This window comes from Pleurodeles waltl, chromosome 4_2 (assembly GCF_031143425.1).
Source record: "Pleurodeles waltl isolate 20211129_DDA chromosome 4_2, aPleWal1.hap1.20221129, whole genome shotgun sequence".
NCBI lineage: Eukaryota > Metazoa > Chordata > Amphibia > Caudata > Salamandridae > Pleurodeles > Pleurodeles waltl.
Genome location: NC_090443.1, coordinates 420,533,822 through 420,822,179, shown reverse-complemented (window position 1 = coordinate 420,822,179; position 288,358 = coordinate 420,533,822). Strand labels below are relative to the sequence as shown.

General features: G+C 47.0%; 1 protein-coding gene across 3 annotated transcripts; it reads left to right on the top strand.

The window, feature by feature from the left end:
• Positions 1-170,748: 170,748 nt before the first annotated feature.
• Positions 170,749-279,151, top strand: MCOLN1 (mucolipin TRP cation channel 1). 3 transcript variants are annotated; one of them, XM_069231661.1, is made up of 14 exons: positions 170,749-171,337; positions 192,376-192,587; positions 195,053-195,220; positions 228,868-229,024; positions 230,885-230,972; positions 235,221-235,317; positions 244,029-244,128; positions 250,431-250,537; positions 251,510-251,659; positions 252,198-252,299; positions 259,123-259,245; positions 269,025-269,231; positions 276,121-276,251; positions 277,331-279,151. In XM_069231661.1, the coding sequence occupies exons 1-14, from the start codon at positions 171,241-171,243 to the stop codon at positions 277,368-277,370; spliced, it is 1,779 nt and encodes a 592-aa protein (XP_069087762.1). In that variant the 5' UTR covers positions 170,749-171,240; the 3' UTR covers positions 277,371-279,151. The 3 variants fall into 3 exon arrangements, with proteins under 3 accessions (XP_069087762.1, XP_069087763.1, XP_069087764.1); XM_069231662.1 differs by having other exon boundaries at positions 170,952-171,337; positions 277,334-279,151; XM_069231663.1 differs by lacking the exon at positions 170,749-171,337 and adding an exon at positions 188,637-188,702.
• The last annotated feature ends 9,207 nt before the right edge of the window (positions 279,152-288,358 follow it).

Sequence of the window (288,358 nt, the reverse complement as noted above, 5' to 3'; positions counted from 1 at the left end):
GTTCCCCCAAGTCTCCCGATAAAAATGATACCTCACTTGTATGGGTAGGCCTAGCGCCCGCGACAGGAAACACCCCAAAGCGCAACGTGGACACATCCAATTTTTTGAAAGAAAACAGAGGTGATTTTTGCGAAGTGCCTACCTGTAGATTTTGGCCTCTAGCTCAGCCGGCACCTAGGGAAACATACCAAACCTGTGCATTTCTGAAAACTAGAGACCTAGGGGAATCCAAGATGGGGTGACTTGTGGGGCTCGGACCAGGTTCTGTTGCCCAGAATCCTTTGGAAACCTCAAAATTTGGCTAAGAAAACACATGTTCCTCACATTTCTGTGGCAGAAAGTTCTGGAATCTGAGAGGAGCCACCAATTTCCTTCCACCCAGAGTTCCCCCAAGTCTCCCGATAAAAATGATACCTCACTTGTGTGGGTAGGCCTAACGCCCGCGACAGGAAACGCCCCAAAGCGCAACGTGGACACATCCAATTAATTTAAAGAAAACAGAGGGGATTTTTGTGAAGTGCCTACCTGTAGATTCTGGCCTCTAGCTCAGCCGGCACCTAGGGAAACCTACCAAACCTGTGCATTTCTGAAAACGAGAGACCTGGGGGAATCCAAGATGGGGTGACTTGCAGGGCTCGGACCAGGTTCTGTTACCCAGAATCCTTTGCAAACCTCAAAATTTGGCTAAAAAAACACATGTTCCTCACATTTCTGTGGCAGAAAGTTCTGGAATCTGAGAGGAGCCACAAATTTCCTTCCACCCAGCGTTCCCCCAAGTCTCCCGATAAAAATGATACCTCACTTGTGTGGGTAGGCCTAGCGCCCGCGACAGGGAACACCCCAAAGCGCAACGTGGACACATCAAATTTTTTGAAAGAAAACAGAGGTGATTTTTGCGAAGTGCCTACCTGTAGATTTTGGCCTCTAGCTCAGCCGGCACCTAGGGAAACCTACCAAACCTGTGCATTTCTGAAAACTAGAGACCTGGGGGAATCCAAGATGGGGTGACTTGCGGGGCTCGGACCAGGTTCTGTTACCCAGAATCCTTTGCAAACCTCAAAATTTGGCTAAAAAAACACATGTTCCTCACCTTTCTGTGGCAGAAAGTTCTGGAATCTGAGAGGAGCCACAAATTTCCTTCCAGCCAGCGTTCCCCCAAGTCTCCCGATAAAAATGATACCTCACTTGTGTGGGTAGGCCTAGTGCCCGCGACAGGAAACGCCCCAAAGCGAAACGTGGACACATCCAATTTTTTTAAAGAAAACAGAGGTGATTTTTGCGAAGTGCCTACCTGTAGATTTTGGCCTCTAGCTCAGCCGGCACCTAGGGAAACCTACCAAACCTATGCATTTCTGAAAACTAGAGACCTGGGGGAGTCCAAGATGGGGTGATTTGCGGGGCTCGGACCAGGTTCTGTTACCCAGAATCCTTTGCAAACCTCAAAATTTGGCTAAAAAAACACATGTTCCTCACATTTCTGTGGCAGAAAGTTCTGGAATCTGAGAGGAGCCACAAATTTCCTTCCACCCAGCGTTCCCCCAAGTCTCCCGATAAAAATGATACCTCACTTGTGTGGGTAGGCCTAGCGCCCGTGACAGGAAATGCCCCAAAGCGCCACATGGACACATCCAATTTTTTGAAAGAAAACAGAAGTGATTTTTGAGAAGTGCCTACCTGTAGATTTTGGCCTCTAGCTCAGCCGGCACCTAGGGAAACCTACCAAACCTGTGCATTTCTGAGAACTAGAGACCTGGGAGAATCCATGATGGGGTGACTTGCGGGGCTCGGACAAGGTTCTGTTATCCAGAATCCTTTGCAAACCTCAAAATTTGGCTAAAAAAACACATGTTCCTCACATTTCTGTGGCAGAAAGTTCTGGAATCTGAGAGGAGCCACAAATTTTCTTCCACCCAGCGTTCCCCCAAGTCTCCCGATAAAAATGATACCTCACTTGTGTGGGTAGGCCTAGCGCCCGCGACAGGAAACACCCCAAAGCGCAACGTGGACACATCCAATTTTTTGAAAGAAAACAGAGGTGATTTTTGCGAAGTGCCTACCTGTAGATTTTGGCCTCTAGCTCAGCCGGCACCTAGGGAAACATACCAAACCTGTGCATTTCTGAAAACTAGAGACCTAGGGGAATCCAAGAGGGGGTGACTTGTGGGGCTCGGACCAGGTTCTGTTGCCCAGAATCCTTTGGAAACCTCAAAATTTGGCTAAGAAAACACATGTTCCTCACATTTCTGTGGCAGAAAGTTCTGGAATCTGAGAGGAGCAATCAATTTCCTTCCACCCAGAGTTCCCCCAAGTCTCCCGATAAAAATGATACCTCACTTGTGTGGGTAGGCCTAGCGCCCGCGACAGGAAACGCCCCAAAGCGCAACGTGGACACATCCAATTCATTTAAAGAAAACAGAGGGGATTTTTGTGAAGTGCCTACCTGTAGATTCTGGCCTCTAGCTCAGCCGGCACCTAGGGAAACCTACCAAACCTGTGCATTTCTGAAAACGAGAGACCTGGGGGAATCCAAGATGGGGTGACTTGCAGGGCTCGGACCAGGTTCTGTTACCCAGAATCCTTTGCAAACCTCAAAATTTGGCTAAAAAAACACATGTTCCTCACATTTCTGTGGCAGAAAGTTCTGGAATCTGAGAGGAGCCACAAATTTCCTTCCACCCAGCGTTCCCCCAAGTCTCCCGATAAAAATGATACCTCACTTGTGTGGGTAGGCCTAGCGCCCGCGACAGGGAACGCCCCAAAGCGCAACGTGGACACATCAAATTTTTTGAAAGAAAACAGAGGTGATTTTTGCGAAGTGCCTACCTGTAGATTTTGGCCTCTAGCTCAGCCGGCACCTAGGGAAACCTACCAAACCTGTGCATTTCTGAAAACTAGAGACCTGGGGGAATCCAAGATGGGGTGACTTGCGGGGCTCGGACCAGGTTCTGTTACCCAGAATCCTTTGCAAACCTCAAAATTTGGCTAAAAAAACACATGTTCCTCACCTTTCTGTGGCAGAAAGTTCTGGAATCTGAGAGGAGCCACAAATTTCCTTCCAGCCAGCGTTCCCCCAAGTCTCCCGATAAAAATGATACCTCACTTGTGTGGGTAGGCCTAGTGCCCGCGACAGGAAACGCCCCAAAGCGAAACGTGGACACATCCAATTTTTTTAAAGAAAACAGAGGTGATTTTTGCGAAGTGCCTACCTGTAGATTTTGGCCTCTAGCTCAGCCGGCACCTAGGGAAACCTACCAAACCTATGCATTTCTGAAAACTAGAGACCTGGGGGAGTCCAAGATGGGGTGATTTGCGGGGCTCGGACCAGGTTCTGTTACCCAGAATCCTTTGCAAACCTCAAAATTTGGCTAAAAAAACACATGTTCCTCACATTTCTGTGGCAGAAAGTTCTGGAATCTGAGAGGAGCCACAAATTTCCTTCCACCCAGCGTTCCCCCAAGTCTCCCGATAAAAATGATACCTCACTTGTGTGGGTAGGCCTAGCGCCCGTGACAGGAAATGCCCCAAAGCGCCACATGGACACATCCAATTTTTTGAAAGAAAACAGAAGTGATTTTTGAGAAGTGCCTACCTGTAGATTTTGGCCTCTAGCTCAGCCGGCACCTAGGGAAACCTACCAAACCTGTGCATTTCTGAGAACTAGAGACCTGGGAGAATCCATGATGGGGTGACTTGCGGGGCTCGGACAAGGTTCTGTTATCCAGAATCCTTTGCAAACCTCAAAATTTGGCTAAAAAAACACATGTTCCTCACATTTCTGTGGCAGAAAGTTCTGGAATCTGAGAGGAGCCACAAATTTTCTTCCACCCAGCGTTCCCCCAAGTCTCCCGATAAAAATGATACCTCACTTGTGTGGGTAGGCCTAGCGCCCGCGACAGGAAACACCCCAAAGCGCAACGTGGACACATCCAATTTTTTGAAAGAAAACAGAGGTGATTTTTGCGAAGTGCCTACCTGTAGATTTTGGCCTCTAGCTCAGCCGGCACCTAGGGAAACATACCAAACCTGTGCATTTCTGAAAACTAGAGACCTAGGGGAATCCAAGAGGGGGTGACTTGTGGGGCTCGGACCAGGTTCTGTTGCCCAGAATCCTTTGGAAACCTCAAAATTTGGCTAAGAAAACACATGTTCCTCACATTTCTGTGGCAGAAAGTTCTGGAATCTGAGAGGAGCAATCAATTTCCTTCCACCCAGAGTTCCCCCAAGTCTCCCGATAAAAATGATACCTCACTTGTGTGGGTAGGCCTAGCGCCCGCGACAGGAAACGCCCCAAAGCGCAACGTGGACACATCCAATTCATTTAAAGAAAACAGAGGGGATTTTTGTGAAGTGCCTACCTGTAGATTCTGGCCTCTAGCTCAGCCGGCACCTAGGGAAACCTACCAAACCTGTGCATTTCTGAAAACGAGAGACCTGGGGGAATCCAAGATGGGGTGACTTGCAGGGCTCGGACCAGGTTCTGTTACCCAGAATCCTTTGCAAACCTCAAAATTTGGCTAAAAAAACACATGTTCCTCACATTTCTGTGGCAGAAAGTTCTGGAATCTGAGAGGAGCCACAAATTTCCTTCCACCCAGCGTTCCCCCAAGTCTCCCGATAAAAATGATACCTCACTTGTGTGGGTAGGCCTAGCGCCCGCGACAGGGAACGCCCCAAAGCGCAACGTGGACACATCAAATTTTTTGAAAGAAAACAGAGGTGATTTTTGCGAAGTGCCTACCTGTAGATTTTGGCCTCTAGCTCAGCCGGCACCTAGGGAAACCTACCAAACCTGTGCATTTCTGAAAACTAGAGACCTGGGGGAATCCAAGATGGGGTGACTTGCGGGGCTCGGACCAGGTTCTGTTACCCAGAATCCTTTGCAAACCTCAAAATTTGGCTAAAAAAACACATGTTCCTCACATTTCTGTGGCAGAAAGTTCTGGAATCTGAGAGGAGCCACAAATTTCCTTCCAGCCAGCGTTCCCCCAAGTCTCCCGATAAAAATTATACCTCACTTGTGTGGGTAGGTCTAGCGCCCGCGACAGGAAACGCCCCAAAGCGCAACATGGACACATCCAATTTTTTTAAAGAAAACAGAGGTGATTTTTGCGAAGTGCCTACCTGTAGATTTTGGCCTCTAGCTCAGCCGGCACCTAGGGAAACCTACCAAACCTGTGCATTTCTGAGAACTAGAGACCTGGGGGAATGCAAGATGGGGTGACTTGCGGGGCTCGGACCAGGTTCTGTTACCCAGAATCCTTTGCAAACCTCAAAATTTGGCTAAAAAAACACATGTTCCTCACATTTCTGTGGCAGAAAGTTCTGGAATCTGAGAGGAGCCACAAGTTTCCTTCCAGCCAGCGTTCCCCCAAGTCTCCCTATAAAAATTATACCTCACTTGTGTGGGTAGGCCTAGAGCCCGCGACAGGAAACGCCCCAAAGCGCAACGTGGACACATCCAATTTTTTTAAAGAAAACAGAGGTGATTTTTGCAAAATGCCTACCTGTAGATTTTGGCCTCTAGCTCAGCCGGCACCTAGGGAAACCTACTATACCTGTGCATTTCTGAAAACTAGAGACCTGGGGGAATCCAAGATGGGGTGACTTGCGGGGCTCGGACTAGGTTCTGTTACCCAGAATCCTTTGCAAACCTCAAAATTTGGCTAAAAAAACACATGTTCCTCACGTTTCTGTGGCAGAAAGTTCTGGAATCTGAGAGGAGCCACAAATTTCCTTCCACCCAGCGTTCCCCCAAGTCTCCCGATAAAAATGATACCTCACTTGTGTGGGTAGGCCTAGTGCCCGCGACAGGAAACGCCCCAAAGCGAAACGTGGACACATCCAATTTTTTCAAAGAAAACAGAGGTGATTTTTGCGAAGTGCCTACCTGTAGATTTTGGCCTCTAGCTCAGCCGGCACCTAGGGAAACCTACCAAACCTATGCATTTCTGAAAACTAGAGACCTGGGGGAGTCCAAGATGGGGTGACTTGCGGGGCTCGGACCAGGTTCTGTTACCCAGAATCCTTTGCAAACCTCAAAATTTGGCTAAAAAAACACATGTTCCTCACATTTCTGTGGCAGAAAGTTCTGGAATCTGAGAGGAGCCACAAATTTCCTTCCAGCCAGCGTTCCCCCAAGTCTCCCGATAAAAATGATACCTCACTTGTGTGGGTAGGCCTAGCGCCCGCGACAGGAAACACCCCAAAGCGCAACGTGGACACATCCGATTTTTGGAAAGAAAACAGAGGTGATTTTTGCGAAGTGCCTACCTGTAGATTTTGGCCTCTAGCTCAGCCGGCACCTAGGGAAACATACCAAACCTGTGCATTTCTGAAAACTAGAGACCTAGGGGAATCCAAGATGGGGTGACTTGTGGGGCTCGGACCAGGTTCTGTTGCCCAGAATCCTTTGGAAACCTCAAAATTTGGCTAAGAAAACACATGTTCCTCACATTTCTGTGGCAGAAAGTTCTGGAATCTGAGAGGAGCCACCAATTTCCTTCCACCCAGAGTTCCCCCAAGTCTCCCGATAAAAATGATACCTCACTTGTGTGGGTAGGCCTAACGCCCGCGACAGGAAACGCCCCAAAGCGCAACGTGGACACATCCAATTAATTTAAAGAAAACAGAGGGGATTTTTGTGAAGTGCCTACCTGTAGATTCTGGCCTCTAGCTCAGCCGGCACCTAGGGAAACCTACCAAACCTGTGCATTTCTGAAAACGAGAGACCTGGGGGAATCCAAGATGGGGTGACTTGCAGGGCTCGGACCAGGTTCTGTTACCCAGAATCCTTTGCAAACCTCAAAATTTGGCTAAAAAAACACATGTTCCTCACATTTCTGTGGCAGAAAGTTCTGGAATCTGAGAGGAGCCACAAATTTCCTTCCACCCAGCGTTCCCCCAAGTCTCCCGATAAAAATGATACCTCACTTGTGTGGGTAGGCCTAGCGCCTGCGACAGGGAACACCCCAAAGCGCAACGTGGACACATCAAATTTTTTGAAAGAAAACAGAGGTGATTTTTGCGAAGTGCCTACCTGTAGATTTTGGCCTCTAGCTCAGCCGGCACCTAGGGAAACCTACCAAACCTGTGCATTTCTGAAAACTAGAGACCTGGGGGAATCCAAGATGGGGTGACTTGCGGGGCTCGGACCAGGTTCTGTTACCCAGAATCCTTTGCAAACCTCAAAATTTGGCTAAAAAAACACATGTTCCTCACCTTTCTGTGGCAGAAAGTTCTGGAATCTGAGAGGAGCCACAAATTTCCTTCCAGCCAGCGTTCCCCCAAGTCTCCCGATAAAAATGATACCTCACTTGTGTGGGTAGGCCTAGTGCCCGCGACAGGAAACGCCCCAAAGCGAAACGTGGACACATCCAATTTTTTTAAAGAAAACAGAGGTGATTTTTGCGAAGTGCCTACCTGTAGATTTTGGCCTCTAGCTCAGCCGGCACCTAGGGAAACCTACCAAACCTATGCATTTCTGAAAACTAGAGACCTGGGGGAGTCCAAGATGGGGTGATTTGCGGGGCTCGGACCAGGTTCTGTTACCCAGAATCCTTTGCAAACCTCAAAATTTGGCTAAAAAAACACATGTTCCTCACATTTCTGTGGCAGAAAGTTCTGGAATCTGAGAGGAGCCACAAATTTCCTTCCACCCAGCGTTCCCCCAAGTCTCCCGATAAAAATGATACCTCACTTGTGTGGGTAGGCCTAGCGCCCGTGACAGGAAATGCCCCAAAGCGCCACATGGACACATCCAATTTTTTGAAAGAAAACAGAAGTGATTTTTGAGAAGTGCCTACCTGTAGATTTTGGCCTCTAGCTCAGCCGGCACCTAGGGAAACCTACCAAACCTGTGCATTTCTGAGAACTAGAGACCTGGGAGAATCCATGATGGGGTGACTTGCGGGGCTCGGACAAGGTTCTGTTATCCAGAATCCTTTGCAAACCTCAAAATTTGGCTAAAAAAACACATGTTCCTCACATTTCTGTGGCAGAAAGTTCTGGAATCTGAGAGGAGCCACAAATTTTCTTCCACCCAGCGTTCCCCCAAGTCTCCCGATAAAAATGATACCTCACTTGTGTGGGTAGGCCTAGCGCCCGCGACAGGAAACACCCCAAAGCGCAACGTGGACACATCCAATTTTTTGAAAGAAAACAGAGGTGATTTTTGCGAAGTGCCTACCTGTAGATTTTGGCCTCTAGCTCAGCCGGCACCTAGGGAAACATACCAAACCTGTGCATTTCTGAAAACTAGAGACCTAGGGGAATCCAAGATGGGGTGACTTGTGGGGCTCGGACCAGGTTCTGTTGCCCAGAATCCTTTGGAAACCTCAAAATTTGGCTAAGAAAACACATGTTCCTCACATTTCTGTGGCAGAAAGTTCTGGAATCTGAGAGGAGCCATCAATTTCCTTCCACCCAGAGTTCCCCCAAGTCTCCCGATAAAAATGATACCTCACTTGTGTGGGTAGGCCTAGCGCCCGCGACAGGAAACGCCCCAAAGCGCAACGTGGACACATCCAATTCATTTAAAGAAAACAGAGGGGATTTTTGTGAAGTGCCTACCTGTAGATTCTGGCCTCTAGCTCAGCCGGCACCTAGGGAAACCTACCAAACCTGTGCATTTCTGAAAACGAGAGACCTGGGGGAATCCAAGATGGGGTGACTTGCAGGGCTCGGACCAGGTTCTGTTACCCAGAATCCTTTGCAAACCTCAAAATTTGGCTAAAAAAACACATGTTCCTCACATTTCTGTGGCAGAAAGTTCTGGAATCTGAGAGGAGCCACAAATTTCCTTCCACCCAGCGTTCCCCCAAGTCTCCCGATAAAAATGATACCTCACTTGTGTGGGTAGGCCTAGCGCCCGCGACAGGGAACGCCCCAAAGCGCAACGTGGACACATCAAATTTTTTGAAAGAAAACAGAGGTGATTTTTGCGAAGTGCCTACCTGTAGATTTTGGCCTCTAGCTCAGCCGGCACCTAGGGAAACCTACCAAACCTGTGCATTTCTGAAAACTAGAGACCTGGGGGAATCCAAGATGGGGTGACTTGCGGGGCTCGGACCAGGTTCTGTTACCCAGAATCCTTTGCAAACCTCAAAATTTGGCTAAAAAAACACATGTTCCTCACATTTCTGTGGCAGAAAGTTCTGGAATCTGAGAGGAGCCACAAATTTCCTTCCAGCCAGCGTTCCCCCAAGTCTCCCGATAAAAATTATACCTCACTTGTGTGGGTAGGTCTAGCGCCCGCGACAGGAAACGCCCCAAAGCGCAACATGGACACATCCAATTTTTTTAAAGAAAACAGAGGTGATTTTTGCGAAGTGCCTACCTGTAGATTTTGGCCTCTAGCTCAGCCGGCACCTAGGGAAACCTACCAAACCTGTGCATTTCTGAGAACTAGAGACCTGGGGGAATGCAAGATGGGGTGACTTGCGGGGCTCGGACCAGGTTCTGTTACCCAGAATCCTTTGCAAACCTCAAAATTTGGCTAAAAAAACACATGTTCCTCACATTTCTGTGGCAGAAAGTTCTGGAATCTGAGAGGAGCCACAAGTTTCCTTCCAGCCAGCGTTCCCCCAAGTCTCCCTATAAAAATTATACCTCACTTGTGTGGGTAGGCCTAGAGCCCGCGACAGGAAACGCCCCAAAGCGCAACGTGGACACATCCAATTTTTTTAAAGAAAACAGAGGTGATTTTTGCAAAATGCCTACCTGTAGATTTTGGCCTCTAGCTCAGCCGGCACCTAGGGAAACCTACTATACCTGTGCATTTCTGAAAACTAGAGACCTGGGGGAATCCAAGATGGGGTGACTTGCGGGGCTCGGACTAGGTTCTGTTACCCAGAATCCTTTGCAAACCTCAAAATTTGGCTAAAAAAACACATGTTCCTCACGTTTCTGTGGCAGAAAGTTCTGGAATCTGAGAGGAGCCACAAATTTCCTTCCACCCAGCGTTCCCCCAAGTCTCCCGATAAAAATGATACCTCACTTGTGTGGGTAGGCCTAGTGCCCGCGACAGGAAACGCCCCAAAGCGAAACGTGGACACATCCAATTTTTTCAAAGAAAACAGAGGTGATTTTTGCGAAGTGCCTACCTGTAGATTTTGGCCTCTAGCTCAGCCGGCACCTAGGGAAACCTACCAAACCTATGCATTTCTGAAAACTAGAGACCTGGGGGAGTCCAAGATGGGGTGACTTGCGGGGCTCGGACCAGGTTCTGTTACCCAGAATCCTTTGCAAACCTCAAAATTTGGCTAAAAAAACACATGTTCCTCACATTTCTGTGGCAGAAAGTTCTGGAATCTGAGAGGAGCCACAAATTTCCTTCCACCCAGCGTTCCCCCAAGTCTCCCGATAAAAATGATACCTCACTTGTGTGGGTAGGCCTAGCGCCCGCGACAGGAAACACCCCAAAGCGCAACGTGGACACATCCGATTTTTGGAAAGAAAACAGAGGTGATTTTTGCGAAGTGCCTACCTGTAGATTTTGGCCTCTAGCTCAGCCGGCACCTAGGGAAACATACCAAACCTGTGCATTTCTGAAAACTAGAGACCTAGGAGAATCCAAGATGGGGTGACTTGTGGGGCTCGGACCAGGTTCTGTTACCCAGAATCCTTTGCAAACCTCAAAATTTGGCTAAGAAAACACATGTTCCTCACATTTCTGTGGCAGAAAGTTCTGGAATCTGAGAGGAGCCACCAATTTCCTTCCACCCAGCGTTCCCCCAAGTCTCCCGATAAAAATGATACCTCACTTGTGTGGGTAGGCCTAGCGCCCCCGACAGGAAACGCCCCAAAGCGCAACGTGGACACATCCAATATTTTGAAAGAAAACAGAGGTGATTTTTGCGAAGTGCCTACCTGTAGATTTTGGCCTCTAGCTCAGCCGGCACCTAGGGAAACCTACCAAACCTGTGCATTTCTGAAAACTAGAGACCTCGGGGAATCCATGATGGGGTGACTTGCGGGGCTCGGACCACGTTCTGTTACCCAGAATCCTTTGCAAACCTCAAATTTGGCTAAAAAAACACATGTTCCTCACATTTCTGTGGCAGAAAGTTCTGGAATCTGAGAGGAACCACAAATTTCCTTCCACCCAGCGTTCCCCCAAGTCTCCCGATAAAAATGATACCTCACTTGTGTGGGTAGGCCTAGCGCCCGCGACAGGGAACACCCCAAAGCGCAACGTGGACACATCAAATTTTTTGAAAGAAAACAGAGGTGATTTTTGCAAAGTGCCTACCTGTAGATTTTGGCCTCTAGCTCAGCCGGCACCTAGGGAAACCTACCAAACCGGTGCATTTCTGAAAACTAGAGACCTGGGGGAATCCAAGATGGGGTGACTTGCGGGGCTCGGACCAGGTTCTGTTACCCAGAATCCTTTGCAAACCTCAAAATTTGGCTAAAAAAACACATGTTCCTCACATTTCTGTGGCAGAAAGTTCTGGAATCTGAGAGGAGCCACAAATTTCCTTCCAGCCAGCGTTCCCCCAAGTCTCCCGATAAAAATGATACCTCACTTGTGTGGGAAGGCCTAGCGCCCGCGACAGGAAACGCCCCAAAGCGCAACGTGGACACATCCAATTTTTTGAAAGAAAACAGAGGTGATTTTTGCGAAGTGCCTACCTGTAGATTTTGGCCTCTAGCTCAGCCGGCACCTAGGGAAACCTACCAAACCTGTGCATTTCTGAGAACTAGAGACCTGGGGGAATGCAAGATGGGGTGACTTGCGGGGCTCGGACTAGGTTCTGTTACCCAGAATCCTTTGCAAACCTCAAAATTTGGCTAAAAAAACACATGTTCCTCACATTTCTGTGGCAGAAAGTTCTGGAATCTGAGAGGAGCCACAAATTTCCTTCCACCCAGCGTTCCCCCAAGTCTCCCGATAAAAATGATACCTCACTTGTGTGGGTAGGCCTAGTGCCCGCGACAGGAAACGCCCCAAAGCGAAACGTGGACACATCCAATTTTTTTAAAGAAAACAGAGGTGATTTTTGCGAAGTGCCTACCTGTAGATTTTGGCCTCTAGCTCAGCCGGCACCTAGGGAAACCTACCAAACCTATGCATTTCTGAAAACTAGAGACCTGGGGGAGTCCAAGATGGGGTGATTTGCGGGGCTCGGACCAGGTTCTGTTACCCAGAATCCTTTGCAAACCTCAAAATTTGGCTAAAAAAACACATGTTCCTCACATTTCTGTGGCAGAAAGTTCTGGAATCTGAGAGGAGCCACAAATTTCCTTCCACCCAGCGTTCCCCCAAGTCTCCCGATAAAAATGATACCTCACTTGTGTGGGTAGGCCTAGCGCCCGTGACAGGAAATGCCCCAAAGCGCCACATGGACACATCCAATTTTTTGAAAGAAAACAGAAGTGATTTTTGAGAAGTGCCTACCTGTAGATTGTGGCCTCTAGCTCAGCCGGCACCTAGGGAAACCTACCAAACCTGTGCATTTCTGAGAACTAGAGACCTGGGAGAATCCATGATGGGGTGACTTGCGGGGCTCGGACCAGGTTCTGTTATCCAGAATCCTTTGCAAACCTCAAAATTTGGCTAAAAAAACACATGTTCCTCACATTTCTGTGGCAGAAAGTTCTGGAATCTGAGAGGAGCCACAAATTTTCTTCCACCCAGCGTTCCCCCAAGTCTCCCGATAAAAATGATACCTCACTTGTGTGGGTAGGCCTAGCGCCCGCGACAGGAAACACCCCAAAGCGCAACGTGGACACATCCAATTTTTTGAAAGAAAACAGAGGTAATTTTTGCAAAGTGCCTACCTGTAGATTTTGGCCTCTAGCTCAGCCGGCACCTAGGGAAACATACCAAACCTGTGCATTTCTGAAAACTAGAGACCTAGGGGAATCCAAGATGGGGTGACTTGTGGGGCTCGGACCAGGTTCTGTTACCCAGAATCCTTTGGAAACCTCAAAATTTGGCTAAGAAAACACATGTTCCTCACATTTCTGTGGCAGAAAGTTCTGGAATCTGAGAGGAGCCACCAATTTCCTTCCACCCAGCGTTCCCCCAAGTCTCCCGATAAAAATGATACCTCACTTGTGTGGGTAGGCCTAGCGCCCGCGACAGGAAACACCCCAAAGCGCAATGTGGACACATCCAATTTTTTGAAAGAAAACAGAGGTAATTTTTGCAAAGTGCCTACCTGTAGATTTTGGCCTCTAGCTCAGCCGGCACCTAGGGAAACATACCAAACCTGTGCATTTCTGAAAACTAGAGACCTAGGGGAATCCAAGATGGGGTGACTTGTGGGGCTCGGACCAGGTTCTGTTACCCAGAATCCTTTGGAAACCTCAAAATTTGGCTAAGAAAACACATGTTCCTCACATTTCTGTGGCAGAAAGTTCTGGAATCTGAGAGGAGCCACCAATTTCCTTCCACCCAGAGTTCCCCCAAGTCTCCCGATAAAAATGATACCTCACTTGTGTGGGTAGGCCTAGCGCCCGCGACAGGAAACGCCCCAAAGCGCAACGTGGACACATCCAATTCATTTAAAGAAAACAGAGGGGATTTTTGCGAAGTGCCTACCTGTAGATTCTGGCCTCTAGCTCAGCCGGCACCTAGGGAAACCTACCAAACCTGTGCATTTCTGAAAACGAGAGACCTGGGGGAATCCAAGATGGGGTGACTTGCAGGGCTCGGACCAGGTTCTGTTACCCAGAATCCTTTGCAAACCTCAAAATTTGGCTAAAAAAAACACATGTTCCTCACATTTCTGTGGCAGAAAGTTCTGGAATCTGAGAGGAGCCACAAATTTCCTTCCAGCCAGCGTTCCCCCAAGTCTCCCGATAAAAATTATACCTCACTTGTGTGGGTAGGTCTAGCGCCCGCGACAGGAAACGCCCCAAAGCGCAACATGGACACATCCAATTTTTTTAAAGAAAACAGAGGTGATTTTTGCGAAGTGCCTACCTGTAGATTTTGGCCTCTAGCTCAGCCGGCACCTAGGGAAACCTACCATACCTGTGCATTTCTGAAAACTAGAGACCTGGGGGAATCCAAGATGGGGTGACTTGCGGGGCTCGGACCAGGTTCTGTTACCCAGAATCCTTTGGAAACCTCAAAATTTGGCTAAGAAAACACATGTTCCTCACATTTCTGTGGCAGAAAGTTCTGGAATCTGAGAGGAGCCACCAATTTCCTTCCACCCAGAGTTCCCCTAAGTCTCCCGATAAAAATGATACCTCACTTGTGTGGGTAGGCCTAGCGCCCGCGACAGGAAACGCCCCAAAGCGCAACGTGGACACATCCAATTCATTTAAAGAAAACAGAGGGGATTTTTGCGAAGTGCCTACCTGTAGATTCTGGCCTCTAGCTCAGCCGGCACATAGGGAAACCTACCAAACCTGTGCATTTCTGAAAACGAGAGACCTGGGGGAATCCAAGATGGGGTGACTTGCAGGGCTCGGACCAGGTTCTGTTACCCAGAATCCTTTGCAAACCTCAAAATTTGGCTAAAAAAACACATGTTCCTCACATTTCTGTGGCAGAAAGTTCTGGAATCTGAGAGGAGCCACAAATTTCCTTCCACACAGCGTTCCCCCAAGTCTCCCGATAAAAATGATACCTCACTTGTGTGGGTAGGCCTAGCGCCCGCGACAGGGAACACCCCAAAGCGCAACGTGGACACATCAAATTTTTTGAAAGAAAACAGAGGTGATTTTTGCGAAGTGCCTACCTGTAGATTTTGGCCTCTAGCTCAGCCGGCACCTAGGGAAACCTACCAAACCTGTGCATTTCTGAAAACTAGAGACCTGGGGGAATCCAAGATGGGGTGACTTGCGGGGCTCGGACCAGGTTCTGTTACCCAGAATCCTTTGCAAACCTCAAAATTTGGCTAAAAAAACACATGTTCCTCACATTTCTGTGGCAGAAAGTTCTGGAATCTGAGAGGAGCCACAAATTTCCTTCCAGCCAGCGTTCCCCCAAGTCTCCCGATAAAAATTATACCTCACTTGTGTGGGTAGGTCTAGCGCCCGCGACAGGAAACGCCCCAAAGCGCAACATGGACACATCCAATTTTTTTAAAGAAAACAGAGGTGATTTTTGCGAAGTGCCTACCTGTAGATTTTGGCCTCTAGCTCAGCCGGCACCTAGGGAAACCTACCATACCTGTGCATTTCTGAAAACTAGAGACCTGGGGGAATCCAAGATGGGGTGACTTGCGGGGCTCGGACTAGGTTCTGTTACCCAGAATCCTTTGCAAACCTCAAAATTTGGCTAAAAAAACACATGTTCCTCACATTTCTGTGGCAGAAAGTTCTGGAATCTGAGAGGAGCCACAAATTTCCTTCCACCCAGCGTTCCCCCAAGTCTCCCGATAAAAATGATACCTCACTTGTGTGGGTAGGCCTAGTGCCCGCGACAGGAAACGCCCCAAAGCGAAACGTGGACACATCCAATTTTTTTAAAGAAAACAGAGGTGATTTTTGCGAAGTGCCTACCTGTAGATTTTGGCCTCTAGCTCAGCCGGCACCTAGGGAAACCTACCAAACCTATGCATTTCTGAAAACTAGAGACCTGGGGGAGTCCAAGATGGGGTGATTTGCGGGGCTCGGACCAGGTTCTGTTACCCAGAATCCTTTGCAAACCTCAAAATTTGGCTAAAAAAAACACATGTTCCTCACATTTCTGTGGCAGAAAGTTCTGGAATCTGAGAGGAGCCACAAATTTCCTTCCACCCAGCGTTCCCCGAAGTCTCCCGATAAAAATTATACCTCACTTGTGTGGGTAGGCCTAGCGCCCGTGACAGGAAATGCCCCAAAGCGCCACATGGACACATCCAATTTTTTGAAAGAAAACAGAAGTGATTTTTGAGAAGTCCCTACCTGTAGATTTTGGCCTCTAGCTCAGCCGGCACCTAGGGAAACCTACCAAACCTGTGCATTTCTGAGAACTAGAGACCTGGGAGAATCCATGATGGGGTGACTTGCGGGGCTCGGACCAGGTTCTGTTATCCAGAATCCTTTGCAAACCTCAAAATTTGGCTAAAAAAACACATGTTCCTCACATTTCTGTGGCAGAAAGTTCTGGAATCTGAGAGGAGCCACAAATTTTCTTCCACCCAGCGTTCCCCCAAGTCTCCCGATAAAAATGATACCTCACTTGTGTGGGTAGGCCTAGCGCCCGCGACAGGAAACACCCCAAAGCGCAACGTGGACACATCCAATTTTTTGAAAGAAAACAGAGGTAATTTTTGCAAAGTGCCTACCTGTAGATTTTGGCCTCTAGCTCATCCGGCACCTAGGGAAACATACCAATCCTGTGCATTTCTGAAAACTAGAGACCTAGGGGAATCCAAGATGGGGTGACTTGTGGGGCTCGGACCAGGTTCTGTTACCCAGAATCCTTTGGAAACCTCAAAATTTGGCTAAGAAAACACATGTTCCTCACATTTCTGTGGCAGAAAGTTCTGGAATCTGAGAGGAGCCACAAATTTCCTTCCAGCCAGCGTTCCCCCAAGTCTCCCGATAAAAATTATACCTCACTTGTGTGGGTAGGTCTAGCGCCCGCGACAGGAAACGCCCCAAAGCGCAACATGGACACATCCAATTTTTTTAAAGAAAACAGAGGTGATTTTTGCGAAGTGCCTACCTGTAGATTTTGGCCTCTAGCTCAGCCGGCACCTAGGGAAACCTACCATACCTGTGCATTTCTGAAAACTAGAGACCTGGGGGAATCCAAGATGGGGTGACTTGCGGGGCTCGGACCAGGTTCTGTTACCCAGAATCCTTTGCAAACCTCAAAATTTGGCTAAAAAAACACATGTTCCTCACATTTCTGTGGCAGAAAGTTCTGGAATCTGAGAGGAGCCACAAATTTCCTTCCACCCAGCGTTCCCCCAAGTCTCCCGATAAAAATGATACCTCACTTGTGTGGGTAGGCCTAGCGCCCGCGACAGGAAACACCCCAAAGCGCAACGTGGACACATCCAATTTTTTTAAAGAAAACAGAGGTCATTTTTGCAAAGTGCCTACCTGTAGATTTTGGCCTCTAGCTCAGCCGGCACCTAGGGAAACATACCAAACCTGTGCATTTCTGAAAACTAGAGACCTAGGGGAATCCAAGATGGGGTGACTTGTGGGGCTCGGACCAAGTTCTGTTACCCAGAATCCTTTGGAAACCTCAAAATTTGGCTAAGAAAACACATGTTCCTCACATTTCTGTGGCAGAAAGTTCTGGAATCTGAGTGGAGCCACCAATTTCCTTCCACCCAGAGTTCCCCCAAGTCTCCCGATAAAAATGATACCTCACTTGTGTGGGTAGGCCTAGCGCCCGCGACAGGAAACGCCCCAAAGCGCAACGTGGGCACATCCAATTCATTTAAAGAAAACAGAGGGGATTTTTGCGAAGTGCCTACCTGTAGATTTTGGCCTCTAGCTCAGCCGGCACCTAGGGAAACCTACCATACCTGTGCATTTCTGAAAACTAGAGACCTGGGGGAATCCAAGATGGGGTGACTTGCGGGGCTCGGACCAGGTTCTGTTACCCAGAATCCTTTGCAAACCTCAAAATTTGGCTAAAAAAACACATGTTCCTCACATTTCTGTGGCAGAAAGTTCTGGAATCTGAGAGGAGCCACAAATTTCCTTCCACCCAGCGTTCCCCCAAGTCTCCCGATAAAAATGATACCTCACTTGTGTGGGTAGGCCTAGCGCCCACGACAGGAAACGCCCCAAAGCGCAACGTGGACACATCCAACTTTTTGAAAGAAAACAGAGGTGATTTTTGCGAAGTGCCTTCCTGTAGATTTTGGCCTCTAGCTCAGCCGGCACCTAGGGAAACATACCAAACCTGTGCATTTCTGAGAACTAGAGACCTGGGGGAATGCAAGATGGGGTGACTTGCGGGGCTCGGACCAGGTTCTGTTACCCAGAATCCTTTGCAAACCTCAAAATTTGGCTAAAAAAACACATGTTCCTCACATTTCTGTGGCAGAAAGTTCTGGAATCTGAGAGGAGCCACAAGTTTCCTTCCAGCCAGCGTTCCCCCAAGTCTCCCGATAAAAATGATACCTCACTTGTGTGGGTAGGCCTAGCGCCCGCGACAGGAAACGCCCCAAAGCGCAACATGGACACATCCAATTTTTTTAAAGAAAACAGAGGTGATTTTTGCGAAGTGCCTACCTGTAGATTTTGGCCTCTAGCTCAGCCGGCACCTAGGGAAACCTACCATACCTGTGCATTTCTGAAAACTAGAGACCTGGGGGAATCCAAGATGGGGTGACTTGCGGGGCTCAGACCAGGTTCTGTTACCCAGAATCCTTTGCAAACCTCAAAATTTGGCAAAAAAAACACATGTTCCTCACATTTCTGTGGCAGAAAGTTCTGGAATCTGAGAGGAGCCACAAATTTCCTTCCACCCAGCGTTCCCCCAAGTCTCCCGATAAAAATGATACCTCACTTGTGTGGGTAGGCCTAGCGCCCGCGACAGGGAACACCCCAAAGCGCAACGTGGACACATCAAATTTTTTGAAAGAAAACAGAGGTGATTTTTGCAAAGTGCCTACCTGTAGATTTTGGCCTCTAGCTCAGCCGGCACCTAGGGAAACCTACCAAACCTGTGCATTTCTGAAAACTAGAGACCTGGGGGAATCCAAGATGGGGTGACTTGCGGGGCTCGGACCAGGTTCTGTTACCCAGAATCCTTTGCAAACCTCAAAATTTGGCTAAAAAAACACATGTTCCTCACATTTCTGTGGCAGAAAGTTCTGGAATCTGAGAGGAGCCACAAATTTCCTTCCAGCCAGCGTTCCCCCAAGTCTCCCGATAAAAATTATACCTCACTTGTGTGGGTAGGTCTAGCGCCCGCGACAGGAAACGCCCCAAAGCGCAACATGGACACATCCAATTTTTTTAAAGAAAACAGAGGTGATTTTTGCGAAGTGCCTACCTGTAGATTTTGGCCTCTAGCTCAGCCGGCACCTAGGGAAACCTACCATACCTGTGCATTTCTGAAAACTAGAGACCTGGGGGAATCCAAGATGGGGTGACTTGCGGGGCTCGGACCAGGTTCTGTTACCCAGAATCCTTTGCAAACCTCAAAATTTGGCTAAAAAAACACATGTTCCTCACATTTCTGTGGCAGAAAGTTCTGGAATCTGAGAGGAGCCACAAATTTCCTTACACCCAGCGTTCCCCCAAGTCTCCCGATAAAAATGATACCTCACTTGTGTGGGTAGGCCTAGCGCCCGCGACAGAAAACGCCCCAAAGCGCAACGTGGACACATCCAACTTTTTGAAAGAAAACAGAGGTGATTTTTGCGAAGTGCCTACCTGTAGATTTTGGCCTCTAGCTCAGCCGGCACCTAGGGAAACATACCAAACCTGTGCATTTCTGAGAACTAGAGACCTGGGGGAATGCAAGATGGGGTGACTTGCGGGGCTCGGACCAGGTTCTGTTACCCAGAATCCTTTGCAAACCTCAGAATTTGGCTAAAAAAACACATGTTCCTCACATTTCTGTGGCAGAAAGTTCTGGAATCTGAGAGGAGCCACAAGTTTCCTTCCAGCCAGCGTTCCCCCAAGTCTCCCGATAAAAATTATACCTCACTTGTGTGGGTAGGCCTAGCGCCCGCGACAGGAAACGCCCCAAAGCGCAACGTGGACACATCCAATTTTTTTAAAGAAAACAGAGGTGATTTTTGCGAAGTGCCTACCTGTAGATTTTGGCCTCTAGCTCAGCCGGCACCTAGGGAAACCTACCATACCTGTGCATTTCTGAAAACTAGAGACCTGGGGGAATCCAAGATGGGGTGACTTGCGGGACTCGGACCAGGTTCTGTTACCCAGAATCCTTTGCAAACCTCAAAATTTGGCTAAAAAAACACATGTTCCTCACATTTCTGTGGCAGAAAGTTCTGGAATCTGAGAGGAGCCACAAATTTCCTTCCAGCCAGCGTTCCCCCAAGTCTCCCGATAAAAATTATACCTCACTTGTGTGGGTAGGTCTAGCGCCCGCGACAGGAAACGCCCCAAAGCGCAACATGGACACATCCAATTTTTTAAAAGAAAACAGAGGTGATTTTTGCGAAGTGCCTACCTGTAGATTTTGGCCTCTAGCTCAGCCGGCACCTAGGGAAACCTACCATACCTGTGCATTTCTGAAAACTAGAGACCTGGGGTAATCCAAGATGGGGTGACTTGCGGGGCTCGGACCAGGTTCTGTTACCCAGAATCCTTTGCAAACCTCAAAATTTGGCTAAAAAAACACATGTTCCTCACATTTCTGTGGCAGAAAGTTCTGGAATCTGAGAGGAGCCACAAATTTCCTTCCACCCAGCGTTCCCCCAAGTCTCCCGATAAAAATGATACCTCACTTGTGTGGGTAGGCCTAGCGCCCGTGACAGGAAATGCCCCAAAGCGCCACATGGACACATCCAATTTTTTGAAAGAAAACAGAAGTGATTTTTGAGAAGTGCCTACCTGTAGATTTTGGCCTCTAGCTCAGCCGGCACCTAGGGAAACCTACCAAACCTGTGCATTTCTGAGAACTAGAGACCTGGGAGAATCCATGATGGGGTGACTTGCGGGGCTCGGACCAGGTTCTGTTATCCAGAATCCTTTGCAAACCTCAAAATTTGGCTAAAAAAACACATGTTCCTCACATTTCTGTGGCAGAAAGTTCTGGAATCTGAGAGGAGCCACAAATTTTCTTCCACCCAGCGTTCCCCCAAGTCTCCCGATAAAAATGATACCTCACTTGTGTGGGTAGGCCTAGCGCCCGCGACAGGAAACACCCAAAGCGCAACGTGGACACATCCAATTTTTTGAAAGAAAACAGAGGTGATTTTTGCGAAGTGCCTACCTGTAGATTTTGGCCTCTAGCTCAGCCGGCACCTAGGGAAACATACCAAACCTGTGCATTTCTGAAAACTAGAGACCTAGGGGAATCCAAGATGGAGTGACTTGTGGGGCTCGGACCAGGTTCTGTTGCCCAGAATCCTTTGGAAACCTCAAAATTTGGCTAAGAAAACACATGTTCCTCACATTTCTGTGGCAGAAAGTTCTGGAATCTGAGAGGAGCCACCAATTTCCTTCCACCCAGAGTTCCCCCAAGTCTCCCGATAAAAATGATACCTCACTTGTGTGGGTAGGCCTAGCGCCCGCGACAGGAAACGCCCCAAAGCGCAACGTGGACACATCCAATTCATTTAAAGAAAACAGAGGGGATTTTTGTGAAGTGCCTACCTGTAGATTCTGGCCTCTAGCTCAGCCGGCACCTAGGGAAACCTACCAAACCTATGCATTTCTGAAAACGAGAGACCTGGGGGAATCCAAGATGGGGTGACTTGCAGGGCTCGGACCAGGTTCTGTTACCCAGAATCCTTTGCAAACCTCAAAATTTGGCTAAAAAAACACATGTTCCTCACATTTCTGTGGCAGAAAGTTCTGGAATCTGAGAGGAGCCACAAATTTCCTTCCAGCCAGCGTTCCCCCAAGTCTCCCGATAAAAATTATACCTCACTTGTGTGGGTAGGTCTAGCGCCCGCGACAGGAAACGCCCCAAAGCGCAACATGGACACATCCAATTTTTTTAAAGAAAACAGAGGTGATTTTTGCGAAGTGCCTACCTGTAGATTTTGGCCTCTAGCTCAGCCGGCACCTAAGGAAACCTACCAAACCTGTGCATTTCTGAAAACTAGAGACCTGGGGGAATGCAAGATGGGGTGACTTGCGGGGCTCGGACCAGGTTCTGTTACCCAGAATCCTTTGCAAACCTCAAAATTTGGCTAAAAAAACACATGTTCCTCACATTTCTGTGGCAGAAAGTTCTGGAATCTGAGAGGAGCCACAAGTTTCCTTCCAGCCAGCGTTCCCCCAAGTCTCCCTATAAAAATTATACCTCACTTGTGTGGGTAGGCCTAGAGCCCGCGACAGGAAACGCCCCAAAGCGCAACGTGGACACATCCAATTTTTTTAAAGAAAACAGAGGTGATTTTTGCAAAATGCCTACCTGTAGATTTTGGCCTCTAGCTCAGCCGGCACCTAGGGAAACCTACTATACCTGTGCATTTCTGAAAACTAGAGACCTGGGGGAATCCAAGATGGGGTGACTTGCGGGGCTCGGACTAGGTTCTGTTACCCAGAATCCTTTGCAAACCTCAAAATTTGGCTAAAAAAACACATGTTCCTCACGTTTCTGTGGCAGAAAGTTCTGGAATCTGAGAGGAGCCACAAATTTCCTTCCACCCAGCGTTCCCCCAAGTCTCCCGATAAAAATGATACCTCACTTGTGTGGGTAGGCCTAGTGCCCGCGACAGGAAACGCCCCAAAGCGAAACGTGGACACATCCAATTTTTTCAAAGAAAACAGAGGTGATTTTTGCGAAGTGCCTACCTGTAGATTTTGGCCTCTAGCTCAGCCGGCACCTAGGGAAACCTACCAAACCTATGCATTTCTGAAAACTAGAGACCTGGGGGAGTCCAAGATGGGGTGACTTGCGGGGCTCGGACCAGGTTCTGTTACCCAGAATCCTTTGCAAACCTCAAAATTTGGGTAAAAAAACACATGTTCCTCACATTTCTGTGGCAGAAAGTTCTGGAATCTGAGAGGAGCCACAAATTTCCTTCCACCCAGCGTTCCCCCAAGTCTCCCGATAAAAATGATACCTCACTTGTGTGGGTAGGCCTAGCGCCCGTGACAGGAAATGCCCCAAAGCGCCACATGGACACATCCAATTTTTTGAAAGAAAACAGAAGTGATTTTTGCGAAGTGCCTACCTGTAGATTTTGGCCTCTAGCTCAGCCGGCACCTAGGGAAACCTACCAAACCTGTGCATTTCTGAGAACTAGAGACCTGGGAGAATCCATGATGGGGTGACTTGCGGGGCTCGGACCAGGTTCTGTTACCCAGAATCCTTTGCAAACCTCAAAATTTGGCTAAAAAAACACATGTTCCTCACATTTCTGTGGCAGAAAGTTCTGGAATCTGAGAGGAGCCACAAATTTCCTTCCACCCAGCGTTCCCCCAAGTCTCCCGATAAAAATGATACCTCACTTGTGTGGGTAGGCCTAGCGCCCGCGACAGGAAACACCCCAAAGCGCAACGTGGACACATCCGATTTTTGGAAAGAAAACAGAGGTGATTTTTGCGAAGTGCCTACCTGTAGATTTTGGCCTCTAGCTCAGCCGGCACCTAGGGAAACATACCAAACCTGTGCATTTCTGAAAACTAGAGACCTAGGAGAATCCAAGATGGGGTGACTTGTGGGGCTCGGACCAGGTTCTGTTACCCAGAATCCTTTGCAAACCTCAAAATTTGGCTAAGAAAACACATGTTCCTCACATTTCTGTGGCAGAAAGTTCTGGAATCTGAGAGGAGCCACCAATTTCCTTCCACCCAGCGTTCCCCCAAGTCTCCCGATAAAAATGATACCTCACTTGTGTGGGTAGGCCTAGCGCCCCCGACAGGAAACGCCCCAAAGCGCAACGTGGACACATCCAATATTTTGAAAGAAAACAGAGGTGATTTTTGCGAAGTGCCTACCTGTAGATTTTGGCCTCTAGCTCAGCCGGCACCTAGGGAAACCTACCAAACCTGTGCATTTCTGAAAACTAGAGACCTGGGGGAATCCATGATGGGGTGACTTGCGGGGCTCGGACCACGTTCTGTTACCCAGAATCCTTTGCAAACCTCAAATTTGGCTAAAAAAACACATGTTCCTCACATTTCTGTAGCAGAAAGTTCTGGAATCTGAGAGGAACCACAAATTTCCTTCCACCCAGCGTTCCCCCAAGTCTCCCGATAAAAATGATACCTCACTTGTGTGGGTAGGCCTAGCGCCCGCGACAGGGAACACCCCAAAGCGCAACGTGGACACATCAAATTTTTTGAAAGAAAACAGAGGTGATTTTTGCAAAGTGCCTACCTGTAGATTTTGGCCTCTAGCTCAGCCGGCACCTAGGGAAACCTACCAAACCGGTGCATTTCTGAAAACTAGAGACCTGGGGGAATCCAAGATGGGGTGACTTGCGGGGCTCGGACCAGGTTCTGTTACCCAGAATCCTTTGCAAACCTCAAAATTTGGCTAAAAAAACACATGTTCCTCACATTTCTGTGGCAGAAAGTTCTGGAATCTGAGAGGAGCCACAAATTTCCTTCCAGCCAGCGTTCCCCCAAGTCTCCCGATAAAAATGATACCTCACTTGTGTGGGAAGGCCTAGCGCCCGCGACAGGAAACGCCCCAAAGCGCAACGTGGACACATCCAATTTTTTGAAAGAAAACAGAGGTGATTTTTGCGAAGTGCCTACCTGTAGATTTTGGCCTCTAGCTCAGCCGGCACCTAGGGAAACCTACCAAACCTGTGCATTTCTGAGAACTAGAGACCTGGGGGAATGCAAGATGGGGTGACTTGCGGGGCTCGGACCAGGTTCTGTTACCCAGAATCCTTTGCAAACCTCAAAATTTGGCTAAAAAAACACATGTTCCTCACATTTCTGTGGCAGAAAGTTCTGGAATCTGAGAGGAGCCACAAGTTTCCTTCCAGCCAGCGTTCCCCCAAGTCTCCCTATAAAAATTATACCTCACTTGTGTGGGTAGGCCTAGAGCCCGCGACAGGAAACGCCCCAAAGCGCAACGTGGACACATCCAATTTTTTTAAAGAAAACAGAGGTGATTTTTGCAAAATGCCTACCTGTAGATTTTAGCCTCTAGCTCAGCCGGCACCTAGGGAAACCTACTATACCTGTGCATTTCTGAAAACTAGAGACCTGGGGGAATCCAAGATGGGGTGACTTGCGGGGCTCGGACTAGGTTCTGTTACCCAGAATCCTTTGCAAACCTCAAAATTTGGCTAAAAAAACACATGTTCCTCACATTTCTGTGGCAGAAAGTTCTGGAATCTGAGAGGAGCCACAAATTTCCTTCCACCCAGCGTTCCCCCAAGTCTCCCGATAAAAATGATACCTCACTTGTGTGGGTAGGCCTAGTGCCCGCGACAGGAAACGCCCCAAAGCGAAACGTGGACACATCCAATTTTTTTAAAGAAAACAGAGGTGATTTTTGCGAAGTGCCTACCTGTAGATTTTGGCCTCTAGCTCAGCCGGCACCTAGGGAAACCTACCAAACCTATGCATTTCTGAAAACTAGAGACCTGGGGGAGTCCAAGATGGGGTGATTTGCGGGGCTCGGACCAGGTTCTGTTACCCAGAATCCTTTGCAAACCTCAAAATTTGGCTAAAAAAACACATGTTCCTCACATTTCTGTGGCAGAAAGTTCTGGAATCTGAGAGGAGCCACAAATTTCCTTCCACCCAGCGTTCCCCCAAGTCTCCCGATAAAAATGATACCTCACTTGTGTGGGTAGGCCTAGCGCCCGTGACAGGAAATGCCCCAAAGCGCCACATGGACACATCCAATTTTTTGAAAGAAAACAGAAGTGATTTTTGAGAAGTGCCTACCTGTAGATTTTGGCCTCTAGCTCAGCCGGCACCTAGGGAAACCTACCAAACCTGTGCATTTCTGAGAACTAGAGACCTGGGAGAATCCATGATGGGGTGACTTGCGGGGCTCGGACCAGGTTCTGTTATCCAGAATCCTTTGCAAACCTCAAAATTTGGCTAAAAAAACACATGTTCCTCACATTTCTGTGGCAGAAAGTTCTGGAATCTGAGAGGAGCCACAAATTTTCTTCCACCCAGCGTTCCCCCAAGTCTCCCGATAAAAATGATACCTCACTTGTGTGGGTAGGCCTAGCGCCCGCGACAGGAAACACCCCAAAGCGCAACGTGGACACATCCAATTTTTTGAAAGAAAACAGAGGTAATTTTTGCAAAGTGCCTACCTGTAGATTTTGGCCTCTAGCTCAGCCGGCACCTAGGGAAACATACCAAACCTGTGCATTTCTGAAAACTAGAGACCTAGGGGAATCCAAGATGGGGTGACTTGTGGGGCTCGGACCAGGTTCTGTTACCCAGAATCCTTTGGAAACCTCAAAATTTGGCTAAGAAAACACATGTTCCTCACATTTCTGTGGCAGAAAGTTCTGGAATCTGAGAGGAGCCACCAATTTCCTTCCACCCAGAGTTCCCCCAAGTCTCCCGATAAAAATGATACCTCACTTGTGTGGGTAGGCCTAGCGCCCGCGACAGGAAACGCCCCAAAGCGCAACGTGGACACATCCAATTCATTTAAAGAAAACAGAGGGGATTTTTGCGAAGTGCCTACCTGTAGATTCTGGCCTCTAGCTCAGCCGGCACCTAGGGAAACCTACCAAACCTGTGCATTTCTGAAAACGAGAGACCTGGGGGAATCCAAGATGGGGTGACTTGCAGGGCTCGGACCAGGTTCTGTTACCCAGAATCCTTTGCAAACCTCAAAATTTGGCTAAAAAAACACATGTTCCTCACATTTCTGTGGCAGAAAGTTCTGGAATCTGAGAGGAGCCACAAATTTCCTTCCAGCCAGCGTTCCCCCAAGTCTCCCGATAAAAATTATACCTCACTTGTGTGGGTAGGTCTAGCGCCCGCGACAGGAAACGCCCCAAAGCGCAACATGGACACATCCAATTTTTTTAAAGAAAACACAGGTGATTTTTGCGAAGTGCCTACCTGTAGATTTTGGCCTCTAGCTCAGCCGGCACCTAGGGAAACCTACCATACCTGTGCATTTCTGAAAACTAGAGACCTGGGGGAATCCAAGATGGGGTGACTTGCGGGGCTCGGACCAGGTTCTGTTACCCAGAATCCTTTGGAAACCTCAAAATTTGGCTAAGAAAACACATGTTCCTCACATTTCTGTGGCAGAAAGTTCTGGAATCTGAGAGGAGCCACCAATTTCCTTCCACCCAGAGTTCCCCCAAGTCTCCCGATAAAAATGATACCTCACTTGTGTGGGTAGGCCTAGCGCCCGCGACAGGAAACGCCCCAAAGCGCAACGTGGACACATCCAATTCATTTAAAGAAAACAGAGGGGATTTTTGCGAAGTGCCTACCTGTAGATTCTGGCCTCTAGCTCAGCCGGCACCTAGGGAAACCTACCAAACCTGTGCATTTCTGAAAACGAGAGACCTGGGGGAATCCAAGATGGGGTGACTTGCAGGGCTCGGACCAGGTTCTGTTACCCAGAATCCTTTGCAAACCTCAAAATTTGGCTAAAAAAACACATGTTCCTCACATTTCTGTGGCAGAAAGTTCTGGAATCTGAGAGGAGCCACAAATTTCCTTCCACCCAGCGTTCCCCCAAGTCTCCCGATAAAAATGATACCTCACTTGTGTGGGTAGGCCTAGCGCCCGCGACAGAAAACGCCCCAAAGCGCAACGTGGACACATCCAACTTTTTGAAAGAAAACAGAGGTGATTTTTGCGAAGTGCCTACCTGTAGATTTTGGCCTCTAGCTCAGCCGGCACCTAGGGAAACATACCAAACCTGTGCATTTCTGAGAACTAGAGACCTGGGGGAATGCAAGATGGGGTGACTTGCGGGGCTCGGACCAGGTTCTGTTACCCAGAATCCTTTGCAAACCTCAGAATTTGGCTAAAAAAACACATGTTCCTCACATTTCTGTGGCAGAAAGTTCTGGAATCTGAGAGGAGCCACAAGTTTCCTTCCAGCCAGCGTTCCCCCAAGTCTCCCGATAAAAATTATACCTCACTTGTGTGGGTAGGCCTAGCGCCCGCGACAGGAAACGCCCCAAAGCGCAACGTGGACACATCCAATTTTTTTAAAGAAAACAGAGGTGATTTTTGCGAAGTGCCTACCTGTAGATTTTGGCCTCTAGCTCAGCCGGCACCTAGGGAAACCTACCATACCTGTGCATTTCTGAAAACTAGAGACCTGGGGGAATCCAAGATGGGGTGACTTGCGGGGCTCGGACCAGGTTCTGTTACCCAGAATCCTTTGCAAACCTCAAAATTTGGCTAAAAAAACACATGTTCCTCACATTTCTGTGGCAGAAAGTTCTGGAATCTGAGAGGAGCCACAAATTTCCTTCCAGCCAGCGTTCCCCCAAGTCTCCCGATAAAAATTATACCTCACTTGTGTGGGTAGGTCTAGCGCCCGCAACAGGAAACGCCCCAAAGCGCAACATGGACACATCCAATTTTTTTAAAGAAAACAGAGGTGATTTTTGCGAAGTGCCTACCTGTAGATTTTGGCCTCTAGCTCAGCCGGCACCTAGGGAAACCTACCATACCTGTGCATTTCTGAAAACTAGAGACCTGGGGTAATACAAGATGGGGTGACTTGCGGGGCTCGGACCAGGTTCTGTTACCCAGAATCCTTTGCAAACCTCAAAATTTGGCTAAAAAAACACATGTTCCTCACATTTCTGTGGCAGAAAGTTCTGGAATCTGAGAGGAGCCACAAATTTCCTTCCAGCCAGCGTTCCCCCAAGTCTCCCGATAAAAATTATACCTCACTTGTGTGCGTAGGTCTAGCGCCCGCGACAGGAAACGCCCCAAAGCGCAACATGGACACATCCAATTTTTTTAAAGAAAACACAGGTGATTTTTGCGAAGTGCCTACCTGTAGATTTTGGCCTCTAGCTCAGCCGGCACCTAGGGAAACCTACCATACCTGTGCATTTCTGAAAACTAGAGACCTGGGGGAATCCAAGATGGGGTGACTTGCGGGGCTCGGACCAGGTTCTGTTACCCAGAATCCTTTGCAAACCTCAAAATTTGGCTAAAAAAACACATGTTCCTCACATTTCTGTGGCAGAAAGTTCTGGAATCTGAGAGGAGCCACAAATTTCCTTCCACCCAGCGTTCCCCCAAGTCTCCCGATAAAAATGATACCTCACTTGTGTGGGTAGGCCTAGCGCCCGCGACAGGGAACACCCCAAAGCGCAACGTGGACACATCAAATTTTTTGAAAGAAAACAGAGGTGATTTTTGCAAAGTGCCTACCTGTAGATTTTGGCCTCTAGCTCAGCCGGCACCTAGGGAAACCTACCAAACCTGTGCATTTCTGAAAACTAGAGACCTGGGGGAATCCAAGATGGGGTGACTTGCGGGGCTCGGACCAGGTTCTGTTACCCAGAATCCTTTGCAAACCTCAAAATTTGGCTAAAAAAACACATGTTCCTCACATTTCTGTGGCAGAAAGTTCTGGAATCTGAGAGGAGCCACAAATTTCCTTCCAGCCAGCGTTCCCCCAAGTCTCCCGATAAAAATTATACCTCACTTGTGTGGGTAGGTCTAGCGCCCGCGACAGGAAACGCCCCAAAGCGCAACATGGACACATCCAATTTTTTTAAAGAAAACAGAGGTGATTTTTGCGAAGTGCCTACCTGTAGATTTTGGCCTCTAGCTCAGCCGGCACCTAGGGAAACCTACCATACCTGTGCATTTCTGAAAACTAGAGACCTGGGGGAATCCAAGATGGGGTGACTTGCGGGGCTCGGACCAGGTTCTGTTACCCAGAATCCTTTGCAAACCTCAAAATTTGGCTAAAAAAACACATGTTCCTCACATTTCTGTGGCAGAAAGTTCTGGAATCTGAGAGGAGCCACAAATTTCCTTCCACCCAGCGTTCCCCCAAGTCTCCCGATAAAAATGATACCTCACTTGTGTGGGTAGGCCTAGCGCCCGCGACAGAAAACGCCCCAAAGCGCAACGTGGACACATCCAACTTTTTGAAAGAAAACAGAGGTGATTTTTGCGAAGTGCCTACCTGTAGATTTTGGCCTCTAGCTCAGCCGGCACCTAGGGAAACATACCAAACCTGTGCATTTCTGAGAACTAGAGACCTGGGGGAATGCAAGATGGGGTGACTTGCGGGGCTCGGACCAGGTTCTGTTACCCAGAATCCTTTGCAAACCTCAGAATTTGGCTAAAAAAACACATGTTCCTCACATTTCTGTGGCAGAAAGTTCTGGAATCTGAGAGGAGCCACAAGTTTCCTTCCACCCAGCGTTCCCCCAAGTCTCCCGATAAAAATTATACCTCACTTGTGTGGGTAGGCCTAGCGCCCGCGACAGGAAACGCCCCAAAGCGCAACGTGGACACATCCAATTTTTTTAAAGAAAACAGAGGTGATTTTTGCGAAGTGCCTACCTGTAGATTTTGGCCTCTAGCTCAGCCGGCACCTAGGGAAACCTACCATACCTGTGCATTTCTGAAAACTAGAGACCTGGGGGAATCCAAGATGGGGTGACTTGCGGGGCTCGGACCAGGTTCTGTTACCCAGAATCCTTTGCAAACCTCAAAATTTGGCTAAAAAAACACATGTTCCTCACATTTCTGTGGCAGAAAGTTCTGGAATCTGAGAGGAGCCACAAATTTCCTTCCAGCCAGCGTTCCCCCAAGTCTCCCGATAAAAATTATACCTCACTTGTGTGGGTAGGTCTAGCGCCCGCGACAGGAAACGCCCCAAAGCGCAACATGGACACATCCAATTTTTTTAAAGAAAACAGAGGTGATTTTTGCGAAGTGCCTACCTGTAGATTTTGGCCTCTAGCTCAGCCGGCACCTAGGGAAACCTACCATACCTGTGCATTTCTGAAAACTAGAGACCTGGGGTAATCCAAGATGGGGTGACTTGCGGGGCTCGGACCAGGTTCTGTTACCCAGAATCCTTTGCAAACCTCAAAATTTGGCTAAAAAAACACATGTTCCTCACATTTCTGTGGCAGAAAGTTCTGGAATCTGAGAGGAGCCACAAATTTCCTTCCACCCAGCGTTCCCCCAAGTCTCCCGATAAAAATGATACCTCACTTGTGTGGGTAGGCCTAGCGCCCGTGACAGGAAATGCCCCAAAGCGCCACATGGACACATCCAATTTTTTGAAAGAAAACAGAAGTGATTTTTGAGAAGTGCCTACCTGTAGATTTTGGCCTCTAGCTCAGCCGGCACCTAGGGAAACCTACCAAACCTGTGCATTTCTGAGAACTAGAGACCTGGGAGAATCCATGATGGGGTGACTTGCGGGGCTCGGACCAGGTTCTGTTATCCAGAATCCTTTGCAAACCTCAAAATTTGGCTAAAAAAACACATGTTCCTCACATTTCTGTGGCAGAAAGTTCTGGAATCTGAGAGGAGCCACAAATTTTCTTCCACCCAGCGTTCCCCCAAGTCTCCCGATAAAAATGATACCTCACTTGTGTGGGTAGGCCTAGCGCCCGCGACAGGAAACACCCAAAGCGCAACGTGGACACATCCAATTTTTTGAAAGAAAACAGAGGTGATTTTTGCGAAGTGCCTACCTGTAGATTTTGGCCTCTAGCTCAGCCGGCACCTAGGGAAACATACCAAACCTGTGCATTTCTGAAAACTAGAGACCTAGGGGAATCCAAGATGGAGTGACTTGTGGGGCTCGGACCAGGTTCTGTTGCCCAGAATCCTTTGGAAACCTCAAAATTTGGCTAAGAAAACACATGTTCCTCACATTTCTGTGGCAGAAAGTTCTGGAATCTGAGAGGAGCCACCAATTTCCTTCCACCCAGAGTTCCCCCAAGTCTCCTGATAAAAATGATACCTCACTTGTGTGGGTAGGCCTAGCGCCCGCGACAGGAAACGCCCCAAAGCGCAACGTGGACACATCCAATTCATTTAAAGAAAACAGAGGGGATTTTTGTGAAGTGCCTACCTGTAGATTCTGGCCTCTAGCTCAGCCGGCACCTAGGGAAACCTACCAAACCTGTGCATTTCTGAAAACGAGAGACCTGGGGGAATCCAAGATGGGGTGACTTGCAGGGCTCGGACCAGGTTCTGTTACCCAGAATCCTTTGCAAACCTCAAAATTTGGCTAAAAAAACACATGTTCCTCACATTTCTGTGGCAGAAAGTTCTGGAATCTGAGAGGAGCCACAAATTTCCTTCCAGCCAGCGTTCCCCCAAGTCTCCCGATAAAAATTATACCTCACTTGTGTGGGTAGGTCTAGCGCCCGCGACAGGAAACGCCCCAAAGCGCAACATGGACACATCCAATTTTTTTAAAGAAAACAGAGGTGATTTTTGCGAAGTGCCTACCTGTAGATTTTGGCCTCTAGCTCAGCCGGCACCTAAGGAAACCTACCAAACCTGTGCATTTCTGAGAACTAGAGACCTGGGGGAATGCAAGATGGGGTGACTTGCGGGGCTCGGACCAGGTTCTGTTACCCAGAATCCTTTGCAAACCTCAAAATTTGGCTAAAAAAACACATGTTCCTCACATTTCTGTGGCAGAAAGTTCTGGAATCTGAGAGGAGCCACAAGTTTCCTTCCAGCCAGCGTTCCCCCAAGTCTCCCTATAAAAATTATACCTCACTTGTGTGGGTAGGCCTAGAGCCCGCGACAGGAAACGCCCCAAAGCGCAACGTGGACACATCCAATTTTTTTAAAGAAAACAGAGGTGATTTTTGCAAAATGCCTACCTGTAGATTTTGGCCTCTAGCTCAGCCGGCACCTAGGGAAACCTACTATACCTGTGCATTTCTGAAAACTAGAGACCTGGGGGAATCCAAGATGGGGTGACTTGCGGGGCTCGGACTAGGTTCTGTTACCCAGAATCCTTTGCAAACCTCAAAATTTGGCTAAAAAAACACATGTTCCTCACGTTTCTGTGGCAGAAAGTTCTGGAATCTGAGAGGAGCCACAAATTTCCTTCCACCCAGCGTTCCCCCAAGTCTCCCGATAAAAATGATACCTCACTTGTGTGGGTAGGCCTAGTGCCCGCGACAGGAAACGCCCCAAAGCGAAACGTGGACACATCCAATTTTTTCAAAGAAAACAGAGGTGATTTTTGCGAAGTGCCTACCTGTAGATTTTGGCCTCTAGCTCAGCCGGCACCTAGGGAAACCTACCAAACCTATGCATTTCTGAAAACTAGAGACCTGGGGGAGTCCAAGATGGGGTGACTTGCGGGGCTCGGACCAGGTTCTGTTACCCAGAATCCTTTGCAAACCTCAAAATTTGGGTAAAAAAACACATGTTCCTCACATTTCTGTAGCAGAAAGTTCTGGAATCTGAGAGGAGCCACAAATTTCCTTCCACCCAGCGTTCCCCCAAGTCTCCCGATAAAAATGATACCTCACTTGTGTGGGTAGGCCTAGCGCCCGTGACAGGAAATGCCCCAAAGCGCCACATGGACACATCCAATTTTTTGAAAGAAAACAGAAGTGATTTTTGCGAAGTGCCTACCTGTAGATTTTGGCCTCTAGCTCAGCCGGCAACTAGGGAAACCTACCAAACCTGTGCATTTCTGAGAACTAGAGACCTGGGAGAATCCATGATGGGGTGACTTGCGGGGCTCGGACCAGGTTCTGTTACCCAGAATCCTTTGCAAACCTCAAAATTTGGCTAAAAAAACACATGTTCCTCACATTTCTGTGGCAGAAAGTTCTGGAATCTGAGAGGAGCCACAAATTTCCTTCCACCCAGCGTTCCCCCAAGTCTCCCGATAAAAATGATACCTCACTTGTGTGGGTAGGCCTAGCGCCCGCGACAGGAAACACCCCAAAGTGCAACGTGGACACATCCGATTTTTGGAAAGAAAACAGAGGTGATTTTTGCGAAGTGCCTACCTGTAGATTTTGGCCTCTAGCTCAGCCGGCACCTAGGGAAACATACCAAACCTGTGCATTTCTGAAAACTAGAGACCTAGGAGAATCCAAGATGGGGTGACTTGTGGGGCTCGGACCAGGTTCTGTTACCCAGAATCCTTTGCAAACCTCAAAATTTGGCTAAGAAAACACATGTTCCTCACATTTCTGTGGCAGAAAGTTCTGGAATCTGAGAGGAGCCACCAATTTCCTTCCACCCAGCGTTCCCCCAAGTCTCCCGATAAAAATGATACCTCACTTGTGTGGGTAGGCCTAGCGCCCCCGACAGGAAACGCCCCAAAGCGCAACGTGGACACATCCAATATTTTGAAAGAAAACAGAGGTGATTTTTGCGAAGTGCCTACCTGTAGATTTTGGCCTCTAGCTCAGCCGGCACCTAGGGAAACCTACCAAACCTGTGCATTTCTGAAAACTAGAGACCTGGGGGAATCCATGATGGGGTGACTTGCGGGGCTCGGACCACGTTCTGTTACCCAGAATCCTTTGCAAACCTCAAATTTGGCTAAAAAAACACATGTTCCTCACATTTCTGTAGCAGAAAGTTCTGGAATCTGAGAGGAACCACAAATTTCCTTCCACCCAGCGTTCCCCCAAGTCTCCCGATAAAAATGATACCTCACTTGTGTGGGTAGGCCTAGTGCCCGCGACAGGAAACGCCCCAAAGCGAAACGTGGACACATCCAATTTTTTCAAAGAAAACAGAGGTGATTTTTGCGAAGTGCCTACCTGTAGATTTTGGCCTCTAGCTCAGCCGGCACCTAGGGAAACCTACCAAACCTATGCATTTCTGAAAACTAGAGACCTGGGGGAGTCCAAGATGGGGTGACTTGCGGGGCTCGGACCAGGTTCTGTTACCCAGAATCCTTTGCAAACCTCAAAATTTGGGTAAAAAAACACATGTTTCTCACATTTCTGTGGCAGAAAGTTCTGGAATCTGAGAGGAGCCACAAATTTCCTTCCACCCAGCGTTCCCCCAAGTCTCCCGATAAAAATGATACCTCACTTGTGTGGGTAGGCCTAGCGCCCGTGACAGGAAATGCCCCAAAGCGCCACATGGACACATCCAATTTTTTGAAAGAAAACAGAAGTGATTTTTGCGAAGTGCCTACCTGTAGATTTTGGCCTCTAGCTCAGCCGGCACCTAGGGAAACCTACCAAACCTGTGCATTTCTGAGAACTAGAGACCTGGGAGAATCCATGATGGGGTGACTTGCGGGGCTCGGACCAGGTTCTGTTACCCAGAATCCTTTGCAAACCTCAAAATTTGGCTAAAAAAACACATGTTCCTCACATTTCTGTGGCAGAAAGTTCTGGAATCTGAGAGGAGCCACAAATTTCCTTCCACCCAGCGTTCCCCCAAGTCTCCCGATAAAAATGATACCTCACTTGTGTGGGTAGGCCTAGCGCCCGCGACAGGAAACACCCCAAAGCGCAACGTGGACACATCCGATTTTTGGAAAGAAAACAGAGGTGATTTTTGCGAAGTGCCTACCTGTAGATTTTGGCCTCTAGCTCAGCCGGCACCTAGGGAAACATACCAAACCTGTGCATTTCTGAAAACTAGAGACCTAGGAGAATCCAAGATGGGGTGACTTGTGGGGCTCGGACCAGGTTCTGTTACCCAGAATCCTTTGCAAACCTCAAAATTTGGCTAAGAAAACACATGTTCCTCACATTTCTGTGGCAGAAAGTTCTGGAATCTGAGAGGAGCCACCAATTTCCTTCCACCCAGCGTTCCCCCAAGTCTCCCGATAAAAATGATACCTCACTTGTGTGGGTAGGCCTAGCGCCCCCGACAGGAAACGCCCCAAAGCGCAACGTGGACACATCCAATATTTTGAAAGAAAACAGAGGTGATTTTTGCGAAGTGCCTACCTGTAGATTTTGGCCTCTAGCTCAGCCGGCACCTAGGGAAACCTACCAAACCTGTGCATTTCTGAAAACTAGAGACCTGGGGGAATCCATGATGGGGTGACTTGCGGGGCTCGGACCACGTTCTGTTACCCAGAATCCTTTGCAAACCTCAAATTTGGCTAAAAAAACACATGTTCCTCACATTTCTGTAGCAGAAAGTTCTGGAATCTGAGAGGAACCACAAATTTCCTTCCACCCAGCGTTCCCCCAAGTCTCCCGATAAAAATGATACCTCACTTGTGTGGGTAGGCCTAGCGCCCGCGACAGGGAACACCCCAAAGCGCAACGTGGACACATCAAATTTTTTGAAAGAAAACAGAGGTGATTTTTGCAAAGTGCCTACCTGTAGATTTTGGCCTCTAGCTCAGCCGGCACCTAGGGAAACCTACCAAACCGGTGCATTTCTGAAAACTAGAGACCTGGGGGAATCCAAGATGGGGTGACTTGCGGGGCTCGGACCAGGTTCTGTTACCCAGAATCCTTTGCAAACCTCAAAATTTGGCTAAAAAAACACATGTTCCTCACATTTCTGTGGCAGAAAGTTCTGGAATCTGAGAGGAGCCACAAATTTCCTTCCAGCCAGCGTTCCCCCAAGTCTCCCGATAAAAATGATACCTCACTTGTGTGGGAAGGCCTAGCGCCCGCGACAGGAAACGCCCCAAAGCGCAACGTGGACACATCCAATTTTTTGAAAGAAAACAGAGGTGATTTTTGCGAAGTGCCTACCTGTAGATTTTGGCCTCTAGCTCAGCCGGCACCTAGGGAAACCTACCAAACCTGTGCATTTCTGAGAACTAGAGACCTGGGGGAATGCAAGATGGGGTGACTTGCGGGGCTCGGACCAGGTTCTGTTACCCAGAATCCTTTGCAAACCTCAAAATTTGGCTAAAAAAACACATGTTCCTCACATTTCTGTGGCAGAAAGTTCTGGAATCTGAGAGGAGCCACAAGTTTCCTTCCAGCCAGCGTTCCCCCAAGTCTCCCTATAAAAATTATACCTCACTTGTGTGGGTAGGCCTAGAGCCCGCGACAGGAAACGCCCCAAAGCGCAACGTGGACACATCCAATTTTTTTAAAGAAAACAGAGGTGATTTTTGCAAAATGCCTACCTGTAGATTTTAGCCTCTAGCTCAGCCGGCACCTAGGGAAACCTACTATACCTGTGCATTTCTGAAAACTAGAGACCTGGGGGAATCCAAGATGGGGTGACTTGCGGGGCTCGGACTAGGTTCTGTTACCCAGAATCCTTTGCAAACCTCAAAATTTGGCTAAAAAAACACATGTTCCTCACATTTCTGTGGCAGAAAGTTCTGGAATCTGAGAGGAGCCACAAATTTTCTTCCACCCAGCGTTCCCCCAAGTCTCCCGATAAAAATGATACCTCACTTGTGTGGGTAGGCCTAGCGCCCGCGACAGGAAACACCCCAAAGCGCAACGTGGACACATCCAATTTTTTGAAAGAAAACAGAGGTAATTTTTGCAAAGTGCCTACCTGTAGATTTTGGCCTCTAGCTCAGCCGGCACCTAGGGAAACATACCAAACCTGTGCATTTCTGAAAACTAGAGACCTAGGGGAATCCAAGATGGGGTGACTTGTGGGGCTCGGACCAGGTTCTGTTACCCAGAATCCTTTGGAAACCTCAAAATTTGGCTAAGAAAACACATGTTCCTCACATTTCTGTGGCAGAAAGTTCTGGAATCTGAGAGGAGCCACCAATTTCCTTCCACCCAGAGTTCCCCCAAGTCTCCCGATAAAAATGATACCTCACTTGTGTGGGCAGGCCTAGCGCCCGCGACAGGAAACGCCCCAAAGCGCAACGTGGACACATCCAATTCATTTAAAGAAAACAGAGGGGATTTTTGCGAAGTGCCTACCTGTAGATTCTGGCCTCTAGCTCAGCCGGCACCTAGGGAAACCTACCAAACCTGTGCATTTCTGAAAACGAGAGACCTGGGGGAATCCAAGATGGGGTGACTTGCAGGGCTCGGACCAGGTTCTGTTACCCAGAATCCTTTGCAAACCTCAAAATTTGGCTAAAAAAACACATGTTCCTCACATTTCTGTGGCAGAAAGTTCTGGAATCTGAGAGGAGCCACAAATTTCCTTCCAGCCAGCGTTCCCCCAAGTCTCCCGATAAAAATTATAGCTCACTTGTGTGGGTAGGTCTAGCGCCCGCGACAGGAAACGCCCCAAAGCGCAACATGGACACATCCAATTTTTTTAAAGAAAACACAGGTGATTTTTGCGAAGTGCCTACCTGTAGATTTTGGCCTCTAGCTCAGCCGGCACCTAGGGAAACCTACCATACCTGTGCATTTCTGAAAACTAGAGACCTGGGGGAATCCAAGATGGGGTGACTTGCGGGGCTCGGACCAGGTTCTGTTACCCAGAATCCTTTGGAAACCTCAAAATTTGGCTAAGAAAACACATGTTCCTCACATTTCTGTGGCAGAAAGTTCTGGAATCTGAGAGGAGCCACCAATTTCCTTCCACCCAGAGATCCCCCAAGTCTCCCGATAAAAATGATACCTCACTTGTGTGGGTAGGCCTAGCGCCCGCGACAGGAAACGCCCCAAAGCGCAACGTGGACACATCCAATTCATTTAAAGAAAACAGAGGGGATTTTTGCGAAGTGCCTACCTGTAGATTCTGGCCTCTAGCTCAGCCGGCACCTAGGGAAACCTACCAAACCTGTGCATTTCTGAAAACGAGAGACCTGGGGGAATCCAAGATGGGGTGACTTGCAGGGCTCGGACCAGGTTCTGTTACCCAGAATCCTTTGCAAACCTCAAAATTTGGCTAAAAAAACACATGTTCCTCACATTTCTGTGGCAGAAAGTTCTGGAATCTGAGGGGAGCCACAAATTTCCTTCCACACAGCGTTCCCCCAAGTCTCCCGATAAAAATGATACCTCACTTGTGTGGGTAGGCCTAGCGCCCGCGACAGGGAACACCCCAAAGCGCAACGTGGACACATCAAATTTTTTGAAAGAAAACAGAGGTGATTTTTGCGAAGTGCCTACCTGTAGATTTTGGCCTCTAGCTCAGCCGGCACCTAGGGAAACCTACCAAACCTGTGCATTTCTGAAAACTAGAGACCTGGGGGAATCCAAGATGGGGTGACTTGCGGGGCTCGGACCAGGTTCTGTTACCCAGAATCCTTTGCAAACCTCAAAATTTGGCTAAAAAAACACATGTTCCTCACATTTCTGTGGCAGAAAGTTCTGGAATCTGAGAGGAGCCACAAATTTCCTTCCAGCCAGCGTTCCCCCAAGTCTCCCGATAAAAATTATACCTCACTTGTGTGCGTAGGTCTAGCGCCCGCGACAGGAAACGCCCCAAAGCGCAACATGGACACATCCAATTTTTTTAAAGAAAACACAGGTGATTTTTGCGAAGTGCCTACCTGTAGATTTTGACCTCTAGCTCAGCCGGCACCTAGGGAAACCTACCATACCTGTGCATTTCTGAAAACTAGAGACCTGGGGGAATCCAAGATGGGGTGACTTGCGGGGCTCGGACCAGGTTCTGTTACCCAGAATCCTTTGCAAACCTCAAAATTTGGCTAAAAAAACACATGTTCCTCACATTTCTGTGGCAGAAAGTTCTGGAATCTGAGAGGAGCCACAAATTTCCTTCCACCCAGCGTTCCCCCAAGTCTCCCGATAAAAATGATACCTCACTTGTGTGGGTAGGCCTAGCGCCCGCGACAGGAAACACCCCAAAGCGCAACGTGGACACATCCAATTTTTTTAAAGAAAACAGAGGTAATTTTTGCAAAGTGCCTACCTGTAGATTTTGGCCTCTAGCTCAGCCGGCACCTAGGGAAACATACCAAACCTGTGCATTTCTGAAAACTAGAGACCTAGGGGAATCCAAGATGGGGTGACTTGTGGGGCTCGGACCAGGTTCTGTTACCCAGAATCCTTTGGAAACCTCAAAATTTGGCTAAGAAAACACATGTTCCTCACATTTCTGTGGCAGAAAGTTCTGGAATCTGAGTGGAGCCACCAATTTCCTTCCACCCAGAGTTCCCCCAAGTCTCCCGATAAAAATGATACCTCACTTGTGTGGGTAGGCCTAGCGCCCGCGACAGGAAACGCCCCAAAGCGCAACGTGGACACATCCAATTCATTTAAAGAAAACAGAGGGGATTTTTGCGAAGTGCCTACCTGTAGATTTTGGCCTCTAGCTCAGCCGGCACCTAGGGAAACCTACCATACCTGTGCATTTCTGAAAACTAGAGACCTTGGGGAATCCAAGATGGGGTGACTTGCGGGGCTCGGACCAGGTTCTGTTACCCAGAATCCTTTGCAAACCTCAAAATTTGGCTAAAAAAACACATGTTCCTCACATTTCTGCGGCAGAAAGTTCTGAAATCTGAGAGGAGCCACAAATTTCCTTCCACCCAGCGTTCCCCCAAGTCTCCCGATAAAAATGATACCTCACTTGTGTGGGTAGGCCTAGCGCCCGCGACAGGAAACGCCCCAAAGCGAAACGTGGACACATCCAATTTTTTTAAAGAAAACAGAGGTGATTTTTGCGAAGTGCCTACCTGTAGATTTTGGCCTCTAGCTCAGCCGGCACCTAGGGAAACCTACCAAACCTATGCATTTCTGAAAACTAGAGACCTGGGGGAGTCCAAGATGGGGTGATTTGCGGGGCTCGGACCAGGTTCTGTTATCCAGAATCCTTTGCAAACCTCAAAATTTGGCTAAAAAAACACATGTTCCTCACATTTCTGTGGCAGAAAGTTCTGGAATCTGAGAGGAGCCACAAATTTCCTTCCACCCAGCGTTCCCCCAAGTCTCCCGATAAAAATGATACCTCACTTGTGTGGGTAGGCCTAGCGCCCGTGACAGGAAATGCCCCAAAGCGCCACATGGACACATCCAATTTTTTGAAAGAAAACAGAAGTGATTTTTGAGAAGTGCCTACCTGTATATTTTGGCCTCTAGCTCAGCCGGCACCTAGGGAAACCTACCAAACCTGTGCATTTCTGAGAACTAGAGACCTGGGAGAATCCATGATGGGGTGACTTGCGGGGCTCGGACCAGGTTCTGTTATCCAGAATCCTTTGCAAACCTCAAAATTTGGCTAAAAAAACACATGTTCCTCACATTTCTGTGGCAGAAAGTTCTGGAATCTGAGAGGAGCCACAAATTTTCTTCCACCCAGCGTTCCCCCAAGTCTCCCGATAAAAATGATACCTCACTTGTGTGGGTAGGCCTAGCGCCCGCGACAGGAAACACCCCAAAGCGCAACGTGGACACATCCAATTTTTTGAAAGAAAACAGAGGTAATTTTTGCAAAGTGCCTACCTGTAGATTTTGGCCTCTAGCTCAGCCGGCACCTAGGGAAACATACCAAACCTGTGCATTTCTGAAAACTAGAGACCTAGGGGAATCCAAGATGGGGTGACTTGTGGGGCTCGGACCAGGTTCTGTTACCCAGAATCCTTTGGAAACCTCAAAATTTGGCTAAGAAAACACATGTTCCTCACATTTCTGTGGCAGAAAGTTCTGGAATCTGAGAGGAGCCACCAATTTCCTTCCACCCAGAGTTCCCCCAAGTCTCCCGATAAAAATGATACCTCACTTGTGTGGGTAGGCCTAGCGCCCGCGACAGGAAACGCCCCAAAGCGCAACGTGGACACATCCAATTCATTTAAAGAAAACAGAGGGGATTTTTGCGAAGTGCCTACCTGTAGATTCTGGCCTCTAGCTCAGCCGGCACCTAGGGAAACCTACCAAACCTGTGCATTTCTGAAAACGAGAGACCTGGGGGAATCCAAGATGGGGTGACTTGCAGGGCTCGGACCAGGTTCTGTTACCCAGAATCCTTTGCAAACCTCAAAATTTGGCTAAAAAAACACATGTTCCTCACATTTCTGTGGCAGAAAGTTCTGGAATCTGAGAGGAGCCACAAATTTCCTTCCAGCCAGCGTTCCCCCAAGTCTCCCGATAAAAATTATACCTCACTTGTGTGGGTAGGTCTAGCGCCCGCGACAGGAAACGCCCCAAAGCGCAACATGGACACATCCAATTTTTTTAAAGAAAACAGAGGTGATTTTTGCGAAGTGCCTACCTGTAGATTTTGGCCTCTAGCTCAGCCGGCACCTAGGGAAACCTACCATACCTGTGCATTTCTGAAAACTAGAGACCTGGGGGAATCCAAGATGGGGTGACTTGAGGGGCTCGGACCAGGTTCTGTTACCCAGAATCCTTTGGAAACCTCAAAATTTGGCTAAGAAAACACATGTTCCTCACATTTCTGTGGCAGAAAGTTCTGGAATCTGAGAGGAGCCACCAATTTCCTTCCACCCAGAGTTCCCCCAAGTCTCCCGATAAAAATGATACCTCACTTGTGTGGGTAGGCCTAGCGCCCGCGACAGGAAACGCCCCAAAGCGCAACGTGGACACATCCAATTCATTTAAAGAAAACAGAGGGGATTTTTGCGAAGTGCCTACCTGTAGATTCTGGCCTCTAGCTCAGCCGGCACCTAGGGAAACCTACCAAACCTGTGCATTTCTGAAAACGAGAGACCTGGGGGAATCCAAGATGGGGTGACTTGCAGGGCTCGGACCAGGTTCTGTTACCCAGAATCCTTTGCAAACCTCAAAATTTGGCTAAAAAAACACATGTTCCTCACATTTCTGTGGCAGAAAGTTCTGGAATCTGAGAGGAGCCACAAATTTCCTTCCACACAGCGTTCCCCCAAGTCTCCCGATAAAAATGATACCTCACTTGTGTGGGTAGGCCTAGCGCCCGCGACAGGGAACACCCCAAAGCGCAACGTGGACACATCAAATTTTTTGAAAGAAAACAGAGGTGATTTTTGCGAAGTGCCTACCTGTAGATTTTGGCCTCTAGCTCAGCCGGCACCTAGGGAAACCTACCAAACCTGTGCATTTCTGAAAACTAGAGACCTGGGGGAATCCAAGATGGGGTGACTTGCGGGGCTCGGACCAGGTTCTGTTACCCAGAATCCTTTGCAAACCTCAAAATTTGGCCAAAAAAACACATGTTCCTCACATTTCTGTGGCAGAAAGTTCTGGAATCTGAGAGGAGCCACAAATTTCCTTCCAGCCAGCGTTCCCCCAAGTCTCCCGATAAAAATTATACCTCACTTGTGTGGGTAGGTCTAGCGCCCGCGACAGGAAACGCCCCAAAGCGCAACATGGACACATCCAATTTTTTTAAAGAAAACAGAGGTGATTTTTGCGAAGTGCCTACCTGTAGATTTTGGCCTCTAGCTCAGCCGGCACCTAGGGAAACCTACCATACCTGTGCATTTCTGAAAACTAGAGACCTGGGGGAATCCAAGATGGGGTGACTTGCGGGGCTCGGACCAGGTTCTGTTACCCAGAATCCTTTGCAAACCTCAAAATTTGGCTAAAAAAACACATGTTCCTCACATTTCTGTGGCAGAAAGTTCTGGAATCTGAGAGGAGCCACGAATTTCCTTCCACCCAGCGTTCCCCCAAGTCTCCCGATAAAAATGATACCTCACTTGTGTGGGTAGGCCTAGCGCCCGCGACAGGAAACACCCCAAAGCGCAACGTGGACACATCCAATTTTTTGAAAGAAAACAGAGGTAATTTTTGCAAAGTGCCTACCTGTAGATTTTGGCCTCTAGCTCAGCCGGCACCTAGGGAAACCTACCATACCTGTGCATTTCTGAAAACTAGAGACCTGGGGGAATCCAAGATGGGGTGACTTGCGGGGCTCGGACCAGGTTCTGTTACCCAGAATCCTTTGCAAACCTCAAAATTTGGCTAAAAAAACACATGTTCCTCACATTTCTGTGGCAGAAAGTTCTGGAATCTGAGAGGAGCCACAAATTTCCTTCCACCCAGCGTTCCCCCAAGTCTCCCGATAAAAATGATACCTCACTTGTGTGGGTAGGCCTAGCGCCCACGACAGGAAACGCCCCAAAGCGCAACGTGGACACATCCAACTTTTTGAAAGAAAACAGAGGTGATTTTTGCGAAGTGCCTACCTGTAGATTTTGGCCTCTAGCTCAGCCGGCACCTAGGGAAACATACCAAACCTGTGCATTTCTGAGAACTAGACACCTGGGGGAATGCAAGATGGGGTGACTTGCGGGGCTCGGACCAGGTTCTGTTACCCAGAATCCTTTGCAAACCTCAAAATTTGGCTAAAAAAACACATGTTCCTCACATTTCTGTGGCTGAAAGTTCTGGAATCTGAGAGGAGCCACAAGTTTCCTTCCAGCCAGCGTTCCCCCAAGTCTCCCGATAAAAATTATACCTCACTTGTGTGGGTAGGCCTAGCGCCCGCGACAGGAAACGCCCCAAAGCGCAACGTGGACACATCCAATTTTTTTAAAGAAAACAGAGGTGATTTTTGCGAAGTGCCTACCTGTAGATTTTGGCCTCTAGCTCAGCCGGCACCTAGGGAAACCTACCATACCTGTGCATTTCTGAAAACTAGAGACCTGGGGGAATCCAAGATGGGGTGACTTGCGGGGCTCAGACCAGGTTCTGTTACCCAGAATCCTTTGCAAACCTCAAAATTTGGCAAAAAAAACACATGTTCCTCACATTTCTGTGGCAGAAAGTTCTGGAATCTGAGAGGAGCCACAAATTTCCTTCCACCCAGCGTTCCCCCAAGTCTCCCGATAAAAATGATACCTCACTTGTGTGGGTAGGCCTAGCGCCCGCGACAGGGAACACCCCAAAGCGCAACGTGGACACATCAAATTTTTTGAAAGAAAACAGAGGTGATTTTTGCAAAGTGCCTACCTGTAGATTTTGGCCTCTAGCTCAGCCGGCACCTAGGGAAACCTACCAAACCTGTGCATTTCTGAAAACTAGAGACCTGGGGGAATCCAAGATGGGGTGACTTGCGGGGCTCGGACCAGGTTCTGTTACCCAGAATCCTTTGCAAACCTCAAAATTTGGCTAAAAAAACACATGTTCCTCACATTTCTGTGGCAGAAAGTTCTGGAATCTGAGAGGAGCCACAAATTTCCTTCCAGCCAGCGTTCCCCCAAGTCTCCCGATAAAAATTATACCTCACTTGTGTGGGTAGGTCTAGCGCCCGCGACAGGAAACGCCCCAAAGCGCAACATGGACACATCCAATTTTTTTAAAGAAAACAGAGGTGATTTTTGCGAAGTGCCTACCTGTAGATTTTGGCCTCTAGCTCAGCCGGCACCCTGGGAAACCTACCATACCTGTGCATTTCTGAAAACTAGAGACCTGGGGGAATCCAAGATGGGGTGACTTGCGGGGCTCGGACCAGGTTCTGTTACCCAGAATCCTTTGCAAACCTCAAAATTTGGCTAAAAAAACACATGTTCCTCACATTTCTGTGGCAGAAAGTTCTGGAATCTGAGAGGAGCCACAAATTTCCTTCCACCCAGCGTTCCCCCAAGTCTCCCGATAAAAATGATACCTCACTTGTGTGGGTAGGCCTAGCGCCCGCGACAGGAAACGCCCCAAAGCGCAACGTGGACACATCCAACTTTTTGAAAGAAAACAGAGGTGATTTTTGCGAAGTGCCTACCTGTAGATTTTGGCCTCTAGCTCAGCCGGCACCTAGGGAAACATACCAAACCTGTGCATTTCTGAGAACTAGAGACCTGGGGGAATGCAAGATGGGGTGACTTGCGGGGCTCGGACCAGGTTCTGTTACCCAGAATCCTTTGCAAACCTCAGAATTTGGCTAAAAAAAACACATGTTCCTCACATTTCTGTGGCAGAAAGTTCTGGAATCTGAGAGGAGCCACAAGTTTCCTTCCAGCCAGCGTTCCCCCAAGTCTCCCGATAAAAATTATACCTCACTTGTGTGGGTAGGCCTAGCGCCCGCGACAGGAAACGCCCCAAAGCGCAACGTGGACACATCAAATTTTTTGAAAGAAAACAGAGGTGATTTTTGCAAAGTGCCTACCTGTAGATTTTGGCCTCTAGCTCAGCCGGCACCTAGGGAAACCTACCAAACCGGTGCATTTCTGAAAACTAGAGACCTGGGGGAATCCAAGATGGGGTGACTTGCGGGGCTCGGACCAGGTTCTGTTACCCAGAATCCTTTGCAAACCTCAAAATTTGGCTAAAAAAACACATGTTCCTCACATTTCTGTGGCAGAAAGTTCTGGAATCTGAGAGGAGCCACAAATTTCCTTCCAGCCAGCGTTCCCCCAAGTCTCCCGATAAAAATTATACCTCACTTGTGTGGGTAGGCCTAGCGCCCGCGACAGGAAACGCCCCAAAGCGCAACGTGGACACATCCAATTTTTTGAAAGAAAACAGAGGTGATTTTTGCGAAGTGCCTACCTGTAGATTTTGGCCTCTAGCTCAGCCGGCACCTATGGAAACCTACCAAACCTGTGCATTTCTGAGAACTAGAGACCTGGGGGATTGCAAGATGGGGTGACTTGCGGGGCTCGGACCAGGTTCTGTTACCCAGAATCCTTTGCAAACCTCAAAATTTGGCTAAAAAAACACATGTTCCTCACATTTCTGTGGCAGAAAGTTCTGGAATCTGAGAGGAGCCACAAGTTTCCTTCCAGCCAGCGTTCCCCCAAGTCTCCCTATAAAAATTATACCTCACTTGTGTGGGTAGGCCTAGAGCCCGCGACAGGAAACGCCCCAAAGCGCAACGTGGACACATCCAATTTTTTTAAAGAAAACAGAGGTGATTTTTGCAAAATGCCTACCTGTAGATTTTGGCCTCTAGCTCAGCCGGCACCTAGGGAAACCTACTATACCTGTGCATTTCTGAAAACTAGAGACCTGGGGGAATCCAAGATGGGGTGACTTGCGGGGCTCGGACTAGGTTCTGTTACCCAGAATCCTTTGCAAACCTCAAAATTTGGCTAAAAAAACACATGTTCCTCACATTTCTGTGGCAGAAAGTTCTTGAATCTGAGAGGAGCCACAAATTTCCTTCCACCCAGCGTTCCCCCAAGTCTCCCGATAAAAATGATACCTCACTTGTGTGGGTAGGCCTAGTGCCCGCGACAGGAAACGCCCCAAAGCGAAACGTGGACACATCCAATTTTTTTAAAGAAAACAGAGGAGATTTTTGCGAAGTGCCTACCTGTAGATTTTGGCCTCTAGCTCAGCCGGCACCTAGGGAAACCTACCAAACCTATCCATTTCTGAAAACTAGAGACCTGGGGGAGTCCAAGATGGGGTGACTTGCGGGGCTCGGACCAGGTTCTGTTACCCAGAATCCTTTGCAAACCTCAAAATTTGGCTAAAAAAACACATGTTCCTCACATTTCTGTGGCAGAAAGTTCTGGAATCTGAGAGGAGCCACAAATTTCCTTCCACCCAGCGTTCCCCCAAGTCTCCCGATAAAAATGATACCTCACTTGTGTGGGTAGGCCTAGCGCCCGTGACAGGAAATGCCCCAAAGCGCCACATGGACACATCCAATTTTTTGAAAGAAAACAGAAGTGATTTTTGCGAAGTGCCTACCTGTAGATTTTGGCCTCTAGCTCAGCCGGCACCTAGGGAAACCTACCAAACCTGTGCATTTCTGAGAACTAGAGACCTGGGAGAATCCATGATGGGGTGACTTGCGGGGCTCGGACCAGGTTCTGTTACCCAGAATCCTTTGCAAACCTCAAAATTTGGCTAAAAAAAACACATGTTCCTCACATTTCTGTGGCAGAAAGTTCTGGAATCTGAGAGGAGCCACAAATTTCCTTCCACCCAGCTTTCCCCCAAGTCTCCCGATAAAAATGATACCTCACTTGTGTGGGTAGGCCTAGCGCCCGCGACAGGAAACACCCCAAAGCGCAACGTGGACACATCCAATTTTTTGAAAGAAAACAGAGGTGATTTTTGCGAAGTGCCTACCTGTAGATTTTGGCCTCTAGCTCAGCCGGCACCTAGGGAAACATACCAAACCTGTGCATTTCTGAAAACTAGAGACCTAGGAGAATCCAAGATGGGGTGACTTGTGGGGCTCGGACCAGGTTCTGTTACCCAGAATCCTTTGCAAACCTCAAAATTTGGCTAAGAAAACACATGTTCCTCACATTTCTGTGGCAGAAAGTTCTGGAATCTGAGAGGAGCCACCAATTTCCTTCCACCCAGCGTTCCCCCAAGTCTCCCGATAAAAATGATACCTCACTTGTGTGGGTAGGCCTAGCGCCCCCGACAGGAAACCCCCCAAAGCGCAACGTGGACACATCCAATATTTTGAAAGAAAACAGAGGTGATTTTTGCGAAGTGCCTACCTGTAGATTTTGGCCTCTAGCTCAGCCGGCACCTAGGGAAACCTACCAAACCTGTGCATTTCTGAAAACTAGAGACCTGGGGGAATCCATGATGGGGTGACTTGCGGGGCTCGGATCACGTTCTGTTACCCAGAATCCTTTGCAAACCTCAAAATTTGGCTAAAAAAACACATGTTCCTCACATTTCTGTGGCAGAAAGTTCTGGAATCTGAGAGGAACCACAAATTTCCTTCCACCCAGCGTTCCCCCAAGTCTCCCGATAAAAATGATACCTCACTTGTGTGGGTAGGCCTAGCGCCCGCGACAGGGAACACCCCAAAGCGCAACGTGGACACATCAAATTTTTTGAAAGAAAACAGAGGTGATTTTTGCAAAGTGCCTACCTGTAGATTTTGGCCTCTAGCTCAGCCGGCACCTAGGGAAACCTACCAAACCGGTGCATTTCTGAAAACTAGAGACCTGGGGGAATCCAAGATGGGGTGACTTGCGGGGCTCGGACCAGGTTCTGTTACCCAGAATCCTTTGCAAACCTCAAAATTTGGCTAAAAAAACACATGTTCCTCACATTTCTGTGGCAGAAAGTTCTGGAATCTGAGAGGAGCCACAAATTTCCTTCCACCCAGCGTTCCCCCAAGTCTCCCGATAAAAATGATACCTCACTTGTGTGGGTAGGCCTAGCGCCCGCGACAGGAAACGCCCCAAAGCGCAACGTGGACACATCCAATTTTTTGAAAGAAAACAGAGGTGATTTTTGCGAAGTGCCTACCTGTAGATTTTGGCCTCTAGCTCAGCCGGCACCTAGGGAAACCTACCAAACCTGTGCATTTCTGAGAACTAGAGACCTGGGGGAATGCAAGATGGGGTGACTTGCGGGGCTCGGACCAGGTTCTGTTACCCAGAATCCTTTGCAAACCTCAAAATTTGGCTAAAAAAACACATGTTCCTCACATTTCTGTGGCAGAAAGTTCTGGAATCTGAGAGGAGCCACAAGTTTCCTTCCAGCCAGCGTTCCCCCAAGTCTCCCTATAAAAATTATACCTCACTTGTGTGGGTAGGCCTAGAGCCCGCGACAGGAAACGCCCCAAAGCGCAACGTGGACACATCCAATTTTTTTAAAGAAAACAGAGGTGATTTTTGCAAAATGCCGACCTGTAGATTTTGGCCTCTAGCTCAGCCGGCACCTAGGGAAACCTACTATACCTGTGCATTTCTGAAAACTAGAGACCTGGGGGAATCCAAGATGGGGTGACTTGCGGGGCTCGGACTAGGTTCTGTTACCCAGAATCCTTTGCAAACCTCAAAATTTGGCTAAAAAAACACATGTTCCTCACATTTCTGTGGCAGAAAGTTCTGGAATCTGAGAGGAGCCACAAATTTCCTTCCACCCAGCGTTCCCCCAAGTCTCCCAATAAAAATGATACCTCACTTATGTGGGTAGGCCTAGTGCCCGCGACAGGAAACGCCCCAAAGCGAAACGTGGACACATCCAATTTTTTTAAAGAAAACAGAGGTGATTTTTGCGAAGTGCCTACCTGTAGATTTTGGCCTCTAGCTCAGCCGGCACCTAGGGAAACCTACCAAACCTATGCATTTCTGAAAACTAGAGACCTGGGGGAGTCCAAGATGGGGTGACTTGCGGGGCTCGGACCAGGTTCTGTTACCCAGAATCCTTTGCAAACCTCAAAATTTGGCTAAAAAAACACATGTTCCTCACATTTCTGTGGCAGAAAGTTCTGGAATCTGAGAGGAGCCACAAATTTCCTTCCACCCAGCGTTCCCCCAAGTCTCCCGATAAAAATGATACCTCACTTGTGTGGGTAGGCCTAGCGCCCGCGACAGGAAACGCCCCAAAGCGCAACGTGGACACATCCAACTTTTTGAAAGAAAACAGAGGTGATTTTTGCGAAGTGCCTACCTGTAGATTTTGGCCTCTAGCTCAGCCGGCACCTAGGGAAACCTACCATACCTGTGCATTTCTGAAAACTAGAGACCTGGGGGAATCCAAGATGGGGTGACTTGCGGGGCTCGGACCAGGTTCTGTTACCCAGAATCCTTTGCAAACCTCAAAATTTGGCAAAAAAAACACATGTTCCTCACATTTCTGTGGCAGAAAGTTCTGGAATCTGAGAGGAGCCACAAATTTCCTTCCACCCAGCGTTCCCCCAAGTCTCCCAATAAAAATGATACCTCACTTGTGTGGGTAGGCCTAGCGCCCGCGACAGGGAACACCCCAAAGCGCAACGTGGACACATCAAATTTTTTGAAAGAAAACAGAGGTGATTTTTGCAAAGTGCCTACCTGTAGATTTTGGCCTCTAGCTCAGCCGGCACCTAGGGAAACCTACCAAACCTATGCATTTCTGAAAACTAGAGACCTGGGGGAATCCAAGATGGGGTGACTTGCGGGGCTCGGACTAGGTTCTGTTACCCAGAATCCTTTGCAAACCTCAAAATTTGGCTAAAAAAACACATGTTCCTCACATTTCTGTGGCAGAAAGTTCTGGAATCTGAGAGGAGCCACAAATTTCCTTCCACCCAGCGTTCCCCCAAGTCTCCCGATAAAAATGATACCTCACTTGTGTGGGTAGGCCTAGTGCCCGCGACAGGAAACGCCCCAAAGCGAAACGTGGACACATCCAATTTTTTTAAAGAAAACAGAGGTGATTTTTGCGAAGTGCCTACCTGTAGATTTTGGCCTCTAGCTCAGCCGGCACCTAGGGAAACCTACCAAACCTATGCATTTCTGAAAACTAGAGACCTGGGGGAGTCCAAGATGGGGTGACTTGCGGGGCTCGGACCAGGTTCTGTTACCCAGAATCCTTTGCAAACCTCAAAATTTGGCTAAAAAAACACATGTTCCTCACATTTCTGTGGCAGAAAGTTCTGGAATCTGAGAGGAGCCACAAATTTCCTTCCACCCAGCGTTCCCCCAAGTCTCCCGATAAAAATTATACCTCACTTGTGTGGGTAGGTCTAGCGCCCGCGACAGGAAACGCCCCAAAGCGAAACGTGGACACATCCAATTTTTTTAAAGAAAACAGAGGAGATTTTTGCGAAGTGCCTACCTGTAGATTTTGGCCTCTAGCTCAGCCGGCACCTAGGGAAACCTACCAAACCTATGCATTTCTGAAAACTAGAGACCTGGGGGAGTCCAAGATGGGGTGACTTGCGGGGCTCGGACCAGGTTCTGTTACCCAGAATCCTTTGCAAACCTCAAAATTTGGCTAAAAAAACACATGTTCCTCACATTTCTGTGGCAGAAAGTTCTGGAATCTGAGAGGAGCCACAAATTTCCTTCCACCCAGCGTTCCCCCAAGTCTCCCGATAAAAATGATACCTCACTTGTGTGGGTAGGCCTAGCGCCCGTGACAGGAAATGCCCCAAAGCGCCACATGGACACATCCAATTTTTTGAAAGAAAACAGAAGTGATTTTTGCGAAGTGCCTACCTGTAGATTTTGGCCTCTAGCTCAGCCGGCACCTAGGGAAACCTACCAAACCTGTGCATTTCTGAGAACTAGAGACCTGGGAGAATCCATGATGGGGTGACTTGCGGGGCTCGGACCAGGTTCTGTTACCCAGAATCCTTTGCAAACCTCAAAATTTGGCTAAAAAAACACATGTTCCTCACATTTCTGTGGCAGAAAGTTCTGGAATCTGAGAGGAGCCACAAATTTCCTTCCACCCAGCGTTCCCCCAAGTCTCCCGATAAAAATGATACCTCACTTGTGTGGGTAGGCCTAGCGCCCGCGACAGGAAACACCCCAAAGCGCAACGTGGACACATCCAATTTTTTGAAAGAAAACAGAGGTGATTTTTGCGAAGTGCCTACCTGTAGATTTTGGCCTCTAGCTCAGCCGGCACCTAGGGAAACATACCAAACCTGTGCATTTCTGAAAACTAGAGACCTAGGAGAATCCAAGATGGGGTGACTTGTGGGGCTCGGACCAGGTTCTGTTACCCAGAATCCTTTGCAAACCTCAAAATTTGGCTAAGAAAACACATGTTCCTCACATTTCTGTGGCAGAAAGTTCTGGAATCTGAGAGGAGCCACCAATTTCCTTCCACCCAGCGTTCCCCCAAGTCTCCCGATAAAAATGATACCTCACTTGTGTGGGTAGGCCTAGCGCCCCCGACAGGAAACCCCCCAAAGCGCAACGTGGACACATCCAATATTTTGAAAGAAAACAGAGGTGATTTTTGCGAAGTGCCTACCTGTACATTTTGGCCTCTAGCTCAGCCGGCACCTAGGGAAACCTACCAAACCTGTGCATTTCTGAAAACTAGAGACCTGGGGGAATCCATGATGGGGTGACTTGCGGGGCTCGGACCACGTTCTGTTACCCAGAATCCTTTGCAAACCTCAAAATTTGGCTAAAAAAACACATGTTCCTCACATTTCTGTGGCAGAAAGTTCTGGAATCTGAGAGGAACCACAAATTTCCTTCCACCCAGCGTTCCCCCAAGTCTCCCGATAAAAATGATACCTCACTTGTGTGGGTAGGCCTAGCGCCCGCGACAGGGAACACCCCAAAGCGCAACGTGGACACATCAAATTTTTTGAAAGAAAACAGAGGTGATTTTTGCAAAGTGCCTACCTGTAGATTTTGGCCTCTAGCTCAGCCGGCACCTAGGGAAACCTACCAAACCGGTGCATTTCTGAAAACTAGAGACCTGGGGGAATCCAAGATGGGGTGACTTGCGGGGCTCGGACCAGGTTCTGTTACCCAGAATCCTTTGCAAACCTCAAAATTTGGCTAAAAAAACACATGTTCCTCACATTTCTGTGGCAGAAAGTTCTGGAATCTGAGAGGAGCCACAAATTTCCTTCCAGCCAGCGTTCCCCCAAGTCTTCCGATAAAAATGATACCTCACTTGTGTGGGTAGGCCTAGCGCCCGCGACAGGAAACGCCCCAAAGCGCAACGTGGACACATCCAATTTTTTGAAAGAAAACAGAGGTGATTTTTGCGAAGTGCCTACCTGTAGATTTTGGCCTCTAGCTCAGCCGGCACCTAGGGAAACCTACCAAACCTGTGCATTTCTGAGAACTAGAGACCTGGGGGAATGCAAGATGGGGTGACTTGCGGGGCTCGGACCAGGTTCTGTTACCCAGAATCCTTTGCAAACCTCAAAATTTGGCTAAAAAAACACATGTTCCTCACATTTCTGTGGCAGAAAGTTCTGGAATCTGAGAGGAGCCACAAGTTTCCTTCCAGCCAGCGTTCCCCCAAGTCTCCCGATAAAAATTATACCTCACTTGTGTGGGTAGGCCTAGAGCCCGCGACAGGAAACGCCCCAAAGCGCAACGTGGACACATCCAATTTTTTTAAAGAAAACAGAGGTGATTTTTGCAAAATGCCTACCTGTAGATTTTGGCCTCTAGCTCAGCCGGCACCTAGGGAAACCTACTATACCTGTGCATTTCTGAAAACTAGAGACCTGGGGGAATCCAAGATGGGGTGACTTGCGGGGCTCGGACTAGGTTCTGTTACCCAGAACCCTTTGCAAACCTCAAAATTTGGCTAAAAAAACACATGTTCCTCACATTTCTGTGGCAGAAAGTTCTGGAATCTGAGAGGAGCCACAAATTTCCTTCCACCCAGCGTTCCCCCAAGTCTCCCGATAAAAATGATACCTCACTTGTGTGGGTAGGCCTAGTGCCCGCGACAGGAAACGCCCCAAAGCGAAACGTGGACACATCCAATTTTTTTAAAGAAAACAGAGGTGATTTTTGCGAAGTGCCTACCTGTAGATTTTGGCCTCTAGCTCAGCCGGCACCTAGGGAAACCTACCAAACCTATGCATTTCTGAAAACTAGAGACCTGGGGGAGTCCAAGATGGGGTGACTTGCGGGGCTCGGACCAGGTTCTGTTACCCAGAATCCTTTGCAAACCTCAAAATTTGGCTAAAAAAACACATGTACCTCACATTTCTGTGGCAGAAAGTTCTGGAATCTGAGAGGAGCCACAAATTTCCTTCCACCCAGCGTTCCCCCAAGTCTCCCGATAAAAATTATACCTCACTTGTGTGGGTAGGCCTAGAGCCCGCGACAGGAAACGCCCCAAAGCGCAACGTGGACACATCCAATTTTTTTAAAGAAAACAGAGGTGATTTTTGCAAAATGCCTACCTGTAGATTTTGGCCTCTAGCTCAGCCGGCACCTAGGGAAACCTACAATACCTGTGCATTTCTGAAAACTAGAGACCTGGGGGAATCCAAGATGGGGTGACTTGCGGGGCTCGGACTAGGTTCTGTTACCCAGAATCCTTTGCAAACCTCAAAATTTGGCTAAAAAAACACATGTTCCTCACATTTCTGTGGCAGAAAGTTCTGGAATCTGAGAGGAGCCACAAATTTCCTTCCACCCAGCGTTCCCCCAAGTCTCCCGATAAAAATGATACCTCACTTGTGTGGGTAGGCCTAGTGCCCGCGACAGGAAACGCCCCAAAGCGAAACGTGGACACATCCAATTTTTTTAAAGAAAACAGAGGTGATTTTTGCGAAGTGCCTACCTGTAGATTTTGGCCTCTAGCTCAGCCGGCACCTAGGGAAACCTACCAAACCTATGCATTTCTGAAAACTAGAGACCTGGGGGAGTCCAAGATGGGGTGACTTGCGGGGCTCGGACCAGGTTCTGTTACCCAGAATCCTTTGCAAACCTCAAAATTTGGCTAAAAAAACACATGTTCCTCACATTTCTGTGGCAGAAAGTTCTGGAATCTGAGAGGAGCCACAAATTTCCTTCCACCCAGCGTTCCCCCAAGTCTCCCGATAAAAATGATACCTCACTTGTGTGGGTAGGCCTAGCGCCCGTGACAGGAAATGCCCCAAAGCGCCACATGGACACATCCAATTTTTTGAAAGAAAACAGAAGTGATTTTTGCGAAGTGCCTACCTGTAGATTTTGGCCTCTAGCTCAGCCGGCACCTAGGGAAACCTACCAAACCTGTGCATTTCTGAGAACTAGAGACCTGGGAGAATCCATGATGGGGTGACTTGCGGGGCTCGGACCAGGTTCTGTTACCCAGAATCCTTTGCAAACCTCAAAATTTGGCTAAAAAAACACATGTTCCTCACATTTCTGTGGCAGAAAGTTCTGGAATATGAGAGGAGCCACAAATTTCTTTCCACCCAGCGTTCCCCCAAGTCTCCCGATAAAAATGATACCTCAGTTGTGTGGGTAGGCCTAGCGCCCGCGACAGGAAACACCCCAAAGCGCAACGTGGACACATCCATTTTTTTGAAAGAAAACAGAGGTGATTTTTGCGAAGTGCCTACGTGTAGATTTTGGCCTCTAGCTCAGCCGGCACCTAGGGAAACATACCAAACCTGTGCATTTCTGAAAACTAGAGACCTAGGGGAATCCAAGATGCGGTGACTTGTGAGGCTCGGACCAGGTTCTGTTACCCAGAATCCTTTGCAAACCTCAAAATTTGGCTAACAAAACACATGTTCCTCACATTTCTGTGGCAGAAAGTTCTGGAATCTGAGAGGAGCCACCAATTTCCTTCCACCCAGCGTTCCCCCAAGTCTCCCGATAAAAATGATACCTCACTTGTGTGGGTAGGCCTAGCGCCCCCGACAGGAAACGCCCCAAAGCGCAACGTGGACACATCCAATATTTTGAAAGAAAACAGAGGTGATTTTTGCGAAGTGCCTACCTGTAGATTTTGGCCTCTAGCTCAGCCGGCACCTAGGGAAACCTACCAAACCTGTGCATTTCTGAGAACTAGAGACCTGGGGGAATGCAAGATGGGGTGACTTGCGGGGCTCGGACCAGGTTCTGTTACCCAGAATCCTTTGCAAACCTCAAAATTTGGCTAAAAAAACACATGTTCCTCACATTTCTGTGGCAGAAAGTTCTGGAATCTGAGAGGAGCCACAAGTTTCCTTCCAGCCAGCGTTCCCCCAAGTCTCCCTATAAAAATTATACCTCACTTGTGTGGGTAGGCCTAGCGCCCGCGACAGGGAACACCCCAAAGCGCAACGTGGACACATCAAATTTTTTGAAAGAAAACAGAGGTGATTTTTGCAAAGTGCCTACCTGTAGATTTTGGCCTCTAGCTCAGCCGGCACCTGGGAAACCTACCAAACCGGTGCATTTCTGAAAACTAGAGACCTGGGGGAATCCAAGATGGGGTGACTTGTGAGGCTCGGACCAGGTTCTGTTACCCAGAATCCTTTGCAAACCTCAAAATTTGGCTAACAAAACACATGTTCCTCACATTTCTGTGGCAGAAAGTTCTGGAATCTGAGAGGAGCCACCAATTTCCTTCCACCCAGCGTTCCCCCAAGTCTCCCGATAAAAATGATACCTCACTTGTGTGGGTAGGCCTAGCGCCCCCGACAGGAAACGCCCCAAAGCGCAACGTGGACACATCCAATATTTTGAAAGAAAACAGAGGTGATTTTTGCGAAGTGCCTACCTGTAGATTTTGGCCTCTAGCTCAGCCGGCACCTAGGGAAACCTACCAAACCTGTGCATTTCTGAGAACTAGAGACCTGGGGGAATGCAAGATGGGGTGACTTGCGGGGCTCGGACCAGGTTCTGTTACCCAGAATCCTTTGCAAACCTCAAAATTTGGCTAAAAAAACACATGTTCCTCACATTTCTGTGGCAGAAAGTTCTGGAATCTGAGAGGAGCCACAAGTTTCCTTCTAGCCAGCGTTCCCCCAAGTCTCCCTATAAAAATTATACCTCACTTGTGTGGGTAGGCCTAGCGCCCGCGACAGGGAACACCCCAAAGCGCAACGTGGACACATCAAATTTTTTGAAAGAAAACAGAGGTGATTTTTGCAAAGTGCCTACCTGTAGATTTTGGCCTCTAGCTCAGCCGGCACCTGGGAAACCTACCAAACCGGTGCATTTCTGAAAACTAGAGACCTGGGGGAATCCAAGATGGGGTGACTTGCGGGGCTCGGACCAGGTTCTGTTACCCAGAATCCTTTGCAAACCTCAAAATTTGGCTAAAAAAACACATGTTCCTCACATTTCTGTGGCAGAAAGTTCTGGAATCTGAGAGGAGCCACAAATTTCCTTCCAGCCAGCGTTCCCCCAAGTCTCCCGATAAAAATGATACCTCACTTGTGTGGGAAGGCCTAGCGCCCGCGACAGGAAACGCCCCAAAGCGCAACGTGGACACATCCAATTTTTTTAAAGAAAACAGAGGTGATTTTTGCGAAGTGCCTACCTGTAGATTTTGGCCTCTAGCTCAGCCGGCACCTAGGGAAACCTACCAAACCTGTGCATTTCTGAGAACTAGAGACCTGGGGGAATGCAAGATGGGGTGACTTGCGGGGCTCGGACCAGGTTCTGTTACCCAGAATCCTTTGCAAACCTCAAAATTTGGCTAAAAAAACACATGTTCCTCACATTTCTGTGGCAGAAAGTTCTGGAATCTGAGAGGAGCCACAAGTTTCCTTCCAGCCAGCGTTCCCCCAAGTCTCCCTATAAAAATTATACCTCACTTGTGTGGGTAGGCCTAGAGCCCGCGACAGGAAACGCCCCAAAGCGCAACGTGGACACATCCAATTTTTTTAAAGAAAACAGAGGTGATTTTTGCAAAATGCCTACCTGTAGATTTTGGCCTCTAGCTCAGCCGGCACCTAGGGAAACCTACTATACCTGTGCATTTCTGAAAACTAGAGACCTGGGGGAATCCAAGATGGGGTGACTTGCGGGGCTCGGACTAGGTTCTGTTACCCAGAATCCTTTGCAAACCTCAAAATTTGGCTAAAAAAACACATGTTCCTCACATTTCTGTGGCAGAAAGTTCTGGAATCTGAGAGGAGCCACAAATTTCCTTCCACCCAGCGTTCCCCCAAGTCTCCCGATAAAAATGATACCTCACTTGTGTGGGTAGGCCTAGTGCCCGCGACAGGAAACGCCCCAAAGCGAAACGTGGACACATCCAATTTTTTTAAAGAAAACAGAGGTGATTTTTGCGAAGTGCCTACCTGTAGATTTTGGCCTCTAGCTCAGCCGGCACCTAGGGAAACCTACCAAACCTATGCATTTCTGAAAACTAGAGACCTGGGGGAGTCCAAGATGGGGTGATTTGTGGGGCTCGGACCAGGTTCTGTTACCCAGAATCCTTTGCAAACCTCAAAATTTGGCTAAAAAACACATGTTCCTCACATTTCTGTGGCAGAAAGTTCTGGAATCTGAGAGGAGCCACAAATTTCCTTCCACCCAGCGTTCCCCCAAGTCTCCCGATAAAAATGATACCTCACTTGTGTGGGTAGGCCTAGCGCCCGTGACAGGAAATGCCCCAAAGCGCCACATGGACACATCCAATTTTTTGAAAGAAAACAGAAGTGATTTTTGAGAAGTGCCTACCTGTAGATTTTGGCCTCTAGCTCAGCCGGCACCTAGGGAAACCTACCAAACCTGTGCATTTCTGAGAACTAGAGTCCTGGGAGAATCCATGATGGGGTGACTTGCGGGGCTCGGACCAGGTTCTGTTATCCAGAATCCTTTGCAAACCTCAAAATTTGGCTAAAAAAACACATGTTCCTCACATTTCTGTGGCAGAAAGTTCTGGAATCTGAGAGGAGCCACAAATTTTCTTCCACCCAGCGTTCCCCCAAGTCTCCCGATAAAAATGATACCTCACTTGTGTGGGTAGGCCTAGCGCCCGCGACAGGAAACACCCCAAAGCGCAACGTGGACACATCCAATTTTTTTAAAGAAAACAGAGGTGATTTTTGCGAAGTGCCTACCTGTAGATTTTGGCCTCTATCTCAGCCGGCACCTAGGGAAACATACCAAACCTGTGCATTTCTGAAAACTAGAGACCTAGGGGAATCCAAGATGGGGTGACTTGTGGGGCTCGGACCAGGTTCTGTTACCCAGAATCCTTTGGAAACCTCAAAATTTGGCTAAGAAAACACATGTTCCTCACATTTCTGTGGCAGAAAGTTCTGGAATCTGAGAGGAGCCACCAATTTCCTTCCACCCAGAGTTCCCCCAAGTCTCCCGATAAAAATGATACCTCACTTGTGTGGGTAGGCCTAGCGCCCCCGACAGGAAACGCCCCAAAGCGCAACGTGGACACATCCAATATTTTGAAAGAAAACAGAGGTGATTTTTGCGAAGTGCCTACCTGTAGACTTTGGCCTCTAGCTCCGCCGGCACCTAGGGAAACCTACCAAACCTGTGCATTTCTGAAAACTAGAGACCTGGGGGAATCCATGATGGGGTGACTTGCGGGGCTCGGACCACGTTCTGTTACCCAGAATCCTTTGCAAACCTCAAAATTTGGCTAAAAAAACACATGTTCCTCACATTTCTGTGGCAGAAAGTTTTGGAATCTGAGAGGAGCCACAAATTTCCTTCCACCCAGCGTTCCCCCAAGTCTCCCGATAAAAATGATACCTCACTTGTGTGGGTAGGCCTAGCGCCTGTGACAGGAAATGCCCCAAAGCGCCACATGGACACATCCAATTTTTTGAAAGAAAACAGAAGTGATTTTTGCGAAGTGCCTACCTGTAGATTTTGGCCTCTAGCTCAGCCGGCACCTAGGGAAACCTACTATACCTGTGCATTTCTGAAAACTAGAGACCTGGGGGAATCCAAGATGGGGTGACTTGCGGGGCTCGGACTAGGTTCTGTTACCCAGAATCCTTTGCAAACCTCAAAATTTGGCTAAAAAAACACATGTTCCTCACATTTCTGTGGCAGAAAGTTCTGGAATCTGAGAGGAGCCACAAATTTCCTTCCACCCAGCGTTCCCCCAAGTCTCCCGATAAAAATGATACCTCACTTGTGTGGGTAGGCCTAGTGCCCGCGACAGGAAACGCCCCAAAGCGAAACGTGGACACATCCAATTTTTTTAAAGAAAACAGAGGTGATTTTTGCGAAGTGCCTACCTGTAGATTTTGGCCTCTAGCTCAGCCGGCACCTAGGGAAACCTACCAAACCTATGCATTTCTGAAAACTAGAGACCTGGGGGAGTCCAAGATGGGGTGACTTGCGGGGCTCGGACCAGGTTCTGTTACCCAGAATCCTTTGCAAACCTCAAAATTTGGCTAAAAAAACACATGTACCTCACATTTCTGTGGCAGAAAGTTCTGGAATCTGAGAGGAGCCACAAATTTCCTTCCACCCAGCGTTCCCCCAAGTCTCCCGATAAAAATTATACCTCACTTGTGTGGGTAGGCCTAGAGCCCGCGACAGGAAACGCCCCAAAGCGCAACGTGGACACATCCAATTTTTTTAAAGAAAACAGAGGTGATTTTTGCAAAATGCCTACCTGTAGATTTTGGCCTCTAGCTCAGCCGGCACCTAGGGAAACCTACTATACCTGTGCATTTCTGAAAACTAGAGACCTGGGGGAATCCAAGATGGGGTGACTTGCGGGGCTCGGACTAGGTTCTGTTACCCAGAATCCTTTGCAAACCTCAAAATTTGGCTAAAAAAACACATGTTCCTCACATTTCTGTGGCAGAAAGTTCTGGAATCTGAGAGGAGCCACAAATTTCCTTCCACCCAGCGTTCCCCCAAGTCTCCCGATAAAAATGATACCTCACTTGTGTGGGTAGGCCTAGTGCCCGCGACAGGAAACGCCCCAAAGCGAAACGTGGACACATCCAATTTTTTTAAAGAAAACAGAGGTGATTTTTGCGAAGTGCCTACCTGTAGATTTTGGCCTCTAGCTCAGCCGGCACCTAGGGAAACCTACCAAACCTATGCATTTCTGAAAACTAGAGACCTGGGGGAGTCCAAGATGGGGTGACTTGCGGGGCTCGGACCAGGTTCTGTTACCCAGAATCCTTTGCAAACCTCAAAATTTGGCTAAAAAAACACATGTTCCTCACATTTCTGTGGCAGAAAGTTCTGGAATCTGAGAGGAGCCACAAATTTCCTTCCACCCAGCGTTCCCCCAAGTCTCCCGATAAAAATGATACCTCACTTGTGTGGGTAGGCCTAGCGCCCGTGACAGGAAATGCCCCAAAGCGCCACATGGACACATCCAATTTTTTGAAAGAAAACAGAAGTGATTTTTGCGAAGTGCCTACCTGTAGATTTTGGCCTCTAGCTCAGCCGGCACCTAGGGAAACCTACCAAACCTGTACATTTCTGAGAACTAGAGACCTGGGAGAATCCATGATGGGGTGACTTGCGGGGCTCGGACCAGGTTCTGTTACCCAGAATCCTTTGCAAACCTCAAAATTTGGCTAAAAAAACACATGTTCCTCACATTTCTGTGGCAGAAAGTTCTGGAATCTGAGAGGAGCCACAAATTTCTTTCCACCCAGCGTTCCCCCAAGTCTCCCGATAAAAATGATACCTCACTTGTGTGGGTAGGCCTAGCGCCCGCGACAGGAAACACCCCAAAGCGCAACGTGGACACATCCAATTTTTTGAAAGAAAACAGAGGTGATTTTTGCGAAGTGCCTACCTGTAGATTTTGGCCTCTAGCTCAGCCGGCACCTAGGGAAACATACCAAACCTGTGCATTTCTGAAAACTAGAGACCTAGGGGAATCCAAGATGGGGTGACTTGTGAGGCTCGGACCAGGTTCTGTTACCCAGAATCCTTTGCAAACCTCAAAATTTGGCTAAGAAAACACATGTTCCTCACATTTCTGTGGCAGAAAGTTCTGGAATCTGAGAGGAGCCACCAATTTCCTTCCACCCAGCGTTCCCCCAAGTCTCCCGATAAAAATGATACCTCACTTGTGTGGGTAGGCCTAGCGCCCCCGACAGGAAACGCCCCAAAGCGCAACGTGGACACATCCAATATTTTGAAAGAAAACAGAGGTGATTTTTGCGAAGTGCCTACCTGTAGATTTTGGCCTCTAGCTCAGCCGGCACCTAGGGAAACCTACCAAACCTGTGCATTTCTGAGAACTAGAGACCTGGGGGAATGCAAGATGGGGTGACTTGCGGGGCTCGGACCAGGTTCTGTTACCCAGAATCCTTTGCAAACCTCAAAATTTGGCTAAAAAAACACATGTTCCTCACATTTCTGTGGCAGAAAGTTCTGGAATCTGAGAGGAGCCACAAGTTTCCTTCCAGCCAGCGTTCCCCCAAGTCTCCCTATAAAAATTATACCTCACTTGTGTGGGTAGGCCTAGAGCCCGCGACAGGAAACGCCCTAAAGCGCAACATGGACACATCCAATTTTTTTAAAGAAAACAGAGGTGATTTTTGCAAAATGCCTACCTGTAGATTTTGGCCTCTAGCTCAGCCGGCACCTAGGGAAACCTACTATACCTGTGCATTTCTGAAAACTAGAGACCTGGGGGAATCCAAGATGGGGTGACTTGCGGGGCTCGGACTAGGTTCTGTTACCCAGAATCCTTTGCAAACCTCAAAATTTGGCTAAAAAAAACACATGTTCCTCACGTTTCTGTGGCAGAAAGTTCTGGAATCTGAGAGGAGCCACAAATTTCCTTCCACCCAGCGTTCCCCCAAGTCTCCCGATAAAAATGATACCTCACTTGTGTGGGTAGGCCTAGTGCCCGCGACAGGAAACGCCCCAAAGCGAAACGTGGACACATCCAATTTTTTAAAAGAAAACAGAGGTGATTTTTGCGAAGTGCCTACCTGTAGATTTTGGCCTCTAGCTCAGCCGGCACCTAGGGAAACCTACCAAACCTGTGCATTTCTGAGAACTAGAGACCTGGGAGAATCCATGATGGGGTGACTTGCGGGGCTCGGACCAGGTTCTGTTACCCAGAATCCTTTGCAAACCTCAAAATTTGGCTAAAAAAACACATGTTCCTCACATTTCTGTGGCAGAAAGTTCTGGAATCTGAGAGGAGCCACAAATTTCCTTCCACCCAGCGTTCCCCCAAGTCTCCCGATAAAAATGATACCTCACTTGTGTGGGTAGGCCTAGCGCCCGCGACAGGAAACACCCCAAAGCGCCACATGGACACATCCAATTTTTTGAAAGAAAACAGAAGTGATTTTTGCGAAGTGCCTACCTGTAGATTTTGGCCTCTAGCTCAGCCGGCACCTAGGGAAACCTACCAAACTTGTGCATTTCTGAGAACTAGAGACCTGGGAGAATCCATGATGGGGTGACTTGCGGGGCTCGGACCAGGTTCTGTTACCCAGAATCCTTTGCAAACCTCAAAATTTGGCTAAAAAAACACATGTTCCTCACATTTCTGTGGCAGAAAGTTCTGGAATCTGAGAGGAGCCACAAATTTCCTTCCACCCAGCGTTCCCCCAAGTCTCCCGATAAAAATGATACCTCACTTGTGTGGGTAGGCCTAGCGCCCGCGACAGGAAACACCCCAAAGCGCAACGTGGACACATCCGATTTTTGGAAAGAAAACAGAGGTGATTTTTGCGAAGTGCCTACCTGTAGATTTTGGCCTCTAGCTCAGCCGGCACCTAGGGAAACATACCAAACCTGTGCATTTCTGAAAACTAGAGACCTAGGAGAATCCAAGATGGGGTGACTTGTGGGGCTCGGACCAGGTTCTGTTACCCAGAATCCTTTGCAAACCTCAAAATTTGGCTAAGAAAACACATGTTCCTCACATTTCTGTGGCAGAAAGTTCTGGAATCTGAGAGGAGCCACCAATTTCCTTCCACCCAGCGTTCCCCCAAGTCTCCCGATAAAAATGATACCTCACTTGTGTGGGTAGGCCTAGCGCCCCCGACAGGAAACGCCCCAAAGCGCAACGTGGACACATCCAATATTTTGAAAGAAAACAGAGGTGATTTTTGCGAAGTGCCTACCTGTAGATTTTGGCCTCTAGCTCAGCCGGCACCTAGGGAAACCTACCAAACCTGTGCATTTCTGAAAACTAGAGACCTGGGGGAATCCAAGATGGGGTGACTTGCGGGGCTCGGACCAGGTTCTGTTACCCAGAATCCTTTGCAAACCTCAAAATTTGGCTAAAAAAACACATGTTCCTCACATTTCTGTGGCAGAAAGTTCTGGAATCTGAGAGGAGCCACCAATTTCCTTCCACCCAGCGTTCCCCCAAGTCTCCCGATAAAAATGATACCTCACTTGTGTGGGTAGGCCTAGCGCCCGCAACAGGGAACACCCCAAAGCGCAACGTGGACACATCAAATTTTTTGAAAGAAAACAGAGGTGATTTTTGCAAAGTGCCTACCTGTAGATTTTGGCCTCTAGCTCAGCCGGCACCTGGGAAACCTACCAAACCGGTGCATTTCTGAAAACTAGAGACCTGGGGGAATCCAAGATGGGGTGACTTGCGGGGCTCGGACCAGGTTCTGTTACCCAGAATCCTTTGCAAACCTCAAAATTTGGCTAAAAAAACACATGTTCCTCACATTTCTGTGGCAGAAAGTTCTGGAATCTGAGAGGAGCCACAAATTTCCTTCCAGCCAGCGTTCCCCCAAGTCTCCCGATAAAAATGATACCTCACTTGTGTGGGAAGGCCTAGCGCCCGCGACAGGAAACGCCCCAAAGCGCAACGTGGACACATCCAATTTTTTGAAAGAAAACAGAGGTGATTTTTGCGAAGTGCCTACCTGTAGATTTTGGCCTCTAGCTCAGCCGGCACTTAGGGAAACCTACCAAACCTGTGCATTTCTGAGAACTAGAGACCTGGGGGAATGCAAGATGGGGTGACTTGCGGGGCTCGGACCAGGTTCTGTTACCCAGAATCCTTTGCAAACCTCAAAATTTGGCTAAAAAAACACATGTTCCTCACATTTCTGTGGCAGAAAGTTCTGGAATCTGAGAGGAGCCACAAGTTTCCTTCCAGCCAGCGTTCCCCCAAGTCTCCCTATAAAAATTATACCTCACTTGTGTGGGTAGGCCTAGAGCCCGCGACAGGAAACGCCCCAAAGCGCAACGTGGACACATCCAATTTTTTTAAAGAAAACAGAGGTGATTTTTGCAAAATGCCTACCTGTAGATTTTGGCCTCTAGCTCAGCTGGCACCTAGGGAAACCTACTATACCTGTGCATTTCTGAAAACTAGAGACCTGGGGGAATCCAAGATGGGGTGACTTGCGGGGCTCGGACTAGGTTCTGTTACCCAGAATCCTTTGCAAACCTCAAAATTTGGCTAAAAAAACACATGTTCCTCACATTTCTGTGGCAGAAAGTTCTGGAATCTGAGAGGAGCCACAAATTTCCTTCCACCCAGCGTTCCCCCAAGTCTCCCGATAAAAATGATACCTCACTTGTGTGGGTAGGCCTAGTGCCCGCGACAGGAAACGCCCCAAAGCGAAACGTGGACACATCCAATTTTTTTAAAGAAAACAGAGGTGATTTTTGCGAAGTGCCTACCTGTAGATTTTGGCCTCTAGCTCAGCCGGCACCTAGGGAAACCTACCAAACCTATGCATTTCTGAAAACTAGAGACCTGGGGGAGTCCAAGATGGGGTGATTTGCGGAGCTCGGACCAGGTTCTGTTACCCAGAATCCTTTGCAAACCTCAAAATTTGGCTAAAAAACACATGTTCCTCACATTTCTGTGGCAGAAAGTTCTGGAATCTGAGAGGAGCCACAAATTTCCTTCCACCCAGCGTTCCCCCAAGTCTCCCGATAAAAATGATACCTCACTTGTGTGGGTAGGCCTAGCGCCCGTGACAGGAAATGCCCCAAAGCGCCACATGGACACATCCAATTTTTTGAAAGAAAACAGAAGTGATTTTTGAGAAGTGCCTACCTGTAGATTTTGGCCTCTAGCTCAGCCGGCACCTAGGGAAACCTACCAAACCTGTGCATTTCTGAGAACTAGAGTCCTGGGAGAATCCATGATGGGGTGACTTGCGGGGCTCGGACCAGGTTCTGTTATCCAGAATCCTTTGCAAACCTCAAAATTTGGCTAAAAAAACACATGTTCCTCACATTTCTGTGGCAGAAAGTTCTGGAATCTGAGAGGAGCCACAAATTTTCTTCCACCCAGCGTTCCCCCAAGTCTCCCGATAAAAATGATACCTCACTTGTGTGGGTAGGCCTAGCGCCCGCGACAGGAAACACCCCAAAGCGCAACGTGGACACATCCAATTTTTTGAAAGAAAACAGAGGTGATTTTTGCGAAGTGCCTACCTGTAGATTTTGGCCTCTATCTCAGCCGGCACCTAGGGAAACATACCAAACCTGTGCATTTCTGAAAACTAGAGACCTAGGGGAATCCAAGATGGGGTGACTTGTGGGGCTCGGACCAGGTTCTGTTACCCAGAATCCTTTGGAAACCTCAAAATTTGGCTAAGAAAACACATGTTCCTCACATTTCTGTGGCAGAAAGTTCTGGAATCTGAGAGGAGCCACCAATTTCCTTCCACCCAGAGTTCCCCCAAGTCTCCCGATAAAAATGATACCTCACTTGTGTGGGTAGGCCTAGCGCCCCCGACAGGAAACGCCCCAAAGCGCAACGTGGACACATCCAATATTTTGAAAGAAAACAGAGGTGATTTTTGCGAAGTGCCTACCTGTAGACTTTGGCCTCTAGCTCAGCCGGCACCTAGGGAAACCTACCAAACCTGTGCATTTCTGAAAACTAGAGACCTGGGGGAATCCATGATGGGGTGACTTGCGGGGCTCGGACCACGTTCTGTTACCCAGAATCCTTTGCAAACCTCAAAATTTGGCTAAAAAAACACATGTTCCTCACATTTCTGTGGCAGAAAGTTTTGGAATCTGAGAGGAGCCACAAATTTCCTTCCACCCAGCGTTCCCCCAAGTCTCCCGATAAAAATGATACCTCACTTGTGTGGGTAGGCCTAGCGCCTGTGACAGGAAATGCCCCAAAGCGCCACATGGACACATCCAATTTTTTGAAAGAAAACAGAAGTGATTTTTGCGAAGTGCCTACCTGTAGATTTTGGCCTCTAGCTCAGCCGGCACCTAGGGAAACCTACTATACCTGTGCATTTCTGAAAACTAGAGACCTGGGGGAATCCAAGATGGGGTGACTTGCGGGGCTCGGACTAGGTTCTGTTACCCAGAATCCTTTGCAAACCTCAAAATTTGGCTAAAAAAACACATGTTCCTCACATTTCTGTGGCAGAAAGTTCTGGAATCTGAGAGGAGCCACAAATTTCCTTCCACCCAGCGTTCCCCCAAGTCTCCCGATAAAAATGATACCTCACTTGTGTGGGTAGGCCTAGTGCCCGCGACAGGAAACGCCCCAAAGCGAAACGTGGACACATCCAATTTTTTTAAAGAAAACAGAGGTGATTTTTGCGAAGTGCCTACCTGTAGATTTTGGCCTCTAGCTCAGCCGGCACCTAGGGAAACCTACCAAACCTATGCATTTCTGAAAACTAGAGACCTGGGGGAGTCCAAGATGGGGTGACTTGCGGGGCTCGGACCAGGTTCTGTTACCCAGAATCCTTTGCAAACCTCAAAATTTGGCTAAAAAAACACATGTACCTCACATTTCTGTGGCAGAAAGTTCTGGAATCTGAGAGGAGCCACAAATTTCCTTCCACCCAGCGTTCCCCCAAGTCTCCCGATAAAAATTATACCTCACTTGTGTGGGTAGGCCTAGAGCCCGCGACAGGAAACGCCCCAAAGCGCAACGTGGACACATCCAATTTTTTTAAAGAAAACAGAGGTGATTTTTGCAAAATGCCTACCTGTAGATTTTGGCCTCTAGCTCAGCCGGCACCTAGGGAAACCTACTATACCTGTGCATTTCTGAAAACTAGAGACCTGGGGGAATCCAAGATGGGGTGACTTGCGGGGCTCGGACTAGGTTCTGTTACCCAGAATCCTTTGCAAACCTCAAAATTTGGCTAAAAAAACACATGTTCCTCACATTTCTGTGGCAGAAAGTTCTGGAATCTGAGAGGAGCCACAAATTTCCTTCCACCCAGCGTTCCCCCAAGTCTCCCGATAAAAATGATACCTCACTTGTGTGGGTAGGCCTAGTGCCCGCGACAGGAAACGCCCCAAAGCGAAACGTGGACACATCCAATTTTTTTAAAGAAAACAGAGGTGATTTTTGCGAAGTGCCTACCTGTAGATTTTGGCCTCTAGCTCAGCCGGCACCTAGGGAAACCTACCAAACCTATGCATTTCTGAAAACTAGAGACCTGGGGGAGTCCAAGATGGGGTGACTTGCGGGGCTCGGACCAGGTTCTGTTACCCAGAATCCTTTGCAAACCTCAAAATTTGGCTAAAAAAACACATGTTCCTCACATTTCTGTGGCAGAAAGTTCTGGAATCTGAGAGGAGCCACAAATTTCCTTCCACCCAGCGTTCCCCCAAGTCTCCCGATAAAAATGATACCTCACTTGTGTGGGTAGGCCTAGCGCCCGTGACAGGAAATGCCCCAAAGCGCCACATGGACACATCCAATTTTTTGAAAGAAAACAGAAGTGATTTTTGCGAAGTGCCTACCTGTAGATTTTGGCCTCTAGCTCAGCCGGCACCTAGGGAAACCTACCAAACCTGTGCATTTCTGAGAACTAGAGACCTGGGAGAATCCATGATGGGGTGACTTGCGGGGCTCGGACCAGGTTCTGTTACCCAGAATCCTTTGCAAACCTCAAAATTTGGCTAAAAAAACACATGTTCCTCACATTTCTGTGGCAGAAAGTTCTGGAATCTGAGAGGAGCCACAAATTTCTTTCCACCCAGCGTTCCCCCAAGTCTCCCGATAAAAATGATACCTCACTTGTGTGGGTAGGCCTAGCGCCCGCGACAGGAAACACCCCAAAGCGCAACGTGGACACATCCAATTTTTTGAAAGAAAACAGAGGTGATTTTTGCGAAGTGCCTACCTGTAGATTTTGGCCTCTAGCTCAGCCGGCACCTAGGGAAACATACCAAACCTGTGCATTTCTGAAAACTAGAGACCTAGGGGAATCCAAGATGGGGTGACTTGTGAGGCTCGGACCAGGTTCTGTTACCCAGAATCCTTTGCAAACCTCAAAATTTGGCTAAGAAAACACATGTTCCTCACATTTCTGTGGCAGAAAGTTCTGGAATCTGAGAGGAGCCACCAATTTCCTTCCACCCAGCGTTCCCCCAAGTCTCCCGATAAAAATGATACCTCACTTGTGTGGGTAGGCCTAGCGCCCCCGACAGGAAACGCCCCAAAGCGCAACGTGGACACATCCAATATTTTGAAAGAAAACAGAGGTGATTTTTGCGAAGTGCCTACCTGTAGATTTTGGCCTCTAGCTCAGCCGGCACCTAGGGAAACCTACCAAACCTGTGCATTTCTGAGAACTAGAGACCTGGGGGAATGCAAGATGGGGTGACTTGCGGGGCTCGGACCAGGTTCTGTTACCCAGAATCCTTTGCAAACCTCAAAATTTGGCTAAAAAAACACATGTTCCTCACATTTCTGTGGCAGAAAGTTCTGGAATCTGAGAGGAGCCACAAGTTTCCTTCCAGCCAGCGTTCCCCCAAGTCTCCCTATAAAAATTATACCTCACTTGTGTGGGTAGGCCTAGAGCCCGCGACAGGAAACGCCCTAAAGCGCAACATGGACACATCCAATTTTTTTAAAGAAAACAGAGGTGATTTTTGCAAAATGCCTACCTGTAGATTTTGGCCTCTAGCTCAGCCGGCACCTAGGGAAACCTACTATACCTGTGCATTTCTGAAAACTAGAGACCTGGGGGAATCCAAGATGGGGTGACTTGCGGGGCTCGGACTAGGTTCTGTTACCCAGAATCCTTTGCAAACCTCAAAATTTGGCTAAAAAAACACATGTTCCTCACGTTTCTGTGGCAGAAAGTTCTGGAATCTGAGAGGAGCCACAAATTTCCTTCCACCCAGCGTTCCCCCAAGTCTCCCGATAAAAATGATACCTCACTTGTGTGGGTAGGCCTAGTGCCCGCGACAGGAAACGCCCCAAAGCGAAACGTGGACACATCCAATTTTTTAAAAGAAAACAGAGGTGATTTTTGCGAAGTGCCTACCTGTAGATTTTGGCCTCTAGCTCAGCCGGCACCTAGGGAAACCTACCAAACCTGTGCATTTCTGAGAACTAGAGACCTGGGAGAATCCATGATGGGGTGACTTGCGGGGCTCGGACCAGGTTCTGTTACCCAGAATCCTTTGCAAACCTCAAAATTTGGCTAAAAAAACACATGTTCCTCACATTTCTGTGGCAGAAAGTTCTGGAATCTGAGAGGAGCCACCAATTTCCTTCCACCCAGCGTTCCCCCAAGTCTCCCGATAAAAATGATACCTCACTTGTGTGGGTAGGCCTAGCGCCCGCGACAGGAAACACCCCAAAGCGCCACATGGACACATCCAATTTTTTGAAAGAAAACAGAAGTGATTTTTGCGAAGTGCCTACCTGTAGATTTTGGCCTCTAGCTCAGCCGGCACCTAGGGAAACCTACCAAACCTGTGCATTTCTGAGAACTAGAGACCTGGGAGAATCCATGATGGGGTGACTTGCGGGGCTCGGACCAGGTTCTGTTACACAGAATCCTTTGCAAACCTCAAAATTTGGCTAAAAAAACACATGTTCCTCACATTTCTGTGGCAGAAAGTTCTGGAATCTGAGAGGAGCCACAAATTTCCTTCCACCCAGCGTTCCCCCAAGTCTCCCGATAAAAATGATACCTCACTTGTGTGGGTAGGCCTAGCGCCCGCGACAGGAAACACCCCAAAGCGCAACGTGGACACATCCGATTTTTGGAAAGAAAACAGAGGTGATTTTTGCGAAGTGCCTACCTGTAGATTTTGGCCTCTAGCTCAGCCGGCACCTAGGGAAACATACCAAACCTGTGCATTTCTGAAAACTAGAGACCTAGGAGAATCCAAGATGGGGTGACTTGTGGGGCTCGGACCAGGTTCTGTTACCCAGAATCCTTTGCAAACCTCAAAATTTGGCTAAGAAAACACATGTTCCTCACATTTCTGTGGCAGAAAGTTCTGGAATCTGAGAGGAGCCACCAATTTCCTTCCACCCAGCGTTCCCCCAAGTCTCCCGATAAAAATGATACCTCACTTGTGTGGGTAGGCCTAGCGCCCCCGACAGGAAACGCCCCAAAGCGCAACGTGGACACATCCAATATTTTGAAAGAAAACAGAGGTGATTTTTGCGAAGTGCCTACCTGTAGATTTTGGCCTCTAGCTCAGCCGGCACCTAGGGAAACCTACCAAACCTGTGCATTTCTGAAAACTAGAGACCTGGGGGAATCCAAGATGGGGTGACTTGCGGGGCTCGGACCAGGTTCTGTTACCCAGAATCCTTTGCAAACCTCAAAATTTGGCTAAAAAAACACATGTTCCTCACATTTCTGTGGCAGAAAGTTCTGGAATCTGAGAGGAGCCACCAATTTCCTTCCACCCAGCGTTCCCCCAAGTCTCCCGATAAAAATTATACCTCACTTGTGTGGGTAGGCCTAGCGCCCGCAACAGGGAACACCCCAAAGCGCAACGTGGACACATCAAATTTTTTGAAAGAAAACAGAGGTGATTTTTGCAAAGTGCCTACCTGTAGATTTTGGCCTCTAGCTCAGCCGGCACCTGGGAAACCTACCAAACCGGTGCATTTCTGAAAACTAGAGACCTGGGGGAATCCAAGATGGGGTGACTTGCGGGGCTCGGACCAGGTTCTGTTACCCAGAATCCTTTGCAAACCTCAAAATTTGGCTAAAAAAACACATGTTCCTCACATTTCTGTGGCAGAAAGTTCTGGAATCTGAGAGGAGCCACAAATTTCCTTCCAGCCAGCGTTCCCCCAAGTCTCCCGATAAAAATGATACCTCACTTGTGTGGGAAGGCCTAGCGCCCGCGACAGGAAACGCCCCAAAGCGCAACGTGGACACATCCAATTTTTTGAAAGAAAACAGAGGTGATTTTTGCGAAGTGCCTACCTGTAGATTTTGGCCTCTAGCTCAGCCGGCACTTAGGGAAACCTACCAAACCTGTGCATTTCTGAGAACTAGAGACCTGGGGGAATGCAAGATGGGGTGACTTGCGGGGCTCGGACCAGGTTCTGTTACCCAGAATCCTTTGCAAACCTCAAAATTTGGCTAAAAAAACACATGTTCCTCACATTTCTGTGGCAGAAAGTTCTGGAATCTAAGAGGAGCCACAAGTTTCCTTCCAGCCAGCGTTCCCCCAAGTCTCCCTATAAAAATTATACCTCACTTGTGTGGGTAGGCCTAGAGCCCGCGACAGGAAACGCCCCAAAGCGCAACGTGGACACATCCAATTTTTTTAAAGAAAACAGAGGTGATTTTTGCAAAATGCCTACCTGTAGATTTTGGCCTCTAGCTCAGCCGGCACCTAGGGAAACCTACTATACCTGTGCATTTCTGAAAACTAGAGACCTGGGGGAATCCAAGATGGGGTGACTTGCGGGGCTCGGACTAGGTTCTGTTACCCAGAATCCTTTGCAAACCTCAAAATTTGGCTAAAAAAACACATGTTCCTCACATTTCTGTGGCAGAAAGTTCTGGAATCTGAGAGGAGCCACAAATTTCCTTCCACCCAGCGTTCCCCCAAGTCTCCCGATAAAAATGATACCTCACTTGTGTGGGTAGGCCTAGTGCCCGCGACAGGAAACGCCCCAAAGCGAAACGTGGACACATCCAATTTTTTTAAAGAAAACAGAGGTGATTTTTGCGAAGTGCCTACCTGTAGATTTTGGCCTCTAGCTCAGCCGGCACCTAGGGAAACCTACCAAACCTATGCATTTCTGAAAACTAGAGACCTGGGGGAGTCCAAGATGGGGTGATTTGCGGGGCTCGGACCAGGTTCTGTTACCCAGAATCCTTTGCAAACCTCAAAATTTGGCTAAAAAACACATGTTCCTCACATTTCTGTGGCAGAAAGTTCTGGAATCTGAGAGGAGCCACAAATTTCCTTCCACCCAGCGTTCCCCCAAGTCTCCCGATAAAAATGATACCTCACTTGTGTGGGTAGGCCTAGCGCCCGTGACAGGAAATGCCCCAAAGCGCCACATGGACACATCCAATTTTTTGAAAGAAAACAGAAGTGATTTTTGAGAAGTGCCTACCTGTAGATTTTGGCCTCTAGCTCAGCCGGCACCTAGGGAAACCTACCAAACCTGTGCATTTCTGAGAACTAGAGTCCTGGGAGAATCCATGATGGGGTGACTTGCGGGGCTCGGACCAGGTTCTGTTATCCAGAATCCTTTGCAAACCTCAAAATTTGGCTAAAAAAACACATGTTCCTCACATTTCTGTGGCAGAAAGTTCTGGAATCTGAGAGGAGCCACAAATTTTCTTCCACCCAGCGTTCCCCCAAGTCTCCCGATAAAAATGATACCTCACTTGTGTGGGTAGGCCTAGCGCCCGCGACAGGAAACACCCCAAAGCGCAACGTGGACACATCCAATTTTTTGAAAGAAAACAGAGGTGATTTTTGCGAAGTGCCTACCTGTAGATTTTGGCCTCTATCTCAGCCGGCACCTAGGGAAACATACCAAACCTGTGCATTTCTGAAAACTAGAGACCTAGGGGAATCCAAGATGGGGTGACTTGTGGGGCTCGGACCAGGTTCTGTTACCCAGAATCCTTTGGAAACCTCAAAATTTGGCGAAGAAAACACATGTTCCTCACATTTCTGTGGCAGAAAGTTCTGGAATCTGAGAGGAGCCACCAATTTCCTTCCACCCAGAGTTCCCCCAAGTCTCCCGATAAAAATGATACCTCACTTGTGTGGGTAGGCCTAGCGCCCCCGACAGGAAACGCCCCAAAGCGCAACGTGGACACATCCAATATTTTGAAAGAAAACAGAGGTGATTTTTGCGAAGTGCCTACCTGTAGATTTTGGCCTCTAGCTCAGCCGGCACCTAGGGAAACCTACCAAACCTGTGCATTTCTGAAAACTAGAGACCTGGGGGAATCCATGATGGGGTGACTTGCGGGGCTCGGACCACGTTCTGTTACCCAGAATCCTTTGCAAACCTCAAAATTTGGCTAAAAAAACACATGTTCCTCACATTTCTGTGGCAGAAAGTTTTGGAATCTGAGAGGAGCCACAAATTTCCTTCCACCCAGCGTTCCCCCAAGTCTCCCGATAAAAATGATACCTCACTTGTGTGGGTAGGCCTAGCGCCTGTGACAGGAAATGCCCCAAAGCGCCACATGGACACATCCAATTTTTTGAAAGAAAACAGAAGTGATTTTTGCGAAGTGCCTACCTGTAGATTTTGGCCTCTAGCTCAGCCGGCACCTAGGGAAACCTACTATACCTGTGCATTTCTGAAAACTAGAGACCTGGGGGAATCCAAGATGGGGTGACTTGCGGGGCTCGGACTAGGTTCTGTTACCCAGAATCCTTTGCAAACCTCAAAATTTGGCTAAAAAAACACATGTTCCTCACATTTCTGTGGCAGAAAGTTCTGGAATCTGAGAGGAGCCACAAATTTCCTTCCACCCAGCGTTCCCCCAAGTCTCCCGATAAAAATGATACCTCACTTGTGTGGGTAGGCCTAGTGCCCGCGACAGGAAACGCCCCAAAGCGAAACGTGGACACATCCAATTTTTTTAAAGAAAACAGAGGTGATTTTTGCGAAGTGCCTACCTGTAGATTTTGGCCTCTAGCTCAGCCGGCACCTAGGGAAACCTACCAAACCTATGCATTTCTGAAAACTAGAGACCTGGGGGAGTCCAAGATGGGGTGACTTGCGGGGCTCGGACCAGGTTCTGTTACCCAGAATCCTTTGCAAACCTCAAAATTTGGCTAAAAAAACACATGTACCTCACATTTCTGTGGCAGAAAGTTCTGGAATCTGAGAGGAGCCACAAATTTCCTTCCACCCAGCGTTCCCCCAAGTCTCCCGATAAAAATTATACCTCACTTGTGTGGGTAGGCCTAGAGCCCGCGACAGGAAACGCCCCAAAGCGCAACGTGGACACATCCAATTTTTTTAAAGAAAACAGAGGTGATTTTTGCAAAATGCCTACCTGTAGATTTTGGCCTCTAGATCAGCCGGCACCTAGGGAAACCTACTATACCTGTGCATTTCTGAAAACTAGAGACCTGGGGGAATCCAAGATGGGGTGACTTGCGGGGCTCGGACTAGGTTCTGTTACCCAGAATCCTTTGCAAACCTCAAAATTTGGCTAAAAAAACACATGTTCCTCACATTTCTGTGGCAGAAAGTTCTGGAATCTGAGAGGAGCCACAAATTTCTTTCCACCCAGCGTTCCCCCAAGTCTCCCGATAAAAATGATACCTCACTTGTGTGGGTAGGCCTAGTGCCCGCGACAGGAAACGCCCCAAAGCGAAACGTGGACACATCCAATTTTTTTAAAGAAAACAGAGGTGATTTTTGCGAAGTGCCTACCTGTAGACTTTGGCCTCTAGCTCAGCCGGCACCTAGGGAAACCTACCAAACCTATGCATTTCTGAAAACTAGAGACCTGGGGGAGTCCAAGATGGGGTGACTTGCGGGGCTCGGACCAGGTTCTGTTACCCAGAATCCTTTGCAAACCTCAAAATTTGGCTAAAAAAACACATGTTCCTCACATTTCTGTGGCAGAAAGTTCTGGAATCTGAGAGGAGCCACAAATTTCCTTCCACCCAGCGTTCCCCCAAGTCTCCCGATAAAAATGATACCTCACTTGTGTGGGTAGGCCTAGTGCCCGCGACAGGAAACGCCCCAAAGCGAAACGTGGACACATCCAATTTTTTTAAAGAAAACAGAGGTGATTTTTGCGAAGTGCCTACCTGTAGACTTTGGCCTCTAGCTCAGCCGGCACCTAGGGAAACCTACCAAACCTATGCATTTCTGAAAACTAGAGACCTGGGGGAGTCCAAGATGGGGTGACTTGCGGGACTCGGACCAGGTTCTGTTACCCAGAATCCTTTGCAAACCTCAAAATTTGGCTAAAAAAACACATGTTCCTCACATTTCTGTGGCAGAAAGTTCTGGAATCTGAGAGGAGCCACAAATTTCCTTCCACCCAGCATTCCCCCAAGTCTCCCGATAAAAATGATACCTCACTTGTGTGGGTAGGCCTAGCGCCCGTGACAGGAAATGCCCCAAAGCGCCACATGGACACATCCAATTTTTTGAAAGAAAACAGAAGTGATTTTTGAGAAGTGCCTACCTGTAGATTTTGGCCTCTAGCTCAGCCGGCACCTAGGGAAACCTACCAAACCTGTGCATTTCTGAGAACTAGAGTCCTGGGAGAATCCATGATGGGGTGACTTGCGGGGCTCGGACCAGGTTCTGTTATCCAGAATCCTTTGCAAACCTCAAAATTTGGCTAAAAAAACACATGTTCCTCACATTTCTGTGGCAGAAAGTTCTGGAATCTGAGAGGAGCCACATATTTTCTTCCACCCAGCGTTCCCCCAAGTCTCCCGATAAAAATGATACCTCACTTGTGTGGGTAGGCCTAGCGCCCACGACAGGAAACACCCCAAAGCGCAACGTGGACACATCCAATTTTTTGAAAGAAAACAGAGGTGATTTTTGCGAAGTGCCTACCTGTAGATTTTGGCCTCTAGCTCAGCCGGCACCTAGGGAAACATACCAAACCTGTGCATTTCTGAAAACTAGAGACCTAGGGGAATCCAAGATGGGGTGACTTGTGGGGCTCGGACCAGGTTCTGTTACCCAGAATCCTTTGGAAACCTCAAAATTTGGCTAAGAAAACACATGTTCCTCACATTTCTGTGGCAGAAAGTTCTGGAATCTGAGAGGAGCCACCAATTTCCTTCCACCCAGAGTTCCCCCAAGTCTCCCGATGAAAATGATACCTCACTTGTGTGGGTAGGCCTAGCGCCCCCGACAGGAAACGCCCCAAAGCGCCACGTGGACACATCCAATATTTTGAAAGAAAACAGAGGTGATTTTTGCGAAGTGCCTACCTGTAGATTTTGGCCTCTAGCTCAGCCGGCACCTAGGGAAACCTACCAAGCCTGTGCATTTCTGAAAACTAGAGACCTGGGGGAATCCATGATGGGGTGACTTGCGGGGCTCGGACCACGTTCTGTTACCCAGAATCCTTTGCAAACCTCAAAATTTGGCTAAAAAAACACATGTTCCTCACATTTCTGTGGCAGAAAGTTTTGGAATCTGAGAGGAGCCACAAATTTCCTTCCACCCAGCGTTCCCCCAAGTCTCCCGATAAAAATGATACCTCACATGTGTGGGTAGGCCTAGCGCCCGTGACAGGAAATGCCCCAAAGCGCCACATGGACACATCCAATTTTTTGAAAGAAAACAGAAGTGATTTTTGCGAAGTGCCTACCTGTAGATTTTGGCCTCTAGCTCAGCCGGCACCTAGGGAAACCTACCAAACCTGTGCATTTCTGAGAACTAGAGACCTGGGAGAATCCATGATGGGGTGACTTGCGGGGCTCGGACCAGGTTCTGTTATCCAGAATCCTTTGCAAACCTCAAAATTTGGCTAAAAAAACACATGTTCCTCACATTTCTGTGGCAGAAAGTTCTGGAATCTGAGAGGAGCCACAAATTTCCTTCCACCCAGCGTTCCCCCAAGTCTCCCGATAAAAATGATACCTCCCTTGTGTGGGTAGGCCTAGCGCCCGCGACAGGAAATGCCCCAAAGCGCCACATGGACACATCCAATTTTTTGAAAGAAAACAGAGGTGATTTTTGCGAAGTGCCTACCTGTAGATTTTGGCCTCTAGCTCAGCCGGCACCTAGGGAAACCTACCAAACCTGTGCATTTCTGAGAACTAGAGACCTGGGGGAATGCAAGATGGGGTGACTTGCGGGGCTCGGACCAGGTTCTGTTACCCAGAATCCTTTGCAAACCTCAAAATTTGGCTAAAAAAACACATGTTCCTCACATTTCTGTGGCAGAAAGTTCTGGAATCTGAGAGGAGCCACAAATTTCCTTCCACCCAGCGTTCCCCCAAGTCTCCCGATAAAAATGATACCTCACTTGTGTGGGTAGGCCTAGCGCCCGCGACAGGAAACACCCCAAAGCGCAACGTGGACACATCCAATTTTTTGAAAGAAAACAGAGGTGATTTTTGCGAAGTGCCTACCTGTAGATTTTGGCCTCTAGCTCAGCCGGCACCTAGGGAAACATACCAAACCTGTGCATTTCTGAAAACTAGAGACCTAGGGGAATTCAAGATGGGGTGACTTGTGGGGCTCGGACCAGGTTCTGTTACCCAGAATCCTTTGCAAACCTCAAAATTTGGCTAAGAAAACACATGTTCCTCACATTTCTGTGGCAGAAAGTTCTGGAATCTGAGAGGAGCCACCAATTTCCTTCCACCCAGAGTTCCCCCAAGTCTCCCGATAAAAATGATACCTCACTTGTGTGGGTAGGCCTAGCGCCCCCGACAGGAAACGCCCCAAAGCGCAACGTGGACACATCCAATATTTTGAAAGAAAACAGAGGTGATTTTTGCGAAGTGCCTACCTGTAGATTTTGGCCTCTAGCTCAGCCGGCACCTAGGGAAACCTACCAAACCTGTGCATTTCTGAAAACTAGAGACCTGGGGGAATCTATGATGGGGTGACTTGCGGGGCTCGGACCACGTTCTGTTACCCAGAATCCTTTGCAAACCTCAAAATTTGGCTAAAAAAACACATGTTCCTCACATTTCTGTGGCAGAAAGTTCTGGAATCTGAGAGGAACCACAAATTTCCTTCCACCCAGCGTTCCCCCAAGTCTCCCGATAAAAATGATACCTCACTTGTGTGGGTAGGCCTAGCGCCCGCGACAGGAAACGCCCCAAAGCGCAACGTGGACACATCCAATGTTTTGAAAGAAAACAGAGGTGATTTTTGCGAAGTGCCTACCTGTAGATTTTGGCCTCTAGCTCAGCCGGCACCTATGGAAACCTACCAAACCTGTGCATTTCTGAAAACTAGAGACCTGGGGGAATCCATGATGGGGTGACTTGCGGGGCTCGGACCACGTTCTGTTGCCCAGAATCCTTTGCAAACCTCAAAATTTGGCTAAAAAAACACATGTTCCTCACATTTCTGTGGCAGAAAGTTCTGGAATCTGAGTAAAACCACAAATTTCCTTCCACCCAGCGTTCCCCCAAGTCTCCCGATAAAAATGATACCTCACTTGTGTGGGTTGGCCTAGCGCCCGCGACAGGAAACGCCCCAAAGCGCAACGTGGACACATCCAATGTTTTGAAAGAAAACAGAGGTGATTTTTGCGAAGTGCCTACCTGTAGATTTTGGCCTCTAGCTCAGCCGGCACCTAGGGAAACCTACCAAACCTGTGCATTTCTGAAAACTAGAGACCTGGGGGAATCCAAGATGGGGTGACTTGCGGGGCTCGGACCAGGTTCTGTTACCCAGAATCCTTTGCAAACCTCAAAATTTGGCTAAAAAAACACGTTCCTCACATTTCTGTGGCAGAAAGTTCTGGAATCTGAGAGGAGCCACAAATTTCCTTCCACCCAGCGTTCCCCCAAGTCTCCCGATAAAAATGATACCTCACTTGTGTGGGTAGGCCTAGTGCCCGCGACAGGAAACGCCCCAAAGCGCAACGTGGACACATCCAATTTTTTTAAAGAAAACAGAGGTGATTTTTGCGAAGTGCCTACCTGTAGATTTTGGCCTCTAGCTTAGCCGGCACCTAGGGAAACCTACCAAACCTGTGCATTTCTGAAAACTAGAGACCTAGGGGAATCCATGATGGGGTGACTTGCGGGGCTCGGACCAGGTTCTGTTACCCAGAATCCTTTGCAAACCTCAAAATTTGGCTAAAAAAACACATGTTCCTCACATTTCTGTGGCAGAAAGTTCTGGAATCTGAGAGGAGCCACAAATTTCCTTCCACCCAGCGTTCCCCCAAGTCTCCCGATAAAAATGATACCTCACTTGTGTGGGTAGGCCTAGCGCCCGCGACAGGAAACACCCCAAAGCGCAACGTGGACACATCCAATGTTTTGAAAGAAAACAGAGGTGATTTTTGCGAAGTGCCTACCTGTAGATTTTGGCCTCTAGCTCAGCCGGCACCTAGGGAAACCTACCAAACCTGTGCATTTCTGAAAACTAGAGACCTGGGGGAATCCAAGATGGGATGACTTGCGGGGCTCGGACCAGGTTCTGTTACCCAGAATCCTTTGCAAACCTCAAAATTTGGCTAAAAAAACACGTTCCTCACATTTCTGTGGCAGAAAGTTCTGGAATCTGAGAGGAGCCACAAATTTCCTTCCACCCAGCGTTCCCCCAAGTCTCCCGATAAAAATGATACCTCACTTGTGTGGGTAGGCCTAGTGCCCGCGACAGGAAACGCCCCAAAGCGCAACGTGGACACATCCAATTTTTTTAAAGAAAACAGAGGTGATTTTTGCGAAGTGCCTACCTGTAGATTTTGGCCTCTAGCTCAGCCGGCACCTAGGGAAACCTACCAAACCTATGCATTTCTGAAAACTAGAGACCTGGGGGAATCCAAGATGGGGTGACTTGCGGGGCTCTGACCAGGTTCTGTTACCCAGAATCCTTTGCAAACCTCAAAATTTGGCTAAAAAAACACATGTTCCTCACATTTCTGTGGCAGAAAGTTCTGGAATCTGAGAGGAGCCACAAATTTCCTTCCACCCAGCGTTCCCCCAAGTCTCCCGATAAAAATGATACCTCACTTGTGTAGGTCGGCCTAGCGCCCGTGACAGGAAATGCCCCAAAGCGCCACGTGGACACATCCAATTTTTTGAAAGAAAACAGAAGTGATTTTTGCGAAGTGCCTACCTGTAGATTTTGGCCTCTAGCTCAGCCGGCACCTAGGGAAACCTACCAAACCTGTGCATTTCTGAAAACTAGAGACCTGGGGCAATCCATGATGGGGTGACTTGCGGGGCTCGGACCAGGTTCTGTTACCCAGAATCCTTTGCAAACCTCAAAATTTGGCTAAAAAAACACATGTTCCTCACATTTCTGTGGCAGAAAGTTCTGGAATCTGAGAGGAGCCACAAATTTCCTTCCACCCAGCGTTCCCCCAAGTCTCCCGATAAAAATGATACCTCACTTGTGTGGGTAGGCCTAGCGCCCGCGACAGGAAACACCCCAAAGCGCAACGTGGACACATCCAATTTTTTGAAAGAAAACAGAGGTGATTTTTGCGAAGTGCCTACCTGTAGATTTTGGCCTCTAGCTCAGCCGGCACCTAGGGAAACATACCAAACCTGTGCATTTCTGAAAACTAGAGACCTAGGGGAATCCAAGATGGGGTGACTTGCAGGGCTCGGACCAGGTTCTGTTACCCAGAATCCTTTGCAAACCTCAAAATTTGGCTAAGAAAACACATGTTCCTCACATTTCTGTGGCAGAAAGTTCTGGAATCTGAGAGGAGCCACCAATTTCCTTCCACCCAGCGTTCCCCCAAGTCTCCCGATAAAAATGATACCTCACTTGTGTGGGTAGGCCTAGCGCCCCCGACAGGAAACGCCCCAAAGCGCAACGTGGACACATCCAATATTTTGAAAGAAAACAGAGGTGATTTTTGCAAAATGCCTACCTGTAGATTTTGGCCTCTAGCTCAGCCGGCACCTAGGGAAACCTACTATACCTGTGCATTTCTGAAAACTAGAGACCTGGGGGAATCCAAGATGGGGTGACTTGCGGGGCTCGGACTAGGTTCTGTTACCCAGAATCCTTTGCAAACCTCAAAATTTGGCTAAAAAAACACATGTTCCTCACATTTCTGTGGCAGAAAGTTCTGGAATCTGAGAGGAGCCACAAATTTCCTTCCACCCAGCGTTCCCCCAAGTCTCCCGATAAAAATGATACCTCACTTGTGTGGGTAGGCCTAGTGCCCGCGACAGGAAACGCCCCAAAGCGAAACGTGGACACATCCAATTTTTTTAAAGAAAACAGAGGTGATTTTTGCGAAGTGCCTACCTGTAGATTTTGGCCTCTAGCTCAGCCGGCACCTAGGGAAACCTACCAAACCTATGCATTTCTGAAAACTAGAGACCTGGGGGAGTCCAAGATGGGGTGACTTGCGGGGCTCGGACCAGGTTCTGTTACCCAGAATCCTTCGCAAACCTCAAAATTTGGCTAAAAAAACACATGTTCCTCACATTTCTGTGGCAGAAAGTTCTGGAATCTGAGAGGAGCCACAAATTTCCTTCCACCCAGCGTTCCCCCAAGTCTCCCGATAAAAATGATACCTCCCTTGTGTGGGTAGGCCTAGCGCCCGTGACAGGAAATGCCCCAAAGCGCCACATGGACACATCCAATTTTTTGAAAGAAAACAGAAGTGATTTTTGCGAAGTGCCTACCTGTAGATTTTGGCCTCTAGCTCAGCCGGCACCTAGGGAAACCTACCAAACCTGTGCATTTCTGAGAACTAGAGACCTGGGAGAATCCATGATGGGGTGACTTGCGGGGCTCGGACCAGGTTCTGTTACCCAGAATCCTTTGCAAACCTCAAAATTTGGCTAAAAAAACACATGTTCCTCACATTTCTGTGGCAGAAAGTTCTGGAATCTGAGAGGAGCCACAAATTTCCTTCCACCCAGCGTTCCCCCAAGTCTCCCGATAAAAATGATACCTCACTTGTGTGGGTAGGCCTAGCGCCCGCGACAGGAAACACCCCAAAGCGCAACGTGGACACATCCAATTTTTTGAAAGAAAACAGAGGTGATTTTTGCGAAGTGCCTACCTGTAGATTTTGGCCTCTAGCTCAGCCGGCACCTAGGGAAACATACCAAACCTGTGCATTTCTGAAAACTAGAGACCTAGGGGAATTCAAGATGGGGTGACTTGTGGGGCTCGGACCAGGTTCTGTTACCCAGAATCCTTTGCAAACCTCAAAATTTGGCTAAAAAAACACATGTTCCTCACATTTCTGTGGCAGAAAGTTCTGGAATCTGAGAGGAGCCACAAATTTCCTTCCACCCAGCGTTCCCCCAAGTCTCCCGATAAAAATGATACCTCACTTGTGTGGGTAGGCCTAGCGCCCGCGACAGGAAACACCCCAAAGCGCAACGTGGACACATCCAATGTTTTGAAAGAAAACAGAGGTGATTTTTGCGAAGTGCCTACCTGTAGATTTTGGCCTCTAGCTCAGCCGGCACCTAGGGAAACCTACCAAACCTGTGCATTTCTGAAAACTAGAGACCTGGGGGAATCCAAGATGGGATGACTTGCGGGGCTCGGACCAGGTTCTGTTACCCAGAATCCTTTGCAAACCTCAAAATTTGGCTAAAAAAACACGTTCCTCACATTTCTGTGGCAGAAAGTTCTGGAATCTGAGAGGAGCCACAAATTTCCTTCCACCCAGCGTTCCCCCAAGTCTCCCGATAAAAATGATACCTCACTTGTGTGGGTAGGCCTAGTGCCCGCGACAGGAAACGCCCCAAAGCGCAACGTGGACACATCCAATTTTTTTAAAGAAAACAGAGGTGATTTTTGCGAAGTGCCTACCTGTAGATTTTGGCCTCTAGCTCAGCCGGCACCTATGGAAACCTACCAAACCTATGCATTTCTGAAAACTAGAGACCTGGGGGAATCCATGATGGGGTGACTTGCGGGGCTCGGACCACGTTCTGTTGCCCAGAATCCTTTGCAAACCTCAAAATTTGGCTAAAAAAACACATGTTCCTCACATTTCTGTGGCAGAAAGTTCTGGAATCTGAGAGGAGCCACAAATTTCCTTCCACCCAGCGTTCCCCCAAGTCTCCCGATAAAAATGATACCTCACTTGTGTGGGTTGGCCTAGCGCCCGCGACAGGAAACGCCCCAAAGCGAAACGTGGACACATCCAATTTTTTTAAAGAAAACAGAGGTGATTTTTGCGAAGTGCCTACCTGTAGATTTTGGCCTCTAGCTCAGCCGGCACCTAGGGAAACCTACCAAACCTATGCATTTCTGAAAACTAGAGACCTGGGGGAGTCCAAGATGGGGTGACTTGCGGGGCTCGGACCAGGTTCTGTTACCCAGAATCCTTTGCAAACCTCAAAATTTGGCTAAAAAAACACGTTCCTCACATTTCTGTGGCAGAAAGTTCTGGAATCTGAGAGGAGCCACAAATTTCCTTCCACCCAGCGTTCCCCCAAGTCTCCCGATAAAAATGATACCTCACTTGTGTGGGTAGGCCTAGTGCCCGCGACAGGAAACGCCCCAAAGCGCAACGTGGACACATCCAATTTTTTTAAAGAAAACAGAGGTGATTTTTGCGAAGTGCCTACCTGTAGATTTTGGCCTCTAGCTTAGCCGGCACCTAGGGAAACCTACCAAACCTGTGCATTTCTGAAAACTAGAGACCTGGGGGAATCCATGATGGGGTGACTTGCGGGGCTCGGACCAGGTTCTGTTACCCAGAATCCTTTGCAAACCTCAAAATTTGGCTAAAAAAACACATGTTCCTCACATTTCTGTGGCAGAAAGTTCTGGAATCTGAGAGGAGCCACAAATTTCCTTCCACCCAGCGTTCCCCCAAGTCTCCCGATAAAAATGATACCTCACTTGTGTGGGTAGGCCTAGCGCCCGCGACAGGAAACACCCCAAAGCGCAACGTGGACACATCCAATGTTTTGAAAGAAAACAGAGGTGATTTTTGCGAAGTGCCTACCTGTAGATTTTGGCCTCTAGCTCAGCCGGCACCTAGGGAAACCTACCAAACCTGTGCATTTCTGAAAACTAGAGACCTGGGGGAATCCAAGATGGGATGACTTGCGGGGCTCGGACCAGGTTCTGTTACCCAGAATCCTTTGCAAACCTCAAAATTTGGCTAAAAAAACACGTTCCTCACATTTCTGTGGCAGAAAGTTCTGGAATCTGAGAGGAGCCACAAATTTCCTTCCACCCAGCGTTCCCCCAAGTCTCCCGATAAAAATGATACCTCACTTGTGTGGGTAGGCCTAGTGCCCGCGACAGGAAACGCCCCAAAGCGCAACGTGGACACATCCAATTTTTTTAAAGAAAACAGAGGTGATTTTTGCGAAGTGCCTACCTGTAGATTTTGGCCTCTAGCTCAGCCGGCACCTAGGGAAACCTACCAAACCTATGCATTTCTGAAAACTAGAGACCTGGGGGAATCCAAGATGGGGTGACTTGCGGGGCTCTGACCAGGTTCTGTTACCCAGAATCCTTTGCAAACCTCAAAATTTGGCTAAAAAAACACATGTTCCTCACATTTCTGTGGCAGAAAGTTCTGGAATCTGAGAGGAGCCACAAATTTCCTTCCACCCAGCGTTCCCCCAAGTCTCCCGATAAAAATGATACCTCACTTGTGTAGGTCGGCCTAGCGCCCGTGACAGGAAATGCCCCAAAGCGCCACGTGGACACATCCAATTTTTTGAAAGAAAACAGAAGTGATTTTTGCGAAGTGCCTACCTGTAGATTTTGGCCTCTAGCTCAGCCGGCACCTAGGGAAACCTACCAAACCTGTGCATTTCTGAAAACTAGAGACCTGGGGCAATCCATGATGGGGTGACTTGCGGGGCTCGGACCAGGTTCTGTTACCCAGAATCCTTTGCAAACCTCAAAATTTGGCTAAAAAAACACATGTTCCTCACATTTCTGTGGCAGAAAGTTCTGGAATCTGAGAGGAGCCACAAATTTCCTTCCACCCAGCGTTCCCCCAAGTCTCCCGATAAAAATGATACCTCACTTGTGTGGGTAGGCCTAGCGCCCGCGACAGGAAACACCCCAAAGCGCAACGTGGACACATCCAATTTTTTGAAAGAAAACAGAGGTGATTTTTGCGAAGTGCCTACCTGTAGATTTTGGCCTCTAGCTCAGCCGGCACCTAGGGAAACATACCAAACCTGTGCATTTCTGAAAACTAGAGACCTAGGGGAATCCAAGATGGGGTGACTTGCAGGGCTCGGACCAGGTTCTGTTACCCAGAATCCTTTGCAAACCTCAAAATTTGGCTAAGAAAACACATGTTCCTCACATTTCTGTGGCAGAAAGTTCTGGAATCTGAGAGGAGCCACCAATTTCCTTCCACCCAGCGTTCCCCCAAGTCTCCCGATAAAAATGATACCTCACTTGTGTGGGTAGGCCTAGCGCCCCCGACAGGAAACGCCCCAAAGCGCAACGTGGACACATCCAATATTTTGAAAGAAAACAGAGGTGATTTTTGCGAAGTGCCTACCTGTAGATTTTGGCCTCTAGCTCAGCCGGCACCTAGGGAAACCTACCAAACCTGTGCATTTCTGAAAACTAGAGACCTGGGGGAATCCATGATGGGGTGACTTGCGGGGCTCGGACCACGTTCTGTTACCCAGAATCCTTTGCAAACCTCAAAATTTGGCTAAAAAAACACATGTTCCTCACATTTCTGTGGCAGAAAGTTCTGGAATCTGAGAGGAAGCACAAATTTCCTTCCACCCAGCGTTCCCCCAAGTCTCCCGATAAAAATGATACCTCACTTGTGTGGGTAGGCCTAGCGCCCGCGACAGGAAACGCCCCAAAGCGCAACGTGGACACATCCAATGTTTTGAATGAAAACAGAGGTGATTTTTGCGAAGTGCCCACCTGTAGATTTTGGCATCTAGCTCAGCCGGCACCTAGGGAAACCTACCAAACCTGTGCATTTCTGAAAACTAGAGACCTAGGGGAATCCAAGATGGGGTGACTTGCGGGGCTCGGACCAGGTTCTGTTACCCAGAATCCTTTGCAAACCTCAAAATTTGGCTAAGAAAACACATGTTCCTCACATTTCTGTGGCAGAAAGTTCTGGAATCTGAGAGGAGCCACCAATTTCCTTCCACCCAGCGTTCCCCCAAGTCTCCCGATAAAAATTATACCTCACTTGTGTGGGTAGGCCTAGCGCCCCCGACAGGAAACGCCCCAAAGCGCAACGTGGACACATCCAATGTTTTGAAAGAAAACAGAGGTGATTTTTGCGAAGTGCCTACCTGTAGATTCTGGCCTCTAGCTCAGCCGGCACCTAGGGAAACCTACCAAACCTGTGCATTTCTGAAAACTAGAGACCTGGGGGAATCCAAGATGGGGTGACTTGCAGGGCTCGGACCAGGTTCTGTTACCCAAAATCCTTTGCAAACCTCAAAATTTGGCTAAAAAAACACATGTTCCTCACATTTCTGTGGCAGAAAGTTCTGGAATCTGAGTGAAACCACAAATTTCCTTCCACCCAGCGTTCCCCCAAGTCTCCCGATAAAAATGATACCTCACTTGTGTGGGTAGGCCTAGCGCCCGCGACAGGAAACGCCCCAAAGCGCAACGTGGACAAATCCAATGTTTTGAAAGAAAACAGAGGTGATTTTTGCGAAGTGCCTACCTGTAGATTTTGGCCTCTAGCTCAGCCGGCACCTAGAGAAACCTACCAAACCTGTGCATTTCTGAAAACTAGAGACCTGGGGGAATCCAAGATAGGGTGACTTGCGGGGCTCGGACCAGGTTCTGTTACCCAGAATCCTTTGCAAACCTCAAACTTTGGCTAAAAAAACACATGTCCCTCACATTTCTGTGGCAGAAAGTTCTGGAATCTGAGAGGAGCCACAAATTTCCTTCCACCCAGCGTTCCCCCAAGTCTCCCGATAAAAATGATACCTCACTTGTGTGGGTAGGCCTAGCGCCCGCGACAGGAAACGCCCCAAAGCGCAACGTGGACACATCCAATTTATTTAAAGAAAACAGAGGGGATTTTTGCGAAGTGCCTACCTGTAGATTCTGGCCTCTAGCTCAGCCGGCACCTAGGGAAACCTACCAAACCTGTGCATTTCTGAAAACTAGAGACCTGGGGGAATCCAAGATGGGGTGACTTGCAGGGCTCGGACCAGGTTCTGTTACCCAAAATCCTTTGCAAACCTCAAAATTTGGCTAAAAAAACACATGTTCCTCACATTTCTGTGGCAGAAAGTTCTGGAATCTGAGAGGAGCCACAAATTTCCTTCCACCCAGCGTTCCCCCAAGTCTCCCGATAAAAATGATACCTCACTTGTTTGGGTAGGCCTAGCGCCCGCGACAGGGAACACCCCATAGGGCAACGTGGACACATCAAATTTTTTGAAAGAAAACAGAGGTGATTTTTGCGAAGTGCCTACCTGTAGATTTTGGCCTCTAGCTCAGCCGGCACCTAGGGAAACCTACCAAACCTGTGCATTTCTGAAAACTAGAGACCTGGGGGAATCCAAGATGGGGTGACTTGCGGGGCTCGGACCAGGTTCTGTTACCCAGAATCCTTTGCAAACCTCAAAATTTGGCTAAAAAAACACATGTTCCTCACATTTCTGTGGCAGAAAGTTCTGGAATCTGAGAGGAGCCACAAATTTCCTTCCACCCAGCGTTCCCCCAAGTCTCCCGATAAAAATGATACCTCACTTGTGTGGGTAGGCCTAGCGCCCGCGACAGGAAACGCCCCAAAGCACAACGTGGACACATCCAACTTTTTGAAAGAAAACAGAGGTGATTTTTGCGAAGTGCCTACCTGTAGATTTTGGCCTCTAGCTCAGCCAGCACCTAGGGAAACCTACCAAACCTGTGCATTTCTGAGAACTAGAGACCTGGGGGAATGCAAGATGGGGTGACTTGCGGGGCTCGGACCAGGTTCTGTTACCCAGAATCCTTTGCAAACCTCAAAATTTGGCTAAAAAAACACATGTTCCTCACATTTCTGTGGCAGAAAGTTCTGGAATATGAGAGGAGCCACAAGTTTCCTTCCAGCCAGCGTTCCCCCAAGTCTCCCGATAAAAATTATACCTCACTTGTGTGGGTAGGCCTAGCGCCCGCGACAGGAAACGCCCCAAAGCGCAACGTGGACACATCCAATTTTTTTAAAGAAAACAGAGGTGATTTTTGCGAAGTGCCTACCTGTAGATTTTGGCCTCTAGCTCAGCCAGCACCTAGGGAAACCTACCATACCTGTGCATTTCTGAAAACTAGAGACCTGGGGGAATCCAAGATGGGGTGACTTGCGGGGCTCGGACCAGGTTCTGTTACCCAGAATCCTTTGCAAACCTCAAAATTTGGCTAAGAAAACACATGTTCCTCACATTTCTGTGGCAGAAAGTTCTGGAATCTGAGAGGAGCCACAAATTTCCTTCCACCCAGCGTTCCCCCAAGTCTCCCGATAAAAATGATACCTCACTTGTGTGGTAGGTCTAGCGCCCGCGACAGGAAACGCCCCAAAGCGCAACGTGGACACATCCAATTCATTTAAAGAAAACAGAGGGGATTTTTGCGAAGTGCCTACCTGTAGATTCTGGCCTCTAGCTCAGCCGGCACCTAGGGAAACCTACCAAACCTGTGCATTTCTGAAAACTAGAGACCTGGGGGAATCCAAGATGGGGTGACTTGAAGGGCTCGGACCAGGTTCTGTTACCCAGAATCCTTTGCAAACCTCAAAATTTGGCTAAAAAAACACATGTTCCTCACATTTCTGTGGCAGAAAGTTCTGGAATCTGAGAGGAGCCACAAATTTCCTTCCACCCAGCGTTCCCCCAAGTCTCCCGATAAAAATGATACCTCACTTGTGTGGGTAGGCCTAGCGCCCGCGACAGGGAACACCCCAAAGTGCAACGTGGACACATCAAATTTTTTGAAAGAAAACAGAGGTGATTTTTGCGAAGTGCCTACCTGTAGATTTTGGCCTCTAGCTCAGCCGGCACCTAGGGAAACCTACCAAACCTGTGCATTTCTGAAAACTAGAGACCTAGGGGAATCCAAGATGGGGTGACTTGTGGGGCTCGGACCAGGTTCTGTTACTCAGAATCCTTTGCAAACCTCAAAATTTGGCTAAGAAAACACATGTTCCTCACATTTCTGTGGCAGAAAGTTCTGGAATCTGAGAGGAGCCACCAATTTCCTTCCACCCAGCGTTCCCCCAAGTCTCCCGATAAAAATGATACCTCACTTGTGTGGGTAGGCCTAGCGCCCCCGACAGGAAACGCCCCAAAGCGCAACGTGGACACATCCAATATTTTGAAAGAAAACAGAGGTGATTTTTGCGAAGTGCCTACCTGTAGATTTTGGCCTCTAGCTCAGCCGGCACCTATGGAAACCTACCAAACCTGTGCATTTCTGAAAACTAGAGACCTGGGGGAATCCATGATGGGGTGACTTGCGGGGCTCGGACCACGTTCTGTTGCCCAGAATCCTTTGCAAACCTCAAAATTTGGCTAAAAAAACACATGTTCCTCACATTTCTGTGGCAGAAAGTTCTGGAATCTGAGTGAAACCACAAATTTCCTTCCACCCAGCGTTCCCCCAAGTCTCCCGATAAAAATGATACCTCACTTGTGTGGGTTGGCCTAGAGCCCGCGACAGGAAACGCCCCAAAGCGCAACGTGGACACATCCAATGTTTTGAAAGAAAACAGAGGTGATTTTTGCGAAGTGCCTACCTGTAGATTTTGGCCTCTAGCTCAGCCGGCACCTTGGGAAACCTACCAAACCTGTGCATTTCTGAAAACTAGAGACCTGGGGGAATCCAAGATGGGGTGACTTGCGGGGCTCGGACCAGGTTCTGTTACCCAGAATCCTTTGCAAACCTCAAAATTTGGCTAAAAAAACACATGTTCCTCACATTTCTGAGGCAGAAAGTTCTGGAATCTGAGAGGAGCCACAAATTTCCTTCCACCCAGCGTTCCCCCAAGTCTCCCGATAAAAATGATACCTCACTTGTGTGGGTAGGCCTAGTGCCCGCGACAGGAAACGCCCCAAAGCGCAACGTGGACACATCCAATTTTTTTAAAGAAAACAGAGGTGATTTTTGCGAAGTGCCTACCTGTAGATTTTGGCCTCTAGCTCAGCCGGCACCTAGGGAAACCTACCAAACCTATGCATTTCTGAAAACTAGAGACCTGGGGGAATCCAAGATGGGGTGACTTGCGGGGCTCGGACCAGGTTCTGTTACCCAGAATCCTTTGCAAACCTCAAAATTTGGCTAAAAAAACACATGTTCCTCACATTTCTGTGGCAGAAAGTTCTGGAATCTGAGAGGAGCCACAAATTTCCTTCCACCCAGCGTTCCCCCAAGTCTCCCGATAAAAATGATACCTCACTTGTGTGGGTAGGCCTAGCGCCCGTGACAGGAAATGCCCCAAAGCGCCACGTGGACACATCCAATTTTTTTAAAGAAAACAGAAGTGATTTTTGCGAAGTGCCTACCTGTAGATTTTGGCCTCTAGCTCAGCCGGCACCTAGGGAAACCTACCAAACCTGTGCATTTCTGAAAACTAGAGACCTGGGGGAATCCATGATGGGGTGACTTGCGGGGCTCGGACCAGGTTCTGTTACCCAGAATCCTTTGCAAACCTCAAAATTTGGCTAAAAAAACACATGTTCCTCACATTTCTGTGGCAGAAAGTTCTGGAATCTGAGAGGAGCCACAAATTTCCTTCCACCCAGCGTTCCCCCAAGTCTCCCGATAAAAATGATACCTCACTTGTGTGGGTAGGCCTAGCGCCCGCGACAGGAAACACCCCAAAGCGCAACGTGGACACATCCAATTTTTTGAAAGAAAACAGAGGTGATTTTTGCGAAGTGCCTACCTGTAGATTTTGGCCTCTAGCTCAGCCGGCACCTAGGGAAACATACCAAACCTGTGCATTTCTGAAAACTAGAGACCTAGGGGAATCCAAGATGGGGTTACTTGTGGGGCTCGGACCAGGTTCTGTTACCCAGAATCCTTTGCAAACCTCAAAATGTGGCTAAGAAAACACATGTTCCTCACATTTCTGTGGCAGAAAGTTCTGGAATCTGAGAGGAGCCACCAATTTCCTTCCACCCAGCGTTCCCCCAAGTCTCCCGATAAAAATGATACCTCACTTGTGTGGGTAGGCCTGGCGCCCCGACAGGAAACGCCCCAAAGCGCAACGTGGACACATCCAATATTTTGAAAGAAAACAGAGGTGATTTTTGCGAAGTGCCTACCTGTAGATTTTGGCCTCTAGCTCAGCCGGCACCTAGGGAAACCTACCAAACCTGTGCATTTCTGAAAACTAGAGACCTGGGGGAATCCATGATGGGGTGACTTGCAGGGCTCGGACCACGTTCTGTTACCCAGAATCCTTTGCAAACCTCAAAGTTTGGCTAAAAAAACACATGTTCCTCACATTTCTGTGGCAGAAAGTTCTGGAATCTGAGAGGAGCCACAAGTTTCCTTCCACCCAACGTTCCCCCAAGTCTCCCGATAAAAATTATACCTCACTTGTGTGGGTAGGCCTAGCGCCCGCGACAGGAAACGCCCCAAAGCGCAACGTGGACACATCCAATTCATTTAAAGAAAACAGAGGGTATTTTTGCGAAGTGCCTACCTGTAGATTCTGGCCTCTAGCTCAGCCGGCACCTAGGGAAACCTACCAAACCTGTGCATTTCTGAAAACTAGAGACCTGGGGGAATCCAAGATGGGGTGACTTGCAGGGCTCGGACCAGGTTCTGTTACCCAGAATCCTTTGCAAACCTCAAAATGTGGCTAAAAAAACACATGTTCCTCACATTTCTGTGGCAGAAAGTTCTGGAATCTGAGAGGAGCCACAAATTTCCTTCCACCCAGCGTTCCCCCAAGTCTCCCGATAAAAATGATACCTCACTTGTGTGGGTAGGCCTAGCGCCCGCGACAGGGAACACCCCAAAGCGCAACGTGGACACATCAAATTTTTTGAAAGAAAACAGAGGTGATTTTTGCGAAGTGCCTACCTGTAGATTTTGGCCTCTAGCTCAGCCGGCACCTAGGGAAACCTACCAAACCTGTGCATTTCTGAAAACTAGAGACCTAGGGGAATCCAAGATGGGGTGACTTGTGGGGCTCGGACCAGGTTCTGTTACTCAGAATCCTTTGCAAACCTCAAAATTTGGCTAAGAAAACACATGTTCCTCACATTTCTGTGGCAGAAAGTTCTGGAATCTGAGAGGAGCCACCAATTTCCTTCCACCCAGCGTTCCCCCAAGTCTCCCGATAAAAATGATACCTCACTTGTGTGGGTAGGCCTAGCGCCCCCGACAGGAAACGCCCCAAAGCGCAACGTGGACACATCCAATATTTTGAAAGAAAACAGAGGTGATTTTTGCGAAGTGCCTACCTGTAGATTTTGGCCTCTAGCTCAGCCGGCACCTATGGAAACCTACCAAACCTGTGCATTTCTGAAAACTAGAGACCTGGGGGAATCCATGATGGGGTGACTTGCGGGGCTCGGACCACGTTCTGTTGCCCAGAATCCTTTGCAAACCTCAAAATTTGGCTAAAAAAACACATGTTCCTCACATTTCTGTGGCAGAAAGTTCTGGAATCTGAGTGAAACCACAAATTTCCTTCCACCCAGCGTTCCCCCAAGTCTCCCGATAAAAATGATACCTCACTTGTGTGGGTTGGCCTAGAGCCCGCGACAGGAAACGCCCCAAAGCGCAACGTGGACACATCCAATGTTTTGAAAGAAAACAGAGGTGATTTTTGCGAAGTGCCTACCTGTAGATTTTGGCCTCTAGCTCAGCCGGCACCTTGGGAAACCTACCAAACCTGTGCATTTCTGAAAACTAGAGACCTGGGGGAATCCAAGATGGGGTGACTTGCGGGGCTCGGACCAGGTTCTGTTACCCAGAATCCTTTGCAAACCTCAAAATTTGGCTAAAAAAACACATGTTCCTCACATTTCTGTGGCAGAAAGTTCTGGAATCTGAGAGGAGCCACAAATTTCCTTCCACCCAGCGTTCCCCCAAGTCTCCCGATAAAAATGATACCTCACTTGTGTGGGTAGGCCTAGTGCCCGCGACAGGAAACGCCCCAAAGCGCAACGTGGACACATCCAATTTTTTTAAAGAAAACAGAGGTGATTTTTGCGAAGTGCCTACCTGTAGATTTTGGCCTCTAGCTCAGCCGGCACCTAGGGAAACCTACCAAACCTATGCATTTCTGAAAACTAGAGACCTGGGGGAATCCAAGATGGGGTGACTTGCGGGGCTCGGACCAGGTTCTGTTACGCAGAATCCTTTGCAAACCTCAAAATTTGGCTAAAAAAACACATGTTCCTCACATTTCTGTGGCAGAAAGTTCTGGAATCTGAGAGGAGCCACAAATTTCCTTCCACCCAGCGTTCCCCCAAGTCTCCCGATAAAAATGATACCTCACTTGTGTGGGTAGGCCTAGCGCCCGTGACAGGAAATGCCCCAAAGCGCCACGTGGACACATCCAATTTTTTTAAAGAAAACAGAGGTGATTTTTGCGAAGTGCCTACCTGTAGATTTTGGCCTCTAGCTCAGCCGGCACCTAGGGAAACATACCAAACCTGTGCATTTCTGAAAACTAGAGACCTAGGGGAATCCAAGATGGGGTGACTTGTGGGGCTCGGACCAGGTTCTGTTACCCAGAATCCTTTGCAAACCTCAAAATTTGGCTAAGAAAACACATGTTCCTCACATTTCTGTGGCAGAAAGTTCTGGAATCTGAGAGGAGCCACCAATTTCCTTCCACCCAGCGTTCCCCCAAGTCTCCCGATAAAAATGATACCTCACTTGTGTGGGTAGGCCTAGCGCCCGCGACAGGAAACGCCCCAAAGCGCAACGTGGACACATCCAACTTTTTGAAAGAAAACAGAGGTGATTTTTGCGAAGTGCCTACCTGTAGATTTTGGCCTCTAGCTCAGCCGGCACCTAGGGAAACCTACCAAACCTGTGCAATTCTGAGAACTAGAGACCTGGGGGAATGCAAGATGGGGTGACTTGCGGGGCTCGGACCAGGTTCTGTTACCCAGAATCCTTTGCAAACCTCAAAATTTGGCTAAAAAAACACATGTTCCTCACATTTCTGTGGCAGAAAGTTCTGGAATCTGAGAGGAGCCACAAGTTTCCTTCCAGCCAGCGTTCCCCCAAGTCTCCCGATAAAAATTATACCTCACTTGTGTGGGTAGGCCTAGCGCCCGCGACAGGAAACGCCCCAAAGCGCAACGTGGACACATCCAATTTTTTTAAAGAAAACAGAGGTGATTTTTGCGAAGTGCCTACCTGTAGATTTTAGCCTCTAGCTCAGCCGGCACCAAGGGAAACCTACCATACCTGTGCATTTCTGAAAACTAGAGACCTGGGGGAATCCAAGATGGGGTGACTTGCGGGGCTCGGACCAGGTTCTGTTACCCAGAATCCTTTGCAAACCTCAAAATTTGGCTAACAAAACACATGTTCCTCACATTTCTGTGGCAGAAAGTTCTGGAATCTGAGAGGAGCCACAAATTTCCTTCCACCCAGCGTTCCCCCAAGTCTCCCGATAAAAATGATACCTCACTTGTGTGGGTAGGCCTAGCGCCCGCGACAGGAAACGCCCCAAAGCGCAACGTGGACACATCCAAATCATTTAAAGAAAACAGAGGGGATTTTTGCGAAGTGCCTACCTGTAGATTCTGGCCTCTAGCTCAGCCGGCACCTAGGGAAACCTACCAAACCTGTGCATTTCTGAAAACTAGAGACCTGGGGGAATCCAAGATGGGGTGACTTGCAGGGCTCGGACCAGGTTCTGTTACCCAGAATCCTTTGCAAACCTCAAAATTTGGCTAAAAAAACACATGTTCCTCACATTTCTGTGGCAGAAAGTTCTGGAATCTGAGAGGAGCCACAAATTTCCTTCCACCCAGCGTTCCCCCAAGTCTCCCGATCAAAATGATACCTCACTTGTGTGGGTAGGCCTAGCGCCTGCGACAGGGAACACCCCAAAGCGCAACGTGGACACATCAAATTTTTTTAAAGAAAACAGAGGTGATTTTGGCGAAGTGCCTACCTGTAGATTTTGGCCTCTAGCTCAGCCGGCACCTAGGGAAACCTACCAAACCTGTGCATTTCTGAAAACTAGAGACCTGGGGGAATCCAAGATGGGGTGACTTGCGGGGCTCGGACCAGGTTCTGTTACCCAAAATCCTTTGCAAACCTCAAAATTTGGCTAAAAAAACACATGTTCCTCACATTTCTGTGGCAGAAAGTTCTGGAATCTGAGAGGAGCCACAAATTTCCTTCTAGCCAGCGTTCCCCCAAGTCTCCCGATAAAAATTATACCTCACTTGTGTGGGTAGGTCTAGCGCCCGCGACAGGAAACGCCCCAAAGCGCAACATGGACACATCCAATTTTTTTAAAGAAAACAGAGGTGATTTTTGCGAAGTGCCTACCTGTAGATTTTGGCCTCTAGCTCAGCCGGCACCTAGGGAAACCTACCATACCTGTGCATTTCTGAAAACTAGAGACCTGGGGGAATCCAAGATGGGGTGACTTGCGGGGCTCGGACCAGGTTCTGTTACCCAGAATCCTTTGCAAACCTCAAAATTTGGCTAAAAAAACACATGTTCCTCACATTTCTGTGGCAGAAAGTTCTGGAATCTGAGAGGAGCCACAAAGTTCCTTCCACCCAGCGTTCCCCCAAGTCTCCCGATAAAAATGATACCTCACTTGTGTGGGTAGGCCTAGCGCCCGCGACAGGAAACGCCCCAAAGCGCAACGTGGACACATCCAACTTTTTGAAAGAAAACAGAGGTGATTTTTGCGAAGTGCCTACCTGTAGATTTTGGCCTCTAGCTCAGCCGGCACCTAGGGAAACCTACAAAACCTGTGCATTTCTGAGAACTAGAGACCTGGGGGAATGCAAGATGGGGTGACTTGCGGGGCTCGGACCAGGTTCTGTTACCCAGAATCCTTTGCAAACCTCAAAATTTGGCTAAAAAAACACATGTTCCTCACATTTCTGTGGCAGAAAGTTCTGGAATCTGAGAGGAGCCACAAATTTCCTTCCAGCCAGCGTTCCCCCAAGTCTCCCGATAAAAATTATACCTCACTTGTGTGGGTAGGCCTAGCGCCCGCGACAGGAAACGCCCCAAAGCGCAACATGAACACATCCAATTTTTTTAAAGAAAACAGAGGTGATTTTTGCGAAGTGCCTACCTGTAGATTTTGGCCTCTAGCTCAGCCGGCACCTAGGGAAACCTACCATACCTGTGCATTTCTGAAAACTAGAGACCTGGGGGAATCCAAGATGGGGTGACTTGCGGGGCTCGGACCAGGTTCTGTTACCCAGAATCCTTTGCAAACCTCAAAATTTGGCTAAAAAAACATATGTTCCTCACATTTCTGTGGCAGAAAGTTCTGGAATCTGAGAGGAGCCACAAATTTCCTTCCACCCAGCGTTCCCCCAAGTCTCCCGATAAAAATGATACCTCACTTGTGTGGGTAGGCCTAGCGCCTGCGACAGGAAACACCCCAAAGCGCAACGTGGACACATCCAACTTTTTGAAAGAAAACAGAGGTGATTTTTGTGAAGTGCCTACCTGTAGATTTTGGCCTCTAGCTCAGCCGGCACCTAGGGAAACCTACCAAACCTGTGCATTTCTGAGAACTAGAGACCTGGGGGAATGCAAGATGGGGTGACTTGCGGGGCTCGGACCAGGTTCTGTTACCCAGAATCCTTTGCAAACCTCAAAATTTGGCTAAAAACACATGTTCCTCACATTTCTGTGGCAGAAAGTTCTGGAATCTGAGAGGAGCCACAAGTTTCCTTCCAGCCAGCGTTCCCCCAAGTCTCCCGATAAAAATTATACCTCACTTGTGTGGGTAGGCCTAGCGCCTGCGACAGGAAACGCCCCAAAGCGCAACGTGGACACATCCAATTTTTTTAAAGAAAACAGAGGTGATTTTTGCGAAGTGCCTACCTGTAGATTTTGGCCTCTAGCTCAGCCGGCACCTAGGGAAACCTACCATACCTGTGCCTTTCTGAAAACTAGAGACCTGGGGGAATCCAAGATGGGGTGACTTGCGGGGCTCGGACCAGGTTCTGTTACCCAGAATCCTTTGCAAACCTCAAAATTTGGCTAAAAAAACACATGTTCCTCACATTTCTGTGGCAGAAAGTTCTGGAATCTGAGAGGAGCCACAAATTTCCTTCCACCCAGCGTTCCCCCAAGTCTCCCGATAAAAATGATACCTCACTTGTGTGGGTAGGCCTAGCGCCCGCGACAGGAAACGCCCCAAAGCGCAACGTGGACACATCCAATTCATTTAAAGAAAACAGAGGGGATTTTTGCGAAGTGCCTACCTGTAGATTCTGGCCTCTAGCTCAGCCGGCACCAAGGGAAACCTACCAAACCTGTGCATTTCTGAAAACTAGAGACCTGGGGGAATCCAAGATGGGGTGACTTGCAGGGCTCGGACCAGGTTCTGTTACCCAGAATCCTTTGCAAACCTCAAAATTTGGCTAAAAAAACACATGTTCCTCACATTTCTGTGGCAGAAAGTTCTGGAATCTGAGAGGAGCCACAAATTTCCTTCCACCCAGCGTTCCCCCAAGTCTCCCGATAAAAATGATACCTCACTTGTGTGGGTAGGCCTAGCGCCCGCGACAGGGAACACCCCAAAGCGCAACGTGGACACATCAAATTTTTTGAAAGAAAACAGAGGTGATTTTTGCGAAGTGCCTACGTGTAGATTTTGGCCTCTAGCTCAGCCGGCACCTAGGGAAACCTACCAAACCTGTGCATTTCTGAAAACTAGAGACCTGGGGGAATCCAAGATGGGGTGACTTGCGGGGCTCGGACCAGGTTCTGTTACCCAGAATCCTTTGCAAACCTCAAAATTTGGCTAAAAAAAACACATGTTCCTCACATTTCTGTGGCAGAAAGTTCTGGAATCTGAGAGGAGCCACAAATTTCCTTCCACCCAGCGTTCCCCCAAGTCTCCCGATAAAAATGATACCTCACTTGTGTGGGTAGGCCTAGCGCCCGCGACAGGAAACGCCCCAAAGCGCAACGTGGACACATCAAATTTTTTGAAAGAAAACAGAGGTGATTTTTGCGAAATGCCTACCTGTAGATTTTGGCCTCTAGCTCAGCCGGCACCTAGGGAAACCTACCAAACCGGTGCATTTCTGAAAACTAGAGACCTGGGGGAATCCAAGATGGGGTGACTTGCGGGGCTCGGACCAGGTTCTGTTACCCAGAATCCTTTGCAAACCTCAAAATTTGGCTAAAAAAACACATGTTCCTCACATTTCTGTGGCAGAAAGTTCTGGAATCTGAGAGGAGCCACAAATTTCCTTCCAGCCAGCGTTCCCCCAAGTCTCCCGATAAAAATGATACCTCACTTGTGTGGGTAGGCCTAGCGCCCGCGACAGGAAACGCCCCAAAGCGCAACGTGGACACATCCAATTTTTTGAAAGAAAACAGAGGTGATTTTTGCGAAGTGCCTACCTGTAGATTTTGGCCTCTAGCTCAGCCAGCACCTAGGGAAACCTACCAAACCTGTGCATTTCTGAGAACTAGAGACCTGGGGGAATGCAAGATGGGGTGACTTGCGGGGCTCGGACCAGGTTCTGTTACCCAGAATCCTTTGCAAACCTCAAAATTTGGCTAAAAAAACACATGTTCCTCACATTCCTGTGGCAGAAAGTTCTGGAATCTGAGAGGAGCCACAAGTTTCCTTCCAGCCAGCGTTCCCCCAAGTCTCCCGATAAAAATTATACCTCACTTGTGTGGGTAGGCCTAGAGCCCGCGACAGGAAACGCCCCAAAGCGCAACGTGGACACATCCAATTTTTTTAAAGAAAACAGAGGTGATTTTTGCGAAATGCCTACCTGTAGATTTTGGCCTCTAGCTCAGCCGGCACCTAGGGAAACCTACTATACCTGTGCATTTCTGAAAACTAGAGACCTGGGGGAATCCAAGATGGGGTGACTTGCGGGGCTCGGACTAGGTTCTGTTACCCAGAATCCTTTGCAAACCTCAAAATTTGGCTAAAAAAACACATGTTCCTCACATTTCTGTGGCAGAAAGTTCTGGAATCTGAGAGGAACCACAAATTTCCTTCCACCCAGCGTTCCCCCAAGTCTCCCGATAAAAATGATACCTCACTTGTGTGGGTAGGCCTAGCGCCCGCGACAGGAAACGCCCCAAAGCGCAACGTGGACACATCCAACTTTTTGAAAGAAAACAGAGGTGATTTTTGCGAAGTGCCTACCTGTAGATTTTGGCCTCTAGCTCAGCCGGCACCTAGGGAAACCTACAAAACCTGTGCATTTCTGAGAACTAGAGACCTGGGGGAATGCAAGATGGGGTGACTTGCGGGGCTCGGACCAGGTTCTGTTACCCAGAATCCTTTGCAAACCTCAAAATTTGGCTAAAAAAACACATGTTCCTCACATTTCTGTGGCAGAAAGTTCTGGAATCTGAGAGGAGCCACAAATTTCCTTCCAGCCAGCGTTCCCCCAAGTCTCCCGATAAAAATTATACCTCACTTGTGTGGGTAGGCCTAGCGCCCGCGACAGGAAACGCCCCAAAGCGCAACATGAACACATCCAATTTTTTTAAAGAAAACAGAGGTGATTTTTGCGAAGTGCCTACCTGTAGATTTTGGCCTCTAGCTCAGCCGGCACCTAGGGAAACCTACCATACCTGTGCATTTCTGAAAACTAGAGACCTGGGGGAATCCAAGATGGGGTGACTTGCGGGGCTCGGACCAGGTTCTGTTACCCAGAATCCTTTGCAAACCTCAAAATTTGGCTAAAAAAACATATGTTCCTCACATTTCTGTGGCAGAAAGTTCTGGAATCTGAGAGGAGCCACAAATTTCCTTCCACCCAGCGTTCCCCCAAGTCTCCCGATAAAAATGATACCTCACTTGTGTGGGTAGGCCTAGCGCCTGCGACAGGAAACACCCCAAAGCGCAACGTGGACACATCCAACTTTTTGAAAGAAAACAGAGGTGATTTTTGTGAAGTGCCTACCTGTAGATTTTGGCCTCTAGCTCAGCCGGCACCTAGGGAAACCTACCAAACCTGTGCATTTCTGAGAACTAGAGACCTGGGGGAATGCAAGATGGGGTGACTTGCGGGGCTCGGACCAGGTTCTGTTACCCAGAATCCTTTGCAAACCTCAAAATTTGGCTAAAAACACATGTTCCTCACATTTCTGTGGCAGAAAGTTCTGGAATCTGAGAGGAGCCACAAGTTTCCTTCCAGCCAGCGTTCCCCCAAGTCTCCCGATAAAAATTATACCTCACTTGTGTGGGTAGGCCTAGCGCCTGCGACAGGAAACGCCCCAAAGCGCAACGTGGACACATCCAATTTTTTTAAAGAAAACAGAGGTGATTTTTGCGAAGTGCCTACCTGTAGATTTTGGCCTCTAGCTCAGCCGGCACCTAGGGAAACCTACCATACCTGTGCCTTTCTGAAAACTAGAGACCTGGGGGAATCCAAGATGGGGTGACTTGCGGGGCTCGGACCAGGTTCTGTTACCCAGAATCCTTTGCAAACCTCAAAATTTGGCTAAAAAAACACATGTTCCTCACATTTCTGTGGCAGAAAGTTCTGGAATCTGAGGGGAGCCACAAATTTCCTTCCACCCAGCGTTCCCCCAAGTCTCCCGATAAAAATGATACCTCACTTGTGTGGGTAGGCCTAGCGCCCGCGACAGGAAACGCCCCAAAGCGCAACGTGGACACATCCAATTCATTTAAAGAAAACAGAGGGGATTTTTGCGAAGTGCCTACCTGTAGATTCTGGCCTCTAGCTCAGCCGGCACCAAGGGAAACCTACCAAACCTGTGCATTTCTGAAAACTAGAGACCTGGGGGAATCCAAGATGGGGTGACTTGCAGGGCTCGGACCAGGTTCTGTTACCCAGAATCCTTTGCAAACCTCAAAATTTGGCTAAAAAAACACATGTTCCTCACATTTCTGTGGCAGAAAGTTCTGGAATCTGAGAGGAGCCACAAATTTCCTTCCACCCAGCGTTCCCCCAAGTCTCCCGATAAAAATGATACCTCACTTGTGTGGGTAGGCCTAGCGCCCGCGACAGGGAACACCCCAAAGCGCAACGTGGACACATCAAATTTTTTGAAAGAAAACAGAGGTGATTTTTGCGAAGTGCCTACGTGTAGATTTTGGCCTCTAGCTCAGCCGGCACCTAGGGAAACCTACCAAACCTGTGCATTTCTGAAAACTAGAGACCTGGGGGAATCCAAGATGGGGTGACTTGCGGGGCTCGGACCAGGTTCTGTTACCCAGAATCCTTTGCAAACCTCAAAATTTGGCTAAAAAAAACACATGTTCCTCACATTTCTGTGGCAGAAAGTTCTGGAATCTGAGAGGAGCCACAAATTTCCTTCCACCCAGCGTTCCCCCAAGTCTCCCGATAAAAATGATACCTCACTTGTGTGGGTAGGCCTAGCGCCCGCGACAGGAAACGCCCCAAAGCGCAACGTGGACACATCAAATTTTTTGAAAGAAAACAGAGGTGATTTTTGCGAAATGCCTACCTGTAGATTTTGGCCTCTAGCTCAGCCGGCACCTAGGGAAACCTACCAAACCGGTGCATTTCTGAAAACTAGAGACCTGGGGGAATCCAAGATGGGGTGACTTGCGGGGCTCGGACCAGGTTCTGTTACCCAGAATCCTTTGCAAACCTCAAAATTTGGCTAAAAAAACACATGTTCCTCACATTTCTGTGGCAGAAAGTTCTGGAATCTGAGAGGAGCCACAAATTTCCTTCCAGCCAGCGTTCCCCCAAGTCTCCCGATAAAAATGATACCTCACTTGTGTGGGTAGGCCTAGCGCCCGCGACAGGAAACGCCCCAAAGCGCAACGTGGACACATCCAATTTTTTGAAAGAAAACAGAGGTGATTTTTGCGAAGTGCCTACCTGTAGATTTTGGCCTCTAGCTCAGCCAGCACCTAGGGAAACCTACCAAACCTGTGCATTTCTGAGAACTAGAGACCTGGGGGAATGCAAGATGGGGTGACTTGCGGGGCTCGGACCAGGTTCTGTTACCCAGAATCCTTTGCAAACCTCAAAATTTGGCTAAAAAAACACATGTTCCTCACATTCCTGTGGCAGAAAGTTCTGGAATCTGAGAGGAGCCACAAGTTTCCTTCCAGCCAGCGTTCCCCCAAGTCTCCCGATAAAAATTATACCTCACTTGTGTGGGTAGGCCTAGAGCCCGCGACAGGAAACGCCCCAAAGCGCAACGTGGACACATCCAATTTTTTTAAAGAAAACAGAGGTGATTTTTGCGAAATGCCTACCTGTAGATTTTGGCCTCTAGCTCAGCCGGCACCTAGGGAAACCTACTATACCTGTGCATTTCTGAAAACTAGAGACCTGGGGGAATCCAAGATGGGGTGACTTGCGGGGCTCGGACTAGGTTCTGTTACCCAGAATCCTTTGCAAACCTCAAAATTTGGCTAAAAAAACACATGTTCCTCACATTTCTGTGGCAGAAAGTTCTGGAATCTGAGAGGAACCACAAATTTCCTTCCACCCAGCGTTCCCCCAAGTCTCCCGATAAAAATTATACCTCACTTGTGTGGGTAGGCCTAGCGCCCGTGACAGGAAATGCCCCAAAGCGCCACGTGGACACATCCAATTTTTTGAAAGAAAACAGAAGTGATTTTTGCGAAGTGCCTACCTGTAGATTTTGGCCTCTAGCTCAGCCAGCACCTAGGGAAACCTACCAAACCTGTGCATTTCTGAGAACTAGAGACCTGGGGGAATGCAAGATGGGGTGACTTGCGGGGCTCGGACCAGGTTCTGTTACCCAGAATCCTTTGCAAACCTCAAAATTTGGCTAAAAAAACACATGTTCCTCACATTCCTGTGGCAGAAAGTTCTGGAATCTGAGAGGAGCCACAAGTTTCCTTCCAGCCAGCGTTCCCCCAAGTCTCCCGATAAAAATTATACCTCACTTGTGTGGGTAGGCCTAGAGCCCGCGACAGGAAACGCCCCAAAGCGCAACGTGGACACATCCAATTTTTTTAAAGAAAACAGAGGTGATTTTTGCGAAATGCCTACCTGTAGATTTTGGCCTCTAGCTCAGCCGGCACCTAGGGAAACCTACTATACCTGTGCATTTCTGAAAACTAGAGACCTGGGGGAATCCAAGATGGGGTGACTTGCGGGGCTCGGACTAGGTTCTGTTACCCAGAATCCTTTGCAAACCTCAAAATTTGGCTAAAAAAACACATGTTCCTCACATTTCTGTGGCAGAAAGTTCTGGAATCTGAGAGGAACCACAAATTTCCTTCCACCCAGCGTTCCCCCAAGTCTCCCGATAAAAATGATACCTCACTTGTGTGGGTAGGCCTAGCGCCCGTGACAGGAAATGCCCCAAAGCGCCACGTGGACACATCCAATTTTTTGAAAGAAAACAGAAGTGATTTTTGCGAAGTGCCTACCTGTAGATTTTGGCCTCTAGCTCAGCCGGCACCTAGGGAAACCTACCAAACCTGTGCATTTCTGAGAACTAGAGACCTGGGAGAATCCATGATGGGGTGACTTGCGGGGCTCGGACCAGGTTCTGTTACCCAGAATCCTTTGCAAACCTCAAAATTTGGCTAAAAAAACACATGTTCCTCACATTTCTGTGGCAGAAAGTTCTGGAATCTGAGAGGAGCCACAAATTTCCTTCCACCCAGCGTTCCCCCAAGTCTCCCGATAAAAATGATACCTCACTTGTGTGGGTAGGCCTAGCGCCCGCGACAGGAAGCACCCCAAAGCGCAACGTGGACACATCCAATTTTTTGAAAGAAAACAGAGGTGATTTTTGCGAAGTGCCTACCTGTAGATTTTGGCCTCTAGCTCAGCCGGCACCTAGGGAAACATACCAAACCTGTGCATTTCTGAAAACTAGAGACCTAGGGGAATCCAAGATGGGGTGACTTGTGGGGCTCGGACCAGGTTCTGTTACCCAGAATCCTTTGCAAACCTCAAAATTTGGCTAAGAAAACACATGTTCCTCACATTTCTGTGGCAGAAAGTTCTGGAATCTGAGAGGAGCCACCAATTTCCTTCCACCCAGCGTTCCCCCAAGTCTCCCGATAAAAATGATACCTCACTTGTGTGGGTAGGCCTAGCGCCCCCGACAGGAAACGCCCCAAAGCGCAACGTGGACACATCCAATATTTTGAAAGAAAACAGAGGTGATTTTTGCGAAGTGCCTACCTGTAGATTTTGGCCTCTAGCTCAGCCGGCACCTAGGGAAACCTACCAAACCTGTGCATTTCTGAAAACTAGAGACCTGGGGGAATCCATGATGGGGTGACTTGCGGGGCTCGGACCACGTTCTGTTGCCCAGAATCCTTTGCAAACCTCAAAATTTGGCTAAAAAAACACATGTTCCTCACATTTCTGTGGCAGAAAGTTCTGGAATCTGAGTGAAACCACAAATTTCCTTCCACTCAGCGTTCCCCCAAGTCTCCCGATAAAAATGATACCTCACTTGTGTGGGTTGGCCTAGAGCCCGCGACAGGAAACGCCCCAAAGCGCAACGTGGACACATCCAATTTTTTGAAAGAAAACAGAGGTGATTTTTGCGAAGTGCCTACCTGTAGATTTTGGCCTCTAGCTCAGCCAGCGCCTAGGGAAACCTACCAAACCTGTGCATTTCTGAAAACTAGAGACCTGGGGGAATCCAAGATAGGGTGACTTGCGGGGCTCGGACCAGGTTCTGTTACCCAGAATCCTTTGCAAACCTCAAAATTTGGCTAAGAAAACACATGTTCCTCACATTTCTGTGGCAGAAAGTTCTGGAATCTGAGAGGAGCCACAAATTTCCTTCCACCCAGCGTTCCCCCAAGTCTCCCGATAAAAATGATACCTCACTTGTGTGGGTAGGCCTAGCGCCCGCGACAGGAAACGCCCCAAAGCGCAACGTGGACACATCAAATTTTTTGAAAGAAAACAGAGGTGATTTTTGCGAAATGCCTACCTGTAGATTTTGGCCTCTAGCTCAGCCGGCACCTAGGGAAACCTACCAAACCGGTGCATTTCTGAAAACTAGAGACCTGGGGGAATCCAAGATGGGGTGACTTGCGGGGCTCGGACCAGGTTCTGTTACCCAGAATCCTTTGCAAACCTCAAAATTTGGCTAAAAAAACACATGTTCCTCACATTTCTGTGGCAGAAAGTTCTGGAATCTGAGAGGAGCCACAAATTTCCTTCCAGCCAGCGTTCCCCCAAGTCTCCCGATAAAAATGATACCTCACTTGTGTGGGTAGGCCTAGCGCCCGCGACAGGAAACGCCCCAAAGCGCAACGTGGACACATCCAATTTTTTGAAAGAAAACAGAGGTGATTTTTGCGAAGTGCCTACCTGTAGATTTTGGCCTCTAGCTCAGCCAGCACCTAGGGAAACCTACCAAACCTGTGCATTTCTGAGAACTAGAGACCTGGGGGAATGCAAGATGGGGTGACTTGCGGGGCTCGGACCAGGTTCTGTTACCCAGAATCCTTTGCAAACCTCAAAATTTGGCTAAAAAAACACATGTTCCTCACATTCCTGTGGCAGAAAGTTCTGGAATCTGAGAGGAGCCACAAGTTTCCTTCCAGCCAGCGTTCCCCCAAGTCTCCCGATAAAAATTATACCTCACTTGTGTGGGTAGGCCTAGAGCCCGCGACAGGAAACGCCCCAAAGCGCAACGTGGACACATCCAATTTTTTTAAAGAAAACAGAGGTGATTTTTGCGAAATGCCTACCTGTAGATTTTGGCCTCTAGCTCAGCCGGCACCTAGGGAAACCTACTATACCTGTGCATTTCTGAAAACTAGAGACCTGGGGGAATCCAAGATGGGGTGACTTGCGGGGCTCGGACTAGGTTCTGTTACCCAGAATCCTTTGCAAACCTCAAAATTTGGCTAAAAAAACACATGTTCCTCACATTTCTGTGGCAGAAAGTTCTGGAATCTGAGAGGAACCACAAATTTCCTTCCACCCAGCGTTCCCCCAAGTCTCCCGATAAAAATGATACCTCACTTGTGTGGGTAGGCCTAGCGCCCGTGACAGGAAATGCCCCAAAGCGCCACGTGGACACATCCAATTTTTTGAAAGAAAACAGAAGTGATTTTTGCGAAGTGCCTACCTGTAGATTTTGGCCTCTAGCTCAGCCAGCACCTAGGGAAACCTACCAAACCTGTGCATTTCTGAGAACTAGAGACCTGGGGGAATGCAAGATGGGGTGACTTGCGGGGCTCGGACCAGGTTCTGTTACCCAGAATCCTTTGCAAACCTCAAAATTTGGCTAAAAAAACACATGTTCCTCACATTCCTGTGGCAGAAAGTTCTGGAATCTGAGAGGAGCCACAAGTTTCCTTCCAGCCAGCGTTCCCCCAAGTCTCCCGATAAAAATTATACCTCACTTGTGTGGGTAGGCCTAGAGCCCGCGACAGGAAACGCCCCAAAGCGCAACGTGGACACATCCAATTTTTTTAAAGAAAACAGAGGTGATTTTTGCGAAATGCCTACCTGTAGATTTTGGCCTCTAGCTCAGCCGGCACCTAGGGAAACCTACTATACCTGTGCATTTCTGAAAACTAGAGACCTGGGGGAATCCAAGATGGGGTGACTTGCGGGGCTCGGACTAGGTTCTGTTACCCAGAATCCTTTGCAAACCTCAAAATTTGGCTAAAAAAACACATGTTCCTCACATTTCTGTGGCAGAAAGTTCTGGAATCTGAGAGGAACCACAAATTTCCTTCCACCCAGCGTTCCCCCAAGTCTCCGGATAAAAATGATACCTCACTTGTGTGGGTAGGCCTAGCGCCCGTGACAGGAAATGCCCCAAAGCGCCACGTGGACACATCCAATTTTTTGAAAGAAAACAGAAGTGATTTTTGCGAAGTGCCTACCTGTAGATTTTGGCCTCTAGCTCAGCCGGCACCTAGGGAAACCTACCAAACCTGTGCATTTCTGAGAACTAGAGACCTGGGAGAATCCATGATGGGGTGACTTGCGGGGCTCGGACCAGGTTCTGTTACCCAGAATCCTTTGCAAACCTCAAAATTTGGCTAAAAAAACACATGTTCCTCACATTTCTGTGGCAGAAAGTTCTGGAATCTGAGAGGAGCCACAAATTTCCTTCCACCCAGCGTTCCCCCAAGTCTCCCGATAAAAATGATACCTCACTTGTGTGGGTAGGCCTAGCGCCCGCGACAGGAAGCACCCCAAAGCGCAACGTGGACACATCCAATTTTTTGAAAGAAAACAGAGGTGATTTTTGCGAAGTGCCTACCTGTAGATTTTGGCCTCTAGCTCAGCCGGCACCTAGGGAAACATACCAAACCTGTGCATTTCTGAAAACTAGAGACCTAGGGGAATCCAAGATGGGGTGACTTGTGGGGCTCGGACCAGGTTCTGTTACCCAGAATCCTTTGCAAACCTCAAAATTTGGCTAAGAAAACACATGTTCCTCACATTTCTGTGGCAGAAAGTTCTGGAATCTGAGAGGAGCCACCAATTTCCTTCCACCCAGCGTTCCCCCAAGTCTCCCGATAAAAATGATACCTCACTTGTGTGGGTAGGCCTAGCGCCCCCGACAGGAAACGCCCCAAAGCGCAACGTGGACACATCCAATATTTTGAAAGAAAACAGAGGTGATTTTTGCGAAGTGCCTACCTGTAGATTTTGGCCTCTAGCTCAGCCGGCACCTAGGGAAACCTACCAAACCTGTGCATTTCTGAAAACTAGAGACCTGGGGGAATCCATGATGGGGTGACTTGCGGGGCTCGGACCACGTTCTGTTGCCCAGAATCCTTTGCAAACCTCAAAATTTGGCTAAAAAAACACATGTTCCTCACATTTCTGTGGCAGAAAGTTCTGGAATCTGAGTGAAACCACAAATTTCCTTCCACTCAGCGTTCCCCCAAGTCTCCCGATAAAAATGATACCTCACTTGTGTGGGTTGGCCTAGAGCCCGCGACAGGAAACGCCCCAAAGCGCAACGTGGACACATCCAATTTTTTGAAAGAAAACAGAGGTGATTTTTGCGAAGTGCCTACCTGTAGATTTTGGCCTCTAGCTCAGCCGGCGCCTAGGGAAACCTACCAAACCTGTGCATTTCTGAAAACTAGAGACCTGGGGGAATCCAAGATAGGGTGACTTGCGGGGCTCGGACCAGGTTCTGTTACCCAGAATCCTTTGCAAACCTCAAAATTTGGCTAAGAAAACACATGTTCCTCACATTTCTGTGGCAGAAAGTTCTGGAATCTGAGAGGAGCCACAAATTTCCTTCCACCCAGCGTTCCCCCAAGTCTCCCGATAAAAATGATACCTCATTTGTGTGGGTAGGCCTAGCGCCCGCGACAGGAAACGCCCCAAAGCGCAACGTGGACACATCCAATTTTTTTAAAGAAAACAGAGGGGATTTTTGCGAAGTGCCTACCTGTAGATTCTGGCCTCTAGCTCAGCCGGCACCTAGGGAAACCTACCAAACCTGTGCATTTCTGAAAACTAGAGACCTGGGGGAATTCATGATGGGGTGACTTGCGGGGCTCGGACCACGTTCTGTTACCCAGAATCCTTTGCAAACCTCAAAATTTGGCTAAAAAAACACATGTTCCTCACATTTCTGTGGCAGAAAGTTCTGGAATCTGAGAGAAACCACAAATTTCCTTCCACCCAGCGTTCCCCCAAGTCTCCCGATAAAAATGATACCTCACTTGTGTGGGTAGGCCTAGCGCCCGCGACAGGAAGCGCCCCAAAGCGCAACGTGGACACATCCAATGTTTTGAAAGAAAACAGAGGTGATTTTTGCGAAGTGCCTACCTGTAGATTTTGGCCTCTAGCTCAGCCGGCACCTAGGGAAACCTACCAAACCTGTGCATTTCTGAAAACTAGAGACCTGGGGGAATCCAAGATAGGGTGACTTGCGGGGCTCGGACCAGGTTCTGTTACCCAGAATCCTTTGCAAACCTCAAACTTTGGCGAAGAAAACACATGTTCCTCACATTTCTGTGGCAGAAAGTTCTGGAATCTGAGAGGAGCCACAAATTTCCTTCCACCCAGCGTTCCCCCAAGTCTCCCGATAAAAATGATACCTCATTTGTGTGGGTAGGCCTAGCGCCCGCGACAGGAAACGCCCCAAAGCGCAACGTGGACACATCCAATTTTTTTAAAGAAAACAGAGGGGATTTTTGCGAAGTGCCTACCTGTAGATTCTGGCCTGTAGCTCAGCCGGCACCTAGGGAAACCTACCAAACCTGTGCATTTCTGAAAACTAGAGACCTGGGGGAATCCATGATGGGGTGACTTGCGGGGCTCGGACCACGTTCTGTTACCCAGAATCCTTTGCAAACCTCAAAATTTGGCTAAAAAAACACATGTTCCTCACATTTCTGTGGCAGAAAGTTCTGGAATCTGAGAGAAACCACAAATTTCCTTCCACCCAGCGTTCCCCCAAGTCTCCCGATAAAAATGATACCTCACTTGTGTGGGTAGGCCTAGCGCCCGCGACAGGAAACGCCCCAAAGCGCAACGTGGACACATCCAATGTTTTGAAAGAAAACAGAGGTGATTTTTGCGAAGTGCCTACCTGTAGATTTTGGCCTCTAGCTCAGCCGGCACCTAGGGAAACCTACCAAACCTGTGCATTTCTGAAAACTAGAGACCTGGGGGAATCCATGATAGGGTGACTTGCGGGGCTCGGACCAGGTTCTGTTACCCAGAATCCTTTGCAAACCTCAAACTTTGGCTAAAAAAACACATGTTCCTCACATTTCTGTGGCAGAAAGTTCTGGAATCAGAGAGGAGCCACACATTTCCTTCCACCCAGCGTTCCCCCAAGTCTCCCGATAAACATGATACCTCACTTGTGTGGGTAGGCCTAGCGCCCACGACAGGAAACGCCCCAAAGCGCAACGTGGACACATCCAATTTATTTAAAGAAAACAGAGGGGATTTTTGCGAAGTGCCTACCTGTAGATTCTGGCCTCTAGCTCAGCCGGCACCTAGGGAAACCTACCAAACCTGTGCATTTCTGAAAACTAGAGACCTGGGGGAATCCAAGATGGGGTGACTTGCTCCTGTCCCCGTCGTGGAGCGCCCCTCGTCCTCAGTCCCACTGGTGGCTTCAGGCTCCGTTGCTTCACCCTCCAGGGCCAAGTGGGATGCAGCTCCCTCCTGCTCCAGTGCCAATGGTCCTCTGCCTGATGATGCTATTGCACACAAGAACAGGGAGACCACAAAAAGGGGGGGAGAGAGAAGAAAGACATGTTCAGTGCATGCAACACCACTACCGTTGGTGGACACAACAGACAGTGAGCAGCCCTCTGCACTATGCCATGCACTTACAGTTCCTAGATTTTTTACATGCCGTTGGGGTACGACGCCTAAGCCCAATTGCTGCACACCTGGAAGTCACAGGAGTCTGACTAGGTGTAGATGGCTCTTACCACTAGTGGGGTTGGGGTGCCACATAGCCTGCCTCACAAGGGACCTTGCCTACCAAGATGGCCCTGGCCTAGGGGAACCCACTGCCCACTGCCCACCTCCCCCACCCAGACACCTCGTAATGCGTTTAGAGTCAGCTGAATGAGAGTGTACTCACCCCCTTGTGACTGCTGTGATGCCCTCAAGTGCCCATCCAACTCCGGATAGGCCACCGCCAGAATCAGGAACATCAGGGGGGTCATAGTGCGACGGCACCCCTTCCACGTTGGGAGGCCATCCTCAGCTGGGCCTCCGCTGTCTTCTTGCTCCAGCGGCGCAGGTCCTCCCATCTTTTATGGCAGTGGGTGCTCCGTCTGTGGTAGACCCCCAGGGTCCGGACATCCTTGGCGATGGCACGCCAAATAGCTTTCTGCTGGTGGGTGCTGACCTAGAGGAGTGGTACAGGGGGAAAGGTCATTACTCACTCGGCCGGACCGCCATACTCATTGCCCACGAGTTCCCACCCATGCCATGACGCACATACACTTCGCATCCGCACATGTAGGCCTCAGCCCCACCGCCCCCATGTTTCTTCCAGCCACAGCACTCAAAGCAGGCATTGCCCATTTGACATGCTCACAGTGTACTCACCTGTTTGTCTGGAGGACCGTACAGTTGCGTGTACTTGGGGAGGACCCCATCCACTAGTTTCTCCAACTCCTCCGAAGTGAAGGCAGGGGCCCTTTCCCCAGACACTGTAGCCATTGTCTCTTCCAGACTGAGGTCACAGCAGCACTTGCAGTGTAGGTCCTCTCCTGTTGAAGGTCAGGTATCAAGTGAGTGAAAAGACAGAAAATGGCGGTCACGGCCACGGCGGTGTGTACTGTCACCACCGGCATACATCGTCATTGGCTCCTGGGACCCAGAGGGCCCAATGTTAACCAATGCTGAATTGCACTGCGGTCTTCAACTGCCCACCACGACGGTGTACAATGCCAGCGCAGTTACCTCATATCCCCTTGTCCCACCTTACAGGTCAGGCAGCCGCCATTTCAGGGGGCCACATGGCATTAATAATAACTGCGTCACACCTATCTAGGCCTGGAATACACACAGTTACAGGCACATTGCAGATTAATACATTTTCAGCAAATAACAATTTGTGATACCTCAGTGTTGGCTGACTCTCTGCTCGCTGTTCTCCTCCATAGGGCACGTCTGCTGGGGCAGGTGATGAGATGGCGGCATCCTCCGGTGTCAGACCCCTGGTGGACCTGTCGACAATGGAAGAGAGACACATCATAGTCACATACAGACTTGATCTTGCAACAATCATGGAACTGTGTGCCCAGTTGGAGCCAGGCCTGATGTCAGCTATCCGCCATCCCACAGGGATACCCCATCTAGTGCAGGTCCTGTCAGTACTCCATTTCCTGGCAAGTGGTTCCTTTCAAACAACAGTGGCTATTGCATCAGGGATGTCCCAGCCAATGTTCTCCAATGTGTTGTCCAGAGTGTTGTTTGCCGTGCTGAAACACATGTGCAGCTACATCGTGTTCCCTCTGGTAGAGGATATGTCCACAGTGAAAGGTGACTTCTGTGCCCTGGGACATATCCCCAACATCATTGGTGCCATTGATGGGACACATGTGGCATTAGTACCCCCACGCAGAAGTGAACAGTTGTACAGAAACCAGAAGAGCTACCATTTGATGAATGTGCAGATGGTGTGTTTGGCAGACTAGTACATCTCCCATGTGAATGCCAAGTTTTCTGGCTCAGTGCATGACGCTTAGATTTTGAGGAAAAGCAGCATCCCTTATGTGATGGGGCAACTCCAGAGGCACCGTGTGTGGCTAATAGGTGAGGCCAAGGACCCAATACAGTGTGAATAGGTGTCTGGATATGGGGTTGTCCCTAAGGGTCAGTGTGTGTCTAACAGTTGTCCCTCGATATTTGCAGGTGAGTCTGGTTACCCCAACCTGTCAAGGCTACTGACCCCAGTGAGAAATCCCAGGACAAGGGCAGAGGAACGCTACAATGAGGCACATAGGCAAACTAGGAGGGTGATCGAACGTACCTTCGGACTCCTGAAGGCCAGATTCCGGTGCCTCCATCTTACAGGTGGTTCCCTCTACTACTCACCAAAGAAGGTGTGCCAGATCATCGTGGCCTGCTGCATGCTGCACAACCTGGCTTTGCGATGGCAGGTGCCTTTTCTGCAGGAGGATGGGCCAGATGGTGGTCTTGTGGCAGCTGTGGAGCCTGTGGACAGTGAAGAAGAGGAGGCAGAAGAAGAGGGTATCGACAACCGAAACAACATAATCATGCAATACTTCCAGTGAGACACAGGTAAGAAGATGTCACTGCCTCCCACATCTCATACAATTGTTGGAGCTAGCATAATTCTGTCATTTTCACTCACTGTATGGACCCTGACTTGCCACTTTGGCTTTCCATTTCACAGATCTGGGTCCCACTTTGTGCCCTCTGCTATGGTTCCTCCTGGCCTACAGCTGTGTTACATTGGTATGTGCACAAGTAAATTGACATTGCTATATTCCATGGTTATTGCAATTACACATTTGTGAAAGCACAGACTGACTCCAGATTGTTTTGTGATTAAAGTTTGTTTATTTCTGTGCCAATAAGTGGAGGAGGTTGTAAATTGAGCTGGGGGATGGTGGAGGAACGTCCATGGCAGAGTCCAGTCTATTTGTTTCACAGGTGCATTGTCCAAAGGGACATAGGAAGTGGAGCAATGGCAGTTTAAGGATGGACAGGGTGACATAGTGGGAAAGAAGGGTGACATTCAGGGGGGTCTCATTTCCTGGGGGGGGGTCTTGGCAATGTTCTCTGTCTTGTTCCTGGATCTCAGGGAATGTTTGCTGTCTGGTTCTCCATCTGCAGGGGGTGGGGTGCTGGTGTTGTGTTCCTGTGGCGAACACCCTCCTTGTGCTCACTCCCTTTGGGAACGGAGTACATTCCTAACCCTATTGGCCCTGATCCTCCAAACCAAGATGGAGGATTCTGCAAGGAGGGGGTCGCTTCAGCTCTGGGCACCTTAGGGGTGGTCCTGGCTGAGGTGGTGACTCCTCCTTGTTTTTCCTAATTATCCCTCTGGACGTGCTGCCAAATGTGGGGGCTTTGTCCAGGGGCTGGGCATCTCCATTAGCTGAAGTGCCCTGGGGCATTGTAACACAAAGCCTGAGCCTTTGAGGCTCACCACTAGGTGTTACTGTTCCTGCAGGGGGTGGTGTAAAGCACCTCCACCCAGTGCAGGCTTTGTTTCTGGCCACAGAGAGCACAGAGGCTCTCACCCCATGGGATCAGAAACTCATCTCTCAGTGGCAGACTGGCACAGAGCAGTCAGTCCTGCACTGAAGAATTGAGTAAAATACAGAGAGCATCTCTAAGATGCCCTCTGTGTGCATTTTTTAATAAATCCAACACTGGCATCAGTGTGGGTTTATTATTGTGAGACGTTTGATACCAAACTTCCCAGTATTCAGTGTAGCCATTATGGAACTGTGGAGTTTGTTTTGTCAAACTCCCAGACCATATACTTAATATGGCCACACTGTACTTATAATGTCTAAGAATCGACTTAGATACTGTAGGGGCATATTGCTCATGCAGCTATGCCCTCACCTGTGGTATAGTGCACCCTGCTTTAGGGCTTTAAGGCTTGCTAGAGGGGTGACTTACCTATGCCATAGGCAGTTTTTTGTGTGCATGGTACCCTGAGGGGGATCCCATGTCAACTTTGCCTTTTTCTCCCCACCAACACACACAATCTGCAATGGCACTGTGCATGTGTTAGGTGAGGGGTCCCTTAGGGTGGCACAACCCATACTGCAGCCCTTAGGGACCTTCTTGAAACCACTGGTACTTTTTTCAAGGGACTTATCTGTGTGCCAGGGGTGTGCCAATTGTAGAAACAATGGTACATTTTTAGTGAATGGACACTGGTGCTGAGGCCTGGTTGGTAGGGTCCCAGCACACTCTCAGTCAAGTCAGAATCAATATCAGGCAAAAGGTGAGTGTGGGAGGGGGTAAACAAGGGCCATTTTCCTACACAAGGCCCCACAGCCCACAGCCCAGGAGACTCAGTCAAACCTGGGAGAGTCTTCCTAGCATGTCAGGTGAGGAAGATCAGGGAAACAGGCTGTTTTACTGCAGGGCTTACTCAGCCTTGCGTCCTCCTGAATAGGTCATTCCCTCTGGGGAATGGACCTACCTCAATAGTGATAGGACCCAATCCGAATTGCTTCTTCTCTGTGTTTTTAGTGTATTCACCCATTGTTTTTATTTTGGGGTTAGAGGTATCCACCTCTGCTAATCTTATCTTAGCCAGGGTCACCCCTTGCTTACCCAAATAGGTTACCCACAGCTGGAGTAACCCCACCATGACTAACAGGGTCAGGGGTCCTAACTTGCTCTTTGGCATGGTGTCAGACCACCATGACAAAGACAGTGCAGCCATAAAGACTAACACCCAGCAGAGGCCACTGTCGGCTGCCAGAGCCCAGAACCACACCTTTAGCTCTTCACCAACAAGGCAAGGGGCTGAGTTACAGGCTTCCTTGGGTTCAGGGTGCCTGACTGCTAGGGTAGAGTGGGGGGTTGCTACCTCTTGTAGTAAACACCCTTCTTTCACTCTTTCTTCTGTTAGCTGAGGAGCCACCCACTCATGCTTAACAGTTGCCTGACTAGTCAGGACGTCTTGTGGGTGAGGTTGGCCTTTACCAGTGGCACTTTTTGAGGTTTCACCTACTGGAGCAGAATCTCCTGGGCTTACTGGAACCTTGGCTAAAGGTTGTCCACCTTTCCTGCACTGTTTTCTCTTTTTTCTCTTCTGAGGCCTACCTTTAGACACTCCAGGGACAGTACCTCCAGAATGCCTAAGAGAGGGCTTGTACTGGACCAGTTCCTCTTTTGGGCTCTGACTAACCTCTGGGTAGTTATTTCCAAGGAGACAATCAAGGGGGAGGTCGGTACTGACTACCACCCTTCTCCAGCTAAAAATCCCACCCATTTCTAGGGGCACTAAAGCCACAAGCCTATTAGTGACCTTGTCTGGGCTAACCCTTACTCTGGCAGTCTCACCTGGGATGTACTGGTTTGAGAGCACCAGCCTGTCATGCACAATAGTGACTGACACAAGTGTCTCTCAAGGCAGTGGCTGTGATTCCATTCACCAGTAGGTGGTGGAAGTGTCTACTTCCCTCTGGAATCTCCAACTCACCTGCTTGGCCCATTTTCCATCTGAAGGCTATGTGGACCTCTTCATCTGAGGAGTCATCCCCAATGGCTACATTGGTCACCCCTGGGGTTTTGCTAGGGGGTTTGTTTTTGGGACAAGAAGTGTCCTTGTAGTGGTGCCCTGGTTTTTCTACAGTTGTGGCACCATGCCTTAGTGGCATCCCAGTTCTTACCCTGGTACCAACTTTTGTTTTGGGATGTGTCTTGGGACCCACCCACCTGCACAGGGTTTTTGGGGGACCACAGAGGACTCTTATTCTTCACTTCTAGAAGTGTCACCCACTTTCTTCTGGGGAGGCTTTGTAACCCCTTTCTTTTGATCACCCCCAGTGGAAGTCTTGGTCACCCTAGTCTTGACCCAGTGGTCTGCCTTCTTTCCCAAGTCTTGGGGAGAAATTGGACCTAGGTCTCCCAGATATTGATGCAACTTTTAATTGAAGCAGTTACTTAAGATGTGTTCTTTCATAAACAAATTATAAAGCCCATCATTGTCATGCACGTAATGTCCAGTTACCCAACCATCCAGTGTTTTCACTGAGTAGTCTACAAAATCAATCCAGGACTGGCTTGAGGTTTTGTGAGCCCCCCTGAACCTAATTCTATACGCCTCAGGGGGGAATCCAAAGCCCTCAATCAGGGTAGCCTTCATGAGGCCATAGGATTCGGCATCTGCACCAGTGATTGTGAGGAGCCTATCCCTACACTTACCAGTAAACAGTTCCTAAAGGAGAGCTCCCAAATGAGACTTTTCTAATCTTCTGGTTCCACAGGCCCTCTCAAAGGCTATGAACCACTTGGTGATGTCATCACCATCCTCATATTTGGGGACAATCCCTTTAGGGATTTTAGGGGTGCCAGAATACTCTCTGTCCCTAGGTATATTGTTGCTGCCACCATTTATGGGTTCTAAACCTATTTCCTTTCTCTCCCTTCCTATAGCCAGGTGCTGTTTCTCCAAAGCTAAAAGGATGTCCTCTTCATTGAGGCTGCCCTCAATTTTCTCATAGGAGCTGGACTCCCCTGTGAAAGATCCAGATCCTGTGAGTACTATCTTTGGAGACAAGGATCTTGGAGCCCTGGTCTCCCTAGTTAGATTAGGAGGGGGAGTTCTACCTCCTGATCCCTAACGTCTACCCCATCTGAGGGGAGGTCTTCCTCCTCAGTAGGGTGGTCCCTTACATACTGTGCCAAGAGCTCCTGGAGCTTGACCTTGGTAGGGTTGGAAACTGTTTTGATTTTTCTGAGGCTGCAGAGATTCCTTAACTCTCTCATCCCAAGATGGAGATAAGGGGTGAGGTTGAGTTCTATCACCATGTCCTCTGAGCTACTCATTTTGTTTCTAAAGTTGGGGATTACTTTTAGGAACTAAAACTACTTCTAGTTCCTAATCCCTAACTTAAAATGACTTTTAAATCTAAAAAGAAATGCTAAGGTGACTTAACCAAGGCCCTAGCAGGACTTTTAAAAATTTAGAAAAAAATTGTCAAATTCAAAAATCTGTTTTCTGAAGGCAGTTTTGGAATTTAGTCTTGTGATCAGCTACTGGCTGAGTAGTCCAGCAAATGCAAAGTCGTAGACCCCACCGCTGATCCACCAAAAAACTCTATCTGAAAACCCTGGACTGTCTGAAGGACCCATGAATCGCGTGTCAATGACTTCCAGCTGTGCATAAACAACTTGACTCTGTCCCCCTAAGGAACTCGTGGTAGATTGTAGAGTCTTACCTGAAGAGGTGCCAGTGTGATAGTGTGCCCTCGAGCCTCTGCTGGATCTTGGCTTGATGGATCAGGCTCAAGAGGGAAAAAAGGTTCCTCCTCAATTTGGAATCCTCCTCTTTGGCATCCATATGCCCCTCTTTGGGTGCCTTGTAAAGACTGACGGCCTGGCGAGTGGCCCCTAACTCGCCCGGACCTGGTAAAAAGATTCAGCTGAAAAGCCTTTCTCAGGGAAGTTTAGGCCTTATCCAAGGTTGTGAAGGTGCTGACAAACTTCCCTATGTCCTTAACAAACTTCTCTCTGAATACTAGGCTGTCTGCCATGAGACCCTCTTCCGCTGGTGCCAACTCAGTGAGTTTGGAGTCTATCCTCTTAAGGATGGACTTCCGATGTTCAGTCAAGACTGCACAAATGGCGTTGCCAAGGAGACAAATTGCACGTTGGGTCCATCCAACCAAGATATCTGATGTTTTCAGGGTCGAAGTTGAATGGGGTCGAGGGAGATGGGATACGGGTTGAGGAGGATTGCTTTTTACTTCTATGACGGTGGGATCCTTCATCTTCGGAACTCTCTGACCCAGGAGAGTAAGAATCAGAGTCAGAACTTGAGGAGGAATGGCTGCGCTTGGTCTTGGACGCGTAGTATTTGTGATCCTCCATGGAAGCTTTATCTAGGGAAGAGAAAACCTAATGTGGCCAGTGTTTTGTCTTGTCCTTGTGTTTACGAGGTGCCTCAGAAGGTTCCCCTGTTGAGTTTGAGAAAGAAGGGGTACTGCGGCCTTGCCCGTTGGCGTATAACTGCAGTTGGGCCGTGATGGGAAGCAATGCTGCCGCCAAGGCTTTGTTTATGGAATGTTGGACGGAAGCATCCAAGGCCTGAAATGCATCCTCCCCAGCATTGTACTCCAGATCTTCCTGAGTAAACTCGTCATAGTATTCCATCCCTCCAAAAAATTCTCTCTCCGCGATATTATTGGAATGGCTAAGGTCCAAGTCACAGTTGGTTCCAGGGAGGAGCTGCCCCAAAGTGCAAAGAATCAGGTGGAAAGAGGGAAAAAGCTGTCTTCCACCAAGATCGATTACTTAAGATCCTCAGGAAAGCCTGATATATTATTCTTACAGCCCACACCTACTCTGGGGTCGTGGATGTCAAGGGGGAGCCAGATAGAATTAAGAGAGTGTGCATCCCCCTCAAATATGTAGAAATATATTGAAAATCTTTCCAAATATATGAATATATATTCAACTGCTGGCCTTATTCTTGCAGCCTCTGCCAAAGGCAATGGTTTTGGTGCTCCGATGTCAGTTACTGAGCACGCGTTGCCTAGCGACGGAGCGCTGGCTGTCAAACGTATTGATGGACTCACGCTTAGCACGATCCTACCAAAAAGATGCCCAATCAGGCTACGCGCATCGTCCGAGGCTTTTTATCGGGCCCGATCAGGGAAGGCACAGATGCGGCTGAGAAGCCGTTGCAACACAGCCGTCGTATGAGGCGAGGGAGAGGGTCCTAGTTGTGCGCGTCACCGAGGCTCAGAACGTCGGCTCACTGCTTCATCTAGCACTCATGAAGCAAATACACTTTGCGCAAGTCGAAAGAGGTGATTGCACTCATGCACCTTGTATCACACAGACAACAACTTATTTCTGTATACAAATGTCACATTTAAGGAGAACCAAAAATCGTACTTATCTTCGTGCGTGAGCAGCAAAGAAAGAAGAAGTTATGGGAGCGTATTGGACTCTTGAAGGGTTAGCTCGTATGGGATTGGTGGATGGGAGCAAGAACATGATGGGTTACGTTAATGTGATTTGTTACAAATAATTGTATTATATTTTTATTGCCCGACTCTGAACTTAGCCCTTTGGACAGGGAGACGTTTTTAGCGTACTCTGCTGTGTACTCTGCTGCCTCTAGTATGCATGCAAGACAAATAAGTCACTTTAAAGTACTGATTCCTTTACATTGCACCTTTACATCAATAATTACGGGTAGCATTCAGCGCTGTGCAACTTGGCAATCACAGCCAATCAGTGAGATGGAAACAGATTTCAGGCTTTGAAAGTGTAGGATGGCCTGTGATTGCCTAAGTGAACTCTTCACTCGAGTTCAGTGTTGTCAGATTACCCCACTCCACAGCCTAGTAGCGTGCGTAATCGCTACCAATTGACGGCCCAGCCAAAAATTATTGGCTTGCCCCTGCGGCATTATTTAAAATGCCTGCGTGCGTGTGCTGCGAGCGTCACAGTCAGTGAGTGCGCACTGCGCACTGTCTGTTACTCACTGGCTGCTGCGCACGTGGTGGTGTCTGGTGTGTGTGTGGCTCTTATCTTGGCCCCGCCGCGAGCCTCCTGCACAGGTGTAGTGGTGGTGCCCCCCTCTACCCCCCCGGAAAAGTCTCTTCTGTTGTGCGCTTGGAGTGGATCCCAAATTAAAGCCAGCTCCAGAGTGCGAGATTGGGGCCCGGGAGAGGGGAGACACCCCCTAGCCCCTTCCTGTTGTATAGGTGCTACCTACGGCCCATAGCTACACTGACGTGCAGCCGGTTGGTGCGCAGCTGCGGAAGACAAGGTAAGTGTCCTTCAATTTATGCCTTTGTGACTTGTTGTGAGTAGATGTATTCCTTATTTTTAATATTCAGGGGCTAATTGTGGATTGAGAGTGCATAGGATTTAAAGCATGGCAGGATTGAATAAGAATGAGTGGCATAGCCAGTGCTTAATTTGTAAATAAAAACGTGCTGGTGTCTAAAGCTCTCCTCTTAAACACGTGGTTGCTGCAATTAAATGTGCAAACACGGAATACTAGGGCAGCGTAATCATGAAGCCATGTTGGGCCTTTTTAGTCCATTTTAAGCCATTTCACCTCACTCCTGCAGCTTTCTGCTCTCTCCCTTTCTGACGCTCTTTGTCATTTTTGCATTCCTCCGTCTTTCCCATATGTGTCTTTTGCTCGCAGTAAATGCTTGAGGCAGGAAAAAAGAGTGCAGTCCTCCAAAAATAAGTGCCGGTGCTCTGCCCCGGAAACAACAAGCACAAATTAAGCACTGGATGGAATCACATGAAGGTTGGTGATGACAAAGAGTTATTGTTTTCGACTCGTAATGCAGGGGGGTTACCAGCTGAGTTGCGCAGTGCGTGCTTTGCAGGGCAGTTAAATAAAAATAAATCATTCAGTTTGGGTATTACTTAAACTATTTTATCTGAAACCTTTTTGCACGTTTGGTAGCAGTCTATCATATACTGCCAGTAATGCAAGTTTAACCTAATAACTTACAATTTGCACAACACACAATTCTCCATTGCAGCAGTGAAAATTTAATTCTGTGGCTTTTTGGTTACACACAGACCTTTTAGTGCATTAACTAGTAGAGGTTTCATAATATACAGTGATTAACTTAACTTTATTTTTTATTTTACGGCATGAGTTATGTATGTGGGTACCTGAAAGAGAATATTTTGTTTTTTTTATAGCCACACGTTTAACCCTGCCCCATTGCATGCAGCATCACTGTTCCCATACTTTTTAAAGCACTTTGAGCTGTGTGCTCAGCTGATTTATTCATTTATTTCACTCCAGTTGCAGGCAGTGCAAGCACAAACGTGGTCTCATTGGCTGAGCTAAGCGAAATGAGGGTACATGGTCAGTGCTCAGCCTCACTGCATGGTTCTGTTCGTGATCTTAGGGCCTAAATTACTGACATCACTTGTAGTCATGCTCTGCTCAGCGTAGCCATTGCTTGCATTTGACACAAAACACTAGCCTTTACCAATAATTTAAGTTCAAGTTCATGGAGTTTGGGTCACTGTGTTCTGGCCTCTGGTAGCAATTTGCAGAAGTGTGTCTATCGCCTCACACAAACAGCCTTTTTCACCTCACACAAGGATGTATTTTTCTGCAGGGCCCTGTTGACCTCCACTGTCCAGGGTAGAGGTAGCCCGTTAAAACAAGTGTAGGGGTAGTGCCTGAGTACGTCTGAAGGAGGCAGGAAATGAGTGAAATGTTGGTCTGATGCCCATTTAATCAAAAGTCTAGAAAGTAGAACAGTAGTAGAGCAGACTGCAGATACACACTGGGAATGCTAGATGGCTACTTGCATTTCACCTTTATCTACCTTGTGGACCTGAAAGGCAGTTAAAAGAACAAAGGTTGTGCTTTGAATCCATTTGGGGGGGTGTTGATTATCATAGGTTAATGACAGAACTAATGTAGCAAATGTTATCTTTGCATGTTGGGGCTGACATTATATTGGGATTAACAGGACTTGAACTGTAAAATGCAAAGGGAAAACAGGATTGGGTTTGCTTTCCACAAACTTGAGCTCGGCATGAAAAGTTGAGTAAGTATGACGGGTAGTCCATGAAGATGTATTACTTTTTGCTGTTATCGGTGAATTGTTGCTTTATTATAAAACCAGTTTGAAAGCTAGAGCATACCTCTTAGTTAACCTTGAATACGAGGGAGTTGCCATCCTTTGGCTCATTCTCCATTTCAAAACATGACAAATCCAAAGAGTCAATTGTCTGCCCTGAAACAAATCACTTGCCCCAGCGCAGAGTCAACACCACTTTGTATCTCCATTGAATTCACTGGTGAAGTTGATGAAAGCGATGTTCAGCCTAAATCTGTGAATCCTAGAAAGGATCAAACCGTATGCGATTGAATGAACCATTCGCAGTTTCACTTTACCAGCCATGTTTACTTACCAGTGCATGCCTCGCACTCTGAAACAAGCATTTTGCGGCCTAGGAAGTGGCTACTGCCCTTGCTTTCTGTCTGCAGGCAAAGGAAAATTATCTGCCTGTTACAAAGGGCTCCAATGCCAAAACTGGTGTCAAAAGGACTGCTGTGAAGTTGATCAAAGCGATGTTCATCTTTCTGTCTCCAAACAAAAGATAATAAAGTAGCTGCGACAGGCTTCAATGTCAAAAGGTTTGTCAAAGAAGGACTGCTGTGCACATAATTAAAGATTTACGTCTCTCACCAAGTCCAGATTTACTACTTGTTCCAATTTGATGCTCATCATAAGTGAGTGACCATTTTCCCATGTTTATTTCCATTTTTAGTGTGTAATGCAATGAATTATCTAGGCACTGTGAGTTTCATATATTTGCTTACAATAGAAATTTGATTTATGCTTCAAAATGTTTGCTTCAGCCTACGATTGCATTAGTTCAGTGTTAAAAGTTTGGGCTACTTTTTGGGCTGGGACCGGTTCATTTGGGCTTACTTTGGGCTGGTCGTTCAACAGCTTTGGGGAATAGAAGGCTTTTAAAATCTGGCAAAACTGCTCGAGTTTAGTGTCCAGAAGTCTGTCTGACTGAGCCTGTACTCTACCCTGCAGTAGGTTGATGACTAGTTCTTCTGTTGTTGAGTGGCATTGCGGCTTGGAGACCAAAAGTGCAGTTTGAGCTACAAAAGCATTTAAATAGGTATCCGGCTGCAAATACAGCCAGAGGAATCAAACTGATCAAACATGCTGTTTTAATTTTGTAATTTACCTGGCGATCAGAAAGAGTATGTCCGAGTTTTCTTATGCTATAATTTGTTTACCCTGAAGTATATAATTTGCCAAACCAAGGGAAAGGCACGCTGAAAGTGCCATCTTGTTCGCTCACTGGAAGCTGGGTGGTGGTATTCAGAGTTCCCAGTGTTTACCCAATGCCTTTTCATATGCCTTCTCCTCCTCCGTTTATTCTTGCAGGTTGCATTTCCTTCTTTGCCAGCTGGGACCCATCACATATGATATTCCGTCATTGAGCAATCTGCATTTGAGCTACATGCCTCATCAACTCCTACCCTACCTTGATGACCGAGGTGGGGTACTCTAGCCTGCCTGTATAATCTACTTGACCTCTACTCTCACCCATTCCACCTGCCCTAACTCCGGGCATTTTCAGGGTATTGCATTCAGACTTCTTCGGCCTCTCTTGTAAGAGATCTACACCGGTTGCTCCCTCTGGTTCTGATGTGATCTATGCAATGTAATTACACCTCTTGAGCAAGGATGTAGCTTTCATTGGTGCGGCAGGTGCAGTGGCATTGGAGCCCAGAGGCACTCTGGACCGTGATTACTGCTTGTGAGTAGGTATGCAGAGATTCAAATATGCAGCATCATATATATGTCTGGAGTTATCTATGCACTGACTTAACCCGTAATACTCCGGTCCCCTGTCTGTACAGCTCTTAATATAAATTACAAAAAGAGCCTTTACCTTGAGAACATGAACCTCTGCAACTACAGATGTTGAGCTTTCCATGTAATCATTGCTAGCTTTCACCTGCACAACATCCTGAACACACAAATTTCTTTCAAAAAAGTGCATGCTGATTAATCAACTATAATTCAAGCTGCACTGAGTGGTAAAAGTGTGCATTATATTACAGTCATGTACTAGAATATGCAATTTAGAGTGAATAATTTCAAATTTTCAATTTCAAGTTGCTTAGTTCAGTATTTCCGCCCGGAATAATCAAGTCCAGACGGTGTCTCTTCCCCCCTGACTTGCTTTTGCCTTAATTTCTAGGTGATTTGACGTAAATATGTGCAAGTTATGAGGTTTCATGTTTCGGATGCCCCATTGTGTTATGTTCCTTGCTTACTCTGCACTCCTAAGCCTCCTAGGGTGTCGGCCTGCTGTCGTCAGGGGTGAAAGACACTTTTATAAACCAGAATATTTTAGGCTAGCTACAGCAGATTGCACATACTGCCAGGAGTAAACCAACCACTGACCACTTGCTAAGAAACGTAAGCCCATAATCTTACAGATGTCAGCCTCCTGCTTATCCCGATGCCTTCCATTAGTCTTGGGTTTTTCATTTGCGTGTGCCTATGGTCCCTTCTCGCCGCCACTATCTTTCCTCCTGCTGCCACTTCCTGCTTAGTGTCTCAACTCCTGTTCTTGAATCTTGCTCACCTCTCTTCCCAGCACCCTCTTTGCACTCCTCCTTGCATTCCTGTACACTCTTTCGTCACCGTAGCCCATCCTCCCAAACTTAGGTCCCACATTTTTGCATTCTGTGAACCCAGTGCAACCAGCATCTGTCACTGTTCGCCGCTTGTCTCTTTTGCTACATGCTCATGAGCCACAACATTGCTCTCTTACTAGTACTGCATCACCCTTGTCTTCATCAAGGTTTACACAATTACTAATATCTTGCTTTCACCACAATGCTTTGTACACTCCATTTTAGGTCACAGCCTAACAGACAGCAGAACTGTCTAGTTTGCTAAATACACCGTGGGGACATACAGAAAGATGACCTAGGAATACATCCTTCCTATTGATTGCCATTGGCTCTGTAGTTTGTAGCTCACATTTTTCTAGCTTTCCTCCATTTCCTGGCTTTATTTGTTTTAGGCTCTACAGCTTGAGTTTGTAATTTCCCTTGCCCAAACCTTATTTACAGTATCCTTTCAAGGGGTACCTTTCTGTAAACAGAACTGTAAATCTTGTTCTTATCGCATCACGTTTGCTGTGCATTCAGAGATGGAGGTCAAATGTCAGACGCTGTCTTCCCAGGATGCTTGTTAACTTTTCTTTCTCTAACTTCAAAGTGAGAGGACATATGTGACAATCTTGCTGACTACTGGGGGTAGGAAAGAGTTTCTTTTTACCACACAACAGCATTTAAATGAACTGCACGTATTTCAGAATATATCGGAATTGCTAGCACAAATGTTCATTATTTCTGAAATGCGTTGGAAACAAATACTTTAATATGACCAAAACAAATCATACACTAGATGATGCAATTTCTACACATTTTCGTCTGTGCACTGCATAGTTTTATTAGTAAAACTATATATCAGTGTAAATGTTATGGTCATTTCAATTGAAAATGTGTTCTCTGTAATGGCAGTATGCTACCACACCATGAATACTCCACTCTACCCCACTCCACTCTACACCACAGCACTCTACTCTGCACCACACCTCTTTACACCACTCAACACCACTGTGCTCTGTGCCACTGCACTCTACCCCACTTCACGCTATGCCTCTGTACTCTACCCTGTACCACTGTATTCTAAGCCAGTGCACTCTTTGCCACTCTACTCTATACACTGCACTCTTCACCACTGCATTCTACACCACCCCAGTCAAGACCACACCAATCTACTCTGCACAACTTCACTCCACACGACTGTACTCTAGGCCACTCTGCAACACTGCACTCAATGCCAATACACTCTACGCCAGGGGTCTCCAACCTTCTATGTTATGAGAGCTACTTATGATCAATATAAAACATCCAGAGCTACTAATATCATTAGTAATGTAATAGTGATTACATCAGACAAGATTATGTTAATGGCACCCTATGCAAATGTAACCACAGTGATCACCTCTGCCACAGGCAGGAGAGCCAGCAATAATGTTTTTAAAAAAATGTCCTTGTCAATTTGGAATGCCTTTATGTGGGATATACATGACAGCAATAGCTTAAAACTTAAATGCCCCTGGTATCAAAGTGATATTAACAATAAACTTCCCCAATGCCACATGATTTATCACTCAAATATCAGCTTTAAATATATTTTGGAATTCAATCATGAGCTTATCAATTCTGAAAATACAGTTATTCTTGTTTTTAAAACACATTTTTCAATATTGGTATACATACATTAATTCAGGCAAGCAACGGTGTCTAATTTAGTAGGCTAGATTGGACACAGGAGATCTACTTCTAGACAGCTGGAGAGCGACCAGTAGCTCACGAGCTACTCGTTGGAGATGCCTGCTCTATGCCAGTGCACTTTACTCTGTAACACTCAACTCTATGCCCCTGCATTCTACGCCAATCCACTGTACGCCACTCTAATCTACTCTGCACCACTGTTCTCTACACCATTTTACTCTGCCCCATTATACTCTGTGCCACTTTACGCCACTGCACTCTTCACAACTGCACTCTGCACCATTGCACTCTACTATGCACCACTCTAGCCTATGCCACTGCATTCTATGATGTTGCATTTTAGGCTGCTGAATTCAATGCCACTGCCCTCTACACCACTCTGCACCAATGCATTCAACTCTATGCCACTTGAGTGTATGACACTCTATGTGACTTCACACTATGCCACTCCAAAACACAACACTCTCTGCCACTCCATTCTACAACATTCTACTCAATTCTTTGCCATTCCACTCTACACCAATCCACGCCACTCTGTTCTATGCCACTACCCCTTAGCCAAGCTGACCAACAGCCACACTGGTATGCCACATAGCTCAAACCCTTTGGCAAAGCCAATATCTGTTGCATAGGCAAGACCTATTTACTAATGCTTGTTTTGTGAGTCAGCGGTTTGAGCCGGACCAAGAAACCCCAGGCTTCGCTTTACCCGTTACTGGCACGCTCAACACTCTTATATTTTAAAGTAGCTCAGCAGGCCTTGTTTTTGGAATTGCTGTGTGTGGTTCAAGATTTGATTTCCTATCCCTGCACTTGCCTGAGACCTAGCAAGCCCCAGTGTTTCTGGTGTAACCGTCTCATTTTATATGCCCTCTCAAAGGCAGAAAATCACTTGGTTAGGTTATCACCCTCAACATATTTTGGGAAAATCCCTTTGGGGATTTTAGGGTCAAAAGCTTCATCTTTTTCCCTATTTAAATGTTTGCTGCCACCAGAGATGGGATCGCAGGCCTATCTTGGCCCTTTCCTTCTCTATGGCCAAGATTTTAACCTCAATGGCTACTCTTTTGGCTAGTTTATCCAGTTCTAAATCTGGATCTTCTAGTCTTTCTCTGGGCCTGGAAGAGCCTGGTGGACCTTCAGGTACCGCTTTAGGGAAGAGGTTCTACTGTTCTCCTCTCTCTCTGGTGTATTGGAAAGGAAGCCTTTCTCATGAGTAATATTTACAGTCTCATTTTCACTGACTGGGTCATCCTCAGGATTGCCAGTTTTTTCTTGTAGTGCGTGGGCCCTATTGAACTCAGTAAGCAACTCCTGGAGTTATGCTTTGTTAGTCAAGGCCCGGGTACAATCTTGCTAGCCTTCAAGAGGTCCTTTAGCTGCTTTAAACTAAGATGTAGGAAAGGGGTGAGATTGAGCTCATCAATTATAACCTCTCTAGCTGACATATTTCAGATTAGTTGGGACCTTTTTAGAACTTACAAAAAAGTTCTAAACAGTTTTTAAGGCCTAACTGTTTAGTAACCTTTTTTAATTTCTAACACCACAGGACTGGAGGAATTAACACACACAGATTAGAAATTTGGAAAATAATTCGAAAAACGAAAAATATTTTTGGCAACTAAAGTCAATTGTGGATTCTTTAGTGAAAACACTTGCTGACAGAGTTGTGCAGCAAATGCAAAGCCTTGTATCCCACTGCTGTGCCCCCAAAGTAGGAAGTTGGCTATCTATGTAGTGTACCAATGTAAGGGGACACTACGCAGATAGTCCGGGATGACCCTTATTGGCTGACAGGGGTTAAAATAATAACTCTAAAATCTCTCTTTTGTGGTAGCATGGGCAAGCAGTTAGTCTTAATATAGGACAGTGTTAAACAATTATTGCACACATAGAACCAGTAAGCAAGACACACTCAATAAAGAAATCTGACACCAATTTATAAAAATAACACTTATTTGTATATGAATTCAGTTACCAAGATCATCAGAATCAGGCAAGTACTTTTCGAGATATGAATTTTTATATGTTTCAAAAGTTGACAGTGCAGTTTCAGATCACTAATGTTATCCTAAGGGGGAAAAGACATATACTGCATTCAGGCACAGAACAACGATTTACAGGACTGTTCTTCTGGAGTTAAGGTAAGTATGGGGCAGGGCCAAAAGCAGCACCAAAAGGTCACTTCGGTAGGCACTGAGGTGTCCGGGTGCAGAGGTGCTTTTGAGCCTCATGTGCCCTAATGTGGGAAAGAAACAGACACTGCATATGGGTACTTGGCAACTACTTACGGGACTGTTCTTCTGGACTTGAGGTGAATATGGGGCAGGGTCCAAGGCCACACCAATAGATAGCCTCGGGGGTTCTCGGGCATCGGGCTGCAGAGGTGTGCCACAGCATCAGGTGTCCCATTCAATTCAATGGAGACCAGTCAGATTAGAAAGTGGCTGCAAGCAGAAACTGGGGGTTAGTCTGAGGGAACCCACAAGGTTGCTTGAGTCTTGAGATCCTCAGGCACACGGCAACACTGTTGGCCTATTTCTTCTCAGGCTGTGGGGATTGGGTCCAGTGGTGTCTTTTGGCATCGGGTCCCTGTGCAGGGGATACTCGCAGTTGGAGGGGGCCTGCAGAAAGTGGCTGCAGGTGGTGTTGGGACGTCCACTGTTGGCAAACCCAAGGTGGGCTTTGGGGGGTCTGGACACCACTCTGGCACCGGTGGCCCACTTCAACTTGGGCTAGGGGGCACAGGTGCAGTGGTGCTGTCCGGTGTCAAGTTTTGGCGGTCCAGAGTCTTTGTGAACAGTCTTTGGTGCCTGCATTTTGTGTTCACTTCAGATTGGTCACCCTAGAGGTGTCACCGTTTCGGGCGGGTCTGATCAGGACTGTGGTTGGGACACCCCTTGAGGTCACCGAATATCCAAAAGAGGTAGTGTACTGGGGCAGAAGAGCAGCTAAAGGCATACACGGAAAGGACAGCTATGGTCAGGCACAGGAAACAGGAAAGTAAAAGCAGAGCAACCCTTGTGTGAACAAATAGGAAACGGATTACTAGTGGACAAACACGCTGGGGTTGTACACAGAGTAAGGCGCAGAACCTCCCACAGTGACAGGGAATCTCAATGCCTCTGTGCAGTTTGCTCTTACAGATAGTCACCCTGCCAGCCCCATAGAAAGGAGGCAGCAGAAGTGATTCTGTCTCTGGACCCTAGAGCACAAACAAGGATCGTACTTACATACACAGAACACGCTCTTGTGGGTCCAGCTGGAAACACAGTGGCGATTCCTGAGAAAACAGCAATAGCACACTGTCACTGTTAGGCACGAAATACAACGTATAACACTGGACAAGGATGGGGGCTGGAATTGCCTCCTGGAAACCAGGAGCCAACCCCAGTACACAGGAGGACACGTATACACTGGTGAAGACTGATAGAACACTTACCAGACACAAAGAACCAAGAAGAAACAGAAACAGAAGGGAACAAACAAAGAGGCAGAGGCAAGAACTAGGAACAGACTCAGGCTGAAGCAAAGGCGGGACTAGGACTTGAAAACAGGGCGCAAACTTCTGTCTGGGACAGACAGAGACAGGACTGGGAAACTGAGAACAGGCTCTGGCTGGAACAGGCAAGGACAGGACTGGAATACAGGGAGTAGGAAATGAGCAGTAAACAGGACTGGGAAACAGAGAGAAGGTTCAGGCTGAAACAAGGCAGGAGCAGGGCAGAGAAACAGGGAGCAGGCTTTGGAAGAAACACACAGATACACGGCTAAGAGATAGGGAGCAGACTCTGGCTGGAACAATCAGGAGCAGGGCAGAGAAACAGGAAACAAGATCAGGCTGGAACAGAACAGGAACAAAACTGGAACACCATCCGACAAGGGGTCTGTAACACAAAGGAATTGAAGTCCAATGCACGACGGGGAGCTTGAGGAAATGGCTGCTTATAAGCAGTTCCAAACTGGGCTGCACAGGAGAGGTTTCAGGTGTGTGTGGTTTCGGACACTTGCAAGTCCTGGAGGAGAGGATCCAGTGAAAAGGAGCAACTGGACTTCTCCCATTGAAAACAATGGGAAACAGAATCCGGGTTTTCCTGACTACCAAGCTGTGCATTATGGGATTTGCAGTCCCAAGAGGCAAAAGTAGTCCTACACAAGTGTACCATGGAGAAAAGAGAAACAAACAGGAGTCAGCAAGGGACTCTAGATAGGTGTTCAAGGTGATTCCCAGGCTTCTGACAGTCCCCTTACAGCGCCCCCTGGAAATGGGACGACCGAGTCGTAACAGTATACCCCCTCCCACCAGTCCGCTCAAGAAGAGAAGGCGATCCTTTGGCTGAAAAAAGTTGAAGAGGAAAAGCCAAAGCAAGAAAATCCAACACCAACCTTGGTTGATAACTTTACAGTCCTGCCACAGATGAATCATCCAATGAGCAAAGCATGTATTAATACCCATATGGGCTCCGATGTCTTTCCTCTTTATTGTTCGAGTGATACAGGAGGAGTGCATGGAGTTGGTTTCTGGTGAAGTGGATTCAGGAGCAAGGAGATCTGGAATTGCATCATGGGCGGTATTCTTTAGGACTTTGGTTTCCTGTTCAGTACTGTCTTCTTTGGAGGACATAATTGGCGTATTAGTAAGGTCTGTAACTCCTTCCGACAAGCAGGATATGTCTGTTTCTGCAGCAGTATTTGCATTGATTGTGGTCTGAGGCTTGCAAAGCATAGAAACTTGGGAGACATGGGTAACTGGTGTTCTCAAGGTGAACATGAAATATTCAGAATTTTCTTTAGTTTTGGATGACTTCAGAGTATCAATCACAGGATCAACAAGAGTTTTTAAGTCTTTAGAAACTGGATTAACATCTGAAAATGTAGAAGTTCCACAAACTAATTCTTTAGGGTGATCTTCTGACAAGACTGAGATTTCTTCATTGCAAGTGCTCTGTGGTGTATTCGTGGTATCAGAAATGGTTTCTTTGCAAGGCGTTTCTACTACAGGTAGTTGATCTTCAGCTCTGTTAACACTGAAAGGTTGTTCTTTGAATTGAAATAGAACTGGAGTCTCTTCAGAAATCGCCTCTACATTGTTATCTAAATCTTCAGCTTTAGCCTTTGTATTGATGATGGTTTCTTGCAATAAAACACTAAGGTGGTCATTCCAACCCTGGCGGTCCATGACCGCCGGGTTGGAGGACCGCGGGAGCACCGCCGACAGGCCGGCGGTGCTCCAATGGGCATTCCGACCGCGGCGGTAAAGCCGCGGTCGGACCGGCAACACTGGCGGTCTCCCGCCAGTGTACCGCCGCCCATTGGAATCCTCCAAGGCGGCGCAGCTAGCTGCGCCGCCGAGGGGATTCCGACCCCCCCTACCGCCATCCAGTTCCCGGCGGTCCGCCCGCCGGGAACCGGATGGCGGTAGGGGGGGTCGCGGGGCCCCTGGGGGCCCCTGCAGTGCCCATGCCACTGGCATGGGCACTGCAGGGGCCCCCGTAAGAGGGCCCCTAAATGTATTTCACTGTCTGCTGCGCAGACAGTGAAATACGCGACGGGTGCAACTGCACCCGTCGCACAGCTTCCACTCCGCCGGCTCGATTCCGAGCCGGCTTCATCGTGGAAGCCTCTTTCCCGCTGGGCTGGCGGGCGGCCTGAAGGCGGCCGCCCGCCAGCCCAGCGGGAATGTCAGAATTACCGCCGCGGTCTTTCGACCGCGGAACGGTAACCTGACGGCGAGACTTTGGCGGGCGGCCTCCGCCGCCCGCCAAGGTCAGAATGAGGGCCTAAGAACAGTACTTATCATCAGATCTTCGAATACAAGATTCAAATTCAAGTCTTTAGTTTTAGTGGGAAGTATTACATCTTTCAGCACTTGAGCTTCGGTTTCAGATTGCTTGTTTTCAGGAGTCTTTAGTTTCAGGGACACAACAGGTGACATTGGTGTGGCTGATTTTACATCAAGATCAGATACCGGTAGCTCAGAGATCTGTTCTTCACTAATTGTGGAGCTGGAAACAGGATACACATTGGCAGGGATCAGCAGGTCAGGATCAGTGGTTGAGGCTGCAACTGTGTCCAGTTCTAGGAGAAGGATCTCATTTCTTATGACAGGCTGTTTAATTTCAGATTGCTGGCTTTCTTCCTTGTCTGAAATCTCCACGGTTTGCTTTGACACCCAAGAGATTTTTAAACTTTCTGAGAAGTCCATTACATTCTTAGTAATTGCGGGTATTTCTTCACGGTCAGAAAATTCCATTCGTTCTCTTGAAACAGGAACTGTCTCTTCATTATCTGAAAATTCTATGATATTGTTTGAAAGAGCAGGAGTATCCCCACAATCTGAAAATTCTGGTGTGTGCGCCATTTGAACAGCACTATCTGCAGGTTTGTTCACGGCAAGGCAGGAACCACTGTCATCACTAGATTCAGATTCTTCAACACTGTTGCACAACTTGCCATTAATCTCCAGTAAAGTCATATCTTGGTTTCTTAAGGTGCAGCTATTGGAGTCTGCATCAGAACTCTCTTCTTCCTTTGGCTTTATTTGTTCTGATAGAGGGGCTGAGACACTTCCTTCTGAAGACTCTGATCCATCCTTTGAATCAAGAGGTGTCAAATCTCTCAGAGATGTCAGAGATTCAGTCAACTGCACAGGGATATTCTCTGGAAAACTACAAGCTGAGAGAGAGTCTGAAGAAGAGGCTGATATATTTATAACTGGAGCTGTCTTTTGACTGTCATTAATAGAAAGGACAATCTGCTCTATAGAAGTCTTTGGAGAGGCACACAAAGTAGCATACTGTTCTTTAAGCCAAAGCTGGTGATCATTTTCTTTTTTCAGGTTTTCAAATTGCCTTGCAGTAGTTTCCATCAGCTGCTCTGTTACTTCTTCTACCTTACAGATAAACAGAATGTCTGGTTCTGGCAACAGTGAAATATGCATTGATGAAAAGAGCCCACGGGCAAGATTTCTAGTGTATGTTATAACATATTCATCATAGAAGTCCAATATCTGCCTTTTAATCTGCCAAAACTGCTCTTTTAGTGTGTCTATGTCCATATTGTTATCAAACCCACTCAGAATAGAAAAGGGTTTAGCAGAGCTTTTAGGGATTGAGACTGGTGTATTATCATCCGGTTTGAGAAGAGCACAAGCCTTTTGAGTGGAACTAAGGAATCCCACAGTCTTTACTGATCCATTTGACACAGGTTCTATCCTGCTGACTTGAAAGCACTGAGTGACTGGTAGAGCTTTACAAGAGTCAGCACAACACTTGAAATTCTGAGAAACTGGGTTAGATGGGCTGAAGCACTCAACAGAAAACAAGGGAATCCCTAGTGTGGCTTCTTGGACAGTATCAGATTTCTTTGTTGTGGCAGAGTCCTGGAAGTGAACTTGGGATGCACTAGCATGAGGTGAGGAATTAACCGTCTTTTCTTGAGAGTAAATGTCTTGTGCAGAGGTAGCAAAAGCACTTCCACGGTTACGAACATTCTTACTGGCTTCAGCTAATAGATACTGCAAAAACTCATGTAATTCTTCTACAGACAGGGACTGGGGGTCATAGCCACAAATAACATAATAGTCTATCATTGAAAGATTAGCAAGCCACTCAGTGCAGTACTGAACTTGCAAGTTATGGTTTTCTTTAACAAGTCTATCCTTTAAACTAAGGTCTTTTTTAGAGGATTTCAGAGAATGTATAGGCTTAGAAAGGGGTGTCTTAACATGATTGGAAATCATTTTAGGTCTGTGCATGCCTTTACTGACTGGGGAGCTTGACATTTTTGGGTCGTGCATTCTGTCACGGTTTCGGGCGGGTCTGATCAGGACTGTGGTTGGGACACCCCTTGAGGTCACCGAATATCCAAAAGAGGTAGTGTACTGGGGCAGAAGAGCAGCTAAAGGCATACATGGAAAGGACAGCTATGGTCAGGCACAGGAAACAGGAAAGTAAAAGCAGAGCAACCCTTGTGTGAACAAATAGGAAACGGATTACTAGTGGACAAACACGCTGGGGTTGTACACAGAGTAAGGCGCAGAACCTCCCACAGTGACAGGGAATCTCAATGCCTCTGTGCAGTTTGCTCTTACAGATAGTCACCCTGCCAGCCCCATAGAAAGGAGGCAGCAGAAGTGATTCTGTCTCTGGACCCTAGAGCACAAACAAGGATAGTACTTACATACACAGAACACGCTCTTGTGGGTCCAGCTGGAAACACAGTGGCGATTCCTGAGAAAACAGCAATAGTACACTGTCACTGTTAGGCACGAAATACAACGTATAACACTGGACAAGGATGGGGGCTGGAATTGCCTCCTGGAAACCAGGAGCCAACCCCAGTACACAGGAGGACACGTATACACTGGTGAAGACTGATAGAACACTTACCAGACACAAAGAACCAAGAAGAAACAGAAACAGAAGGGAACAAACAAAGAGGCAGAGGCAAGAACTAGGAACAGGCTCAGGCTGAAGCAAAGGCGGGACTAGGACTTGAAAACAGGGCGCAAACTTCTGTCTGGGACAGACAGAGACAGGACTGGGAAACTGAGAACAGGCTCTGGCTGGAACAGGCAAGGACAGGACTGGAATACAGGGAGTAGGAAATGAGCAGTAAACAGGACTGGGAAACAGAGAGAAGGTTCAGGCTGAAACAAGGCAGGAGCAGGGCAGAGAAACAGGGAGCAGGCTTTGGAAGAAACAAACAGATACAAGGCTAAGAGATAGGGAGCAGACTCTGGCTGGAACAATCAGGAGCAGGGCAGAGAAACAGGAACCAAGATCAGGCTGGAACAGAACAGGAACAAAACTGGAACACCATCCGACAAGGGGTCTGTAACACAAAGGAATTGAAGTCCAATGCACGACGGGGAGCTTGAGGAAATGGCTGCTTATAAGCAGTTCCAAACTGGGCTGCACAGGAGAGGTTTCAGGTGTGTGTGGTTTCGGACACTTGCAAGTCCTGGAGGAGAGGATCCAGTGAAAAGGAGCAACTGGACTTCTCCCATTGAAAACAATGGGAAACAGAATCCGGGTTTTCCTGACTACCAAGCTGTGCATTATGGGATTTGCAGTCCCAAGAAGCAAAAGTAGTCCTACACAAGTGTACCATGGAGAAAAGAGAAACAAACAGGAGTCAGCAAGGGACTCTAGATAGGTGTTCAAGGTGATTCCCAGGCTTCTGACAGTCCCCTTACAGCGCCCCCTGGAAATGGGACGACCGAGTCGTAACAAGAGGTGTGCCCAGCCTGGCAGAGCAACACCCCTCCTACATACCAAATTTTCCTGCCTATCCTAGTGCCAAATGGGCCTCAGGGCACTGGGTTGTCTCTCCCAGGACTGGGGAAAGGTGAGGGGTCGCATCTCCAAGGCAGCAGGGACTTTGAAGTCCCTGTCCTTGGTATGCAGATTTACTAGCCATCCTGTCGGCGGGGTGATAACTCTTCCTGCCAGAGCAGGCATTGTTTCTGACCTCGGAGAGCAGAGGCCCTCACCCCCAGAGGGTCAGAAGCTTGTTTGTCATGGCAGGATGGTAGAAACCAGTCAGCCAGCATACTAGAAGACTAGTAGGTTTCAGGCAGCACCTCTAAAGTGCCCCCCTGGATGCATGTCATAATAAATCCACTACTACCATTAGTTTTGATTTATTAAGATGAGGTGTTTGATACCCAACACCACTATTTTCCGTGCAGCCATCATCTAGCTGGGTCACTGGTGCTGACTAGTGTCCAGTATATGTTTTAAGATGGCTGCCTGTTCACTTGCAATGTCTCAGAATGGAACTAGACATCCCAGGAGCATATCTGCTCATGCAGATAAGTCCTCAAATGTATTATAATGCACCCAATCTTATGGCTCTTAAGACCTGCTGTGGGGGGACTTACATATAATGCATTCAGTGACTTTGGCATGGCACACAATGTGTGTGGCACGTCATGTTTTCACTCAGGGCTTGCACCCTGACACGCAGTCTGCAATTGCAGGCTGTGTGCAATTTGTGTGTGGGTCCCTTACCGTTGCATACGTTATGCTGCAGCCATTAGAGACCATGTTTAGTACCCATGTCCTAGGTACCAGAGGTGCCTTTCAATAGGGACTTAAAGGGTGCTAAAGTCCAGTGCCAATTGTAACAATCACACATACCTTGTTTTAAGGAAAGAGCACTGGCACTGAGGTTTGATTAGCAGGCCTCAGTGCACTGTCAGAGTTGAAAACCAGCATCTAGTAGTTCTGACAGGGGGCAGAAATGGAGGGGGGCATCTGCAAAGAAGCCTAGTTTCCTACACTGCTGAACCATGTAGTCTACTTCCTTTAGCAGGTCGCAGGGAAATGGGTCCCCTCCATCTTGAAATAGCAGTTTTGAATCCATATGTTGATTCGGTAAGGATGATCTCTAGAAAGAACCCACTGTCTTTTTTTTCCCACAAGGAAGATGTTGGTCAGAGATCTCAAAGGGTGAAGAGTGCAAAGGGCTATCACTTTTTTGTGCAAAAGAATAGATGTTTCCTTATCTATGAACTGATGTTTTCTAGACTGGAAGTGAAGTTGATGGGGTGAAAAGGACTGGACTGGGGAAGTGTAAAACTCAAGTTGAAAACCTTAAACTGTCTTTATCATGCACGTAGTGCTGCTTATGGATCACCAGTTATGATGAAATAAGAAAATCCTGCCCCCTAAGTTGGCTAGGGAAGAAAAAGTAAGACTCACATTGAAAAAGAGGACTGAGCTACAGGTACCCTGGAACTATCGCATTGGAAATGCCTACTTGAGCCTCTGTTGCAGGAAGGATAAAAGGGAGTTCTTTGCTGACTGTCGTTCCGTCCAAAGAATCAAAAATATTCTAGCATTTGTGAACAAGAATTTTCAGTTCTATTAAGAACACAGAGGTAAACAATGTGCATTATTTTCTTTGTTTTCATGAAGCTCAGAATATCACTCTTGCTTTTGATCTGAAAGAAAAAGTCTAAAAGTCAGTATAAACTGGGTGGGCAATTACTATACATTACTTAAGAAAACATGTCACAGCATAGCATGAGCCAAAGAACATAATACACTGTTGCGGAATATACGCATAACGGGTGGGATAATCTTCACATCTATGTCCTAAATAAAATTGAAAATTCTTGTTTACGAATGCTAGAACATTTTCAATTCTATATCAGGAACAGAGGCTTCTGAATAAGCAAGTTTAAAGCTTGTCCACCACCAAACAAAAAGGATTACTTACTGGCTTATGATAGAATTCTTTAAACATGGAATTGGGGATCCAGTACGCCATGCAGATAATTACCTCTAATTTAGCTCCAACAGCAAAGTACTTAGATGCCATTGCTCCTCGAACAGGGTGAGCTCCAAAGGTTAAAGTGTCTATTCCGGCTTCAGAAAGGAGCTGTCTCACCCAACGTGCTAAAGTGAGACGAGACACAGGTGTATGAGGGTGCAATAAAGAAATTAATAACAGACCAGAAGAAGAATTTCTGAGCGAGGCAATAGAACTTTCATATTCCTGCAAGTAATTGGACTACACAAAGTTTCGTGTCTGCTGACAGAGCAGGAAAAAACACCCGTCTGACTGCCAATTTAGTTTGTTTGGATATCAGAAAGGAAACACATTCGGGGGTAGGCGGCCTACCTGCGCGATCCTGTGCTCAAACATCTGAGACCCGATTGCAGGAGACAAGGCAAACAAGAGCGTCAACTTTGCTGACAATAGTTTCCTAGTTAAATGAACATTATCGGGCCAAGATTGAAGAAATTTAAGAACAATGGAAACATCCCAAAGCAAGGAATATTTAAGCTGGAGAAGCACAGTAAAACGTATCCCTCTGAGAAGTTTTGATGCTAGCGGGTGTTCTCCCACTGGTTTGTTGGCTAGTGCAAGATGGCCAACCAAATTTGCTGACTGGTAGGCATTGACAGTACTGTAAGAGAGAGCCTCTGATGCAAGGGATGCCAGAAAATTGGTAATATGTATCGCATCCGCAGCAACAGGATCCAACTCTGTTCCAATCACCAGCTAGACCATCGCCTCCAAGCTATCTGGTTTAGTTTATGGGTAGAATCTGCCCAGGCCTTGATCGAGAACCTGTTACAAAAGTCCTGGCACTTGCCAGCATCTCCAGAAGGTCTCCTTGCTAGTAACTGGAGGTGACTGGACATGACTAAAGGGTGCAGATTCCCAAGAAAGTCCTGGAGGAGAGTTGGGAGGGAAGTATCAGAGGACACTCGCATGACAGTTCTAACAAAGTCGGAAACCAGCTCAGGGCTTTCACAGAAGTGAGATCAGGACCACTTCCGTACTTTGATACCTGATCAGAAGGGTCACTCTCAACAGCATAGAAAAGGGGGGAAAAGCATAATTGAGACCCGTACAAGTTTGCAAGAGGGCATCTGTTGCTAGAGCTAATGGATCCAGTCTCCGACTGTAAAAGGATGGTAATTGTAATGTTAGTCTGGAAGTGAATAGGTCTGCCTGACAAAGACCCCACCTCTGCTTGATGTTGAAGAACAGAATTTCCAATTGTTTAAATTCCTGAGGTGTTGTGAGTTCCAGTACACCACTGAATTCTGAAATCTCGCAAGATGCAGCGTAATAGCCGAGATGTGGTTCTCAAGGCAATAGTGCCAGAAATCCCTTACCCTGTCCACCAAAAGACATGAACGAGTGCCTCCTAAATGACTGATGGATGGTCTGCTGATACACTGTTCTTCTTCCGGTGGATACAACAATGAGAGTGATGGGGCGAAAAGGAACGAATCACAAAGGAACTGGCCAGCAACTCTAGACAATTGATGTGTAAAGAGAGTTCTGCTTCGGACCAACGTCCTTCAGTGGAAAGGATGCTGCAGCAGGCTCCCCAACCCCAATGGCTGGAGTCTGACTCCGGCACCAAATCTGGAACGAGACCAAAAATGGCCCTCCCATTCCAGGCCTCCATGTGGTCGAGCCACCACTGTAATTCTTGACACACTTCCTGAGTGAGAGCAATTATATCCAAATAGGACACTCCTTTGTGCAAATGAGCAGTCTTTCGGCATTGAAGTGCTTGATAATGGAGAGAGCTCAGACATATGGCTTGGATAGAAGACGCCAAGAGACCCACCAGTCAAGCCAGCCAACGTAGAGTGATCATTGGGGGCCGGCGACTTGCAAATCGCCTTTTTTATTTCTCCAATCTTCTGGAGTGGAACAGCCAGGGAAGCTGAGAAAGAATTGATGGAAAATCCTAGAAATGTCATCTGTTGCTCAGGGTCCAGCTCACACTTGTCAAAATTGATGACAAAACCCAGAGACTCCAGCAATAATTTTGTGAAACTCAATTGTTTCCTGAGTACACTAGGATCGTGAGACGTAAGGAGCAAGTTGTCTATGTATATAATCAAGCAAAGTCCTCTTTCCCCCAAGAAATCCACCACTGGTTTGAGTAATTTGGTAAAATGCCACGGGGCTGATGAAATCCCAAAGGGCATCGCCAAAAATTCACAAGTATTTTCTCACTATTGAAATTGCAAAAAAACGACAGTGAGGAGGGAATATTGGTACTGTGAGGTAGATGTGTATCAGGTCCACGTGGACCATGTGGTTGCCTTCTCTCAACAAGTCCCTCAACCAGTAAATCCCTTCCATTTTGGAGTGGTGGTAAAGGATCCAAGAGTTGAACTCTTTGAGGTTGATGACTAGGCAGAGGCCTCTGCCTTTTTTGTCCACAAGGAAGATGCTGAGGAAACCCATAGGGTAAGTTTGAGGTGGGCAATAGCTGATTTTCGTAACAGGGACATCACCTCCTTTCTATGAAGAGATTCATGTGGGCTGGAAAAAAGAGTGGACAAGGAGTGGACTTCTGAACTGGCATCTAGTAAAACTCTAGGTGAAAACCTTGAACATTTTGAAGAATCCACAAGTCATGTGCGATGTACGACCAATTCCGAAGAAAAAGACGAATCCTGCCCCCTAGTTCTATGTGGGAAAAAAGGTGAAGACTCACCTTGGAAAGAGGTGTTGGAAGCTGACCCACAAGCATTCCCACTTTGAAATCGCCCTTGGAAATCTCATGCTCGGGTAGGGTAGAACGGAGTTCCTCTCTGCCTATCATTCCAACTTGAGGATCTTTGCCTAATCTGGCCTAGGAAGGAGAAACCTAGATATTATGAGTAGCTGGTAGAGCGAGCCCTCCCTCAACCAGCCCGGACAAAATGATGAGTTTGGAAAACATTTTTCAAAGCAGCTTGAGCTTTGTGGAGGGAGGTAAATGTATTGACAAACGTAGTCACTTCCTTCACAAACTGGTCCCCAAAAAGGAGGCCATCCGCCAAGGGACCAGCTTTGTTAGTTGCCAACTTGCAAAGCTTTGGGTCATGTGAAGGAGGATAGAGTGGCTACGCTCGTAAGACAAAGCACAGTTGGCATTGCCCAACAAGCAAACTGCTCGTTGAGCCCATCCAGCCAAAATATCAGGGTTGATGGGATACTATTGTCTTTTGCTAGGAAAGGCAAATCAATTTTTTTTGCCAAGGGACCACAAATACCTAGAACCATATCCTGGCAATCTTTCTAGGAATGATCAATCCCTTTCTTTGGATCCTTAATAAATTTACCCATGAAGGTGGAAAGCTTAGGGTCTATGTCAGGGGTCAAAGCTACCTTGTGCTCCAAAGTAGGTCTAGGACATTGTGAATGCTGCTCCTGACCTCCTTGTGAAAGGGTTTGTGCAGTCTAGAATGTAAGTAGGCTGCGGTCTTGAGCGAAGGTGTCCAGTCTGTGGAGCACAGGTGGACAAAATCATCCAGACTAAAAGTGCTGTGCAATAACGGGGACTGAGAAGAACCGAATGAGCCTTCACCTGCAAAGGAGTCTAAACAACTCTTTTGAGGGGCATCCGGGGGTTCAAAGTCTTAAAGGGACCCAATGCTATCACCAGTGTCCTCTGCCACAGTCTCATCATGGAAGGAACCCATAGAATGTAAGTAGGTTGATGTCAATTGTTCCAAGGCATCATGAGGCAGCGCCCTGGGCATGCCCTGGAAAAAGGCCTGAGGTTTTTCAGTCAATGGTTCCAAAGATTTGGTAATGCTCCAATGGATGTAATTTTCCATGGCCTGAGCCACAGCCTCTTTATCAGAGCCCAGAATAAACTCAGTAAGACTTTCCTGCTTCAAATCAACAGGGAGGCCAGCGTTGGAAGCAATGAGTAGAATCAATTGAATTCCCCACTAAAAAGTCAGTCCAGCTGTATAAAGGGCAAACCTCATGCCTGGTACAGACAAGCCTGGTCTATAGAGGGGAGTGCAGCTTGTTCTAAATGGTAACCAATCTATAGAAACACTGTGGTGTGCAAGCAGAGATAATTCCGGCAATCTATACATCCAAAAACAACATAGATCCAGGAGCGGAAATGAGCACCAACAAAAAAGGAGATAAGGAAAAAACATATTAGACACCCACAGGCTACTGTCCGTCTTCAAATATTGTTACAAGGCCTCGAAGAGCATCTCAATCAGGAGAGAAGCAGGAAAGACCCACTTTGAAATTAAAAAGACCGACCCAGAGTGAGGGTCACCGGCGTGGTCAATGACGAGGAAGAACACGCTGAGGAGCTAAAGCAGTTTGGTGTTAGGCGACTGGGCCCGTGAGTGCTCTCAAAATCAAGGATCAACGCAGGGATGGATGCACTCATGACCAGCATAGGAAGAAGAGACCTGCCCGTGTATCGCTCGCGTTGGCAAATCGTAATCTAAGATGGCGGCGACGCAGGGGTCTGGTGCTCACCAACGGGGGGCATGCAGAATAAACACCACCGATAAAAGTCTGTGGCTGAAGGGAAACAAGCGCCGCTCATCCCAAGCAATGTAGATCGTAACCAACTATGAGGAAATCAAAAATACACAATGAAAGGTGAACCGATTTAAGAGGTAAGATAACAAATACTTAATGTAGCCCCCGAGCAGCAAAGAGGCGGCGAAATTAATGTGGAGCATCTGGTTTGTACACTGAGGAAGCTGCTGATTGTTTACTGGATGTTCTATTGTGACACATAGGGTTCTTTGAACTCGGGGATTTATAGTTTTTTACTGGATAAATATGTTTTTCTGTTCTTTTACATGGCTGTTGTGTTGTGTTAATAAAAACACAGAAGAGAATGTATAATCTGAAGCCTTTGGTCCTGACAGAGAATCTCTATCAGGCCTGGCCTCTGAAGGAGCCTTGGTACTGGAAGTGAATGGTGGAGCAGCCCCAACCTCGACCAGCCTGGGACAAAAGGTGTGGGTGAAAAACCTTTTTTAATGCAGCCTGTGCCTTGTCAAGAGAGGTGAAGGTGTTAGCAAGTTTATCCATCTCTTTTACAAAAGTGTCACCAAAGAGAACGCTGTCAGCAAACGGACGCATTTCAGTGGTAGCCAGTCCGCTGAGTTTTGGATCTAATCTGACAAGAATAGAGCGGCGTCTTTCCGTCAACAAGGCACAATTGGCATTGCCTAACAAACGGCTGTTTGGGCCCAGCCTTTCAGAATGTCCAGGTCAACAGGGGTATCATGGGCTTTGGCTAGGAAAGCCATGTCCATTATTTTTGCCAAGAGGCCAGAACTATCTAAAAGCTTGTTTTGATGAGCTTTCCAGGAATGATTAATCCCCTTCTTGGGTTCTTTAACAAACTAACCCTGGAAGGTAGACAGTTTGGGATGTATGTCAGGCATCATAGCAATTTTTCCATCCAAGGAAGGACTGGGGTATTCTGAACGCAAGCAGTTTCTCACTTCAATAGGAAAGGATTTACATAATCTGCTTTGGAAATAAGCAGCAGTTTTAGGGTACAGGGTCCTTTCTGAACAGCAAGGATGTACAATGTCCTCTGGGTCGAAGGTGTCTTTTAATAAGGGGGGCTGAGAAAAACCAGAAGGGCCATCCTCAGAAAATGACTGATCCAAATGCCTCTTTTTCTGAGCAGGTAACCAGGCCCAAGAATCATCCTTGTCGGATTCATCGGAATCTCCTCTTGGATTTTCCCAATCCTGGATCGAGACAATCCTGCAGTGAGTCTCATCTTCAGAACCTCCTTCTGGAAAGGGAGGGAGTGAGGTTAAGTAGGCAGTTTAAGTTGTTCTAATGTGTCTGTTTTCGAGGCCCCATTATGGGGGTAGGGTTCTATCTCAGGAGAACAGGCAGCCTTTGAGGCATTGAGTGAGGCATCCCTTCAAAGAAGGCTTGGAGCTTTTCAGCTGTAGGACCCAATGAATTAGTAATAGTTCTCTGAACATAATTCGGCATAGTTTGAGATATAGCCTAACTATTTGGTCCCAAAATAAAGACTGTTACATTGTCCTGCATGAAAATCTGCAGGGTTGGATCGTGATATCTTAATAAGCAGATTCAACAGCCTAGAAATACACAGGGCTATCTCGCTTCTACTACATGCAAGCCTGGAGATATCAGGGGAGTAGGCCCTAGTGACACCACAATATACCCTGGTCAAACTTTTACCAATTTATAGCCCAGTGTAGTGTCTTGCATGATTTAGAATGGAACCTTTATGGCTTCCCGAGGACTCTGTATCAGTGTGTGATGTAATCTCTAGAATAGAATATATGAACCCTCGCTTTAGAATGTTGGAGTTCACAGGTACACACATAGAAATAAAGGTGTGTGATTTACAACTCTGTGTGTGGCCTAGTCATTGGCAGGTACTAGGCTGGGAAAGACGCCATAACTGGTGACGAGATAGGGGATAAGTAACCTGAAGAAGAAAGTGCTCTCCTTGGTCCAAGCAAACTGCTTGTGGTTGCCACGTGTTCCTTTGTCAAAGTGCCGAGTTGATGGTTGGCGTATGTGGAGTCAAAGTGCAACTCCAGCCTATGTGATGCAGGTGAAAGGTAACAGAGCATCACAAAAAAGTCTACGCATCGCTGGTCAAGAAAAGAAGACCGGGATCCTACAAAAAGGTACCACGCTGCCACGCGAAATAAAGTTACACAATATACGGAGTGTTGAAGCTGAAGGCGGATTCAACCAAGCTTACAAAGCGCAGTTAAAGACAATCAGAATTTGCCCTATATCATTACGAATAATATACGGGCTGTAAGGAAATGCCTCATTGGCATGGTTACCCCCTGACTTTTTGCCTTGCTGATGCCAAGTTATGATTTGAAAGTGTGCTGAGGCCTGCTAACCAGGCCCCAGCACCAGTGTTCTTTCCCTAACCTGTACCTTTGTTTCCACAATTGGCAAACCCTGGCATCCAAGTAAGTCCCTGGTAACTGGTACCCCTGGTACCAATGGCCCTGATGCCAGGGAAGGTCTCTAAGGGCTGCAGCATGTCTTCTGCCACCCTCAGGACCCCTCACTCAGCACAGACACACTGCTTGCCAGCTTGTGTGTGCTGGTGGGGAGAAAATGACTAAGTCGACATGGCACTCCCCTCAGGGTGCCATGCCAACGTCACACTGCCTATGGCATAGATAGGTCACCCCTCCAGCAGGCCTTACAGCCCTAAGGCAGGGTGCACTATACCATAGGGAAGGGCATAGGTGCATGAGCACTATGCTCATACAGTGTCTAAGCAAAACCTTAGACATTGTAAGTGCAGGTTAGCCATAAGAGTATATGGTCTGGGAGTCTGTCATGCACGAACTCCACAGCACCATAATGGCTACACTGAAAACTGGGAAGTTTGGTATCAAACTTCTCAGCACAATAAATGCACACTCATGCCAGTGTACATTTTATTGTAAAATACACCCCAGAGGGCATCTTAGAGATGCCCCCTGAAACCATACCCGACTTCCAGTGTGGGCTGACTAGTTTTAGCAGCCTGCCACACACCAGACATGTTGCTGGCCACATGGGGAGAGTGCCTTTGTCACTCTGTGGCTAGTAACAAAGCCTGTACTGGGTAGAGGTGCTTCTCGCCTCCCCCTGCAGGAACTGTAACACCTGGCGGTGATCCTCAAAGGCTCACCCCCTTTGTTACAGCACCCCAGGGCACTCCAGCTAGTGGAGTTGCCCGACCGCTCCGGCCACGGCCCCACTTTTGGCAGCAAGGCCGGAGGAGATAATGAGAAAAACAGGGAGGAGTCACTGGCCAGTCAGGACAGCCCCTAAGGTGTCCTGAGCTGAGGTGACTCTGACTTTTAGAAATCGATTCCACCAATAGGATTAGGGATGTGCTCCCCTCCCTTCAGGGAGGAGGCACAAAGAGGGTGTAGCCACCCTCAGGGCTAGTAGCCATTGGCTACTAACCCCCCAGACCTAAACAAAGCCCTAAATTGAGTATTTAGGGGCTCCCAGAACCTAGCAAGATAGATTCCTGCAACCTAAGATGAAAAAGGACTGCTGAGCTGAAAACACTGCAGAGAAGACGGAGACACCAACTGCTTTGGCCCCACTTCAAGAAAAACTGCAACAGCGACGCGCTCCACAGGGTCCAGCGACCTCTGAAGCCTCAGAGGACTACCTGCATCTCTAAAAGGACCAAAAACTCCCGAGGACAGCGGCTCTGCTCCAAAGAAGAAATATCTTTGCAACAAAGAAGCAACTTTTAAAGACAACACGTTTCCTGCCGGAAGCGTGAGACTTTGCACTCTGCACCCGACGCCCCTGGCTCGACCTGCGGAGAAACAACACTACAGGGAGGACTCCTCGCGACTACGACCCTGTGAGTAGCCAGAGTTGACCCCCTGAGCCCCCCCCCCAGCGACGCCTGCAGAGGGAATCCAGAGGCTCCCCCTGACCGCGACTGCCTGCTTCTAAGAACCCAACGCCTGTTTGCACTCTGCACCCGGCCACCCCCGTGCCGCTGAGGGTGTACTTTTTGTGCTGACTTGTGTCCCCCCCCGGTGCCCTACAAAACCCCCCTGGTCTGCCCTCCGAAGACGAGGGTACTTACCTGCTGGCAGACTGGAACCGGGGCACCCCCGTCTCCATTGAAGCCCATGTGTTTTGGGCACCACTTTGAACTCTGCACCTGACCGGCCCTGAGCTGCTGGTGTGGTAACTTTGCGGTTGCCCTGAACCCCCAACGGTGGGCTACATTGGACCCAACTTTGAACCCTGTAGGTGGTTTACTTACCTGCAAAACTAACAAACACTTACCTCCCCCAGGAACTGTTGAAAATTGCACTGCGTCCAGTTTTAAAATAGCTTATTGCCATTTGTGTGAAAACTGTATATGCTATTTTGCTAATTCAAAGTTCCTAAATTTCCTAAGTGAAATACCTTTCATTTAAAGTATTGTTTGTAAATCTTGAACCTGTGGTTCTTAAAATAAACTAAGAAAATATATTTTTCTATATAAAAACCTATTGGCCTGGAATTGTCTTTGAGTGTGTGTTCCTCATTTATTGCCTGTGGGTGTACAACAAATGCTTAACACTACCCTCCGATAAGCCTACTGCTCGACCACCCTACCACAAAATACAGCATTAGAATTATCTCTTTTTGCCACTATCTTACCTCTAAGGGGAACCCCTGGACTCTGTGCATGCTATTTCTTACTTTGAAATAGTACATACAGAGCCAACTTCCTACACTGGCTGACAGAACAATTAAAAAGCAAGCATACTGTACATAATCTTAGCAGAGTCTTGATAAGTGGAGCATTACGACCTCAGCACTAGGTGGGGAGACCCAAGAAGAAGCACAGGCAGAGGCCAGAAACTCAGCAGAAAGCCGCTCTGCCAATAGAGCCCATCAAGGATGAACCCAAGACCAGCCGATCGCAGGACCAGGGCAGGGGCACAAATGGAACAGATCCTAATTTCCAGTCAGAGAGGCAAGGGAAAGCGCTACTGCCAATGATCATTCACTAGCAAAATCTTGCTGGTGAAGGTGTGAAAGAAGTCATAAAGAAAATGCCAAAAACAGATGAAGAAGTCACATATCATCAGAATAAGAATGCATTGAATCTCAGTTTAATCCAGTACCAAATGTCGATTATGAATGATATGTTTTCAGTCAAGAACATCAAAGAGTTGGCAAAACAATCGATGAAAAGAGTCAACACACTCATCAAACACTGTAAGTTCAATTAATTGAATGATGAAAAAGCCATGAGGCTTAGAGTGATCAATGAATGCTTGTTCAAATCATTCATACAAGAAATGCTGAAACTCTTAGGCCCTCATTACGAGTTCGGCGGTGTTAGGACCACCATGCCGGCGTCTGATTGCCAACTGGCCGTAGGTGCAGACCGCCGTATTACAACCGCGGCGGTGAACTTGCTATAACACAGCCAGTTCACCGCCTGTACCGCCAGTGCGGTCTGACCGCCACTGGTGGCATTTGCAATCTCCAGGCCGGCGGAAAGGACCTTACCGCCCACCGTATTACAGCTCAGCACACCCCTACGATTTCCGGGGCAGTCCGACCGCCACCCAAAGTCTGGTGGAAAGGAACAGTATATAAGGAAACACTAACCGTATGGACACAGAGGAGGCCGCCGCCGACATGGAGCGTGAACTGGAAATCTTCCCAATGCTTGTACTTGCAATCCATCTTCAGGACCTGCAGCGCCGACGAAGATGACAACGGTGACCACCTCGCCTACAACGCAAGGGAGGGAAGGGGACAATTGCACACCGACACGCCACATACATACCCAACACCGACTGCCACGCCCAGACACAAACACATGCACAGCAACACCCCTACCATATACACACACATACGCGCACTCACTCTACATTCATGCACAACCAGAACACACACAACACCCAACACACACATCACTCACACACCAAACACTACTATATGTAAACACGCCACAACATTCATGCCCAGCCACACACAAATTGATCACAAAACCATGGCTGACACAGACATCAGGTAGCAGACAGGCATACCAGACACACATACGGCACACAACCACAAGTGCCATCCACACATGCACTGGTACCATACCATGACGCAATTGTTCATACCACTAACTCTACCCACACCAGGCATAACAACTACACACACATCACATTCAATCAATCACTCACACACACCATCCACACCAACTCCCAAACTCACCACCACACATACACCATTTCACACACCATTACAGACAGAGGCAAAGCTAGGAACAGAAGTGATGTTGCTACACAATCATATTACACATGCACAGATGAGGAAAACAATCCACATACTTGTGTGTACATGAAGCAGCCATAGTCAAACGAAGGACAACTGAATCAAATTGCACCAACTGGGCAGGTTGGCCAGATATATTAAACGAAAAAACAAAAGTGAAAAATGAAACTATATACAATAGATGCCCATTGGGCAGTCCAAACATCCGTGTCCATGTGGCGCAACAGTGCCAACAAGGCCCCAACTTGACTCCTAACATGACCATGGTCTCCACAGGGGAGGGGCATCAATGGGGCAGGCACCTCAGGGCGCAGGGTGAGGGGTGGTGGTGTGAAATCAGGTTAGGAAGGGGGGCTTGGGCTTAGGCTTGGAAGGGGGTATGGGCTTGGCTGTAACTTTGGATGGAGGGGGAGTGGGTTTAGACCGGTGGGTGGGAGAGCGGTCAGGCTTCTTAACTATTTTTTTCTTGGTGGGGGAGGTGACATGGGAACCAGAAGAAAGGTCTTGGAAGGACCGTGAATTGGAGGGACTGGGTTTGGGGAGGCCAAGGGAACGCGCAAGGACAAGATGGGGTGGGCCAGCAGGTTCGAACAGGTCAATGCGGGAAAGGAAACATTTTTAGGAGCACATGGAGGGGCTGTGGAAACAGGCTTGGGAGTGGAGGTAGAGGGAGTGGTCGTTCTACGTGTAGACGTGCTAGATTTGGATGCAAGTGGATGCTTAGTCTGCTTGTGTATGGTAGATGAACGTTGGGTGGCTGAGTGGGGGAGTTTATGTGTTTTGGGAGGAGGGGGGATGAAACGGTGGGAGAAGGCAGACAGGTCTTGTGAATGGATGTTGTGGTGGTGTCTGCAGGTCTGGTGTGTGTGCTGCAGGTGTCTGTTATGGTTGTTGTGATGAGTGTGGGTGTAGTGTCTGGAGTGCATGTCTGGGTGACTGCTGTTGTGGTGATTGTGTCAATGGGGTCAGGATCTGGGAGTGAGGATGCAGTGCTTGCGGGTGTGTGTGGTGAGGACACTCTAAGGGAGGAGGGGGTGGGGGAGACAGTGGAGGACATGGCTGTTGTCGTGTTTGCATCTGTCTGTTGAGTGTGTGCATGGCTGTGGTGTGATTTGTGGTACCTGTGTCTGTCCTTGTGTGCCTTGTGTGTTGTTCTGGGTGTATGATGGTTGGCTTGTGTGCTAGGGATGGGTGAGGGAGAAAGGTGCTCGATGGGGCACGGGTGGTTGGAGGGGGGACAGAAGTACCAGGGACACTGGCTGCCATTAAAGAGGAGGCCAGAGTCTGAAACGATCTTTGTAGGCCAGACAAGGCAGCATGAATGCCTTCCAGGTAGGCATTGGGTTACTGCATCTGGGACGCCAGCCCCTGGATGACATTTACAATGGTTGTCTGTCCCACAGATGATGTTTCTCAGGAGGTCAATAGCCTCCTCACTGAGGGCAGCAGAGCTGACTGGAGCGGGGGCAGAGGTGCCTGAGGCGAAGGAGACGCCCACCTTCCTGAGTGAGCGGGCACGGGCAATTCTATGGGTAGCTACTGGGAGGGCAGAGCTGGTAGGGGTGGTGGCGGACAAAGATGTTGCTGGGGTGCTCCCAGAGGGGTCTGCCACCACCAGGGAGCTGCCATCAGAGGAGGAATCAGAGTCTGATGTAGCAGTGGTAGTAGGCTCCCCCATGGTGCTCCCCTCAACCCACTGGTTCCCTCTGTGTTGGTTCACTCTGCCCACACATTCCATCATCTTCTGACAAATTCTGACCAATGTTAACCAATGAGGAGTTGCACGGTGGTACAGACTGCCTAACGGCATGACGACTAACGCTAGCAGAGTGATGTCACTTCCATCTGTCCTCTGCATGTAGGACAGGCGACTACCATTTGAAGTGCAAAATGTGTTACAGTACAATCTATACGTGCCGTCCATGCTGTTATATTAGATTGTAAATATTGGGTACATCAGTCATATACAGCTATACATGCAATATGGGATGTGTGGCACTAGTTGAATGCATATGTAGGTTGAATACCACTGTAATCACTCGTCGAATGTCACAGTGTAAGCTGTAAACAACCCTTCCATGACTGGAAGACTACCTTAGTGCAGTTATGTGTTCGTAGACATAATTCGTAATGTGTTGTGATGGTGACAAATGTGTGTTGGCCCTCCCTAGAAACTGACCCATGTGGAGACTGAGGAATGCATCGGTGTACCGGCCCCTAGTTGACCTGGCAACCATGGAGAAACTACACATTTTACTGACCTACCGTCTGAACCGGATGACAATTTGTGAACTGTGTCCCCAACTCGAGCCATATCTACAGCCAGCTCTACGTAATCCCTATGCTATTCCTCCTACTGTGCGGGTACTATCTGTGCTACATTTTTTGGCCAGTGGGTCATTTCAGGCGACAGTGGGCTTGGCAGCAGGTGTGTCACAGCCACTTTTCAGTAACATCTTAAGGGATGTCCTGACTGCCTTGCTGAAACACCTCCACAACTACATCAAATTTCCCCAAACTGTTGAATTGCCCACTGTGAAATCTGTTTTCTTTGCCATTGCACACATTCCTCATGTGATTGGGGCCATGGATGGCACCCACATTGCCTTCATTCCTCCCTGGTTAAATGAACAAGTGTATAGTAATAGGAAAAGTCATCACTTCATTAATGTACAGGTGGTGTGTCTTGCAGACCAGTACATCTCTCAAGTGACTGCCAAATTCCCTGGATCTGGGCACGACTCCTACATTTTGAGGAACAGCAGTGTCTCACACATGATGGCACAGCTACAAAGGGAGAAAGCCTGGCTTATAGGTGAGCTAGATGTGAGAGTGCAGTAACTAGTAACTTGCCTTTCCTACTCTTTACCCTCTACACAATGGTGATATGTGCTATGTTTACCCACTCTTCCCAGGTGATTATGGCTATCCTAAAGTATCCTGGCTGTTGACACCAGTGAGGTATCCCAGGACAGAGGGTGACAATTGCTACAATGAGGCACATGGCAGTACAAGAAGAGTCATCGAGAGGACCTTCGGCCTACTGAAGGCAAGATTTTGGTGCCTGCATATGTCAGGCGGATCCCTGTGCTACTCCCCAAACAAGGTTTGTCAGATCATCGTGGCCTGTTGTATGCTGCACAATTTGGCACTGAGAAGGCATGTACCTTTACTGGAAGAGGAGGAACGACCTAATCCACCGGTGGAAACTGAGGGGACAGAGGACAGTGATAAAAGGAGGAGAGGAGGATGATGTGAGCTCCAGAACTCAGCTCATTCAGCTGTACTTCCAATGAGTTAACGGTACATTTTGCCTTCTGTATCCCACAACATTGCCTATGTAGTTTTGTGTACCAATGAGAGATTTTACAACCAGTGCTGTAGACACAGCAGTGTGTGCGTGGTAGAATGTGTGTACCTTCACATTATCCTTACTGCTTCATGTGTTTGAGAACTCCTAAAGGAAGTATACACACACATGTTATGTTTTCCTGATTGTGATTTCATGCCTTCACATGTATGAACTGTTTGGACATGCTGTGTAGAAATAGATTCTGGTCCTGTTTTGCTGTGCGTATTTGACACTCAACATGTCCTCAGTACTTGCAGATCCACCCAGAGTCCCTCCCAATGTGGGTGGAGGTAACCTCAGCTGATGTAGATGGCCTCTACAGTTGTACTTATGTGCAAAGCTGCATTTCTGAGTTACGTACTGGTGTGTAGTTCAGCTGACACAAAGGAAATACTTGTAAGTCAAGAAGTGAGAGTACTCTGGCAATGATGTAATACTTTGCACACATAGCAGATACATGTGTACTGAAACAAATTGTACCTAAATGTGTGCTACATTTATGTTACTCACAGGTCTTTCTATGGTGAAATTCCATTTGCCATGCCTTGTTCATGGAGGATATAGACATTCCCAGTGAAAGTGTTAGAAACCCATTTCTTCAGATTTGGAAAGAAACATACCTGTCTACTATCAGGCTAGGCAATTTAAAGTACTGTTTCAAAATTTGACATAGAATAAGTTGTTCATCACATGCATGCATAGTGAATAAAGCGCAAATAGATGGGGTGTGAATATACAGTGTTTATTTTCTAGATCAAAATAAGGGATGGGGAAATGCAAAGGAGTGGGCAGATGGAGGACAAAATAGTCAGTTTAGTGTTCAAAGCTGTTGGTAGCACAGGTTCACACTCCATGGGGTTATTGGAAAATGGAGCAATGACAGTAGAAGGTCAACAAGGTGTGTCAGTGGCACAGAAGGGAGACAGTTCAGGAGAGGGTCACTTCCTGGCGACGGATGTGGTCTTGGCTACAGTCTCTGAGGGATGTCTGGCTCGCCAGCCAAGTTTACGCGGGGGGATTGTGGGCTATAGAGGAAGGGGTGCTGGTGGCATGTGAGTCCTCTGGTAGGGCCACCAGTCCACTAACAGTAGCAGATGTGGAGGGTTGGGGTGTATCATGGACACTGAAAGGGGGCTGGGAGGGTGGAGAATTCACGCAGGACTGCTGTCATGTCCTGCAGCACCCCTTTGATGCAGGCCATGGTGGCATTGTGGGCCTGCCATTGCTCCATGGCCTGCTAATGATGTTCCCTCTGCAGCCTCTGGGTCTCCTGCAAAGAGGGCAGTATCTGGCCCATCCTGTCCTGGGAGTAGTGGTTCGCTGCCAGGACTTGGGATATGGCCTCCTGGCCAGTCGCTTCCCTTGTTTGCTCCCCCCCACCCCTCTATGCCACAGATGCCCTCCCACTCGGCCAGGCCCCCTGTGCCTGTGACCCGGGCACAGTTGTCCACTTGCACCAGGACCTTCATCATCTTGCCCGGTGATGGGTGGTGACTCCGGTTCCTGTACAGGTGGGCAGACAGTAGCTGACCTGGAAACACTGGTTTGGGGGCGTTAGGCCACAGCTGTAGGTGGTGGCTAAGTAGTGGGGGTCTTTCTGGTGGCCTATGGGGCTTCTGGAATGTGACTGCCCAGACGTTCCCGATGGGCCACGGTGGTCATCCAGATCCAGACATCCCGCTGGACTGTCATCACTGGGGCCTTCTGCTGGGGGACTGGCACTTCCAGGTGGCTGGCATGAGCAGTAGTACCTGTGGAGTGGAAATACATTTTATTGTGTGTCCTGCAGGGTGTTTGACTATATGTCAGCTGGGTGGTAGTGGTATTCACATACTTTAGAGGATATGGCATTGACAGTCAGTTAGTTCTCTATGGTGGACATTGTATATGTGTTTTACTTTCGAACATCAACAGTGGCATGTGTTTCCTTCTGTTTATGTCCTCTATCCTGTCATTCACATGTCCCTGTCAGCATTTGCCACCTGTTTCATGTTCTTACATCCCCATTCATCTGCATGCAGGACTCCCTTTTGAGTGGGTGCAGTGCATAGTTATTTGTGGGATGAGTGATGCATTGTGGGACTTGTAGTATTTCAAGTGTTACATGCAGGAACTGGTGGTTGTTTGCAGAGTTTGGCTAGGTGTTAGTGGGGTGGTGTGGGCATGCAGGAGATAAGGGTATGGGTGATTGAGGGGGTGGGATGGATATGGGATAGGAGGTTTTGGGGTAGTGACAAGGGGAGGGGGAGACATGCATTACAGTTGTAGGTGGTGGGAGGGGCTTATCAGAGTCCAGTCCTCCAGTGACTCCAGTGGGGCCCTCTGGATGCAGGACAGCCAAGACCTTCTCCTCCCAGTCGGTGAACTCGGGGGAGGAGGTGGAGGACCACCGCCAGTCCTCTGGAATGCAATCTGCTGTCTGGGTGCCATGGAACGTACCTTCCCCCGCAGGTCATTCCACCTCTTTCTGATGTCGTCCCTTGTGCATGGATGGCTTCCCACTGCACTCACCTTGTTGACGATCCTCTGCCATAACTCCATTTTCCTAGCTATGGATGTCTGCTGGACCTGTGCACCGAACAGCTGTGGCTCTACCCTAGTTATTTTGTCCACCAGGCTACGCAACTCCCTGTCGGTGAAACTTGGGTGCCATAGTGGGTTATGTGGGGATATGAGTGTTGTGATGTGGTGGGCGTGTTTGGGGTAGTGGAGTGTGTGGGTGAGTGAGTGAAAGAGGTGGAGGTGTTGTATGGTAATGTGGGATGCATGTTTGTGTGTTAGTGAGTTGTATTTGGTGTGTGGAGTGCGCAAGAGTGTATCTTGGGTTCATGGTATCTCTGTGTTCCAGATGGCCGGGAGTTGTGTTGCAGCAGGTAGGTGTAGCTAAGGATTATGGGTATTGTGGGTGGGTGTTTTAAAGTGGTGTGTGAAGTGTTTGTATGTATATCAGGTGTGGGGTTTTCAAAATGTCCACTGTGTGGTGTTGTTGTTAGTGAGTTAATTTTGTGACTGCAGCAGTCTGTACCGCCAATGGCAGACCCCAGTTGAACGACCGATGTGATGATTTGTGAGTCGTAATTTGGAGGGTGTTTTTTTCTTGCTGTGATGGTGGCAGTTCCTGTTTGCCGCCGTCGTTCGGCCTGGTGGGGTCAGATACCTGGCTATTTTCTAGAGGTTTTTGGTTTTCGAATCGTAATATGGCGGTAAGTTTACCGCCTCCACTGTGGTCTTTTGCCGGCCGCCACCACGGCGGTTGGCGGTAATTACCGCCGAACTCGTAATGAGGGCCTTAGTCTGGAGCGAGTGTTGATGGCTGCTACAGCTGAGGAACGTGCTGAAAGACAGGCTGCTGAAATAGCAGCCAGAGGTGCCCAGGGTAAGTCAGTCATGAGTGTGAAAAGTAATTTGAAACAAAAGACTGAAGGACACAAAGTGATGTCTACACACAAAAAGAAGTTGTGTTTCAGATGTGGAATTGCATTTCCACACAAAGGAAAGTGCCCCGCCATTGGTCAAATATACAAAGGCTGTGGTAAAGAGAATGATTTTGTGAGAAGGCAAAAGTAAGTGCGTCATGATGCTAAGACAAAATGGCCACCAGAACGTTCCAGAAGCAACATTCTACGTGCGCCCATAAGGCCAAGCAGCAACATCAGTTGAGGCAAACAGATACTAAATGAAGTTGATTGTCATCTAAATCATCTTCAAACAGTTCTTCAGCCTCAATAATAAGTGAAAGTGATTGTGCCATGGCAATGGTTACCTCAGAAAAACATGCACACGTCGGACTGGTTGCCTTTAAAGAGAAAGTCAGTCAAGGGAAAGTCGACATGGCAAAATAACAAAATCATACAAACACTAATCAAAGATTACACTGAAAATAAATGGATGTTCAATACCTTTTATTATCGATAGAGGTGCTTCGATAAATATAATGCCTGAAGAAAAGTACAATGAACGGTCTCTGTTACTGCAGCTCATGCCGTCAAACACCAAAGTATACACTTGGGCTTGATTGACACCCATGAAAGTAAAGGTTTGTTTATGGTTACAGTGAAACATTAAAAAAACAAAAGTACAAGCACCGATCCATGTACTTCAAGGTACATCGGCAAGTGCCTGCTTGCTTAGTTTCAACACAACAGTGAATTACAACATGAATGCTCATCACAAAATAGTAAGTCATTTCCCCTAATTGTTTCATGCTTTAGGAAAGTTAAAGGCTACTAAAGTAAAACTGTATATTAATGAGGATGTCCATCCTGTTGCTCGAAGACATAGAAAAGTTGCTTTTCATTGCAAGAAGCAGATGAGAAAGAACTTGAATTATTACTTAAGCACAACAGTATTGAATTCTTCACTGTTCCAATTCCATGGGTTTCTCCTATAGTAGTAGTACCTAAAAAGAACCATGAAGGAACTGTGCGTATATGTGCTGATGCGCCAAGCGAACAAAGCAATTGAACGAGAGCGACACCCAGGGCAGCACATTGCTGACATGATCACGTTATTCAATGGTGCCAAAATCTTCTCTTCGCTTGATCTGAATAACAATTATCATCAGTTAGAAGCTAGAAGAAAACTGCAGATATATTACAACCTTTGCTACACATGTTGGTTTGTTTAGATACAAGAGACTTCGTTTTGGTGTGTCATCGGCTGTAGAACTTTTCCAAGATGTCAATCAATCAATCAATCAATCACGTAATTTATAAAGCGCGCTACTCACCTGTCAGGGTCTCAAGGCGTTGGTGGGGGGAGCTACTGGTCGAATAGCCATGTCTTGAGGCGTTTCCTGAAAGTCAGGAGGTCCTGGGTCTGCCGTAGGTGGAGCGGTAGGGATGTCATACAACACATCATACAACCTGTTGTGAATGCATTTAACTATAGCAATGACGTATTGGTTTTTAAAGCTACACAGAAGGAGCATGATAGATCCCTTACACAAGTATGTCAATTACTCAAGGATGCAAGTTTGATTTCAAATGCAGACAAGTGTGAGTTCAAAAAGACAAGATTTAAATTATTTGTCCATATTTTTCTGATGGGGGCATGAAGCCTGATCCTGTAAGAATACAAGCTTTTGACAAATGCTGAAACCCCACAAGACGTGTCAATGGCCAAATCTTTTTTTTTTGGAATGGGCAGCTACTGTTCACGATACATAAAGGACTTTGCCACTGTTAGTGCTCCACTACGAGAGCTAATTAAGAAAAATGTTTCCTCTAAATGGTCACAAGAATGTGAAAAGGATTTCAAGAGAATCAAACATGCCATAGAACATGATACAGAAATAGTGTACTTCAATACAAGGCTCCCTACCAAGATTGTACTTGACGCTAGCCCTATACTTACACAGCATAGTGGATGCCCAAATGCAAGATGACATATTGAGGCCTATGCTAGTAGAAGCTTGTCTGAAACAGAAGGTGCTTCCTCACAGCCTGAAAAGGAAAGTTTGGCTGTAGTAAGAGCTTGTGAACATTTCCATGTATTTCTGTATAGAAACCCTTTTATGTTAGTAACTGATCATCAAGCCTTGCTGACCATCTTCGGAAATCCAAAAGCCAAGATGTCTCCTCGAATTAAACAATGGGACAATGATTGTAAGAGTATGATTATACAGTAGACCATCGGCCACAAAAGGACCAAAGTCCTGCTACTTTACAAGAGTGCCCATTCAAGGTTATGGCACCCCATGAGGCCTACCTCAATTTCATTTTCAAGTCAATTACACTGGTTGCTGTATTGTGAGCCCATATTGTCACTGCTATGAGTCATGATAGAGACCTGCTCAAGTTAAAAGACATAGGGGGTAATTCTGACCTCGGCGGTAAAAGGTTCTTACCGCCGGTCAGAAGTCCGCCATTCTACCGCCGCGTCCGCGGTAAACTGCCACGGTCATTCTGACCCACAATTTCCAAACCGCCAAAAACCCGACATCCACGGAAGGCCGCCTCATCAGCGGTCAGCGATAAGCTGGAGATGACCAAACCTCCACCGTCACGCCAACACAAACACGCCCATGCCATTACGACCTACGAATCCACGCGGCGGTCTTTCAACCGCGGTATTCCATTGGCGGTACACCCCGCCGCGGTCAAAATACACACACCTTTACAAAACACAGCCACATTGGACAATTCGAAATACACACACCTGATACACATACACACACCACACCCACACATCCAATCAACTATAAAACACACACCCACATCACCCAGAAACTCCCCCTACTAGAAATTCGGAGAGAAGGCGAGAGAGAGAGAGAGAGAGCACAGCTATCGCAAACCCCAACACACAGAGGAACACAACATCATCACCCACACTACACCCACGCACAAAACACCACACACCACCACACACACCACACTCATCACCACAAACACCACCCCACACCACCCCATGGCACCCCAAAGACACCCCAGGTTCTCGGACCAAGAACTCAGGGTCATGGTGGAGAAAATAATTAGGGTAGAGCCCCAGCTATTCGGCACACAGGTGCAGCACACCACAATAGCCAGGAAGGCGGAGCTATGGCAAAGGATTGTCGACAGGGTCAACGCTGTGGGACAGCATCCCAGAAACCGGGAAGACATCCGAAAGCGCTGGAACGACCTACGGGGGAAGGTGCGGTCGATGGTGTCAAGATACAACATCGCTGTGCAGAAGACTGGCGGCGGACCCCCACCCACTCCACCCGAATTCACATCATGGGAGCAAGAGGTCTTGAACATCCTGCATCCTGCGGGCCTCGCTGGAGTAGGCGGAGGAATGGACTCTGGTAAGTCGAATCCCAACTACTTCACCCCCCCCCCAACCACCAGCATGCCAACCCGCACCCCCACCCTCACCCCCAACCCCCCAGCACACATCCTCCCTGCCAATGTCTCACCAGCACAACCCACCCAACACAACACCAATCCCTGAATGCCAACACAAACCATGGACACCCATCACCCAAGCATGACCACTGCACATACCCATCCCCCCCCCAAACCACCCTCACAACTCCTCCCACAAGGGAATGCCAGCACTGGGGGACAAGGGCACCCACAAATCGCACGCCATGGCACACACAGAAGCAATAACCATACTCTTTAACCCCTGCAGGGCCCGAACGCCAACACGCCGGCCAGGAGGATCCAGATTTGTCCATCCCGCCCCCAGAACAGGCCCCCAGTGATGACAGCAGCTCTGTCGACCTAGAACCTGATGACCAGCCCAGACCATCGGGGACCTCTGGACAGTCGGTTCCCCACACACAGACACAGGCCACAGCAGACCCAACCCCCTCTGGGAATACCAGCACAGCTCCCACCCAGCGGGCCCATGCCTCTGTCTCCAGGACGCGTCAATCAGCGGTGTGTCCGCCACTACAGGCACCCAGGCTGACCCACCACCCCAACAACAACAGGGACCTGGGGGCAGTGGTAGTGGGCACACCGTCCAGGGGACAGAGGCCCGGGAAACAGGGCAACTGGGAGGGCTGCTGTGCGAGAGGGGGTTGACCGGCCCAGGGAACCCACTCTCCAAGAGGCCCTCACCACCATCATGGGAGCATACCACCGCTCCCAGGAAACGATGGCGACGGTACTGGCCAGGTTCCAGGAGATCCAGGCACAGCAGGAGGAACGGTACATGGGGTTCAGAGACGAACTCAGGAGCATCGGTACCGCAATGGGGACCATCGTCCTGGCCCTCAATCAGATAGTCACCACATTGCGGGACCATGTGGCACCCCAAAGGGCCCCTGTCACCAGCCCGGACGACGAACAGCCTACCACCTCCGCCGGCGCAAGTGGACAGGAGGCCCCCACACCACGACAGGCCACCAGAACCCCACCTCCTGCTGAAGATCAACCACCCCGCCAGCGGAACCTGAGATCACACAAGAAGACAGAGTAGGATGCCAAGACCCCCGCCAGCCTAAGATACCCCCTGATGTCATCCCACTGTCCCACATTGTCACCCTGTCCAACCTTGAACTGCCCCTGCTCCATCCTTCCACAGGCATATGGGCAATGCACCTGTGCTACTGAGAACTGGACTCTGCCATGGACATTACTCCACCCCCACCCATCACCGTTTTACTATCATGGACCTATACGCAGCACTTAAAATAAATCACCAATTGCACTTCAAATGTCAGGAGTCTGCTTGTATTCTTTACAAATGTATAACACATAACGGTGCAATAATGTTCATTAACATTGTGATGACAACATACCAGTGTCAATAAGCATTAGTCCATGGGCAAACAAAGCAGAAGTCACGCTGTGGGTCATACAGCTCTGAAAAGGGAAGGGAAAGTCAAAAATCAGTGAAAAGGAACTGGGGGAAACACAGAAAGTAGAGATGCAGGAGGCCAGAAGTAAATGTAAAATGGCGTGGGTGATTCTTACCTGGGTGCTACTGAAAATACTGTTGTATAACTGTGTCCCTGTTGTCCGTGTCGTCCCCGTCGTCTTCCTCCTCTTCACTCTCCACAGGCTCCACAGCTGCTACAACACCACCATCTGGACCATCCTCCTGCAGGAAAGGCACCTGGCGTCGCAATGCAAGATTGTGAAGCATACAGCAGGCCACGATGATATGACACACCTTCTTTGGTGAGTACATGAGGGATCCCCCTGTCATATGTAGGCACCTAAACCTGGCCTTCAGGACCCCGAAGGTCCGTTCTATAATCCTCCAAGTTCGCCCATGTGCCTCATTGTACCGTTCCTCTGCCCTGGTCCGGGGATTCCTCACTGGGGTCAATAGCCAAGGCAGGTTGGGGTAACCAGAGTCACCTATTAGCCACACACGGTGTCTCTGTAGCTGTTCCATCACATAAGGGATGCTGCTATTTTGCATGACATATGCGTCATGCACTGACCCAGGGAACTTGGCATTTAGATGGGAGATGTACTGGTCAGCCAAACAGACCACCTGGACATTCATCGAATGGTAACTTTTTCTATTTCTGTACACCTGCTCATTGTCTTTTGGGGGTACTAAAGCCACATGGGTCCCATCAATGGCACCAATGATGTTGGGGATATGTCCAAGGGCATAGAAATCACCCTTCACAGTGGCCAAATCACCCTCCTCAGGGAAAACAATGTATCTCCGCATGTATTTCATCAGGGCAGACAACACGCTGGACAAAACCTTAGAAAACATAGGCTGAGACATCCCTGATGACATGGCCACTGTTGTCTGAAAAGACCCACTTGCCAAAAAATGGAGTACTGACAGCACCTGCACCAGAGGGGGAATCCCTGTGGGTTGGCGGATGGGGGACATCAGGTCTGGCTCCAGCTGGGCACACAGTTCATGTATAGTGCTCGGTCAAGTCGGTATCGAAGTATAATATGTCGTTCTTCCATTGTCGACAGGTCCACCAGCGGTCAGTACACGGGAGGATTCATCCTTCTCCTCGCAAGTCCCAGCGGACGGTGCCTAAGAAGGACAACATGGAGCACAGAGTCAAGCAACCCTCAGGTTCGTTCCCACAGCTTGCACAGTACACGAATCGCTATGCATTGAAAGGCTTGTATGAGTGGCAATGCAAGGCCTAGGCCTGTGTGACGCAGTAGAAATCATGCCATGTGGGCCCTTGAAATGGCGGCTGCCTGACCTGTGAAGTGTGACAGTGGGATGTGAGGTCACTGCGCTGGCGTGGCACACCGTGGCGGTAGGCGGTCGAAGACCGCGGCGCAAAGCAGCATTGGTTAACATTGAACCCTATGGGTCTCAGGAGCCAATGACGATGTGCGCCGGCGGTCGCGGTACGCACCGCCGCGGGCGTGACTGCCATTTTCTATCTGCTTAATCACTCGAGACCTGATCATCCACAGGAGAGGACCTATACTGCAAGTGCTGCTGTGACCTCGGTCTGGAAGAGACAATGGCTGCTGCGACTGGGGAAAGGGCCCCTGCCTTCACTTCAGAAGAGTTGGAGAAACTTGTGGATGGGGTCCTGCCCCAGTATGCGCTACTCTACGGTCCTCCAGACCAACAGGTTAGTACACAGGGTGCACGTTGAATGGGCTATGCCTGGGTTGTGTATGGTGGATGTAAGATGGTGGGGTGGGGAGCGAATGAGGAGTGCAAGGCACGACAGATGAGAGCATGTGCCACATGGCAGGGTTGGGGAGGGGGGGCAATCACATCTAACATGCAGAAAAATGTTGAAAATTCCTTTCCCACCCTGTACATGTCAAATAGGTCAGCGCCCATCAGAAAGTCGACATTTGGCGTGCCATCGCCAAGGACGTCCGGGCCCTGGGGGTCCACACAAGACGGGGCACCCACTGCTGAAAGAGGTGGGAGGACATCCGCTGCGGGACCAGGAAGACCGCTGAGTCACTGCTGGGGATGGCCTTCCAACATAGAAGGGGTGCCAGTCGTACCTTGACCCCCCTGATGTCCCGGATCCTGGCGGTGGCCTACCCCGATTTGGATGGGCGCGTGAGGACATCACAGCAGACACAAGGGGGTGAGTACCAGCACATTCTGCTATCTTTACACGCAGTGGAGGCGTCTGGGTGGGGGAGGAGGGCTGTGGGTGACATTAGGCCAGGGCGCTTTCTGTAGTGTAGTCACCTCCTTTAGGCATGGCCCTGTGCCCCCGCCCCCCACCTCTGTAGGGTGCCAAGTACAGCAATCCATGGTCCAGCATCACCCATGTGCGCATATGTTGTCCATAGACCTGTTGGCCTAGTCACAAGTACTGAGTAGTGTAGCCCGATTGCGCGGCGTAGTGCATGAGGCTCCTGTGTCTGTCCTCTCCGCCAACGGTGTTGACAATGCATGCACTCAACCTGTTTTTATTTCTCCCCCCACCCTTTTTCTTTATCTTCTTGTGCATGTGTGCATTAGCATCATCAGGCGGAGGAGAATTGGCATCGGAGCACGAGGGAGCTGCAACTCACAAGGCCCCGGTGGGCCATGGTACAGACACCGAGGTCACCAGTGATACGGAGGGCGAGGGGAGCACCACAACGGGGACCCGTGGTGACACCAGCGACACCGACACGTCCTCGGAAGGGAGCTCCCTAGCGGTGGCGGCAACATCCGGGCCCCCCGCCTCAACAGGTACAGCCGCCACCCAGCGCACCAGCTCCGCCCTCCCAGCAGCCCCTCAGCCTTCGCTCCGTGCCCGCTCGCCCAAGAAGGCGGGCATCTCCTTCGCCCCAGGCACCTCAGGCCCTGCCCATGTTAGCCCTGCTGCCCTCAGTGAGGAGGTCATTGACCTCCTACAGACCATCATTGTTGGGCAGTCTACCCTTTTGAATGCCATCCAGGGGGTAGAGAGGGAGGTGCATCGGAGCAATGCATACCTGGAGGGCATTCATTCGGGTCAGGCTGCCCATCAACGATCGTTCAATGCTCTGGCCTCAGCACTGACGGCAGCCATTGTCCCTGTTTCCAGCCTCCCTCTTCTAACTGCCTCCACCCTGTCTCTGTCTCCTGTTCCTCAGCCTATCCCATCCACACCATCAGACCAGCCTGCACACACCTCAACACCCAAGGGCAGCTCATCCAGACATAAGCACCACAGATCACACAAGCATTCACCCAAGCAACACCCAGATGCAGACATGCCAACAGTCACTACCACCCCTGTGTCCCCCTCCTCCTCGTCTCCCTCCTCCCTCCCTGTGACGTCTCCACTCACACCTGCATGCACACCACCATCAGCCAGTACTTCCATCACCAGCACACCCTCCAGTACAGTCCGCACACGTGCAGTCACCACCCCCACTGCCATTTACACGTCCCCTGTGTCCTCTCCCACTGTGTCTGTCACCCCCTCTTCCAAGACACACAAACGCAGGCAGCCATCCACCCAACAGCCAACCACCTCACGACAGCCTACGTCACAGGCACCTGCACCCAAAGACAGCACACCTGACTCTCCTACAACCACATCCTCTTCCTCCACTCCCATACCCACTACACCTACCCTTTACATTGGTCCTAAAAAACTTTACCTCTCCAAACTTAACCTCTTTGCCCCACCTGACCCACCCCCTCCATCTGCTAAGAGTCCCAAGAGCACCTCAGCCACCACCAGCCCTGCTTCAAGTGTCACCATTGTGCACGGGTTTTGGAGTCCACCCTTTCCCAGCACAGATACATCGGCCAGCAGCAAGGGAACAGCCAGCCCCCTCCTGGAAAGAGGACCCGTAAAATCAGGGGCTGCCGCGAGAAGACTGACACGCCTGCCCCCAAGGAGCAAAGTCCTGGGCCGTCACCTGCCACAACATCCAGGGGAGGCAAGGGCCAGAGAGCCTCATCGAAGGAGGGCAAGGGCAGCAGGGCGGAGAAGTCAGCCAGCAGGGGCGCGGACCAGGAGGGCCCCACAAGCCCCATCCCGGGTGTGAGGGAGGACACCCACGGGCCCAGGACTCCGTCACAGAAGGGTCCAGCAACTGCACGGTCGGAGGGCGACTGAGCAGGGAGTTCTGGCCAGGTCTGGCTCCCTTGAATGACTGGACAAGCACCGCTGAAGAGGGCCCCGCCGTGCAGAAAGACACTGCTGAAGAGGGCCCCGCCGTGCAGAAAGACACCGCTGAAGAGGGCCCCGCAGTGCAGAAAGACACCGCTGAAGAGGGCCCCGCCGTGCAGAAAGACACCGCTGAAGAGGGCCCCGCCGTGCAGAAAGACACCGCTGAAGAGGGCCCCGCCGTGCAGAAAGACACCGCTGAAGAGGGCCCCGCTGTGCAGAAAGACACTGCTGAAGAGGGCCCCGCCGTGCAGAAAGACACCGCTGAAGAGGGCCCCGCAGTGCAGAAAGACACCGCTGAAGAGGGCCCCGCCGTGCAGAAAGACACCGCTGAAGAGGGCCCCGCCGTGCAGAAAGACACCGCTGAAGAGGGCCCCGCCGTGTAGAAAGACACCGCTGAAGAGGGCCCCGCCGTGCAGAAAGACACCGCTGAAGAGGGCCCCGCCGTGCAGAAAGACACCGCTGAAGAGGGCCCCGCTGTGCAGAAAGACACCGCTCCGCTGGGCCCCGCCGTCTCAAGCACCGCTCCGCTGGGCCCTTCCTGTCAAGCACCGCTCCGCTGGGCCAGGCCGTCTCAAGCACCGCTCCGCTGGGCCCCGCCGTCTCAAGCACCGCTCCGCTGGGCCACGCCGTCTCAAGCACCGCTCCGCTGGGCCCTTCCTGTCAAGCACCGCTCCGCTGGGCCCCGCCGTCTCAAGCCCCGCTCCGCTGGGCCCTTCCTGTCAAGCACCGCTCCGCTGGGCCCCGCCGTCTCAAGCACCGCTCCGCTGGGCCCCGCTGTCTCAAGCACCGCTCCGCTGGGCCCCGCCGTCTCAAGCACCGCTCAGCTGGGCCCCGCCGTCTCAAGCACCGCTCCGCTGGGCCACGCCGTCTCAAGCACCGCTCCGCTGGGCCCTTCCTGTCAAGCACCGCTCCGCTGGGCCCTTCCTGTCAAGCACCGCTCCGCTGGGCCCCGCCGTCTCAAGCACCGCTCCGCTGGGCCACGCCGTCTCAAGCACCGCTCCGCTGGGCCCTTCCTGTCAAGCACCGCTCCGCTGGGCCCTTCCTGTCAAGCACCGCTCCGCTGGGCCCCGCCGTCTCAAGCACCGCTCCGCTGGGCCACGCCGTCTCAAGCACCGCTCCGCTGGGCCCTTCCTGTCAAGCACCGCTCCGCTGGGCCACGCCGTCTCAAGCACCGCTCCGCTGGGCCCTTCCTGTCAAGCACTGCTCCGCTGGGCCCTTCCTGTCAAGCACCGCTCCGCTGGGCCCTTCCTGTCAAGCACCGCTCCGCTGGGCCACGCCGTCTCAAGCACCGCTCCGCTGGGCCACGCCGTCTCAAGCACCGCTCCGCTGGGCCCTTCCTGTCAAGCACCGCTCCGCTGGGCCCTTCCTGTCAAGCACCGCTCCGCTGTGCCCTTCCTGTCAAGCACCGCTCCGCTGGGCCACGCCGTCTCAAGCACCTCTCCGCTGGGCCCTTCCTGTCAAGCACCGCTGGCCCATTGGCAGTCCCGGTTCTGTGTCGGGCAGGCCTTCACAACGCACTCTGCCCACCATGCCTCCTACATGACCAGTGGTCTCTGTAATCCACCTGATGGACTGTGGCTTTGCACTCCCCAGGATGTAACAGTGGGCAACCCACCCACTGTAGAGACTTGTGAGACTGTGGCTTTGCACTCCCCAGGATGGCACAGTGGGCAATCCACACACTGTAGAGACTTGTGAGACTGTGGCTTTGCACTCCCCAGGATGGCACAGTGGGCATGGTGGACCCTTCGTGGATCTGGCGTCGTGGACTCATGTGGCTGAGGTGCCCCCCCTTCCCTTCCCCCTGAGGTGCCTGTAGTATTGTCATCTGATTCCCCAGCAGTGTTCTCTCCAACGGACTCAGGTCTCCTGTGTGGGCTTTGCCCATGTGTTGATACACTTTGGCCCACGGACAGTGGAAATTTAAGTGACTGTGCAGGACTTATTGCCTATGTTTATCGGTTTCGCAATGTTCTTACTTGATTTTTTACAATTCATTTTGCTATTTTACCATGACTTCATCGAACCTCTTATGTACATAAATGTTGTTTCTCACTTTAATTATGTCTTTGCATTATTCCGGGGGGTTTGGGTGGTGTCACTGTGACTTGGTGCTCTGCATTGGTATGTTGATAGTTGGGGGGGGGTCGCATATGTGTTTGCCCGTAAGCTTTCCTCCTCCCACCTCCCCTGTGTCGTAGGTGCAGTACTCACCGTTGTCGTCTGCGCCAGCGTTCGTACTCGTGGTAGATGAGCAGGTAGACAATAGCTGGTAGGATGTGTAATTCGGGCTCCATGCTGTCCTCCTTCCTCGTGGAGTGTGTATAGGTGAGCGTTTTCCCGTTCGTAGTCTGTTTCCGCCGTGTTTTTATCGGCGGGGCTCCCGCCCCGGAAAAGGTGGCGGATTGGTGAGTTGTGATAGGGTGGGCGGTACATTGTCTGCCGCCTGGCTGTTGGCGGTGACCGCCGCGCTGTTTGTCTGTCCCGCCGTGGCGGTCGGAGTGTTAAAGTGGCGGCCTGTGTTGGCGGTTCCCGCCAGGGTCAGAATACCTTTTTTTTGACCGCCTGCCTGTTGGCGGGTTGGCCGCCGCTTTATCACCGACCGCCAGGGTTGGAATGACCCCCATAATGACACATCATTTGTGGAACAAACACTTTGACCTCTCAGCAATGATGGTGAATATCAAAAGTACAAGAATGTCAAAGATAAACTGTCCATAATGCAGGAAGGAGTTATTCTGCAAGGGCTGAGGATCCTAATTCTGGAGAATCTTTGAAAAAAGGTAATAGAAGTGGATCACGAAGAACATTGTGGTACTGTCGCTACAAACAGAGCTCTCCGAGAGTTTGGTTTCCATCCCTAGATGAAAGAGTTGAAAAGGAACTCAAGGCCTGTCACATATGCAGTTACCTGTCAACCAGAGTTACACAACATACCTTAAACATATCAGAACTCCCTAAACATGCCTGGGAGAGAATAGCCCTTGACTTCTTTGGTACATTTTACAATGGACATTATTAAATGGTGATAATAGATTAATATTCATGTCTTCCTTTGGTTGAAGGTCCCTCATCCACGACACATGATCGAGTATTCGAAAAACGTGATGGCATATATGCAGCAGCATGGGGTTTACAAGCCATTGTGAAGTCCGACAATGGTCCACCCTTTAAGAGCAAAGAATCTAAGGAAATTCTGGAGCATCTGAGCATAAGGCATCAAAAGATCATACTTTTGTGGCCACAGGCCAATGGATTGGTTGAGCGTTTTATGAGTAAACTAAAGAAAGCAGTGCAGCATGCATCTCTTGAGAAGCTCAGTCTAAGAAAAGTTCTGAACTCTACTTTACGAGCTTACCAGTTGGCACCCCACTCGACCACAGGTGAAAGTCCTGCGACTTTGATGTTTGGGAGAGTAATGGCAACCAAGATACCCAAAATGGACCACAGAAAGAAACAGTAATGAAAACCTAATTTATGCCAGGGACTTGGTTCAAAAACAGAAAATGAAAGTGTATACAGACAAGAGGGGACATTCAAAAGAGCTCTCTTTCAAAAAGGGACAACTGGTGATTACTCGACCACTAAGGGAAAAAAAATCTGATGCACCTTACGATGCTAAACCTTTTCAACTAGTGTCTACTAAAGGACACATGGTGACTGCCCAAATTACCTGGTAAGTCTCTTACCAGAGACTATTCTCACCTCAGGCCTGTGATTCAGTGGTCTTCAACTTGAGATGGTGAAAGAAGAACTGATTGTAAAAACTCAATGACTGTTGCTGATTCCTTACCATCTGAAAGCTGCAAAGGTGGTCATCTGGCACTTCGACGGCTGGAGGTCGTCCGGCAGACAGTAGAGGCTTGAAACTTGATAGCGACCTCTCTCCCACCGTCTGGATGCTGGACTCCGAGTTTCATTAGGCTTACTCACAAGGAGCCTGTCGGGTCGCACTTCTTCGATTTCAGAATGGCATTTACTCCTGCAGTTTTCAGGGGACTGGTACCACCAGTCAGGGGAGACTTTCTTTGCTTCCCAGTGTCCACTGGGATCCATCTGGCTGGGACAAATGAGCTTTCACCATGAGCACACGTTGGTCACTCATTTCCAGTGGTGGTCTCTTTAGGTCACTTCTGTGTCCTCTCTTTGTACTGGAGCTGGAGTTCAGGTCCTGTTGTTGGAGATGAGGTCTTCTTTGTGTCTCTTCTTCTTTGCAAGTAAAAACTACGGGTCTGGTGAGCCCCTTAAATCCTAGCTTAGGGAGCATTATGGGTGTGACAGACGGCAGCCAATGGGCTACTGGTTCCTGCGGCTAATCTGCCTCTGCAGTGACAACTTCCTGTGGAATTATATCACTTTCTACCCAGAACCCAGAACTCCTAAGGGTTGCCGAGACGGTGGGATCCTTCCTTGGCTGTACAGACCTACTAGCCCACCCTAAAGGTGTGGCTAGCCTTTTGGAGGTGAAAGCGTCCTGCATAGTTAATTTTCCCACTTGTCAGGCTAGACAGGGCGGGAACGGCTTTGTCCTCCAGTGGGGGGACAAGTAATTACATATCAAGAGCAGGGGAAGTCTTTGGGGCTCACCGCCTTGACTACCCTTCACACTAGCCAGCCTGGGAGGGAGAAGGTGACTCTTGTCTGTGGTGCTAGAGGCTCGAGACAGCCCACCAAACAGCAGAGAGCTTGGTAACTTGGTGGGCACCCTCTAAAGGTGTCACCAGGGCACATGCTAATTAATCCTGAGCATGGGCATCGTGCTCAGGGCTAAAAAACAAGGTGTTTGATACCAAACACAGGGGGAATCGATAGGGCCATGATGAAGCTGGACAACTGTGAACTGTCCGGATGCCAGTCCATGTTATCCTATAGACTGCTGGTTACTTGTGGTAGCATTGCGTTTTAAATGCTATCCTGGAATCACATATGCTCATGCATATATGTCCTCTCTCATAGTACAGTGCACCCTGCCTCATGGGCTATAGGAGGCCTGCCTAAGAGGTGACTGGCCTCTCTATTGGCAGTAAAGGGACTATGCCTGTACCTGGTGTGGACAGTTGCACTCAAGTAGCAAGCTGCTCATGCAGGCTGACATGGCCGCTCTGCAGTCTCACTTTTACTCAGGTCACACAAGGTGGCACGTTCAGTGCAGCAACCCTGGTGACCCCTTTAACACCATGGCCCCGAGTACCACTGGTACCAATCACTAGGGACTTACAGGGGTGATAAAGTCCTTGCCAACTGGCCTATGCAATTCGACATATAGTTTAAGGGCAAAGAGCATAAGTACTGAGGTCTGGTTAGTAGGCCTAAGTACACTAACAGGTTAAAAACAACAGCATCAAGCAGCATAAAGTAGGGGGTGACCATCCAAAAAAGGGCGCCTTGCAACAAAGCGCTACCGCTGTCAGCATTCCCCGCAAATGCATGAGGAAATGTGATGCTAAAGTGATTGAAATACAAGGAAATAACAACTATGAGCATCATAAACACCAGCCCTGAAATAATGTTAAAATACAGAAATAATGAAAGCTGAGGAAATACTTAACATGGCTGCCGAACGGCAAAGAAGAGTCTTGGTTAATGATTAACCGGTTTATAGGATGATTTGTGTGCTGATTGGTTGTTGGGCATACTATTAAGACATAATTGTTGTCTGAAAGCCCTGGGAGTTGTCATTTTTCTCTATATGTTTTATAGCTTTCTAGTTATCTTTTTTACATAGCTGGTGTTAAATAAAGCAAAGTGGAGAATGCATAATCTAAACCCTCTGGCCCTAACGTAGAATCATAGCTAAAGGGTTTTCAATGACTGCAGACAAGCAGTCCTCTAGTCCAGGTTATGCTGTTACCATTGGCGACTCCTCCGCATCGCCTCACTGGTTCAGAGCCAGCAGCTGAAAAATAAAACAATATTTTGTTGTGTGTGCAGGGAGCAGCAGACCGAGCCGCTCAGAACAAAGCTTGCGCCGCTGTCATGTTAGATCAGGGGTCTGCAAACTGGGGGGCCTCAAGTCATCCCAGGGGGGCAAACCAGACAGTGTTTTGTATTAAGCAGAAACATGTTATTGCATTTTTTTAAAGACAACAGTACTTAACTGCAATGTTTAAATAGGTCTAGACATATTTAAACACTGCCAACTTTATTTAAAAAATTGTGAAGTATCTGTGAGGGGGGGGCAATTATCATTATTTTTCAACTGGGGGGCGGGGCGCAGCACTGAAAAGTTTGGAGACCATTGTGCTAGATGCTTCGATCAATATGGTTGGAGGTACGAGACGGTTTCAGTGGCAAGAATGATGGGTTTAGAAAGGACTGTATGGTTTAGGCTGTGGACCACATGCTTGTGATTTTACAGTTCAAGAGCTTATGGGTATGATAGTTTTTGTTATGTTTCCCTGCGCTGCATTGGTAGTTAGTACAGGAACAGAAAAGCATAATACTCCCGATTGCCACCTACACTTTAAGCCTATGGCCATAATCATTCCTCTAAAATGCTGAATCAGTGACCCAAATGCTGCACCTTACCGACCGGTCATTGGTCACACGAGAAGATCGTATGTTTAACACGCTTGAATCTAAGAACAAAACAGGGACTATGGAAGGGGGCAGGGAATCAGCTAGTCTAGACGTCAGGAAATCGATGGAAATGGCGCGGCCATCTTGGAACGTGACCGCAAACGTTTTAAACGTATTGAAGGCAACTAAGTATTAGGCAAATTCATAGAGAACATTTTTTTTAACCAAGACTCCTGTACCTCCATATTTATTCCTCTTAAATATGGAAATTAAAGTAGATTAACATTTAATCAATATTGTTTTATTTGAGATTATAATTAACAATGGCTCCCTACAAGTTAATTCAGACACTACTTGTTGAATCTAGAACAAGATGCAAGTTCTAAGATGGCGACGGCCTTAGCGAGAGGTGGGACTCTTTCGGAAACAAGGAGGAGATGAAGGCGGTGCGGACATTGGAAAACACAGGGCGAGTGAGTGAGAGAGATGCACAGGCAGCGAGTCATCCCGGGCAGTGGTGGCGTCGGGAGCCGGGTAGAGGCTGAAGTCCCGGCAGACGTAGAGTCAGACCTTCACGGACTTCGGCTGAGACCCCGAAGGGGATCATAGGAGAACTATACGTGGATACCAAGACTGAGGTCCCAGGGACAGTGGCACCAGCAGCCGTCAGTCCTGGAACCATGGCTTCCCTGGCCACTGTGAAGAGAAGCCGCAGCCTGGGGTACAGTCCTGTGGGCACCGCGGAGACCCCCAGGGGGGGCGTAAGTGAAGGCTCGGGTAAGTCACGGGGGAGAAGAGGCGCGTGGTGGGAAGAAATGAGTGTTATAGGTTGGGGTACTAGCTGGTGGTTACAGAGGTAATGTATTAGGGAGAAATAGGCAAATGGGGAAGAGGAAAATACAGAGGAAGCTGGCAGGAATTCCTGAGATATCGGAAAATATTGGGGAGAAATTAGAGAAACAGAGGGAATTAGTAGGAAAAATAAAGGGAGAATTAGATGACTGGAAACAAGTGGAGGACAATAGTTGGGAATGTTGGGGAGCAGTAGAGGGAAAATAGTGGGGAGCAATACAAGAATGAGCTGGAGAAACAGAAGGAAATGTTAGAAGGAAATAGGGTCCGATAAAGAAAAATAAAATAGACGAGGGATATAGTGGGAATGGGGAGGGTGGGACACTAGTGTGAGCGATGTAGGGAAATCTGTTGGGTAGAAACAGTTGAAACTGTGAGATACGAAGTGCTGTGCTGTGGGGGATAATCTAGGTGGAAAGGATGAGGAGAGGTTTGTTGAAGTGTTAGGGATAAATGGCAGCTAGAACCAAGAGGCATGGTGGGGAAAAAAATGTTGCAAATTTTAGGAAGTGTTTCTTAACCCGTGGTCTGGGAACTACTGGTGGTGTGTGAAGCTTACCCAGAGGGTCTGTGAGTGCTTGGAAAATTAAATAACATTAAAAGTTTATTAATGTGTATGTAAAAGCAGAAGCAAAGTGTACAATTTTGAAATGTTCTGTAAATGTGAAGGAATTGAAATTGGAGGCTAAAAATTCAATTGGTATCATCAGACTAGTGTGTTGCCTTTACTGAATTAAAAAAAGCTCCAACTTCCCCATTAAAATGGAGCTTCTTATTTTTATATTTGTTTGTGAATCAACTAAAACATTCCATAATGTGTGTAATGTTTTGTGGTTCAGATCATAAAAATTGAATAGGCCGGAGTCCCTTGCTTCCAGTACTGACTCAGTGTGTGTGTAGGGGCAGTCCCTGGATTCGAGTGATTATTCATTGGGTGTCCCCAGATTCTAGTAATGCTTAAACTGGAGTCAACATAAGTTAGAAGCTTAAGAAGCACTGGTGTAGGGAGAGTGAACTGGAAAAAAGACCAGAAATGTACGCATTGATATTTTTTAAAGAAAGAGGGGAAAATTTAGGCTATAAATATGGACTTGAACCCCTGCTGTTTTGTGGCCTTGAGTGACCCTGTCGTCCTGGGATATACCGGTCATTAATCAGCCATGCACGGAACCTGAACACCGAAATTAGCCACACCAAGCTTGCCTTCACTTCAAGGAAAGTGCTATGCTATTGTATACATTCAGCACTCCGTCCGTCATCCCTTTATATTGCTTTTGTATAAAGAAGGCACATTCCTGAGGGTGGAGCTGTGGATTGTCACCACACCAGATTTTTGCAATGAGTTGTCATTTTAAGAGAGCATTGTCTTGCAAGAGTTGCAAAACGTCATTCGTCTGTGTTCGCAGTTGGAATCAAAACAAGTCTGTGTAATCGCTCTGTTTAGGCATAGCATAACACACACACACACACACACACACATATATACACACACACCAACTGAAAGAACAAAGATTACAGGGACGTTATAGTTAGATTCAGAATGTACTCATGGAAACCATGGAAATGCAGTTATTTCAAGTAACTATAACTCGTGCCCTTGCCGTGCACAGTTTTCTTGTCAATTATTTTAATGCAAATGTTGCAGTGATAATTTCAAAGATGCCATAGAAGGTGTCAGCAGTGATGTAATATGTGGAGTAATTAGCTTTGCATGGCAAAGGCACAAGTTATAGTTACCTTAGGGAGTGAGTTATAGTTACTCAAAATAACTTACTATAACTGCTGAATTTCTTTGGTTTGGTACAGGTACATTCAAAACCTAATTATAACCTCCATGTAACTTTTGTTTTTTCAGTGAATTTTCATTGCTTTTTAACTTAAAGTAATTTTAATTACTATATGTTTATCCAACCACCTTAGGACGTGCGATGCAGGGATTGTCTGCATGGGCTGCAACCAAACCCGTATAACCATCCAAGGCCGAACTGAGCACAGCCTTTGGCCATACGGAGCGGGGGTTGGCTGCAGGGCCTGTCTCTGTCAGTGGATCTGTGAGTATGTGCATGAGTGTCCTAGTGGGTCTGAAAGTGGTGTATGAGTCTTGAGTGGTGTGTGAGTGGGCACATGAGTCTCTAAGTGCCCTTATGATTGTATGAATTAGTGTATGGATGAGTCTGAATGTTCTTGTTTTTAACCTTTTTTTTTTTTTTTTTTTTTTTTTTTGGTTATTTGCGAATATTCACAAATATTGTGCCTGGTGAAGAAAAATCATTTTAAACCTATAATTTGACCTTCAAACACCCTTGAGGTCAGGGTACCTCCACCCTGAACCCTTATGCTACTTTTCATTTTGTTTTTCAGGCCTGGGGAGCATGTCCAGGGACCTTAAAATGGCGGCTGCAACTTTCTGTTCAGGTTGAGGCCTGCCAATTACAGTACTTCAATCCTCTTGTGCATTTGTGAATCCGGTGCAAATTATTTGCGACCCTAGATATACAAATTTGGATTTTCCTTAATTTCTCATAAATTACTAAATGGAATGACACCAAAAAGTGTAATCTGTGTACTAAAACTTACCTTTCTGCCAAAATTGGTGTAATGCAGTTCAGTGGTTTGGGCTGTAATCATGATCAAAACTCCTATGGGAAACACATGTTTTTTTGACACCCCCCACCCCTTTTTCCTCAGACCTCGCTGGATGGATCACCCCAACACTTTCCATTCGTAACAAAAATCACTGGTGCACATTTTTTGTACATCTACCTGAATATTTGTCAAAAGGCACGGGCATGAAAAAAAACAAAACACTTTTTCTATGGAAACATGGTCCTAACTATAACTACCTACTGGTGACCACCAGTTGGTGATTTATTTATTTATTTATTTATTTATATATATATATATATATATATATATATATATATATATATATATCTATCTATCTATCAGTGCCTAGTGGCTTGATTTCCTATAAGAGCTCTTGCTCCAATATGTTAGTAGTACTGCTATTATTTGTGCTTGTCAGTGCTGCTGTTCTGTAACTTTCTTACATTGTGCTCTGTAACACATTGTGAAGTAGTATACTATCCTGTCCTTGTCACTGCTCCCTTGATTTCTGTGACCATTTGTTGGCAGATCCATTGCCTCGGCTCTTGGGATTTCTGTAACTCTTAGTTAAGAGTTGTTCTCTAATCACTCTTGGCATTTCAGCTAGTGGATGGCAGTACTACTGTGCCACCTACAATTCTGTTGTATGTGTCCTGATTTGTATAACTCTTGATTAGCATTATTGCAATTGTGACACATTCTCAAAACTGTTGTAATGTCTCTGGTAAGTACTACCTCTTTCCTATAAATCTTTTACAACACTCACGATTTCTGAATCCCTTAGGTGGCTGCATGACTTTCCTTTTGTTCTCTGGCATATCTTGTGATTCAGTGGTAGGTTGGCAGCAAACCTTCATTGTACAGTTTTATGAGGTCTCATGAGTCTGTAAACCTTGGTTGTGATTAGTCATTCTTTCAAGTTCTCAAAGTTCTTGCAATTTCTTTAACACTGTAGTTGTCAGCATTGTTATCCTGCAGCCTCATATTTTTTGAGTTTTCTGTAACCTTTTAGCTAGCACTAATTTCATGTTGTTCTTTAACATTTATTGGTAGATTTGCTGTCCAGTCAGTTTCTTGCACTTCTTGGCAGGCAGCAAAGATCTCATGTCCCTGGATTTTCTTTTCTGCTTTCCATGCATATTACAGTAGCTGTCTTCTGTATTTAATGTAATATAGATAACTTGTAATGCTCTTGTCAGTTTCATTTTTTTCTATATTTGGCTGCTGCTTTCTTCTTGAGTTCTCATCTCTTTTTTTTTTATTTCTGTAGCACGTTGGTTAGAATTCTTTTTAATCTGCCGCCTTCCAGATCACACAATGTCTGTTGGACTTGGTTGGTGGTACTGCTATCCATTGAAGTTCTTGTGGCTTTTCATTTCTGTATTTTACGTAAGGTAGCATTATGTTGTTGTCCCTTTTCAGCTCAAAGTGATTTCTTTATTTGTTAGGTAGTGTTCCTATCTTGTTGAGTTCTTGCTAGCCGTGTGATTTTTGCCACATTGGGCTAAAAGTTTTGTTATCCTGCTGTCTCTCTGACATTTGAAGTTCTATGACACTTGGTTTGTACTAATAGTAGTCACAATGTGTATGAAGGTGAATGTTTCAATTCTATTGGAAAATGCATTCTAAAATGACTCCCATACAACAGATAGGGCCTAAAAACAGCATTTGTGATCTTACCTTGCGGCATGATTCATAAGTAGATGAATATCATGGATGCATTGTCATACTTGCATTGTTGGCAATCACTGGTGATTTAGCACACGTCTATATCATAATGGGATGGGCAGCAAGAATATATTATGATTTGTTGCAATACAATTGGGTGCACAGTGCCTAATAGTGATGCATGTAATGCTGTCTAGGATATGAACCCTTAAGCACCACATGTACAAATCTAAGTAGCTGTGCACCTTACAAAAGAGAAATAAGCTTCTGTTTTAGCAGCAAACTGACTTAGTGATTGAATAACACTTGAGCATATATGTCCTTTTCAAAATCTCAGGGGCTGAACAGCCAAGTTTTTTTTTTATGAGCCTAATATGGCACTCTATCAAAACGTATTATTAAAAAATATATGCCCCTTAACCCACTGTGGTATAGGCCGTGTGGTTGTGGCACCAAGAGTCTGTGTGCAGTATTTTGGACCATATTGGTGGGTACTAAAACATTCAGCAGTGTAGGGAATGATGTGAGTACTGCACCCTCCAGACGATACCCCATCCTTTTGCTGGTTCTTTACAAAAACCTAGAGTAGGTAGGGTTGTCCCGTTCCATAAGGTTTCAGAACACTGGGCAACACCAAAAAATGGCTGCAGGGAATGTGGTAAGCAGCAGCAGCAGCAAGTGTAAGAGTGTATTTTTTCCTTTTGTTGCAAAGGAAACTGCTGGTATGATTTGATCTGAGACATCAGACACAGTAATGGAAGTTTTTGATTTCTGACCATCTTAAATTTGTTACCCAGAGGTGTTCTAGATGCTGGTGGACTTTCCAGTTGTCCTATTTAGTTTCTCTCTTCTCCTTCAGAACCATGATCCTTCCGGGGATGCTCAATTTGGCAGAGTTTGTCAGACTCATTGAAAGTTTGTTGAACTCCTGGAGCAATCAGAGTGTGCAAGTCTGCATGGTCAGCCTCATCACGCTAGTGTTAGGAATCAAACTCTGGTCTTTTTACGGCAGCTATATCCGTTCTTGCAAACCTTTTCTTAAGCTGTGTAGACACTTCATGAAGGTCATGTAGGACCCTCACAAGTCTGCAATATCTCTGATTCACAGTCATAACGCAGGTCAGTCTTTTGACAAACACAGGTTAAGCTGCAGATTACTTCAGGAATTAGGATGAGTAGGCCTCTCTTATCTAAATATTTTTCTCTCGGGATGTGATTTTGAAAATCTCGGCCTGGTAACCCTGGTTCAGCATTTAGCTTACCGCCTTTCATTGTTTTGTGATTTGTACAGTAGACGGTTCCACAAGTTCCCTCATTAATACTTGAAGGGCAAAGCATGGCTACAAGATTTTCTTATTGTTGCAGTTTGTGTTTTTTCATCCTCTTTCTACACACGCTTGGATATGAAGTTGCACCAAGAAAGGGAAGGAACTGGCTTTCCTGTCTCTATTTATAAGTCCTTAGTTAGTGCACACTTGTTATGTTACTAGTTAGTTCTTCTGCCACAGTAGTTTCATGTGTTCTTTTGTCTTTATCTGAATGTTTTAATTTTGGCTGCTATTAGGAAAAAAAAGTAGCAAGACCGTGATATATAATGGTAACATTAGTGTCTTTATTAAAATTAGGACTTTGCTACATTAACAACTTGGAAAATCCCGACTTTCTTTCATGTTCCAGTTATGGTGTTCTCTTGCCCTATGATTAGTCTAAGCTAATTATAAACATAACTATCTCTACCATTGAAAATCGAAAATCCATACATACATCATACATTCATCTGGGTGTTGTACCTAATCCAATAGATTCCAATTTTTTGCTTGCTTTTTAGATATTTCAGTTTATATATCCTGTATGATTGTTCTCACTAGTGTGTGAAAGAAATAGTTTTACTGTGTTACTTTATATTTACCCTGTGACATATTGCAGGAGTTGTAACTTTTCTATGCTATTGAGATTGGTTTGAAGATAGGCTTTTTGGACTCTTACTTTGTTCAATTCATGTTTTCACATCCATATCTTTGTTACAAAAAACATAACTGTTGCATGTTATTTAAGCAGTGGGGCTCTGGAGCAGCAGTTTTTAACATGCCTTCTGTAGACCACATTGAATCGCTACTGGAAGCTGAGGACACCAGTTTAAGTGCTAGTTATGGTTTGAACCTCTAAAAAGAATACAGAAAAAGTAAACATCAAACAAATTATGAAATATTTAACTCCCAAGAACTTCAGTAAAAAAAATTGTAATTTTGGAGGGAAGGTTGAAGCTTTTCTAAATTGTTTTCTTTTTAGAAGAAGGAGCTGTATACTAAACTCTAACAATAAAACAGCTTTTTTTCTTCCAGTATATGCTCTTTTTATCAACAAATGCCAGTGCTTTAACTGAGATTACCTATTGTCTGTTCTAGATTCTGTTTGTTGCACTTGCTCTACCACCATGAATCAAGCTAAGGATACCAGCTTATTTTTGTGGCCTTCAATTTCATTTTGCTTTTGTATGCATATTTTATTAATTGGCTAATATTATTTCATTTAGTGAACAGTCGAGTCTCTACAGGAGATAAGTACCAGGGAACCCAAGTTAAGAACCTCTGCTCTAGAGAATTCAGACATTTCAATGAATATACTTTCCTTTGTAAAAGTTTTCTTTTGATGTTACCCTCCTGTCATGGTTGATACATTTGTTTATCATGTATTTGACTTCTCATTTTTCAGGTTTGGTTATTATATTGGAACCAATTCTTGGCCAAATTTGATATGAGGTTTTTATAGCAGATGATTGATTTATGCTGTCCAGTCAATTTTTGAACTTTCTTTTGACTTGTCCAATGATGATTTTGGAAGATGGGTATTTTACCAGATAGTTTATAGATTCTCTATTGCAATTTGCTTCATTGTTAATGGGGATATGCTCATCTGTCTCTAGATGATATGCATATGGTTCTTTCATTGTACCGGGGCAAGTTACATAATTGAAGCATGGGATGTGTGACAAGTATTGATGTGCTTGCTGCACATGGTTTTTATGTTGTGTCCACCTCTGTGAATCTGTCTCACAAGTTTGACTTTCTAGTGTAAACAAATAATGGTTAGTTGTTTGTAAATGTGTTTCAGGATTGTTTTCCCTATTTTCAATTTGTTTTCATTTTTTTATGATCTATATTGTGCTGTTTATGGAAGGATACAATTAACTTTATCTTGTTTTTTTTTTCTTCTGATTTTAATGCTTGCTTACAGGCTATTTTAGTTATTCTTTCCTGAATATCTGGTAGGATTTATGGAGTATTTCCACCCTGTCTAAATTTATACAACATTTCATTTTTACATTGCTGAAACAATGTTGTTCTGAAATAATTCATAGCATGTGTTGAAGTTGGTTGTATGGTTGATACCTATTTTGTGGTCAACCTGGTGTGAACATTTTTGGGTGATATAAATGTATTTCTTTTTTCATATATCTATATAAATTTGATGCTTTTATAGGCATATTGTACTATATAAAATGTACCTCTAGTTTTCAAATTGTGACTGTCAATTTAATTGAGTAGTGTGCTTCTTTTAGTAAGTTGGAAAAATCAGATAATTGTTCTTGTATGCCTTTACATATTCCCGGCATGTCATCTATACAACACCACAACTGTTCTAGCATAGGTTTCAGGCGTGGGTTTGTAATATGTGATATTCTTCTAAGTAATTAATGCATATGGATATTTTGAGGTGGTGTTACTGCACAGTGCTGTCCCAATTGTTTGTAACTAAGCCCTTACCACTAAAAGCGTTTTAATTATTAAAAAGGTTTTTTTGTAAGGACAATGCAAGGTGGTTTGGAGTTTTAATTTCCAGGTGTTCTTGAAGTAGGCATGCAGTAGCTTGTATGTCCTCGTTGTTTGGAACTGACCCATATGTTTGTCATCAAAACTTCATTGCTGCTGATTAAAATTGCTGCCAACTTATTGATTACGAATTTAAAGATCTTTTTTAGGTCTAATCTTATCCAAGACGTTTTAACTTCAGTAAAAGTACAGCACCTTTCGCTGCTTAAGAAAGTGAAACAATTTCTAGAAATAGACTTCAGAACTGCTATTGTAGTCCTCATACTCTGGATCTGCTTCTGGAATGCTGTGGCACCTTGCTCCATGACTCCCCAGACTCCACACTTGCGGCCCTTAAGGACATCCTGTTTGCTGCAGCATGTCTCATCCGAAGTCTGAAGAAGCATGATCCCATCTTCGCATTGCTGATGTAACTCCGCTGGTTCCCATTGCCTGCCCACATCCTCTTCAAAACTAGCTGCGTCATTTACAAATCCTTCGTGACCAGCACCCCCTGCTTATCTTGCAGAAAATCTCCCCATCTCTGGTGGTTCTCTGCGCACTTGCAGTCAGGACACCATCATACTGCATACTATGAAGTGTAGAAAAGAAACAAGGCAGCAGACATTTTCCATCTATTCAGGATCTGGAACAGCATCCCCATAATCCATTAGGACTTCTCCATTGTTGCTTCAATTTAAGAATGAGTTTAAGACTCACTCTTTTTAAGAACATTATATCACAGTGTATTAACCATCCACAGTCGCACTTTTTGTCCTATTACTTGTTCACTTTATGCTGTCTTTAACCTTGTATAGTGCTCGGCTGTCTTTTCGATAGGTGTGCATTATATTATAGAAATACCATATACCTACATAATAATAAACTTGGTTATGGGGGATTTCAGGCAGCCCTTTTCATCCGATTCTCTGTTCTGTCATTCGAATTTTTGAACCATCTATTAGAGCATTCAGATTCGGGAAATGGTCAACCCACTTCAGCCATTTGCATGCCTCACTGTGAGTGACTGCATCCTCCTCATGCACAACGTGCACTTATGCAGAAAAAGTACTTCCATTTAGTGCCAGCGATTACTGGTCTATTATGTACTTTTCCAAATCACTCGTCCATATCCTATTTTAAGGTCTGGCATTCATTAAGACATTTTGCTTTTTATTGAATTATTATAAATATGCTTATGAATTATGAATATGCTTAGTTATAAATAGTTTCACACATTCCTCTTCATCAATTGGTCTTTTGATCTGTCAGACAGACCCATTTCTCTTTCTCTACTGCAGGATTCACCTTAGAGCAGAGTGTCATCCCACGTCATTCATTGCAGAACTTCATCGTGACTGCATTCTGTTCTTGCACAGGGTGCACATCTGTGTTTAAAAAATAAAATAAAAGAAATAGTCCCTTATTTGCTTTAGAGATCACTGTGACAATGGGTGCTTTCTCATAAAGAAACTTTCATCAGTCCAGCTGTACAACATGGCTAAAAATAAATAAAAAAATGACAAACACAATAGCTCTCCTGGAGGCAGGACCTATTGGCTTTGCCGTTGCTCTTGTGTTTTGTTTTTTATTTTTTTTAGGCGGTGCTATCTTTTTTATAGACTAACTCTTGAGTGCATTATATTCTTCCGGTCTCTGGTTGTAACTTATCTGTGGACTGGAGACAGCCTGGCAGTCCAGGCTATGACTTTCTGCTGGCATTTACCTGTAGTCTGTGTGGTTCTCTGGGCCTCCTAATTTATCTCTGGACACCAGAGGGCAGCCAGTAGCTGTGTCCATGCGCTTTGTAGGACATGCACAAGTTTTGAAAACTATATATAGTGCAGCTCGATGGGATAATAGCCCCGGGCCAAGTAGGCTTCTTGATATGTCACCTACCACATTGCATAAATACAGCAAGTCCAGGTTGGGAACTATGTGTTATGGGCACACTCTGTGCCTGGCTGTGGTAGGTGGCGAGGATCCTGGGGCTACACTGAGTTTGGGGACAGGCTTGTAGGCCTGGCTTTTTACAAACTGATGACTAGACCGCACACAGCTCAGTTTCAAGAAGGATAGCAGAAATACATGGATTCTATTACGTTTTCTATTTTGTATGAGCACTGCGACAAGAGTGTTGCGCCATTATTGCAATACCCCATAGAACCTCTTTTATTACATACAACATTTTACATTTAGAACAGAACACAAACCAGTGGTTTACCAATCAAGCACAAGAAGAATTGATGCAGCTTTTTACTGAGCTACCCAGACAATGCTAAATGTCAGCATGAAATGTCTCTTATTTTTCTCTCCTTTTGTGCAGCCCAAAGAACCTCATGCAAAAAATACAGCCTTTACATTCTAGACCATTTTATAAACCCCCAACCTGCCAGCGAGGCCCAAGATACAGACTAGCCTCGGCGGTCTGGAAGGCTTTCACGGCCTTATTACATTACGGATAGGCGTTCCAGTGCAAACGCTGCATAGCGCTGCTACCCCCAGCCCTTTGGTTGCATACTCCTGGTGTTTGATCACAATCTTATACATGCAACATAATAAAATGCCAGGACAATGTTTGTGGGTATAATATGTCGCAAGTTTATTGATTACACAGGTAGGGTTATCTTACGGGCGATCCAGGTGTCGGAGATGAGTTTATGAATATGGCCGACACCCATCCTGAGAAAGCTAGAGCTGTCCCTTGTGGTGCTCTCTGCACCTGCGTACTCCGCATCTTACAGCTCGTTCCTTTCTCGTGGTTTACCACTTTGATATTTTAGTCATGCTCCTGACAAGTCAGAGCGAGACCCCGGCCAGTCTCCACAGTTGCTCAGGATTCCAACTGCCCCCCTTTGCGGGGTTGAGGAGCGCCGTCACATCATCCCGGGCCCCGCCGTAAAGGCTCCCAGTGGCCCGAGGAATAGCCTTTGCTCCAGGAATCACCATCTGGAGGCCTTTTAGTCACCCTTAAAGCTTTAGGATCGCCCTGTAACTCCGCTTTGCGACGACTTTTACGTTTCCTGTAAAGAAAGTAATGTTAAGCCTACTCTCCCTTTCTGCCCTTAAACCCTTCTATATCCCTTTGTTGTCGGGGTGGGTGGGAGGGCTTGCGCGTAGTTCAGCCAAAGAGGCCCCAGCCCAGTCCAGTTGCCCCTTAAGAGGCCTTGTGGCCTCACTCCGCCTCCATCACACCTTTGGGGGCCATAAACTCGAGGTGGCCCACCCTCCCAGTACGGAGGCCCCTCGGGCTCGTCTCTACCAGGCGGGGGAGCGACGCTAGGATGCTGTCCGCCTTAAAGACGCCCTACGTGCGTCGCGGCCATCCACATAGCGCTGCAACCCCCAGCCCTTTGGTTGCATACTCCTGGTGTTTGATCACAATCTTATACATGCAACATAATAAAATGCCAGGACAATGTTTGTGGGTATAATATGTCGCAAGTTTATTGATTACACAGGTAGGGTTATCTTACGGGCGATCCAGGTGTCGGAGATGAGTTTATGAATATGGCCGACACCCATCCTGAGAAAGCTAGAGCTGTCCCTTGTGGTGCTCTCTGCACCTGCGTACTCCGCATCTTACAGCTCGTTCCTTTCTCGTGGTTTACCACTTTGATATTTTAGTCATGCTCCTGACAAGTCAGAGCGAGACCCCGGCCAGTCTCCACAGTTGCTCAGGATTCCAACTGCCCCCCTTTGCGGGGTTGAGGAGCGCCGTCACATCATCCCGGGCCCCGCCGTAAAGGCTCCCAGTGGCCCGAGGAATAGCCTTTGCTCCAGGAATCACCATCTGGAGGCCTTTTAGTCACCCTTAAAGCTTTAGGATCGCCCTGTAACTCCGCCACGCCTCGGGGATCGCATCTCGTGATACCCGAGGCCCCCCCACCTGTGCTCCTTCCTTCCCAGCTAATTGCAGCCGGCTGTCTCGAGAGCGTCTCTAATGCTCATTAGGAACATATCCGTGCCCGTGTCAGACAGGTGTACCCCGTCTGCCGCAAAGTTACTGCTCAAGCGTCTACACAGCAGGGTATGTCTAATGAACCCATAACCGTGCTGCTTCGCAAATTTCTCTAGTGACTTGTTGATTCTCCGCCTTGACATTTCAAGTGCGACCGGAGACCTGGCCCCCTGCCACACCCCCCTTGGGAGAATCTCCGACCATATTTCTTCCCCGCCCTCCATCAGGGTGGCCATTCTGGCCAGGCCATGCGTCATGGCCTGCAACAGCGGGCCCCTCCCCCAAGTCGTTAGGTCATTTCCGCCCAGGTGAATTACAAGAATGTCCGGTTTTGGCCCATTCTCCCCCACCAGCTGGCGAACTCTAGGTTCTAGCATGGACCAACTCATTCCCGGGGTTCCCCTCCAAGTGAATTTGGTGTTGCTGAAACTGCGCGTCCAGCCACTCTCCCTGGCCCGGTGTTCTGCTCTGTCCACCAGAGAGTGACCCATCACCCATACTGTCTTAGCCCCTAGATGGACAAGAAAGTAAACATTACCACACACTTTATTGACATCGTAGATCGCATACATTCCGCTCACAGCGTTCACATTATATATAACTTGTTTCCAACCCTTTAGCGTTCCCCAGAGCGTATGTACAGCTTGTATCTATCGGACTGCCACCTCCCGATCCGCTTAATAGCATCCGCATGCAAACCCTCTTTGAAAGCCGTGGTGGCAGCCCCGATTCTAAAGGAGTGCGTTGACCATTTAAGCCCCTGGTACCCGGCCTTTGCGATTGCTCCCTTCAAGATCCTTCTAAATTGAAACTGAGTTAACGGCTGGCCATCCAGGTGAAGCAATAAATACCCAGGTAGCGAGGGGCGGCATGCTATGTACCTCCTGAGAAGTTCGATCGGGCAGTATCTGGTGTCCCCCAGTACCCGCAAACGAACCACTACACCTTTCCCTTTCTGGTCCGCCTTAGAGCGACGAACCTTGATTTCCACCATGTCCAGACCCATCTTGATATCACCCAAATTCAATGCCCTGTTGGACGTGTCGCTCTTTGACCCAGCCACTAACTCTGAGGTCCTGAAGGCTCCAAAGAAGGCTAGGGAAAATGTGACCCCGAATAAGAGCTCCTCATACTGCGAGCTACAAATGGCTGTGAGTGCCCCCACCAACTTCTTGAGCATGTTAATGTCGATGGGCGCCCTCTGGTCGGGTGTCCTCTCCTCCTGTCTAGCCCATCCCTTCAGTGCCGCCCTCAATGGGAAACCCGCGGTCGGGTCCCCCTCTCCCCTCAATTTCGAGAAGTGGGCGATAGCCGCCACGTGCCTGGAGACCCATGCGTGCGATTTCCCATTGTCCTTTGCCCATAGTACGAAACGCTGCACCCTTGTCGCCAGGGGGTCCCCAGCCTCCCCAGCCTGCGTTACTGCCGTGAACCTGTTGAAACATGCCTTGTACTTGGCACGGGTCGCGGGGGCCAGTGATAACTCTCCTAGCGCCCCTATCCTTTGCTCCACTGTACCAAGTGCCACCACTCCGCCTTGAACGGTGTCATCTCTGCCATCGCCTGAGGGCATGCCGCCCTGAATTTCGCCCACTGAAAACGAGAAAGAGCATCAGCGGCCACATTCTTGACCCCTTGCACATGCCGCGCGCGAAACTCCACATTCCTCAACAGGCAACCCCTGACTAGTTCCCTCAACAATCCTAACAATACTGGGCAGTTCCCGGATTGGCAGTTGATGGCCTGGACCACTGCCATGTTGTCGGACCAGAATGTAATCCTCCTGTTGGCCAACACCTGTGGCCACAGGTAGATGGAGAGGACAATTGGGAACATTTCCAGCACAGTAATGTTCTTTGTGAGTCCATGCCTTGCCCATGCATTCGGCCATTTCGCCGCACACCACTGCCGGTCTAGTATGACCCCAAATCCCTCCCTTCCTGAAGCATCGGTGGCGAGCTGGAGCTGCTGACTGGTGCACCATGCGGTGCGCCACAATAAGGCACCGTTGAATTCCTCCAAAAATGACATCCACATGCGCAGGTCTTCCTTCAGCCCAGCCCCGAGACGCACCATGTGTCGGGGTTTTCTCACGTTTGCTGTCGCCCTTGCTAAACGCCTGGCAAATATTCTGCCCGCTGGTATGATCCTCCCTGCAAAGTTGAGCCTGCCTAGGAGGCTCTGAATCGTGGCCAACGTTGCCTTGTCCCTGCTCAGGACCAGCTGGATGTCGGCCCGCAGCGCCGCAACCTTGTCCTTCGGCAACCGGCACAAACCCGCGGTTGAATCAATTTCAATGCCCAGGAAAGTCAAGCAGTCTGTTGGCCCCTGAGTCTTACCCGGGGCCAATGGTACCCCCAACGTCTGGCTGAGGTGCTCAAATGCACTGAGGGTTGCCTTGCATTCGCCAGAACCCGCTCTTCCAATAAAGAGGAAGTCGTCAAGGTAGTGCAGTGAACTCCCCGGGGGTGTCCCCTCCCTCAGTGCCCATTCCAAAAAACAGGCAAAGGTCTCGAACAAAGCACAAGACACTGCGCAACCCATGGGCATGCACTTGTCATAGAAGTATTGGCCAGCCCACTGCATCCCTAGGAGGTGAAAGCTGCTTGGGTGGACCGGGAGGAGGCGGAAAGCAGACTCGATGTCCGCCTTTGCCATGAGCGCACCTAAGCCCGCTGCGCGAACCAAGTCGACGGCCTCGTCAAATGATGCATAGCAAACTGAGCATGTGCCCTCCTCCAGGTAGTCGTTTACTGAAGACCCTTTGGGGAAAGAGAGATGGTGGATCAACCTATATTTGCCCTGCTCCTTCTTTGGCACGATCCCCAGCGGTGACACAATAAAATTCGGAAGGGGGGGGTGGATGAAGGGACCCGCCACCCTCCCCAATTGGCACTCTTTCTCCAGCTTCTCCCGCACTACTCCCTGAGCCTCAATGGCAGAGCGCAAGTTATTTGCTCCCCGCGAGAGCGAGGGGCCATCGTATGGGATCCTAAAGCCCTCACTAAAACCATTAAACAGCAGCTCGCGCTCAGTGGCCCTTGGGTAATCCTTAAGGATCGAGGCCAATGCGTTAAAATCTATGGGAGATGGCGCTAGTGTAGTGTGGTGTGACTGAGGATGGTTAGGGCTGCTTGGCACCCCCATAGGTGCCCATTGCCTTATCGGTCTTACTCCCGTTGGTGCATTCGGTTGCAGGGTGCCAACCGGCGCACTTGGAGCAGGTGTGAGTGAATTTGCACGCAGGACCCCAAGAGCATGCCCCGGCATTGTATGGCCTGCATGAGTTGTTGCTGGACCTATACTGGTACCCCCCTCTCCCCCTCTGCGGGGGCTTCCCTCGAAAGGGGGACCTAAGCTGTTGCTTAAAGTAGAACGGCTCGCTTGTTTGTGTCTAGGGAAACGGGTTTCGCTGGTTGTTGTTCTGCAGCCATTGCCCATATACTGCACCCAGAGCTCAATCTCGCGGCAGTCCCATGCCATCTCGGGTGCCTGTTCCATTTTTTGCCTGAATTCCCTGTCATAACACAGCCACCCTGTACCCCCATTACGGGTATATTCTTCGTATATGACTCTGTTGTATTTGCATAGAGCTGGTCCCTGCTCCGGGAACTTCTCCATGATCACTGTGGACAACATGGCGAATGCCTCAAGCCAATTGTCCATTGATTCCTCAGGCTTGACCTTCCTCTTCCATTTATGCTTCTCAACCTCTTTGCTGGGCACGGTTATGTCTGCACCCTCTTTCGCAAAGGTGAGCAGGGAGAAAATATCAATAAATTCCCTGTTCCATATTCTTTCTCTAGCTTCTAGTGGGACCCTCCAAGCCAGGGATGACCTCCCGGACAACAGGGGGGGATCGGGCCTCACCACAGTCCCTTTGTCGCTTGTACCTGCTAGCGTGTCTGACGCCGACCCCCCCAGATTTTTTGTCTCCTGCCCCGTGACCAGGCCCTGACTCTTTGGAGGATAGCTCTCGCCCTGGCCCCAAACCTGTCCTGCGCATGCACTCCCGCTACCCGCGCACTGTTCGTTCATGCCCCCGCCTGCCAGCGCCTTCGCTGAGGCCATGAAGTTGTGCATCGCATCCATCATCTTACCCAGCCCGACCTGCAACCCCTGCCCCGCAGGTCCTGGCGCGGGAGCGCAGCACCCATTGTCTGCAGGCTGGCCAGATTGCCCCTGGTCCCTTTGTAGGTTCTCCCTAGTGGTCGAAGCCCCGGCCGTGAGGGGCGCCCCACTGGCCACAGGCCCCCCTTGCTCCATACTGTCAATGTTCCTTCTCAGTCCACTGTCCTCCAGCGGGGTTGCTGAGACCTCTGGCAAAACGTTCTCCGTTCCGACCTTTTTGGCCGGTTTGAGCTTGTTCCCCGCCGTAGCCCTTGGTGGCCGCTTCCGTCTGGACGGTGCTGTAACACTTTCTACGCTCCGTAGACAAAGGCCTGAGTCTGTGGGCTGCACCTCGTCCGTGTTGGCCGCGGCGTTGTCCTCCGACTGCTGCTGGGCACCCTGCACCGCCACCATCTTCTTTACCCAATCCAGCCCTTTCGCTTGCCCCAAGGCCATGAATTTCGCCCAGACCTCGGCCTCTTCCTGGTTCACATCGGGGGAAAAAAGCGCCGGCGACCCTTCGACTTCCATCGCAGTAATGTGGTTGTGGGTTACTGATTCCAGCCTGCAATTGATATAATACACTTCATTATCTTGCACTTTATGTCGCCGCCCTTGCGACTCTCTCGCTCGCCCTGTCATTCTTCTCCTATACTTTATAAGCTCTGTCCCCCCATGGAAAACACGATTAGCCCGCTGCCAGGACCTGCTCTGTGCCTGTCTCGGGGGGGGGGGGGGGGGGGGAGTCACCGACCCACGCGTCTTCCCCTCTGCACCGTCTATTGGTCTCCCCCCCCCCCCCCTCTTTTATCCCAAAATTTTTTTTTTTTTTTTGTATCATTCATAAACCAATATTTGCTTTACTCCTTTTTATTTTATATATATATATATATTTTTTTTTTTGTTTTTTTTTTTTACATAGCCCTATGATACTACTACTGGATGCACTCTCTCCTAATGTCACCCCACCTACCCCTGCGTCATACCGACTTAACCCTGTTATGGGTTGCAACCTAATCCCATTTTTTTTGTTTTTTTTTTTAGGGCAGTGGCTGGAATCGTGTTTACGTGCTGTCTTCTGTGCCAAAGCTTCCTTGCGTTCAGGACCCTAGCGTCTACTCCCTGATAATTAATTGTACTTATTTTTCCATTTATTCTTATTTTTTTTTTTTTTTTTTTTTTAATTCAGATTGGGCACGCGCATGTCCCAGCCGCGGCCAAATGGCCAAACGGCATCCTCGCCGCGCCCAGCGCGCATTCGCAGAGCCAAATGGCTCATGCAGTCTGGGCCTCGGGCACACGCGGCACACAACTTCCGCGTGTGCTGTGCTCTGCCGCACCGCGTCGGATGGAAAGCGGCCGAGCTCCGCCCATCCTCGCGCGCATTTGCCGAGCCAAATGGCTCGTGCAGTCAGGGCCTCTAGCACACGCGGCACACAACTTCCGCGTGTGCCGCGCTCTAGTCTTTTTTTTTTTTTTTTTTTTTTTTTTGTCGCGCGCATGCGCGGCGCGACGGAGTCGGCCGCCCTGGCCATGCCCCAAGTCCCCGAGCCCCGCTTCCAGCAGGGTGGGGGGCACGGCGCCCTGCAGCCGCTGTGCCCCCCCTAGCCATGGGTCCCTGCCTCGTGTGCCCGGTGACGTGCCCCCACTGCCTGCTCCCTTCCTGGAGCTGGCTCGGAGAGCCCGATCGCAGCCCCCACGCCCCGGATGACGGTAAGGTTTATTAAATCGTGTCGCGAGGGCGGAGGGGGGGAGTGGTTGCGCGAACTAGGGAAGTGGAGTTACGTTTTTTTTTTTTTTTTTTGGGCAGCATGTTCTACATGGCCTCTATCGGCGGGAGATCCCCTCTAGGCCCTGCGGCGCGCGCTGCCTCCGGAACCCCTCGCAGTGGTTCCCTACTCCCCCCCACCCCCCTACCAGAATTCTATGGCCCCCCCCCAGCAATCGCCAAAGACCCACTTGGTCGCAGCGTTCCTTCACCCCCCTCCCCCCCCCCCCCCCAGCATCTCCCGACTCACCTTAGCGCTGCTGCTGCCGTCCTCTGGTCACTCCTCGTCCCGCTTGTCTCCAGGTCGCCTCCTCCGCTCTCACGCCGCTCCTGCGACCCCTTGCGCGTAGTTCAGCCAAAGAGGCCCCAGCCCAGTCCAGTTGCCCCTTAAGAGGCCTTGTGGCCTCACTCCGCCTCCATCACACCTTTGGGGGCCATAAACTCGAGGTGGCCCACCCTCCCAGTACGGAGGCCCCTCGGGCTCGTCTCTACCAGGCGGGGGAGCGACGCTAGGATGCTGTCCGCCTTAAAGACGCCCTACGTGCGTCGCGGCCATCCACAATTCCTTTGTTTTACTTCGTGACTGTTCGTTTCTGACAGGCCCTGTTTCTGTGAGCCCTGTTCTTCAGCTGCGGGTTAAAGCCACCACCGACCTTTACTCGTATTGGGGTAATTATGTGCTGTCTGTCACCAGGCTTTTAGAAAACCCTCTCCTCTCTTGAGTTTCCTTTATTTGTCTTACTTACCGCTTATGTTGTAGTCCTATCTTCTTCTCGACTTCTGTTGGTGGTTATCTTAGGCAAAGCAGCTTCCTGTGCTGCAGGTTACTGGGTTGTGGCACGGGCTGCTTGCTATCGGCACTTTGCACACGAATGTCGCTCTTAAACAGGCTAAGGAGAAGATTGTAGCCCTTACCCATACTGCAGCTTTCGGGCAGATGAATTGACAGATGAGCTAAAATAGTCCCCATCGAAAGTCTACCTCGTGGTATCCAGTTGAACATATCCATTGCTGATTGAGGACTATATGCTCCTGGTGTAGCCGGCGAGTGCTCCTCTGACTCTGCTTATGTTGACTGGTTTAACCTTAACCTGTGAGGAGTGTACTCTCCAGGTGACTGGACCTGTGCTCTCCTTGGAGTGTGACAAACGCAGCAGGTCCATGACTCCTTAGCGGTGCATTATCTTGTTGTTGAGAGGCCCTAGTTTTGTCTAGTTCATAACAATATTGACATTTACGGCGTTTCTATGTTTTCTAACCTTTGGAAGAGGCCGGGCGTTACATCTTTCTTTTTTTTCTTTCTTTCTTAATAGGACATGTTTCTCGATCTCGGCTTTGAGGCCACATGGCCTTCCAAGTTCCCAGTATTGTCTTCGCTAGTCAGCCTCTCCGTGCAGCCTGTATTTGGTGAAAACATGTCTGCCACATATTTTCAGACCGGACCGTTGTGATGTGTTTTGTAGCATTCAGCTTTTTGTTTTGCCACAGCTGTGTCTGCCAGTAGTCTACGTATGAGTTTTCACTGCATGATTTATGTTCCGCTGAGATGCATTTCCAAGAATGTGGTTTCCCCTTTTTAAACCAACACGCGTTACTTCTAGCTACCAGTCATGAACACAGCAGAAATATTTATTTTTGCCCAGTTGAGCCTTGTGATTGGGAGGAGGGAATGAGGGGCCTGGGTCACTATATTTAATGTAACACTTCTGGATATTGAGTACCAGACGCACTTCCCTGATTTAAGTTTGTTCTCTGCATGTGTGCTACCTGCCTAGAGGACTGGGTGTGTATGGTGTCTTAGTGTGTATTTTCTATTCCGCACACTCCTTGCTTAACGCTGATCCATAGATTTTTCCTTTGGAGTAACTTTGTAAGATGCTGCTAGCAGTTTCTATGTTGAATTTGCCGGTGGATTAAGATAACCTTACTTTCAAATAGAATAGTGTTGGCTACATAGAATGGTTTTTAGTGCTGTGTTTTTTAATTCGTGTTTAAATCTGTTAGACATGTTTGTTCTGTTATACGAGCAGTAACACTCTGTTTTGTATTCCTTGTATTGACAAACACTAAGATGGTCTCAGAGATGTTAGGTAATCTGAGGCATGCATTGCTCATTTTGTGGTAAAGCACTGTGATGTAGTTGACTTGCCTTAAAAGCCTTCCCCGGGGCCACGTGTTCCAGCTCAACGCTTTTGTAATTGACCACGCGTCAATCTTCCCAACTAAATTCAAAGTGTCTATTTTTCCTCTTTGGGTGTGTGGTCCTTTTATCACGTTTTAATGAAGCTGCAAAGTGGTTGTAACAGAAATGGGTTGAATTTCCAGCTGTGGGAGGCAACCTTCACAGAGATAACACAATTGTTGACTTATGTTTAGCATCAGAGTGTAATATCATGAGACCATTAACCACCAGAAAATATCAAGCTCAGAATTATTTTTGTCCTGCATTTGCAAATAAAGGTTTTTGCTTGACACCCAGAGGGCTGCGGCCTACATTTCTAGCCTCTCTGAAAACACTATTTAAATGTAACTTGATTCTGCACTGGATCCAAACCATAACTTCAAGGTCTTTGTCAGCCTTTGGTTTTATTTTGCCTTGCTGTCAGTGTGTTTCTGTGCTCGTCTTTATAAATAAAAAAAAGTCCAGCGTCCCACTGGAGAGCGAAATAAAACTTTGGTTTGAACCTGAGCTGACTACTTCTATCAACCAAGCTAGGAGAAAAGTGTTTTTAAGGTTGAACGAGTGCTGTATATTCCCATTATCTTGTTCCCTCTTTCTCACCTCTCACTTTCACAATAACCTCTGCCCTGTCTCTCTTCTACAGTGAGACCTCTGATGTATCTTCCATACTATGGCTCTCAACCCCTAATTATTTGTTCTTTGAGCATGAGGTGGCGATGATGCCAAGAGAGTAGTACACTTCTCTGTGTGGCAAAAACTGATTCTTAACTTGGCCTTTGATCGCCGAAAACATTGAGTCCATTGTTCAAATTTTTGAATGTAATTCACTGCACACGTTCATGTATTCTTTTCTAACAGAGCGAGAGCGTCTCCTAACTGGGGTGAATAACTATGGCTGTTACATGGGAGAGAAACAAGCTCTGACGCCTCCGCTACACCCTGATGAGGAGATCCTCCGGCGACGTCTCAAGTATTTCTTCATGAGTCCCTGTGATAAGTTTCGCGCAAAAGGAAGGAAACCTTACAAGTTGGTGCTGCAAGTGATCAAGATTCTCATCGTCACCATTCAGGTGCTGGGCCAAGGGCATGTTTGGAAAATGGGACACCACTCGTTTTGTCTGTGTTGTAATAAATAGAGACAGTTAACAGTCAGTTTATGTAATGTCTACCTTCCAGTATCTATGTGAACCAAATAAGTCATTCTGACATCTATTGTTGTCATTAATGTGTATCGTACACCATTCCTACCCATTGAAGTCCCCTGATCTGGAACGATGTAATGAATGCTGCAAACAAACCAAAGCATTCAGACGTATGCTACCTGACTTATTGGCATTTTCGCAGAAGGATTTGGCATTTCATTCACCTCTGACATCACTGAACTAATGAACACCTTGCAGCAGTAATGTACCGTATCTGACTCAATGCAACATATTATCAGAACGTCTGAACATGCCCGATGCCGGAACAGGTCATCCTCTGTCATATATAAAACATCTTTTGTTTTGTAACTTGAGGGTCAATCGGTTCTCTGATGCATCATCCAAGCATGCACTTTGGGGGTGGGGAGGAGCTGTGGGGCATTCACTGGTGAGATTGCACGCACACCCCACTTCTTTTTGTCTTATAACACTATTCACCAGCTTCAGATTTAGGTGGGAGCTTGAGGAATGGACTAGACTCTCGTTCTAGGCTACAGCAAGTAGATGGTGAAGGCAGTCCTCCAAGGCAATTTGGGGCAGCTCTGGGAGATATTTCCCGCGGGATCACTGTCATAATATACCTGCACCCTCTTTCACAATTGGTACACGTGCACTGTATAGGATCCTGACTTTGTGTGTGTTCCATCTTCCTGCAGATGCAGATCTGGGTAGTGGAGCGACACTTCTTAATGCCTGTACCACTTATGTCGTTAAGGACCTGACTAAATGGAACTAAAATCAAGAGAGTAACTAAAAACACAAAGTCCTCCTTTCCCACTGCCTCACTTGCTGGTGGTGTCCCCCTTGTATAAAGTAAAGAAATGGGGGAGGCTTATTTGAGTGAAATGTCCTCCCAAAGGTAGTTGGGGTCCCCACCTGATCAAACACGGAGCATCTGACCACAGCACAAATAATGGACTGTCTGGCTCACAACAGGCCACTCATAGACTGGTGCAAAATAATCTGCATATCTCTGCCACAACACCTTCAGTAGCTACCAAAAGTGCAGGACAACATATGAAGGAAGAAAAGCACTTTAATCATAATCTAAAATTATTTTTATGCAACACAGGGTTAGCATAGGGGCTCAGTATTCCAAGGGCAAGGTTTTTTTGGTGTATCCCAAAACCAGGAGCCTTAGATCAGGACGGCCATCAAAATAAAGATAGAGTTCACCCAGTGAGCTTTAGATGTGCCTGCAATCAGGTGAAACAATCTGCTTTGAAATGCTGCATATGATGGCTTAAAGTGCAACCCTGTTATGTTAATTGAAATTTGTAGAGCACACTTTTACCAAACGTGTCTTGGTGCTTTGGGGTAAATTATCTGGAGGGAACACTAATCACTTGCTTGTATAAAGAGCCAAGTCTTTAGGTTCTTCCAGAATGATCCAAGATTGATATGAGAACTGACGGTCAGTGTTTGATTTTCAGATAGAGGGTGCTTGTATCAATGAAATGCACCTTCCATGCTTTCTTTCCTGAATCTTAGGTCAGCAAGTAGATTTGAGTGACAAAATGTGAGGTTTGCAAGTTGGAAAGTATTTGTTGATGCTGTTGGATGTGGACTGTCACCATGTAGGACTTTAAAAGTAATACAGCATATTTTGAATTTGATTGTGTGTTCCAGTGGAGGTCCCTCAACAGAGCCATGGCGTCTTCTAGGTAGTCTAAAAATCAGACTAGCTCCTTGGTTCTGAACCATCTGCAGTCTATGGAGTAGGGTCTTTGGTATTCTGACATATATTTAAGTTTTACCTAGATAGGATTGTGGCCATTTATTACTGTAGGTAGGGCAGCCTGTGTGAATAACATGGGTATCTCCTAAATCATTTGCAGAGTGAACAAGCACAAGGAGGCCATTGCTCCAATTTGGGTTCAAGGAGAGCTCTCCATCTGTAATGACCCCTAAACCTTTGGGATGCTTTTTAGGAGGTAAGGGCCATGCCCTACCACCTACTCTTCAGAAAACCTCTGAAAGCTCATATAGCATAGGGTGTCTACCATTGTCCTGCAGGCAACCTTAGTGCTAAATATTGTGTTTCTTCCGGTGGACCATATTTCTTATTTTTCTTCTTCTTTTTAGCACTTTTGAATGCTTGCAGTGTCACAATGGTGCTTAACAAAATAAAGAATGTAAATACTCAGTGTTATATGTTGGTCTGGCCTCTTGTGTGCTTCCTTAGTTGGTAAAGCTTGGTCTTTCTTCACTTGCTTTACCTATGCTTGTCCTTTTTGTGATGCCATTGATCTTTAACTGATGATTGCTTCATCTGCCACATGCATTGTGTATCAGCTAATATTTGCCTATTCTTCACTTCACTCCTTTTGCAGCTCATTCTCTTCGGACTCAGCAACCAGATGGTGGTGACGTTTAAAGAAGAGAACACTATTGCTTTCCGGCACTTGTTTCTGAAGGATTACTCAGACGGCTCTGATGACACATACGCCATTTACACACGGAGTGACTTCTATGATTACATAAAGTATACTGTGGATCAAGTAAGTAGAGGCGTGACCGAATTGGGCACCCAACTATATGCTGTGGTGGTGACTCTCTATTTCCTATGGGATGTAGTCATGGCTTCGGGTAGGTGAAGTACACTGTACTCCTTCATGGCATTGGGGTAGGGCCTGGGAATGCCCTCATTGCACCAGGATAAGATTTGTATGATTTTATTTTTTTCTGTTCTTTCTTTTTGTCTTACACTTCAGTAACTGTAAAATGTTGATGTGTTAAATAACTTCTTTATGGTGTGGCCTTAATGGGTAATCGGCCATTAATTAATCCTCCTCAGTCAAGTTTGATTGAAAGATATTATCCATCAGTTTTGATGTTGGTGAATGTGACGTTTTTGCAAAAAACACTGAAAGGCCCATGGGTTTGTCCATGGATTTGATATTTCAAGAGCAGCTGTTCTGCTCCTACATTCATCATGTAGGTGAGAATTTTTTTGGGGTGCTCTTTTATGCTTTGTGTTTGTAAACATTTGTATTGCCATATTTTCCCACTGCTGCCATCTTGAATCCCTGTGCCTCCAGGCCCACATGCACTTCTCTCTTTTTAACCATGTATGTTCTTGTGTGAGATCAATCCAGCTTTGTACAGGCTTGCTTTACTACGGACAATCTGCACATGATTTTTGTACTTCTGCAATACTTGGACCCCTCAGTGACAGTGGTTGCTGTTCTCTTGGACACTGCTAAGGCTTTCGACTCAGTTGAGTGGACACACATGTTCACCATATTGAGCAAGATAGGCATGCCTGAATCCTTTCTCAAATGAGTGTTGTTGGTGTGCACTGCTCCAGAGGTGCGTATTCGGGTAAATGGACATGTCTCAGAGCTGCTACCTATAGGTCGTGGAACACAACAGGGCTACTCCCTCCCTCCACTATTGCTTACTTTAGTCCTAGAGCCCCTAGCAGCTGTACTCCCATCAGCGCCTTGCAACTACTGTATTACGATTCTGATTGCGACCAATTGACGTGTCCCTTTGTGCAGATGACATGGTCCTGTATGTATGGATCCCTTCTCTAAATCTAACACCCATAGTCGGGGAATATACACGCTTTGCATGGCACTCCGATTTTAAAATAAATTGGGAGAAATCAGTTGTGTTTCCATTGATGTCCAGCGCGGTGCCATGTGCACTGGAATTCCCTCTTGGTTGGACAACAGACCCAGTAAAATATTTAGGGGTCTGGATTCACAAAGATACAGAGGTAGTGATTCGGGAAAATTGTGGGAGTGCAATATCTAAATTGAAAGAGCAGGTCTCTTGCTTTGACAGAATGCTGCTTTCTGTAGCAGATAGTATAGCCCTCGTGAAAAGGATAATACTCCCTAGATTCCTTTACCTCATCTCTAATATCCTCATTGTGCTTCTCAACATTTCTTCAAAACTCTTGGATCCCATTTAATTACACTAGCCTGGGCTGGAAAACAACCTAGGATAAGTTGGCACACCCTGTCCCTTCCATACACGCTGAGTGGATTTGATGTCCCAGAATTTTCACTTACATTATCTATGTGGCCAAGTACAATTTGCACACTGTTGGTATACCCCCCCATGCATACATACCACACGTAGCTGTAGAGACGGACGATGCCTATCCTCTCCCACTTAACTCCATTTTACCACACAAACCCTCGGAGAGGATGAGAGGGGAAATTAACACAATATTTTGTACAATGACGACATGACATTAATTTTGTACATGTACCCAGAGACTTCCACTATATGCCCGGCAATCCCCTTAAAGTACCATCAAGCTCTTTCAGTGACTCATTAAGTCAATGCACTTGTTCTCCTAGACAGTACAGGGCTTAAGTAGTATTGGAGCATAGGAACAGGAACTACTGCAAAAGTAGATGGGTCAGGCCCTGGAAATGTTTACTCCATTGTGTAGGGGGGGTCTAGGAATCATCCCCACCCACTAGCTGTTGCCAGGCATAAATGTGGCATCCCTAGACACCCACTTGAAAACACATTCTAGACCTGCTGAAGTTGATAAGATGACTGGCCTGGCTCTGACCTGCTGCCTATTATACTCAGGGCAAGGAAATTGACTCCTGTGGTCAGTTAGATGCCCTCCTGTGCAGCTACAGGGAGACGACAAGCTGCAAGAGGGCTTTTCCAGGAAGTGTCAAGCTGGCCAGTGGTATCTGGACCTGGCCGGACTGGACCCTGCTGTTGCGCTGTGTCTAACATCCTGTGAGACTTCTAGGGCCTGATTTAGAGTTTGGTGGATGGGGTTACTCTGTCAGAAATATGACGGATATCTTGCCCGCCATATTACGATGCCATGATAGCCTATGGAAATTGTAATAGAGCAGGCAGGATCATGTTTGTGACGTAGTAACCCCTTCGTCAAACTCTAAACCAGGCCCTTACTCTCTGAGTTCCTCCTGGGGGCTTTAAAAGTATACTTCTATGGTGGATTGAGGCTTTAAGAGTAAGCCAGAAGGTAAATCTTTATCCACAACGAACCCAGATGATGTATTTGACCCACGCTCGATCCTCAAAGTGCATCTGGATCCGGGACTACCAAAACTATTGACTATCTTTGATACTTCATGCTTTTTAGCGCCTTTTCTACCTAAAACGTTAAAAAAAAATCCTCTCTCTGGTTCACCTTTTTGGGTTTCTGTCATTCTGTTTATTTCTTTCATTATGTTTATTGAATTTTACTCTATTTTTATATTTCTCTTTGGGATTTTGATTGCTTTGCATTTTGACTTTATTACTGATTCGGCACTGCATAAATATTTGACACATTGCTCTAAGTTAAGCCTGTCTTCTCTGTTCCATATTTACTAAGGGGTTTTAAAAAGCTGCAGCTAGATTTGCTGCTTTCTTGGATGAACTTTGACATCTTAGATGCTTCTCCAGCTCCATCATAGTTATTATAGGTGATTTTAACAACCATTTACTCTTGTCCAGGCCTATTGGCACAGTGGATTATTCACCTGAAATAGTGTTTAATATCACTCCTCTTATGACAAATGTAAGGAAATGCCTCCTTGGCATGGTTACCCCCTGACTTTTTGCCTTTGCTGATGCTATGTTTTGAATTGAAAGTGTGCTGAGGCCTGCTAACCAGGCCCCAGCACCAGTGTTCTTTCCCTAACCTGTACTTTTGATTCCACAATTGGCACACCCTGGCATCCAGGTAAGTCCCTTGTAACTGGTACCCCTGGTACCAAGGGCCCTGATGCCAGGGAAGGTCTCTAAGGGCTGCAGCATATCTTATGCCACCCTGGGGACCCCTCACTCAGCACAGACACACTGCTTGCCAGCTTGTGTGTGCTGGTGAGAACAAAACGAGTAAGTCGACATGGCACTCCCCTCAGGGTGCCATGCCAACCTCACACTGCCTATGCAGTATAGATAAGTCACCCCTCTAGTAGGCCTTACAGCCCTAAGGCAGGGTGCACTATACCATAGGTGAGGGCACCAGTACATGAGTACTGTGCCCCTACAGTGTCTAAGCCAAACCTTAGACATTGTAAGTGCAGGGTAGCCATAAGAGTATATGGTCTGGGAGTCTGTCAAACACGGACTCCACAGCACCATAATGGCTACACTGAAAACTGGGAAGTTTGGTATCAAACTTCTCAGCACAATATATGCACACTGATGCCAGTGTACATTTTATTGTGAAATACACCCCAGAGGGCACCTTAGAGGTGCCCCCTGAAACCTTAACCGACTATCCGTGTAGGCTGACTGGTTCCAGCAGCCTGCCACAACCGAGACATGTTGCTGGCCCCATGGGGAGAGTGCCTTTGTCACTCTGAGGCCAGTAACAAAGCCTGCACTGGGTGGAGATGCTAACACCTCCCCCAGGCAGGAGCTGTCACACCTGGCGGTGAGCCTCAAAGGCTCACCCCTTTGTGCCAGCACCGCAGGACACTCCAGCTAGTGGAGTTGCCCGCCCCCTCCGGCCACGGCCCCCACTTTTGGCGGCAAGGCCGGAGAAAATAATGAGAATAACAAGGAGGAGTCACTGGCCAGTCAGGACAGCCCCTAAGGTGTCCTGAGCTGAAGTGACTCTAACTTTTAGAAATCCTCCATCTTGCAGATGGAGGATTCCCCAATAGGATTAGGGATGTGACCCCCTCCCCTTGGGAGGAGGCACAAAGAGGGTGTACCCACCCTCAGGGCTAGTAGCCATTGGCTACTAACCTCCCCAGACCTAAACACGCCCTTAAATTTAGTATTTAAGGGCTCCCCTGAACCTAAGAATTTAGATTCCTGAAACCTACAAGAAGACTGCTGAGCTGAAAAACCCCTGCAGAGGAAGAACAGAAGACACCAACTGCTTTGGCCCCAGTCCTACTGGCCTGTCTCCTGCCTTCCAAAGAAACCTGCTCCAGCTACGCTTTCCAAGGGACCAGCGACCTCTGAATCCTCAGAGGACTGCCCTGCTTCGAGAAAAACAAGGAACTCCCGAGGACAGCGGCACTGCTCCAAAAGAACTGCAACTTTGTTTCAAGGAGCAGATTTAAAGACCCCTGCAACTCCCCGCAAGAAGCGTGAGACTTGCAACACTACACCCGGCGACCCCGACTCGTGAACCAACACCCAGGGAGGACCCTCCGGCGACTCCGAGACCGTGAGTAAGTGATTTACTTACCTGACAAAACTAACAAAAACTTACCTCCCCCAGGAACTGTGAAAATTGCACTGTGTCCACTTTTAAAACAGCTTATTATGTTTTATGTAAAAAGTATACATGCTAATGTAATGATTCAAAGTTCCGAAAGTACTTACCTGAAATACCTTTCAAATGAGATATTACATGTAGAATTTGAACCTGTGGTTCTTAAAATAAACTAAGAAAATATATTTTTCTATAACAAAACCTATTGGCTGGATTTGTCTCTGAGTGTGTGTTCCTCATTTACTGCCTGTGTGTATGTACAACAAATGCTTAACACTACTCCTTTGATAAGCCTACTGCTCGACCACATTACCACAAAATAGAGCATTAGTATTATCTCTTTTTGCCACTATCTTACCTCTAAGGGGAATCCTTGGACTCTGTGCATACTATTACTTACTTTGAAATAGTGCATACAGAGCCAACGTCCACCAACAAACAAGACTAAGCTTAAAAAAATATTTTGATGGGACCAATTGTTTAACCTTCTCTCAAACAATGGATTGCACCGACCCAAACACCAACGATCTACTTGACAACCTAGCCACCCTCAGCCTCAGACAGCTGGTCTCTGCACCCACACACATCGCACACACACTGGACTGCATCTTCACCTCCGACCACCGCTGCATACACTTCACTATCACTGCACCCAGCAGCCACACCCGTACCTCCAGGATTCCTCTCAGGAAATGGAACGAAATCACCAATGAGCAACTCAACTCATTGCTCGCCAAAACCCTCCCTCCGACGATGCCAACACAGCAGTGCACAATCTCAGCGCATGGTTCACCGAATGCACCGACACTCTAGCCCCTCTCCGCCTGACATCGGACCCAAGAAAGCCAGCTATGTTCACCACCGAACTCCAAGAATCAAAGCATACCCGCAGACGCTTAGAGAAAAAATGGAGGAACAGCCAAACCAGCGAAGGCCTCACCTCATTCGGAGCTGCAACCGCTGCCGAAAAATCAAGAACATTATGAAGGACGCGTTCCAGGAGTGCATCAACGCCTCCACACACAACTCTAAGGAACTCTTCTCGGTTATCAACAAGTTTACAGATCCTCCCGCCCCTCCCCCGAAGCCACCAGCATCCCTCCGTCACAGGCCCTCTGCGACAAACCTGCCTCCTTTTTCCACCACAAGATCCAGGACACCTAGAACAGCTTTCTCCCGGGAAATCCTGGCACCGGAACCTGTGACCGACCCACACCCCCCAGCTCCCACCAGGACCATCCACATCTGGTCTGCGCTCACCATAGCGGAAACAGTCATGAACAGCACCCACTCCAGAGCCCCCTCAGACCCCTGCAGCACCAGATATACATCAGAGCCAGTGCATCCATCGCCCTCAAGCTCCAGAACACAATCAATTGCTCCATCAACATTGGCACCTTCCCTGAGGACTGGAAACACGCCGAAATACGCCCTCTCCTGAAGAGACCTTCGGCCGACCCATCAGAACTAAAGAATTTCCAGCCCATCTCGCTGCTACCCTACCCTGCCAAAATACTGGAGAAAGCAATCCACGTACAACTAGGGAATTTCATTGAGGCCAACAACTCTGTGGACAGCTCCCAGTCTGGCCTCCGCAACAACCACAGCACGGAGACTGCCCTCCTGGCAGCCATCGATGACATCAGATTACTCTTAGACCGCTGCCACACTGCAGCACTCATACACCTCTCAGCAGCATTCGACATGGTCTTCCACAGCACTCTGCGCACCAGATTCCACGACCTAGGAATAAGCAGAAGAGCCCTGGAATGGATCCCCCCCTTCCTCTCCAGGAGGAAGCAGAGGGTCAGACTCCCACCCTACACTTCCAGACCCACAGGAGTCAACTGCGGAGTCCCCCAAGTATTCTCACTGAGTCCCACACTGTTCAACGTATACATGGCCCCTCTCCCTGACATCGTCCGAAGCCACGGTATGAATATTGTGTCATATGCCGATGACACTCAACTCATCATTGCCCTCACTGAAGACCCGGACACAGCCTAAAGGAATTTTCACTCAGGAATGTAAGCCATCGCCACCTGGATGAGAGAAAGCTGCCTCAAGCTCAACTCTGACAAGACTGAGCTCATCATCTTTAGAAACGCCACCTCAGCTTAGGACGACTCCTGGTGGCCCACATCCCTCAGCCTTCCTCCCCCCCCACCAACTGAGCATGCCCGCAACTTAGGAATCATCCTCGACTCCTCCCTAACCATGACCTGCCATTTAAACTCTGTTTCCTTCTCCTGCTGGCGCACATTGCGTAAACCTCGAAAGATCTTCAGATGGATCCCAGCATACTGACACAGGACCGTCACCCACGCCTTAGTCACTAGCAAGCTTGACTACAACAATGCCCTCTATGCCGGCACATCACCAAGAACATTACAAAACTAGAACTCATCCAGAACGCCGCCACCAGACTCATTCTCAACCTTCCTAGCTGAGAACACATATCCCAAATACCTGAGCACCTTCACGGGCTACCAGTCGAGATGGAAATCACCTTCAAGTTTCTCACCCACACGTACAAGGCCCGACACAATGCAGGACCAGCCTCCCTGAACCACCGCGTCTCTTTCCACAACCCCGCAAGATCCCTCCGCTCTGCCCAGATGGCCCTGGCCACCATCCCTCGCATCCGCAAAACTACCGCCGGAGGATGATCCTTCACCTACACTGCAGCGAAGAGCTGAAACAACCTCCCCCCTGCACCTCACACAAAACCCGTCGCTCACCATATTCAGCAAGAATCTCAAGGTGTGGCTCTTCGGATGAGGCCTTCCCCTAAACACCCCCCCCCCCACACATACACCTCCCCTTCCTCCCCTCCCCCACCCCCCACCCCACCCCCCCAACGCCTTGAGACCCTTACGGGTGAGTAGCCTCACTTTACAAATACTGATTGATTGATTGAGTCATAACACCTTTATTTACTTTACTTTCAGCCGTGCTGCTCAGCAGCCGCATTGCAGCACATCATGGCTTAAGCACAGTGACAGTCATCAGGATTCGCACAGGCAAGACCTAATGGCTTTGCCATTGCTTGTCTGTAATATCTTATCTAGGGGCCTGATTCCACCATTATGGAATGGATCTTTTGTGGATCCCATTCATAAACAAGCATTGGCATAGCATATAGGTCTCACCAAGGCAAGAGCTATTGGCTTTGCCAATTCTTTTATATTGTATTGTTTTGTAATAGTATTTATATAGCGCTTACTACCCTTCATGAGCCATCGAAGTGCTTTTCGGAAAGTAGCACACTACTCCGGAACCCAAGAGGAATTAGTGGTGGATTAGTATAGATTTCCCAAAAAAGTCTGGGGCTCCTTACCTAGGTCTCCCGGGAATCCTTGATCACTTAGCAGTATTAGGGTGCAGGGAAAAAGCTGGGCTCACAGCCATGCTGTTCAGTAGTGTGGCTGCTGGTAAGCATGGCTAAACGCTGGTGGTATAGAGGAGAGTGGCATGGAGTGTCGTAGAGTGGAATGGCAGAGTAAAGTAGAGTGTTGCGGAGTGGCAGAGAGTGTTGTGTATTGGAGTGCCATATTGTGGAGTCGCGCAGAGTAGCATACAAGCATAGAGAAGTGTGGACTGGTTTAGAGTGCATTGACGTAGAGTATTGCAGGGTGCAGTGGCATTGAATTGAGCAGCATACAATGTATTAGTGCAGAGTGGAGTGGCGCAGAGTGTAGGGTAGAGTTGAGTGGAATAGAGAGCAATGGCCTAGAGTGGTGCAGAGTATAGCGCCACAGAGTGCAGTGGATAAGTGCATAGTAGAGTGGTGTAGAGTTCAGTGGCGGAGAGTGCAATGGTGCAGAGTAGAATGTCAGTGTGCAGTGGTGTAGTGTGCGGTTGTGTATAGTGCACTGGGGTGGAGTGCAGTGGTTAAGATTAAAGTGGCGTAGAGAGCAGTGACATAAAGTGGAATTGCGCAGCGTGGAGTAGAGTGCAGTGATTTAGAGTGAAGTAGCGTGGAGTGGTATGTAATGGAGTAGAGTAAAGTGGTTTAGAGTGCAATGACAGAGTGCAGTGGTGCAGAGTAGATTAGAGCAGGAGGCAATGGAGTGATGTAGAGTGCTGGGGCATAGAGTTAAGCGTTACAAAGTAAAGTGCATTGGTGTGGAGTGTATTGGCGTAGAGTGCAGTGCTGTGAGTGACGCAGAGTACAGTGGAATAGAGTAGAGCTGTGCAGAATAGATTACTGTGTCCTAGACTGGAGTGGTGTAGAGTGCAGTAGTGCATTGGCATAGAGGAGAGAGGTACATGTTAGAGAGGTGTAGCGTGAAGTGGCATAGAGTGCTGTGGCATAGAGTGGTGTGAGGTGGTGCAGAGGATGGTGCTGTGGAGTGGTGCAGACTGGAGAGGGGTGGCATAGAGTATTCATGGTGTGGAAGCACACTGCCATTACAAACAATACATTTTCAATTGAAATGACCATTACATTTGCACAGACTTACTGTTTTACTAACAAAACTATACTGTGCACAGATGAAAATGTGTGGAAATTGCATCACCTAGTTTAATCATTTGTTTTGTTCATATTTTTTCCTACACTTCAGAAATAACAAACAATGTGTTCCATTTGTGCTTTCATAATTCTAATATAGTCTACTACTGTAATATTTTCAGTTCATTTAAATGTTGTTGTTGTGCTAAAACAAAAACAAAAAACTCTTTTCTACCCCCAGTATCCAGATGGATTGTTACATAAATCCTCTAACTTTTACAGTCCAAGAAAGAAAATAAAACAAGCACCCTTGGAAGACATCACCTGACATTTGACCTCTGTCTTTGATTGCAGAGCAAATATGATGAGATAAGAAAAAGATATAAAGGTCTGCTAAAAGAGAATGTTTGTGAAAGGATATAGAAAACACAGTTTAGGCAACAGGAGGGATGAAATGACTCTGGAGAGCCTAAAGCAAATAAAACTAGCAAATGGAAAGTCAGAAAGTGTGTTACAAACCACAAGGCAATGGTAATCAACAAGCGGAATGCATTTTTAGATCAACTTTTTGAAAGTCCCCTAGATGTCTTTAGCAAACCAGAGAGCTGCGAACAGAAAAGAAAAAAAAAGACAAACTGTAAATGGGAGCCGTTGCTTACTAACATCTGCAGTGGATGTAGGTGATGTTAACCCAGTTGGTGGTATTCTAATGTTCGTTATCTCATTGCTAGAATAAAGTCAATGAATACAGAAGCCACACTCTACCTTTTAAGTAATAGTACATTTTTAAAGGCCTGCTTAGAAAATGGTATCTGAGCCAAATAAATCAACAATTTGTGCAGAAAAGAGAGAAAACCTCTGAATATTTTCTTGGCACTGCAATAGGACCTGAGTACATAACTGTGCCTTAGGTAGCCGCTACACAATTTACTCAGTGCTATATCCAAAAATTGCAAAAAGCCCTCTTAAGAATCATGGAATTCATAGTTCTAAGATACTGAGATGCATTTCTGGTGCAGTTCTGTTCACAAATGTTGTCACATTAATCCCCTCAAACAAAAGCTACAATGATCTTACTTTAGAGAGCAGTATTTATCTTTACAGAATAAGGATGTAGTTTGTATTCCAAGTATTTCTTTTCAAGCAGAGTATACATTCAAAAGAAAGAATGTGGCCAGCAAGGCTAAAAGTTATAATGCCTATAATGATATAATCTTTGCAAAAGATCTGTGGCTACTGTGTTTTAGATTGTTGCCCCAGTCAGCCAGCAAGAACTCCCAGATGCTGCATGCGTGCTGTGTATGTGCAGCGCCTCACGTTCTGGCACTAACCTAATATCAGTTGTTCAAAGCTTAAAGCTATGCAACATGAATAAAAGAAGAAAATAATATGACTGAGAAGGGGAAGTTAGAAGTCCTCCCTTGATCAGCCGGATAAAATATTGTTTTCAGTATCAACAACAAACGGAATGAGATCTTTAAAATTAACATTGCGATCGATCAATCCCAAATCAGGTAATCCTGTAGATGGATCAGAATGAAATAAGCCATTGTTAGACGATTTGGACTCCTATTTACGATAGGAAAAATACTAGAGTGGCTCAGAAAGACTAAAAGGCCAGACCAATGTCAAAATGTGTGCAGTACAAGAGCCAACAACATAATTTGGATAATGGGACCTATAGATCATTATAACAGTACAGGGAAATTGGCCATCAGTATTGGCTTGGTATTACCCGTCATTTATTATGTGTAACAGCCATTGTCGGAGGCTCTTGGTTCCGATGGTCGTCTCTCGCTTTTTATTCAAGCCTCGTCTGAGTTGTTTGTTGTATTAAGGCGGGAGCCCTTTAAGAGGAGTACAGATGTGCACATGGGTAGCTTAGTTTAGATCACTTTAGGAGTGATGAGCACTGTGACCTTCCTACAACTATGAGGTATTAATCAATTGAGAGCGGTGGATGTCATCAGCAGGTACGGAGGAAGGGAGTAGTCATGGTGGATAGGAATGTTAGGAACGTGTGGGTTTAGGCCTCGGTTCCTCCCGGAATGTGCAGGTGCTTCATTTGTTTTCCATCACATGGTGTCTATTTCTAGGATTCACCAGACAACCAACCCTGAAATCTTAGCAGTTTAATCAACCCCATACAATCACTCTACTAATACCTTGGAAGATGCACTTGTACTCTACACAGCACAAGAACTACCAAGGCAGACATGCCATAACTCACTTGGCTTCAGCAGGTGAAATAACAACACATTCCCACTGTGATATACCATGCATACACAACCTAAAAAGCAACTTGGCCCTCAACGTTGGGCCTGGAAGTCGCCATCCCCATATCTTTGGAACATTGTCGCAGGGAAAACCCAACATTCAGCACAGCACCACTCAATATATTTGACATGGTCCCCCAACCATCCATAGGCATATCTGCAAGGAAAAGCACAAAGGAGCCACGTAACCAACCAACATACATTATATAAAAACACTTTTAAGGTTAGTAATACATCCATAGGTTAGCTTTACTAATGTTACTAAAGTGGAAATTATGAGGTGGACTTGGGAGTCAATTTGGTGGGACAGTGAGGGCTGCCCCACCCTCACACCTACAGGAGTTATCGCCTGTGATAAAGATAAGTTTGCAAAATCTGGGAAGCATAGGCGTGTTGCCTCTTCTCTTCAACCTTTCACTGTGAATCACTGTGTGCAGCTGTTTGACTGCACAATTTTGTTTACAGGCCCCTGGATCTCCATGTTGGTCAGAGGGTCATAAGATTCTCCCAATTCTAAAGTGGTACGAGTCAAAGTGGAGCCGAGGGGGTAAGAGGGCAGCCATGTTATTCAGATTTACATGTGCGCAGTCTGGCAACTGTACCTGCATACTTCAAATTGGTGTTGTGGCTTGTGGGTGTATGTATTTGTAACTTCCATTCAAGCAAGAAGGCTGAGAGATTCCTGTCCAGGGATCGGCCTTGTTTTCACCTAAACAAGACTTGTTGTGATGACATCTTAGCTGTATTTTTTTTCTTCAAACATATAAGCATTTACACACAACTTCATGTGGTTAAGCCTCTGCTGTCATCATTATTCCAATGGTCATCTCATCTGTGCTACCAGATTCACTTTTTCGAGTCTCTCATTGTGTAAAACATCTCAGCACTACTAAAAGAACAAACAGATAAACTGATGAGGCAGGCCTCTGCACGGTGGCATGGAACAGGACAATACTAAACACAAAATATGATGAGAGGATTGCTTGAAAATAGGGTAGACTGGAAGCAGTCATTGTGGGTACCATTCCAACTCCTCACTGTAGATGGAGGCCTGTCGTATGTAGATCAGTACTGATCCTGCTCCTCATGGGAACAGTCCATTCCAAAAACCATGGAGTTTGTGCTGCAAGAGCCAAGCAATGCCTTACTGATGAGGCCTAACAGGGTTGAAGCTGGTCTGGGCTGCGTGTGCTCCCTGCTGGAGAGGGACTCACTTTGCAGTTGTAGGTTGACTGTTCCCTTGAGGAGTAAGGTCATTATTTATTTCCAAAAGGTAGGCCTTCGTCTAAAATGGCACAGTGGGAGAAAAATGATGGGTTGAAATGCTACTATTTGCAAATATTTCTCCCCATCCCCTTTTTCATCTTTGATGGAACAGAAGAAAAAGCCAACTCTCACTTTTTATTTATTTATTTTTACAAAAGGAGGCAAATGAGATGGGTTTTGACAGCTCAAGCTTCACTTAACAGTTTTACATTCCAGAAGAACCATAAAACACACCAAACAATTAATTGGGAGCAATGGCAGGTTGTCCGATTTTTTTTTTTAAAATATATTATGTAGGGTATAGCATTTTTTCAATAACTACAGATGGGGTCAATTTGGCTTTACGATGGTTTAAGTTTAGATGTTGGGTTAGAGTAAAAGTGTGATGTAACTGAAAGTTATTGTTGGGGCTGGAGGAAAGGATAGTGTCAGGATTGGAGTGAACGGTTGCTGTGGGTAAGGGAAAGGGTACAATGTTTAGGAGTAGGACTCAAATCAAAAGTAATAAAGTGTTACGCTGGTGTAAACAGAAGATGTGAGGAAAGGTGGCACAGGAGTTGATCTAGTCATATGGGGTATCCTCGTAAAACACTTAGGCACAGAACGATGTAAGAGAAAAAGGCTTACGTTTAAGTAGTAATTGGGGTTAGTGTTAATATACATCCAGTTACAATTCACATGGGTACTGGAAAGAATTCAAATTTTCTACCTCCATATTTTTGTGTTTTCTATATTATGTTAGCAGCAACTTTTTTACATCTAGGTTTGAGCTGTTGAACCTCCCTGTCTGTTCTAATTAAACCAAATTAAGTTGAATTTCCCACAATATGTGCTGCTTCACAATAATATGACCGCATTCCTCTGTGGCGTTCATACACCAAGTGTTACAACATGGAGCTCAATTTATTAAGAAGCATCTTACTGGAAACTGTAGCATCTTTGAGTGTTAGAACCACTAACTTTTATAGGGTTTTCCATGAGTTGAAACTGTTCATAGCCGTTTAATAACCCTTGAAAATTAAAGTCTTAGAAAAATATAGTTCCTTTCAAAAGGCATCAAATGGCCCATCTGTTCCTGCACTACCTAACTCTGAAAGGAAACATTTGAGAAAATTCCTTGTGATACTTGCAATTGCAGTGCTACAAAAGCCATTTACAATACACTGTAATGCACTTCCTCCCTCTCCCCTTCTCTCCCCTCTCTCCCCCCCCTCTTCCCGCTCTCCAGGGAAATCAAAGGGTCTTGACTAACATCAGACCTAAGAGCTATTATTTCATATCATTGTGATTTATTACAACATGTATTTCGAGTCTTACAAGCATATTGGCCTGCATCATGATGTCACGTGGTGTTCAACACTGTCAAGTAAAGTGTCCCAAAACACTATGTTCTGACGCAGAACCTATTGTATCGGTCACTGACATTCTCTGAAGTTACACAAAAACATAAATGAATTAGGAAGCACCTAAAATGACAGGTCGGTAACAAAGTGGAAGGAGGGGTGAAAATAGAAGAGATCAGCCAAAAGAGGGAAGCATGTGAAGAAAAGAAACTTAAAAGCAAAAGACTGGAGGAGGTCTGGACCCACGAGGGGATTTAGAAATAGGCGAGCACCTACAAAGGTGAAACACATAAGGTTAAAAACGCACACAGGAAGAGGAGATACATGAGCACTCAAGGTAAAGTGTTTGGGCGCAAGGAAACGAGCAGAATTGCTTGATTAAATCCTGGTACAATCTATGAAGAAGTTGTCAGAGAAGGGGTTAACCTAGCTGCAAAAGGGTGTGAGAATAGCTAAAGAAGATCCCTTAAGTTGTTAGAAGGGACATAGACGAGAGAGAAAAGTGGCACCTAAGAAAGCAGAGGTTAATGCCAGGAGAGGGAATGGACAATTGCCACTAGGTATAAACAAGTGCCCTTGTAAGACAGTGCCTGACATTTGACCTCGGTAATTGAATGCCCAACAAACTTGACAAACTAAGAAAAGATTTACAAGCCTGTTTATTACAGAAAACAAGTTTGTGGAAGGATTCTGTAAAAACAGCTTTGGCTTGGGGAGGGGCGAACTTGAGCTGGGGAACCTAGTGCTAATAAATACAGCAAATGGGAAGCCAGAACGCCAGTGGCTGCACTGTCTGGAAGGCTGGGACCTAAAAAGGGCCTAAAAATGACCCAAGAAATTATTGCCTTATTGTGATTCGGGATGCTGACGGCATGAATTGTGCACTTTTTTTTTTTTTTATTAAACAGACTCACCTGCTTGGTGTTGGATACTGAGCTTTTACAGTTGAATCAAAAAGGATTTAGAAAAGGATGCTACAAATAGATGATATTGTGGTTTAATCCTGTTAACCAACAATGCCATTACTATGAAGAAACCCCTTTATGCTTGTTTTATTGATTGTAGTGCTGCCTTCAACAAAGGGATCCAGTGTCATCTCTGGGGCAAGCTGTCCTGCTGGGGTTTTGATCACTCACTGCTATGTTTTATCATGGCATTATACAGTGACTTAGCTACAAATAAAACTCTCTATGAGTAACCATCTCCAGAGATGTCAGAATTTTCTGGAGTCAAATAAGGGTGCGTTCTCGATCCTGTGTTATTTTTTTCCTTATATTGCAGCCCCCCCCCCCCCCCCCCCTTCACTTGGAAGGCCCCGAAGACTTGCCTCCCAAACGCAACAGGTGTCTCATAGCTTATTTAGCTTATGCTGATGACCTTCTGATCTCTATAACTTCTGCCAGCCGGTAATACTAACTGGCTAAAGTTACGTCTTTTAACTAAGCCAATGTGCTTACGGGTATCCAGGTCACTGGATTTGACTATTTGGGTATCGAGATACATGTCAAGTGATCTGGAATGCAAATACGGCAAAGAATAGAGGCAGTTCGGCTATTATCTCTAAATCGATCAAGCGCTTTGCTCAGCTATATGGCGGAAGAGCCATTATTCCTTCACTTAAAGCTCTGAGTTTCAAATTAGTTCCTGCTCTTCTCTATGTATCTCCAGCGCAGAAACCAAATTCCACAAGTAATTCGAATAAAATATATATGCAGTCTATCTGATCTTTGCAGAAACTAAGGTCTACAAATCCACACTGTTTAATTAGATTGGAGTTATGTCTAAAGTCATCACTGAATTATTTCTGTGCCTGTGCGAATGCTTCATACAACCCACTGAAAGGGTTAATCTTCTCTAAATTGAAGCAAAAAGAAGTTTACAACCTGGATTTAATTGTGAAAAATATCACTATCTTCATCACAGCACATAGCCTTCCTTCTCTAGGTCTGCTGTCTTCAATAAGCACACCATCATGTAAGCAACTTATAATAAAGGCCCTGATGTATGATCATTTCAGTGGCCTGTGCGTCTCTTTAAAATACAGACATACTGAACTTGAGTGATGCGTGCTTCCATGGTTCTCAGGCTTATGTAACTTCTGCGTTGAAACAACATATAAAAATGATAATGTACGGACGATGAAAGAGGGAGTTAATCTCTGTTTTACCCTACAGACTGAAGTTTTTTATTAAGGCTCATTAAGTTGTAATAGTAACTGGATTTATATAGTGCTTACTACCCCTGATGAGGCGTTGACACTCTTTACAGTGAGAAGCACACTACTCCAGAACCCAAGATTAGTGGTTAATTCTGTGGTTATTGTTGGTTATAGTGATCAATCATGTGCTCTCCAGAAAATAAGGCATGCATTTACTCCAGTTACTTTGTGATAGATTATATTATTGCCAGTTTGGTGTGATCATTAGTGGGAGCATTGTAATTTCAGGTGAATGGTTATTGAGATAGATAAGCTGGTGGAGATTAGGTAGTTCTTTTGTCGTGAGATTATGTGTGTTAGGACCACTGCAGTTCTGGGCAGACTCAACAGAGGAATCCCATAACTTGCTGGGAGGTGTTAAGGTGTGGTTATTAATGGTTATGATGTAATCAGAGTGCAGTGTGTGATCATATGCTGAGGAATAAAGGTGTCTGTTTTAGTGCTCAGTGTGTGGCGTGGTCACTTACATGCTCACGGGATGAGGAGGATGCTACAGTTGGTGACGAGTAGGGGATAAGTGCCCCAAAGAAGTGTGACTTCTCTACTTAAGAGTTGATGAGATTCAATTTAAAGTTGGTGTGTGTGGAGTCAAAGCCCCATTCCATCCCACATACGGCACTTGAAGTTCAAGGCCCTGCTGAGGAGAGCATTCGAAAAGCCCACCAGAATCTGCTAGTAAGGCTGAAAAAAGAAATACCGTGTCACGACATAACACAGTCATCATCGATACAAAGTAGAACGCTAAAGGCAGTGACAACCAGGTACGATGCAAAAAGCTAAGCACGAGCGAGAAACAGAACCATTATTCATCGTCAAGAAAGAAGGAGACAATCCACAATCTCAAATCGGGCATGATGACCCAAGTGCAAGCACACGGCTGGTACTTAAAGATAGTACAGGTCCATGTGAACAGCGGCAGTCATCTGAACAGCATATGCTCTCAACGGTAGTAGAAAAGAGTGCGAAGTATGATGCGGCTGTGTTTCTGAAACCACCACTGCCATTCAACACCGTCAAGAAGCAAAATATTGTCGACAGATGGATCACATGGATAGATGCATTCGATGACTCATAGATGCCCTAGCAGAAGTAGATGATGAGATCAATAAGCATTTAAAGAACGTTGCTGGTGAGAGTAAAAGAAATGCTGAAGAAAATCTCTCAGACTGATAAAAAATCTTACCGTACCATCAAAGAAGCCTTGGCTGCTTGCAAGGAAGAACAAAAGAGAAAGGCAAACCATCAAACGAAACAACTGAATTCATTTGGACAGTTCTGTAAGATTACAATAAAAGTCAGTGTTTGCCCCAGAACCTTTCTCATACACACACTGGTGCATTGATCAACAACATGCCAGTTAAGAAGTTCAATAGCTCGTCTTCTATGCAACACCTCACCCTGTCAAACATGAAGGTATGCATGTGGGCTGCTTCTAAACCATTGCAGAGTCAAGGGTCATTTACAGCAACAATGCAACATAAAGCCGTATCTGTGCAAGCGCCAATTCATGTTCTTAAAGAACTTCATCCAGTGCCTACCTATTTGGCTTTGCCACTGATGCTGACATGGGACTTATATCTCTCAATTACAACCTCCACATCCAATCTGAAATTGGGAGTCAATTTCTGTCATCATTGCATGCCATAGGAAGACTCAAGACAGTGAAAGTGTGATTTCACATTTAATGAGGAAATTGGCCCTGTTGCCCAGCGATACCTCAGAGTTGCTTTTCACTTGCAAGGTGGAGTTGAGAAGAACTAGAAATTTTGTTAAAGCATGACATCATTGAGCACTCCATAGTGGTGGTGCCAAAAAAGAACAGTGGAAGTGCGGTGTGCATCTGTGTTGATAAGACCAGGCCAACAAAGCAGTTGAGGGAGATTCATCCTAGTCCACACATAGCAGACGTGATCATGCAACTGCACAGTGCCAACTGTCTTGACCTATACAAGTGATGCCATTAACTCGAGTTGGAAGACAACTGCAGGTACATTACTATTTTTTTCGACTCATGTTTGTTTGTTCAGATACGAAAGGTTGAGTTTTGGTGTGTCGCCAGCTACAGAAATATTCAGGATGTTATATCTGGAATAATTCAACCTGTCACACGTGCTTTTAATTACGATGATGAAATATTGGTATTTGGAGCAATGCAAGAGGAGCATGACAAGGCTCTTACACAAGTGTGCCAGTTACTTGCTGCTGCAGATCTCACTCTGTACGCAGCAAAGTGTGAGTTTTACACAACCAGACTTAATTTCCTTGAGCACATATTTTCTGATGGGGTAAAGACTTCTGATTCAGATAAAGTGCAATTAGAGTCACCTACTTTCCCCCCACAAGCTGTCACCATGCTGCAATCCTTCTTAGCCACGGACAATTATTGCTCAAGGTACATTCGTGACTTTGCAACAGTGAATGCCCTATTTAGAGTCTTGACAAAACAAAATAACCTTTCCAGTTTCAACAGAATAAAACATGTGATTGAGAATGCAACTGAAATGGCCTATTTTTACCCTTAGTTAAATACTGAGATTTCAGTAGATGTGAGCCCGGTGGGGCTGGGGGCAAGCCTTGCTCAACATAATGGTTATCAAAATGCTCACAGACACATAGTGGCCTATGCAATTCGAATCCTATCTGACAGAGAACATGCCTATCCTCAGATCGATAAGGAGAGTCCTCTATAATGTTGACCTGTGAACATTTTCATGTGTTTCTATAGGGAAAACTTTCACTATCATTACAGACCACCAAGTCCTGCTCACTAGTTATTGAAACCTGAAAGCCAAGTTGTGGCCTCGCATTGAGAGGTGGGGGTTGCGACTGCAAGAGTATGACTGTTACGGTACACAAGCTGGGTAAAGATCAGAACTGTGCTGATTTACTTTTCATGAGTACCATTACTTCATCACAGTGCGACATCCAAAACGGCAGAGGAGTACATTAACTTCATTGTGAGGTCCAGCATGCCAGCATCCCAGCATCCCTATCCATCCAACAGATAATTGCTGCTACTAATGCTGATAAGAACATGCGTTCCCTCAGAGACCTAATTTCAACTGGGCCATGTAAGAGGAGCACTTAACCCTTTTCTAATTATGTTGAGTTGCAAAATGTGCAGAATGAACTGACCATGACTCGGGAAGGAGTTGTATTGAAAGGCTTGAGAATCATCATACCTGAGAGCAAGTAATTGAACTACCAAGGATAGTCAGCATGGCATTGTAGCCATCAAAAGAGCCCTATGAGACTGAGTATAGTTACCACACTTAGACAAGCGAGTTGAGAGGGAACTAAAAGAGTGCCTTCTTTGCAACTGCCTTTCCTCCAAAGTGACGCAGCATCTATTGACCATGTCTGATCTCCCTGCACACTTTTGGGAAACAGTTGCGGTTCATATCTTTGGGCCTTTAGGAAACAGACATCATCTCATGGGAATCATTGATGAATATTCATGTTTTCCTTTAGTATAGGAGCTATCATCAACAACCCATGGTAAAGTCATTGAGCGGCTGGACTGTCCTAGTTTGGACTCTTGCTCTAGGCAAGACTGTTGGTTTAAGGATGACAGTACTTATGTTTGTAGGCGACTATGCCTATCCTACAACAAGTCGAAGCTGTCGTCCCAACCCTTCCGGCTTACTAGCAGCGCATCATCAAAAAGCCAAATTGTAAAAGGTGATTTGTGTCAGCCTTTACGCATGGACTCGAGAGTAAGACATCTCAGGGAGTGTCGTGGTTAAACGGAGATTACCCCTTTCTCACAGATACATCATGTCTCAACCAAACACAGGCAATAACGAAGATGCAGTAAAGTTTCAATAGTTTTTATTTATCACAACTGCAATCTGTGATATGTTGCATGAGCTGCAATGATTAGGATAATGAACAGTGCAAGAAACAGAATTGTGAAGACCAGTGTCGTCATTACAAAGACCCCCACCATCTTGCAATAGCATATGAAAGACATAAGATGTGTAATATGTCCTGATACCCTAATATGATAGGCCTAACCTCCTACCTAAAGGGAGCTGGGTTTGCTAAACCTAATCTGCCAATGCCATGTCCATGAGAGGAGCCCCCAACCCTTGTTATCCTGGAATGAGGTCTCTATCTCAGACTCCGCAGGGACACGAAGACTGGGTCAGCGCCGAGATGACGTGCAGCATCGATATCAGCGATGGTGGCGATGCCCTCTGGTCGGAATCCCTCTGATTATCTGTCTAAAGTGTGATGTATTTATACAGATCTACCAGGACCCCTGACGTAGGTGTGTTCCCAAACAATAGATAAAAGACATGCTTGGGGAGGCAATTATTATAAACAAATCCCTCGAAAGTATAGAGAGGGAAAGTCCCTAAGTGTGAACACCTACTGTTTGTTTGTCTTTGTCACATGATCTTGACGCCTTAGCGCCGTGGCACTGATAGGCCACTTGTTATGCTTTGCATTAACTATAAACAAGGCAGCCATCGTAGATGAATTAAATAAATAAATGGGCTAAGACAGAGCAAGCTAAGTAGGTTAAAAGTCACTAGGTGACGGGGGCACGAGTCTGAAAGCCAAAGGCTAAGCTAACTCCTGTTATCCTATTAAAACAAACTAGAATTCACTACAGGACGACATCTTTGCAATGTGGATTATCCCCGCCATTCTCAAATCTGGCAGTGGTCCACCATTCAGTAGCAAAGAATTCAAGGAGTTTATCGTCAGACCAAAGAAAAAAGGAGACCTCTATGTCCCTAAGTTAATGGTTTTATGGAACAATTCATGGGTATCCTCAAAAGGGTAATTCAACGAGCATCGATGGAGGGGATTGACCTAAACCAGGCCCAGTGTCGAGCCCTCCAGGTTTATCATTCAACTTCTCACTCCAGAACTGGTGAGAATCCTGCCATCTTGATATTTGGGTGAGCCATTGGAATCAAACCGGCCCAGTGGTCATTGGACCAACCCTTGAATGCTTATAAGGGTCATGTCACAGATACTTCTTGAAAGTGAAAAATGAAAACATATGCTGACCAGCGTCAATTAGCTCAGTAAACAGTCTTCGATGAAGGTGACTGGGTCCTAGTCAAGCAGAAACAAAAGCAGAAAACAGACTCTCCCATTGCTGTTGATCGTCTGAGAGTGGTGACGTGTAAAGGACACCTGGTGATGGCGCATTTTCCTGGAAAGTCCATCACACTGGACCCGTTGCACTTTCAGCACCTACCTCTACATTTGTCAGCTCCTGCAATTATGGATGAGGAGATCAAGCATCCGAACCCGTGCCATCTGTGCACAACCAAAGTGAATCTCAACTACCTCATGCCACTCAATCTGGCCAATTGGTTTGAGTGCCTTATTGAAGAAATGTAATGTGACTGTTGCTTATATACTCTTTATTTAACAAAGGGGGAGATATAGTGCTGGGAGATTATTTCGCGCTAGGACCCTTGTGGTTCTGGGTAGACTTAACATAGGAATTACATAACTTACTGGGAGGTGTTAAGGTGTGTGGTATTAATGGTTATGATGTAATCAGAGTGCAGTGTGTGATCGTATGCTGAGGAATGAAGACTTTTGTCATAGAGCTCTGTGTGTGGCGTGGTCATTTACATGCTCCTGGACTGGAGTGTACACTACAGTAATGTTAGGTTACAGAGACAAGGTTTTAAAGAGGACAAGTTGTGATCTATGAAATGAGCTATCATAAGGATTAAGGCAGACTAGCATGTGACAGAGAGGCGGGCGTACGTGGAAACGGAAGGCATGCAGGGGATGGAAAGTGAGGAGGTCACTCTGAAGAAAGAAAGTATGTCAAGGGCAGATTTTCATCCGCGGTTTTAGGAGTATTGTGCAAGATGGCTTTCTGAGATACCAATTAAACAGAGAATGCAAACTGTAGAAAGAAACAACATTACACATAGTGCTCCATATCTGGGGCAGGCAGCTTAAATATGTGATTCCGTGTGTACACATAATTTAAACATTAAGAGCCTTATCCTGTTTTGTGCCAAGCTTAGGGCAGCTCTTTTAAACAAAATCTTTAATATTCCAACCTTGGTTCAGGTGTGTATGCTGCACAAGGGGAGCTGGTGCAGAAAAAGAAAAGGCCTCATTTGAAGATCTCTCACTATTCTGTAAATTACTCACTTAAAATGTATTATTTGGCACTTGCTGAGAGTATCTAATCAATGCGCAGTCAGATTTACAAGGCTGTTTTAGAAAATTGAATAGGTCCTTCCTGTGGCACTCCAACTTGGTAGACTGTGAGGTTTAATTGGGTGCAGTTTGTTGTTCAGAGTGAGCAGGGCCTTTTAGGTAAAACCACCCTTTATTCTCTTTCCTGATTATTGTTTTTATGGCTGTTCATAGCCAGATGCAGATAGTTCACACCTCTTTGTACCTCTGTTGTGGGTGTTTCCAGCTGGATACTATCCTCTGTGAGGAGTATCACCCCACACAAAAGTTATTTCTGAAGAACTGCATAAAGACATACTTCGAAAGGAAGCCACCCCAAACCAGTTCTCCTGCCTGTAGAATTCTGAAAAGAAAACACACCCTCTGCACTTACTAGGGCAATACATTTTTACAGTTGAGTACTACTTTACCGGCAAGGTTGTTTGTTATATATTTGCACAACTGAGGCAGCTTTTCTGCATTCCTCCTGAAAGAACAGCATGTAATCCCTTTCGCTACTAGTCCAACCCCCCACCCTCTAGTGCTAAGCAATTTTTTCGGCTATTTGGGGTAGTTTGCAGTTAGGGCTCCATATTGTTTTGTCCACATAAGGTATCCATGCCAATTTTGCATCGCCCCCTCACCCCCCAAACATTGTGAGGATTCTAATGGTATCCATTAGTTTGCGGATTCCCCAGGAGGGATTCCCCTGTCACTGGTCCCAACCACACAAATGGCTCAGCATTCTTATCAACACAAGTGAGACAGTGCTGGGTTGTAGGAATTTTGTGGATTCCTGCGGATTTGGGAAGTTTAAATTACATAAATGTAGGGAAACTGCGTTACTTCAGGTAGAGTTGGAGGTTTGCAGGGCTTTGTGGGTAAGGAAACTTCATGAGATTCACAAAGGACACACCACCCTAGAATTAATTCCCTGTATTTTTAAAAAATGTCTGTGGTTGGTAGGTTTCCATGGGTGGCAGCCGAGCATGACCCCAAATCCCACAGCTACTCCTGTTGCGGATCTCTCCACGTAGCACTTTAGGGCCTTTTGTGTCAAGGTCTCTTGGCACACCCACACAAGTGAGATACAGTTTTTATAAGGCAACTTGCGGGGGAATACTGTGTTATTGAAAATTTGGGGCTTCCTGCAGATTTCCAGACATTTTCTAACAAAAATGTGAGAATGTTTAGTTTTTAGTCAACGTTTGAGATTTGCAGGGCATTGTGGGTAAGAAAATGGTATGGTATGAATGCTAAGCACACCACCATGGACTCTCCCAGATGTTTAGTATTCAGAACTGTCTGGGTCTGGTAGGTTTTTCCAAGTGGTAGCCTACCCAACCCCACAAAGTGCAGCTGTACACGATTGCAAGGGGATGATACTGGGAGTTAGCCAAACCCTCCTTCTGCAAAAGAATATATTTCATCTTGCTTGCTATTGCAATGGGCTGCTTTAGTTTGCAGAGTAGCAGAAAGACTGTTGAGGTTTTAGGGGTGAAAGTGGAGTCTGATGTTAGGCTGGGAAAGACTTCATTATTTTACTAAAAGTATATATGGCTGCCATATAGTAGGGTTCCTGCCCCTGTCCCCCTGGGGAGATCGGGGGTAATTCAAATCACAACACATCTCCTCTCCTTAGAGAAAACAAATGTTAACATCGTCTATTAACATAAGGACCGATAGATGGTAGTAGAAATTCAAACCTGAGCAAATCAGTAAATAAAAATGACTAAAGATGGAAATAAATGATTTACAGTCCTAAAATATCACATACAGTAATAATCACATAATGCAATTCAATTACACCCATTTCCTTCTGCACACACTATAACAAGGAGGTGCAACACATTCATCAACACAGAATCACACTCACCCCCTTCTGCAACGTAGCCCTATAATACTCAACCCTGGAATGCAACATTTGGGTACTCAACCCTTTGACACAACACTAGGGTACGTGACTCTGCATAGCACACTACGGTACTCATCCCTGCAGTGCACACTAGGGTACTCAACCTTGCAATGCAATACTAGGGTACTCAACCCTGCAACAGTAGGGTACACGGCCCTGCAATGCAACATTAGGGTACACAACACTGCAGTGCAACATTAAGGTGCTCAACCCTGCCACACAACACTAAGGCACATGACCTTGCAGGATTAGCGTACTCGACTCTGCAACTCATCGTTAATTCAGATAAAAGCATTCAGAAAAATACTATGCATTCTAACAATTTACACATGGATCAATTCCGTTTAGACAGCAAATTCAGCATGGCATGGATGGCCATACTTTCAGAGAGTAAAATCAGCATGACCACACTTACACTAACATACTGAGGAATCTTAAAATATACAGGTGCAGCTGATCCAGACTTGCATTAAACAAAATACGCTTAGGGAGAAAATTAAAACACAGTAGCAAATTAGGAACAGCATACAGAGATAAACTGGCTTGTCATAAACACATTATCAATGACATAGAATTATGTCCAGCAGCAACACTTAGGGGGTTATGATGACCCTGGCGGAAGGCGGAGAAGCGGCGGTAAGACCGCCAACAGGCTGGCGGTCTTTTTTTTTTTTGTATTATGACCATGGCGGTTACCGCCATGGTCATCCGCCGCTTCTCCGTTCCGCCCGCCGGGCTGGAGACCTGTTTCTCCAGCCCGGCGGCCGTCACTATTCCGCCGCCGGTATTTTGACCCGGCTTACCGCCGTGGATTTCCTGTGGTAGGAACCGCCATGAAATCCATGGCGGTAAGCACAATCAGTGCCAGGGAATTCCTTCCCTGGCACTGATAGGGGTCTCCCCCACCCCAACTCCCTCCCCTACACACCCTGCCACCCCCCAAAGGTGGCAGGGCCACCCTCACCCCCCCCCCCCCAACATCACAGCACTCACACACACACGACACGCACGCAGGCACCACCAACACACACACACACACGCACACACACCGACATACATGCCTACATCCACACACTCAGTCAGACACGCACACCCACATTCAAACATACACGCACACATCCATACAGACATACACGCACTCATTCCCACTACACACAACACCCCGCAAGCATTCACGCACTCACCCCCCCTCTACATACACACTTGCACACCCCATGCACCCACACAACACCCCCCCAACCCCCTCCCCTAACGGACAATCGACTTACCTGTTCCGTCGATCCTCCGGGAGGGGACTGGAGCCATGGGGGATGCTCCGCCAACAGAACACCGCCACGGCGAATCACAGGACGTGATTCGCTGGGCGGTGTTCTGTTGGCGTGGCGGTGGAGGTGGAGCAACCTCCACTTCCCCGCCTCCCACCAGTATGGCTGTTGACAGCTCTCCGTCTGTAAAAGGACGGAGAGCTGCCAACGGTCGTAATAGGCTGAGCGGCAAACCGCCACCACTGGCGGTCTTCCGCACGGCGGTCCCTCAGCGGTCTTGGAAAAAGACCGCCGAGGTTGTTATGACCACCTTAATGTCTCCAGTGAACGACTCTCACCCGAAACCTCTCTCCACACTTTTACACTTGGACACTTATAGTTTCTAAGGAACATTTCGAAAATTTCCAATGTATGCATCACTTTTCCTGTGAAAAATGTGCACACAAGTTTGTACTTTACGATCCGGTAGCTTACACTGGACAGTCAGCTGTATGTATGTTTGGAAGTACATTGAAAACAAAAATAAATTTTTTAAGTAAGAAATTCCTCACTGTTAAGTTTGCTGCTAATCAATGATTATAGACACAAAGTCCCATGGTGTGCCCATCACCACATACTCCTTTTTCATGGAACAGTGGCTAAACAGTTGCCGCTGCTGCAAACCTTGATGAACTGATGACAGGTTTTTCGCTATAATATTAAAGGTACATCTTAGAGGCCATAGTAGTACATTGAAAACATCCCAATTGAGGAGGATGGCCACAGATGTATTGCACCGTTTTCCAAGGTAAATTGAGCTTGTCTTGCCAGAACAATGCACAGCAGCATGAATTGTCACGGTAATGGGGTTAAATCTTCCCAAAACACACCATTGCTGTGATGTTTTATCAAATGCTCACTCCATGAAGGTGCATTGCTGGTCAATAATCAGTGTATGCCGATAAAGCTGCACTTTTTGTTCCTCAAGTGGCTGATGCTGGTTACTTAACATCAGAAATGCCGCATTCTTCGTTAATCCTCACTGCCGGTTCACACCCAATGGGCATGTCTTGCCAAAAGCGATGAAACGCGGTATATGCCAACTCCAACCATGTTGACACTAAACTCACAATAATTCAGCTAACACTTCTGAATTGAAGCCAGTCAGACGCCCAAGACTTCTGTTAACTTAAGGCTGTCTGATGAGAAAGACACTGGTGGGGCTTCCAGGGCGCTTTTCTTCACTTCAGACTTAAATTTCCATTTCTTTTAATCTTCCTTTTAGTTTCTTCTGTAGGTCCAGTTTCTCTTCAATTTCCTCCCACACTTACATTTTTTTTACCCAGTTGTCGCCAGTGTTTTAATTAAGGATAGATCCTTTGTAGGCTGTAAGATGTAGGTTTATTCAGCTTGGTTACAGGTAATGCCCAACCAGGAGCAATATCCTTGCTGCTCAGCCCACTCTCACCAAGTGCCCATTCACTCAGACCTGGGGATGGGTGGGTGGGAGGGAGGGAGGCGCTGAGCCACAGGGGACTGGTAACTAACGAGAGAATGCATAGCAACAGTTCAAGCCACAAGAATGGTGCTGAGATATCCTTAGCTCCTCCCACCCAAGGACCGATGCAGTGAAAGTGTAATAAGCCGCATCAGAGGTATTTCCTGCTTCATGTGCGAGGACGGGTTGGAGCCATCCTCAGCACACGAGGACCGGTACAGAGGACGGCTTGGAGCCATCCCCTACACCCAATCAGTTAAAGCCAGCCTGATAACACTGGGACCTGTGGTCCCTGCCATGCATTAAACTCCCACAATGTGCAGACCACCACCAATAAAGTGCCTGACAGCAGTGCCCTTTCCGGCCTATTTCGATTTATTTGGCTTCCTTATGCTAAGCAAGATGAAGCACGCCTGCCTTTAATAGTCCCTGCAGAAGCTTCAGTTTATCACTCACAGACAACACCATGTGCCTCCGACTATAGTGATCTCATTGCCTCATTACACAGACCCAAGCCGATCACCCGTGTGCTATGTTTTCTGTGCCTCTTAAATGTGCATAACAGTGGCCAATCCTCCGAAAGTAAAGAAAAAACAAGAGAAACGGCATTACAGCGACTGGCAGCTGAGCCCCCTCCCATCATCACCATCATCATCAACTGCAAGGAAGAAACACTGACATGAAAACGCGCACGGTGAAGGAGTGGACACAGGCCTGTGCGGTTGTGGCGGTGGGGTTGGATGAGCGCTGTCCCACAGAGCGACAACGAAGTCCGATGGAAAACAACTGGTCCTCTGTGCCGCACTTCATATCAGACACTTGCAAGAACTACTCTGACAACACTTAGCAGGTAGTTGCATAATGCAAAATGATGCTGCAAAATGATGCTTCCCCCCCCCCCCCCCCAAAGACAATTAGCAATCAGAAATCAGGATACAGGGCAACCTCAGAACACTGAGTGTTCATGGCAGACATTGAGTAATTAATAGTCACGTTAAATGACAAAACTATAGTGAAAAATATGGTAAAATGAACTTTGTTGAATGAATGAGTCTCACATCTGATACAGGTTTACATGAAAGTTAGTCTACCATCCAACCACTAGAGCAAATATTGCTTGAAACAAGAAAAGGCCACACAGAACAGATAAGAGTAGGCAAGTACACAGACATTTAAAAAAAGGAAGGAAGAATGCTTTTAGCAAACAAGCAGCTCCTTTATTTACAATGCTATTTTCTTGGAGTCTTCCTAGAAAGCAGGCGATGCCAGGCTCTGTAAAAAGGCTAGGAGTGAGTTTTGTGTTGGGTAGCAGAAAGGGACTGTGGGCACAGCAGTTAGAATTACACAGGCTAAAATAGTGGTAAGGGGGCACGACTCAACCAGCAATGGGTAGTTAAGCAGAGTAGGTGAAAGCTCACCCTCGTTAACCAGGTGTGGAGGCTGCCCACTGCTGGGCGAGGAGTCCACCCAGGAAGAGAGCTCCGTGGGAAGATGAGCAGCAGCTGATGGTCTCTTACCACTTACGCAGATGATGGGGAAATTCAGGAAATCCATTACACACACACTTTGGTGCATCCCACGTGCTTACCCTTGTTGTGTTGGAAATCTCCCATCTAACTCCTACCTAACCATGTGCATCTCCTGCACCACACAGTTCCTTGACTTAACTTATTCAGTGTTGTCAGGGTCTTATTCTAACCACCTGTTGTTTTAACTGTTTTCCCTGGATGTTGCCTTTGATTGTTTTAATGTTATTCGTGGTCATTTGCTTCTAGTATTGTAATTGATGTATTCATATGTATTAAATGTGTACCTACCTACTAGGGGTTTGAGCCTTTATGCTGACAATGGTTGTGAATATGCCGCTCACCCCAAATAAGAATCCAGTTTTACAACACCAAGCTTTTGCACTTCGCAAAGCTTGTGATACAAAAGGTTGGGCGAAAAAAAGTTGAAGGGTTTTTAATATGAGCTTACAATGTTTATTTCATTGAACTTTTAAGTCTCCCCCACTTTTATGTACTGCATCTGTGCCCTAGGAAGGGTTCCGAGGTCAGGCGTCTTGGACACAATTCAATATGGTCCTGTTCAACCCCATATACATTCAGATGGTGTGTCCGTTGTATTCTAAACATATGTTCTGTTAAATAACAAAGATGTTAACTGGGTGCAAATCTATGTTTTCCTGAGCTTCGATTATGCTGCCTCTGGTTGAACAGCGTGTCTCTCTATGTGGATGGTATGTGCTCCTCCAAGCTCATATGTGTACTCCGAATTCCTTGACCTTCTTTTCTTTTGCAGCACGCAAATAAGCTCAAAGTGAAAAGTGATTGTGAAGTCCTTGTCGCAGACCTCACTTACCCTCCCCCCCCCTCCCTCATGAGATCAGACTGGCTAATAGTCATATACCTTACACCAGGTGTGTCCAGCATAGATCCAGAAGTACCAGAACCTGCATATTATCAAGATATCCACTTAAAATGCATTAACCTACTATGGAACTTGTTAACGTAGTATGGTTAGCTTGAATGTCTGATGAGGATCTAGCCCTCCCCTTCTTATGTTGGACAGACCTCCTTTAGGCTGATATTAAAATTATGTCAAAGCTTTCATTAGTCTCATTGTGGAGCCATGTCTTGTTTGTGACTTCACCAGCTGTGGAAAATGTAGCTAGGTGACTTAACTTAGTGTTAATGTTTACTTCGAATGATGCACTGATGTGAACCACTAATTGTCAGCTGACACAGCATGACTCCATTCGAGGCTGGGCACGCACTCAATAAAATAAAAGGAACCACTTTAAAGCTGCTCACCTCAGCTGAACTGTAATATGCAAGATCTGCAGAGAAATGAGCATTTAACTTTGGGAAAGTGGTGCATTGTTTAATATTTCTACTTTACCCTCCCATGCCATTCTCTGCTAGCCTCCTGTGGTTCCCTACAGTTCCACTGTCTCTCAGCTTTTGCTCACAAACCTGCACCACCAGCCGAATCTATACTGTTCATTAGCCTTGGTGTTGTAGCACTCTTTCCTTTTATGCTATAGTTGTGTCTCTGCCTTTTAAACTTAGTATAGAATTTTTTTTATTAATTTGAAGGTTTTCCTGTTATTGGTTCTTCAGTATGTGGTATTTTACTGCGACTTCGATTTCCTCTCCCTTAGCACTTGCTTTCAAAGTATTACTTCCTCATTCGCAGGCTGACGTGGAAGGAAGCCCATGGTATGGGTAGTTCATAGCCTACTGCGTGTCTATGAGTCCAAGTTTGTTGATCAGACCTAAAATCGGTAATGCAAGAAAAGTATGATTTTCCTTCTGGCTTCAGATAACGACCAAATACGATGTAGTGGAAAAGATAAAAGCTGTATAATTTAACACACCTGCAATAAAATAAAGCATACTGTGTGCTAACCAGAAAACCTGAGCATGCCATAAGAACTTGCACCTATCCTTTGAAATGAAACTCCTGCTTAACACCACGCTTACATTTTTTCCAACCAGAGGCACAGCAGCCAGACACAGCACTACAGGGAGTCACGCTTCTTTACGTGCTGATTCAAGTGGCAGGCCAAGTATTAAGACTCAACACCCTGCAGGGCTTTGTAGCCCCAGGTGACTAACTTTAATTAGGCACAAAAGACATTGGTGCCTAAAGTAGGCCTCTGATGTCACAGGCAATATGTTCAAAATGGAAGTGGGTCTTGCTCTGCCAGTAGCAGCAGAATACCCACCAGTAGTACTACCCGCTAGTGGTATTGGTGGTTGACTTGCAAGTGTTATTTGTGGTGCACCTGTTCATGGTAACAGCCACACTAACAAATGATCACTCCTCTATCGTAATGGGCCAAGCAGCAGGCCTCGAGAGTGTGCCAGAATCCGCATGGTTAGAATGTTTTCCCAGAGATTATTTAACTCGTTGTTCCTGTTCGCAAGAGCCTGCTCACCTTGCTCTCCCCATGGGGGTTCAAACTCTAGTTTTCCTTTCCTTTCCTCTTCTCTCCTTGGTTGTTTTTCCTCAATCCAAATAAATGTAAAGAGGAGCAGAAGAGAAAAACAATGTCTGTCCATGGGTGGCAAGTGAAGGTTCCTCAATTAAAGGGGCAAATATTTGTTTTACGGGGGAGTGATCTTCAGCATCACAGTAGTTTAGAAAGATTGGCAATTTTGAGGGTATGGGAGTAGGCTCGAAACAAAGATTTTAACTTGGAGAGAAGAAAGTCAACTCATGCAACGATACTGAGGCAGTATTCTTGGAGTAGTAAAGGAAGTGTCCAGCAAAGGCTGTGTGACTCAGGTGGATTCAGATGACCTTGGTCAAGTAAAAAGCGGCTTAGTAGAAGACCGCGCATTTAGATTTCATTCCGTTTATATTGGCAGCGCTTCCTGTGACGCATCGCTGCTTTTATATTTACTTTGAAAGCATACAGTCACTGTAGGGTAAAAACGTTGTGCAAGGATCCCTAAAACTGCAAAAACTGAATAGTAACAGTAACGGAAAAGCAGTTAACAGAACAGAAACACTTTCAGTTTTGTAAAAATGGAGTTCGTAGTTCATTCCAATCATCTGTTATCCCCGTTGTTTCAGCAGCCGCCCCCCTGTGAAGGTTTGATACAGATAAACCTAAATTGGGGGTTGAAGAGTTACTAGCTTTGGATGTCGACAACTTTGGATAGATCTGATTTGTGAGTGGGGTTTTCTGAGTGCTGTCACATGAGTAAAAGTGTCATAACGAAGACTCTGTCCAACCTGTAAACTATGGGTGTTAAAGCTCTTTGTCTGCAAAGCAGTTGTGCTGGATAATGTGGATGATATCGGATATTTGAGCCTCTGTACTGAATAGATGTTCAGGTGTCCATGATCCTGTCACCTCTGTGCACAAATTCCTTAAGAAGAGAAGTGGAGGTCAGGATACCTGGGTCCAGGAACGGTGAGCCGGGACGTTAATGCATCTTTAATGTCTGATCATTGCCTGACCTGGGTCCTTAATAAACATCGAACCCTTGGTCTGTGGTGAAAGACTGCCCCATAGACACGACTGAAATCTGAGAGGTAAGTTTGGCTCCAACATCATGAGTCCTTCATCCTGCGTTATAACCCAGCTCTGGTGAGTCTGTAATATCTAAGGTCAGAGGATGGCCTTGGGCCCCCAGGGGATGCAAAGTGCAAATTTGTCATCCGTGAGACTAGAGAAGGTGCCTCCATCCCCAGGTACATAAACAGTGCGATCAATGACATCTGATGTGAGAGACCTTTTATTTCAATAAAGGATGATTGAAACAGCAGTACTTTGCTGAACCTTACACAGCCTGTATGCCACTCAGCATTAGCACAATAATTGCATTCAGTTGTAGGACACCAAATGGGGTTATTTTCACAGGGTCCCCCTCTAGGCCGAGTTATGTTTTCATGCATCTGATTACTAGTATGAACCTCGTTTGAGTTTGCATAAGCTAGGAAGATTACCGGCCTTTACTTTATCAGGATGTAGAGTTTTGGTCCTTGAACAGAACCTCTCGATGGATCCCTTTCTCTGGAATCCCTTAAGTGACAATGATTTGGATTGTGAAGTTGGCAGTAACAGCCCTGTAAGCCTTTGTTTGCAGCTCATCTCCCTACGTCTCTCGTCCTTACCCCCCTATTCTGTGGTGCAGCATCTTCCCATCCTGGTATCTGAAGTACAGAGGCTCCTTCTCAAGCACCTGCACTGTACATATTGTGAGTTGGTTTGGTATTGCCTTGTTGTGATGTGTAGCATGGAGGTGCCCTTTCCAGCACTGGTATTGTGTGACTCATGAGCAGCTTAAGTGTCTTGTACGTCCGTTATGAAGATAGTCTCTCTGCCGCTGTTAAAGTGTTTGTGCACCACGAGGTAGTTGTGTCACTTCATTTTGATTCCTTTGATGGTGTCATACTTGCCAGTGCTGTAAGTGTGTGCATTGTGAAGAGCTTCACTATCTCCTCCATCTGATATCTGTAGAAGGGGCGCAGATTCTCTTGACCCAAAAAAATGGGATGTGTTTCGCAAGTAGGTTCCTCGTTTAGCAGTTCTGAGGGCTGCAATTGGGGCATGCTCTCCAGGTCCTGATAATAAAATGTGTGCCCTGTGAGCAAGGCGGTTTTCCTCGTTCTGATACCTGCAGATGGGAGGCACTTTTTCCTGTTAGTGGTTACATGTATATGATAAGTACATTGAGCGTCTTGCAGTGCCATTGCCTCATTTGCCTATGCGCAGTAGGGAGAGACACACTTGCCATCCTTATGATATGATTGTATTTAGATGGTTTCATTTCTTTGTCCAGATGACGGCAGTAAAGATTCATGCCATCTAGCCTGGTAACATATTTTCAGTGCTTAGATTGAGCTTCTCTTTGTTGTGATATATGGATTATATGCAGTATAGAGGCATATACTGCAACAGTTATGGAATTCGTGTGTACATTTAGAGCGGGGTAAGCATCTCCTAGCGCTGATAAGCTATTCTTAGGAGCTGCATTTTCAGCCCTGGTGTTAAGACGTGTGTCATAAGCAAGTTAGCTGTCTTCTTTTTCTGTGCAGCATATAATCACCAACAAAGTCTTTGTTCTTTCTCCTTCCAGTACTTGGCTCTGCCAAATCAGACTACAGGGCGCTATGCCTATGTGCACGGAAGTGGGCCAAATCAGTCTGCCCTCCTGCTATGCCAACAGTACTACCGCAAAGGTAGCATCGACCCAGCTAATGACACATTCAGCATCGACCCTAGCATCATTTCAGGTAAAAGAATTACTATATTGGATGGGAATTTTGAACTTTTTTATGAAGTATCGTCCCATCTTTTCTGGAATCACTACTTGTATCCCCTCACTAAAAGGCAGAATCATGTTAATTCACAGTGCTTCATGAAGGATGTAATGCATAGCAATTAATGAAAGGTAAGAAATTTGAAGGCCAAACTGCTAGCAACTGCTACATATCACTTAGAGAGCTTGGGCCTTTGTGTCGTCAGTCACCAAGCAAAAAAGTATGTTTCCACCACGTCCTTCCAATAAGCTGAACAAACCCATCTTGTAGTAACAGCCTATCTCTGAGAACTAGCACCCCCCCCCCCCCCCCCCAATCCACCAATAACCGTCTTTCAGTGAAAAGGTTCAACACATGCCATAGCACACTGAGAATTACCAATAGTTATCACCATCTCTCCCTGTGAGACGACCTTTTTGCACTTTTTCAGTAAGAACCAGCCCACAGCACTTCTCCTGTAGGAGAGCCAACCTCGTCACTGTCACCTTTCACTGGGAGGAACTTCACATATATCACAATCTCCAATACAAAATGCAGCTTACAGTTCCACCTCTCACTGCGAGCCATAACGCTCTTTCTTTGAATTGAAATTTAATTCAGCGTAGCCCAAGGGTCCATCCATGCACAGTAGTCCTATTCTTAACATTTCTGCAGGTTGACGATAGTACTGAGCCCCTATGGGGACACACGTTTCAGCTGCAGTTCTGTATGCTGCTGGCCATGAATGACTGTTAATGGTGCTGTAGTTTCCTACTAACCCTCATCCTGACCCCTACTTGTAATTCTCCAGTCCAGACTGGAATATACTAAGGAGTCTGTCATGTCTGTATAAAAGGCCACTGAAATGTCCATATTGCTGTGGAGTTGTGACCTCTTTAGTCAACGGCAATAATGTGATGACATAGCTGTTCTACAGTAACAAGTTATTACAATTAAGTTGGGACGTCATAATGAAGCCTGCCAGCAGTCAGGGTGAAAGGCAGGTCACAGAGTAGAATTATAGCTACAGTTTCCTTCTTCTGATCTTCTTTTCTAACAGTGATCAGCTAAGAGGGGATATTTATGACCACATTGGTTGTTAGCATATAGGTCATACTGGAAAGATAAAACATCAGTATCTTCTATATTCACAACTTTTTAAATCGATATACATTAAACTGATATAAATCTTTTTTTAAACAAATGACTAAATGCTTTTTTGGGTTGCTTAATTTCTCAAAACACATTCTGCTTTTATTCTTCTTGTCTGCAGCCATATTTTATTTCACATGAAAGAGCAAGACATCAAGGATTCAAATGTTTGATAGGAAGGGTCATGATGTGATCATGTATTATAAGGAATACAACACCCTCTGCTGTATGGTAGAAGGATATCGTGAGTCACCTCTGAGTTACACAACCTTATAGAGGAAGTTGGCCTTCGGCCTCTATATGATACCAAAACTACTTGACTTGAAATATTCTAATAATGTACTCCAGAGGGTACTTTATCCCACATTCAGAAGAAACACATGTGCACACCACAAACCGCCCTTTTGTGATGAGTGAGTGAAGCTATAGAGAGATATTATATGTAGCAATATTGAGACTGAAATAGTGAGCAAATGCCAGGCACTTCCTTCAGCTAGGAAATGCGTTCCTCAAAGACTTGTTGGCCTGAGCAATGATTTTGTCAACAAGACTTCAGCTCCAGACCTAGTTGATTCTGCTGCCTTGACAACAGACATGTCAGAGTGGACGGTATGCTGGGCTTTTCTGACATCTGTATTTTGTGGGATCGTAGAATATGCTACTGCTTACACTGTGCCTTGTACCCCACCCAACCCCTTGCAGACTGCATTGGAGTGGAGCCCTTCGAACATATTTCATCTCCTGATGAATATGCAGCAGTGTACAGCAACTTCACGCTCAAGTTTCACAAGTAAGTACCTCTTGATGCATGACCGAATGCCTCCCAAAAGAGAATGAACAGGGGATGGGGGTCTGCATTGCATGTGATTACTTCAACATTTGAGCAGGTCTCTTAGGAAATTACAAATTACTTTACAAATCTAAAAATTCATTATGTAATCACTTTGCAATGCTTGCAGAGATCTGGACTCCGTTGTAAGATCTAGTCTTTCTTTAGATCTAAAATTCACTGGTTGAGTCCCTTGTATGATCTTTTGGTGAGTGCTTTAGGTGTGGATTTCACCTTTATTCACAATAGCATAGCTTTTTATTGTCATGTCCCTTTTTCATCTTGGTACGTCTCTGGATTTTAGCTGTTTCTTTATTGTTTATTCCATATCATGTTCTGAATTTAACTCTTATTTTCCTTCACCAGTTATTTTCCTCACTGTGCATTTCATTTTTTGCAAGTAACTTTCTCCTTTACTCACTATGCATAATATTTTCCAGGTATTACTTATACTTTTCTATGCTGTACATATACTTTTCAAGGGATCAAATATTTTTTCACTTCACACGCATATGTCAACTGTACATGAGTGCACCCGTTTTTGCTCCTTTCCATGCTATCTGGTTCCGTGTTACTTCAATTATCCTTTCCATATACTCTTTTGGATCCGAATTCTATCCTAATTTTGTGTGACACTTAATCATCTGAGCTTGAAATTTACATTATTTTCCTTGCAGCTTATTTTACAGATCTTGTGAGTAGAGCTTTATTTTCTTAGTCCTATGACCTCCTGAAGGGAGTATATCGATGGTGTATCATCCTTTGTGTCTTAATTTTAGTTTCATTTTAATAGGACGTCTTTAGAACCATTTTCTGAATTTGACTTTCAGCTTTATTAACTGTGACATATAATCTCCTGGGATGAATTTCAGCAATTCTCCATGGGGTAGTCTTAGTGAGTCTTAATCTTCGTGATGACATACTTGTCTAAATTTCACCTTTTTATTTTTTAATTAATTTTTGTATTGTTCTCAAAATGCAAACACTGAACATAGTTGTGTTGTTAAATGTTCAATAGATTCAGCAGCAGTTCAGGTTTGATACATATTTCTAGAAGGCATCTTTGTAAGGGGCCACGCAGAATCATTTCAGCACAATAGCAATAAGATAATGACACTGTTTAGACCTGTCTTTGTCCCTCCTCTCCATGAATCACACCAGTCATATCTATTCTACTATTTGGGTCATCACCAATTTCTCATCATTGTGAAATGAACACATCGGATGGGATAGCCCACTTCATAGGTCTTTACCCAGGGTTTATAAGATGGACCTGTGTCTTGCAGCCAACATTTCACTACTCTTCTTTGTTTGCCAGCAAGGGATCCAGCACCCCAGACATATATGGAATACCCCCTATGCCTTGGGTGCAGTCCCAGTATGAAGTGTTTTTCATGTTGAAGTAAGCTTATTTCCCTTTGCCCCCCTCAATTGACCAATACACCATCACCACTCTGCATGACCAAGCCATGTTTATGAAACTTATGTTTTATACCTTTACAATGTGGACAGCAGACAAGATGTTTTGGATATGTTATGTATAACAGCCAGAATGACATAACCAAGGAAACTGCACAGAAAGAAAGGGGAACCCCTTTACAGCACGAGGTCACTCCTGGTTCTGTTCACCTCTGGGAGATTTGCTGTCAGACATACACGAGTTGTGGTTGCACAGCAGCTCTTCCAGAACTCAGTGGAGCACACTATTCCTGAACTCAGTGGAGCACACTTCCCTTGGTCAAGAAGATGGATCGGAGCTAAGTGAGCTGGTTTGGAACACATTTCAGAGACAGGATGTGTAACCAAACTCAAAGGCTTCAGAACCAGTTTGGGTTGTTTCTCTTTCAGATGTGCTATTTTCAGGCTGTGCTCCTTATACCCAGGCTTTATGCAAGATGATGTCTTCATTAGCAGGTAACAGGGACAGGGGTGGCTACAAGTAGTAGTATCCAAAACAAGGGCTCAGTGAAGTACAATATTTCTGCACCTGGCTGCCAGCAGTCTTTCTGAAGTAGACTTAAAAGAAGGTCTTCTCTAGAAACCTCCACACTTCGACCACACAGAAAAAGCAGTCCTACTCCTCACCTCCACCATCTACCAAATGGCAGTGCTTGGGAAGGACTGATCATCAGCCCTTTGCTAACAAGGTACTCCTTGAATTTCTAAGGGCATCCCTGTCTCCATCCTCCTCTACTTTAGTGACTTGCTCTGCACTCTACAGCCAGAGGAATGCACACTATACACTTCCTCTGTCTGGGAAGCTGTCCTCATCCTCCACCTTATGCCATGTTAAAGCTAATCCATGATGGATCTCAGTGCCTTCATTACACAGATGCTCACAACACAGAGTCCTACTACCACACAGGTGTTCTACACTCAAGAATTAAAAAAAAAAACACTTTCTCTTTCAGCGCAAGCTGCTGTGAATAGAACAGTATGTGTAATGGCGTGGATCTACTTACACCTGAAGGTTTAATAATTTTTGGTGGGCTAGAAATGGGGATCTGACTAGTGACTGAGAGGAAGAGAAAGGGGCCACAAGGACCAGCCCTTTTAAGGCAGAACCAGTTTGGGCCTGAAGAAGAGTGTCTCTGATCACGAACAGAATATCGAAAAAAATAAAAAAATGTGTGGACAGAATATTGTGTCAAAAATTACAAGGTCGAACATATTGAGAAGGTAAGTGCAAATAAGTAAGCATACATTTACTATTCTTAACTCCACATCTACATACCTTGAATATATATTATATACATAGTATCAAGGTATATGTATGTGCAGTTATATATAGTCAAACTTTGCTTAACAATAGAAACTTAGCTTCACAATGTTTTTGTCCTCTATATTCTTGATGCCATCATTTTTCCCACGCTATTTCAGTTTCTCATATTCTTATCTAAACGCAGAGTGCCTCCCTATACACATGGTGTAACCAGCCAGCAAGGCTGTCACCACGGGGTCTTCACACAATGGTACCTTCTGTCCTGGTCAGCAAGCCTGAACCGTCGTCAGCCTCTTCCTCTCAGAATGATCCTACATCAACTTCTATGTCACTTTTGGTGATAGCTGCTCCTTCTTGTAGAGTGTTTACTTCCCAGGCTGCCATCTGGTCTGGCCACCTCGGCTATGCCAGTGTGCTTTCCTCTCTTCACATTCTCCCAGACCAGCTCTATTCTGCGACTTGCTAAGCTGTACAGTGTGCACACAGCTTTGTTACCTCGCAGTTTCAACAAGTTATGCGATGGGCAGGTGTTTAGGCCCCAGAGCTCTTTCCCAATTTAACAGACATCATCGTAGCTGGCTACAAATCGAAGAGGGGCAGCTAAGAAACAACTTCTACTCCAGATCTCTATGTCACTCTACATTGCCTTCAAGGTAATTCATGTAGCTTACCCCACCTGTAGTTGTGTCTCTAAGAAATGAATAACACCAAATAATAAGGATTAGTGTAGTTTTGAAGTACGGGGATTTGGAGTTGACAGCAGCCTTCTTACCAACCATGGTGTGTTTTTCACCTTTATCTTCTGTGGAATAGTCTTTAGGGGTCTGCATTTTCTCTGCTTCACTATGACATGCCATCCTCTGGATCTTTGTTAGACCGTTATACGCTATGCTGCACCATCTCCTGTGGTTGAATGTCACCTTTATCCCCCAGGGTGCCTCATAATCTCTTCTGCTGTGCTCATTTATTCTTAGTACTTTTTCTTTCATTTAATCTCTGTATCATATCATCTTCTGGTTGTGAATTTCATATTTATCCCATGCGATGTGCCTTATTATGCCTATGGATTATTTCTAAAATACCCTGCTTTCCTCGATCTGGGCTATTTAGAGTGTTGTAATTTTTCGGTCTCAATCCCCAGCATCAGATGGAAGATCGAAGACTGCTTTCATTTGTAGCTTTTCACCTATATTAGGAGACTATGTTGTGGGCGCTGATGTTGGAAAGCTTCCATAATGCCCTAGTTCAGAGATTAAACTCTGCTCAAGTCCTTTCGAGCTTCAGACCGCTACTAGGACATACCTAAGAGTGTGTGACCCTAAAGAAGATTCTCTTTTGGAGCACCTGTTACAAATTAATAAGGTTTTATCATATTGTTTTCTGGATCTAAATTTGTAATCAATTGCATTTTTCCTGGGTTATGCAGTTTGTAAATCTGCTTTGACTCTGAAATCGTTGATGTAATAAATAGTGTATTTTTTCTGCAGGCTCATCAACGTCACCATCCAGTTCAAGCTGAAGGCCATTAATATTCAGACAATCATAAACAATGAGATCCCCGACTGCTACACATTCACCATCACTGTAAGTGCTACAGGGACATGTGGGCATTGTGCAGCTAGGTGGCACTTGCACATCATGGCCCACATTCGCATGTGGCTTTCACTTTTCTAGATGTGGTATCCATGATGCACTCCACGCTGCAGTTCTACGTGATGCCAGGCTTAGGTTGCATACTTATTGAAATTGTAGCTGCTTTTGTCTGGTTACATCCTATATTTGTCCCTCTACAGAAATATACAGGAATGCCATGAATCAACTTTTGAGCAGAAGTAGCAGGGAGAGTTGGCTCAATATTCAGATACAATTACAGAATCGTGTGATCCCAGTACAGGCTGACCAGTGGTTGATTCTGGTCAGTGCTGTGTGGTAGAGTTGTGTTGGTGGATGGGGTCCAATTGGTGGAATAATAATTTGTGTTTTTTAGATTGGGTCTGTGAACCTATGCAGAGTTGTGCAGTATCCCAGAACTTGTAGAGTAATGGCTGCTTCTACTGTGGTCTGAGGTACACTAGCAGAACAGTGTTTGGTTTAGTGTATGTATTGCGTGAATTTGGCTGCTAATTCTCAAAAGCCGTGGGTAGTGATGAGAGGGAATAAGAAGGAGTGGTACGAGTGAATGCTTTCCCAGTCAGTGATGCCAGATATTAGGTGCAGACTTGTTGCTGCAGTTGTGTGTGCATGAATAGTGTGTGCCGTGGTCATGTTTGAGATGCACCAGTGGCGGTCTCATTACTAGGCTGTAGGTACTTCGACAGAGCTAGCAAGTTTTCTCATTGATTGGGGTTTATCATTCTAGAGATGCACTGGAAAAGCTGTGTGGGTTATTACTAGTTTGGTAAAAAAGGACTGCGCTCCATGTAAAGAGTGTAACTTTCTTAGAAATGCTCAGAAGTCCGATGTATTCGAAGCTCACCCACTGAAATTGTCAAAGCCAGTGCCCCGGGCTCTAACGCCGGTGACAGACAGAAGGCCTACTGTGTTGTCATGTCCCGAGTTGTCTTTTGAGCATGATGCGTGACATGTTTCTGGAGGACTGCACACCATTCATTCCATGTTGAGACAATAAATCTCAACAAGCCACGCCTTTACCACATACCCTCACTGAACCGTCAGTGCCCTCTGGCATACAGCATTCCTCCTAGGATTATGCCAGCCATGTCTTCTCCGAGTGAAAACACCAGTGTGTGAAGACGGTACGTGGGGTGTATTTTGTTTACGTTTTTTATTGGGCCATTATTCCCCTGGTAATGAGAGCTCTGTGAGCTTCTTTTAATGTTTACCAGATCACTTATTTTTATGGCTTTGGCCCCAGGAGACTGGCGTTCCAGTCTAGATAGCCACACTTGGCAGTATAGTGTGGGCCAAGGGCAAGTTGTTTCTTCTTTCTCAATTCCATAATCTTCTAACGACTTTACTGCTTACTCTTGGACTGAGCTCCTACACTAAACTCTTTCTGGAAGCTGGACAATACACTCTGAAAGAGTTTCTCCTGTAATAACGGCAACAGAGAGTTTGTTCCTTACTTTGGATCCGCAAATTGGATATAATCAATGTCCTGCAGTGTCAGGGTTGCATTTTTAGGCTGAGCGCACAAGCGCTTTGGCCTGTTCTAAGTACTGTGGGCTATTAACCACGCCCATCACTTTCACTGGTTTGAGGCCTTTCAGAATCACTTGATGTCATTGGTAAATGCTTTACATTTGTCCCGCCTGAAGGCTGTTTTTGTCACTCCTTGCAGACTGCCCATGTTACAAGGATTATTGCACGATTGCCGATATACTTCAGTGTGGGCGAACTATTTATTTTGTCTATCCCCTTTGTGCTGCCTGGCGGTCATGGCGCTCACAGCACAAACAGGCACACCATTGTGAACTCGATCGGAGGTATTGGAGCACTGGTCACATTGTTCACAATTACCTAATCAGAGTCACCTCTTGTGGCTCTCCCCTTAAAACACTTGAAATTGGTGAATGCTTTCCGTAAAACAGAAATCCACAAAGTGAAAGTGGCTATCCCGACACAGTGGGAGAGACGATGCTACAATATTCACAGCATTCAGGAAAACTCGACCCATGATGCTTTGCAGGGCAATACTTTTACAAAACATGTTTGCTCATAAATCAGCCTGTGGTGGTCTTAGGACAATGGGACCACCACCAAAAATTTCACAACAACGTGTTCTTTATGTCTACATCATATTTGGGTCCTCGCAGTAGGTTAAGTAGGGACCCCAAAATAAAACCCCTTCCACCATTTAGTGTCTGTTTCGGCTCTCTCATGGCTGGAATCTTTGTTTCAAAGCTGGGAATTGCTTGTGTTTTAAGAGCCTTGTTTGTAATATTGTTTTTATAGGTGTGCTACCATTGAATATATGTAATACACTGCCTTTTAGGGGCTAAATATATGGTTGCACCGCATTATTTGTTGCCATTTTCTTTTTTGTGTGGTTATACCCTCTAGGGGCTAACTGTATAGTTACATGACCATGTTTCTTACAAATGCTATTATCATTGTGGTGTCCTCTACGATCTGTTCTAAGCATTACAGTCATATCAGCATATTCAAATATTCGTGGCACTTAAACCTGTCCCACAATGCTTTGCTGGGCATTACTTTTACAAAACATTTTTGCTCATAACTCAGCCTGTGTTGGTCCTAGGACAATGTGACCACCTTCAAAAGGCTCTTTCTGTTTACATAATCTCTGGGTCCCCACACTAGGCTAGTGGGGACCCCAAAATAATAACTTATCCCACCAGTCAGTGTCTCTTAAGCTTTCTTATGGTTATAGCTTTTTTTTTTTTTTTTAACAGCTGGGAGAAGTTTTGTTTTAAAGGCCTTGTTTATAATATCATTACGGAAGGCCTCCTAGCCCTAAAAATGCCCTCTATGGGCTAAGTAAATGGTTACACTGCACTACTTTCTATTGTTTTTTATGGGGTTATCCCATCTTCGGGCTAACAATATGGTTACATGACCATGTTTCTTACAAATTATATTTTTGTTATGGTACCCTCTAGGGGCTGTTTTGAGCATTACATTACAGTCTAGTGCCAAAAGTTCCTTTCTGATAAAGGTTTATATGATAATTGTATATGTTTTAGTAATCTATCCTTATTATAATTATGACTATAATTCAGGCCAGGTTAACATCCTTATGCCTGTTTGAACACTCTTGATATGTTTGGGTGACCTGTCTATAGGTTTTCACTACTAGTGTCTGAAATATCAGGAGACCAAGAGCGTGTCTTTAATCGTGCTGTTGGATTCATGAGATTGGAAATATGTTGATGTTGCTAGTAGTGCATTTGGGCTTTCTCATCCTTGAAATTCCGATTTATTGCCTGTGTTGGTGCCACAAGCCTAGGATTTGTTTTGGTGTTAACACTCCCTACTTCCACTCTACTGTTACATGTTATCTCAGTTTAAACATATACAGGCTCTCCTCCCTCTTTAGCAGCTCTTAGGTATCGGCTCCCTTCTAGGCCACGATGCGCAGCTCGCTGCTTGCCTTATCTTGTACCTTGAAGGCAGTGACTGGTTCCTGCTCAGTCTGTGGTTTCTTCTAATCCTCAGACTGTTTATAAACCTCGGAGTCTTCCCTCGCATGTTGATGTATGGATGATAAACTGTAACTGCTGAGGGTTTTGTGCCTCAAAGCAAGTGTATAATGAGCAAAATATACAAGTGAACATGTAGATTCTTGCTACTACTAGTGTGCCACCACACTGCTCGTGGACAAATACGGCTTGCGTGGAAATAGTGTGGTTTATAGGGGTCATAGACATGACTAATTGTAAAAATGTGCCTGTGCTTTCAAGTGTGAGTACCCACCTAGAAAAAGCCTATGGGAGACGCAGGCAGTGACAGTTTAAAGAAAGAAATTAGATACTTATACGGTGCCTCCCAACAAATGTAGCTTGAGTTTTTTGGAAACTCGACGGCACTGAGACCATGTGAGCATCCTGCACAATCTGTAAACTGGTTATTACTGTGTTCCTTGTGGATTCTATTCAGGTACCCAACTAATGTGGCTGACTACTGCGTCTGGTAGGCAAGCAATTGTATTGGTGCTTTAGCTAATTGGGGGCGATGCACCATTCCCATTCGCAAATCAGGGATTGCAATTTGGGGATGCAGTTTTTGATGCAATATATTTACTGATACGTCATATTGCAAACTGTCCATTTGGAAGGGATAGCAAAATACCCTGCTTTAATGAAAATTAAGGCGCAATTTGCAACTCTGTCCTCGCCACCCCTACACCAATGCTCCGCCATCCCCTGTCATGGGCCGCATTTCCGTCCCTACATTGGCCCTTTTCGTTTTTAAAGGAGCCCACGTCCATTATGATTAAAGAAAAAAAAATCCCTGTCTAGGAGCTCATCGGGATTAGCACCACTAGACCACTGACTGCCTCAACTCCCAAAGGGGAAACTGCCGCACAAGGACAGCGTCCCCAAGTGCATATCAGGTATCGCCCTCCTTTGTGGTGTTGCCATCTCATCTGTGGTTTGCGATCTGTCTCGAACCTTTCCAACTCGCAAATGGGAGAATGGGGGCCCCTTTCACACCCCGCCCATGCGTGATTCTTACAAGGTTGCTTAAGGCATTTAATGGCTTGGAATCTTTTCCGACTCGTAAATGGGCTTTCGTAAATGGTTAAAAAAAAAAAGGTATTTTGTTGAAGCAAATCCTGTGATTTTGCTAATCGCCGGCTTTACGTCTGCACAATATTTTGTACGTCATGCCCATAACTTTAGCGTTCTAAACGGTTACGCTGCGGAACATCTCTCTTCTGATGAATTAACTGTCGCCTCTCCTTGTTTTTGTATATATGTGTTTATTTAATCCATGCGCGTCAGCCCTTAAGGAAGCACAGCATTGGCTCGAGCAGAGGCTAATTTAGCAGTGCTTAGTTGTGATTTGGGAATACGAGAGGACGGGTCCTTTCAGAAAAAGACACGGTGGATCACGACAAAGGTGGTTACTGGGGAAGAGTGGGCCTATTCTGTTGACTTCAGAGCGTGGGCCGGGGAACACCCCCTGCAGTCTCAGACAATGCGCCCTTGCCAGGCTCCTGCCAATAGGAATTGATAGCCACCTCGCTGCATTGTTGTGGGTAACTTTCATGTGAATGATAAAGGACAGTTCACTTGTGCGTTCATGCGTTTCAGCCTCCGAGAACAATAGTACTCTAGTGCAAATCAGAATTGTGTGTGTTATCCGAATTTGCACTGCGCCTATTTGTCTGCTCCATGATAATCTCTTTAACATTCTTGAGAGAAAGCCCTGTTTACAGAGGGTGGAAAAAAAAATCCAGCCAAGCGTGTGAATGGTAGTTGTTGGTTTTCATGGCCTCCTTTAACACACGATGGCCAGAGAGGTATCCATCCTGGGTGTTTCATGGTGCAGTTTCCATCCATGTGCCATTCTGATAAGTACCCTTGATCCAGAATCTTATTTACAGATTAAATCAAGGCAGTTTGCCAAGCGCAGTGCATGATTAACTGACACAAGGCGAAGTGCTATACTTGTGATCCTCTCCGTACTGGGGGATAATTGTAAATGCATGATTGAGCTTTGTTTGGCTTTGTGCTCCTTCCTTAGTTTCACTTTGGAAGCGTACATTTTAGTCAGTTTTGGAAAAACATTGTGCAGTGTGATTTTTGGGCAGTGTTAATTAAATTAGTTACAAATTACTTTGGGTGAGAAGCTTCATTTTGAAACATTGCCAAGTTAATGGCTGCCTGGTGGCGATGAAGGTGTTTTCCCATTGAATAACTGTCATTGTAAACCGACTGCCACAAACTTTGTGATCCTACATTCGGAACATAGAAGTGTATTTAAAAAAAAAAAAAAACGTTTCTTTAAGTCAACTCAGAATTTTACAAAAATGTATTTTTTCCATTTGAACTTGTTTATAGACAAACACCCTCTTCTTTAAGACCTGGGTTATACCAGCTTACCTATCTTCTTTATGCATTTGTTATATAGATAAGCGGCCGGTGAAAGACTTCTTGTGAGTTAACCTCAAACTCTGAATCGCGCAGAAGTCAGAGGCTCCCCTAGAATGATAGCAAACTTGATGTAGTGTCAGAGTGGCAAAAACAAACACTAGAATATAAATTAACACAGAAATGAGGTTCATTACAAAAAAAATAACTCACGAAGAGATTATCAAACAAATACACATCCTAAGCAAAATAACATCATAAGGTCGCCCAGTATTATGAAATAAGCCATCTCCATCCAAGAAACCCTCCAGAGTTAAAATAAAATTCACCATTCCCAGAGGGAATTATGAAAATGAACTTGGGAGATAGGAAAGAGAAAGGAAACATTTACAAGTGACAACACCTGAATCTTCCCCCCTCTCCCCACCCCCCCTTTCACCTGCCCATAGATGTGGCACCAAACCATGTGACTTCCCAAACACACCCAAAACGCCCATCAACTGCTGGGGCTCCCGGTGTACTAAGACGCTCACTCCAGTCTGAGATAGCCGTAGTTGTAATATACTACTTTTCATGGACAACTGTAGACTTAGCTGGAAACTATAGTGATGCCTCTAAATTAATTGTCCGTGTTAGGACAGGAATGTCCCCCTGCATGGTAATCTTGTGAGTCCTGAGTGACTCGAGTATTTGTGATCACTGATATTCTAACTTTTTGTGGCCCAGCGCACATGAGAATCCAGAGTGAGCGCTGAGGCCTAGGACTGGCCGCACCAAATATGCCCTCTGGTTGACATGGGACTACTGCCGATGTCTGAGGATTTCAACATTTAGTGGTGGTGGCAGTGTAAGAGATTTTATGTTTATAATGCTGAACATCCATTTTTGTCTGATTCAGGAGGAGTGTGATGCGTACTGGTTCCACTTGTGTAAAGTACCGCTTGTATAAGACACCCAGACCTTTGCTCTGATATACTGTATGCATGTTAAGTCCAAGTTGTGTAAAGTGTGCATGGTAGCAGGAATCCTTGGGTATGTGACTGTGAGATGGATGAGATCGGTGGGATCACTTTTGGATCACCACTTGTTTTATATGATGCAAGATGGAGGTTGTGGTCCTATTCCCCAGGCAATGGAAGTGTATTTTCTTTCTTGCTGAGCTGAAGTTTTGTAACCCTGGATACTGATGTGTGGATGATGGAGACTGGGTTGCCTTTATAACTTCTTTGGTCAACCATTTAGCAAAGGATTGCTGATTAGTCCTTCATGGCCACCCCTGTTTTGGCCAACGGAGGGGTGGGGGTGTTGGGAAGTGTCAACAGTTTCCACTAAAGCGGCGTTACTCAAAGTACGGCCCGCGGGCCGCCAGCAGCCCCACGGACCTATCTTGGCAGCCCGCGGACACGTCCGAGAAACGCCATATAATAATGGCCACAGTACATAAACATAGAAGAGGGCCGCGGGAGCATGCGCAATAGTGGCTACTTCGCGCTTGCTCCCGCGGCCCTCCTCTATGTTTACGTACGGCGGCCATTAGTTATGGCGTTTCCTTGACGATCCTGGCTAGTGGTGGGAAGCCAAAGCCCCTTAAAAGTTAGCGCTTGCAGCTAACTTTTACGGGGCTTTTTTGTCTGCTTCCTGTCGCCGTCTGCCGCCCGCCCGCCTGCCTGCCGTTGTACATTTGTGGCATCTTTACAGTGCTTTATTGAGGCAGGTAATGCTCTTTGGTTATTTATTTATTTGTTTTTAATGTAGTGTGTGTGTTACTGGGGTAGGGGTGAGAGCAGATGGCGCTGTGTGTGTGCGCTGTGTGTGTTACTGGGGTAGGGGTGAGAGCAGATGGCACTGTGTGTGTATGGCGCTGTGTGTGTTACTGGGGTAGGGGTGAGAGCAGATGGCGCTGTGTGTGATACTGGGGTAGGGGTGAGAGCAGATGACGCTGTGTGTGTATGGCGCTGTGTGTGTTACTGGGGTAGGGGTGAGAGCAGATGGCGCTGTGTGTGTGTTACTGGGGTATGTTTGTAGTTATACCTGGATTCAAAATGCAGCATTGTTCAGCAATGTTTTAAGAACCCCCCCCCCACCCCCCTCCCACCCCGCTGTCACTTCAGTGCGGCCCTCGGCCGCTAACCATACTACAATTTTGGCCCCCGAGAAAAAGTTTGTGAGTACCCATGCACTAAAGAGTGGGAAGCTTCTAGATACGTCCTGCCCCTTTTGTCTCTCCCTTACTGCAACTTCAGCACTACTGCAGAGGCTTCACACAGTGCTGTGCTCTCGTTTTGGGTACTTCGGCCGAAGCCAGCATATTCACAACCTGCTGTGACAAAGACGGTCTGTGTTGCAGAGAGAACACGAAATATGAACTGTGTTCTGTCTTTTTACTGATTTCCAGGCTCAGGAGTTTGATTGCAAAGCCTCCCATTTTGTTATGCCTGTCACGCAGCATCCCTCCCTCGTGCTGCTGAGCTAGCCCCCGGGTTCCACAAACACTGCAGCTCACTATAGAAGAGACATTATAGATGAGACAAAACGGCCTATAAAATGCATAAAGAAACATATCCCTCTGGTCTAACTCTTTGGTTACAGATCCCAAAATCACATTTTGTTCTGCAGAAATGTTAATTTGTTTACATAAGCCTAATCGAAACCCCCCTCAAAAGGCTTATGTTGTTGGGTAAAAATTGTTTAGATTTCATTGTGCCGTGGTTGAACCCTTAACCTGGCGGAGTTTTTCTGAGAGAACTGGCAACCTTGTTTTGTCTCGCCCCACAGATCACCTTTGACAACAAAGCACACAGCGGCCGGGTGAAGATACTTCTGGACAACCAGGCGCACATCAAGGAGTGCAAGGACCCCAGTGTGTACGGGCACGGTAAGGGGGTCAGAGGGCCTAGAAGTCTGTGCAGTGTTCTGGCCTGCTAAGAAATGAGATTACATGGATCCTCATTCATTTGTTTAAATGACAGTTTTATTGCGCTGACCACCCCTGACGAGGCGTTGAGCAGCAAGGTTACTACTGCCGATGGGTAATCGAGAGCAGGCAGGAAAGGGGAGGGAATAGGATTTCCGGTTGTCTACCGTGCTGGTAGAAGCTGCTGGGGTGTAACTAAGGAGGGTAGGACGCAAGATCCAGCAGTTCGTTTTCATTCCTTGTCTGTGCCCAATCAATCATGGTTTCTCGCAACTGTTTACGGCAACAAGGCCCTAGCGCTGCTACCCCCAGCCCTTTGGTTGAATACTCCTGGTGTTTTATCACAATCTCATACATGCAACATAATAAAATGCCAGGACAATGTTTGTGGGTATAATATGTCGCAAGTTTATTGATTACACAGGTAGGGTTATCTTACGGGCAATCCAGGTGTCGGAGATGAGTTTATGAATATGGCCGACACCCATCCTGAGAAAGCTAGAGCTGTCCCTTGTGGTGCTCTCTGCACCTGCGTACTACGCATCTTACAGCTCGTTCCTTTCTCGTGGTTTACCACTTTGATATTTTAGTCATGCTCCTGACAAGTCAGAGCGAGACCCCGGCCAGTCTCCACAGTTGCTCAGGATTCCAACTGCCCCCCTTTGCGGGGTTGAGGAGCGCCGTCACATCATCCCGGGCCCTGCCGTAAAGGCTCCCAGTGGCCCGAGGAATAGCCTTTGCTCCAGGAATCACCATCTGGAGGCCTTTTAGTCACCCTTAAAGCTTTATGATCGCCCTGTAACTCCGCCACGCCTCGGGGATCGCATCTCGTGATACCCGAGGCCCCCCACCTGTGCTCCTTCCTTCCCAGCTAATTGCAGCCGGCTGTCTCGAGAGCGTCTCTAATGCTCATTAAGAACATATCCGTGCCCGTGTCAGACAGGTGTACCCCGTCTGCCGCAAAGTTCCTGCTCAAGCGTCTACACAGCAGGGTATGTCTAATGAACCCAAAACCGTGCTGCTTCGCAAATTTCTCTAGTGACTTGTTGATTCTCCGCCTTGACATTTCAAGTGCGACAGGAGACCTGGCCCCCTGCCACACCCCCCTTGGGAGAATCTCCGACCATATTACTTCCCCACCCTCCATCAGGGCGGCCATTCTGGCCAGGCCATGCATCATGGCCTGCAACAGCGGGCCCCTCCCCCAAGTGGTTAGGTCATTTCCGCCCAGGTGAATTACAAGAATGTCCGGTTTTGGCCCTTTCTCCCCCATCAGCTGGCGAACTCTAGGTTCTAGCATGGACCATCTCATTCCCGGGGTTCCCCTCCAAGTGAATTTGGTGTTGCTGAAACTGCGCGTCCAGCCACTCTCCCTGGCCCGGTGTTCTGCTCTGTCCACCAGAGAGTGACCCATCACCCATACTGTCTTAGCCCCTAGATGGACAAGAAAGTAAGCATTACCACACACTTTATTGACATCGTAGATCGCATACGTTCCGCTCACAGCGTTCACATTATATATAACTTGTTTGCAACCTAGGTAAGGCATTCTCTCCACTGGACCCCGCCCCCCTCGTACCTCACCCAACTGGCCTGGTGCGCCACCTGCCCTGCCCCGGGGGAGGAGGGGGGGGGGGCTTGTGTGGACACCCTTTAGCGTTCCCCAGAGCGTATGTACAGCTTGTATCTATCGGACTGCCACCTCCCGATCCGCTTAATAGCCTCCGCATGCAAACCCTCTTCGAAAGCCGTGGTGGCAGCACCGATTCTAAAGGAGTGCGTTGACCATTTATGCCCCTGGTACCCGGCCTTTGCGATTGCTCCCTTCAAGACCCTTCTATATTGAAATTGAGTTAATGGCTGGCCATCCCGGTGAAGCAATAAGTACCCAGGTAGCGAGGGGCGGCATGCTATGTACCTCCTGAGAAGTTCGATCGGGCAGGATCTGGTGTCCCCTAGTACCCGCAAACGAACCACTACACCTTTCCCTTTCTGGTCCACCTTAGAGCGACGAACCTTCAGTTCCGCCATGTCCAGACCCATCTTGAGATCACCTAAATTCAATGCCCTGTTGGACGTGTCGCTCTTTGACCCCGCCACTAACTCTGAGGTCCTGAAGGCTCCAAAGAAGGCTAGGGAAAATGTGACCCCGAATAAGAGCTCCTCGTACTGCGAGATACAAATGGCTGTGAGTGCCCCCACCAAATTCTTGAGCATGTTAATGTCGATGGGTGCCCTCTGGTCGGGTGTCCTCTCCTCCTGTCTAGCCCATCCCTTCAGTGCCGCCCTCAATGGGAAACCCGCGGTCGGGTCCGCCTCTCCCCTCAATTTCGAGAAGTGGGCGATAGCCGCCACGTGCCTGGAGACCCATGCGTGCGATTTCCCATTATCCTTTGCCCATAGTACGAAGCGCTGCACCCTTGTCGCCAGGGGGTCCCCAGCATCCCCAGCCTGCGTTACTGCGGTGAACCTGTTGAAACATGCCTTGTACTTGGCACGGGTCGCGGGGGCCAGGGATAACTCTCCTAGCGCCCCTATCCTTTGCTCCACTGTACCAAGTGCCACCACTCCGCCTTGAACGGTGTCATCTCTGCCATCGCCTGAGGGCATGCCGCCCTGAATTTCACCCACTGAAAACGAGAAAGCGCATCAGCGGCCACATTCTTGACCCCTTGCACATGCCGCGCGCGAAACTCCACATTCCTCAACAGGCAACCCCTGACAAGCTCCCTCAACAATCCTAACAATACTGGGCAGTTCCCGGACCAGTCGCCCCTTAAGGGGGCCATAAACGCGAGGTGGCCCACCCTCCCAGTACGGAGGCCCCTCGGGCTCATCTCTACCAGGCGGGGGAGCGACGCTAGGATGCTGTCCGCCTTAAAGACGCCCTACGTGCGTCGCGGCCATCCACAATTCCTATGCAGACTTGGTTTGCGTCTCCCGGGCCTAGATTTTTAAAGTTTTATAATGATTTTTTAATTTATTTTCTTTGATCGTTTTATTTTAGCTACAAACTTTTTATCCTTTAGGCGAAAATACGCCACTCCGCTGTGTCTAATTTCTTTTGTATCAGTTTGTGTTATTTTTTATAATGACCAGGAGCAAGCACAGTCCTTGGCTCTGTGTGGATCCAGCGTTTATTACAGTGTTTCCTCAGGCTGTGGAGCGTGAACTAAAAATCTGGTGTAGTCTGACATGGGAACCTTCCCAGGATTACATCCTTTATTTTTACGTTGATTGGGTTGGTGTAGGCCCACAGCCATTACTTTCTTTCTTTAGCTTTCCTCAGTCCAGAGGCGCTTCCAGGGAAGTTTAGCTCTTGCTCGATTCTAGCGCTCGGTTTGTGCCTCATTGTGGATCTATCCATGTGTATGCTGCTTCGTTGCGCTGTTCACAATGCTGCCTGAAGCACCACTTCCTCTGTGGCTGGGATTCTTTTTGCGGTCATGCCCCTCCCTATGCAACGTCATGCCCTCCCTATGCAACGTCTTGCTCCTGCTTGGTGTTACTTAATCACATCACGTTTCCTATCGACAAACTGTTCTTGCTTCATAATGCCCACTTCCTTCCCTTTGTATTTGTGAATAACTACTTTAAGCTGATTTAGAGATGCCACCGACTCCGGTCTCCTCCTTTTCTGTTCGTAGCCAGTATAATCTCAGCCCTCAGTTTGTTCCTATTTGGGCTTGCCCTGTACAAATCAAGCGTTACTAGAGTTTTCATCAGTCCACTCTGCTTGCCTCTGAAGCAAGATTCAGACTTGTCATAAAATAAAATCTTCTGCTTCGTCTGGTTACAAGGTGTCGCTGTTGTTCCACGCATGCGCCCTGTTGTAAGTATTGTGGGCTTTTAACCACGCCCGTTACTTTAATAGGTTACTGTGCTTGCTTTAAAAAATCACTTGATGTCATTGGTAAATGCTTTACGTTTGTCCATCCTTGAGTCTGTTTTTGTCACGCCTTGCAGACTGCCCCTATTACACGGATTATTGAACGATTGCCTATATACTTATGCATGGGCAAAATATTTTTTTCCTTTTGTCTCTCCCCTTCATGCTGCATCGCAGCCATGGCACTCACAGCACAAACAGGCAAAACAGCGTGCACTCCATCGGCGGTATTGGAACGCTGGTCACATTGTTCACAGTTACCTAATCAGAGTCGTTTCTCGTGGCTCTCCCCTTAAAACATTTGAAATTGATAAATGCTCTACAAAAACAGAAATCCTCAAAGCGAAAGCGGCTCTCATGGCACAGCGGGAGAGCCGATAGTACAATATTCACTGTGCTCATAACTCCAACCTGTGGTGGTCTTAGGACAATGGGACCAGCACCGAAACATTCGGCACAGCACACTCTTTCTGTCAAGGTCATCTCTGGGTTCCCACCCTAGCTTAGTGGGGACCCCAAATGAATAACCCCTCCCTCCATTCAGTGTATTTTTAAGTACTGTCATGGCTGGAACTTTTGTTTTACAACTGGGAATAGCTTGTGTTTTAAGGGCCTTGCTTGTAATATCGTTGCTATAGACCTGCTACTTCTGAAAATGTGTAATGCACTCCTCTCTAGGGGCTAAATATATGCTTACACTGCATTATTTATTGACATTTTCTTTTTGTATGATTATGCCCTCTAGGGGCTAACTATATAGTTACGTGACCATGTTTCTTACAAATGCCATTTTCATTGTGGTGTTCTCTAGGGGCTGTTCTAAGCATCACAGCCATATCAACATACTGAAATATTTGTGGCATGGAAACTTGCCCCATAATGCTTTGCAGGGCATTACTTTTACAAAACATTTTTGCTTATAACTGAGCGTGTGATGGTCCTAGGACAGTGGGACCACCTTCAAAACATTGACCTCAATGTGCCGTTTCTGCCTATCATCTCTGGGTCCCCACTAACATATTGGGGGGACTCCAGAATAAGAACCCTTACCACCATTCATTATCTTCTTACGCTCTCTCATGGCTGGAACGTTTGTTTTATTGCTGGGAGAAATGTTTTATGGGCCTTGTTTGTAATATCATTACAATAGGCCTGCTAGCCTTGCAAATGTGTAATGCACTACTCCCTCTGGCTGCTACATATATGGTTACTCTGCATTACTTTCTCCCATTCTTTTTTCATGTGGTTATGCTTTCTAAGGGCTGACTGTATGGTTACATGGCCATGTTTCTTCCAAATCCTATTTTTATTGTGGTGTCCTCTAGGGGCTGTTCTGAGTATTGCAGTCAACATAATATAATATTAGTGGCACAAAAACTCACCCCATAATGCTTTGCAGAGCATTACTTTTACAAAAAGGTTTACTCATATCTCAGCCTGTGGTGGTCCTAGGACAAAACGCTCTTTCTGTCTACATCGTCTCTGGGTCCCCACACAAGGTTAGTGGGGACCCCAAAGTAATACTCCTTTCACCATTCAGTGTATCATAAGCTTTCTCATGGATAGAACTTTTGTTTTACAGCTGGGAGAAGTTTTGTTTTAAAGGCCTTGTTTGTAAAATCCATGTAGTAGACCCGCTAGCTCTAAACGCGCCCTCTTGGGGCTAAGTATATGGTTACACTGCATTACATTCTCCTGTTTTTTTCATGGGGTTATACCCTCTGGGGTATAAATATGGTTACATGACCATGTTTCTTACAAATGATGTTTTTGATATGGTGCCCTCTAGGAGTTGTTTTGAGCATTACAGTCTAATGCCAAAAGTTAATTTCTGATAAAGGTATGATAATTGTATAGGTTTTAGTAATCCCTTCTTATTACAATTACGACACTATGACTGAACACTCTTGATATATTTGGGTGACCCTTCTAGTTTATTTCTCATCTGTGGCTGTCTTGTGTCTTTTTTGGGAGAATTGTGTTGGCCAGTCAGCAACTCCGATGGTGAGGTGGTGAAAGTGGTATTCTATTGGAATTAACATGGAAGATTTAAATTAGGATGCTAAATGGCAACACTTTCATTTTTTGCTGCAGATAGAGGAAGAAGGTAAAGGGAAGAGATTTAGTTATATGCTGGGCCACTGGAATTATTTGACAGGAAAAGACGAAATTATGAGGTAGGGTTGACCAATTTATGTGGCAGGAAACGTCCAGTTATGAATTTACAATGCCAATAGCTCTAACTTAAGCACATGTGAGACCTATGCATTGCAAATGCTTGTTTCCTGGCAATTCCTATAGAAATTGCAAATGTTAGGGGTGTTTATATATTTAAGGAGGCACAAACCATGTTAATGATTTACCTCTATTACAGGAGACAACCATCTGCGACTGGTGTTTGACATTCTGGTGATTTTGGTCTGCATTTTGTCCTTTATCCTGTGTGCTCGCTCCATATTGCGGGGATTGCTTCTGCAGCACGTAAGTAGTGCTTGTTGATTATGGCCTCATCCTATATTTATCATGGGTGAAGCCACTTATTTGCGGGAGCTTTCTGCAGGCCATGTGTGCTGTCTGGTGTTCACGACCTACATCCGGTGCTCCGACCTGTGGTAGTGGCTGCCCCTGAAGAAGCAAGCAAGCAAGCATTTCCTGCATCCTGTCCTTCATCCCGTGCTCTTGCACCTTTCTTTGAACGCACCGCTACATGTGCGGCTTGGCATTTATTTCCAGCTCTCTGTGTGCCCAGATTGTTTGCGTGTGGCTCATGGTGGCAATTATAACCGTCTCCTGTGCATAAACTTCAGCCCACTTTCTGCTTCATTACCTGACTGTGTGCCAGCAGCCAGATGCCCTTGTAGGTGTGTGTAGCAACTTGCTTGCTTTAATGTATACAGTACAGAACAGTCACGGTTTAGTTCTTAGTGCAATGTCCTTGGTAATTAGATTGTGCTCAGGTACTTCAGTGCAACGCAGGGCATTCTACACTTGCAGTTCCGATTCAGTGTTTCATATTCAGTGTAGTGCTTGGGCCACATTTTTGTTTAGCTGGGCTGCAGTTCTTACTTTCTTTGTAGTACCTGTAACTGGAGAGACCCTAATTTCCAGTTCTAAGGGCCCCCACCACACTGAGACACAGTGCTGTCTCTGGAGGAAGGCATTGTTTTTAGAGGCTGTGTGTTAATGTAATTTTGGGTTACCTGTCCAGGTATATTCAATGAACGACTGTTATGAGGGTTAAACAAGTCTTAGATAATTGAAGCCCCGTGACCTCCACTAGTTGCGGAGGGAGGGCTCGCCTGCATAACTACAGCTTCCTTTAGTTGCACCTTTGCACACATGATTGTGTGGGGCTGGTCCTTCAAAGGTACGGTGGAGTGATACACCCCAAGTGGTGTTAGTAACATAGTTCTCCAACCATGTAATTTACTTCTCTAAATGTACCTTTTCTAGGAGTTTGCAAAATTCTTCCAGACTCAACACAACCAGGGCATTTCGATTTCTGATCGTCTGGAGTTTGTGAATGGCTGGTACATGCTGCTCATCATTAGTGATATCCTGACGGTGACTGGGACAGTGATGAAGATTGGAATAGAGTCTAAGGTAAGTGGTAGCCTGATGGCAAGGGAGCAATTATTTCATCTTGTATTACCATCACTCTCTTCATGTGCCACTCTAGGAGGAGTAATTTGCTCATTGTATCCTGGGGAAATTTACTTGAGCAGTATCTCCATCCTGGCCCCGCAGATGTGCATGTTGGAGCACTGTATGAGTCTTGTCCATCCACCACTGTTTAAAAAAGATGCAAATCCATCCCTACATAAGAAGTATCAATGTTACAGGAGCTCCACACCTTTTTGAGTGTGAAGTATTCTGTAGCATTCACTTAAATAATGGCATCTTCATTTTGGTGGATATTCTCCATTGCTTTCCTCTTTAGAGGCTTCCATTTTGGAGTGGACTATCCCAGGGGTGCCAAGGAATATGGAAACACCTCCCCCAACTACCCTCCTAGAAATCAGGTAGGGTGGATCAGAGCACATAGCCCTGTGCCACAGCCCCTCACCCAAAAAATCCCTTGGTTGTTGGTCTACACATCTGTATTTTAAACGTTAAACCTTACTGTGCGTTTTCTTTTCAGAATTTTGCTAGCTACGACGTGTGCAGTATCCTGCTGGGTACATCCACGCTCCTGGTGTGGGTCGGGGTTATACGCTACCTCAGCTTCTTCCAGAAGTACAACGTAAGTTATTTCTTGAAAGTCTACAGTACCTCTCTGCCCAATATATACTTAATCCTTCTTCATAAACCCCCCAGAAGACAGTTTCTTTCACTGCAAGTGAAGCCCACATACAGACCACACGTGCCTGCCTGTTGCTGGCCCTGTCACGCAGCTGACCGAGAAGTCTGTTATCAGACAGGTGAGTCCTACTAATTAAGGGGAAATAGCAAAGCAATTGTTTGAAACCCAGTCTCTTTCAAGGAAAGACCCTGCCAGCCTCTATTAGCCCTTTACAAGGATTCTGGTTGGGTTTATTTAAGCATGTTGCTTTTATCCATAAAATGTAACAATAAGTTCGATGGCATCTGTCGCTGTAGATACGCATGTTTTGCATAGCTCGCCATCTGGTGTTGGGTCGGAGTGTTACAAGTTGTTTTTCTTCGAAGAAGTCTTTCAAGTCACGGGACCGAGTGACTCCTCTTTTTGTCTCCATTGCGCATGGGCGTCGACTCCATCTTCGATTGTTTTTTTTTCCGCCATCGGGTTCGGACGTGTTCCTGTCGCTCCGAGTTTCGGAACGGAAAAACAGCTAAATTTCGGAAGATTTTCGTCGGTATTGTTGCGTTCGGGATCGGCGTAGTTAGAGTCAACACCGCATCGAAGAGCTCCGGAGCCCTTCGGGGTAGTTTTCGATCCCCCGTCGGGGCCTGCTCGGCCCGACCGCGTGTAGAAGAACGCCGATGGAACGGACCCCGTTCCGTTTCTGTCCCAAATGCCACAAAAAATACCCCTATACAGACCAACACTTGGTCTGTAACCTGTGCCTGTCACCTGAGCACAGTGAAGACACTTGCGAGGCCTGTCGTGCGTTCCGGTCCCGAAAAACACTCCGAGACCGTCGAGCCAGAAGACTTCAAATGGCGTCCACGCCGACAGCCCACCGAGAGTTCGAGGTACAGGAAGAGGAAGAAACCTTTTCGACACACGAATCGGACTCCGAGGAATTCGACGATCCACGAACCGTGAGTAAGACGTCGAAAACCACTCATAAGAAGATTGTCAAGGCCCAGGGGACGCCACTGCCACCAGGCCATGGCTCCACCCGTAAATTCGGTGACCGACCGTCGGCACCGAAAAAGGCCCAAACAGTGCCGAGACCGTCCGACTCCGGTCGAGACACCGGCACGCAGCCTTCTCGGGACCGAGAAAGTGCTGGAGACATACATCGACACCGAGATAGTGGTGTAGACACGGCTCGACGCCGAGACAGCGGCACCGATGAAGATCGACGCCGAGATGTTTCGACTCCGAAAAAGAAAAAAGTCACCTCAGAGCCGAAAAAAGATGCAGACAGGATTTCGGTGCCAAAACAACCTGCAACCGACCCAGTTTCAGGCTCTTATACAGAAGAGCAATCAATCACCTCCCAAATGCGAAAGCATAGGTTTGAGGAAGACCTGCAATCCACCGATGTAGACCATACGCAGAAACGTATTTTTATACAGCAGGGGACAGGAAAGATAAGCACCCTTCCCCCTATTAGGAGAAAGGGAAGACTGGAATTTCAAACTGACCAAACACCACAAACAAAATTGGTGAAAAAGGTTACTCCGCCACCCTCTCCTCCACCTATAATTCACGTCTCACCAGCACAAACTCCATCACATTCCCCGGCTCACACCACCATGCGCCAAGGTGACCAGGATCAGGACGCATGGGACTTGTACGACGCCCCTGTGTCAGATAACAGTCCGGAGGCATACCCTACAAAGCCATCACCACCAGAAGACAGTACTGCATATTCTCAGGTGGTGGCTAGAGCAGCACAATTCCACAATGTAAGCCTCCACTCAGAACAAGTCGAGGATGACTTTCTATTCAACACCCTCTCCGCCACCCACAGCTCCTACCAAAGCCTGCCTATGCTACCTGGTATGCTTCGGCACTCAAAAGACATCTTTAAGGAGCCGGTCAAAAGTAGGGCAATCACACCAAGGGTGGAAAAAAAGTATAAAGCGCCTCCTACAGACCCTATTTTCATAACTTCACAGCTGCCACCAGATTCTGTCGTTGTAGGAGCAGCTAGGAAAAGGGCCAACTCCCACACATCTGGGGATGCACCACCCCCAGATAAGGAAAGCCGCAAGTTCGATGCAGCTGGAAAGAGAGTCGCAGCACAAGCTGCAAACCAGTGGCGCATCGCTAACTCACAGGCACTACTTGCGCGCTATGACAGAGCCCATTGGGATGAGATGCAACATCTCATTGAACATCTACCCAAAGACCTACAAAAGAGGGCAAAGCAAGTGGTTGAGGAAGGATAGAACATTTCAAACAACCAGATACGCTCCTCCATGGACGCAGCAGACACAGCTGCAAGAACAATAAATACATCTGTGACCATCAGAAGGCATGCATGGCTACGAACGTCTGGGTTTAAACCAGAGATTCAGCAGGCAGTTCTCAATATGCCATTCAACGAAAAAGAACTGTTCGGTCCAGAAGTGGACACGGCGATTGAGAAACTTAAAAAGGACACGGACACTGCTAAAGCCATGGGCGCACTCTACTCCCCTCAGAGCAGAGGAAATTACAGCACCTTCCGCAAAACACCCTTTAGAGGGGGGTTTCAGGGTCAGGCCACACAAGCCAGCACCTCACAGGCAACACCATCCAGTTACCAGGGACAGTACAGGGGAGGCTTTCGGGGCCAATATAGAGGAGGGCAATTCCCTAGGAATAGGGGGAAATTTCAAAGCCCCAAAACCCCTACAACTAAGCAGTGACTCACATGTCACTCACCCCCTCCACACAACACCAGTGGGGGGAAGAATAGGTCATTATTACAAAGCATGGGAGGAAATCACTACAGACACTTGGGTTCTAGCAATTATCCAAAATGGTTATTGCATAGAATTTCTACAATTCCCACCAAACATACCACCAAGAGCACAAAATTTATCAAAACATCATTCCGAGCTCCTGGAGATAGAAGTTCAAGCACTATTGCAAAAGAACGCAATCGAGTTAGTACCAAACACACAAATAAACACAGGAGTTTATTCACTGTACTTCTTAATACCAAAGAAGGACAAAACGCTAAGACCAATCCTAGACCTAAGAATACTAAACACATACATCAAATCAGACCACTTTCACATGGTCACACTACAAGAAGTGTTACCATTGCTGAAACTACACGACTACATGACAACATTAGACCTCAAAGACGCGTATTTCCATATACCAATACATCCATCGCACAGGAAATACCTAAGGTTTGTATTCAAAGGAATACACTACCAATTCAAGGTACTGCCTTTCAGTTTAACAACCGCACCAAGAGCCTTCACCAAATGTCTAGCAGTAGTCGCTGCACACATCAGAAGGCAGCAAATACATGTATTCCCGTATCTAGACGACTGGCTAATCAAGACCCATTCGTTAATAACGTACTCACACCACACAAATCAAATCATACAAACCCTCTACAAACTAGGGTTCACAGTCAACTTCGCAAAATCCAACATTCTGCTGCGCAAGGTAAAACAATACCTAGGAGCCATAATAAACACAACAATAGGAGTAGCCACTCCAAGTCCACAAAGAATTCAAAATTTCAACAACATCATACAACGCATGTATCCAACACAAAAAATACAAGCAAAGATGATATTACAACTCCTAGGCATGATGTCTTCATGCATAGCCATTGTCCCAAACGCAAGACTGCACATGAGGCCCTTACAACAGTGCCTAGCATCACAGTGGTCACAAGCACAGGGTCACCTTACAGATCTGGTGTTAATAGACCGCCAAACTTACCTCTCGCTTCTATGGTGGAACAATATAAATTTAAACAAAGGGCGGCCTTTCCAAGACCCAGTGCCACAATACGTAATAACAACAGATGCTTCCATGACAGGGTGGGGAGCACACCTCGATCAACACAGCATACAAGGACAATGGAACATACATCAAACAAAACTGCATATAAATCACCTAGAACTGCTAGCAGTTTTTCAAGCACTAAAGGCTTTTCAACCAATAATAGTTCACAAATACATTCTCGTCAAAACAGACAACATGACAACAATGTATTATCTAAACAAACAAGGGGGGACGCACTCAACGCAATTGAGCCTGCTGGCACAAAAGATATGGCGTTGGGCAATTCACAACCAAATTCGCCTAATAGCACAATTTATCCCAGGAATTCAGAATCAACTCGCAGACAATCTCTCTCGAGATCACCAACAGGTCCACGAACGGGAAATTCACCCCCAAATTCTGAACACTTACTTCACGCTCTGGGGAACACCTCAAATAGACTTGTTTGCAACAAAAGAGAACGCAAAATGCCAAAACTTCGCATCCAGATACCCACACAGGCAGTCCCACGGCAATGCCCTATGGATCAACTGGTCAGGGATATTTGCCTACGCTTTTCCTCCTCTCCCTCTCCTTCCTTATCTGGTAAACAAACTCAGTCAAAACAAACTCAAACTCATATTAATAGCACCAACTTGGGCAAGGCAACCCTGGTACACAACGCTGCTAGACCTATCAGTAGTACCCCACATCAAACTGCCCAACAGGCCGGATCTGTTAACACAACACAACCAAACGATCAGACACCCAGATCCAGCATCGCTGAATCTAGCAATCTGGCTCCTGAAATCCTAGAATTCGGACACTTACAACTTACCCAAGAATGTATGGAAGTCATAAAGCAAGCCAGAAGGCCATCCACCAGGCACTGCTATGCCAGTAAATGGAAGAGGTTTGTTTGCTACTGCCATATTAATCAAATCCAACCATTACACGCAACCCCAAAACATGTAGTGGGTTACTTGCTTCACTTACAAAAATCTAACCTAGCTTTCTCTTCCATTAAAATACACCTTGCAGCAATATCTGCATACCTGCAGCCTACCTATTCAACTTCCCTATATAGGATACCAGTCATTAAAGCATTCATGGAGGGCCTTAAAAGAATTATTCCACCAAGAACACCACCTGTTCCTTCATGGAACCTAAATGTTGTCTTAACTAGACTTATGGGTCCACCTTTTGAACCCATGCACTCCTGCGAAATACAGTTCCTAACATGGAAGGTTGCATTTCTCATCGCCATTACTTCTCTAAGAAGAGTAAGCGAGATTCAGGCGTTTACAATACAAGAACCTTTTATACAACTACACAAAAATAAGGTCGTCCTAAGGACTAATCCTAAATTTCTACCAAAAGTTATTTCACCGTTCCATCTAAATCAAACAGTGGAACTTCCAGTGTTCTTCCCACAGCCAGATTCCGTAGCTGAGAGGGCACTACATACTTTAGATGTCAAAAGAGCATTAATGTATTACATTGACAGAACAAAGAGCATCAGGAAAACTAAACAGCTATTTATTGCATTCCAAAAACCTCATGCAGGTAACCCAATATCAAAACAAGGTATAGCCAGATGGATAGTTAAATGCATCCAAATCTGCTACCTTAAAGCTAAACGACAACTGCCCATTACACCAAGGGCACACTCAACCAGAAAGAAAGGTGCTACCATGGCCTTTCTAGGAAACATCCCAATGCAAGAAATATGTAAGGCAGCCACATGGTCTACGCCTCACACATTCACCAAGCACTACTGTGTAGACGTGTTATCCGCACAACAAGCCACAGTAGGTCAAGCCGTATTAAGAACATTGTTTCAGACTACTCCCACTCCTACAGGCTGAGCCACCGCTTTGGGGAGATAACTGCTTACTAGTCTATGCAAAACATGCGTATCTACAGCGACAGATGCCATCGAACTGAAAATGTCACTTACCCAGTGTACATCTGTTCGTGGCATCAGTCGCTGTAGATTCGCATGTGCCCACCCGCCTCCCCGGGAGCCTGTAGCAGTTCGGAAGGTACCTTCAACTATTTGTATATATATTATTTTAACCTTAAATAGGTACATACTTAGTCACTCCATTGCATGGCCACTAATACTACAATACAACTCCTACCTCACCCTCTGCGGGGAAAAACAATCGAAGATGGAGTCGACGCCCATGCGCAATGGAGACAAAAGGAGGAGTCACTCGGTCCCGTGACTCGAAAGACTTCTTCGAAGAAAAACAACTTGTAACACTCCGACCCAACACCAGATGGCGAGCTATGCAAAACATGCGAATCTACAGCGACTGATGCCACGAACAGATGTACACTGGGTAAGTGACATTTTCATATTGGTTCATCTGACTTTCTAGTTGTGTTTTTTCGGTCTGTTTAGCTGTTAGGGGCCGATAGATAGGAGATGTAAAATCTAACAGTCCATTTTGACTCCCTACCGCAGCAGAGCTTCATGACGTAACCAACACTTAATCAAAAAGATTCAGGGGAATAAGCAAGGGGCATATGAGGGAGAGGGGTACTGGTGGGGGGGTCACAGGAGGGAAAGTGGCAGAACTGATGTATGTATATCACTTTAAGCGCACAGCCAGGGGTGCACCTGTCCCTGTAGGAACACAAAGGAAAGAGCTGCTTCTGGACAGCCGGACTCTAAAGGAGCTCTCAGCCAACATTGCAGGAGACCTAGATGCGCATTTCTTCAGCAACCTCTGGTTCTTCCTCCTCTTGTAATCAAATTATTTGACACTCTAGTTCCTGATGTCTGTGCGGTCAAGAGCAATTCATTGGAGAGCTGTGTCACTGGGTTCACTTGCCTTTCTACCAGGTCACCTCCCTCTTGAAGTGTACTTGTGTTGATGAGCCTGTATTTTTGTAAGCTCTTATGTACGTGTTCATACTGTCGGTTGGTGTGCCCTGACAGATTCTTATTTTCTCTTCTCATCAGATCCTGATTGTCACCATGCGTGTTGCCCTGCCAAATGTCATCCGCTTCTGCTGCTGTGTGGCTGTTATCTACCTGGGTTACTGCTTCTGTGGGTGGATTGTGCTGGGACCGTACCATGCCAAGGTAAGAATTTATCAACTGGCACAGTGGTTAGGAGCAGCTTTCGCTGTACAGCTAAATCGAGATGGAGATGGAGGTGGTGCTGTGTCAAGGTGAGACCCTGCAGACTGTCCCACTAGTTGCTCCTGTCCCTTCTGTGTTGATGGGAACTGTTCCATGCAAAGCTAGAATTTTTTTGTTATTTTTTTGTTGTGTGTTTTCCCTTTATCAAGGCATGCTTTTTTATTGTTTTATTTTAAACTTAAGTTTTAACATCATACATGCCACATGCATTACAAATCTATTTGTACAGCACATTGATAGTGATTGTCCTGATTATTAATGTATGATCTCTTCAGTTACATCAGATATCAGCATATTGACAATATTTCCCTTCCCTTATTGGGTCTTGGCTTGTCCTTTTTCCCTCTCAGTGGAATCCTGTACAACCGATTTACAAATGCTTAGGTGGAGTCAACCTTCCTCCTCCATCTTCGTAGTTGGCATTGGGTTTGTTCATTTAAGTAGTTATTGTCTACTTGTCAGTCGGATAATGGAGCAGATATGAATTTAGCGGCCACCAAATGTGTCTAGGTCGTGAGCTGGGGGGGGGGCAACAACTCCGCATAAGTCTCCAGCTGGTCTTTACAGTATATCAAATCACGCCTCCAGTCTTTGAATTTAGGCGCACACCCTCTTCCCCACCTACATGCCACTTTCCTTATTGCTAACAGGAGACTTAGGTCTACATATCTACGGTGTCCGCCACCATTTCCTCAGTGTAACCCAACAAAGCCATCTGTGGTGTGAGCGTGAGTGGTGTAGATCTCATGAAGAATAAAGCGTCCTCAGCTTTTTTCCAGAACTGCAGCACCTGGGAGAAGCCCAAGCTAAATGTAGGAAACCTGCGCGCTCTGCGCCACATCTCACGCAGCAGTTGTCTGGTCGTAAGCCATACTTATGGAGCTGCATTGGTGTGTAGCATAGTCTGTGGAGAAATTTGTAGTGTATGATATGCAATCTACTACTTGACTTGATCCTACCAGTTTGGTGGCACCAGTAGACCCATTGTTTATCCGTCGGAGGTATCTGCAGTTGCCCATTCCATCCTTCCCTCGCTTTGCCATATGTTATTGGCTGCTCTTGCTGCATTTTTTGGTAAAGTATTGAAACTAAATGTCGTGGGATGTCTGCTTGTAACAATGTGTGATAAGTGTTCACCCTGGGCAATTCTAGGGGGAAGACCGGCGTGATTACTCTAATGCTCTGTTTAAGATGGATGAACAAGAAAATGTCTAATGGCGTCCTCAACTTGTCGATTGGGAATGTTTCACGTTCCCAGAATCGGCCTTCTTTATATAAGTCATCCCATGATTGAATGCAAAGTATTGTCAGCAGTTTTCTACCCGCAGTTTCACACTATCAGGATTGCTCCCTGGTGAGAAGGCAGCATATCTGGCGAGTATAACAACTGCTTTCCCATCCGGTTGACTAATTTTAACCAAGCCATTTGTGTACAGGCCACAGTGGAGTCCTGGGGGGAGGTAACTACAATGCCGGGCCCCAAATATGCAGAGGAGGGTTTAGGGCCATAAAACCCTGTTCTACTGCTAGATGCGGCATGTACGGAGGAGAATGTTACAAGTAGTGCGCAAAGTGTTCCTGAGCGCAAATCAGGGGCTTCAAATCCCCCTCGAGCAAACAGTTAGGTCTGGATTTTCCCCATTTCAGCTGTGGCTGCTTACAAGCCAATGCCAATCGGATGAACTGTGTTTTTAGCAGTTGGAAAAAGTGTCTGGTTGTGGGAACGAAATGTTTAGGAACAAGTAGAGTAACTTCGGGAGTATGACTATTTTCATTAGCTTAGATACTGCTTGGCAACGATATAGGTAAGGTGATCCAGCACGCAATGTTGGACTGTATATTTTGTAGTGCTGTCCCATAATTTGCACACATTAGTCAGTCCCTGTCTCAGGACAGCTCAAAGGCCAAGTATCGAAGATTTGTGTCATTCCATTATAGGGGAGAATCCTCAATGAATTGGTGCGTGTTTGCGATCAGCGGGTAATTTTGCGATTTCCCCCAATATTTGGATACCGGATATATGTCCAAACTTTATAAACTCCTGCAACACTAGGTTGAGGCTCTCTGCAGGGTTTCTGAGATATAAAGTTACGTTGGCTACATATAATGAAATGAGTATATGTCTGCTGGGTATGTGGATCGCAAATGCGTTGTAATGTTGGCAGAGTTTGACTGCAAGTGGCTCCCTCACAAGCGTGAATAACAGGGGTGACAAGGGACAACCCTGCTAGGTCCCTCGAGCTATGCGGAAGGGCACAGATAATGCGCCGTTAATTTGCATACATGCCAAGGGACTAGAATTGAAAGCTAAAATTCTGCAGACTGGCTTGTTGCTGACATCTGTCCCATACCTTTGCAGAGGTTTCAGGCTTGGGCCATTGCATGCTAAATAGCCTCTCCAGATGGGCACAATGCTGACATGTCTTTTCATTCTACATTGAAATTTTGCTAGGTAAGACACCACATAAAGACCAGTTCCGGTTTATATCCTTGTAGACCAAGCAGATCATGCAGACCTTTTGTGAGCTTAGCAAGAATTTGCAGGGTCTTGCAGCCAGCTTCAAGCCATTGCTTTGCTTTATTTTTACTCTCATATGCTTTCTTCTTAAGTGCCTGACTTCCAATTATATGTTTTTGTAGGAAAGTGGAGTATTATGTGATGTGGGGGTTAGTCCTCACCATGTAATATTCTCACAATACCCCAGAGATGGTCCTTGGATTCACACTAGCAAATCCTTTGCTCAGTCTTGGTAGTGTGGCAAAGAGCAGGCAGGCTTTACTTTGAGGAACATGTGTTAAGCATTTCACAGCACAAACATTGACAATAAACAATTGACACGACTTGAAGGAAATTCAACACCAATTTATAAAAGTAGAACTTATTTTTATAGAAATTTAGACACCAAAACGAACAGTATTGGTGCAGTAGACCCGGAGATATCAATTTTTAGAAGCAATAGAAAGTCACTGCAGAAATGGCATTTAAACGTTGCATTGAATTCAATGGCAAAATATCATAAGTTGCAAAAATGCACTTAAAAAGCGAGTTGCATGAGAGCCTTGGGAGGTTAGACTAGTGCAGTCCCTGGGGCCGGATCACAACAGTCAGTGCAGTTTTACCTGGCCTGTAGCATCTGGGTGCAGAGTTGTCCTGGGTGTCCATGGTGCTGAATGGGACCCGCGTTGAAGTCAATGGCAGGGAGCCAGTGGTGGAAAACGACCACTTGGGGGTTGTAATGCCGGAAACCCTTGCAGGCTTAAGGTTGTGTGGGTTCTGGGACTAGGCTATAGCAGTCAGTTCACTTCGCTCTGGTCTGTGGGTTCCTGGTGCAGCGTTGTCCTGGCTATCCGTGGTGCTGAACAGGACTCACACTAGTGCTGACTTTAACGCTGACACAAAATCGCTGACAATGGGATGCAAAATCTCAACTGGGGACGGGTTGCAGATGTCTTCTGCAGGATGCAGGCTGTGCCCTGCACCTGCTGCGTCAAGTGTGGGGGTTAGTTACCAGACTTGCAACCAACAATCCTTGGCTGCGGAAAAGGTGCAGAATTCTTTGAAGAACTGCCCGTGGTCCAAGGAAGCGGTGTAGCAGCCTGAAACTTGGAGGTAGGCTGTACTACAATTCCCAGAAGACACTGTACCACCTGGTTTTCAACAATCCCATGACGGGCCCGATGGCCATTGAAGACTTGGAATCTGCAGGTGTTTTTACTTGCCCTTTGCAGAGGACTAATACATCTAGCACAAGGGAGACTGAAGGTGCTTCTGGCTTCCATAGTGGCTCTCTGGTCGGAAGTGACGAGTTTCAGTGAAGTACGAAGGTCGGTCACGGTTCCCAGTCTGTTGCCTCAGGGACAGAGTTTTCCTCTTTTGCTTTGGAGCAGTGGTCAGAGTCTGGTTGTCGGTGATGCAGAGCTTCTCTTGGTCCTCCTTTGAAGTTGGTCGATCAGATCTGAGGTTCTGGTATCAGGGGTGTCCCTTAAATCCTGGATTTAGGGGTTTGGAGACTAACGGACAGCTAGCTCTTAAAACTAATCTGCCCCTGGGGTGACCACATCCAGTGGGCACCTTTAGCTACCCATAACCCGCTATTCTGCAACTCCAAAAATGGCAGAAATCAAAATTTAGTGCACACACCACGCTGCTCACCCTAGAGGAGTGGTCAGCCTGCTGGGGGTGTGCACAGTACTGCATACCTTATTTCCCTCCTGTCCATGAGCAAATGTGCCTGGGGAGGGGAAAGGCAGTTTCTTCCCTGGAGGACAGCGCTGATGGCTATCAGGGGCAATGAAGCCTTTGAAGCTCACTACCCTGATAGCTGTATTCATTAGCCCGATTGAGGGGCGGGAGGTGTGACCTCCTTCTTGCCTCACATTTTTATTTCTGACCTCCATGCTGCCTGGCAGGAGGTCAGAAAACCTGTCTTGGTGGCAGCAAGCCCGGGAAAGAAGTGCGGGCTGCTCAGTCAGAGCACTAAGAAGGATAGCAAACAGGTGGGCGACCTCTAGTGCACCACTTGGGTGCATGCTAGCTGTTCCCCGACATGAGATCCATGGTGGGGGAGAGAAGGTAAGATGTTTGACACCAAACTCGACGTACCATAGTGGAGCTAGCACCCCTGGTCAGAAGGGGCTCAAGTCTCATGTTATCCTATGGACTGGCCGGCATCTATAGTGTACTTTAAGGGAAGGGACACTATAGAGACATGGAAGCTTGTGCTTATATCTCTGCACCTTAAATGTAGTGAGCGATGTCTCCTGGATTGCACAGGCATACCTTAGGGGTGTCTGGCATACATATAAGGTAGTGCAAGGGGCTGTTCTGCTCTTGGTGAGGGCAGTCTCGAACTTGAGCAGTTACTTTGGGAGGGTCAACAAGGTTGGCACAAACTCATGCTGCAGCCCTGGGGACGGACCCATATAGCCAATTGGTCCGACATTGACACTACTTTGTGTTGCTTTAGCTGATACCATGATCATGTTGGAAGTCTTGTCTAGACCTTATTTTTTTCTCTTTGGATTGTCTACAGCTGAATTTTTAAGCTATGAGTCTGCCGACCATCTGACATTAGCCAGGGTCTGCTTGATGTCTTGCCATGCCGGAATATAGTTGTTCTATAAAATACAGAAATTGAACATGGAAGTTAATACTTATCACTACATTAATGGTTAACAAAGAAAGTTGTGCAAGACTTACTTGGAGAAACAGCCTGGGTCTCCCTTTCATATTCAAACCTATTGTTGTTAAAGATATGAAAAGATCCTTGAAACCGGCTAGGACAAGGTCATTACTTTAAATATTAGCTTTGCTCCATATTCCACCCAGAACCCAAATACCTTAGTTCTCTAAAGCTGCTCAGTAGGTTTTGCCTCTGGATTGCCAGCCTGCAACATTTATGGTGGAACTACTGTGATATCTGGTTGTCTTTAAACCTGCACCATGAAGTTGTTAATCTTCCCTATCCTTGCTTTAGATACAGACAAGCGGTGGGGTGTGCTGTAGGATGTAAAACTTGCTTTCTGGCTCTTGGTGTGAAGTCTGGGGTGCTGTGGTTGAGTGAGAAAAAGATTGGCAGAGCCAATAGGTCATGTTTATTAATGAAAGTGCCTGGTTCCTTCCATCCACGTAGTCTGTCATCCATCCTCCCAGAGTGTCATACACTCATAATCTTTGCACTCGATCACTCTTTCATTCTTGCATCTATTCATCTATTCTTGAATTCACCCACTCACCTATCCAATACCAAAAGCATACTAACTTGCAAAGAGGTTTATTAATATGTAGGCCAGACTAATTTAATTTGCTTTTAGTTTGTGAGGAATGAGATTGCCGTTTCTAGTGCCATTTGTAGTCTGTGAGGTGTGTGAGTGCTTCCAGTACTGCGTGATTGCTAGTATGTGAAATGTGTAAGGGTGCTGTTAGTAGTGTGAGGTTGCTAGTGTGTGAATGCAGTGAGTAGTGTCATATTGCTTTTCAGAGAGATATGAGAGCCATCTATATTGGGTGAGTAATAGTTTGTCAAGAGTGTGAGTGCGCTTATGGTAAAGTGTGACTGCTCTGCACACTTGAAGTACTTCTAGTAGTGTGAGATTGTTAGAATGTGAGGGGTGTAAGAATGCTTCCAGTAGTGTCCGAATTAATCTTGGATTTGAATGCTGTTTCCTCATAAGGGTGCTTTTCAACTATAAGGGATTTAGCAGTTCCCGTTGTGTTTTTGTTGAGACTATGGGTGAATGCATGCTCTCTACTTAATGACAAAAGAATCTATCCTTCTTCAATGGAGTCTACTTCATCTGCTTGTGAACCTTAGTGGACTTCTTACCCCAAGGATTGCACTGGGTGGGGATTCCAAAGTCCATTCATTCATTAATGACCCAGTGTTATTCTTTTTTCCTTTGCTGAACCCTTGTCCAGTGACCACTGCCAGACCACTACAGACACTTCCCTCAGCACAGATCACTGACCCACAAACCATGTGTTCAGCTTGCTGTGTTATTAGCATCACAAAGTGTAGTTACATTGGTGACCAGAGCCGGAGCCTGCGCCACCAAATAACTTGCTGTTCAGGCACCCATTCCTGCTCTGGCTCTGTCCAGCCATCTGTACATAAAGAGATCCACAGCAGTTTCCAGTACTTGCTGCGGATCCCAGTGCATCAACCCCAAAGTTACTAGATTTCCTCTGCACACCAGAAAGTGGGCTTCATTTGCGGGGCATATTTTGCTACATTACGCTTAACATGAGCAGCTGGTTGTCACCCGACAGGATCATTATTGTTCACATGTGCAGAAAAGCACAAACAAAGGCACTAGATAACTCAGAGTATATCCACACACCACTGAGATGAGAGGAGGCAGCTCTTGGGGACGAAACCCAGTTACAGTCGAAACAATGCATAGCATAAGAACTGCTGAGGGAGCACACCATAAGGTTTAGTAGTATATTACTGCTCACCAATCCATTCCATATGCTGCCACGTCATTATATTCTGAAGCGGCAACCATCTTAGATGTATGGGAACCAAAACAAATCATACAGTGTTATGCCTGCCATGTCCTGGTGGCTGCACACCTGTGGCGTTATGCACTATTGTTTTTTCAGCATTACAGCTGTTGAAGCTTGTTGTGTGAGTGCTGGGCGGGTCGGTGATAGTCATCTAAGGCATTTGACAAGTCCAATACACATCCAGTGTAGGGCTGGTTTCTTCTGGGGCAGTAAACAAGCATAATACACCTTTATTACAGTTCGTGTGGGAATGGACTCTAATGGATAGGGCGAAGGGGTGAAGGGGCAATTCAATTACTGTGCTCCAGTTGTGACAATGAGCCTTTTATCTGTGGACCCAAACTCAGCACTAGGTACACCCCTTTTAGTACTTCACCCACAGGGAAGCAGAGCAGGTCAAATTTCAGGGTGTGGAATTTAATAAAATATCTATTTGTCTATGTGACAGGTTGCTTTATAAATAAACTTATCCTGTAAAAAAAAAAATCAACTTGTCCCATTGGTGCCACGTAGTGTGGTGACAAATAATGCAGCAACATCCTTATATAAGGGCTCTGATAATAGCTTCCTTAATTATGCCAGGGAACATACTACAGCAGGTTTTGCAATTCCCTCATTTTGGCACCTTTCCGCAGATCTATATACTGGTGCTTGTGACAGTGGTCAGCAATTTGTCTGGGGTTAAAATGCCCTTTTGTTACGAAAACAATGGAGGTAAAGTGAACTTGGAAATGCTCAACAGATGTTCGGGTGAGCAAAATCTACACATGCATATTTGCTTGTGCGCAAATATTTCTTATGAGTACAATTTCCTACCCTACTTTTTAAAATTCTCGTGAGCTCATGAAAGCTGTAGATCTTCTGGACTAATGCAAGGACAAATACCAAGGGTGCACTTTTGTGTCTTTCTTTGAGAATCAGGCCCCTAATTAGCTGCTACCTATCTATCTGTCGCTGGCTTCATCGTGAGTGGCCGTATTCTGTTAGAACCACTGTCAGTAGTGCAGTCCGAGCTTACAACATTTTCTAAGAGCGTTCACGTCCATATAAAAGGCTTTGTGTTAATGAACCATAAATATTAGTTCGACCAGCATCAACATATGGACACAAATATTACCTTAACTGCAGACAGTGCCCTTCGCTGATCCCGAATGTGGTGCCGTAAACTGGCAGCCAAAATGTTTGTGCTGCAAGGAGTAGTGCCGTCTGTTCCTTAGGGCACGTAGACATGAAAACTTATAGTCCTTGACCACACACAATGTGTTCAGAGGGCAATTGCTGTGCAGGCGAGACCAAAAAAGGAGCTACTATGACCTTCCTAAAATTGCTTACAGACCTCAGCAAAGCAGGCACATGGCCTACTCCACACACCTTCACAGGCATTACTCTGTGGACATTTCTGCCCCCAAAAAAGCCCAGGACACGCAAAGTCATTAGAACATTTTTCCAAACATCATCACCTGCTCGCAATCCACTGCTTTAGACAGCGAAGACTGCTTTTCAGTCTTTGCAAAGCATGTGACCTGCAGCTACACTCGCTACAAATGGAAAATATTACCTGTAACTTTGTAGCTTGTACTGGATTCACATGCTCCCTCCCATCTCCCTGGATACATGCTCATGTTTCAGATGTTTTCCATTATTATGCATACATTTTTAAACATGTTCTCGTTACACTTGTAGACTTGCTTTCCTGCTTTACGCAACCTACTTTCACTCACCCTTTTGGGGGGAAACATTCTTTGTCCTGGCGCATTGCAAGTTTCGTGAAGGAATCACTAGTCGCTCCAAAGCTGAAAATTTTACTTCAAAGAAAAGCAACTTGCTATGTCTTCTCCCAACACTAAATGCCTAGATGGCATGGGTGTGCAAAGCACGTGAATTTATAGCACTAGACGCTATTAACTTGTAGTTACAAGTAAGTAACATTTTCCATCCATCCCGGTTTAAAACCATTTTTTAGTGGTGACGTAATAAAATTCGTCCTGGTGGGCAAAATGTTAGAACTTCATAGTAGTATTCAGTGTGGTATTTGGTTCTTGTTAGACTTACTCTTTTTGGTGTTCCATAGCTATATATGTACAGTAATGATTTGACGTTGTGATCACAAGATGCTCTGCCATGGGGGTGGGTCCCCTTAAACAAATTTAGGCACCTTGATCTTCACTGTTATTGCACTGACATGCTCCTGAAAAGCTGAAACTGTCTTGCTGTGCCTTGCATTAAGCAGTCTGATTTGTTGATGTTTCAGTCTAACCGGAATGCCCAGAAATTGTAATACCTTACCCCCCCCCCCCCCCCCCCCCCCCTTCTGTTCTCTTCCCCTAAGTAGTAAGTGCTAAAGATGGTCATTAGGATCAATTCAGAGCTACTTTTCACGTACAATTAGATTTGCAAAGATATCTTTGGGTCTGACGATCTCTGCTGTGTCTCATGGGTGTATCAGAGGAGGTGGTTGGTATTTGGGGAGTCTCTTTTTGCTTGCAGTTCTGCTCTCTGTTGATGTTGTCCTGGTGCCCTGTTTTCACACTCCATGCATCTTCATGAGTTTGCCTCTATAATGACTTTGCTTGCAGTTCTACTACTTGCCTGTGTCTAGAGTGCTATTTCCTTCCTCCTCATGCATGTCTGTTTGAGGTTTATTTTAGAATCGCATGCCCCTGTTCTCCCTGTCAGTGTACCTTTTGATGGTTTTCCTCATTTCTTGCAGTTCCGTTCCTTGTCCATGGTGTCGGAGTGCCTCTTTTCACTCATCAATGGAGATGACATGTTTGTAACCTTTGCGGAGATGCAGCAGAACAGTTACCTGGTGTGGCTCTTCAGCCAGGTCTACCTCTACACCTTCATCAGCCTCTTCATCTATATGGTGCTCAGCCTCTTCATTGCCCTAATCACTGGCTCCTACGAAACTATCAAGGTCAGCACGTCAAGCACATCTGCCCATCTGGATGACCATACCCTGTGTTGTGTAGGGGTACCGGATGTGATGAGGCATTGCTCATCAGTTCTTTTTGAGCCAATGGCTTGAAAAGATGGATTATGAATGATTCGCACTTCCCTCCTGAGGCCCCAAGAGGGGGAAACGGCATGTTTAGTGTCTCACCATTCCCTAATAAATGTTAGGAAAAGGAACAGCAAGCAGGGTACGAGACCTCTGTACTCTCAATACCAACCTGTTCCTGAAATGTGCATGGGTGTGTGTTTGTTGTGTTCAGAATTACAGCAGATTGCGGTTTCTGACAGTTTGGTCTGTTTGGGGCAGGTGTTGCAGGTGTAAGCCATTTGTGCACTTTTGGTGCAAGAAAGAAAATAAATATTTTTTTCTGATTAGTGCATACTTTCATTGCTATGTCCAGCAAGGCGTTTGCTATAATAATTGTGTAGGTCTGTTAAACAGTGCTGTGCAAGCAATGGGGTTGTTTTGCAGGCTTAGTTGGTTAGGTGAGTCTGGAGAGATCACCAGTTTGGAGTTGCTGTACTCCTCAGGACAGGTTGCTGCCAGATGGTTGCAGCTGAAGTTAGTGCTGGAGACTTCTGGGCTAGTCTAGCAGTGGTTGGTGGAGTTTGCTGCAGTTGTGAAGTAACAGGACGGTTAACGTTTTTCTTGGCTAGTATGACACAGTGGCATTTTATTGTTGGGTTAGAAGTCTGCATGACATGGCTGGACAGATTGATTGCAGGGTGAGATTTGTAATCTTTGTTCGTTAAGAGATACTGCCGTGGGCACAGCTGCACTATCAAGACCAGTCACCTTAAAGTCGGCAGTGATGCTGTTTCACAGTGACAAATTAAAATACTGGCAAAATGAAGAGTTTGAACAAGTTTTATCTGTTCTCTGTCTACACAACTTCCTATATGAACCATTCCTGACAGTGCCTTTTTGTCCATAATTTAAGTTGGAATCCATTCTGGAAAAGTGGGGCATTAGTGTGGACTGATATGCAGCACAAACCGTGCGTAGCCATCTTGAGATGCGCAGGTGCCTCCAAATTATTAGAAGGCACTTAGCAGAAATTCCCAAATCAGCAGTCAGATCCACATTTTAGTGGCCATAATGACTTTGAAAAGTAGCAACTGAGTTCATGTGTGTTGGCCAGGGTGGGACCAGTGACTAAAACAAGCATTGGCAAAGCCAATCGGTCTTGCATATGCAAGACATTTTGGCTTTGCCAATGTTTTTTAACCATTTTGCGAATGTCTGAAAGTAAAAACCTTTTTCACAGCAAGCATTGTAAACGTTATAGGTTTTTAGTTTTTTTACTTGCAGCTAAGCTGCACTGAAGCTAGCGTTGCTGCATAATCTATACTATAACGTCCCTGTAGATCTATAGTCTGAGGGCCGCAAGTACACTGTTTGACTTTGCATACGGCCCCCCCCTTTCAAAACGGATAAGCATTTATATACAGGTTAATCAACGTGAAAGAATGCAAGTAACTAGTGTGTCCTATACAGATACATTTTGGGCCACCTTCATTTTTAAAGACATTCTGCAACAAACGTGTAAATATGAAAAAGTCACTTTAAAAATTCCAAAAAAGTATTTTATTCACATGCAGAACAGTTTCATCTTAGTAGTAGTAATATCAGACTAAATCAGTGCAAGTTTTTTTTTTTTTTTTTTTTTAAGCACTAGTTTTCAAACCTGAATTTTGAAGCGTTCGTGCTTCCAAAAGCCTTATGAACTAAAAGGCAGGTCAGTTATGTGCACCCTTTGGTTGACCCTAGGTTGCCATTCTATATAGAAAACATTTTAGTAAAATCAAATGTTGGAGGAGTTTTTCGTACACAGCACATCCTCAAGGTATGTATTTCAAGATTGTATTATATGTACAAATAAAGAACTAGCATTTGCACAGCCTATAGTTTTTGCCTAAGTGCAATCTGTTGCCTTTGTCAATGTTTTTTTCACATGTTGCAGATGTCTATAGTAAAGATGGGAAGTAACGGAAAAAGTTGCTGACTTGGGTAATCGGATTCAAATCTTGGCATTTGCTTAACACCCTGTGATCCTGTCCAAATCATGTATTCTCCGCAGTGCCATAAAAAGTGTCTTTTTGCAATATAACTGGTGCTCTTATAAAGCGCTGAAAATCTTTAAAGTGCTTTTTATAAAAGCTACTCGTTCTGTGAAAAAAGGTGATCCATCCACTTTTAAGGTGTGCCGGTGTGCTAACTGAGGTGAAAAGGAAGCCTGCAAGGGAGGAAGCATGTGAGGGAAGAGAGGAAGCACAGCGGTGGAGGAGAAGGTGCTTGCACTGTTCCACCGGGGGCCCTGGTATGGCAGACGATTGCTAGGGAGTGGGGAGATATCGGCCAGAGCTGGTTCTGAGTGTGAGATAGTCGTGAAATATAGCAATAATCTGTGTTCAGTGGCTTTCCTAGACCTTTTGGCCCCTGTGGCATCGCACCTGCTGCACCATTCAGATCATGGCCCTAGTGCCTGCAAGATAACTGCACTTGTGACCGCTTGTTTGCTAGTAAAATATAGCAATAATTGGTAGTCAGTGGGTTTCCTAGAGCTTTTGGCCCTGTGCCACTGCACCTGCTGTACTATTCAAATCACGCACGGTAAATGCGCTTGTGACTGCTTGTTTAGTAGCAAAAGATTGGAATAATCGGTGTTCAGTGGGTTTCCTAGAGTTTTTGGCCCCTGTGCCTCTGCAGCTGCTGCACCACTCGAATCATGACCCTAATGCCTGCAAGGTAACTCCACTTTTGACTTTTTGTTTAGTAGTAAAAGATAGCAGTAATCGGTGTTCAGTGGGTTTCCTAGACCAGTGGTTCCCAACCTGTGGTCCGGGGACCCCGGGGGTCCGCGACTGCTTAGAAAATAAAATAATATTAACAGATTAGGTCACCATCTTTAAGTAATGGTCAGTTGGGGGTCCCCGGATTCCAATAATGATTCGGTGGTGGTCCCCTTGTTCCAGTAATGATAAAGTAGGGGTCCACAGAAGTCAAAAGGTTAGGAACCGCTGTCCTAGACCTTTTGGCCCCTAGTGCCTCAAAGGTACCTGCACTTGTGACTGCTTGTTTAGTAGTAAAACATAGGCACAGTTGCAGACGGAAAACATAATTATTGTGTAGCTAAACATAAACACAAAGGCTTCCATAAAAATTGCCTTTAAACATATCCAGCTCTCTAAAACGAGTTGCCACAAATGTCATAAATAAAGCATATGCTTTACACATTAAAATGAAAACCAAGCTGTGTTAAATTGTGTTACAATGTGGCTGGCTCTTTCCTGTGGAATTATCTTATCTCGTGCGTAATAGTGAGTGAGCTATAAACAGTGTAAATTGCCTTATAGTATTCAAACGTGATTTTAGAAACGTTCATGCTTCCACCCCCTCTGACAATGCTAATAGAGAACTTCATGCCCCAATAATGAAAGGCAAATGTTTTGTGCCATAGAAGAACGAGATACCTGTTGAGATAGCTCTATGTAAAATAACATTTAAAAAATGGTACAAGTAGGCTTCATGGAGAAAGTACACTGCATTCCTTTTTCCTGTAAATAATCTCACTTTGAAATGAGCTGAAAACAAAATACAGGAGGTTATCTCAAAGACACAGTTTGACATTTGATCTTGGTCTTTGAATGCCCAGCAAATGTGATAAGATTTACAGGCCTGTTTATTTCAGAAAAGGAGTTTGTGGAAGAATACTGTAAACATGGCTTTAGCATGGGTGTTAGAAATGGGGATTTTGGTTGGCAGTCAGGTTACACCCTGTCCAAGCAAGGACCCTCACCCTAGTTGGGGTAAAGGAGAATCACACTCAGTTAACCCCCGCTCACCCCCTTGGTAGCTTGGCAAGAGCAGGCATGCTTAACTCAGAGACAATGTGCTAAGTATTTGTACCAACACACACAGTAATACAGTGAACCACTACAAAATGACACAACACAGGTTTATAAAAATATAAAATATTTTATCTAAATAAACAAGACCAAATAAAATAAAAATCCACAATATACAGTCAAAACTATGAATTTAGCACTTAAAAAGAAGAAAACAGTGATTTGAGGTGCAAACACTGCAAGTTGGTAAAATACGGCGTGGTAACGGAGTCGTTTCCTACAATGCGACGCCAATGATGCCGTTCATGGAGTCGATCGACCCCCAGGTACAGTACCTTCAGAACAAGTAGGAAACGGGCCGGTGCACGGAGTCGGGGAGAGCGGCTTCGCTGAGTCTGATGCAGCGTCGGTTCTGGTGCCATGGGGCAGGAGGACATCGGCATCGTGCAGCTGCGCCTTGTCCTTTCTACAGGGTGGTGGAGGTGAGGCAGCGTCTGATGCGAAGTCGGTCCCTTGGTTCCACCAGATGCAAAGTCCGGCGGAGTTGCAATGCTTCGGGGCAACCTCACAGGGTTGCAATGGCATCACAGGGCCGCAGGAGCTGCAATGTCATCGGATCGTCACAGACGTTGGACTTAAGACACTCCGGTCTCAGTGAAGTCGATCAGGGTCAGCGGTTGCAGCGACGCGAGGCCTACTGGGTCATCGTACTTCAGCGAGGTCCACAGCCTCGGGGCAGGCGGCATTGTGGTTCCGTGGTAGCAGCATCAGCTCACAGGGTCATCTGATTCACACTCAGTGAGGTCCACGGCCTCTGGGCAAGCGGAGTCGCGGTTCCGGGCAGTGGGATCCTTTACGAAGTCACACTGTGTTGTCCAGCGTCGTTAGACTGGTTTTTCTCCAGGACTTTATTTACAGGGGTCCAGGAACTGGAAAGGATCCCTCTGGCAAGCTAGAGTCCACAGCTTCATAACAGGAGGAAGCTCTACTCCAAGCCCTTGGAGTCACTTCTCAAGCAGGAATGCAACAAAGTCCAGTCTCTGTCCCCTTGCACAGGCAGAAGCAGCAACTTCAGGATATTCCAGCACAGCCACAGGCCAGGGCAGCACTTATCCTCAGCTGTTAAGCCCTTCTCCAGGCAGAGATTCCTCTTGAATCCTTGAAGTAATTTGATTTTCAGGGGTTTTGGGTGCCCTTCTTATACCCCTTTCTGCCTTTGAAATAGGCCTACTTCAAAGAGACGTCTCTGTTGCTATCAAGATCCTGCCTTGCACAGGCCACGCCCCAGACACACACCAGGGGGTTGGAGACTGCATTGTGTGAGGAGAGGCGCAGCCCTTTCAGGTGTAATTGACCATTCTTCCCCTCCCTCCCAGCAGAGATGTATCATCAGGATATGCAGGCTACACCCCAGCTCCCTTTGTGTCGCTGTCTAGAGAGAGGTACAAACGGCCCAACTGACAAACTGACCCAGAGAGGAAATCCACAAACAGGCAGAGTCACAGAATGGTTTAAGCAAGAAAATACCTACTTTGTAAAAGTGGCATTTCAAACACACAAGCTAAAAACCAACTTCACTAAAAGATCTATTTTTAAATTGTGAGTTCAGAGACCCAAACTCCACATGTCTACCTGCTCCCAAAGGAAATCTGCGCTCTAATCATATTTAAAAGCAGCCCCATGTTAACCTATGAGAGAGATAGGCCTTGCAGTAGTGAAAAACCAAATTTGGCAGTAATTCACTGTCAGGATATGTGAAACACATAAGTACATGTCCCACCTTTAACATACACTGCACCCTGCCCATGGGGGGCTACCTAGGGCCTACCTTAGGGGTGCCTCACATGTATAAAAAGGGAAGGTTTAGGCCTGGCAAGTGGGTACCCTTGCCAAGTCAAATTGGCAGTTTAAAACTGCACTCAGACACTGCAGTGACAGGTCTGAGTCATGTCTACAGGGCTACTAATGCGGGTGGCACAACCAGTGCTGCAGGCCCACTAGTAGCATTTGATTTACAGGCCCTGGGCACCTCTTGTGCACTTTACTAGGGACGTACCAGTAAATCAGGTATGCCAATCATGGATAAGCCAATCAACAATTTACACAAAGAGCATATGCACTTTAGCACTGGTTAGCAGTGGTAAATTGCTCAGAGTCCTAAAGCCAACAAAAACAGGTCAGAAAAAATAGGAGTAAGGAAGAAAAAAAGATTGGAGATGACCCTGCAAAAGGGAAAAAGTCCAACAGTGGGCAGGTACAAACTCGAACTGGGCAGACTTAAGCCAGCAAATAGAAACCCAGAAAACATGAGTTACGAACCACAAAGTAAATGGCAAACACCGGGCAGAATGAATTTCCAGGTCATCTTTCTGAAATCCCTCAAGATGTCTTTCGCAGACCAGACAGCTGAGCTGCCTGGACGCTGCGACCTAAAAAATGCTGTCCCTTGTTCAATTTGATATGAAAGATGGTATCAGCTATCAGATTTGAGAAACATAAAACGTTTTAAAGAATGTATTTTCACGTTTTTTAGCTTCTTTATTTCATTAGCAGGAAGAGCCTTACGTGGTCTATGATACATTTGAGAAAATATATGTAGAGCGCACTCTCAAACCTGCACCTTCTTGGATCTGTTCATGTAGCTGACCTATCTCAGTGACACGCCTCGTAGGACGGTGAGGGTGAAGCATTTGTCTGGAGATTATGGTGATACTGGTAAAAAACTTTTCTTTATCTTATGTGGGAAAAGCTGGTCATTGCTTTCCACCAGGCATCTTGTTGGCATCGCACCCTGGCCGGCTTGCTAGCTCGATGTGGTTCTGAACATTTCTTAGGGTTGGCTCTGATTTTGGTCAGAATCGTAGGCGTTTAATTTGTAGGCTCTTGTTGATGGTAATAGTGATTCTAGCTGGATGTCAACTATTTACACACTAGGTGAGATGTACTCCAATGTACCACAACTCCTTGGTATTATGTTAATTCTCATTGTTTCTTTATTTTAGCACCAGAGCACAGAAGACAAGCAGGTGACTGCCCTTTATGCGTACATTGCTGAGTGTAAGGACAGCCCTGGCTCTGGCAAATTCCGAAATTCAGGCGCCTCTGCTTGCTCCATGTTTTGCTGCTGTAAACGGTATGTTATGTCCAGCCTTATCATAGGGTTCTGATGCACTGAAAGTCGATAATCTTGAAAATGTGATAGAATTGAGAGTAGGAGGCAGAGCCAGGAGCTACTGGAATGCAAGATTCTCAGGAATATGTACACAAGGTGCATTCACTGACAGTGATTCTAAATGGAAATCTTGTGCACAGTTAGTGGTTTTTCTGATAATCGTGCATAAATTCAGCTCTCCTGGACCTGTGTTGGATAACCCTTATCTACAGGCTAAGCAGTCATTATGATGGGATTACAGAGTGGTAGATGCATTTATAAGTGCTAAATTACAAACTAAGTTTGTGATTAGGCTATGTTAATGTTTAACAGACAGCTAAACGTAGATGTTACTCAGTTTTGGGTCAAAATTGTTCATAGTTGGGGCAAAGTGGTACTCTAGGTAGTATATGAAGCCAATTTATTCTGTGTCACTATAGCAATCCTGTGTTTCTTGTCACTGTTTCTAGACTCCTTGACTCCCAGTGATAGGTTTGACCCAACTGTTCTGGTTTTAGTGTTTCCATGAAGAGTAGGTTGTTCGGTTGTGCTGCCCGGGCTGGAAGAGAGGTTGCATAGTTCTGTACTTCGATCTCCCAGACATTTCCCCCTTGTTTCCTTTCAGCAGTTTGAACTTTTATCAGCAGAATAGGCGCCCTCAGTGGATTGTAGCATGTGCACTTGCAGATGGGATGGATAGTTGCAGAACGTGAAGGGGAAATGCAAGGTAGAACTACTGCAGCTGATTTAATTAGAATGGAAGGAGAAAGGATCCAGTGAAAATGAAGCCCTTGGTCTATAGACTTTTGGTGGAAATTTAAGGTGCATTGCATGGTAAACTGCAAGATGATTGACAGCAGTGCATTAGTCGAGATTGCAAGGGAGTGTGGGAGTTTCAAACATTTCTGGGCAAGTGAGAGCCTGTAGAGGCTTCTTGGAGACAGGCACATCTAGTACAAAGAAAAAACTGTGCACTTTGATGAGAAGGTGGGCGTGCCTGTAAGTTTAGCTGCTATAACCAGAACTGCTGTCTCAGATCTTTCTTTTTGCTTCCTCTGTAGCAGATCTTCCATGGACGATGAAGCGCTTGTGATAAACTGATCTTTCAAGTCTGCCTCTCAGCGAATGGTTTGTTCAAGGTGGACCATTTAACCTCCATTCCTTCTAATGTTCTGAGAGGAGCCAAAGTTCTTCTCAACATCCAATTTCGGAGCTGGAGTCCCTCCCAGGCTGTGACTATTTGCGCGTATTATTGACCAGACCTTTTTATCCTGGAAAAGGGAGGCCTTTCAATGTGTCTCAAATGCCCGTCTTATTAAACTTTTAGTACTGGAGGTGTTGCCCACTCCAATCACTTCGCTGGAAAAAATTGCATTCCTTCTGTGTTGGGTTCTGGATTCCAACTCCTCATTACTTATGTAAGCAGGAAGATGGGTACTCACAACAAACATACCTTATCTTGGAGTTGGACCTGTCGGAAGTACTTTCATTCTCAGGCTGGCGCTCTCAAGTGAAAACTGACAATGTCCAGTGCCATCCAGACATGTTGCCAATTTCCTCGACCCCTCCTTCCTCCATCAAAGTATTTGTACAGAGACATTGCTGCTAGTGGAGCCGGTCTCTGTCCCCCAAATTATAAAGTGATAACTTTGCTTCTACAACCTACTTGGCTAAATTCTGAAATATGAGTCTTGGTGGCATGTCAGACAACAGATGTCTCTGGAAGATTTTGCAATGAACATGGCCTTATTGCTCAGCGAGGAATTGCCTTGTGTGTACAGTGAGCGCCCAGGTTATGTCTTAGGTTTACTTGAAATTGCACACAGAACTGTCTAGCCTGCCTACACTTGGAGAACACTTGCAATTTTACACCTTTGCATTTCATTTTTAAGATGGAATATAGGGGTTTTATGTGCTGTTTTCATGCAGCCCAAACTGCAGTTCGACTTCTGTAGAGCGATAACGAGCTTCTGAACAATCCGTTTGGAACTTATTTCGACATGTGTAAGAAAGCACCCCCTTTGATCAAAATCACTCTATTACCCCTGTTCCCTGTTTAAACAGTGGCAGAGATTGGTAGATCTGTGTGTTCTAATTCGAAACAAACTTGTTTTTAATGCACTTTTAACTCAAAACTTTTTATTACAAAATGTGAACATAGTATGAAGCGTTCTAGGTCAGAGATGGGACCTTTGCCACTTTGACTGAGTCCTTACCCATTTCATGACCATTAGGTGCACAATTATTAACCAATACTGCTATCTGTGTATTTATTTTAAACCATTAGAATACTGTAAATACAAATGTAGCTTTTACTCTTAAATGTGACCTATATATTGTAACAAATGTGGGTTTTACATGACCTAGGTTTTTTTTTTAAATTACTGAATGGTGAGTTTCTTCTGCAGTATAAATTTAGGTCTAGTTTGCAATGAACGCACTCCCCCCATAGTAGAGGATTCTATGACATTAACACAAAGTGTTACGTTGTCATTTGCACACTGAGATACAGGATGATGGCACATAACTCCTATTTGAATAGCATTTCACTTCACGACTCTTCTCCTAAATCACAATTGTTGATGTTTCTCGTGGGAGAGGTCTACCATTGGCTACATTTTTTATCGTATTGTTGAATAGGGTAGGCTTGTAAGGTGTCCTAGACTGTCTTCTTTTCACACGTATTGTTAAATGTAAAAGTTTCCCATCTTTCTCCCAAATGATGATGACCTGAGAACGTGAAACATTATTCCATTAGATCTATTTTGAGTACATTTAGCAGAGCTCAAACTCCCACTACATATGCACTTCTTGGGTGGAATGGTGATGGGCCTGTAAAATTAATGATGCTTTGCTGACATTAAAGAAAGTTGGCATTTTTAGTGATTTATCATGTTTTGTGAAACTCTACTCTTGCATTGAAATGCCTTGGCAATTTCACTGCCACAGAAACCATCTAAAATCTGACTGAAAAAGTTGGTGTGCCAATTAGGAAGTATGCAGCAGTGGATTATGAAGGTAGTAGATCTACATATAAATGTATATCTAGTTGTATTGCCCACAATTTCCTGAGTTAGCATTGAACTGATGGTGGCATTACTAGTAGTGTAGCTCTAGCTCGAAGCGGCAGGGCTTGTGTCGAGAGATGTGTGCTTCGTCCCTGAAGGATATCTCCCTAATAGAGGCAAATGTAACAGGTTTGTTTTTAATCAGTCTGTATATCTGGATGTAGTTTTTAAAATTACACTAAAGTATCATGTCTATAAAATTATGTTTGTCAGTGAATGTATTTGTGTTAATAACGCTCACAACCTGAGTTCTTGTGGTGTTCAGGAAGGGTGGGTGGGTGGGTGTGTGTGTGTGTGTGTGTGTGTGTGTGTGTGTGTGTGTGTCAGTCAGTCAGTCAGTCAGTCAAACAATGTTGATATGCTGCCTTTTGCTCTTTCAGGAGCCTGTTCATTTCCTCTGAGATGAGATCCTAGTTGGAGGAACAGTGTCAGGCTGAAAGCTTCCAGAGAACAGATTTTGTGCCTGCTTGAGACTTCCATTAGCTGACCCAATTCTTTGTAGATTTTGATGGTACTTGTATTCTTTAGAGGACACTTGTGTTTAGCATTGACTGTCTCTGGGAAAGTGGTCTTACTAACGAGTTATCTTCGCTGTATCCATTCCAGTACGTGAGAAGGTGAGGTGGGGAGGGGATGGGAGTTGCAAAACGTCTTGTTTTGCCAGCATGCATAAAGTGGGATGTTAAATGTGATGATGTGGATGCCAAATTCTGCCCTAGCCATGTTCTGATGGGATGAACAAGTGACTGAGACATCTGTTTTGTGAGTGCTGGGCCACGGTGATGAAAAAATGACAGTCTGCATGGGTCCAAACTTGTGTGTCTGTCTTTCGGTCTCCCCCAACTCTCAGCATGGTGTGCCTGAAGCACAGTGCCGACATACCCATTTGCCTGCTAGGAGATTGAGAAAGCTTTACGGTTTGCCTATTTCTTATTTACAAATTTGAAGATTTCCTAAAGAACATTGAATTTTAATTTTCGTGTCGCATTTTTTTATGTTTCTGCATCCACTTCTTATTACGTCATTTTTGGTTTTCTTAGGCTCCTTTTTTTCTCATCAGAATTTGTTTTAATAATAAATGTTAATGCATGCACATAACATGCCTTTATCCAAGTTGATTGATCAATGCAGTTTTGTAGATGTTTATGGAATTTCCAGGGAATTGGTTTGTGGATTTATTGTAAAAGGAATCAATGCTAGAACTAGCAATATTCAGTATTACTCCAGTATTGGAACTTTCATAGATTCATATGCTTGAATCCTTTCCTGTCGTCAAGATGGGGAGTCCCCGGTGTCAATGCTCCAATAGACATATACATTACAGCCCACAGGCCTTTAGCTTAGTAACATATCAGTCATTTTGTAAAAAAAAAAAAAATGGACCACACTCTACAGTCCACCAATCAGTTCACACCACCCTCTAGAACCCTCCTGCGAGTAGCTGCTTTCCCTCAGATTTTCCACTACACTTCATGCTAAGGAGTCTTCTCTGAGCACTGTTCAGTCTTTCTCTCAGAAACAGTTTCTCTGAGTACGTTTGCCATGGACTTTTGACCTCCTTCACAGAAGCTGAATTCTCTTCAGGTTGGTGATTCAAACTGACGTCCACTATCAGTGATGCCAAAAAAGGGACTTTTCAGACCTTATGATTCCTGCATTAAGAAGAGGCATCATATTGATGACCCACATAAGAACTGCATTTACTGGCTCTACCCGGAATATAAGACCAGAGACTGCAAGGTATGTTGGGCATTATCGACAAAGACATTAAAATATTGTGAGAGGTGTGCAGGAAAGTATCCTCTTTTTGGCATGGTTACCCTCACTTTTTGCCTGCTGTCAGTATGTTTAGACTGTTTTCACTGGGTTCTTGCTAACCAAGGCCCCACTGATTGTGCTCTCTCCCTCTAAATGTGTTTGCTTAGGACTTAGCACACCCCACAATGGGCATACTGGTGCCCCATATAAGTCCCTAGTTTATGGTACTTGGGTACCCAGGGCATTGGGGCACCAAGGACTCCCCATGGGCTGCAACATGTATTATGCCACCCATGGGAGTCCACGCAAAATGTCAGCCAGCATGAAAAGATGCACGCACACTTTCACTACAGGTCACTGTAAGTCACCCCTTTGGTAGGCCGTCCTAGCCCAGATGGCGGGTGCAGGTACCTGTGTGTGAGGGCACCCCTGCATGAGCGGAGGTGCCCCTACGATTTCCAGATCCATTACACTAGACTTCGTAAGTGCGTGGAAGCCATTTTACCCATGTACTGGACACAGGTGTCACGCTACATAATGATAAATCCAAACCTGAGCATGTTTGGTATCAAACATGTCGGAATCATGTCTTCTAGATAAGTCTTGGCTGCTTAGCCACAGCTACCTCTAGAAAGCCCTGGCATCCTAGACACTGCCTACACTCCATTAATAGAGGATACCTGGACCTGGAATAAGGTGATAACACCCCAGGTGCTCCCCACACGCCAGACCAGCTTCCTACATTGGTGGTGCAGCAGTGGGTAACACAGTTGCAATTGCCTTACCACTTAGTCACTTTCCACAGGAAAGACCACTACTAGTTGTGCACACTACACTTGCACCCTTAGTACAACTTTGGCGGTCTTTTCACAAGACCGCCAAAGCTGCGGGCGCCAGAAGACCGCCAGTTCTTTCGACCATCATATTACGAGTACTGCAGGATTTCCGTGACTTCTGAGCAGAAATCCTCCAGGAGGGGTGCTGGCGGTCGGAGGCACATGGGCAGTTCTGGCCAGCCCCGCCAAAAGAACTCAACCAGCCGTATTACGAGCTGTAATACGGCCTGGCGGTGTCCTAATGTCGGGGTGCTTCCGGTGGTGGAAGCGCCCTTTCCCTGCTGGACAAGGTAAGTCCGACATCCGACAGGGGAGGGGGCAGGAGGGTTTGGGGGTGTTGTGTGTGAGTGGGTGTTGTCTGTGTCTGTGAATGTGTGTATGCATGTGTGTATGCATGGTTGAATGTGTGTATGAATGTTGAAGTGAATGCGTGTATGGATGCATGTGAGTGAATGTGTGTATGGATGCATGTGAGTGAATGCATGTATGTCAGTGTTGGTGAATGAGTATGCGGGGTGCATGAATGAGTGTATGCTAGGTGCATGTGGGTGTCCTTGTGCGTGCATGCGGGGGTGCGCTGTTCTGGTAGCGGGATAGGGCGCTGTACTAGAAGGGGGGTGGAAGTGCTGTAGTAGGAGGGGGGTGTTCTGGTAGGGGGGTGGGTGGGCAGTACTAGATGGGGGTGGGGGAGGGGTGAGCTGTACTAGGAGGGGGGTAGGGAGGTGCTGTTCTGGTGGGGGTTCTGGTATGGAGGGGGGTAGGGGGGTATTGGTCTTGCAGTGCGGGGTGTGGGGGAGTCGTCTGCCGGTGACAGAAAATAAATTTCCTCTTACTGGTAGCCTTTCCGCCAGGGTTTTCGTGGCAGTGCAGTGCTGCCCTGGTGGAAAGCCGACTCCTGATACCGCCGGCAGTCTTCATTGAACCGCCGGGTTGGAGATGCTTATCTCTGGCCCGGTGGGACCAACGGCCCTGGCAGTACAGGCGGGGATGTGGCAGGTTGGCAGAGGCCAACACGCCACACTCATAATGTGGCGGTCTTCACCGCCGGCCCCGTCAGCTGTGAGACCACCACAGTGACCCTGGCGGTCAGAAGACTGCCAGGGTCATAATGAGGGCCCTAGAGTCAGGATTCCTAGTCTCCTAGTTTTGGGTAAGTTAGGGGCCTAGCATAGCACTTGGTCCAAACTTTTCTAGAGAGCCTAGTTGTTAGAGTAGTTAGTTGCACCCACACCACTCTAGCAAAGATGTCTTCGGTGGAGCACACCACTCATGCCCCAGACTGTCACTATGAAAGCCTTATTTTGAGTTGAGGGAGATGTGTGCCTCCAGAAAACTAAGGACAGGGAGAAATCCCAATAAAAGTCTGCTTCTGGGGTTACTCCTCCAGGCTGACCAGGACAATGCAGGCAGCCAGGAGGAGGAGGAAGTAGAAACTGACCTCCCCTCCTATACAGGGTAGATTAAGGCTACACTGAGGGGGTCAAGAAGAATCTGTGGAACACAACAGCCTTGTTAGGAGCTCTGAAGGGAGTGAGAAGTGGGGTAGGTCATTCCAGTAGGCCCACCTTTACTCCTAGAGGTTTGGTTCAGAGAGGCCCCAGAAGGAGGGACAGGTCCTCCTCTGTTAATACCCATGTCTCCTCAGTATCTGAGGGGACCCATTGCTCCACACTCAGGGGAAGTTTCCTAAGATAGGGAGCTTAAGATACTGAGGTTGGAGGAGGCCAAACTGAGGCTTCAGCAGCAACAGCTAGCCCTAGATAGGGAGACATTAGCAGTGCAAAAGAAGAGACAGTATTTGGGGGTAGCTCCCCATGGTGTCAGCAATCTTAGCTTTAGGGACAAAAGTTTAGAGAGGACTCGTATGAGGAACCTGAGCAAGATAGTCCCAACGTACAAGGTGGGAGATGACATACATAATGGTTCACTGCTTTGGGGAACCTTCTGTACTTTACAGGCCCTCTCCAAAGACAGTGGGCAGCAATCTTGTGGCTCTTTCTCTGACAAAGGCACAGACAAACTCCTCACTATCAGAGAGGAAGATGCAGACAATTATACAGCACTCAAAATGCAGATAGTTTTGAGATGACCACTGAACGGTACAGAATTAAGTTCAGGGAAACCAAAATTGAGTCCTCTCAATATTGGATAGATTTTGTGGACTGCTCTGTTAAATCTCTGGAAGGCTGGTTGTATGGGAACAAAGTTTGTGACTACCAGGGCTTATACAATTTGATTCTAAGAGAGAACATTTTGAATAACTGTAAATCTGATCAGCTGCATCAATACCTGGTGGACTCTGACCTCTCCCCAAGACCTGGGAAAGAAGGCAGACAAGTGGATCCGTACCAGAGTGAGTAGAAAAACTCACAGAAGGTGACCGCAAAAAGAAGGAAGCAGGTAAGCATCAGGGTTAGGGTGGGGACAAAGATAAAACTAAGGAGTCTTCATCAGGCCCACAAAACTCTTCTGGGGATGGGACTAAATCCTCTTCCTCCAAGAAACCTTGGTGCTACCTGTGTAAGCATAAAGGCCATAGGGCAGGGGACCGCTCCTGTTGTAAGAAAGGCACCAAGCCTCCTACCACTACTAATGCCACTTCTACTCCTAGTGCCCCCAGCAATAGCAGTGGTAACATTGACAACAGTAGTCAGTCCAGAAGTGTAGCTGGGGACTGTAGTGGGCTCTGGGATATTCAGGGAGACAACTGAGGCTGTGTTGGTCTCTGATGAGGGCATTGAATTTGCCACCCTAGCTGTCTGCCCCCTTAATATGAATAAGTACAGGCAGAATTCCTTAATAAATAGTGTTACGGGTGAGGCCTACAGGGATACAGGTGCCAGTGTCACTATTGTGACTGAAAAACTGGTGTCACCTGAGCAAGACCTACTTGGTCACAACTATTAAGTAGCTGATCCTTACAATAACACTTTGTGCCACCCCATGGCCGTTAATGACTTTAGCTGGGGGGGTTACTGGCCCTAAAAAGATTGTAGTGTCCTCTGATCTACCTGTAAAATGTCTGCTAGGTAATGACTTGGCGACTTCGACTTGGGCTGAAGTGGAATTGGAGGCCTTTGCAGCAATGCTGGGCATCCCTGGGCATATCTAGAGCACAGGCCTAGAAACAAAGGGAACAGGAAGCCCTGGAGCCTGGAACAATTGCCCAGGAAACTCCCAAACAGGAAAGCAGAAAGGGTAAAAAGGTACCCACTGTTCCATCCTCCTGTGAAGATTCACCTCCTGAAGGAGAATAATCTAGTACTTGGGTGGAACCTACACCAGAGGAGCTCAAAGCGGACACACCTGAGCTCTTGCGGGGGGTGGGGGGGGGGGGCGGGCACCCGGCAGAAACTCAGTATGGAACAGGAAACCTGTCCCACACTGGAGAGCTTAAGGCAGCAAGCTGCAGCACAAGAGGCAGGGGATGTCAGTGGCACCCATAAAGTGTACTGGGATAACAGCCTCCTTTACTCAGAAGCAAGAGACCCTAAACCTGTTGCCACCAGGAGACTGGTTATCCCTCTGAAGGTTAGGGAGTTTCTGTTAACTCTAGCAGATGACATCCCCCTTGCAGCTCACTCACGTTCACTGGCCCCACATGTCTGAAGCACCAAGGAGTTTTGTCGCTCCTTTGTCACTTTCCAAGCCAGGGTAAATATTGTCCCCCGGACCCTCCAACAGCCTCTGGCAATAGATTTATACTGGTGGTGTTAGACCATGCTACCAGGTATCAAGAGGCCATTCCTCTTAAGACCACTACAGCACCTGCAGTAGCCAAAGCCCTCCTGGGAATTTTCTCAAGGGTGGGTTTTCCTAAAGAGGTGCTATCAGACGTGACAACTTCATATCTGCTTACCTTAAAGTCATGTGGAAAGACCGTGGTGCCACTTACAAATTCACCATATCTTAACATCCTCCAACCAGTGGATTCGTTGAGAGGTTTAAAGGCATGATAATGGGACTCTCAGAAAAACTCGGAAGAGGTTGGATATCCTATTACCTTGCCTCCTTTTTGCCTATAGGGAGGTATCTCACAGGGGAGTGGGCTACAGCCCCTTTGAACTTCTGTTTGGACACCATGTTAGGGGTCCCTTTGCTCTTGTAAAAGAAGGCTGGGAGCAACCTCTCAAGGCTCAAAAACAGGACAACGTGGACTGGGTATTAGGCCTCAGATCTAGGTTGGCCGAATACATGAAGAGGGCTTCCAGAAATCTTCAGACCAGCCAAGAACTGCAGAAGCAGTGGCATGATCAGAAGGCTGTGCTGCCTGTGGCTCCCAGGGCACTCCAAGACAAATGGAGTGGACCATACACTATTTTGGATAGAAAGGGTGAGGTCACCTACTTGGTTGACCTTACCACTCCTAGAAGCCCCCCACAGAGTGCTTTGTGTGAACTGACTGAAGCCCTTCTATTATGGGTCTGACATGACATTGCTCAAGGCAACTGATGAGGGACAGGAAGAAGAGAGGACCTTGTCCCTGACCTCTTTTGCCACAATACAGTAGATGACTGAGTAGTTGGGGCTGTGCTGGCAGACTGCCTCTGAGTCACAGAAAGATGATTGTAGAAACCTAATAGGGCAGTTCTCTGAACTGTTCTCCCTGACTCCTGGTCAGACTACATGGTGTGAACACACCATTGACATAGGTAACAGCCTGCCTGTTGAAAGTAAAATATACAAGCAGCCTGATCATGTCAGGTAGTGCATCAAAGCTGAGGTGCAAAAGATGTTAGACCTGGGAGTCATTGAGCCCTCAGACAGCCCTTGGGCTAGTCCTGTAGTCCTTGGCCCAAAACACACTCAAAATGTTAAAGGGAGAATGAGGTTCTATGTAGACTATGGAGGTCTCAATACAGTAACGAAAACAGATGCTCATCCTATCCCTAGGGCAGATGAGCTAATAGATACACTGGTTTCTGCCAAGTATCTAAGCACCTTTGACCTGACTGCTGGCTACTGGCAGATCAAGTTGTCAGAGGATGCTAAACCAAAAACTGCATTCTCCACTCCTAGTGGGCACTATCACTTTACTGTGATGCCTTTTGGACTAAAGAATGCACCTGCCACATTCCAGAGGTTGGTGAACAAAGTTCTCCAAGGCCTGGAAAGCTTCAGTGCAGCTTATCTGGATGATATAGCTGTCTTTAGCTCCACCTGGGAGGATCACCTGGTCCACCTTGAGAATGTATTGGAGGCTCTGCAGAAAGCAGGCCTCACTATCAAGGCCTCAAAGTGCCAAATAAGGCAGGGAAAGTGATTTACCTGGGTCACCTGGTAGGTGGAGGCCCGATTCAGCCAATACAGGACGAAATCCAGACCATTCTGGATTGAACTGCCCCTACCACACAGACCCAGGTCAGAGCCTTCCTAGGCCTGACAGGGTACTATAGGATGTTCATTAAGGACTGTGGCTCCATTGTAGCCCCCTTAAATGACCTCAGATCCAAAAGGATGCCCAAGAGAGTTCTATGGACAGCTAGCTGCCAAAACGTTTTGGTTACCTCAAGCCGGCCATGTGATTTGCTTCTATACTAAGAAGCCCTGACTACTACAAGCAATGTTTTGTGCAGACAGATGCTTCTGAGGTAGGGATAGGGGCAGTACTGTCCCAACAGAATGAAGAGGGCCAGGACCAACCTGTGGCTTTCATAAGCCGAAGGATGACCCCCTGGGAGTAGCGTTGGTCAGCCATTGAGAGGGGAGGCCTTTGCTGTGGTCTGACCTTTGAAGAAACTGAGGCCAAACTTGTTTGACACTCACTTCCTTGTTCAAACAGACCACTAGCCCTTCCTATGGTAAAAACAGGTGAGAATCTCAAACTTTTGAGGTGGTGAATGTAGGAAACTGGTCTGGTGTGTTATGAGCACCTAGAGTGTTATCACCTTATACCAGGTCCAGGTATCCCCTATTAGTTTGGTGTAGTCCGTGTCTAGGAAGCCAGGCTATCTAGAGGTGTAGCTGTGGATGAGCAGCCAAGACGTATCTAGGAGACATACAAAGCTTATGTAATACCACTGTAGTCACACAGCACTTACACACTTTAAGGAACCACACAATGTTAATAGAATAAAGGCACTTCATTATGGTAACACAATTACCAAAATACCATATAGGCAATACCCAACTGGAGTTAAGTAAACACACTATTATATACACATTAGGAGTCGAGAATTAGCATACAAGCAAAAGCAATAGTAAGTACCGAAGACCCGGGGGGGAAGGGACCAAAATATATACTGAGAAAGTGGAATGTGAAAGTCAGGCCCTCACCCAAGGCAGTGGAATCGATAGAGGAAGGGGAGCTGGAGGAACTAGGAATCCCAAAAGGTAAGTACTAGAGTGCGCCCCCCCAGCGACCAGGAGAAGAGAGGTAAGTATCTGGTTCTTCCCAAACCCACCAAAAGGACTTAAAAAAGGATAA

Bases quoted from the DNA above. Each gene is read 5' to 3' on its own strand.
- MCOLN1 (XM_069231661.1), top strand. From the start codon at position 171,241: ATGGCTTCCCTGGCCACTGTGAAGAGAAGCCGCAGCCTGGGGTACAGT. The intron at 192,588-195,052 runs GTGCTGGGCCAA...CTCCTTTTGCAG, and splicing joins TTCTCATCGTCACCATTCAG to CTCATTCTCTTCGGACTCAG. The intron at 252,300-259,122 runs GTAAGTTATTTC...TCTTCTCATCAG, and splicing joins GCTTCTTCCAGAAGTACAAC to ATCCTGATTGTCACCATGCG.